The following is a 248,021-nucleotide window of genomic DNA, read 5'->3' as shown; positions in this document are numbered from 1 at the left end:
AAGTCGTACTTTTTCCGCGTGAACGTTTATCGATACTGACGATCGGATTTCCAGTTAAATCGTTGCAAACACTTTTAAACCACACCTCGACTGTTCTCTGCCGCTTCCACTACTACGAAAAAGTTTACAACTATCGACAAACGAGATAAAAGAATTGTTTCCTCTTTGAATCGATGAGCGTCGGGCGAGCACCACACTAGAGGACGAAAAATCGATTGCGATTCATATCACTGGCAATCGGCGTTATGAAGTTTTCTCACGTTGCTAGTTCGAATAGCGGAAAATGTACACTGACACGAGAGACGAGCCTGACCCTATCTGCCGAACCAATCACATCGAAAGTGCGTCCCTTTTTTACGCGACGCTCAACCCACACCCACATACTGTCGTATATATTGTATTTTTGATGTTCACGTAGTAACTAGTTGCTCGGAGGCGGAAGGCCTCTGAAGCAGTTGCTATGTTGGCTGTAACCATAATATTATCTAATAATCTGCAAGGTTCGGCGGTGCGCGGCAGCAGCAAGTAATTACTGCGTGGCACGGCGAAAGCGTAATAAACGTTATCAAATTCAACGCGTAGCAGGGCGCTTCACCCCATGGCGCGCCCAACATATTTCCATTTCATCGCGTTCGAGTATCAGAAAACGGGCACCATCGAACGGTTTCAAGTAATAGCCCGGAGCACCGACGTAATGCTCCCCTAAACCTGTAATGCGGTAAATCGTCGAAAACCCCATCGGATTTTGCATCGCGTTTTTCTGCAGGCGCGTTACACCCCGAAACTCGACCGAACGCAATTACGTCGCATTCCCAGAATCGCGGAAGCGCGCTGCGCTCGGTCGAGCGTCGTTAAACAGTTTCGTCGACGCGCAATTTGCGCGCTCGTCCCCCGCTCGTCCCCCGCGTAAGCGCTTTCGAGCCACCCCTTGTTTTCCGGAAATTAATTACTTGGCAAAACGCTGGAGCCCTGGCCGAAATACAGTTTGCGCCCTTCGCCCAACGGAACGTCACGTCTCTCTGGCTCCTGGAGCTCGAGATCTCCGCCAAACTCGCCAGCGTCCCCTCCTAAACGGATTAAGTGCCAATTAGGTTCTTAGCACCACGAGATTACGTGGCAGGCCGAACTTTTAATTCGATAAGTATCCATTAGCGACGGCCCGGACGGGAACGCTGGCTGATCGAATGCCGATAACGAGTGTAACGCAGTCGCGAGTGTTATCGAGTCGCCGTTGGTCAGGGAGAGCGTATTAAGCACCTTTAGAGGCCGATTGATTCGAAAGAACCGTGTGCCGCGAGGAAACGCTGACTGAAGAGTTTCCTTGAAACAGGAATGCAACAAGTTTAAGTCTAATCCATTAAGGGTGATTTCAGAAGAGGTAGGTTTAAGACAGCTATTTATATCGCTAGGTATCTCGTTAGAAATATCTATCTGGCAAGCTAAAATGGCGAACAATTAACTGCATCGTGCTTACGTACAACAGGCTGCTATCGTATCTAGTAGTAATGGAAATCGAATTCTAGTTGAGCCCTGTTTATTCCACTGCGCGGAAGCGGGGTAAAGTGTGCAGTCTCAGACTGCACTCTGGAGGATAGACCAGATTTGCGACTATAGGTCACGAAAGAAACGAGTTTGTATCGGTTTTGGAATTAAGCGAATGAGATCAGAGGGGCGAGTAAACAGGATTCGACGGATCCTGGGGCCGTGGTCGAAATTAGTAATTAAATTAGCAATCGAACGAGCGGCGGATCTGGATTCCGTCGCTCCCTATTCGCGCCGCGTCGATTTTCGTCCTCGTCAGGATAAAACGACGCTGCTCGTTTCGCTCCTCGCATCCTATTTCCCTCTGACAGTCGGCTTCAAAGTTTCCGATGTAAAACCTCTGTTCTATCGCCGCCATAAAAGTGTGCTTAAACTCGGTGTAATTTATTTTACGTCTTCCCTCTTCCTGTTCCTCCACCCTCTGGTCCCTCTCTGTTTCATCCCTTTTGTTCCACTTGCTTAGTATGCAGCTAAGAAAACAGGAAAGCTATTCAGTCGCGAACAAAATATCGACTAATTAACGATCACGAAATTTGGAGTTGTACCTTCCGCTCGTGCTCCTCCTGTCCTCCGTTTCAATCTTCCCCTATATTCCTCGGTTCCTCGACTCTTCTTATACTCTTTGCTCTCTCTGCTCGCGTTCAATTTACTAGCGGATTATCCAGCGGTCCGCGTTAACGCTTCGAGGATTGAAACGAAAGATTGCGGAATTCGAATAGATTAAGGAGCGAAACCGCCGTTCCTTAATGCCCTCCCCAGTAAGCAGGCCGCGACGAAAGAAGAAATACAAGACGTCATCGGCTTAATCTTCATTTCTTAACGAGGCGACCCAACGATATCCCCGAGAACCTGAAACATCATTTAAGAAAATCTTGCCTTAAGTCGAGCGGCGTAGCGTTTAACGCAATTGAGGCTCGTTTAAAAATCCCATCAAAAATGTACTTGGAAATATCTCTGCGCGTTGCCGACTTCTCCCTAGATCCAGTCCTACCCCTGCTCCTCGACCCTCCAGGTCTATCACGGGGCCCCTACGCCTTCGGATTCTCATCCACCCTCTACCCTGATCCTTCGTCTGTCGCCCGTCTAGCCCGAACTTCTTCATTCTCTCATCCACTGTTTATCTACTCTTTTCCTCCCATTTCGTTTCCGCCTTAAGTTGACGAACTCGGCCAGCCCGAGACACCTTGGAAAGGCATCGATGGTGGGGGTGGCTGATTGGATTGTAAGCTCAATTTACACTACCTTCGGTTTCCAGCTCTCTTTTTCCCCCCCTCCGACCATTCTTTTTCTTTTTTCACAAAACGACCTGGCCGTCGCGTCGCTCCCATGAAAGCGACGCGGTGTTTCAGAAAGTTAGACCTCCGAGCTTGCGACTACGGGACGATGGATAACAAAGCGCCGTTATAATGACCAGGACTAGGAAGAAACTTTCAGCAAAGTGAAATTGAGTGTGCATGATATTTCACGGCGAGTTACCTTCCCCTCGCGAAACGGTTTCGTTATACCCGCGCAGGCTCCTTCCTTTTTTCGCCCGCTGACGCGAAACCAGATCCCCTCGACTCTTTCACTGGGATCTTCTCTGGGTCTCGTAAGAGGATCGCCGCGAACATTCCGCGCCTCGTTTGTGTCGAATCCAGTTTCGCCCCTTTGAGAAACGCATTCGAAGACTAGATTTCTCTCTCTCTCTATCTCTCTCTCTCTCTGTCTCTATCTCTTGATTCAGAGTATCGGGAGTCATCGAAATATCGAGAACAGCCGAGAAGTTTTGTTTCGTTTTACATCCAATGAGCCATGCTGGCTAACGAATCCATTGTTCGAGGGTTGCGTTACCGTTTTTCCGGGACTCGTCCTCGATTACACCCGCCCTCGATGCCCTGCCTATCGACGTCTTCGAGAGGGGAACAAACAAATTGGAAACCGATGGAAGGGCCTCGACTACGCTAAATGCACGAATGCTTTTTATCATAGGGCCACAGATCGCAGAGTAGGAACAGCGAGAAGAACGGGGAATGAAAAAGAAGGGGATACATACCCGTTCTAGCAGGACAGGGCTCACTCATTGTCTACTCTCAACAGTTTTTCCCGGTGTTTCTGATCGACCGATATTGCCCGTGGATCAGCCTACGAGTCTCGAACGATTCCGCCGATGCGCTCGCTCTCTCGCGATGGAAATTAATTTGCAAGGGTTTCCGATTACCGCGAACCGTGTCTGGTTTTCCCCCGTTTAATAAAACCGCCACTGATGGTCAACGTGCCAGAGGAATCCTCATGCACGAAACAACGTGCGGTCTGATCGATGCGAGGTAATGAAAAATGAGATACAAAAGGAGCATCGAAAGGATGGAAGTACAAGCCACGAGGACAGGCAATAAAAACGTGGATTAATCATTTTTCCTGGTATCGCGGTGTGCAATCGTGAGAGAAGATCAAATAGACAGAGAATTCGTCATGAAAATGGGAAATTCAGAGTTCACGGGTCGTCAGGCATCCTAATTCTTAATTACGTCACGGCTGCAATTAGTCGCAGTAGGTATTGGTGAAAATATTCGGGGCGGGGCTCCCGGATGGCTGCATCGTCAATTTCAAGACGTCCAATTATTAGAGTGCAATAACGACGACCAGCGTAACAGAGAGAAGAGGAAGAGCAAACAGGCCGCGCCTGCATCTCGCAATCAATTAACCGTACAATACGACTCTTAAAATAACGAACGTTACACGGAAACGCGGCGCGGATCCTGTTGAACTTTGATAAAGAGACGCGTCACTAGCAGCGCGCCAGTTCGCCGTGAAACGACAATGCAAAGCGTGTTTCAGTCGTTTCACAAAGCGCAGAGAATGTTTGACTTGGGATGAAAGAATCTGTCGACAGGAGTATTCGCCTTTCTATCGAGTTAAGGAAACGTTGAAATTCTTCTTGACACAAGGATTCTATTTTTCCTTCACTTCCTTTAAATTCCACTATTTTTTACTTTGGAGCCATCGCTTCATCTTTCTTATCATGAATCTGTTACTTCGATCAGCAGAGTTCCAAAAAAACTCAAATTTGACTTACCATTCAATATCTCCAGCATCCGATTACTTTTCCTCCAACTCATTCATCGATGTATTACGTCGTATGAGGCATCAGAAGCTTCGTATAGCTCTCAAAAATGCATCAGAGCACAGAGAGGTATTATCCTCTGCATCGCGCGTGAATCGATGAAATCCCCATAGAAGAGCGCCCATGATAATCGGACGCGGGTCGCACGCCTCTATATTTTCTGGTAAAGACAGGCAACGATTACCCCTGGTGCGAACGTAATTACGGTACAGCAAGACGCGAGGTGGAAGCTTACATGTAAATTGCTGCTTAAAACTCGATCGAACGGCCCCGTCGATCCAGGCAGCCAGATTAGAAAAAGTAAGGAGCCTCTTACACGGTTCACTAGTCACGGGGTTCGAGCGCAGCCTACCAGAGGGTACCAGAGGGTGAGCCAGAAGAGAGAAAGGGAACGAAAACCTGATAGAAAATAGAAGCGATGGAAGGGTAGGTGGGTAGGTAGGATACTTGGCTAATTCGTCTCTGGATCGATGATCAAACGGGCCTAAGACTGTCGATGGCCTAATCAGCCCCTAACCTTAGGGATGAGGGTACAACAAGCTGCAAGAAAATACTCTGGAGAACGCCTCGCGCATTTTCTCGGATCCAGAATCGCTCTCGGTAAAAAATAATTCGGAAATACTGAAAATTATTTTTATGGTGAATTTATTACAGAGGCGAACGGTTTCTAAACTGATCCGACGAAAATACTCTGGATTGAATGGCGGCATTAACAAGTTTTCCAACTGAATTATATCCCGTTTCCATGATATGTAGAAGGCTGGATTTTAAGTAATATCTCTATTAATTTGAAAAATATTGGAAACGGTTTGGTAATTGAGAGATGTTTATATTTGTTTGCATTGCGTGGATTCCACTGAAAACATTTTTATCGCATGTTTTCCATTTATTTTCCACGAACTCCATGTGACGAGACATTCCACGCATTTACAACCACGGGATATTTTCATTTGCCTTCGTGATCCGTGGCTCGTGGGTGAACATTTCAACCGCCTCCGCTATTTTTGACATCGAGAATCCTCCCGGTTCCTTGAAGCCTGGGAATTTTTCAACTACTCGAGCACGCAAAGAGTCGCAATAGTAGAAGTATATTTTCTGGGATCACTCAAAGAAATGATCCTTAATAACATTCGCAGGAATACATCCGATAAAATATCCTGCGACATCGCGCGCGTGTACATATAGCGAGGAGGCTGACGGTGATTCGTAGAACGAGAACGCGTATACTCACCGATCCTATCCGCGTGCATACGTCTGTCTTCGTTTACGTATTTTCCTCGGCGAGGCAGGGGATTGGGAGTGTCGTGAAAAGAACCGTGAAGAGCCTGAGCCATCCGTCGGGCGGCACCAGCGGGGTCTGGCAGGGCTGAAATGTGAACTGGAGGAACGTTGAATTCAACCAAATGATTGATTTCAAACAGAAATGTCTCGTCGATACGTATTATTCGTATTCCTTCGCACGGATATGAAAACACTTCGTTCAGCTCGCAATTAAGAAAGGAGAGCGAGCGGGATTGGAAATGCGAAATCAACGTCAAACGCGACGCGAATTTCCTGCTCGAAATAACGTTGCTGTTCGACGGGGAAACTCCATCCGCGAAGACAAAATCGGATTTGCCGGATTTGTTATGCTCATGAAACACGAAAATCGAGACGAGGCGAGGACTTCGCACCGCGTCACCCACTTCCGCGTTTATTAAATCAATTTTCCGTGGAAAGCTACCCGCGCCGACGATTTTTCGAGGCGCATTAGCGTTACCAAGCCCGCGAAAGTAAGGGGCTACTGGGCAAGCATTTAGAGGCGAAAAGAGCAGCGAAACCATCGCGAACGTTCGGCAAGCGTGAATTTCGCGAAACACGGAGGGAAGTTTTCGTCGTGGGAAAAGCAGAGTCCAGACACGTTCCACTGGATTGCGGGAAACTGAGATAAATGAGCGAACGATGGGAGAGGCAAGCCTCGGAGAACGATACGTCTATCAAGAGGCTTCGTTTCCTTCAAAGAGAAAAGAATGAACTCTCCCTCGGCTATTAACGTAATGAGAGGAAAGTGTGTTCGAAAGTTCCGTCTGAACAGTTGCGCGCGATCGTGTCCAAAATGTGGCGGTGGAAAAAGGAAATGATCGTAAGAAGAGAGGGAATCTCGGACAATTAACTCGCCGTCGCCTCCGTCGAATTCGAGGATTACAAATGCTGTCGCAATTAAGGTTCCCGAGATGGTTCCGATAGCGCTGGGCGACGATAACGATATCTGGACTTAGGAGAAACGATCTCCAGACGCTTGCCCGTCCCCCAGCCCCCGAAACGCCATTCCCATTGCGATCGCTGCGAAACGGTTTGGTATCAGCGTCTACGAGGATCGTTTGCGAAAAGCGGCCGAAATTGTCGGCAGTAACGGTTAATATCAGTAGAGAGAGACAGAGGGAACGCAAAAAAAATTAAATTCCCTCGTAATGGGCCGTGATAGCGGCCCGTGGGAAACGGGTTACGATCAAATTAGAGGCGGAGCCTCGAAACGTTGTAAAATTTTATTTTACATCCCCAAAGGCAATTCGACTAGGGCCACGCGTTCACCATCTCGTACTTCAAGGGTCTGAACAGACCTCGCCTCTGGTGCATATCTGAAGACCCTGTTAGGGCATCGGAATTTGGTCGAACTTCTCGAAATGGAGGATCGTCAGGTAAGCAGAGATTGTATATTCTGGACGGAAGGTATGTACCAGAATTATACTCGAGTGTTGTGCGCCAAGAGCCCAATGTATCGTGTTAGCGATTCCGAGCTCTTGAGTATTAGATACCTAGCTCCGGTACGATGAACAGATGCCTCGAACCACCCTACAATTAACAACGAAGATATATTCGAAGACTTGCATCCTCTGATACATCGCTTTCAATCACTCACGTTACCTACTATCACGAGCACCCGAGCTTGGAGTACACAAATCACAAAGCACACCTTCATTCGAACCTGCCAACTGTACCAGCTCTACAAAACAATCTAATACACGTTCCAGATTCCAATCTCCCGATTTCTATCACCTACTTACTATTCCCCTCCTCAGGTCGTTAATAATCTGTCAATATATCTCTCCCACCCAGTGACAGGCGGATTAGAGGTCTAGACGCAAAGAGGAGGACGGCCTGTGGTTCATCCTAGCCTATGCGATCGACCACTGCTCCCAGCCCATTCGACGATAGAATGGTATCTAGCTGCGCTCACGCACAGCAGGTGCACGCACGAACACCCTGGTAGAGGCATACGATTGCGTTTCAACGCTCTCCCGCATTGGATTGCGGTTGAAGCACAGCATAGGGTGCTTCACTCGGCGCAGACTGCTCGCGAATATAACCGGTGGTAACGCGGCCACGTATGGGTCGCCGAGCGCGGGCACACGCGAGGATCGCATTCAGGTAAATACCTCTCCATATAACGGGTGCACATAAAGGAGAGTGTACATGGGGTATGAAGAGAGGAGAGAAGCAGATAGCACCCGGATAATAGCGGAGAATCATCCGCCAGAAAATCTCTTCCAGTGGATATAGAGGCGGCGGAGTGGGGGCGAAGGAGGTCGGGGGATCGTAATATAATGGATATACGCCTGGGCCTTCGTGCGATGCATACTAAGCCCATCTGACCGTTCGCGTAAGCTCAGCTCGTGCGCGACGTTTTTCGACCTCGATCCTCGCGCGACCGTGCCACGAGGACCATCCTGCGACGATCAAACCAGAAACCACCTGCGCTGGCCTGCGCTGAATCGCCCTGGGATTAGGTTATCGGATTGGACCTGATAATTGGAATCATTTGTCGCATAATCGCCTCCCCTTTGAGGATCCGCACGTGCCGCGTATAATTCTAAGGGAGCCTTACGGCGACTCGCTATGGAGCTTATGTCATCTACTTTTTTTTGTAATTGGCTTTTCTGAGTAATTGTGTTCTCGGTTTTATGAAGTCGCTCGACAAATTTTTGGTGTTTGCTGAAAATGGAGACACAAACGTATCGGTATTTCTGTATACTTTATGTGCTAACCCAGTTTTGGGCGAATAATTCCCACTTATAGCACAGGTCCAACAGTATCTCGTATAACCACGCAGAATAAAAGCGTTCTCCAAATACTAGCAATCCAGCATGGAATCGGATTTACGCGAGCAAACATTCGAATGCGTTAAATATTCGATCGGACTGTGGGCAACGTAATGGAACCGCCATGGCTTTTGTCAATCGACCCGAAGTGCTCCGTCACGGTTCCATTACCATTCCTGCTGAACTTCAAGATCTACTGCAATCGGTGAATCATTAAGCACAGATCGAATCCGCTTCGTATAAACAATTAACCACTCCTCTAGCATACGCCGTCGTCCCTGCAATCCCTCACATAAGCTACAGAACGATCAAACTCCTGTTCCGTTGCGATTCCCAGAAAATTCTGCCTCTCCATTTTCACAAAATCGCTCTGGGACTTGGTGAAATCCTCCTTCAATAAAAACGACAAACTTACGAGTGGCTCAGCCGAAATTCCACGTCGAATGGTCTCCCGTACGATTGTGCAAGCTCGCCATAATTAACGCAGGATCCTGTACCACGATCGCTCTAAATGGATCATCGTGAAAGCCGCAATCGAATTCGGTCGAGAGTTGGCGGGCGGGTCCGAAACAGACCATGGCTGGCTGTAAATTCGCTAAATGCCGAGGCAACGGCGGCAGTGCTCGATTCACCCAGTTTATTCGCAAAAATTAACGCTTAAGCCAGCGGATAAAATGATACTAAACGACCGTTGATCCCGGTAAGCTCTACCGAGCGCAAGATACGACGGGGGCGTGCGCGTATTCAGTGGTACGTACCAGTCTATGTACGGTCGATTCTATATTGGCAGCTCGCATTCGTACAAATAGAGCCTCCCCCGTTCGCTTTTTTCCACGGTCCCCGGGGTTCGATCTCTTTTTCCATCGACCGTACGTTCTCGTTATCGGGGCGATATTTCAGTTAGCGAGCTTAACCGGAAGCGATCTCCGTCCTCCATCCCCGTCCTCCACCCCTCGGCGAGACTCGCGGTAGGGCTTACACGATCACGATCCAGCGGCGAAGGCACGAACGATCGGTCGATGTGGCGGAATTTATGGCCGCGACGCGACGGCTTCACGGACAGTTGAATCGAACGCCTATTTTCGCCAAAATGTTACGAAAATTAACATCGCGCATTCCGGATGGAGCGGCCGATTTGTTCGATTTGATAGGGGTTAACCTACCGCGATCCGGTAATTGTCGAGGTGTAATGTTTCGACGTCTGCTTGCCATCCAGTCGAACTAATTACTGGAACAATCGATTATACGCTCGATTGGCAGTCAGATTTTCTGAGCCCTCGGCGCGCCGATTGAACGAAAAGAATTATTGTTGGGGTTGGAGGATTCTGGATTGACGCGGCCGCTGCGCCTCTTGGTTCCTTTTTCTGCGGCTGACGGCGGATGCAATGCTACGTATAATCAAAGTCATTGAGAACTTAGTTTATCGAGAATTCCGTATCCACTCCGTCTTCGCTGGGCGAACGAGAGGAAATTGGTGGCCGAGACGCGAGAAACTTTGACGCGATCTTTAATTGGAAAACGCGATAAGACCGGAAATGGAAATCGACCGTCAGAAGCTCTTGCCACGGTAAAAATTTATTGAACGTTTGAATGAGACAGCCATGATTCTTCCTACACGGTTTCTTCCATTACCGTCCTTTTAGAAATCGTTTGTCTTCGTTGTGATTCTTTTCGCTGTCGATGCTATTAAAATGCATGCAAATTAAATTAATTATTAATGCGTATAATAACGGTACATTAAATTTTGTAATTATGGAGCTGAATATGATAATTAATTTGGCTAACAAGGGAATAATAAGGAATTAATAATGCCCCGAGCTTAATAACTCAATAGCCCTTTACATTTTGTAAAGTTTCTAGTGTTCACTGCTCTAGGGTAGATCTGTCAAACGCTTTAATGAAAAGTGTGAATAATACATAGAATATAATGGCGGATTATCAAAATTTCCCTTAAAGGGGACAATTTAGTGGACTTCGTTTTGTGGAATTTTAATAAGAAACAATTCAGAAGAAACCAAGCACTTCCAAGCAATTCTCGTTTCCACTTAATAATAGACCAAACGCGAGCAGAATCTCTTTCTACATCGGAAAATAAGGCAATCCTGGAACCCGTAGAGACACGGACAGAAAAGTACAAGCGAGCGAGGGAATACTTGCAGCCACGCTTTTCAAAATCGTAAAATTCATTGGGAGTTCGCAAATTTATTCAAATTCAAGCTTTTTGCATCCTAAACATGCCTTCCTCTCTGCTTGAACTCCAAATTTGTCCTCCCCTTTTATGTTCTATTTTATCGTTCAAATTCTACCTTTTTTTGACAAGTTTGCAAATTCGATTCACAAACACTCTCAATAAACTAGAAAATTTCACGCGAAATGACTTGAAACGCGTGTTAAAGGTGAACGAAATTGAAATTACGTAAGGTGCTCAGTATCTCGAAAAAGAAGCAGGAGAAGCAGTAGGGTCAATTCGATTCCTGCGATCGGATGAAACCGTAGACGAGTGTTGCGTGAAATTCGATGATATCGCGTTACGTCGACGGCTCTTTGCTTGCTAGTCGATTGCCATGCACTGGCAATCAACTGAAAGGCAAACTGAAACTGTGCTTCACTAATGAGACAATCAACGCATCACTTATCGAACATGTATACATTTTGTAAAGAATCAGTGGTAAAGACTGCAACATCCGTAGCATTTTCGTAAGTAAAATTTTGTAACAATAAGTAAAAGAATTCAAATTTTTAAAACTCCCACGATATCGATACCTCGCTCTGTAAATATATCCTTTTTCTTCTAAATAGACCTTCAGTAATCCACTTCAAGGCACAAAGTGTTCTCGCATCAGCAGCAGCCCGGATTACCGGTTGATCGACATCTTTTGATATGCAAATGACGAGAATAATAACGCAAGATCAATCGTGAAGCGATGGAAACACGATGCCTGTCGAACAGGAAAAGAACGGAGTACAGGGTCTGATCGAGGATGTCAGAATCTACTTAGGCTGGGAGCTGGCGCTCGCGCGTCGCCCGTGGCGTCTGTCGTAAGATTGGTTTATACTACTGCGACCGGTTTAATCTCGGAGCTCGTCTCCAGCGACGTGTCGGGTCGTTGAAAATGCAATCTCGCCAGGGGTGGACGCGGGGATAGGAAATATCTTTTTCCGCGAAATGCATCGGGATATCTAAATTCATTAGCGCCCGTTTCGCGAAGTTTAATTAAATAAGAAACTCTGAGGGATCTTTTGTTCAACCAAGGGAATGAGGAAGAACACCAATGACGAGGGGGAAATACGGTGGGAGGGGAAAATGGATGCCAGGACAATCGAGAAACTGGAAACTGTTCGACGATCACCCTGACGCTAAAGGTTAACGCACCTCTAGAGAGAGCGCATCTGTGGAGCGTGCTATTCCTTCTTTTCTTCTCTCTAGAGCAGCCGCGACGACCGATCGATGAGAACTTCTCCGCGGTGGTTTTCGCAACATAACGGAAATAAGCACGCGGAGTTACGCGAGGAATTCAAATAAACGTTCGCCGGTCGATCTGGGAGAAAAAAAGAGCGTGCACGCGCGCATACCCCGACTGGCATCAAGGAACTTTCATAATTAGTACGGTGCAAAATTCGAACGACGCATGTTTGCACTCGAGTACCTGTTTTTCTTCTTCGCCGTCACTGACGCTTGTGCAATTTCTCAAATTGCAAAAGTCACTGCGCTCCCCTCCCCTGCCTGCTACATTTATTAAAACGTTTCCAACAGCGGACTCGGTTAATAATGGCGCTGACGCGAAACAACAGCAACAACGGATGCGGTCAAATGAAATCCTTTACGAATGAAAAGACACACTTAATTCGGTCAACGTTATAAGTGTACTCTTGGCGAGGTTTTCCTATTTCGTTCCATTTTAATATTTCCTCGCGATGCGTTTCGCGAGTACAACGTTTGTCAATATTAAAACTCGCGAGGAGCGGTCGCGAAGCGTCAGATATCAGCCTCCAGAATATTTGTATCTCTCGAGGACCTCGAGTGTAAAAACATTTATTTACAAAATCGCACAAATTGTATCAGAGATTTCAGACAGAAATCTTTAGAGGAATTATTACAATACTGAAGCATCAAATACTATCCTCTATATTTTGATTAGAAAAAGGAAATGTTTGCTAAAGCATGTCGAAATTTTTCTGTCTTCTCGAACTGATAAATCTACTGTCGCCACAAGAAAATACGTCTATAGAGTGCAACAAATTCATGATTCTCGCGCCTTCCGCTTCGCAGAACATTCTTGCTCCGACTTCCTATTGAGAAGCACTCGGTCACAGAAACGTAAGAGCGCATCCTAAGAAACGCTTTCCACTCTGGAAAGTTTCCCCGTTGCGCAGCGAGCGCGCAAGTTTGCACGGGTGTTCGCCTACGTGTGCGCGGGGAACGTCTGAACAATGACATTAGAACGTGGAGAAGTCGAGGGAAGGCTGTCAGATGGCAAAGCAGCGATAGCCAGGCCGCCTCTCTCACCGTGGCTACCGGTGTGTGTGCGTTTCTGCACAATATGTGCTCGCGTGCACAACTGTGCACGATTGCCTAGCCGCGAGCGCGAACAGCCGACCGACGAGACGACTACGACGAATCGTATCTCGAGCGGAAGGCGCAACGTCGTCCATTGTTTCCCCGGTGCCGCGACGTTTGACATCACCGACGTTTCCTTCGCGCTTTAAACGAACCTATAGTTCCTCTATCGCAGCATCCCTCGCCCTTCCCTTTTATCTGGAACCATTCTACCTTAATCTACGCCTACCGCGCCAGACAGTCGCGGTACAGTTACAGTATAATTAATGAAACATCGGGTACTGACATCTATAGACTTCTAAAGAGAAATGTCGTGTAATATATTTGCAAATTGAAGCGGTAGAAACATAGCTGCAATTTTTTTTAAGTACATTTCTTCAGTTTCCAATTCGAAAACTTTTCCCAACCTGAATTTTCCAATTCGAAAGATTTATTCCTGCCAATGCACCTTCTCGGACACTTGCATATTTCATCTTGTTAATTTGAAATAAGAGTTCCCATCTTTACTGTATCTTCAAAAATGGAAACACGAGTAGTAACAGTATCTCAGATCTCGTAGCGGACGAATGAACAGACACGGCGATCTAGAGTTGAAACAAGCGACAGCCAGCGAGGGTCGCATCTCCGGGGTGGAAAGAAGACCTCATCGGTCTGGGTTTCCGCTTTCCTCGCGGCAGTTCCCATCCCCTCGTCTCGAAACGCGTAATTTTATTTCTCCGATTTTAGGCGACGCTCCGGGCCCTAATTTTGTTAAATGAGTTGTTTGCTAACATGGTTAAATTCGCGAGCAGCCAGCCAGACAGGCGAATGGGCGAGCGGCTTGGCAGCTTCCCCGTCGAACGGCCAGTCCGTCCACCAGCCAGTAACGAACCGGCCGACAGGGTCTCGTACGGGTAATGGTTTGACATGGTTATTGACGTTTCAGGCCGAAATCTAATTATTTGATATACGTGCTTGTCTGCCGTCACTGCGGAATATAGATACGTCAGCCATCACCGCTTCTGCCTGGGAGCCCCTTTCACCCCCTGCCGGTGGTTCCAGCTGACACCGCCTCTGATATTTCCAGGTACACCGTCCACATGTTCGACCGTCGATGATAATTGCTCGCTAACGCATAATTCTAACATCCGACGCAAATGTTGCGGGCAAACGACGATTCCACCTATTCGGCGGTTAATTGTCATTAGCAGACATTACGGTCGCTGAGCAAGAGACAAAGGTAGGGTTGCTGAAGGACGTTTATTTTCTTCGTTAGTGACCGCTAATTGGTAATGATCGAGGAATGAGTTAAAAGCGGAGAAAATACGTAAGCTTCCTACTAAAGAACGAGTAGCTCGGGCTCCAATTTGCAAATGAGTGTCAATTGCACGAAGAAACATCGGCGAGGTATTATCGAGCAAAGCGTCGCCACGTGAACGCGCATATTATTCGTTGTTTTTCCTCGCTCGTTTTCCTGCATACAATCGCAGGAAAGATCGAACCTCGGATTGAATTGTTTCGTGGCGCGAACCGTGCTACTTCAGAAGGGGTGACGGACACGGAATGAAGCACAGGGCGACGGAACTAATTGAATATTTATTTGCACGCTCCCGTTCGCGTGTACTATCGGTCAGCCAGGGGCTGACCCTCTTAATTCCGTGCGGTGAGAATCGTAATGAAACCAGCTACCGTTCTAGAATTACCTGTTTCTCGATACGCTTTACATTTTCCGCTCTGTGTGTTCGTCGGGCACTTGCGTCTGTGTACACACCTTCGTATATGTATAATGTGCGCGCGGGAGCGCGGATGTGCAACAGAAATGCGGTTAGTTACCGTCTGATCACATAGGGATGGTCGGTCGTGCAGCTCCGTAACAGCGTTAGGTTATAGGCTGGCTCGTAATATGCGCTCCCTCTTCATCGTCTACAAGAGGGAATCTCTGTAAACCAAGCGCGACGGCAGTGGTGGTAGTTTAGTTGCCGTGCTATACAGTTTCCATGTTCCAGCGGCGTACTTAACATAATTATAGGATGCTGTCGCATTGTTCCGTGGCACGATGCCTTCGGGACAAACCATGGCGAAGGTCGAACTTTGGTCACGATCCACCTGCTGATTTCCACGTCCGATCCTCTGTCTCTCGCTTGGCCGACAACAAACGCGTATGCAAGGAACGTGAAGCGCGAGGAACTCATACACGCAAGAAAGTATGAATGAAGGGACGAGGAGAGCGTCGAAACGTCGATCGGGGTCAGTCGTTCGATCAAACTTTATTTCTTCGTCGACGAGGGGCGCGTAATTTTTATGCATTCATGCCGGGCAAAAAAGAGAATCCACTTTCCAAAGGTGACCGCGTCAAAGTAGCCTCATCGTTGTTTCTTTTTCGAAAAACACGATTTATTAATGGAATTTCCCGCGGTGGTCGATCAATGCGATCCCTCTGCTCCCCCTTCTGTCGTAAAGGTCAAAAGGCATTCACGGTGCAGGAGAAAATCCGGGGAGCTTTTATGACTTCGACGCGAAGCCTCGCCAGTGCCGGCTATAAGTGACGCAAATTGCGCCCCGCGTCGATCTGCGGAAAATCTGAAAACGGCGCGGAGGCCAGCATGAGGGAACTCCTGCAACATGACTCGAATCGGTGCAAAATCGATTCACGTGTTCCGCGGCTGTACAACAAAAAGGCCGACGCACATCAAAGGACGCGCGAAACGATTGGACGGCTCTCCAGGGACGAATATTCAGCGTGCCTGGCACACGGAAATTTAGCCGCTTAATGTAAAAAAAGGACAAGCCAAGTGGGGTGGCCGAGTGCTTCGCTCCGCGCCTCTTTTCTTCGCTCTTTCTCTCTTTCCCCATGCTCGCTCTCACCCTTGGATCTCTCTTTATCAAGTACACCAGCCGACGGGTCTGCCATCAACGTTGGCCTCTCCTTCCCGCCTGTTCTCTCGCTTTTTTCCACCCTCGATATTTCCTCGTCTACTAATAGGAAGGCCTGTCAATTGCGCTTTTCACAAAGCTGTCTCTCTCTTTCCCCCTCTCTCTCGCGCTCTCGCTCTCTCTCTCTCTGTCTCTCTTTCTCTCCTTCTCTCCCTTTCCAACCCTTTCCCCCGCCTCTTTGTGAGCAACTTTTCCACGGTGAAAGAGCACAGATGCATCCCGGCGCATGCACGCCTACGCCACAGACACACGCACGCACCGTGTACGCGGTTCTGCGTCAACGCGTCTGGCACGTATGGCACACACTACTGTGCGTCCCCGTGTGTGAACCATCGTACCAGACCTCACGACGCAGCACAGACTTTGCGCTCTGGCCGCCTCTCTGTGTACCGTTCCCTGAATACCGTCTTTCAGGCAAGTAACGTCATAATTTCATTAGGTGTCTGTCACTCTTCCCTCCATTTCCCTCTGTTCTCCTTGTTTCTCTGTATCATCGACTACCTTATTTACTACTAATATGCTGCATGCATCACTTTTCGGGAATTATAGGTAGCGCATGGAGAAACAATCCTATTGAAATCTTTAGTCTCGGGGTGCATCGATTCTTTTTGGATTTAGTATGAAAAAATATAGAGATGTTACGTAGACAGTAGGGCCTTGATTATTTGAAGTAGGTATGTGAGATTCAAATCTGAAGCACCCCTTGGTAGTTCGTCTTGTCTTCGATAGACTATTAGTGAATCACTGTTATTATTATCACATCAAATACCTATGCGCAACACTGAATAACAAAAGCCATGAATAATCTAGATTATGCTAGGATCCATAGCTGCATGGAGGTTAAAAATTAACTTTGAAAAAATATACTCAAAATTAACTAATACTTACGATTCCTAGACCACTTTCCAATTTTTCCATTTTGCATCCAAAAGAAGCTAGGGGTAATCGCCGATGAAGCATGGTAATTAACTGTATTCAGTAGACGATTAATAATCGCTGGAATATTCGGCCAAGCCCGGCTGGATTATAATTTTGTTGCACGTCCAGCCTAATACCGTGCACACCGATTAAACGCGAGCTGTATTTAATGATTAGGTTGGTAGCGAGCGAGTGCCGCAATTTCGCCGAGCATTAGTGCGATGTAAATGGAGTTGATAACAATTATGCTATCACCAGCAACGCGTCCAGTGATCCGATCATAGGAGAACATTCCACAATGATACTCCGAACGTGAAGCATGCTGGGACAAAGACTAAGGATCAAGAATAGAAGATCAAAGGACCATGAAGAGCAGCAGATATCATGGATGCAGACGTCTGGGTTTCTTGACAGGCGAGCCGTTCTTTACAACTTGGTTCGTTGTCAATGAAACCTGCACGATCTGCAATCACGTCGACGGTACACCGCCAGCAGACACGAACATTTCCAGGATTCATTCCTTCGTTAAGTAAACGATGCGCCAGGTAAGAAAGAAAGAGGGAGCGAAGTATGTAGATATAGGATTCGTCAAAAATGCTGCAAAAAATGTTGATGTGGTTTTCCTCGTCCCCTGACGAAAAAAGGAAAACCTCGATACCGAGGAAAAATGATACGTAGGTGTACGTGGTCGCGGAGTGATTAATATGTGTCTCCAGCCAATGAAAAAAGCGACGAGAGTAACGATGGCCTTCGTCGGGACGCTTAATCGTTGATATTAATGAATGGGGGTTGGATTAAAAATGCGACGCTTCGTACGAGACTGTACACAAAATAAAGTAAAAAAGGGATCTTCCAGAGAACCTGTGCTACGTTAGAATATATGGTTTAATTTCCGCGAAGCGTTCATTTCACTAGATTAGAGAAGCCAACTAAAACAGAAGGATTTTCTGAGTTAGCGTGACTGGTGTGTGCCCCGAAAGCACGTTAAGGGCTCGAAGATCCTAATCGTTAACGATCACACGGCGGTAGTTGCACCGAGTTCACAGCGAGGGCGAAACGATGTTCGCTGGGAAAGGAAGAACGGAAGACACTCGAGGTCTACTTAGGGGTTTACTTAACTCAAGATTAACTCGGGGTTAATTCACTTAGAAGGGAGTTGGCCCCGACACCGCTTCGGGCTGCTATTAGGTATTACCACTCGCATCAGTATTACCACTTTACCGAGGTCACGTTGCCAGCGCGTGTGCCAATCTCTTTCTCTCTCTCCCACTCGACTCTACTTATAACCACTCTAACCCACCATCTCTCTCTGTCCCTTCAACCCCCCTTCGCCCCCTGTGCGCGTTCACCACGGCAGATTTCACGATGCACGAATTCGCATTAGAAATCAGACTTGTTCGAGACCGAGTTTCCTCGGCGCTGTTACCCCTTCATTAACGATGCCCCTCTCGAGCCAACCCCCTCCCTCGAACGTAAACGAACCTACGAAGATTTTCGTGCTCCAGCTTTACCTAGACGACGGACAAGAAGCTGACTGCACCGAGGGGTCGTTATTCCGCGAGGTTAATATCCGATTACGCTAACGTCGTTATCGTTATCCCTCGTTACACCGTTTGCCGATGTTTACGCGCGCAGCGACGAGGGACGACGCGTGAGCGCGATACAAATGCCATCGAGGCTCTCTGGCGAACGAGGCTGAGGGACGGAATCGGAAATATGTCGCGTATTGCCCATTAACGGGACCAGATCGAACGAGCACTCTTCTGGCGACGTCAGGCCGGTCATTTCGACGTTGAGGCCCGAAACGAGAGGCTGGACGGACCGCTGCGACGACAGACGGTCGCAACAGATTGGAAATCATACCGCGGCTGGCATAATAACGAGCCACGCCAGCGCGCGATTGTCTATCACCTGCTGGACATGACGCTCGTGCGAGCGTGTGCGTGCATAGGTGTTCGCATTGATACGGGACGATGACGCGTGTACGTACCTACGAGCTGGCTCTGACGCGTTTCGGCTGAATCCAGCGCGCGAACCATCGCTCAATACTCGTCTCACGTATGAATAGCTATGCCGAATCGCCGCTCAAACAGGCGCGAACTGGTATCGCGCGCGTGAGAATCGTTTAAACGTCACGAACTGTATCTGTCAGGGGATGGAGAATTTTCCGCGTCGCTGGCACGATCGGCCATGCGTCACGAAGCGCGAGAACGCGACGTTATTTTCATGGGAAACGCCAAAAACATTAGCCAGACACGACCCCGCTCCGCCCTCCGCTCGATTTCTCTGTGCATATTTGTTTTTTGTTTCATTTTTTTTTTTATGCTTTTTCTGTGTCGTTGATCCCAATATAGGGGCTTTGAGTGACATCAACGCGCGAGATCGTACTGCGAGCGTCAACCAATTTGCTCGTTTTCAAAATCGTTTTGGAAGTACTGCCCCGGACATGGGTAAACAACCTGCTGAAAAATTGGTTTCATAACTGCAGCGAATAGGTTTTAATTCAATCTGAAGTGTCGAGCAATGATAAATACTGAAATCCAGCGGTTCGAACTTTTTCCTTGCGATTTTTCACCGATCGTTCTTCTAGTCTAGCCAACCTTCTTAGCACAATACCCGAGCCCGCCATCGCGACCCTATTACTCGGTCGAACCATTTCTGTTCTTCAATTACTCGATGTCTTCCATTTTGCCTTTCCTTTTTCACCATCCTCGTCCTTTTTGCGCTCCTCCGATGTTAGACTTCGCCCACCGCTCGTCGCTTGCCTCTTTCCGCCCTGTATTTCGCATTATTAAGGGTCATCCTGGCGGTGTTGTATTCAGCCGAGGCAGGATCGATTTTCGTCTCCGACAAGTGTGTACGTGCACCCGCGCAACCTTCGGGAGGAACTCGCGAGATAAGAATAACCGAGGTCAGCTGGCGTTTCACGCTCGAATTCCTTGCGCGAGCTCCCAGTGACCCTGGAAATAGTTACGCTCTGGGATAAAAGAGGATTTTTTTATCAGGGAAACGGGAGATTTCGTGTTCTCGCCGCACCTGCCCGAGGGTTTAATATAATCGAGCTGCGTATCGGCATGGAACGAGACGAAAATTGCGTTTATATAAATTCGCAAAGCCATAGCTTCAATTAGGCCCTGCGAAAACGCGCTAATTGATAGATCTCTAATTCCATAAGCCCATAATTCCGCGAACCGAAATTCCATGCACCTCGATGACGCGAGGCGAAACGCGAGCAAGTGGGGTGGCTCATGGGGCCAGAACAAAAGTTGGTATCGAGCCCGTAAATACAGACTGGATCCCCCCGGATGCCACTCAAATTCCATTTTCGCCACCTTCAGCAGCCACACCCCGGGACTACGTGTTCCGGTCTTGTCGCAAGTACAGGACGCAATGATCGAACTGTCCGAGCGAATCAGTGCGCGGTCCGATACGTGCAACTCGTTCGACCTTCTCTCTTTCTATCTTTCTCTCTCTCTCTCTCTCTCTCTCTCTCTCTCTCTCTCTCTCTCTCTCTCTTCCTCTCACGATCTCTGGTTCTCTGCTGCACACGTATCCACCGTGCCCCAACACAAGGCGATGACAGCTGTTTCGTGACAGCCGCGTGACATTTGCGGGTATTCCACTAGGCATCTAATTATCACCCGCCATGCAGTGCGTTACAATGTGCGCCATTACTGAAGATTTTTCGGACTCGCAGAATGTTAGAGGCACAGAGGTAAATACGAGAACGATGTCAGACAGATTTCCAAGAAGCTTAAAAAGGAAATAGCCAGCGTCGACGTTGGACGTTGCATCCACAGACGTCTAACTTCGTCGCAGCGCGGCAGATAACTTAAATTACCATTATATAATTAATTACCGGCACGCCGCTCCGCGATGCTCCAACCTTTTAATTTACGTAACGGTAATTTCACCGTCAGCGTCATCCGCGTCATTGAGCCGCTTAACGACTCCGACAAGCAAACTGCGAGCCAGAGGAGACGAGAGAGTCAAACATCCGATATTGCTGCAACTAACTTTCCAATTATCCAAATATGCATTTTCAACGTTACACAGAAAACAACGTTACCTCCCCGTGCACGGTGTACCCATTCCACCATTGAAAAACTTAATTACGTCGCTAGATGGAACAAAAGTTGCCGCAAGCTCAACCTCATACTCGAATCCCATACTGTTCGCGCGGCAGCCCTTCCTTCCCCTTCCGTCGAATCATCTCATATCTTCAGCGTTCTCCATACACCAAGCCGACCCACCCCCGCGTGTCCCTCGTCCGAGGCTGCTGGCTGCGTCGCTGAAAGCCACTCCTGATCATTCGCGCGTACTGTATTATTTTTACCTCCGCAACTAGAGCGGCGAAACACGCAGGCGTTATCAAACGCGGCTTTGTCTAAGTTTAATTGAAAATATTGGAATAAATCTTCCAATAGACATTGTCGGGCGAAACTGCCGCTCCGCCGTTCTGTGCAGCCGCCGCGCCGCGCGAAGAGATAGGGATGAGAGCGACGGCCGAGGGTTGGAGAGCGAAGTGTGATACAGAGAGGGACAGAAAGGGGGGATGAGTAACTGGATGGCTGGCAAGTGGAACAGGGACACGAGCATCAACGAGCGTGCCAGAGAAGGTAAATAGCCATTTGTGGTCGAGTTTGTAGCGAAGGTTCGCTGCTCAAAAATGGCAGCCGACTGTCGTAGTCAGCGGACCGTTTTGGCAATTCGAATCAATCCTCGTGCCTATTCCCCCACCCTCATAGCTGTCCGGCTCACCTTTATTTCGTCGAAACAGTTTATGCCGTATCAGCGTTTCCGCCGGTGCGGCAAATGGTCCTCGACTTGCCGCTCTCTTTCTCCCTGCGTGCAAACAAGATAATACTGCTGCACAAGGTAATAAGCTGATTCGAATTTCATTCACCGCTTTTTGGAGACTGATACTGCGGAATGGATACCGAACTGGTATGCAGATCCACATAGAAGTTAGCAATAGCTTCTACTGTCGACTTCTAATCATTGGCAATATGTTAACGAGAAGAAAGCTTCTCGAGAATGCTCGACAGTCCCAAACCGAAAAAGCTTGCCCGAGGGACACGATCGAACCGCTTCCAGGTCGCTCGTTCGAAGCGCCGGTAATGACGATAACGAATCGTCGTAATGGCGGCAGTCAGCCAGTCGTTGTCGACGCTGGGCGACAACGCCGCCGCTTTGGAATTTGAAGCGTGACAGGCTACATAGGTAGGCACGAGCGACGACGGTTATCGGAGTCGATCATTCAATTTTGCGCTGCAAATTGTCCGCGCCGGAAACTCATATCCGGGCACTTCCGGTTCTCCCTGGTTCCGCCCCCAGGGAAGAGAAGCCTCGCGAAAGGGCGGCCCTGCTGAATGGCCCGGTAAGAGAGAACCAGGAACCTGGTCGAAGAGAGGAGAGAGAGAGAGAAAGAGAAGACAAGGGTGAGAGAGAGAAGGCCAGGGTGAAAGAGGGGGTGGGAAAGGGGGCCAGGGACAGAGAATCGAGGAACGAAGAGGTCGCAGGTTGGATAGGCAGGGACTCCGGCTCGGATGAGCGACGAACTCGCTTCCGGTTGATTGCTCGTCGGCCTGCCAGGCCTGTTCTTGTCATTACCGTCCTCGTCGAGGGTGTTATCTCACCTATGCTTCGTACGTTTCTCTTCCACGTCCTTCGTACACCTCGCCTCAATTTTTCCTCCAATTTCAAACCTTCCAGGTTACCTGAAATTTAAATAATCGCTTCCTTTAGTTAGCGTTTAGGTGTACGGTATAATACGTAAAATTTATTCATCGCTCATCCCATCGAAACTTCAAGATTCACGTACATCCAGTCCACGTGATTCGCTATTTCCAACTTTACGCATGTAAAAGGACAAGTGGCGGACTACTTCCATCCCCCAGAGTCTCGGTAAAATGTGGTTATTAATCCGGAACCGTGTCTAATCCGGGCATTACTATTCATCGCCACGCCGCCGTCAAACCGACGGATCTAGCGGAACAATTCTCGTCGATCTGAATCCAATTGGGAATCGAATTCGCGCGTGTCTCCCCTCCCACTCCTCATCGCCTCGGCGGATTAACGGCGAAGAGCAGCCGCGAGAAAAATCGACAGGAGCCGTGGAAATCTCGTTAATCGTCGGCAAATCAGTGACGTCTAATTGACGGACGAGCCACTGGTTATCGACGTGGCGGGGGACGAAAAGCGGCAAGGACAACGGCGCGCTCGATGCGCAGCAGAATTTGTCGAATTGATCGACGGGCGCATCCCGAGCGGTAATTAGGCCCCGGGTACTAACTATAATCGGCTGCGCCTACAATTAGTGCCTTTTAGCGGGGTCGGTCTAAATTTTCGAACTGTTTCGGTAAACACATCGAGGCGTTCCACGCGGATGACGATGATACTGGCTTCATTAACGGCTTATACTCCACTTAACCGGATCGTTTGTACGGATTACGCCAGAGAAAATCGGCCAATAAACTGACGCCAAGCGCGCAAAAGTCCCGTAAAATTATGCGGAACGACGTGCCCTCTTATTAGAACGTATTGACGCGCCCGGAGGACCGTCCTCCTCTCGCAGATTACACATTTCTCGATTAATCGAGGATCCCGCCAATGCTCATTTTACTTAACCGAACGATCCACGGCAGCCGATAATTCTATAATCGCCGATCGGTCAGCATTCACGGAGCCAACAGCTTTACACGCGATGCCCGAAATATCGAGTTCAGCGAGCATTATCCGTCATTTCTTGCTTCAATTATTCCTAAAACTGCGGCAGAAATTGAATTCTGAGGTAATCAAGCAATACAAATGCAAATACCAGCGGGCGAGGGGGCCTGGCAACGAATCGTCATCGCCGCGCCATCGCTGTTTCGCATTTCGAAATATTCCGCATAAATAAACAATCGACATTTAGAATATCGATCGACGAACGTGTTGTCGTTGAACCGACGACATTAATAATTCACGGCCTTAATGCACGCTCGACCGATGCATATGCATACGAACAAAGTGTTTCCCCAGACCAGTTCCCACTGTTTCTCGCAATTTCTCGCTAATTTCACGACGACATCGTTTGTTTACCATCGACCTTCCAGGACACCAGCGGTTGCAGCCTGTTTCGTCAGAAGCGTGCAAGTCGCGGCCGAAATCGTCGCTCCGTGTGGTCTCCGTGTCTCTATCGCGGAGCTGTATACAGTGCTGGTTTGGGTCCTCGAATCACGCGCGGCACCGTTCGATTGATTCTATCAACAGGTCGATACGCTCCAAATCTCACGTGAGATTTTTTTCGCGCAATTGACGCGTGGATGGTCGCGCATCTGTGCCACGTTTCCCGTTTTATCAGCGCGATCGTCCGCTCCCCGATTTGTAATCAAAGCGACAATTTGTAACGCTTCGGAACGATATCAGCTAATTTGTGAACGCGAGAGGTAATAAAGCGTCTCTTGTATTATGCATCGCTTTTGATAGTCGTTCATTCGTCCGTCGACAGCCTCGTGACATGTTTGAAGCTTGAAAAGAAAAACGGTGTTGACTGGTAATCTTTTTGACAGAATTTCATTAGCAATCGATCCTGGATTTTTATCTTTTCAATTGTGACAAACTTATGCTTCTCTAATTATGAGTTTACTGTTCTGAAGTGAAGTTTAGAAAAGACAGTCGATCCTCTTGGTCGCCAGAACGCCACGCATAGTCGACGGACGCATGAAAGCTTACCATTCGCGAAGGAGTGCTCGAAGTGGCTTTTGTGCGATTCAGTCGTCGAGAATAGTGACGCGCCGATAGCGTCGCGCGACTCGCCAGGATTCGTTTAGCGTGATTCAAACGGAAGTTGGCGAAGTTGGACCGGTTATACGACAGCAGATGTCAACCACTACGCGAGCATTAGAGCGAGGAATCGTTCCAATGAATTACGAATTTCATTCTGCCGTCGTGTTCCGCGAGCTTCTCTCGGAATCATGGGAAATACCTCTGTTACATGATTCCATTAATAAAACGTTTACAATAAATTTAAACGACAAGTGTCTGAATTTAGTGAGAGAGTCAAGGACGAGTACTGCTCTTGGCGATGTCAGAAATTTTGTATACTTGGCTGTTCGATCGAAGCTGAGAGAATCGTTTCCTTCTAGACGCTTAAGCGCGACGAGACACGGCGAGGAAAGAAGTTGGCCAGCCTACTAAAAATTCAAAACGCCGGCGAATTTCCCTGAGAATAAATTTCCAAGTTTCCCGCAGCGAGAACAGCCGAGCAAATACAGCGGCGAGCTTATCCAACCCCGGGACCAACTAGAAAGTTTGACGCATTGCCGGTGAATAAACCGAAACGATTGTTACGCAACATTTGCGAGAGGAAAGAAGAAAGTTTTTCAGCGTACGTCGCGGTGATACGTATATTCTCATATTTTTTTTATAATTAAAAAGAAGAACGAGAAAGGGGACACGTCGCAGTCCTTTTGCGGCTTGCTTCTCTAGTTGATTCAAGACGACGAGAATAGACTATGAGTAACGCTTCATCTAATGCAATGACAACGTAAGTAATTCATATCCGGGAGAGACACGAATAATATATTTAGGGGAATTTATGCGACGTAATCTTGATGGAAATTTCATTGTGAAGTGGTGAGTTGAAGAGCCGCGACGCGCCGCCAGTGATAACCCTGTCGTCAGAGGCTGATGTAAAAGACTACCACTTGCCTCGAGGAAAAACGTTGCACCTTCGACGACAAAGCATGTGCCTGACTGCGGTTATCAACCATAGACGGGGGCTTCTCGGGTAATGCAGGCGTGTTTTCTAATTTTCCATCGCGTATTTCATTCAATCGCGCCGCAATATACCCACTCCTCGAAGTGATCGTAACAGTTTATTAATAACATATCGAAACCAAAATGTGCCACGTCTCTGGTGGACGCGGAGAGCGTATAATTTTACGATCATTGAATTCAGTTTTCGAACGAAATATTTTCAATGTGACGGTTCAGTAATTCGTTTAAATTCATATCTCGTCGAGAGTATCGATGTGAAAGCAACGCTGGACGCGCGGCTGAATACCATCGACATTCTGTAAACGAGCGATGAAATAGCGCGTGTATTTTCCGATCGTTGTTCGAACGCGAAGACACGCGCACTCATTCCCCTTCGACAGAGCGTTGATTTCAGGAATAGGCAGCAACATGTCCCTGCCGTCCTGCATACCGCAGGATCAGGAATTCTTGACGGGACAACCGCCAGGGTACACGCCTCAGACACCGTTGCTGAACAATCGAAACCGCTCGGAGAAGAATGACAACGAACAGCAGAAACTGCGACCGAATTTTTTACCATTAACGCCTGCCAATACGGTTTGCGTGCCAATGAACACTCGGGATACTACGAACAGTAAGTGTATTACTTTTTCAGAATTTTGAACGCTCGATGCAGAGGAGTTAGAGGATTACTGTAACTATTATCGACAGTTAAGCAACAAATTGTGGACCAGCGATTAAGGCCTGTGGGAAAAAGGAAATGTCATGCGGAAATGGTGTCCATCATGAGCACTCTTTACGCGAACTTACTGATAGTCATCGGAGTCGCTGTGCCTGTCACAGCCAGCGTCACCGAAAAGGTTCCTCCTTCGTTGAATCAGGTGGTGAATCTTTCCATATTTCCCTGACTTTGTTCTACTTGATGTTTTACACCTATGAAGACGAGACGTTTGATACTTTGCAAATAAGTCACTTACATAGACGATAGCGTTTTTTTTTTCTTTTTTTAGGGGTTCTACCTGTATCTGTACTTGATTAGTGTCAGTTTCGTGATTTCCATGTACTTTACCGTGCTAAGGGACAAGACTCTGAGAAATCTGGCGCTGAAAAACGAGAGGAAGGAGCAGACTTACGCGTTTAATGAAAAATGTGACCGTGTAAACGTAGGACAGGTAAGATCTTCGTGTTCAATCATGAACGAGGAACACAATTTTGAATGGTTTTTAACTTAGCTTAAATTTGAGTCATAGCAGCACCTTCTACATTCGTCAGAAAGTTTCCATTGTGAAGTTCCAGCTCCTGCAAGTTACACCTGCCTCGATCACACTCTACTTTCTGTTATTACTCTTCAATATCCATCTTCCACTATCTCCAAAATTATTGAGTATCTGCATTGAAATATTTTATAGAGTGTAACAGGGGATACTATATACAACTTAGTGTTATAAGAATACATCAAAGTGGAGAGAGACCAAGTTAGGTGGTTCCCTTGTTAACCTTAACTTGTTTTCCACTCCGCGTCTAACGATTTATACAAAACGTTTACAATCGATCGTACTAATTAGCGGACTGTCATTCGTTCACGCAACACGACACAATGAAATCTTTGTTCCACAGATGCAACAGTACGGTAGCTTTTGTCTCAGACTCGGCGCGGTGGGATTTGGCGCCGGCTCGCTGGTATTTACGGGATTGCAAATTGGGGCGGAAATAGCTTCCGGACCGTTCAGGGCGATTACACCCGGTGCCAGGTTGCTATTGGTCACGGCCCAGATGCACTTCATATTTCTAAACAGCAAAAATTTAAAACTGGCCAAATACACTGCTCTTGCGAAGCTGGGCCTCATGCACATGATCGCGACCAACCTCTGCGAATGGCTACAGGTATCTCCCATAGTAATTGATACCTGCATTTCTTATCTTCAAACTTTGAAAATTTGAAAATTTGAAGACTTGAACATTTGAAAATTTAAATATTTGAAAATTTAAATAACTGAAAATTTAAATATTTGAAAATTCAAATATTTGAAAATTTGAAAATTCAAATATTTGAAAATTTGAATATTCAAATATTTGAAAATTTAAATATTTGAAAATTTGAATATTCAAATATTTGAAAATTTAAATATTTGAAAATTGTTAGTTATTATCTCTGAATAAATTTACAAAACAATAGTAAAAAGCAATGTTGAAGCTACATCAAAAAGGGTGAAACACTAGAAGGTTGAGCATCAGCGACGCGCATTACATACCAATAACCTTTTAATTCTCATACGATATCGATTAACCGTAGTTAGCGTTTATCAAAGTCGAGCCGGGTGATGTTTATTCCTACATTTGTGGAAACATATCCCTCGACACGGACGACTGGAGCCCCGTATCCTGTTTCCCGGGGAAATCGAAGCAGTCGTTTATCAGCGGCGAAATTATTCCAGCATAAAGCGTCATCGGCGCTTTTGATTTCGTGACGCTGAAGCGCGGGGAATATTAACGATAATTCTCTATCTTTAATTCCGATACGTTCCTCCCCCGCATTTTCCACGACCATTCCATTTGTTCTACCACCAGGCGCTGGTCGAAGAGACGCAGCACGAGATCGATCAGCTGGGCCATGCACACGACGACGAGGACGGGATTCTCAAGTCTCTTCTCCGAGACGCCAGCCCCTTCCTTTTTCCATGCACAATTGAATTCAGTTTAATTTGCGCGGTGATACTGTTCGAGATGTGGAAGAGGGTGGACGAGAAGATCGATGCAAAGGGCGAGAGTCCGACGAGATCCTCCTATCACCTTAGCATAGATTGCAGCAGCTCTCACAGGTCAGACGGGGAATTTAATTAAATCGATAAGACCTCCTCCGTTAATTTGTTAATGCGATATCGTTCAGATTTTAAGACGCCCCGTGCACAGACACGAACTTCTATCTCGACCAACTTTTTCAGAGGTCTCTTCGGCGGGATTCTGGTCGTCGCCGCGACGATATTGAGCCTGATTATGTTCTTCGTATTGAAGGAGGCCAAAATGAAGATAGCGATCGTCCAAGTGACAGCTCTGGACGCGACTATACTCGGTTTAGGTAGACACCTAATAATAATTCTATCGATTGAACAAGAAATTTTCTCGCTGTAATACTCATCCACGTCTAAATCATAGGGATGATAGCCTCAGTCGCCGGTACTCTGAAGCTGCAAGCGTTACAGCAAAAAATTATCAAGCCGTCAGACTTAGACACGACGCTGTTGGCGGCGGCTCAAGCTGGTGTCTATCTGCATTGTCTTTTTGGCGTGGTCGGTGATATATTGACGATGGGACCAACCTGGGTGCTGTCGTTGATTACGGATTTATTGGCCTTGATACAGAGCACCAGCCAAACTTTGCTCATTAAAGTAAGAAACCTTCTCGAAAGTAATAATTTTATCGAACGAGCTATATCAATTTTGCGAAAATTCCTAGATCGCATGGGGGAGGCGTTGCAGCAAGAAAGACAAGCCTGGCAAGGAACTGATCACTTTCCTGATAGTGGTCAACATAGCCCTGTGGACAGTGAACACCTTGGAGAAGTCTCGCGCAGGTGTTCGTCCTGATCACCTGAGATTCTTCGGCGTCTGGGCGTGGACGATCATCACCCACGTCTCCATGCCGCTGGCTATATTCTACCGATTTCACTCTGCCATATGCCTGTTCGAGATATGGAAGACGTGTTACAAATGCAGGTCAAACAGCGTCGTGCAAACGCCCTACTAAACTTACAACTTCTCCACAAATTGAGTAACTTAGAGAGTATTTCATTTGTAATTCACGCGAACAGAATATCTTGAACGTGTTGCGCCTTTTGAGAAGCAGCACTGAACTAGCACGGTGAAATTGCGTTACCCTTCAGCCTTTCCTGTAATTACCGACCCGTACGATGGAAAAAAAGAAGCAAAAGGAAAATAAGCGACCTTTTGCAAATAACAACATTATAAGGGCAAACTTCCCTATAATGTCTGCTGTCCTGCTACTGCGTGGAACTCGTAAGGCGGTGCGAGACAAAAGGTAAAAGGACAGGTTTGAAAGCAGTGAGACAGAATGCTGTGGCCGTCGAAATCGATAGAGGTGCGTAGTTTTATCGATGTTGGAGGAAAAGATAGACAGTAACAGCGATGGTGGACCGTCGACAGTTTGATACGGTTTACGGTAAACACATTTCAGTAGCAATCACATCACGAGGCAAGCAGGCCTCGCTGCAGCGAGAAGTAGGTGATGCTTCGGTGGTTGGAGAAAGCGGGCGAGTGGTCGGTGAAGAGGCTCTTAGCCAACCCTTTGTTGCTCCTGCCACCGCTATTGCTTCTCCCATCCACCCACCAACGGAGTGGAGGCTCTACTCTTGACCAAAGGCCTCTGATTTACTTAGCCTATCGAGTGCTCTCGGACTCGTCCACCAAGAATACCGTATATACACGAACAGCCCGTGTACGTCGTGTACTGAAATTTCGAACTTAATGCTCCACTTACTGTCCTTTCGTCCTTCGCGTCAACATTTCGGAGTTTGATTAAAGGATCACGTGTAAATAACTTTTACAGGGGAACTGAAATCAATTGAAACGCTTATTTATCACTTTCGATATTTCACGTGGAAGAAAACAAGATACGCGGGTAATTATTTAAAAAAGGGGAACAAAGAACGCATGAATCTTCGACGAAGGCAAGGAAAGAAAGAAGGGTGTTAGTACCCCGCCATCACTCCCTAACGCTTGCCACAGGTTTTGTTTTTCGACGGATTTAACGAGGATTTACCGTTCCTAGGACTCTTCGCCGTAGCCACCACCATCGTCGCTACAATCCGCAACATACGCCAGGAAAGCTCTCGAAAACGTCGAAGAAAATCTTATATCTCCCAGCACCGACTGGATGTGGAAGCTGGCGGCGTGCGAGTTCAAGATCATTTTCAAGAATTTATTCGAAACGATCGCTCACTCGCACGAAACCCGTGTCGAATCAAATTTATCGGCTCACTAACGACGCGTCGGTTCACCCCATCGCTCGTTTCGCTTCATTTGTTTATTTCAATTTACCGTCGAATTTACATCTGCCCCGTTATCTATGCTGCTGATGATAACGATATCGGTTAACATCAGGGTGAATCGGTCGCAAGGACATCGATTATTTATTATTTATAGCAAGAACGCCTTGAAACCGAAGTAATCAAGGACCGATTAAATTTTCAACTAGTTTTCCCGTTACTTTTCCTCGATGACAACTTTTTCGGACCGTCCTTGTCCAAGGAAAAATCTTGCAATTTATCGGGTTTACCTAACCGCCGCCCTCTGGAACCGCTCACCGATTCCAAAGTCCGTGATGGAGAAGGGAAGAAGTAGAAGAGGAGGCGGAACAGGCGCGACAGCAACGGGACGAGGAAACCTTGATATATCCGCCAAACACGAGGAGCTGCAACACGCCTTGGCGGATTTATCGGAGCTGCGGATAATGGATGGTCTTCTCGGGCTGGAAAACTTTTTTAAATAATATAACGCGCAACTAACGTACAGCTTCGCATACACAGCGATCTGCAATACACCAACTTATACGAACGAACAAGGGGGGAACGTTTCTGCTCTCGGCGTACGCGACGGTAAAATAATCGTCCGTTACAAGCACGCGCAACAAATGGCTGGCTCTGTCTTCTCGTTCAGGAGTACGTGACGAAAACGTATCGACACGTGAAATTGTGGAGCGCTCGAAACAAAATTATCTCGTGAGCGAGGAGCGTAAAGGGTCAGCGGAGGTTCTCCTTCTCGACCCAATTGCACGGGGTATCTAATGGATTTTCGATATGCTCGTCGCGCCACGACGCGGTGGGCGCTATTTAAAAAAAAAAAGAGTGAGGGGAATGGAGGAGACAGAAAAGAAAAACAATTACCGACAAGTAAATTAGTCGTTGCTGTCGGTGGAGATAAAAAGAAGAGAAAAAATGACAGTGGTATTGACAGAACAACTACCAGACAAAAACCACCACCGGAGGTTGTCGATTGGACGATCCTCGGGAATGTATTTAATTCGATTGGACTCTGCCGCCATCTGGACGGGACAAGGAGGGCGAAAGGGCGAGGGGTGGCTTGCAGCAAGGGTGAGGGAACCTCTGTTTCCGGCGGAAATGAGGCCTTCGCGACTCGTACTCCCATCCTCTACCCCTTTTGCCTCCTCCCGAATGTCACTTTCGAGACCCCCCCTCGACCTGCCTGTGGCCATCCCCCAGTCGAACGCTCTATCACCCCCTATCTCGACATGGGAGGGTGCGACAGCGTAAATCGTATTTATATTCTATCTCTCATGGCCAGGTAAATATTTTGAGCGGCCATGGTTACATGTATCGCGCGCGAAACTTGTTCTCTCTGGGAATCATTGAAATCCTCTCTCGGATACGCGGAGGATTATACACACAAACCTCCCCTCGACACTCTCTGGCCCCGGTGTAAACACAGTCGACCACCACTGTCGGCCTCTTTTAAATATTTAAATTATAAATATTTACCAGTCGCGTGAAATTCGAGCATGAGCGGAGTCGAACGCGCAATTGAAATTTGCCAGGGAGAACTTTCCACTAGAACGAAATCATGATCGGCCATCGCCATCTGTTTATTGCATTTTATTGAAATGTTCAAACGTTTACCAGAGAATTAAAGTTTAAACAATTTTCCTATGCCGCCGTGTGCTTTCCTTTTACTATGGGACTAGGGATGATAAAGAAAAGGAGGCGGGGGCGGATGAGACTGAGAGTGGAAAAATCAGAGCCAGAAAAGGCTTGGCTAATGCTCCCTCGCAGCTGAATGTCGCTCGCTCGGCGAGGATGTAATTTTCGCTGTATGCCCGGATTAGAAGCCAGCTCGTCGGGCTCCACGTTATACCGCTTGATAAGTATTGCCCCTCATACCTCTTGAATACACTAGAACTGGAAAAGGGATTCGGGATGATCTCAAAGCGATCGATTGGCCTCGACGTGACGTCATGGGTCACGGCGATAGGCGGCCGTTATGTCTTGTTAAGAATCTACGTACCGTAATAGCGCAGATTAATGATAACAGCGTAAGGGATAGCCCAGGCGTGTGCCTTGTTCCAACGTAGAAAGCTATTATTGCGGTCACTGTCGTTGCCACTTCAGCGAGATTGATTTTGCTCGACGCTACGGGGTAGAAAGACGTGGTCTTATCCCCCCAAAGAAGGCTCTGGATTAAGAAACCGTACTTCTATACACAATGTTTTAATATTCAGTCTATCAATGAAAAAGGAGAATACTCCTTTTAGAAACGTCGAAATGTTACTTAACAAAGAGGTACGTGTTTCAATGAAACCGATATCTATTTAAGGAAGAAAAGTTGCTGATCGAAAAAGTAGATTACGGGAGTTCACCGTCCTTGGGCATAGAAAGGACAAAACTTTTACTAGATGGTATCTCTTAAAATCAGGTAAGCGGATCATTGGGAGATTTAGCGGAAAAAAGTCTCGTGGAAAAATGCATCGACGTAAGGTGCTCTTTCTTGGCCAACCTTTCAATTTCCAATATCGCGAAGAGTTTATATCGATAGTAATTTTGGTTAATAAATTATGTATAGCGCATACTGTCTGGCTCTTTGTGTGAAGGAAAAATAATGTTGAATGTTTTACGATTTTTGTTTATTCAAGCACTTAAGACTATAAGTTACAATGTAACATGATGTGTAATCGACAGAATAAGAAACTTTCGGTAGTTCATTGTTTTAATAGCTGCTGCTCCAACTTAATGTACGTAGCAATATAAACTTGTGATTATGCTGGTGCAGTAACATTCTAAACACCGTGTTTTAAGCAGATCTTTAGTTTTTTTTCTTGTCTTTTGATAGTTTCACCTCAAAGGAGTTGCTACGACGCTCGTAAATGTGCCACTGATTTTTTTAAATGTATCAACAAATTGTTCACTTTCTGTCCACAATGTAATTAAACTTGCGTCGGCTTTGGCATTCTTGAGGGTTCTGATGTTTGTGGTAGTTGGACACACTTCGCTAATGACCATACCTAAAACAGAAATAAGAAAAATATTAAATAAATGGAACTCACTGTATAAGAGAAGAATGTAAGTTTACTTCATGTGCTTTACCTACAAACACACAAACAATTCTCAAAAGCTTTAAGAAGCCAAATGTGTATTGTTGTATGTTGTAGTCTATACTTACTTTTGGAATTCCCACTCTCGATTGTCAAGGGGACAAACTTGTCGAGTCTTCAACCAACGTGAGATGCAATGGAAATGGAATGCATGCTATGCAAAAAAAAAGCATTAAAAAAGTGAAAGAAAAAAGATTATGTTGCTATAATGATCGTCACTAAGTGTTTTTTGTAACAAGAGCTCCTAAAATGAACTACGTACATTGCATACACCCCAAGCTACAGTGCATTCTTCGCTAGTGGCAGATGCTTGATTCGCTTGACACTCGATACATAAATCCATTATATGATTACGACAGATCGCACAGTTGTCTACCACGATATCTGTAAAATAATTCGTAGTATAATTGACATTAAACTTGCTAAGCAAGGTACCAATGTAAATATACCGTATTTCATAAAAATGTACATAATAATATAACTTTTAAATACGTACCCCATGCCCAAAGTGCTACAGCATTCCACTAAAATAAAAAATTACATTTTCTTGAATAAAACATTGACTATAAACCATGTGATTATAGTATAAATGACAATGCAAAAATAAGGTTAGAATTCGGTGGTCAAACATCCTAAAAGTACTTATATTCATATTCGTGCTACAGAATATATCTTCTAGTTTTCAGTCTCACCTTTTTCACCTCGAAACGTTTCTTCTCTCCCTTACTACTACTCGAAGTTGGTAAATCGGTTTCTTCATCGTCAATCTCCATTGCCGACGCCATGTTTAAATTTTGATGTCTGTAGCCAACTGACATCTCGTGTCAGAAATACGAAATTCGTTGAGCGACGTAACGATTAGTAGACGCGTTTTCTTAATTACTTAACATTTTTGGAATTACTATGAGGTGCATCATTGCAAACTTGATATTTTAGTCTCGCAATGAAAAATGATTGCTAATCAGAACGTGGATCATAAAAATATATCGTTGTACCGACGTGTCGAGGCGAGGTTATATTACCAGACGAGGAACTGATTTACGAAGAAACATGACAGTTATCTCAGTTCCAAACTTGAAGAAGTGAACTTCAATTTAACTCTAGCATACGGTTTTAATTGTACTCTTTTGATCTGAAACGGTAATTGTAAACGGTATCTCACAATGAGGCGAAAGGCGGGTGTTGGTGCGATTCAAAAACAAAAGCTGGAGCAAGAGAAATATAGAGATAAGGGGACAGAGCTTCAGGAGAACCAATTTGAGCAGATGACAAAACAAATGGAAATGTTCCGCGTTAATTTAGAGGAGTTTGCGACGAAGCATAAGAGCGAAATTAAGAAGAACGCTCGTTTTCGGCGACAGTTCACTGAAATGTGTGCATCAATAGGTGTGGACCCTTTAGCCTCTGGTAAGGGGTTCTGGTCAGTTCTTGGCATTGGAGACTTTTATTATGAACTTGCTGTACAAATTGTTGAAGTTTGTATGGCTACAAATTATAAAAATGGAGGACTGATATCTTTGGATGAACTTAGAACTAGATTGATCCAAGCAAGGGGTACAAGGAAGGAGCATCAAGAAATAACAAATGAAGATTTATTAGCTGCAGCCAAAAAATTACGAATTTTTGGAAGTGGATTCTCAGTTGTTCCAATTGGTAAAGGCAAATATTTAGTGCAATCTGTTCCTGGTGAACTGAGCATGGACCATACTGCTGTATTGCAACAAGTCAGTTTATCAGGGAATGCATATGTTTCGAAGTCTATGTTGTGCAGAGACTTACGTTGGGAACCAGATCGTGCACAGAAGGCTTTGGATCATATGATGAAAGAAGGATTGGCATGGCTAGATGAACAAGGTGAAAACGAAACATTATATTGGTTCCCTAGTTTATTTACAGCCTGTATCACCTCTAAAGAGTGAGCACAGCATAATGATAATTGCACTGTTAATAAGTATTTTAAAAGAAAGAAAGATATATCTGTAGTATTAAATGTATTTTTAACATAAATAAATTTACATACTCTTGTAATATTTACACAGTGCAATATTAATATTAAAATTTTCTTGGATAGAAGGAAATATTGTCATCTAATTTCATTCACTTCTTTAAATCTAAAAGAAATAATTATATGTAATTAAAAAAATGTTCACATGTAAGAAATCATAATTATTTGAAAATATAATGCATACCTTTGTATATCTTCCAGTGTAAATTGTGCCAATTGTTGCTTGCAAGTCAATAACTCTTTACTTAGTTCATTATTTTCTTTTTGTAATATGCTAATTTTGGCTCTGAGTTCCTTGGCCTTTCCTTGAAATTTAGCTGTCAAAGATTTTGCTTCATCCCTCCATCTAAAATGTAAACTAATATTAAATTGTTGATACTTATTTGGAGATATAAATTTTCCATACTTTTTACTTAGTTTCTGATGGACTTGAACATGATGGATTAACTCCCTTGTTTTCCTGTCAAATTTTTCCTGTAACTTATTAACGTGATCTGATAATACTGACTGACAGCAGTGACACTTATTTTCCACCCTGTAATAAAAGTGTTGTATAATTTTTCTTAAAGTATTACTAAGAAACTGCATTTACTTACTTTATATCTAGAGTACGTTTATTTTTTATATCAAAGGGGTAAGTAATAATTCCATCTGTTGAAACATCTTGTAGCCTATTTTCCCTTACACGATTAGATTTCTGATTATCTTCCAATACCTGAATTTTATTCTCAAGAGATTGTCTTTCATTATCTCTTTTTTGAATTTCACAATCAAAATCTTGTTTCAATGATCTTAATTGTAGTACAAGGTTTTCTTTATCACCTAAAGTTTTAGCCAATTGATTCTCTAAGTCTGAATAATGTTTCATTATGTCCTTATTTTCACGATCAGCTTTTTTCATTTGATTTTCAGCATTCATAGAGTGCTGCTGTGCTAATTTGTATAACTTGTCATTTGATGTAGCCAGCTTGCTCTCAAGAGTAATAATTTTGTCCTTTAGTTGTTTAATTTCCATGTCATATTTATTTTTAGCTATTGATTCATCATATACCTGCATTTGAAGTTCCAAACGTTTGATTTTCTGTTCGTAGTTTAATATCTTTGCATTTGAATCTATACGCATTTTGTCTAATTTTTCTTCAGTAAATTTCAGCTCTCTTTCAAGTTTGTCAGCCAGTGACGTTTTTTCTCGTAATTCTGCTTTCAGTTCTTTAATTTCTGTCAAATATCTTTCTGCATTTGATGCAATCTCCTCTTTGGTATTTTTATTTAGCTCTTGTATCTTGGTATCATATTCATTTGCTATTACAGTTAATCGATGTTCTAATCTAGATTTTTCTTCCAAAACAAGTGCTTCACGATGGAGTACAATCTCTTTTTCCCTAACTACGGATTCTATTAATTCAATGGCTTCTGCCATTCTACTCTTTGTCTCCCTATCTTTTTCTGCAATATTCTCAGCATATCTCTTAACTTCATTTAACTTCTTTTCTAATTCTAACTTGGCTTGCACAACTTTATTAGTCTCTGTTTTAGCATAAGCCAAATCCTTTTTCAGTGTCTCTATTGTTATCTGATTATTCCTGTCTTTTAAAACATAAAAATAATGTCTTCTTTTGTTATATAAAAATACAAATATGTTTGATACTGACCTCTTTCTTGTGCTTCTTTCTGCAAACTTCTGTACTTCTCCATAAGATCATCCTTTTCTTTAGTTAAATTTTCAACTCTTTCTTTACTTGTCTGGTACAATGTTTGATGCTTTACAAAATTATCTTTCACATGTGAAAGTTTATCTTCTAACATTTTAATGGCTTCTGTATAACTTTCCTTAATAATATGTACTTGTTCCTGATAAAACTTTGTATTTTTTCCATCTGTACGAATTCCTCTTAATTCTTCCTCTAAGGCACTTATGGTATTCAATGAAATATGCCATAGTTGTAAGACAGAATCCTTCTCTGCTTCTAATAGTGTAATACGTTCCTGTAAATTTGCAACTTCTCTTTTATATAAATCTGGATTACCACATTCTTCCAAATGAATATGTTTAAAGGATTCTTTTATGTCATCAACTTGCTGGCTTTCATTTCTCAGACTTTCTAGTTCAGATCGTATATTACTCTGTTCTACCTAAAAATTACAAGCACATAAGTATTTAAAAATATAATTAATTCAATACGAATATACCTTGCATAACTGCAAGTCTCGTTTGAGCTCTTCCATAATCTCATGATACTCCTCAGGTATTAGTACTCCTTCGGTGCTATCAGCAAAAAGGAAAATTTTGTTAAATTTATTCCTTACAAATATTAGATGTATAACCACAAAACTAACCACTGTTTCAAGGGAGTATCTTGCTCTATATTAAGCATCTTGTTATTAAAAATATGAATTTCCCAATACTATCTGAATTGTAAATTCATTGTGAACAGATACTGTTCGTATAATTTAGATTTATGATTCTCCAAGCCAAAGCATCATCCTCTCACTATGAGTAAACATAAACAATACTGTTGAGGTATCAGCATTGACTAAATATAAATATAGATGTGACATTCAGTCACTGACCTGTACATACTGGATAGTAAACATTCGCCATCTGAACGGAGTCAGTGGTACTAAGGTTTTTCAATTCCTTCGTTACTCGTCATGCTATTTGGCGCTATTTTTATTCAAAAGATATTTGAACTTTTTAATAATTTCAAATTTTCAAATTTTTACTTTGAAGTTTCAGTGGATCTACAGATCCTTCAGAAAACTATCCGCTCAACCTACCCTCTTTCTGCAGGTACAGAGTGCCAATTTTTTAATTTTTGTAGTTCACGGCCTGCCGCTAGATGGCTATAGTATTTCAGTGTCCGTATTTTTAGTAAATTTAAAATAGGCTTATATTGCAATACTTTTGTTGCCCATATTGTTATATAATAAATAAGAAAAGATGTAAAATGTACTTTAAAAGAATATTTGCAGGATCAAAACAATTCGGGAAATCGTGCACAATTGGAGAAAAACTGGGATTATACGTATTCTATATTAAAAAACATTTTTATTTAATATCACTGTATCAAAACTGTACGTTCTCATTTCAGCGAGCATCTCTATTAAATTGTTCAAAAAATTCAGCAGTCGGTTTATTCTTATACACGACTCGGTTCAGGTACTCTTGATGGACCTTGTGTTGTTGCGCAAGCTGTAAGTTCTCCTCGGCAATCTTCTTATTAACTTCCCTGTAAACGAAACAGTACAAATACTCATATATATAATTTTCTTTTGGACACCTGAATTCCACTCTAAATAATTAATAAAACATGTACTCACGCTCTCTTTCGATCCAATTCACGCTGGTACACGATCGCCATTTCCGCATGCGAATTCATTAAACGGTCCCACTCCTCGTCCATTTGCTTCTTCTCCGATTTCATTCTCTGGAAAAGAAGCTTTCCTTGAGCGAACCGAAACTCTTTTGCTCTTTTCACCAGACATTCCTCTCACGGCCGCGACGACGCTTGGCATCGTTTCAACCTTTCACGGTGCGCATCGTTAAAGACAGCGAGGAAGAACAATATTCCGCGGCTTTTACCTCGATTTCTTCTATCTGCCGTGCTTGCGCATCCCTGAAAGCCTTAAGCTGGTCCGGAGTCATGCCCTTGTACCGCGAGGCCAACGGCTTGTTCGGTCCACGAGTGCTCTCCGCTTGCTCTTTGGCTTCTGTCAGGAAGTCCCCAGTCACGTGATTGTAGATTTCCGCCTTCTTGTCCTCTTCCTCCTGGAGGGCTTCGCAGTGACGGCGGTACTCCTGTTCCTCCGCCTACTCGACCAAACAGAGTACAAGAAACGTGGTTACATTACCCAGGACGGATGAAGAAAGATCCAGCATCCAATGGAAATTTCTATCACAGCATTCGAAGGCACACGAACACCTATGCATTGTACGATCAGCTCATTTTATAGCAACCTATTACGAATGCATGCCGTTAAAAACCATTCAGCCTTCCACACACCGTTTCCTGTTCGCGATCGATTAGATGGCTGATGTAATTGTCTGTCCAGAATCAACCGAGCTGACTACATTCCGAATGGAACAGGATTGCTGCGTGGTTAACGAGCTGATTAGTTAAAACAGAAGCTATCGAGTGATCGACACTGGAACAACGTTATATAGGATGACCTAACAATTTACAACACCTGACTGATCACTCGACACGCGGCCCGCGGGCCTACCGAGGCGTATGCACCTCTGAAGGGAAAAAAGTCAAGGACGGAAACGCGTGGAAGGAGTCGGGGAAGCAAACCGAGGATCGTTCCCTGCGTTGTTGCACGAGGTCCGCGTCCACGGTGACGTCACCGCGTTTGCTCATCGACCATAGCAGCTCCGTGGTCGCTGGAAACGGTGCTCACCTTCGTGGAAGGTTTATGTTAACTGCGGCCCGCGACGAATACGCGCGCTTTATTTTCAACGGGTGATTTGTGTCGCGGCGCATGGCCGCGCGAGGGAATCCGCCTGCAAGAGGAGGGAAGCGTATCGGGACGAGGAGTTCTCTCCCGGCGTTCAACTCTGACATTTCACGGCCCTGTCGTCGCTTGCTGGCGAGAGCTAACGAGAAGTGGGGACTTTAAATCAATTAATGCCGATGTAGTGCCAGGGAGCGTTAATTATCTGGATTCTCGCTTTCTCGCTAGTACCAACACTCCACAGCGAACAGGATCTACTGGCAACTTTGCTCCTCCAATCCTCGAGGGAAATAGAATCGTCAGATAATAAGATTCTTATCTGGTCGCGGAGTTCCTGTCGTTTTCTTGCCCGACGTTCCTCTTCTCGCAGGACTAAATAGGAGAAAGCCTTACCAGGGCTCGATTAAATCTAGCGGTGGCTTCGTTCAACCTTCGACGGCATTCACGTTCCATCTGATCTAACGCCATGGCACGCTTGTCCCTGGAGATGACGGCTTCCTGGTACGCTTTCTCGGCTTCCTGCCGATCTCTCTCCGCCTGCTCGCGTTCCTCCATTTGCTTCTGAATCCACCATCGCGTCTGCTCTTTTTGCACCTTCGATCGTTCCTTGCAATTACCGTCCTCGCCCTCGAACCTGCACCGCCGAGCGATCAAACATTTAAGTGTCGGTTTCTTAGGAAGGGAGCAGACTGTCAACGGAGGAAAATACTATATTTACTGTAAACATGAGACTTTTATTATGAATTCGACGTTTATGTATTCTTTTGTGAAGAGAGTCAAATATGAAAAATCATTCGTGCATTTTTCAGACATACCATCTAGGAGGGAGCATCCCTATTTTTTCAGAAGATGGACATAGAAACAATTGAAGGAACTCAATTAATTTATCTCAGAGTGCTATGTCTAATAACATATGTATCTATGTACTTGTAGATCTGTAGCATAGGTATTTTTCTATTCTCAAAAACTGTGAACCATCCTACGTTACCTCTGTGCCCAACCAGATCCTTCATCCCCTAGTCCTGAGGTCTTTTTCACAGCGCAGGGGTCGCAAAGATCGTACTCCCGACGATCTTCTGGCCGCTGGTACTGACGACGATAGTCTTCGATCTCTTTATCGATCTTCCGCCTCTCCTGGAAGATAAACAGACAGACGCGCAGAATAACGTTAGTAGCACGGGTTGCGACGATCCGAGGGGCAAAAAACGAGTCAAGGAGAGCAACAACGATAACCGTTGCACGACCGTCGGAATCTTTAACGATGACACTGCAAAAGACGATTAATCATCCGGCTGGCTTCGTTTTTCCCCCTCCCTCTGTCCCTCGACCGCGTAATTGACAGTTTACCTCTTCTTGTTGCTTCTCGAAGAGCAAGGCGATCTTGCTGCCGCGAATCAAATCCTCGTCGAGCTGGGATTCTCTGGCCTCTTCCAACTCGCGTTGCTGCTTCTTTTCCGCGACCTGTTTGTCCAAGTATTCCTTGTCTATCTGCGAAAGAATCGTTGCGCCGAGCCACTCGATAAGTCGTTCCCTCGTGACGGATCCACTTTAACAGGTTAGCGAGCCGTCCGCTCGATAAACCAAGGAGAAACACTTCTGTCTCTGCTTACCCCAATTTTTCTGAAACGTGGATTGAATATTCGCTCCTTCCTCTCAGCTTCTATCATCCGCCGGTGCTGGATGGCCGCGGCCAGCTTCCGGTCCTCCTTCGTGACAACCTGGAACTTCAGCATCGTGCCAAACTCGATTTGCACGAAGAACGAACCTCTCGTGCAAGCTTAACCGCGAAAGCTATGGGGGATCGAGCGGAATTCGTTACCATGGAGCGTTTGGACGATAAAAGTCGCGACGAATCGTAAATTTTGAAGGCTTTCCGACGATGCTCAATAGGGGACCTCGTAATCCTACGTTTAGAGATTTTCGAAAGGGATTTCGATTGGTATTATCTCTAACGTAATTCGAGATTATGGTCCTATTTGAATGAAAGCAGTTTTAAAAGAGCACTTGTGAAATATATATGTACTACATATATGAATTGGGATGTAACGTTTCCAGATTCGAAAAGCTATTTTATGTCCCATAAACTGTTAAGTATAACTTGAGTAAATGTATATCCTGAAAGATCTCTTATGAGATATGTACGTAATTACAACCGTTGAAGACTAAAATCAAAGACAGGACGTATCTGATAAAAGGGGCTCCAATAAATTTTATTGGAGCATAACCGTATGTTATACATGTATGTACTCTTGAAGAAAATCCCATAAAATTTAGTTTACTTTCAGCTCGTTTCAGCGAAAATAAAAAATGGAATAGTGTAGTAAAACTAACTTGCACGCTATAATAATTATTCAATTTTTACAACATAACGCGTAAAATGTAGGAAAGTGCATCGTCATGCTGCAACAAAACAAAGTTTCGCATCTGGCGGGTTAATAATCCTCAGCAATCTATAATAATATCGACATGATTTTTTTACACGCCTGGTCCTCTTTGTCCTCGGCCGTCGTCAAGATGCATTTGACACACATTCGACCGCTAATTACTCGGTGGCTAAGGACATTTGCATGATAGGGTCACGTGGAGAGCAGCTGTCGGAGACGTAAACATGTGTTACGTTATCTGTTGATTCGGCGAAAGTCATTATGCGCGAGTCGAGGGTTCGCGTTCGTGTATTTATCGTGTCTGACCGAGTGTATTGATCGTGTAATCGGGTGAGATTGCAGCTGGACAGAGGAAGGAACAGGGGGAGGGAAGGGCAAGGAATGATAGAACGATCCAGGTTCCTCTTTTGACTTTTTTTCTGTTTCGGTATTTGCGTAGACAGCGAGTCTGACACGTCTTCCTTTTTGCGCTAGCGAAAAAGCGATAATGCGAGTGTTGCATGCGAGTCGTCGGTGGCTCACGTGGACGCTGGGGAAACGTGACGGTTTATTAAATATTCAAGGGGGTCAAGTCGTTGGCGTAAATCGCCAGAAGCTCGGAATAAATCGTCGCGAGAGAGTTTAGAGCGAGCAAAGCCTCTTTGCGGGCTTCTAGCCGGATACGGTGCAAAGAACATTACGTGTCTGTGCCCGCGACACAAACGTTGAGGAAGTAATCGCCACGCTTCCTCGTTCATCGATCCTAAGCAGGGCAATCTGTGTTGCTCGTGCCCGCAAACGATTCGCCATTATCTACGTCGATGTTCTTGGAAAGTGGGAAAAGAGAAGGCGAGAACCAGTGAGATTTCACTGATCCTTAATTACGAACACGTAACCGTCAGAAAAAGCGAACCGTTTATCGAAGCACGATGATTGGTTTATTTCCTGCTAATTACGCGTCCATTACACGATAGCAGCTGTCCAAGAGTCGATGATTTCCGATCGTTTATGCACGATTTGTTTCCTTTTTTTTGCCACGCACATCCGATGATAAATGCGCAGCAATGTCGAGACAATGGCTCTCGTCACTGTTTAAAAATTTTCAATACCGTGTATTATTGGACACCAACGTGAAGTACATGTCCAATTAAAGGATAATTATTGGAAGTATTTTTTAGGTAGTATAAGAAGAAACACGTGCCTTACCGTGACCTATATTCGACCTATCGGACCATATGGTCGTCGATTGCGAGTCGATCGTAAAAAGGGCAGCACGTGTTAAGCGGAAACAGTTTCCCTTTTATACGGAAGGAATAAGAGCGAGCAAATAGTCCATAAAAACGGGATATCTCTATAGAAAGAATGTTTCGGTATATAATCTAGCCTGCGCATTTTATTATTACTGTAGTTGAAAGACCTTCGATTTGTACAGTTTATTTTGTTGTTTATCATGTTACGATAATGTAAAGTTCAAATGGTTAAACAACGAATAATGAAATAGTGCAACGAATAAAGCTGTTTCCACTGATTGTCGAAGACCTTTTAAAATTTCTGATGCATAAAGAATTGAAGCTATCATACTCATTCTTCTTCGCTGCCCAATTATGCTTGTTTACATTTCGTTATCATATTCAAGCAATATCAAATAATGTTTACATGCTTAATCTTCTTCAAACGTTGGAATCTTTCCGCTGATATATGTACAAGTTACGATATCTATAATTCAAAATACTTCAGAAAATGAAGTGCTTTGGTCTAGGAATAAAACAAGTCCCTTTCCTCGGCTTCGTAGAATAGTAAGTAACAACTTCAAAAAGCAATATATTATAATCCTCAGTATCCACTATTTTCATAACATATTTCAAAACGTTGGACTGATGCCACTCGTCAAATAAGAGATTCTAGATATATGCAGATACATTTAAAGAGAATAAATATTTCAGAATGAAAATAATCATTTTCCCATGAGTCATACATGTTAAAAAGAATAACCAAATCAAAAAAAATTTCTAGATCACTCACTTCGTATAGATTTTTAATGCTTGATAAAATATAACAAAGGGTATGCGCAGAAAGGAATCAGAATTTTCACGATTCAGTGCATTTATTCTGTTCCATCGATGATGCGTTTGTCACCTCGAAGAAGCGACGAGAATCAAATGCGAAATTTGCCGGTCGATTTAAAAGGAATCCGCGCGGGGATTCGCGGAAAAGTGCGCTCAGGGTTTTTCGCGGTATCGCGATACGAAGCCGACCCAGAGAAGTTGCCCCGAAGCGAAGCGAGACTCGACGGCGCCTGCGTGGCCATGTGACGTCATTGGCGAACCGGGCAGCTCGTCCGCTAGACATTCAGTCTCGCCTCAACGTCGAAGGAGGTTGTATCAGTTGCGCACGCTGCTCGGCCAAGTGTATCACGGAAGTGGTCGAGTACTCAGAGGAACGATCCAAAGACACTCGTCGCGCCTCTATCGCATCGCTGAACGCATTACAACGTAAGAAGATCGCGGGACGTCTAAAACGGGAGAAGTTAATCCCGAGGGGACAGACACTGTTCTTACCATAAAGAAGACTCGTCGACATCGATCGAGGGTTCGCCAACGAGAGTAAAGTCTCAAGAAAAGGAAAGGAAAGAGATCTACGCTCTCGCTGTCGTTCGAACGTGGACCATTATCCCGCGGCCGTGTTTACGTTTCCGTCGACGTCACAAGTATACCTCCGCGTCGCGTCGTTTTTAATTAACGTTCGATCAAGAAGCACGTGTCGGCGAGCGAGCGTAAAAAAGACGCTAAGACGTGAAAAAGAGAGAAGAAGGAGACTGGACGTAGCTATTTTCCATAGCCGTTTGAAGTATGTTCCTGTTATCGTCTGACAAGTGAGAAGTTGCAAGGAAACGAGCTAACCGCCTCCCGTAGCGGAATTACATGCAACGTTCGAGCACGTTACCGCGAGCGTCGCTTCTAGGCTTCCCCTACTATGCACACTGAGAGAGGATCGCGCTTACTATGAGAGAATGAGCTGCTCGGTGAAGATCTCGTGTGGCAAGGGCTGGAGTGGATCGCAGCGTCGAATCAACTCCCTCGCCGAGGAAACGACCTGCACGACGAGTGGAAGCGGAAGCTGCGTCGGCCTAGCCGCCCAGCCGGCCACCGTCGCGTCGACGTCCGCGCTGGCCACGGCCACGACGTCCACGCCGACCACCACCGTCACCTTTGCCGCGGGCCAGAGGCTCGCGCCGCCCCGTCCCGCCAAGTCGATCGCCGTCAAGAAAGGGGAGGATACCACGAAACTGCTCAAGTACATCGACGACAACGTCATCGGCAAGAACGGCACGTTCTTCGGACCATTCGGCCGCAGGAAAGGTCAGTGATCAATATAGTCTTATCACCCCTGCCGCCCCCTCTAGCCCTCTAGCTCGAGCCCCCCACCCACGTCTCTCCTTCGCCCGTTTCAACGCTCCTATGGCCGACGACGACGCGAGCCCACCAGCGTCCAGCTCCCGAGATGTCTCGTTAAGGTCGTCAACATCGCTCGATTAACCGGCGGCCACGTCGTCGTCGACCTATCAATAAAATCGAAGGTTCTCGGTGGTTCGACGGGCGATCGGCCCGAACGGAGCTCGAGGGAGCTCGCTAGAGCTTCGGCCCGCTCGTCCCAGCTATATGTATAGACTGTCCGACGAGTTTTTCTAGAATCGGTCGACCGAGCCCACGGTCCTCGGGCCGCTGCTCCCGCTCGCAAACTCTCGCGCTCGAACAGCACCGAGATACCCTGCAAGTGCTCTCGCCGTGGTGTATACCTTTCGTAACTCGATACTTCGGAGACCCGCGGAAACCTCTGACAAGCGCGCCTGTGTGCGTGCCTGACTGCGTTCTCTCCCAACTACCTCCAATTAAGAGCATAAGACCGCGCACGATCCGGTCGATATTGCTCGAGTCGTTATCGTTATTGTTAATGTCGTCGCGTGCGCGACGCGTGAGATCCTGCTTGAGGAACACCATTGAAGTTTCCTCTTCTGTCACTGAACGGGCTCGGTCGATAGACGTCTATAGCATAATTAATTTCTCTTGAGTACTTTGCTTTGATGGAGAGAGGGGAGGTCGAGGAGTTGGTACAGGGTACTTCAGAGAGGTCGGTCGGCACTTCGGCTCCTTTGTATTTGAGTATTTAATAAATTCGAGGCAGACAAGCTTCCATTCGATTATTGATCAGCGTCGATAAACTGCCCCGACCACGAGTATCGTTATCTCACGTGTTCTGAGTCGACTCGACGAAGTGTGAAGAAGACGATCAATTTCAACGCCTGCGGGCGAATATTTGCAGCTGTAGACTCAATTCTTTGAGTATAACTTGGAAAGGAAACGCTCGTAGATAAATGTTTACCCGATCCCATTCTTCTACGGATACACAGAGCCTGTGCTCAAAGTTTTAGTCTCTTTGAAATACTCTGTACAAATGTTTATCGAAGTAAACAGCCCGCCATTCTACCCATCGCGCCATCACGGGAACTCGTATTCCAGGCCTGTTAAATATTCAGAGGCGCGAATGTTTGCGTCGTCGTATTATTTAAGTGTCGTTGGCCTACCACGAAGGCCACCCATTTTTCTGACCTACCAGAGCCTTGTCCAGAATCTCATGCTCCACGTGCGTGCCTCGATGGGAGAGTCGACTCGTTTCAGGGAAGCTCCGATCGTTCGAGGCGCGTCAATTTGGGCGGAAGTCGAATCGTTCGAAGCTTCTCTCTTCCGGGGAGGGTAGTTCTCGAGCATTGCGCGACGTCATGCGTCGTTTGATCGAGTTAGGCGACCCGCCCCAGAACGTTCCTCGGTCGTGACCGCTGAGAGGGAGGAAGAGGTTTTAACAATGGAATAATGATGGTTGCTTGGCAACATTCGCGCTGCAGGATTTCGTGCATCAGGTCTGCTGACCGCCGCCCACATTAACCCACGTGCTATGCAAATAAATTGCCACTGCTGGCCGTTTAAACGCTTCCATTAACAAGTGCGCTCGCATTCCAACTACGCACTCGTGTTCCCGATCTAATTTCCTTCTAGAACCGTCTCTTGACTACTTCTAACGGCAGCTCCTCCTTTGCCAAGCGATTTTCGCGCCTGGGTGTGGAGCGGCGGTGTAAATATTAGATAAATGATGTTTTGTGATTACGTGAAGCGCTTAGATTGTTCCAGATCGTTCTCGCTGCGATTCGATAACCGTATGGCGTTACGTATTATTACTATGATAGAGGATTTCATTAGATAGCTTTATGCGATACAATGTGATCTGTATACATAGATCGTGGATGCAACGTCACATCAATAGGCTATCTTTCGACGCGCGGCGTCGAGTGTTGCAGCTCGAACGGGCGATGAGCTCAGAAAGAAGTTGGCGTGATATACTCTGACCTATGCAGGCTGCAGATGCGACGTCACGTTGATACGTTATCTCGTCATTTACGATTACAGGCGCGTGGCAAAAAGTGCATGTTTTCTTGCAAACTACGCGGTGCATGTGATGATGGCAGTGTCATCTATAACTTGAGTCATCTAAAGATTGTCCAGCGAATTATAATTGGTTATGCTCTCGGGAAGGGGAAGCGTGTAAAAAACATTAACAATAGTCGTCAGAAATTAGAATCTTATAATTCTTCTTGTCTCTTCAATTCTGTATGGACATTTTGGAGTATCATTTTCTATTATCTATCAATTTTCTTGAAGAACAATTACATAATTCCTAACGACCATTCTGGAAAATTCCCGAGCCATTAATTCTGGGAAACATTTAGAGCCACTGTTCATAAACAGAGCTCGAGTCCTTGAGTTTCACTCCTCAGCCAGCGATAATCATGGAGCAATGTTGAATTCCTAATTCGACGAAACGATAGCAGGTCAAAGTCGTGAATCCACTGGTACGTGAGATCAGTAGATAAGACTTAAAAACGTATACGTACTTCTCTCAGGCTCAGCCGCAATCAGAGCCTCGCTCCCGAACTATCGACAACCGTTCGACCGACTTTTCAATCCTCCACGAAGCCGACACCCATTGCGTCGACGCCATTTTTAAAGCAAACGTCATAATTGGCGTCAATAGCCGGGGAGCATGAACGAGAAGTGTGATTCATTGATCGTTCAAAAATGCCTGGTCGACCATGGTCGCGTCGAAAAACGAGTTTTTCGTGTTGACGAAGGGGCCAGATGCTGTCCAATCCGTCTGTGCAGTGATTCGTTCCGAGAAAGGGCAACGGGCAAGGTCGTCCGTCGTTCACTTTTGCCTCGGCGTGGCAACGAAATGCTAGCCCGCTAGCCAGTGTTCGAAGCTCGAAGCTCGGGTTCCTTTGAAAATTCCCCTGGACAAGAACGCGGATGGTACCAAACGACCGCGCGTAGTGAGTCACCTCGAGATACGAGCCTCGAGACGATAGTCGCGAATGCACGGACGGGCGATAAGGCCAGCGAGCGTTTACTACGCGCGAGTAGCGTTATCGAGGCGGGCACAGTCAAGGACTCCAGCCGAGAGCTGGAAAGAAAACGAAAACGAAAGTACAGCGGCATCATCGTCGGTGTCGTCATTGCTTGGATATAGCCACGTGGATAGGTTCGTCAAGTGCAAGGTCGGTCGACGAGAGACGTGGCCGAACTTCAGCTTCTCGCGGCTTCCTCCTGCCCTGTCACGCGTCCTCGAGACCCCGAAGCGCGTTGAGGACCCTCACAGGAAAACAGACTGACGTAACTCAACATGATGGATGCGGGAGTTTTGGAGCAGAAGTTTTCGGAAAAATCTGGTTATGTGCTAACGCCTTGAATAGTGGCCATATAAAAACATTACTACTGTAGACTCCGTACTCGTAAGGGTACATTCTACAGCGAGATATAGTGATTTTAACCCTTGACTGCTTTTGTAGGGTCCTGCAAAACCTTAGATATTATAGCAGTAGTTTCCTTATCTACTGACAGATAGCTCTTTTAGAGTGTCAACTAGTGTTATCAACTGTTACTCGTACAGTGTCTTGATAAGAATGTTTGGAAAAATATTCTTCATAAACGTTAGTTCTGATCATATTATTGAAGTATTACAGAAGAGATAAGGGTTAATAAAACAGCAGATTATTGGTCCTTCACATTTCTGACAATCGACATTTTAGTACAAGTCAACTGGGGACCCAGAAATGAAGTAACATATTTCTTCCTGGTTCCTACCAATTTGGAGCCGCAGAGGTGGCAAAACTGTTGGGAGTGTGAAGGACCGCTAAATTGCTGCTGTTTTCCTAGAATCGCTATGTCTCGTCGCCAACTACATCAGTATCGTAAAAGTTGACAATATAGGGTACTGACCCACGTACGACCGAAGCAATAGTTTCTCGAGGTCCCAAGCTCCACCTCTATACCTACACACATCGACCTTGCATTCAACGTGTCGTACTCTCCGCTCCAACTATTTCGCGAAATGAATCTCTGTTTGTGTTTCTGTTCCGCATGGCTCGCAGGCAATGCGCTCCGATAAGATAATCTGCGAGCGAATTCCAACGCTAGCTCGCGTCCGCGCCCTGCTCACTTTCTCCAGCGCGCGCATTAATTCCGTGGCGGGCGACGAGTCGATTATCGTGGAGTACTGGGCCGCGAGGCTCGCAAACGCGACCCAGTTCGTTGCACGTACTGACACCTCGTTGACCCAATTCTGCCTCGTTCGACATAATAGTGGAACAACGCCCACGGATGCGCCGTATTAAAAATAACGACACGGCGGGCTCGCGAGCTCCCAGCGCTGTTCAGACGGTCGTTTCGAAGATTCTCATTCGAATTCGCGTGAAATTGGCCCGCGATGGGTGTTACGAGCGAATTCGATCCTGTGTCATCTTGTTCACGAGGCAGGATCGCACGAACGTAATAAAAGCGAATGGCATAACGACAAGCATTGTGTCGGGGAAACAACGAGCTGCATTCACTGTAATTTCGCCTGAGCGGATTCGCTTCTCTGCTCGTTCCTCTGTCCATTCATGAACGATCGCTTGAAATTCTAGATAGCTCGGATAGAACGACTCCCTGCGAATATCAATTCCGTCGCGCAATTACGTGACAATAATAAAGCGTGCTCGATGGAAAAATTCGTCTTGATCGTCGATGACTGTTCGTCAAATTGTTCCGCCTCGACAGTGAAAGCTTTCGAGCTGAAATCAGATAAAATTGCCGATATTTGCGGCAGTTATCGTTGATTACTGAAATCGCTTTAGTCCCCGTGTATTTTGATCGTTTCTACTGAGGCGCGCTCGTGCTTTCGCGTTGCGCGCCGATGGTACCCACTCGCGATCTTAATCGCGCGATGCTGAAAGTTCAGATCGCTGTCATCCTCGAAGCTCGTGCGTAGATCCTTATCTTGTTCACGCGCTGAAACGGTGCGCTTCGAGCTTGTTTCTCTCGGGAAGAAACGGGGATCGCGTGATTCTAGGTTTCAGAGATGTCACATCTCCTTTTACGTGAAATCGTCGAGCGCGAGTAGAATTAGGGCCGAAGGAAAGTTTGAAAGGTTGCGGAAATTGTCGAGGAGAAATTTTTAGCAGAGAGAGGAAATTAAAAGAAAGGAAATTAAGTGATTTTGATAAAATGGCGTCTCAAAAAGATTGATCTTATTACCATTTATTATCCATAGTAGATAACATTTGCCTCGATAGCTTCAGCTAACGCAGAAAAGTGATCGAACAAGCATTTTCTAAGAATACAAAACAAAATTTTCGTTGACTACTACTGTACAAGTGTCTTGTTTCTTTCGCAGAGTGTTCAAAGTTCGCTCGACTCGACCTCGGTTCGCGAATTCGAATTGCGAATAACAAACTCGCGGCGCAGAAGTTTAAGGAATCGCGACAGTGTTGAATTTCACCCAGGGACGTTTCACAGGTCGTGTAACTGCGTTTCGTTCTTGAACGCCATGAGACTCGTGTTACATCACGGTTGAAGCTTCCCTAGCTCCGCGAAACTATCTCTCTTCGCGAGGAACCCGAGCTACCGCTCGCTATCATTATTCACACATTCTACGCACGTTGTTCTCACGGTCCTCAGAGTGGGCACCTCTGCGGATGTCGTATCTTCTCTGAAGTGCCTACTGTTACCAGGCTCCTTGTCATGACAAAAGTCTCGTGATCCCTCCGTTCTTCGTTTACGAATTAGCGATCGAGCCAGCGCTTAAGCTCGTTGCATACTAATAGCTGCCAGCAGTTGTTCATGCGGTGGAAGAGAAAATCTCCATAAAGCCTTGGCACTGGCTTTTTCGAAGCTGAACGTGTACAGCCGATAGAAACTGTTTATTATAAACGCTGTCAATTTGTCCTGAGCTTGCTGATGTAATAAGTCTATAAACCGAAGACATTTATCCAACAGTTTACTTTGTCAGCGCGATGATTTCATTAATGGAGAACGTAGGGGGTAAATATCTTTTAATCTTTATCTTCGATGATTGAAGTCCACAGTGGGAAGACTCAATCAAATGAAAGAGTTACGCCTTGTGCCCCTCTCGGCAGATTAGTAGCCATTTGTGCTATACAAAAGATAGTACCACATATTGTCATTGGCTTGTGTGAAGCAGATTTGAATGATATAGGGGCGTGAGAACCCAGAGGAACTGATTCATATGAACATACAAGTAGTATATACCACTTCCAGGACAGACAAACCGATCGATCGTGCTCCGTACTAAAGCTTGATTAGCACAAATGAAACTTATAGTCACAAGGTGGAGCACCTCCTCATACAAGATAGTTAATTAAAACACGCGAGACAACAATTACATTTGTTTATCTCGAGTAGCTGCAACACGATCTCAGGTTCCATTACAGCGGATGTCCGATATTAGATATCTAGCGCTACTGAAAATAGATATGATGTCAGCTGCGTGATAGCAGGGGAAGTCCAGCGCACCTATCAAAAGGATTCTTCTAAAACGCCGACAGATAAGTCCTTCCACCACCTGTCGACCAACAAAACCTAACCAACATTCCCAAGGGAATCGGTAATCGCGTATATCTCAAAGGCTCCTCAACCTCAGCCGCCGTCGATCTCTCTGAAATCATTCGCCCCGCTGGGTTCCGCGAAAGAAGCAGCGAAATCGGTTTACCACACCCATTTTCCAGCGGCTCGCAATAATTCCTCGCCGCGGGAAAGTAACGCTGGCGCGCGCGTGCCCATGCATGTACAGTTCTATCAGCGCCGTCGTCATCTCTGCATAATGTCCTTTCGCGGCGGGAAAGAATCCGCGCAAGCATCGTCTGTCGCGCGTAATCTCGCCTGCATAAGGACGGAATTACGCTCGGCGACCCGCGACAGAGAGATCTACTTTCACAAAAAGGTAAACCGCGAGAGAGCACGCGACGTGGCGCTCGAATTTACACGTTTCGACGTGTCCCCGAGTTTCACCGCGCTTCTCGCCGATCTCGGCTATATCTCTATCGCGGTGGTCGCGCCAGGGTCGAGAAAACGGTGTACGCCGATAGTCACGGTCCGTGGCGCGAGGCTCGCGACATTTTTCGGCTGATCGAGGCTGCCGAGCAAAACGCGCGAAGTGTTAAGTTAGAGATAGGCACGGGGGAGATACACGCGGGATGGAAGCAGGTCAGTGTGCGCGTATTGGCGATCCGCGAAACGGTTCACCGAGCACGAAGATGGGAAACGGGAACGGAAAACGATCGCAATCTATGCGCGTATGTAGGTGATGAATGCGGCGCGTCGTGTCGCGGGTCGAAGTCCGGTAACGGGATAAGATGAAATCCGAGAGACCGGGCGCTCGTCCTCCGACGTCCTGATTTCCTCATAAGGACGCGATTCCGACGCGAGTCGCGCCCGAGAGTGACTCGATCGGTCGACGAGGGAACCGAGCAGCCAGGGACGATCCCCAGACGCGTGTATTCGCGGACGTGACGCGGTATTTGGAGCGTGAATCGCGGGACGGAACGAGCGTTTCCCTCGCCCCGCGAAAACAGGTGTCAATGATTCTCGCGATGCCTTTTGGATAACCGGTTGCCATGGGACAGGTTTCCCTCATGTTTTTTTGCCAACGTTCGCGGAACCGTTCCATCCAGACGAGTCGTGTTTTTTAAATGACGCGACCGCGACACCGCTATCGACGGTTTATCGAAGCGTCTGCGTCAACTCGCGTGTTTGCCGATTTCAGAAATCGACCGTCTCGACCACTCCTTTCGATCTTCTGTTTGGATGGAATGGCTTTATTTGAGAGGTTTCTGTAATCTTCGGAACGCTCGCGAATGTACTGTGCAGGATTTGAGCGTATATAGGCGCTGATCAAAGAGGAGAGTGTCGGTAAACAGCGGCATGAGGAGGAGGCGTTCGGAGATATAAGATAAAAATGTTTGCATTCGTCATGAAAGGTGCTGGATGTGCCTTCCTGTCATTCGAATGCATATCACTCGGCGGATTTCTTTGTGGAGGATGGCACTGACTCAGAAATACAAGGTTCCTTCTTTGTCTCTTCGCGCCTGTCCTTTCTGGGCTCCGATTCGTTTGAAGTATGATTAGTTGAGTGTATTGTACCTTCAGATTCTTTCCTTGTAGAGTGGATGACGGAAAAAATATCTGATAACTTCTCTAATTCTCAGATGCACGTTCATATTCGTCGATACTCTCTGAAGTAGAATAGGCGCCGTCAATAGTCAGACACGAAAAGAAACAATTTCTCTGCTCTCGCTAAGCTCTTTAAATATGTTCCGACAATCTGACACTATCTCCTTAATCAACTAATCTCTGTTCCATTTACAATCCTCCATCAAAGAGACCATTGAAAAACAACCGCGACATTGAACAATAAAAACCCAAGGTATAATCTTAATAAGCTGTTTTCGACAAATAGCGTTCAAGAATATTTCAATATTTGTAGCTCTTCAGAATTTATCAACCCAAGAAGCCACGCAGTCTAAACACCAAGAATTAAGTTCACGCTCTCTGACAGAAAGTTTCTCTTATTTTCCAGCTCGATTGTCCTTGGATACGTAGCTCTTATCTGCCGTTCGTTTCGGAGCGAGGCAAGTCCACGTGCGAGGCAGCCGCCATGAATCGAAGTGGCACGTTTCCTCGGACAGCCATTCGCGTGATTCTCGAACCGAGCAATTAGAATGATTCGAGACGGGACGTTCTTCGAGATATTTGACCTCTAGCCCCGGGGTCACCCCGGGAAAGTTATCGAGGTAACCGCGTGGAAAAACGACGCGGCATCGCGGCGCGAATACGCGGATCGCGTGAAATGCGGTCTCTGAAAGGCCGCCGCGCGAAAGAAACCGTAGATGGGTCGGCGCAAAAGCGGCCTTATAGGCGCATTCATGAGAAAGGTAACGGGCAGAAATATGTCGAATGGCGTGCATTGCACCGCGGCTGAATACGTAATGCGATATTGTCACGCGCAAAGTAAAATTCCATCGAACGCGTTTCTCTATGACGTCCATTCTACGCTTATCGTTGTCCGATGAAATGTACTCCACGTCGTTTGAAACGCGTTGCATTGGCAAGTATTGATATAAAGGGTGTAGACGCAGAGAGGGAGATTGAAAGCGAAAAAACGGTGGTTCAGGACTGTGGGACTGAAGGGGAAAAGGGGTAACAGGAGCTTTTGATAGGCTGGAAAGATACTGTTGGAAAGAATTTTAGGGATATCATGATATATTATCACAAATCACTGATTGATCCACTCGTAGGCACTCTGTAATGTCGGAGCGATACGATTGGATGGCTCGACGTCGCGTTTACGTTGATATAGCGTGATATTTTCGAGCGATATGTACGGAGCACACAATGAAAACCACAGTTCTGAAATATGTAGTTCATCGTCTAGTTACTATAAAGTAGATGCTAAATATTTGCTATTTGTGTCCATTTCAAATATAAACACCGCCGTTCCAATAGGTTCGCGTGGCATAGATCATTCGAGTCGCGATGGCGGAAGGAGCCGAACACAGCCGAGTATTTCCGAACGTTCACCCGCGCGGCGACCGTGCGTAGATCCGATAGATTGTTACGCTGTGCTCTCGGACTGCTTCCCGCGCGTTACGTAATGCCTTCACGCACTACGTAAGCAGTGTAGCCGGAAGCGAAACGTCGCTATCTAAATTCCGCGGCCACCCGAGGCGAAGCGACCGCTATCGCCACGGGACACCCGATAGCTATCTCTTTGTCGTTTTATGCATGCAGTCAAAGCCCCGAACGTTTCTCTCTTCTTTTCGCGTTTCGGTTCTATCTTGGCTTCACGGAAGTGTGGAGGGAGGATGCTCCGCCAATTATATCGATGATTCATTGCCTTTCCTTTTGGTAAACTCGTTCCTGACGGACTCTGTTCAACCTATAGCATAGGCTCCATTATATTTAAGAACAAGCCTCTTTGATCGGCCTGGACCTGTGCTAAATTTATTATTAGTGAACGATATAGGCTGCTTCAGGCATGTGTAAACTGGACTCGTTAAAATTGGCAAACCAGGCTACGGAAACCTAGTCTTGTCGCGATCTGAATGATCGAAGAGGAAAGAATTCTCTACTTCTGAAACGAAGCTGCACACAATTGCAGCGATGCAGTCGCGTATTGTCCAGCGGAAACTGTGCGGTTCCACTGAAACAGTTAAAATCAGATCTGAGCACAAAAGGGTCCAAGCCCTGTTGGACGGGACTCGAAGGAATGAGCGAGCAAGGCTCTCGTTCCAACCCGATACCCGCGAACCGTGAACGGTGCAGTCGCTCGCGACGCCGCACAATGCCATGCACCGGATGCATGGTACAAGTTTCCACATTTCGATGAGAACACGACATTGCATTGGTTGGTCGGTGAATGCTCGTCCTCCCGGCATCAGCGTCCTCAGTTTCTCCCTTTGTCACATAGAAATCTGTTCTGGATGAAAATTGGGCTCGGTTCTCCATTTTTTTTCCATCGATAAAAAAAAGTAAAAAAAAGAGAGTGGGACACGGTCGATCCATTATTCTCCCTGTATATAAAAATACTCCCCAATGAGAGAGAATCTTTTGGAGTCCAATTGGGATTTCCCCCTCACCCGTGGCCGCTGATCAATGACAGGGTGAGATTTCAAAGGGGTATACCGTAAGGAAAAAAAATGCTGGTCTGGAGCAGCGCGACGGTTGACACGCCTTTCTCCTCTATTCGTTTCCCGGATTCCGTCGTTGACGTCACTGTATCCAAAATGGCCGAGCGTGTCAGCGATGCCAGCGATCGGTGAAGCTGTGCATTATCGCCGGGCGTGGTACGCAAATAGCAGTCTCACGGACGAGAAAAATACGTTTGGCGAAAGTGTCGCCCGAAATATAGTGCATACAGAATGTTTCAAGATTGTTGGTCGGAACGTGAATGTGTAATAGGGAGAGGAAGACAGAGAAATCTTCATAAATATAGATTCTTCAATTAATCACTTTCGAGGTCATATAAAGAACTCGTCTTTGTTTACTTCCGCAGTTCGTATCAGTATCTCTTACGAGACCTGAGGGGGAGTACGTCAAACCCCACTTCTTACAGATAGGTATGTTTATCCTGGAAGAAGTTGTTTCAATGGGCTTTTGAATATCAGACGTAAAATATACGAGCAGTAAATAATTTTTGAGAATTTTTTCTAATTGTAGGTTCAGGGAACCTTAAATTTCCAGCAATAATTATGGGACACCCTATACATCCTCTTGAAATCCATATCGTACGATCGTTTGACTCCTGTTCTCTTCTCCTCCCTTGCACTCTGGCTCCAGCGATCACCCACTGATCTCTGCCCTTCTTCCTCCCGCCATGTTACCTCTTTCTCGTTCGCTGTCTCTCTCTCCCCCTCCAAAAGCTGTTGTCGACCCAGAGAACTTGCGCGTTTGTGTATGTCCACGCGCGTTGTCCTCTCTTCCCAACGGTAATTCTCTTTTATGAGAAGCGGAGGTTGCTCGGGCGTACCGAGGCGACGACGAGTCTCAAGGTCGAGCTATCGATCCGCCACCCCTCGCGCAGCAGCCCCCTCGCCGCCTTTCTCTGTCTGATTTACTTTACTCTCGCTGTGTATCTCGGAGTGGCGCGACTTTTTCTCCCTTTTCTCCTTGCTCCTTCTTGGATGCAGCCCCTTGCTCGCTAGACAGTGACGTCACCGGTATCGACGCCTCGAACGCCGTCAAACGGGAAGAAACTGGTTCCGTTTGTTGGGGACATTCTCGGCTTCAGACCGTGCGTTGACTCTCTTCTGTCTCCTTGATGCATAGTTCCAGGAGAAGGTTACTCGACGAGATCGTATCAGACTGTATATATTCTCGATGAAAATCAACAGACTAAATTTATAGGCGCGTGACCTCGGTAGTGGTCTGATATCCAGGTCAGATCGCTGAAATTTCGCATGTCGCGAAAAAAATGCGACGTGAAAGCGGCAGTTTAAAAAGGGAAATCGAGACGCGGTGCAATGCCAGGTGAAGATAGGGACATAGCTGGAAAGGTTGCAGCGGCTTAAAAAGCAGTCACGGGACAGAATCGTTGACGTAACGCGGTGCTTTTCTAATCGAATGCATAATTCAGTAAGAATAAGCACTGTGGGTACGATTATTACGAGCCTGGCGGTATCAAAGGCCGTGCATCGACGGTTCTACCATTGATTCGAGCGTTCACCGAGCCGATTGCCGCAAAAACATTCCTCTGCATGCTCGCCGAACAGTTATGTGTGTCAGCTATATCTTTTGATCCGCGAACTGCCCCACGGACACTGCTGCGCGTGTCGCGTTTCTTAGAAAAGTCCAAACTTTGGCGTGCGCTCTACCTCGCCCACGGTAGCCATTTTGGCAGCTTTAGCACCCTCGGTAGGTCTCGACATCGCGTCATCAAACATCGTCCTACAAAGTGGTAGGCTAATCGAAACACAAGGCGATTTATATTTCTCCAGAGCAAGGTATCCGCCTGTACCTAGGCTCCGTTTCACGAAGCGATGAAAAGGGAACGGCTCGGCGTGCTCGGGGCCGATCGAACGTCTGATTTCTAAATTACCGCGTTACATGCTAGATCCAGAAGAGTTGGATCGACACGGGTCCAGGTGAAAGTGCTCGAATCGGTGTGCCGCATGAGCAACCATTAGGCCCTCGCCTATTCGCAATATCGACCGATCGATTTCCCTGTTTCTGCCCGCTGCATGATCGAAAAGAGTTCTCGAGCACGACGGCGATCGAAGACATTAAGCCAGTTGTCGTAATACCCAGTCCGTCGAGAAAACTTGTCCCGCGACGAAAAGAACCGTCGAAGAGTAGGCAGTCGTACCTTCTCGCAGGACTGGTTTGGTGATCTCATCTGCTGCTCGCTTCTTTCGGTCACTTTCCCTTCTCTATACAAATATTACGAAAGCTCGCGCGCTGCCAAACACTGATACGTCCGGAAGACGCGAAGGTGCGCGCACACGGACGGTGAGAGTATCGTCGGCGCGTGGGACGAGGTAGAAGCGTAGCTGCAATCTCGCGATCCATGACAGCCGCGGAGAGTCTCTATGGAAACACGTGGAAATGATCTACCAGCGGGGTGGCGTTCGAGAGCCCTTCATTTTCGACGTCTAATCGATTTTCCTCGTTCAATTGATCCCGTAGCAACACCCAATTTGCATGCTTATGTCGAATAATGATATCACCGTCGCTTTCCACGGTTCCGCTGGCAACGCTCGGTGCACGCGCATACTCGCGCGAGCCTCGATGGATCGGGCTGGAATGAGAATGCCGACGAAAATGGCGCGCCGCTGGGACGGGCGCAATTCATCACCCGCGACAGCTAAAAGCATCGTCTTCCTCGGTAAAAGTCGGGAAATTAGGCTGTCATGTAACGGGGCCTCGATTTTACTTTCCTTCCTTTGTTGGAGCAGGCACGTTTGCGCGCAGCTGGGTACTCATCAATTAACGATCTCGTTTTTCTTATTCTCCAAAAAAGACCCATTACCTTCTTGCATAGGTACAACTATTAGTAATAGAAGCGCAAATAGGAGTATCGCTTTCCAAAGACACTAAAGGCTAATGGTAGCCTTAATCAATCTTCCGTCACTCTGTACTTCCTAATACGCCACGAAAGGCAGCGTCAGAATCTCTTCTCCACCATCCATCCATCCTCGTCGATGGTTGGACGCAAACAACGTCACCTAAGAAAAGCTTGCACCCAAAGGTCGACCCGTCCTTCGTCTAAAAGCGTCTTCGAAGACTTACTCGTGTAAAAAATCTCGACAAGGACTATCCCATTGTTGACAGTGAACCGAATCAAAGCCAGAGGATCGATCGAGGGCGGTAAACATTTGTCGAGTCATCGTGGTCGGGACGAAAAAGCGCGCTCTCGCTGTCGAGCTCTCCGCACCTTGCCCCGATTACGTTTTCTATTTCCACCGGCCGATTCGCGACGTCGCGACGTCAGCTGTCGAGCTGCGCATCACTCCGCAAATATTCCAAGGCGCGCGAGTGTTTGCGCATCGCTTGTCCTGGTATCGGTCCCTGGCTTTTCGTAGACCGCCGATTGGTCAGCTGCGCTAACGGTAACGCACACACTCGCGAGCCGCGACCGGTTCGGTAAACGCGCCGACCGAAAATATTCGCGTGTTACGCACGTCCGTGACCCAAAACTGTCTATCAATCTGGATCTTGGGGATCGGAGCTAACAAGTTTGCTCGATGTTTGGTGACGAGCGATCTACGCGAGGAGCTGATTACAGTCCTCGACGCCTGGCATCTCATGGCGTCCCCATAGGCCGTGTCCTCGTTTCCTGAAATCGCGACGTCCCGTCGCCGAAGGAATCGCTGTCTCAGTTTCTTTGCAAGATCTCTTCGAAACGAGTCCTCTCTGTCGGAGGACTGGTTTTATGGTCCGAGGGAACAGAGGACGTCGTTATAAATCACGCTCAAGTATTCATAACTTTATTTGTCCCGATGTGCAGTTGAATGGTTCAGGTCGAACGGGGTCAGCCGCGGCAACGGAAGCTCCGATTAGAATTACAAAGCAGCCAGGCGATAGGTGGAGCGACGCGATTTGGCGCCCTTTGATGAAGGGCGCCGGTCGCGCCACGGCTTCCATTACTCCATTTCCTTTCAATTGGATCTCATTAAAGGGATCGGTGGACGCTCGCTGAGATGCTTTCTCGCTCCTGACGTCACCGACGTCGAGGCGTCCTCCGGGCTACGTCGGCGACGCGCCCGACGAGGTCGTCTCTGCAGCTTGACAGAGCGCAGCTAACTCGTGATTATTTGTTTTCTAGTTTTAACTAAATCATGCCGCAGGAGAAACAAACTTTGGATTACAAAAAGAGACTGTTCTCTTTATAGGCTACTTTGTGAGAGCGTGGGCGTGTGCACCCTGAAAATGGGACAGCGGTTCTAAGGTTATTGGAGTTATCCGCGTGGAGCGAAAGTAAACGAAGCGCGATTCTGGTCGCTAAACGCCTACGACCGGCTAAGGACGATATTAATCGCGGATATGCGGTGTCCCAGTTTACATCGTGGAATCCTCCTGTATGAGTGTTTTAGTTCCAGCGAAATGAAAAGGCGAGGGAAACGAGCAGCGCTTTTATTCGAACTCGATAATTAAAGTCTACAGTGACGGATCATTTCCCAGAGACCGATCGACCCAGGAAACAGGTCGCTCTGGCTTGTTCAATCAACTTCTTTCCTCCCATTTAGATAATCGTTTTCGTTCGCTCGCGCATTCTGGGGATTCCGAAGGAATGGCTCGCGATTTCGTACTCGTTCCATTGGCTCCGTGGAAACCTTGCGAGCCGAGCGATAGCCGATCGCGTAACGTAATCCGCGTGACCGATTTTGCAATCGGGAGTGGAAATATGCGAGCGTCGGGAATTGGCTTGTTATCGAGGCATAATGGTGAAATTAATTGGACTGCGTCGAGCATTGAACACCGTTACTCGACAACCTAGGGACCGATAAAACACGCCAATATTCATAAAATGCACTCCTGTCTGTGCATAAACGTTCCTTCACGCCTTGTTTATATGAAAGTCGCCTGGCTAAAGCTTCGTCGGACAATAGACATTGTCTACTGACGTTTATATCGGATCAAGCTTTTATATAATGTAATTAAGATGTATCAATGTAAGGGCGCACGACGAGCAGAGGTTACGAAATCTACCTAGCTTCTACACCTAATCGCTGAATGTCCTCACGTTCGAGGCACCTTTCCTCTCTAGTATCTACTCAAAGCATATACGAGGTTATATGGCAACCTTGGACCTTCACACTTCCTTATATTATTTTCCACCTACATCCTTCCTTCCGTAAAATTCCTACAGAACGAAGAGTAATCGATTGAGAAAATGGGATCCCATTCCAGCTCGCTTTGGAACTACCTCTTCTCATAAAGTGAACACATACGTTCCACTTATCAAACTATCAGCTTGACGTATCGAAACGAGCCACTATTGGATCAGGGAAGTCAGTAACCCTTTATCGTATGCATTGCTAATCTGGTGCTCGGCCATCTGGCCCCCGAGCAGACTTTTCCACTGCAGAGCGGCGGCGCAGTGGAATAAGCCACGCACTGCTATTACGCACAGACAACGCGGCTGTGCACTTTCACGATCGCGCTGACCACGTAGCGCCACCGTGGGGTGGATAGTCATTTCACAAGCCAAGCGAATTCCTGGCGAGGTGCCTGACGAAAGCTGCGAATACCGTACTCGCGTTCCACAGAAAGCTGTAGGAACCGAACGATTCCTGTCCCGATCGATCATCGCGCAGTTTCGTCCCCGCCTCCCAGTGCACGCGCCCCGTCGCGCTGGTGGAAGATTTCCTCTGTCACCGATGCAAATTTTCCACAGCGACCGGTTGCTTGTTTTCATCCAGCGTAACGGTACGCGATGACACGACCGCGCAGCAGAGTCGCAGGCGGTCGCGTTACCAACGTGCAGATAAGATTTTTGCAACGACCGCGGATTGCAGCCGGTTCCAGCTCGATCGCGTCGACAGCTCACGATCGCCGCGTTGACCGAGGTCGCGAGAGGAACGACAATACGCAACCGACAGCGTTTCACGTGCATCGAAACGCGACGATTGACGTTGCGTAAGCATCCTCGAGCTAAAAATCCTCGTCGAGCGGCGCACTGTCCCGCGGTGTGTTCGATCGACACCGTTCCCGCGTTGCGTCGGACGCGAGGGCTGCGTTGCATCCTCGCCCGCCACCGTCTGTCGTTATTTCCTTCGAGTCACGAGAGGCCGCGGCGGCCTACGCCGATTTCGTTTATATTTATACCGACCGATCTAAAAGCGACCAAAGGTAAAAAGGCTCAGCATCCTCTCGCGCGAGCGTTGACCCCCGCTGGTTCGCTCCAGGTTGAGCTCGCGGCGCGGGACTGTTTTCGTTCCCTCCTCCGCGCTCTTTCACCGCGGAGAGGCTACCCCTTTCTCGGTGTGTCGCGTCAGCCCTCGTGGCTACTTGTCATCGTAAAAAGACAATGCCCTGGAGACGAGCCAACCCGTGCCTATAGGCTCCCTCTCGTTCGAACGGCTATCTATCGGGCTTCTCTCCGCGCCGCCTCACGGCAGCTACCGAGATACGCGTGTCTCTTCCTTCTTTCTTTTTTGGCCGAGTCGAGTGGCCGCGCACGATTCTATCGGGCTCGTGACGGTCGTCGATTCTCGGCACAAAAGCGAGCATCTGCTCGGAGACACACACGTGTGCCAAGTCGACCGTATCAAAGCAAAACTCTCCTCTTCGCTTTCCCTCGAGCCGCCTCCTCGATTTCCTCTTCTTCCTCCCTGCTCGCGACGGCTTCCATCCACGGCTGGGCGAGCCACGATTTCCCGTCTCCTCCTCTTCCTTCTCCCCCCTCTTCCCACGTCTTCCACGAGCTTCTCCCTCGTCTTCCCTTTCGTTATCGTCCGCGAGGTCTGCAGCGAGAGCCGGAAACGCTCGATCACTTTCTACGCCCGGATTGTGTCCCACGTAGCGCCGTGGTCACTGATTCTGACGACTAGAAACTGGGTTGCGTGAGCGCCGATCTAGCGAGATCGCTAAATGGGGTTCCAGGGAAAGTGCGCCAGCGAGGAGGGCGTGGGGAGAGGTTCGATGGGCAGCTGGAACCCTCTTTGGTCGCTTGAACGAGATATGATCGATCGCGACACGGTTCTCCCGTTCCCTGTATGCTTTATCGCGTCTTTAGAGTCCTTGCAATTGACCGTGAACACGGGACTAGCTTTCATTGATTTTATCCAACGGGGAACGGTGGACTGTTTTCTGTTGTCGATGGTACAGAAATAGAGGCGCAAGGGATGGGTCTTTTAAAAGAGGAGATTCTTGAGGCGATCAACACCTTGTTTAAAATTATCGCTGAGAGTGGAGTTACTCTTTGACAGATTTGCATATTCATTCCGATATCGCAATTACTGAGTGACTCTGCAATTGGTACTCTTGTATGACTCGCAGAGTTAATCTCGACTATCTTCTTCTAGTATTCACGTCACATGCCGCGTATTTTTAGAATTCATTCAGGAACGTGCTTCACCCTCAAAGGATTCCGGATCTAAACAACCACTTGACCTTTCCCCTAAACCTCTATTGTTCCACTAGCAGCTAAAACTTCCAGCTCGCGAGTGGGTTTCAGAAGTTCGATGCTGTTGATTCTCGTTTCAAGTATTTATAGAAACCGTCAATAACAGACAGCATAAGATCCTAGGGGGAGTTTTTATCGCGAACTTCCAGAGTTCTTAAAAACTTCTATATCTAGAACTGCATTGCCCTGGATGCAACTAGCTCACAACTTTCACGCTTTTATAACCAGGATCCTTCTGATTTACTACACCCACGTTACCCTAATTCTTAATAATCTCAGAAATCGCAAATAGTTTACTGAACCTAAAAGAAATGATCATAAATTATACGTTTTTTTCCCCTCTTCCAGACTTTCACCCGCAATTTCACTAAACTTTCTCACCCTGCACCCATCGCTTCCCCCACGCGCTATAAGGGTTGCATTATTTTCACCGCGGCGATCGATCTAGCTGATAGCGGTCGGGTGTCCCGGCAGCGGGGAGGAAGCCGTTATCAGCAGCAGCCAGCTCCGCGTGTTCGTTCCAATCTCGTTCACCGAAAAACCGTATAGCGATTGGACACCGTTGTATCGAATTAACCGTGGCTGCGAGCGAATCGGGTCAAGGATGGCGTTATTAGATTCCGCGGAGCGTCGCTGAAGGAAATTTCTCCCGAGTCTCCTTTCCTCCGTCGCGTCGTGGGAAAGCAGTTCTGTCAGGATGCGCAAGCGGTGAGCGTTAACTCTGTTAACTGCTCCCTGCGCTAAGGTCGTTCGAGATGATGGAATTTCGCGGCCAAGCTTCGTTTACGCTTGCATTTACGAGCGACACGGGCTATTCGGGAATTCAATAATCAATGTTTGATGCACATCGCCCCTATCGATCGACGCTCGATATGCGCGCCCTGTCGCGGCAGGAAGCGAGCAATGGCGAATGGAAACGGGGAAATATGTCGCTGAAACTCCGCGACGGCGGTTATTCAATTGCCTTGGCAATCGTCAGCTGTGGTATTAAACGGCAGAGGCTCTGAAAGCATGCCGAATGATTTCCTGACGCGTAATAAGGCCCTTTCTCCTTCTTTCGCCGCGTATCATTTCTCGACACGGAAGCTCGCGTTTCTTTCGCGACAAATTGCGCATTGTCCGCGTAACACTGTGAACGTGTCCGGTTCCACGCGGGTTCTTCCACCTTCTCTGGTTTCGTTAGCTGCCTTTGGCCACTTCACCTTTGATGAGCTTCGCTAACCCACTCGTTCTCGCAGCAATCTACACGTTCATTGTTCTTTTCCACGAGTGAGGGAATTCTAATCGCCATTAAGAAGCAACGGCAAAGAGTATATGCAAATAACGATTCTCCTTGACTGCAACGTCTCTAGATTGCCGTCTTAATGCATCCTCTGGGGCTCGCTGGTGCCGACGTTATCGATTCCTCGCGCATCAAAATTTCCAGTCCATTTCGCAGCAGCTACTTTCAAAGCATGCCTTTCTCGTTGGCGTTCTGCGAAGCAATCTCGCCTTCCGCCGCGTTTATGTCCTCGTGGAATGTGCATAGTCCGTGGCAGACTGCGTCGAGGATGTTTAATGGCAGTTTGCAGTTTCGGTGCAGACCACTTACGCGAGATGATAAACCTGCTGTATTACAGGGCAGCGGGGATGCGGTGTAGTGGGCTTAGGAAGCGTGAGAAAGGCAGAGGGTCTAAAATGGAAAACAGGGATACTTCTTGAGCTGGGTCGGAGTTACAACTAGGTCAGGACTTTCGTTTACTGAAACAGGTGCGCGTTCTACAGCGGGATTCGCGTTTTAAGCCGCTGAAATTTCAGGGCTCGGCGAAGTGTACTGTTAGTTAGCACTGATGTCGGCGGTCCTCTTAAGAAGTCAATTTTAAATGGGGCAATTAGACTTTTAGACTGACCTCCTTAACTTCTATTCAGCCTGTCGTTTATTCCCTCCGTTCTTAGTCTTCCCAAATTGTGTGCAATCACGAGATACATTGCATGCAGTGACGGTAAAGCATACGCAGACGGTGATGCGAATAGTTCTAGCGATCTACCTCGACACATGCCTACTTTATTAACCTCAGACAGCCAAACAGCAATATCGCGAGTATTCCTGTGTCAGCGGGTCGTGCCAAACGTTGCTCAATCCTCTGTGTTTTGAGACTAGGAGATATTATTGATGGGAGTAGTTTTCCAAGAGGAATCACGATTGAATCATTCGAGAGGAAAGTTTCAATTCCCGTCTAATCACATACTCGAAGTGAACCTCTGGATTTAAAAAATATAGATACGAGGTTCTGATAAGGCCTACCAACAATGCAACAATTCACGAGAGCCCATCTCATCCTCGATCTACTCAAGACTTCTTAGAAACTAGAGACCACAAAAGCCATTCACGAGTCGGCTGAAAGACCCCAGAAGGAATCAAGACTACCCTCTAGAGTACGACGATCGAGTCGCAAGAGAGGAATGAAATGTAGCCAAGAGCGAGCGATTGCCAAGCGAATTCTTGAGGTATCCTTGATCCTGGCGCGGGCAGGAACGCGCGCTAGGGAACGAGGCCAGAGAAAGGATTGTGCACGGGGCCGGAGGAACGAACGTGCCACGTTTTCCCATTGGTCGCTGGCCATCGGCCGACTCTGGCAGACCCGTCGTCGCCCCGCGGTTTACGTTACCGATTACATCACGCTGCTCCCTGATAACTAGTGTGAGCGTATACGTAAAGCTGCCGACGATTACGTATTCGATTCGGGGCATAGGAGAGCGCGCGGGCCTACACACAATGGCGTATCTGTCCCCGTGCGCGCGAACGCTCTACACGCTCCAGCGAAATGTGTTTCCTCGAACGGCAGACCTTGAATGGTGACTGGCTTTATCGCGCGAATCGCTCGTTGCTCCGTTTGCGCTGCTTGCACTCACGGACTTCTGTAAAATGTTACATGGTTTTCGATTTATTTCATCATCTTAGTTAGAAAATCGTATTTGGGGAAATTTAGGTAGGGGTGGGATTTTATAGTTGAAGGTCTCGGTGATAAGACCGCTCAGCTCTGATTTTTTAACAGAAACGATCTTTGTGGAGGATTTTGAATCTTTACGAGAAACAGAGGTTTGAAATGTATATTTTTCTATATGTTACTTCAGTAATGAATGTTTTCCTGATGAAAATGACAGCTCATTATTGACTATGTTCACGAGAGGAAATAATGACGTAAGAGGTATAATCTTGGATCTAAAGTCGAAGAGTGTAATCCAAGAAATTGGCGAAGTACAATGCCACTTGAATATGCACTCAGTTCTGCACTTCCTTCGCTATCTACACGTCTTATTACCCACGTCTTTCGTTTCAGTTTCTGCTTCGCGACTTCGAGGACTTTTGACCTAGAAATTGCAGAATTCCAAGAAAGACTCGGTTCAGACCACTGTCGCTCGGGTTTCTTACAGGTGACAGCATCGATGCTTTGTTCTCCGTGGACTTTGCCGTATGAGTAGATCCCTGCCGCGTCATTCGTGCACTCGTTGTCATTTGCGGGGCTAAAATCCTATCTCAGGTTCACATATCACGGTTACTGCCAAACGCTTGAATCGCACGAACCAACATACGACTATGCTCCTGCATTATTCATCCATGCGCATGCAAATCGACTGATTTCCCTCGAAAATGTTTTATTCCTGCAAGAATACGCGACACGCTCGCCGGTCTATCGAACGTCCTCTTATTGGGTCATCGTGAATCAGGGGCTGGTATTTGACGTTCGTGACACGCTGAAACTCGATGCATCGCGCTGCAGTTGCATTCGTTATTACCTTCCTTATTTACTCGCAACGAAACAACCCCCGCGGCTGTTACTTCGACGGGAAAAGATCGACTGTGTCAGCTGGTTTGAATTTCAAATCGCAAACGTCGGAAACGATCAGAAACAGCTCCAGGAACATCTTCATTCTATTTAAAGGTAATCGGGAAGTTGAAACAGACGGGACGAGCCGTGAGTTCAAAGTCAGTCCCTTTATTCCGCGACGAGCTAATATATTCCACGATTCGCTTCGTTTGCTGTTTACCTTGCGACCGCGTTCTATTTGCGTCACCCCGTACGATGGGATACAGAGACGCGGTAAAAGCGGAACAACCACGGTTTTTACTTTCACGGAGGGGCGTTCTGTCTTTTTCCGTCGTGGCTGTATCGCTCCAGCGGCTCGCTTGCAAGCAGGGTGTGAAAGCAACGGCATTCCCGATGCAAAACACTGCCATGGACCCGCGCTCTTTTTCTCCTCGCGGAGGAGATCGAGAGCGAGTAAAAGTTCTCTGCGGCCAGGCACGCGCAGAACCCGCGTCGAGTTTTTTCTTCGTAATTGGCTCGGTTTTCCAGGCTCGCGCGTCGCGGCGTTTCGCGGCGTTTCGCGGCGTTTCGCGGCGTTTCGCGGCGTTTCGCGCTGAATTCCACGGCCGCGGGTGAAACCGTTGAATTCGCGACCAGGCGATTTGTGGGTCGGCCTCGAGCCAAGTGGACCGAGGTATCGACGCTCGTTGGGGCAGCGTCGCGACGTCGCTGCGATCGGTACGTTTCCACGGCGTACGTGACGGAAGCTCTCGTGAAAACAGCGAGGCGCAGATTTCACGGTGACTTCGCCACTCGTTACCGTGACAAACAGTCCCGTCGCTTGCCTGTCGCTTTCTCTCTCGGGTTTTATTTGATATCGGTGCTCTTGCCGAGCTAGAAGTGCTCGCGCATTGACGCGTAATTTTGGCACGAGCCTCGGCCGCGCGGCTATTTCGCGGGCTCGAGTAACTCCCGTTGCAACATGCGCCATCGTGGCTCGATTTACGCGCGTCAAAATGTATGTTTAATGGAGTGTAAAAGATCGCTCGCAGAGCTGATTGCACCGAGGCCTTCGAAATAGTGGCTGAAATTTAGTTTTCTTATACTGATTTCCCCTTTGAGATAAAGTGAATGAGGTACATTGGAAGATCGCCAAGCTTTCCAAACTAGACACCCGTTATCAATGCATCACTGATAACAGCAACTAGTTTAACATGCGTGATTACTTGTAACGAAAGTTGGTCGGAAAGCTTCTCTCTGAGAAGTGTTTGCGAGTGGAGCGAACAGTTTAAGAATAGACACAAGAGTGCTACATCTTGGGTCCAGTCGAGAAAGCTTGAAGAGGTCGTCGATTAGTCATCGACCAACCGATAAAACAAGTGGCAGATATTTGGCACGTTGCTCAGGCAGGCTCCGTTTCTCAAAGGCGTTGATGCTTATTCAGCATTGAATTAGTCTCTTCGTGGCTTCCGGGTGTGAGCCATGTCCTTTAAGGAACGTATCCAAATGTTTCATCAGCATTACACTCAGCTTTGTCAAGGGTCAAATGACACACCATTACTATTAGTCAGTCGCTGATAGCTGCAACACTGGGGAAACAGAGAGATACCTTTTCTAAAGGACACGCTACAGCTTGTAGTAATCCTATCATCCTCGCTCGTGAAAGTTTCACATTTTTAATTAAATACGGTCCATAAATAACGTCCTTTCTCGTCTTACACTTCAGCTGAAAAGTGTTGGAACGCTTTTGCAGAAGAATTCAGAAACGTCAGTGCATAGCCGTCGGGCGGTCTAATATTAATGATCCGTGACTTTATATAGTGACTTTAACAAACATACTGCGAATCTGTCTTGCTTAATCTACGTTTCGCGTGTCTTGAAATCGTCGTCCATTAGTAACGATTCTATTCGACGAAATCTTAGATCGATGAAGACGTAATTAGCGATAACAGAGGAACATCCGTCGCTCGGTTCGTTTCGCAGGGTTACGTGATCCCGCGGAGCGTTTTCCTCGAGTCTAGAAAATGGCCTCGAGAACAGAACGACCAGTCATGCATAAGAGTTTCCACGTACGCGTATTGTTCTGTGCACGGTTGTCGCGCGAAAGACATTCCTTACGTAACGAGACTCTACGTTCCGCGTAGACAACGAGCCCGCCGCGATCACGAAACAGTCCCGAGTAAATATTTTGAACGTTAATCATCCCGCCATTGAATGGTCGATATGCGCGGTAATTCCGAGTGATATCATTGTCAGAAAATTGGCACGCGTATCCTGCAGTTCGTTTTCAATTTCACTCTTCAGCTTTTCCTTTCAGGTCTCACACTTGCCTCGTCGTCTTTTCTATTTACTTTGAAAACATGACAGTTCTGCGCTGAGCCTTCTTGCAGATTCTGTTTAGAACGAGTTTTATCGCTAGACATATGAATGTAGATAATGAAATGTTTACAAATGTTTTTGTAAACAAAAATGGTTACAAATGTAAATAAATTCATATAATTTTGCTTATATTTTCTTGGAGATAAAAACTAGTTTGAAAAAAAATAAAGACGCAATTCGGAGACTTCAATTTTCATCCATACTGGTCTTTGAAATTCGCTTCCTTTACTATAATGTACTTCCTGCAACGTCAGGCAGCCAATAGAAACGCATTGTATTTCTATCGAGCCATCCTGTATAATTCCACAACACGCGCGCGCGAATTTCTCGCTTCCGGGTCACAAGCTACTTTCCGTGTCAGCGCTAGTGATTCATTATCAATGCACACAGCGTAAACAACTCGCTACATGCGATAGAAAGTGTCAGAAATACCACGCGCTACATATTCAAAATAACCAGGTTAGTTACGACTGTTTACTTCGCTTCTTTTCCGTTCTGCTGATAGGAGAAACGATTTCTTGTTCGAAATAAGCGGCTACGTAACTTGCAATTCACGTCGAGACCGAAAGTGACTTTTTACCAGCACTTCTTCGCTAGCTTTTCGCTCGTGGATGCAAGTAGAAATTCAACGAGGCTATTTTGCGGCGAACACAGCGTGTAACTTACTCAAGATAAAGTTCTGAATCGCTAATAGCGAAAGTTGTGATTCGACTGAATAATTGACGATTTATCGATGGTCTTAAAGCCTTAATTCCTCGGCATTAAACATTTTCACTGGCTGGAACGTTCCCTCGCTCGTACATATTCAGCTCTCTATCTGCAGCGGCTCGACGCGAGAGGATTTACTTTACGTAACCGTAACCATGCAACGCGCTGCAACTGCATGCGTGCGCTCTTTGTAATTCGAGAACGCGACGCTTATCGCTTTATTAGTCGTTCTTTATTGCACCGACGACCCCGTTGACAGCATCGGCTATGACAGTCGCCAATAACCAGCCGTCTCGCGGATGCGCGAATCATTTTTCTCGTAAAAAATCGAGGGATCCGCGGAGACGAATCGCGTAAGACGACTAAAGAAAGAGTTGGTTCTAAAGTTAGGTGCTCGCAGGTGCAGAAGACGTAAAGGAAAATTTATATTTCTCAGTTTATACACTCGACAATACCGTATAAAATATGGACGCTTTGCGAATCGACGTAGGAAACTGAAGTGGACTTAGGCCATTTTAAAAATAAACGATCCTCGGTTCGGGTATAACTGTCCGTTGATTTATTTTCAGACACGCATGAGCTGAGGTTCGCGACTAACACGTGCTGTTTTCTACAAACTATGGAAAATCTCCGTGTGCCTGCACTCTCTTTGATTCAGATTCGCTTTAGACATTAGTCTAAGCATGTCGAGGGCAGTTTGCATTCAAGCTCAATCAGTGGGTCAGGAACGGGGTCTGCTCGAAGGACTAAACGATCAGAAACCGATGGAAACCTTGTTGCTATAGACAGTACAATTTCAAGGTCAAAACGATCGAGCAGATCTTAAAATTCTTCTATCATTTTTTAATTCTAGCCTTCTCCAACCTAAAAAGAGCAAAATACAAAACAGAAGAGAGTCATCGCTATACCAGATGTGCATAGTCGCAAATCGCAAAAATCGAGTGAACAACATATTGCACAATCCTCCATCGCGCTCACTGACATCACTGGCCGCCGCATCATGACTAGAAGCATAGCAATCGATGCAAGACCAGAATCGTATCAGTACCTTTCTAGGTCACTCCGCGGACGAGAAAACGCAAAGTTACCCGTGCGTCAGCAGTGTTTAAGGGGTCAAACTGTTCTCCTACATTGACAGTGTCATTGGCGAACGTCATGCATACCCCCGTGACACGCGATCGCAATCGAGACTAGCAGGGAATCGAAGCCGATACTGTTACGCTTGATACAGAGGTTCGGGTAAGCCTCGGGTGACGCGTATCGCGAATCGGTGGCGAAAATCGAGAGGATTCGAAGGAAGTGCTGAGACAGTCGAGGAACGTGGACGATAGCGCGACCTTGACGATGCTTTCGAGGCTCGACTCTCTCAGCCGCGGAGGAACGATAAATCGCGAATCGAAATGGCGCGACGCGTGCCGTTCGGCGAAAATAGTTTTCAAATCCACGGCCTGGGTGAAAATATCCACCACGGAAATAGACGTTGTCGAAAAGGCCACAACGTTATTTATATGACGAGCGACTCCTGCGAGCTGACGCCGTTAGGGAAATCTGCCGAGGCGTATCGTAAACAGCCACGAGCATCAGTTAATGGCCGTGTCGATGGTAATTATTCGAAGCATCGGTGACGTTATCGAACATGTACGTTGCTATCAATCAGTCCCGACATCGTGTATACTTTCGACGCTGTAACTAATGGAGGACTCGAATTCCTGCGTATTTGTCGGCTCGTCGAGCCGTAGTTGTCAGACGCGGGGGAGAGGCAAGAATTTTCCATGGAAATCCATGTAACTGTTTACGCGATGTGTAATTGCTCGCGTGTCGAGTAACGAGTGCGCAGAAAAACACATACGAGCGAATTTTTGTCCCAGCACGTTAATTGTTAGATAACGACGGTACGAGCAGACGACGTGGCACCGAGGCAGAAAACAAAATTCTTATCGTCCTGTGCTGTACTGGTTTCGACCAGACAGCGTGGAAAATGGAAGAAATGCTTATCGATAGAAATGAACTCTTTCAGCGCGCTGGTCATCGACGAAGGGTCACAAATCAAGGTCCCTGATCGTGATCGTTTCCGCGGGGAGTGACACGAATTCAGTCGCCTTGACGTCGATAAGTTATTTGTCTATCACTGCCTGTCAACAAGTTCACCTCTTCTGGCGAGGCTTGCGTAATTTCTGACGTTTGACTTTTTTTTCTAACAGTCATTAACGGTTTTATCGCATTTTGATAGCAGACGTAAACAAGATTTCGCAGAAGTATTTCGCGTCAAATGCGAAATTATACAGTCAGATTACGTAGCTACGAGTCCCTGGTTTTCTTTAACTCTTCGTTCTGGATTTTGGTAGGATAGGTCATTTAACGATATACAACGTTTCAGAAAATTGTCGTGAGTAACACGAAGAACTCGTATCGAATGACGACTGAAATTTACGTACTCCAAATGATATTGTCTCGCTGTTGACATCGGGAAAGTGAACCGTTAAGGCGAAGAAATAAGTTGAGAGCTCACGTTCCGCTCATAACAACGTGGAAAGGAAGTGGCGATGCGCGCGGGAGTACGAACGTCAGACCGATAAAAAAGAAACGCGGCAACGCAATAGAAGAAGCCAGCCACGATTACCTCACGTGAGGCAGCTGTGAATCGGCTGATATTACATCAACACGTAAATACAATGCTGCACTTTTATGTACAATGTGCATGTGTTGATGAGCTTCGATAGAGCAATGATGCTCCCTCGGAGCAGCACATAGACGATATATGTAACAAGTCTGACTGTCAAACAGGAAGTCGTTGTTCATATGAAATGAGAGATACGATGTCGATTAAATTGCCTTAACGACGCATCCGCGCGCGAGGATTAAATATAAATCAAGCGTTCGAGTTCAATCAAAGGAAGTTTCAACGACGATCTTGGTTTATTTTAGAATCGTTTCCTAGTGATCATCCGGGTACGTCCATTCCCCTACAATTGAGAGTTTCTTATTTCCAAGCATGTAGTTCTTTATTTATAGCTACTTTCATTATGGAGGAAACATGTTGTTTAATTTAATGTCTTTAAAGCATCTTGCTCCAGTATTTTTTGGAATTTTCTTGTTTACATTGGAAGAAGAAATGATAATGATACAAAGAGACACTGTAATAAAAGACGTAAGAGTTTCAGTGTAAAATCTTATCTAATTCTACAGTCCATCATGAAGAAAGCAAAATTAATTTGCGTTGAACTCTGTGGTAGTAGTAAATAAATAATTATCACACATATACTACGTAGAAGCTATATTTTGCTCCCGATATCAGCAAATCAGAACACACAAAAAGTAGACGCAAAAACTGGAGGCAAGGGGCAAAACATAGATGAAAGGAAACGATATCCATGATCGTGTGGATTAGCAGTAGAAGCAGCCTCAAAAAAGTGGAGCAAAGCATGTCAACGGGAGAACAAATTGACCTGTCACGACAGCACTCTCTACTCAGGCTAACAGAATTTCTCCATCGAACGGAGGCAAAGAAAAAGCATTCCTCGCAGACAACTGCCCACACGATTAAGAAGAATCTCAATGTACGGTCTCCGTCAACCTCGATACAGCGAGATCGCTGCCAAATCTTTGCGCAAGAGTTGCTGGTCCACTCATCCACGAACGCCTCGCTCGTCCTCTGCTCCTCTGCCGATCGCAAGGCGACGAAGGTCTGAAAATGCGTCACACGCCTTTCTGTAGCGTGGTCCACGAGGCATTATCGCGCGAGTCTATCTATCGAGTCGCGGACACGCTTCGCTACTGCTCGGATCCCGTGGATCGGAGGCCGAGCAGCGTGTACGCCGGTGCAGCTTCTAGCCTTGACATTGGCCCCCGGTTACCTCGTGCTTATGTAATCACGAGCAACCAACGGACCAACCACGTGCTAATACAGCACACGCCTAATGTGGTTTGCTCGCGTGGCCACTTGCTCGCCACGTACCCGTCTCGTGTGCGTGCACACACGTGCCCTGGTGTCGCTGCACGCGTGAACCACAGACGCGTCTTCGCGTCGATTGAGGAACACGCGCTTAATTAACGTCTGCTGTGCTATTCGGCATAGCAGCCAACCAGAACCTGTCGATTACGAGTGGGGCTCGATCGGAGCTGTTGCTCGGTAATTGGGGATTTTGCGTGGAACCTCGAATCAGCTGGTCGATGAAGCACACAGAGAGTAATGAATTAGTCTCTTTAATGTAGGACTAGGTGACTTGATTTTGACTATGCAGTTAGAGACGTGTGTTGGTGGAAAAATACGATTGAGTCTACCTACAGTTTTTTTTTCTATAGAATTGGTTAGGGATATAAACTCTCTTGAATCAGACGATTCGACTGTGGAACAGTAAATGGAATTTTTTATTCTTGAGGACAGATTGCCACATTCGTCGAGATTGTGGATCTACTGTTATGACGCAACATTGACCGATCATGCTTCGACGTCGAAGAGAGCCAAAGTTGGATGGCGCGATTGGGATCGATGCAGCCTCGTTGAACTCTGACTTTAAATCCCATAGACTCTGGACGCGCATCCGAACGGTTCAGGTGGTTTCGAGCATTATCGTGCCATGGCTCGTTCTCGCTAATAACGTTGCTGGCCGATGCTCGATTACCACTAACGAATCGCTCGTGCTAGGATGTATGTATGTATCATGGAGGCGCACGGAAATTATCGGTGTGGATATCCGTCGGGGCGGAGTGGCGCTCGATCACTTCCGTTCACTCCGGGATTACGGTGCAGGCCCGTGCATAAAATAAACGTGCAGAGCGAGCGAGCGAGGTTTAATCGAGTTTGCCGTGGTAATTGCTCGGAGTGGGACGATCGTGGCCACTCTGATGGATTGTGCATGCGGAAGCTGTGCAATTGCATGGCTATATTTTCTCAGAGCAGTGTTGCTGGCAGAAGAAATTCAGTGGGGCAGAGAAGTACACTTGGACATTCAGAATTTATACAGGCACTTTGGTTTATGACGTATCGTAAAAACGAATAGATTAAGGTGAATGATAACATTTGGCCAGGAACCTCCTGTAATGTGCAGTGAAGAACACATTTACGACTTGCTCGCTTAAGGGAATCGTTTAAGTGTGCCTCAAGGATTTCCTCACAGTCCACCCACAATACTTGCTACCCGCCTTGGAAGCTAGCTTCCAGTCTCCAAGGAAGCATGTATAAGACAGAGGAAAAATAACACGAAGAATGCCCCAAAGGACGAACTCACAATCAGTTTACGAATGTGGCAGAGTGCCATAAAATAGCGAGAAGTTATTTTCTCTGGGGAACATAAATCCTTGTAGAGTTTAATTGCTCAGAAGTGGGGGAATGTTGGCATGAATATTGGACTTCATTCACTCTGTATTAATGAAAGATCTACATTACAAAGATCTTCAGTGATCATTGTATGGGCTTTGATTCCGTCTAATGGAACCTCAGTCCTCTGAGAGAGACTGTACCCATGACTCCATAGGTGATCGAGGATAGTCAGAGATGTCTTAAGCAATTGACAGCGCTAGTGAAATCAATTCATACATAAAACATCCATCGACTTACAACACCTCTCTGTTTAAGCGCTGATAATTGACACGCTGCCCACTCTTGCGTTTATTACAATCAATATTTATTACATCAAAGCCTACTTAACGATCATTACGTAACCAATGACGTCTTCGTCCCATAGGACAAACTACCTCGGTCAGTCCAGCATCCCGAAGCCTGCCACGCAGTCTTATCGAAGTGTCCGCTAACAGTTCCCTATTCTGCTCGACCCTACACCTACTTCTTTCCAAGCCTTCCGTGACAGAGCCATACCCCATTCTCTAATACACTTGTCCGTAAACAAACGTTGCTGGCAATGTGCAGCGTTGATTAATGCCTCAGTTCCTTCATCACAAGCAGCAAGATTGATGTAACCGAGGAACACAACCAACGGGAACGAGCACACCAAACGAATTATCCTCAAGAGCCCACTTAACCGGTTCCGCAGCCTCGCGTAAATCACTATTTGTGTCCCAAGTTCAAATGCGCACAGGCTCTGTCATCTCCATTCATGCGTCATTGCTCCAGGGTTAAACGGTCCAAGGAAGTGTGGCAGTGATTTAATCACTTTTGGTTTCCACCGCCACTTCGTCCAGTCGTCGATAACTAGATCCAGTTATAATCGACTGTCTGTCGTCCCTAAGAGTCACCCTTGTAACCGATCCTGCAACAGGGAGGTCTGGAAGAAGTCTGGGAGAAGTCTCGGGGAAGCTCGCGCAAGTGACAGCTGCTCCCCAAATCAGCTGGTCCATTTGGCTGCTCGGCTGTTTGCTCGGCGATCGATCGCAAAACTACTCGGCGGTCCATCCCCTTCACGGAGGGAGGGCAGCTCGCAACGAAGAGGAAGAGCAAGAAGACCGCGGAGAGTTCGCGAGCGTCCACGCTCCAGCGAACAAAGAAGAACTATTTTCGTCCGACGTTTCATGGAAACGACCCCGCGCAGCCGGTGGCTCGTACACTCGGTCTCTTGGTCCCTTCGTATTTAGGTCGCAAGCCACGCCACGCTCTCTGCCCGCCCTGCGCCAGCCGACACACGCTTGGATATGAGCCTTGTTCCAAATTTAGTCCCGGGCTCGGTCTCGAAAGGCTTCCACCCCCTCCGGCCCGAAGGTTTTTGGCGCTCGTAAAAGATTCCGAGAACGGAACCGCGCGTTGTCGAAACTGTCGTAGCCTGTTATTGCACGCCACGGCTCGCCACGGGACTCGGTGACGCTCGTCGGTTCAGGGAAACCAAGTGCACGCGATGCTGCAGCGATCTGGCTATTTGCATCGTTAATTGTTGCACCATGAGAGCCATCGTTGGGAATTCGAAGAGCGGAAGTTTTAATTGGGAGCTGTTGGAGCGCAAATGAATGAGGTGGCAGAGAAACGTTTCGCAAGGTGCTATTAGTGTTAGTAGAAGACTAAGCAGAGATCGAGCTAGACTTGCATCGGGGAGTTCGAAGAATACTCTAAATAAACATTCGACTAACTAAGAATTTTCAATTGTAAATCATGAGACGTTATCATATCTCTAGAAAGGTTTGTTTATCACGTATGAGACGTGCAACGATCTATTTTTATCGTCGAGATTAACGCAATTACTGCGCTCCTTCAAGTCTCTACTCGTCACCTGACATTCTCACAGTGGCACCGAGAAGGCCACAGCAATTTAAACTCGACCTCAAACTATTCGTCCTATTCAATTCAACTGAGATTCTGTGTTATCGAATGGATACATGCAAGGCATTGCGCGACGGGGTCGACTAATCTCGGATTTATTGTTCGCGCGAAGGTCAGATGTGGGAACGAAAGTGGGCACAACGACAAGCGCCTCCTACGCCCACGCAGACGTCCCACACGGTCCGCGTAATACAAATCGCGGCGAAGGGCATCGTACGACAGCTCCGCTTCGAAATACGCGCGATCGTGAACTCGTTAATCGATTTTTCTCGGCGGAGCGGGCAGGCCCTTATCGAGACAGGTAGATCTGCGGTCTGGAACGAGCACAGGCTGAATCGATCCCCTTATCTCGCGATTGCGCGCAATCTAAATTGCCTATCTTGCTGCGGAAACGATGACTTATGATCCGCGTTTTTTCACCACTTTCCCGATGGAAAGCTCCACTGAAAGGCACGGCAGATAATAATAGACCTGGCTATGCGTGCACGATCTCACGTACGAAAATTAAACGATGAACAACTTCTGGGAACGTAGTAGCGATGTTTCTGCAATCGTGCACCTTTGTTATAGCAACGACTATATCCGCGGCTATATTGATGCAAACACTGTTGAAGAATCTTCTACAGAGCCATGGAACCTACTCGCTTCTTGGGTCGATGTTACCGCGTGATCCAAAGAGTCCGAAGAACGTGGATCGACCATCGTGACGGGTGCAAACGTGGTGGGGTTAATCGAACTCGAAACTAGGTCGCATTCGACTCGATCGGCACTGTCTTGAGTCTCTATCCTCGACTCGTAGATCACGCTTCTTTTCATTTTTCCCTCGCGTCTTATCCACCAACTCGCCAACGAGCAGGCTGTTATCTAAATCTGCCCTCGGCCTGTGGCACAGAATCGAGGAGAAACGGAGAAGATTATCGTGAAATCCGCCGGATGTGGAAGATGATGCTATTCTATGGTTCTCCTAGATGTTGCATTAATTACTGTTCTTATGGGAAGGAGTCGATGATACAATGCTTAGATATAGCTGTCACCTTCAGTGAGATGGATGCAGATTGCAGATAAGATTGCCCTCGAATATCCATAAGAATGGAACTTTGAAATATGTTGCCAAGGTTGCGAGTTTTATTGCTACAAGTTCAAGTGGAAAGGTGAAATCCTTCCTGACAGTTATTAACCACTTGCTTTTAATGAGACGTGGTAGTCTTCGTATACTGACAGAAGTAGACTATTTCAGTGAATACATATTGAAAATTTAGAACAGTTGCTTAATTCCTAGTTGTCGCTGCACAAACCTGTGCACAATTCTTGTCATTCATAAGCGACTGAAATCTGAAATGACATACAAAGCGTTAACTGAGCAACCATTTCGTCACCAGTGTCTGCCTGGTCTCTCACATCGACTCATTCATAACTCCAAAACCAGATGCTCCAACTTGAACCTCCTTTCAAAAAACCGTCTGTTTACTCTCATACCTCGCCATCTAACCACTTTCAGCGAAAACTCTAAATAGACTTCTGATTCCTCGATTTCACTCAGCGGTGTAAAACAGTCGACACGAATTCGATGAATCGTTTTGCACGCAACAGGCATCCGGCGCAGTATCATTTGAAATGGAACTCGTCCACGCGCGATCGCGGGGCTTTCAATTGCGCGCGGAACGTACTGACCTCGAGGACAATTTCCCGGATTACCCTCCGACTGGGAGCGAAGTGAACGGCTGTTGGAGCGATTCGCGCGAAACAAGAGGATGTCGTTTGCGTCGCAGTGCACGGTTCGAATCTAATCCAGTTAGCGATGTCGGTCGACACGCGCTGAAACGAGCCGCAAAGCGGTCGCCGTCAAACCGGGGACTCTGTTCCCGCCAGCTGCCGGCAATAATTGCGAGCGTTAATTTCGTTCCATTTCCCCCCCGTGCTGCTCTCGCCGTAGAAACGTCGAAAGGCGTCGCGAGCGAAACGATCGATCGAGCTGTTCTCACGCGACGACGACGTTACCAAACACGGCGATTTTCAAGCGGCTTGGGTCGGTTTCTATTTTCAGAGAGCTGATACAAGGAAGTGGTTTTAGAGCCTGACAAACGATAATAATAATTGATAGCTGTAAACAAGCGGTATGATGGATTAGAGATATCTACTTAATTGTTTAGATGGAAAGCGCTATCAGATATTTATAATTCCTCAGCTTCCAATTTAAGCCTCCCGACGTTTGCACGTGCAAAATCGCAATCATTTCGAACACTCGTCTAGAAGTTTATGTTCCTATCTGCCGCAGTTTAATTAACGTAATAAATTGCTGCGTATCTCCCGAAAGTTTCTTTGTTCTATTTAGTTAGTATTCTCTGGTTCTTCGTAAAGAGTTTATTTGTTTATTAGCGTACGAAATTATCAAGAAGTCTACGTAAGTCGTCTACGTAAGTCTTCGTCCAAAGGGCAAGACAAAGAGCGTGGCCCCTAGATGCCGAAGACTCTCCTTGAAACTTCTAAGCGTCGATGTTTCCTTTTTCGTCGCGTCAACAGGGTAAATTAATCAATTCGCGGGCGAACTTTTCCCCGAAGCAATTGCGCGTTGCTCGAAATACCCTCGCTCGAAGAGTCCGTCGTTTAGCAAGTTAAACGTCCTCGCGAGTGACGCGAGCTCAGCCTCGACGTCGGTCGAGTACATACATATAATTGAAGACTAATTGGAAAGCTGAGGCGCTGGTTAATTTACCGTTTATCCGAGACGGACGATGCGTTGTCTGTCGCCGCACGGTTCTTTTCTACTGCTCACTTTTTTTTTTTCGCTTCTGTTCTACTCACCTGATTCGTTCGTGCCCACCCGTGTGCTCTAGTTACAGAGGGGCTCGACGGTGTGCTGCGGTCGCTCGGCGCGAATAGTTGTTCGGGGTCAAACGGTCGTTCGGGCAATCGTCGTTGCCTTCGAGATTTAGGTCAAACTACGCCCAGAAGCGAATCCCCTGCAGTTCCTGGTACCTTGAACCCGCCGAACGATCCATCGCGACGAGCACACACGCGCGCGCGCACATCCGATCACCTTTCCGTGACGCAACTGGCCAACCTTCTATCCTCTCTAGATCCTTTTTTCCACCGCGGTCCCTTGTACGGAATGCAAAGGCTAGATTCCATGCCTGCAAGCTAGAGAAAGCGACTCCGCGGACGTATGCAAAGATTCCGTGGCTACAACGAGGTTACGAGCCTTGTCTTTCGATTCCACCGCCGGCAGGCTCGCGCTGAGGAGTTCCCTCTTCCTTCGAAAGGGATCGAAATCCTGATCGTCGATCCTAGATCCGTTCCGATGGATGTCGATCCTCGAAGTGGACTCATTGTGATTTCACGGTACCCTTCGGCGTATAACAGTCGTATTATTGGAGGATGGTGAACGGCGCAGGATTTGCCTGGAGCGAAACGTTGCAATGGCGTCTGGCTTCGTATGCTCACGGAGGCGTAGTTCACATTAAGGCTATCCGCTGTACTGCATTCGAATTATTTCCAAGGTACTCGTGACCGTCGGCAATGCTAAGCGTACGCTACTTTGAACGGTTTACATAGTTGTAGAAAGACGCGAGGAACTTGCAACATTGATAGCGTCGCGGCTATACAAGGTGACATGAAAGGAGTATTGATGAAGTGGGTTACTGATTTACATTGGCTTTGTCTGCGATCTTGCGATTTATACGAGGACAGGTCTTCTGACAATTTTAATGAAACTCTGCGGGTTTCTAAGATGGCTAAGAATAGAGAAAAGGAGTAGTTGATTTGCCTGTAATTGAAGTTACTCAGCTCGTGAGAAATGAATACTTAACACGTCATGGAGAATTGAAATAATACGAAAAAAGTGTAGGTATGTGTAAAGTGGATCTAGATTTATGATTAGAAATAGTTTAGAATAGCGTATGAGACCTTCGGATTTCAAAGTTTCAAGAGTGAAACTGCTCGTAACGTTCTTTTCGTTGAGGTCTTTAACGATCTTAAAACCTCTTACAGCTTATCCAGGAAATCGAAAGTAAAGTATGGCTTTCATCTGACAATCGCATTCTTCACATTTTTGCAACTGCTGCACGAGAGAATATCTCGTTCATCCAATAAGCGCTGCGCCGCGCATAAGGCGCAGTTACGAAACGTCTATTAAATTTCGCTCAGTTCCACGCGTTCCTTCCTAAACAAATCCATGCAATTTATCCCTCTTACAGTTAAACGCTTTGAAAGTCGCGCTGGTGCGCGCGCGGGCATAATTTCGCCTCTAGCGGCGACTGGTTGTCGATCAGGCCGTGTTTCGTAAGAAACACCTGCGAGTCATTATCCTTCGCCTACCTTGGCTTTCCCCGGCTATAAAGCGGTTCGATTTGCCCTCGCGAAATAGTCAAAGCGCTCTCCTCCCTCTCTGCCGATCAATGCTGCAGGAATAATCGTGCATTTCTCTGCGTTAATCCGACCATTTCGCAACCTATTCGAAGGCTATTCAGTCGCGTTTCGCGCTCGAACAGGTGCACGGAACAGCATTTTCGGCATCCCTCGTCGGTTTGAAAGGCTTGGAGTTTTTCGAACCCTCTCGCGGGAAGAGTCGAGCGGTTCTCTTTTTTCGTTGGCAGCGGCCGCACCACGGCGGAAACGCGTTCTCGTCGTTGAATAAACATTTCCCATTTTCTGGTAAACCCGAGCTGGGCGGGGCTGGAAATAGCAGCGAAAGCAACGACCGCAGCTTCGACGCAACGACACTCTTCACTGTCTGTACAGGGTGAATCGTAACGCGTAAACTGCGCCACTTTCCTCGCGAATTCGGAATGAAACAATGCCAGAATAGTAGTTAGGACGAATTCGACCTCGTTTTCGAGCTTGACCAGTTCCTTACTTCGGCAACTCTGTTGACAAACTAAGCCACTGGATGTGGCACTGTTCAAGGTTTATGAATAACGCTCGATATCTCGACCGAGACCTTCATATCATTTAATATTATTTTCTCGTGGTTTTATGCGTTGAGAAATGCAGGCAGAATTTCAGGTAGAATAATAAATACTTTGAGTAATGACTCTGATACTCCGAAATAAATAATTAAGTATATCATTCAGCTTCGCGTCACCCTTTTCTTAGATTATAATAAACTACCTTTTGCACATATGCTTCTTGCATTGCCTTTCTACTAAACAGACATTCTCGCGTTTCGACGCTTCCTGTACGTCTCCAAATAGACTGGTCTTTGACAAGCCGCGACCAACCGCCGCGAATAACAACACGCAGCTCACGTTGATTTCCAACGATCGAGGAGATATTTCGGTGCGTAGAATGCGACCAAAGGAACGAGAAATAAAAGAGCAAACGAGGAAAAGAATACGGGTTTCGTCCATGAAAAAAAACGTTGACCCACTCGGTGACTCTGTCTGATGTTTCCAAAAAAATACGGCAAACAGGCGCATGAATACAACACAACCGAGGCGTTATCACAGGCGACGATCGATTTTCCAGTACGAGTAAAGTCGGGCAACAAGGAAACCACTTTTGTTTCTATGCATACGATGCTCAAACGCGTCTCTGTTTCTGTTACAGTGGTCTACTGCGACTATACCGCCTCGGGAAGGTCGCTGCAATTTCTTGAAGAGTACATCGCCAAAGAAGTACTGCCATGCCTGGGAGACACCCGAGCCTCCACGTCGATCTGCAGCCTGCAATCTTCTTTGTTCAGGTGAGTCGATGATCTCATGTTTCTTTTTCGCCGCATTCATCATTCTCCTGCTTGCTACCGAGTATCATGATGGAGCATTTGTGGCATTCAAGTTTAACAATTGGCAGAATGTATGAAAAGCCAATAAGTGGATATTAAAAGTAGCAGAGATAAGTTAGTTGTAAATTGTTGTTTCAAGCGAGATTAAAATTGAGAAGGTGATGAAAGATTAAATGTATTTAACTATTCAAAAAGTATATTTTTAATCGAGGAGCTTAAATGTAACGCGGTCTGTGATGGATGATTCTTTAAATACCCAGTGACAGGAGACATGCAAATAACTGTCTTTTATCTGCAATACAAGAACTAGCATAACACTGGACATTATATACCGATCGGTTAGACCGCCTCTAATCCTTTTTAAATACACAGGTGACGTTTCTGGCCAAGAAGTGACCCAGTTAACAGGTTAATGCGTGACGGTAAAGCATCGAGCGTGGCTAACGACGCATCCGTGTTCGCTAACCGCTTCCCAGAACCAATTCCTCCGATTACGGGTTAACTCTGTTGAATGGCAGAATTGAGGCAGCCTCGCGCGATCCTCCGTTCTGTCGCTAGTCGTTACTTGGGCGTGGATCGCGGGTTAGAAAATATCGAGGGAGCTCGCGCGAGAGTGCATTACAAATTCCTAATTATCGATTTCGTATGTCCCGCGTGAAATTAACATGCCAGTGCGATTCCGACTGACGCGCGGTTTCCGCGATAAACGCGGCTCGTTGCCTTTCCATTCCGCTTTGTCCAGAAATTATGCTTTGACGCGTTCACTGCGATACCATATTCGACAAAGACTGCATTGTTTGAGAACTGGCACTGCTGTTGAACTCATTGTTGCTAGTTCAATGGAAGATCAACTGTATTAACTACGGTTTAGAGTTTCCGCGTTAAAGGATTCTGTTCCTTAAAAGCGTTAACCGTTTTTGGGAAGTCCTGTAGACACAGGAAATGTTAAATCTTTAAATAAAAACAAGAATAATTAACCCTTTAAATGGAGAAACAAAAAATCCTAACGTACACTCAGCATGGAAATTTTCTAGCCACATGTATTGATTACATTTCTTGCCACCAATAGGCGTTCAGCAACCACTACAAACGCATGTATGCACCGATCGTCCGTAAAGGGTTAATTAGCAGGCAATCAGAGCTGAAAAATTGTCCCGTTCGAAGCGCAACCTCTCGGCCCAGAGCGTCACATTATCCCTAAATCTTATGCAGTCGAACGTAGGAGTGGTTCCACTGGGCGTCCCGCTCTCCATGGCGCTGACGTGCCCAGATCAATATCCGCGACTCGAGCCCCCTGAACGTTTACCGGCCGACCAACCGATTCGCCAAAACCAACAACGCGACGAGCTCTACGCCCCAGAACTTTCGAACTCGTTGCAATCGTATGCTTCATCGTTTTCAACTTCGAGATCACTCGCGAGATAGGATGACCTCGTTGAGCGACCTCGAGGCGACGAGAAGCTGCGAGAGAACATATCCTACGCCCTCGACAGATCTGTTAGCCGCGTTTTTACGATCGCTCGCCGTCAACGGAAGGACGAATCGATATATATTTTGACGACGGTTGCAGACACGAAGCCAGAGACATCGTCAGGCACGCAGTGGGGGCTGGCGAGCAGGATGCCGTGCTGTTCACGGGTCAAGGCACGGCCGCTGCACTTCGCACGCTTCTGCGACACCTCGATCTCTCGAAATCCACGGTGGTGTTCGTCGGACCGTTCGAGCATCACGCGAACCTCCGGCCTTGGCGGGAGTATGGTGTCAGGGTAAGGAACGATCGTTAAGGAAGAATCATGGAGAGCCATAAGGAAGAGTCCTTATTCCATAAGTGGAATGGGTCGAAGGTATTCTCGTTGGAGCGTTGGTAGCGGTTGATATACTGGACAAGATGTACAAATGGTCTCTAGACATTGGAAGCTCCATTAAGAATATTTTTGACTCGGCGAATGTCAGCCGCGAAGGACGCTTTATTATTGTACGCTGTATCGTAATTAATGTGCAGAGCGTTTCCGAGACGAGTGGTTTAATTTTAAATCTTGTGGGGGTGGAGTGTAGCTACCTTCACACGCGGGGAAATTCTTCAGAAATCTTTGGCCGCTGAGCGTGTGGCACTCGCTGCTGCTTAAGGAGGCCACCTTTAGTACTTCCTTTGTGGCGATTTGTTCTAGCCTCGTGGTTCTGTTTTTAAAAATATTCTTTGCGAATGACGCGCCACGTTTTGAATTAAAATTTCTTCTTTCTAAAACCGTCCTGTTTAATTTACGAATTTGAGTTGCAAGGCACAGAACTCCAAATAAGGAGCTTCGACGAAGTTATATTTTGCTACTGATTCAGTTTCCGTTTCGAATCAAGAATGTACAATATGCGTCGAAGAAATGGTCAATGGCACGGTAAAAAACAAGGTCTGGACATTTCTAAAAATGTTTACGACACAGTCTGTTTCATTAATGTTCCTGTTTTCACATTCTATTTGGGTTCGCCGATGAGTAAGGCTTCCATTTTGGTTCAAGGAAAGGAAACGATGAAAAGCTACCGTGACACTGACCAGATATTCAGAAGAGCAGCAATAGCTCTTGGAAAACTGCTTGAAGCTCTTTCCCAAGCGAGCAATCTTTACACAACTTTAACTCCTATTCTTGAACAAGTCATATGTCTCAGAGACAACCTGCATGAAGTCTCGCGCGTACAATAAACAACAACACAGATCTAAGTAGAATGCACAAGAATATACGTATTTACTAACACCAGAATAATCCTCGCAGATAGTACGTGTGTCTGAAACCCGTGAGGGCTTCTTAGACCTGAACGATCTCGAACGTAGCCTGATCAAGGTGCGGGCGGAGGGTGTTACGCAAATGATCGGATGCTTCAGCGCTGCCAGTTGCATAACTGGGGTTTTGGCAGATGACGTCGCCACGACCCTCCTACTGCACCAATATGGTGCACTCAGCGTCTGGGATTACACCACGGCAGGTAACGATCAGCTGTTAGAAACCGACATAGCTTAGTAATAATGAAAGAAACTAGATTGACGTAACGTTTGCCCCTTAGTGACGAAAGTACATTATCGTCTGGCCATCCAAGCTCGCCTGAACGAATGTAACCTCGAATCGAACCCGTGGAGTCATAGTACCCCGTGTTATTATCGACCCTGTAACGCGTTCTTAATTCTATTCTCGCTTGCTCCGTTTCAGCCCCATACGTTCAAATCGATATGAACCCCCATTTGCCTGGGGTCGGAGAGACGACTGTCTACAAAGACGCGATCATTTTCGCCGGGCACAAGTTCATCGGAGGCGTACAGTCCCCTGGCGTGCTCGTGACCAAACGGTTCCTGTTGAAAGACAAAATTGGCACGGAAGACATGCGAGACTCGCATCACTATCACCGTGATTTGGAGCTTCGAGAGGAGAGCGGCACAGCTGGTGTCGTAGAGAGCATCAGATGTGGCCTCGCGGTGCAACTCAAGGAGAACGTTACTCCACGAGCGATTGTCGCTCGTCAAGATAAGATTTCGAGGTACGATGGACGAACTAAAAATAAATCTGCGATAATTGTCCAGACATTAAATGAATATTCAAGATCGACTGATTATCGTATAATGACACGCGTGCTCGCTTCTCGTCCCCTCTTTAGGCAAGTGCTGGCTCACGTGCGCACGATTCCGGAACTGATTCTGCTCGGCAGCGGCTCGCAGAATGTTAAGAGACTTCCCATCTTCTCGTTCATGGTGCGTCACCCACGTGGCACGTTTCTTCACCACAACTTCGTGTGCGCTGTTTTAAATGATGTCTTTGGAATACAAGCGCGCGGTGGCTGCGCGTGCGCGGGTCGTTACGCTCACGACCTGATGGGAATCGACCAGGAACTTGCTAAGGAGTATCAAAAAGTTCTTCTGGAAGGGTATGAAAATTGAAAATTGAAAATTTTCCTACACAATCTCGGGAATATTGCCAATTTGTATCTAACAAAATTACATTTTCTTTCAGGGAACGCAACAGTGAGAACGAAGCAACTAACGCAGAAGGTCTCAGGCCAGGCTTCGCGAAACTCTCCTTCCCCTATTTCATGACCGAAGCAGAGGTTGCATTCGTTTTGGAAGCCCTGAAGATGGTAGCCACAGAAGGCTGGAAATTGTTACCCCAATACGTTCTCAACCCCGACACGGGAGAATGGCGACACCACACGAACAGCGTGTTCAAGGAGCGAAAGTGGCTCAGCTCGATCAGATACACCGATGGCAAGATGAACGCTTCCGAGAGGCGAGTGTCCGGCTCGGGCGTTCTGCCACAGAACTACGGCGACTGCCTGCAAACTGCGAGGAACATCTTCAACCGTGCTAGGAAAATGGCGCAGAGGTATCCATTGCAGATCGACCGTAGCTACAACTTCGCATCTGAGAGAATGGAAGCTCTGCGATGGTTCATGCTGCCCAGTGAAGCGCAGGATCTTCTACTAGGGAATTCCCAGAACGTCAAGCAAGATGTGCCTTTCAATCCGATGCTGTCGTGGAACAAACACGGCCACCACACGCCGACCACCACCCACGACAGCCTGGTGAACAGCTTGGCCCTGGCCAACAGTATCCGCCGACTGAACAGCGACATTCCTCGAACAGGGAACGTTCCCGTTTCGTCGGTCTCGCCCAGACACCGAAGTCTTCCGGTCCTGAGCTCTGTGAGAAGGACCCTGCTGAACGCGGTCGAGTTCCAAACGTCCTACTCGAGCCCTAGTAGTGGCACAGAAGAGGAACAGCTTGCTACGAATATCGACACGGCTGGTCAAAGGTCACCGGCTACTTGTCCAAGTTCCCCGATGCCCGTGAGATTCGCCGTTGGCGAGGCGGTCACTCCTTCGGCTCTTGGTGCAATGTCTCACGCAGGTAACAGGCCAATTAAAGAGCAGAGAGAACTGATCGACGCTGCCAACGCTGGCCGTGCCAGGTGCAACTCCCTTGGCAGTACCGGGGGCGCTGAGAACACCTCGGGTAATCGCAAGGTAGCGTCCTCCTCGTCCTCGCCTATTCCGCCGCTTCCGCTCAGTCCGCAGACTCTGACCAGTCTAGGATTGAGCGGAAGTAACGGGAGTTCCACCAAGCACAAGAGGCAGCACCACTGCAGCTGCAGTAGTCAAACGGAGCTGAATTCCTTGGAGCTGGACAATGGTAGCCCCAGTCATTCGATCTTAACCTTGACCTATCACAACGCGGCCTCACCACCGTCCTCGTACTCCTCGGTGAGCGATTACACGGAGAAGTTCGTGGGCGGTGGTAGGTCGTCGCCTGTGTCTGCAAACGGTGGACAGAAATCGGAGGACGATTTGAGCGCGTACGTGAAGGAAGTGACGAAGGAATTAGCGACGGAGATCAAGTCGGAGATACGAGAGGTGATTTCGAAGGTGGACGACGCGCTGTCAGAAACCAACACGTCTGAAAATACGCCACAGCATCACTCTCGCAATCTGGGCGCTGTTGGGCAGTTATCGGTGGAGGATAAGCAGCTTAGACATGACTCGTTCACTGCTAGCGACATCGCGGAATATTTGATGGAGTTCTCTAAGGAAATGGCCAGCGAAGTGAAATCAGAGATCAGATGTATGGTTAACGCAGTGGATGGGCTTCACAGACACTCCCCAGACGCCTCTGCTTCTGACGTATCCTCGAACGGATGCGGCTCTCCTGACAGAAGCAGAGTCGTTCAACCGAGCACATCGCCTAGACTCTCGAACCCTAGACGAAGTGGACCAATCGAAATTTCTGGAAAGGTGGGTGAACTGACGCAGCAAGAGAGCAAGATGTCTAGTGAATGTTCGTCAGACGAGACGGTGATATACGTGATGAAGCCTCCAGAGAATGAACCAATTGTTCGCAACCAATCAAAAACCGATGATGAGGAGACCCACGACTTGGATGACGATCTCAACGATGATGATACCCAAGAACGTGGAGGTTTAGAAATCGGTGACGCGAGGAAGATTCTTCCCAAGATTTATTCCGCAGTGAACTCTGTCAGTTCTCAAGACAGTGGCATCAATTTATCCTTCCACGAAAGCGACAAGTCTCTAGACTCCGTGGACTTGAAGCGTAGCAGCAGTGCCGAATCCAATTCCACGAACAGCTATGGTCGCAAGCCAAGAGCGACTTCGATGACTGCGCTGTCCACGAAATCGAGCTGCAAGCAACAGGTTCGTCAGAACGACGACTTTTCCGAGGACGAGGAGTGTTCAGGTGATTTAAAAGAAGAAGAGGACCAAGAAACAGCGTTCGAGGCGAAGGATGGGAAGGTCGAAGTATCGCAGCCTCAATGGCACTGCCCACCGAAGAGCATTTGGAAGCCAGCAGTAGAGGCTATGCAGGAGTTCGATATGATTCGAGACACAGATAGAGTGCTGGTCTGTCTATCTGCAAGTGGCAGAGACTCGTTGACATTGCTGCACACGCTGCATCAGTACAGATTTTACGCGAGGTCAAAAGGTGTAGACTTTGAGATAGGCGCAGCCACGGTGGACGCGAGTGGATTCGATCCAATCGAGACGATGAGCTACCTGAAGGCTCTGGACGTTCCCTACTTCTACGAAGAACAGACTGCCGAGAGCAAGTGTAGCAACAGCGAGGCACAATCGGAGGAGCCGCTGGACGCGAGCGGGGCGTGCAGCTTTTGCAATCGGACGATCCGAGCGCAACTGTACTCCATCGCCAAACGACACAATTACAATGTCTTGGCTGTGGGCCAGCACTTGGACGATCTCACCGAGGGTTTCCTCGTCTCGGTGTTCCACGGCGGCAAGCTGAAAACCATGAAGGCCCACTACTACATCCGCCGTCAGGATCTCAGGGTCATCCGACCGTTTGTCTACGTTAGAGAGAAGTCGCTGAGGCAGTTTGCCGAGAGCAAAAAGCTGTTGGCTTCGCGGGAAACGAGGTCAAGTGACCTTCCCGAGGTAAGCATGCTTATTTATATCTGTTCGATTGTTGCCCGTTGCGGCAGCGCTCTTTAATTAGACCTGATCGATAATTCACGCATTTCCCTCGATGCCGACGCTCTTGACCTGTCCCAATTAAGAATACACTCAAACCACGATTCGTTTCGACTTTTGCAGAAGCAGAACCAGAGCAAAGAGCTGATGCTCCAGCACGAGCGTGCTTATCCTCGTCTTTCGTGGTCCCTAAGATCGGCTCTGCGACCCCTGATCGACGCTCATGGACACCAGTTGGACCTGGACTGTGCCAGTAACGTGGACATCAGTCCCAATGGATCTAGCGTCAGCAGTAGCAGCAGTGCTAGCAGCGGATGCATCAGTCAGCAAAAAAGGCAGCGTAGAGTGAAGACGAATACTCTGTCGACTGTCCCAGTGCTTCAGTGCCCATCACAGGACGACAATGAAGAGACCGACGAGGAGCCGGTCCTTTGAGGGAGACCCATCGCGAGATGGGATTTCGTTCGTTCCTCGATCTCATCCTCGCATCACCGTCGAAAGTTACCTTTGACTGCGTATTCCGTCGTCAGGAGGAGGCGACTGCGTTTCGCCGCTGCCGCAGCCACCGCGAACGTTCAGGATCCCGAGGGTGAATGCTAGAGGTCGACGGCAGGTCGATCGTGACGAATGGATCGATGGTAGTTCGTTGATACGAAGAGGAGAGCTTCTCTAATGGTTGAACCGCGAGTGGATCGCGTGCATTGACCTTTGACACTTGTCTATCGGTGGCGTTTTCTGACTGTTTCAAAACGGTCGATGCTTGCCAATTCTAAGAATTTCTTTGATCGCCGTAACGTGGCGGATCGTGCAGGCTTCTTCGCGTAGCCTTTGAACATTTTTTCAATTTTATTTCTTCGGTACGAAGATGCTCGCGATACTTTGCGAACTGTTTTGGTTTCGCGGCGATTAGCAAGATTCGTGACAGAACGATGCGGGAGGGTAGGAAACTTGCTCGAACAGTGATCACAACGACAGTGCGATCTCTCTGTGTCTTTCTGGGCCAGGCGCTGTCGAATTTTACCGTGTCGTTGTGATCCGACAGTATCTATCGATATGCTTCAAGCTACTTAAAGCGTTGTGCGCGGTTAAATGTTACTTACCTAAGGACACTTAGCATTAATAACCACATGTTGAGACTTCGGTTGTACTTCTCGGGTTCGAAGCTAGTAATTGGACTTCGGAGTCTCGTCCCGTTGTATTATGGGAGTCGGAACAGAATCAACAATCGAAGATAGGCGACAAATGCCTGGGCATCTGATCGTAGAAGAAAGAAGTTGCCTGGTGAACGCGTGATTCGGCAATTCAATTGGACTGAAACAAGTGAACCGTTTATTTAATTTCGCGAAACGAAGGGAGGGATGGGGGTGAACAGGGAGATGTGACTTGAGAAACGCCAAAACCTCGACTGCTCAAAGGACTGCAGCGCACTACCGAAGGACACTTGATTTTTTATATAATTGCCATTTGATAAAACCCACGAGCCACGCGTCTCGTTTCGACGATAATTAGGATTAGTCGATTAAGATACAAAATTTTTGTAAACCGCCATCTATCGCGTCTCGCGCGCGCGCGTTAGTCGAGACGAGCCTCCCCCCTTTTTTGGAACATTTTTTGACGATCAAACCCGAGCGACATCTCGCGTTAATATTTTCTAACAACGGAGAGAGGGAAGACGTGAATTTCGTTGCCGTCCCGAATCGATAGGACGTTCATTTTTTAGCGGTCAAGAAAAATGTCGCCCTTGACGATTCGAGGACAGTTCATCACTAAAACTCAAGCATGCGCATTTTCCGACCTCAAACGCGCGGAGACCAATCAAAGTGGTGTTTGTTAGCGTGATCTGTTTCGAGATGGGATTGAGGGGTGAAGGTTTTGACAAATTCTCAGACGTACGTACTTCGACAGAACGCACATTTAAGACGCGCCCCGAGATGCGGGCGTGCCTACTCGTTAATCACGTGTACATAGACTGCTTCTGACGAGTAAACCGAAGGAACATGGTGTATCATTAAACGAAAGCTTTTTCCTCTTAACTGGTATATATATACACGTACATATATACATATATATATACATACGTCACCTCGCTCGAAGATCATCGGGCGGATCATATTTTTTGACTATTGGCGTGAAACGTGACCCCCGACGGAACCAGTTAACGCGGTCAAAGCTGGATGGCATAGAGAAACTTAAATTGTAAGACAGCCGAACGTCCGTGTGAACGTGACAGTCGATAAATCGGCTCGATACTTAACGTAACGTCTTACGTTTTCGTTTTTTTTTTTTTATGTTCGACAGTTGTACGCTCGCTATCATTAGGGTTTAAATAAGGCTCGTACGTAGGCTCGCATGCAGAACACATACACGAAATGCATACACACATAAACACATGCAGCGTTATTAGATCCTCTGTACGCCTTACGTGTCGTACCGATAATCTTCTTTCCTTTCTTTTTTTTTTAAAGAAACAGCGCCCGTAACGTCGTCGTTTAGCCGGGTGCAGATGTGTCTGAACTGAACCAGACGCAGTACAACATCAATAAGAATAATATCGTGAATGAAACAAAACGGAAGTCTTGATCTATATATGGATTATTCGCGAATAGATATTACCATATTTTCCGAGAGTTACGAGAGGACGTTGTTACTGTAAAGATATGTAAGTTTATTTATCGCTAATAAAAATGAACGTTTAAGAAAAAATTAGGGGGGAAGGTTTCTATTATATTTTCACCTACCTGAATACCATGTTTAGCTTATGTTTTCTTTTTAGCTGCTTTCCACTGAAAATTGAAACAGTGGGAAAGAAAAACTAATAAGAAAATTAAATAAATAAAAATACTGTAGCTGTAGAAGAACGTAGACTCACATTACTGATGATTTATATTGAATTCATGAGATCACTTGGATTGATTGGATAAGGAAGAGTAAAAGCTAGGGTACCACGAAGAAATATTAGTTTATTAGATTTATTAGACCCTTTGAAATATTTGAAACAGCGTGCGGCTTTTGTTATTTGGCGTAACAGTGAAATATCGTTTACAAGGTACACAGTACGAAGCTCGAGTAGAGCAAAAGCGATCAAGATCGATTTAAAATCCCGTGTAACTTTCATTCACGGTCTCGAAGTCCCACAAAACTTCCGGGTAAATCGAGGAGAAAAGAGGAGGGACTTTCGAGAGCAATTCCATCGAGAGACTTGAAAGGTACAAGCGTAAGTCGAGATCGTCGACGATTTTCGTTTCGTCCAAGCAGTCTTCGGTCTATTTTCATAGATCGATCGATCATCTACGTGAATCGCAGTGCAATCGATCGAGTTAGCTGCGGTGCTTTGTTTTCCTTACTTTAAATTACTTTAAAGGTGGAATAGAACGCGATCTAGATTAGACGAGAGATTTAAAATCGAAAAATCCACATATCTTAGGAGAAGAAATCGATTACGATCCTGTTGTCGCGAGTACAACGAGATGCGACCAACTTTAAGGAAACTCGACGAGCGAGGAGCAGAGATCCCGAGTAAAACTCACCGATTATCTTTCTTTTCGAAGACTGTTCATCGAAAGAAACTGCATCGTTTTACATTCGACTCAGTTTCTGTCTCCCTCGCCGATTTCCCGTTTCTTACATCGCACAAGCCACCAAGAATGGTTCACGAAGATTTATCAGTAGATACTTTTCAGCATACAACGAAGAAAAGTTTAGACGTGTCGTTTGTTGAGACTTTATGTTACACGAGATGTATACAACACGTATACAATATTCGAAAATATTCTCATATATAATAACCATCAGATAAACTTATGAAAGACTACTTTACTGTTAAAGTTAGCACCATGAAGAAAAATTGTTGAAGTACACTGAAAGCACGAAGAATATTCAAAATATTCGATTTTCTCGAGTATAAATAATTCAAAGACCCAATTAACACACGATCTGGTAACATAAAATCTCATCAAGCATTTGTATCTATGGATCGTACGGTAGGTGAGATTAGGGCTTGTCGAAACGGTCCTCTGACATTGACCAAAGATAGCGAGCGTCACGGCTGGGTCGTGATATCGAATTCAAAATTGTGCCGTGACCTCCTTGCAATATTAGACGGTGGCGCACTCTGTTGGCTCGGAGCGCAACCATCTTTCGCGTCAGTGCGAATTTCGAAACGTTCTCCTTTCATTTCTTCTCCACGATCCCCGTGCCATTCGATAAACGACGGAGAGGACTAGGCCTTTGAACGATTTCGTTGCCAGTCGGGGCTGAGACTTCCACCCTCGACGCGGCGTACTCGCAACAGTAAATGTCAGAGGTAAGATAGTGCGACGAACACGGTAGTTGACTGCCGTTGGCTCATCGTTAATTCGTTCTATCTAACACAGACACGAGAATAGGTAAAATTCTAGTAGCCCGGGGACTGCACCTCTTCCTCTTCATCCTCCTCGTCGTCGTCGATCCCCGGCTCACCGAGCGCGTGGACGAACTCTGGAACAATGAAATCCTTGATAACAGTTCAGCCCAGAAACTGACTTTCAGAGGAGGACATTTTTTGAAAACGCGTCGCTGATAGGAAATCCGTGCCAGCCTCATCTGTTCAACAAATATTTAATCGATAGAGGATTGTAGTTACTTGGACGAGTAATCCTCGGCTTCTAAATCAATCGTGAAGGTTTAAAGGCTTTTCCTCCTTTTCTCTTAAATATCCACTGGGCAGCTTTCGCGCAAAGTTACCGATGAAAAATAGGATCGGTTGAGCTCAGTTACAGACTACTATATTTTACCAAGAAGCAAAAGAGAGCAGAGACACGAAACGAGGAGAATTCTTATTCTACTATTGATACTCCATATCATTCCCATGGCTGAGATCGCGAAACGGTGCTTCCTCTCATCTACGAACCGTCGCCCTTGGCTCAAAGTAGTCCCAACCCGTATGAAATACCTTCGCATTCTCGCCCTTGCTTCACTCCCAATTTCTTTCCCCCCAGGCCTGCTGGGACGTGGATCAATTGCGGGCCAAACAGCTCGAAGGGACACAATCAGGTACGAAGGAGAAATTCCCTCGTTTCTCTCGATCCGTTCATATTTTTCTTCGATTATTAGAAACTCTAGGGGGTAGATGGTAGAGCGCGAGCATGGGGCAGCGGCTTACCGTAGAAATCGATTCGTCCGTCCCCGTCCACGTCCACTTCCTTGATCATATCCTCGACTGAAACACAGTAAAAGCTGCTCACATCTTCTATTACATCGAATTCAAGGGATATTCGCTGACGAAACAGGGAAAAAGGTGCATGCTTACACTCTTCTCTTTCACGCTTCTCTCTAGCCTCTTCCTCTTCTCTTCAATATCACACGCTACACGCAATCTCGTTGGAACGATCGCGAAAAGTGGTCGGATGGGAGGTTGATGGAAAGTGGACATTAATATATCCACTATTACAGTAACAATGCTCATCGTAGGCGTTGAACCACGCGACGCGGCAAATATTGCGTTTCGGCCTGATTAAAATCGCCCACGGACGATCGTATGCTAATCGACGCGATGGACGTGCAATTTAATTTTTAACCGCGCCGCTTGCACAACGCTTCCGCGGGATCTGTCCGGCGCGAAGTATTGCCGTGTGAAACATCGCGCGGTATTAATATTCCGCGCTGCGCTTTTCCGCCGCGGGGAACGTATCCGATAATTCCCTTGCGTAAAAACGATAACGCGTCTAACCCGAACAACTGAAAAACGATCATTCCACCGCGAACGAACTATTTTCAATCGTCGCGCGAACCTTCCCGCTGAACCGCGAGCTGTTACAGTTTTTGGATTCCAATTCACGGCTCGAGGGAAATCGCCCCTGTCATAGTTCAGAGACAGGAGAGAGGAGTTATTTTAATTCGAATTTTTCACGTTAAAGGAACTGTCTCGATTAATTAATTTTTTATCGAGGATCATGGTTACTACGGTATCTAGAAGACAGAATAATCTACTTGAAATCGTGCGCGATTAATTGCCTCGACGATGTTCATCAATTCAATACCAATTCTACTCACGATTGCCAGAGGGGTTCGTAGCAGCAGGAAGTTTTTCCTACAGCGTGAGAACAAGTCCCCAGTGACCAGTGTTATTTTTTCCTAGCACACTCCACTATCGGATGGAAACACCAACCTAGAGATCCTTAGCGATGCTATCCACGAACAGGATTAATACATGATAACAATCATAAGGGTTTCGAGGACAGGCCAAGTCCTTTCGACCCCAGAAAAGGTACTATTTACAATGTATCGTACTCAATTATTCAAACGGCAATTTTCTCGAAGGACGTTATCGCATTACCGTAATCGGTGCGTAATACTCCGGCAATTATTAATACGAACAGAAATACGTGTATGGGAGAAATTGATTCCGATCAATTAGTAACCTCATCCCGTGTACTGACGTATTATTACGTCGGTCCTACACAGGCAGGTTCAATAGATCGGGGGGAACGTAATTTACTATCTCGCAGGAGAGCTAGCAGAGACGCCCTATTAACGCAACGTGAGCAAATTTGAGCGAGGTATGTTCCTTGATTGTCTCCGATGGAAAGTTTCCAGCGATATTTCGTTGATGTTTTGCGTGACGGTGTTATTCCACTAGCACACGTTCGACCAGGTTAACTTTATTACGGGGCTCATCTCGCCGGTTGATCGTCGTAACCCGAGGAAAAAAGGGCTCCTTTACGGAGGCGCGTAAACTCGGTGCAATACTTTACACGGGAACTGGGAGGAGCAGGAACAAAGTAAAATAGTTGCTTAAAGCAAAGTGAAACTAATTTCGATACCATCCTGCGCGTTGAGAACGATGTGTAGCAAGCTGGTAGCACTAAGGGAATTCAGAACTCAGGGTAACGAAACAATTTCTATGCATGCAGGTGGGTTGAAAGAACCAAACTAGTGCGTTATCATTTTTCTGTGAGCTACAGTTTTTTTTTAAGTACAAAGCGTCAATATTACCTTTCTGCTTTTTCTACGGGAAATCAGCCTTTTGCTTGTGCTGCCAATTTTTGTGAAGGAAATGCTCGTTCGTTCGCAAATTATTGCAAATTTCTTTCGACTCGCTGAATGTATTCGGAGAAAGCGAAATCTGAGTTTAACGTAAACTTGAGCGTAATTGGGCGGAACGAAGTTTGTTGCACTTTTCGGATAGAAAATAATAACAGCTGTACGTGACGTTTGCTCTAAATTGCAAAAGAGCTAGCAAGATTCCCGTGACGTGCAACACTGGACTCGCTGGAGAGATAACAAGAATTCTGGAACAGCAGCTCAAAGCTGTTTATCCACGTGACGGATTCTCCTGCAACATTCTGGGAGAACAAGATAGAAGATACAGTGATTTGCGCGTAGGAAACACCGACTCACAATACGCGGAAGATCGTGATGATGAGTCAAATAAAATTAGAGTGGACGCGAACCTAATCCTGCGAGATAACAGTCGGGGAGAACGAGAACAATGGGAACGAACGTATTCCAGAAAGGAACCCCATTTTGCTGAGCGTAATAACGCTGAGTTTGCCTTTCCTTGCCATTTTCTTAGACCCTCTAATCTTCGGGAAAATATTGCTAATGTAATAGTTAATGTGCAGTGTTTCCATTCTAATTTTCTCCAATGAAACTAGCTATATCGTATTTCCTTCTGTGACGGAAATACAGTATTGCAGAGTTTGGGACAGAAATTCGAGGAGTATGGAAATCTGCAGCGTGAAAATAATTCTGGGGTTCAATCGTTGCGAAACAGACAACGTTTCCACATCTACTCTTCCAACATTTCTCTTACATTCGCACGGCAGCTTGACCGTCGCCGAATTCTGGTTCGTGTTTTAACAAACGTGTCGAGTATGTAAAACTGGGATCGATTTGTCACGGAAATGAAGAGCTGCCGAGGCGGGGACAAAATTGACGCCTGGCGTAAAACTTTCGTTGCACAGCGTAGCTCGTTTTTTATCTCACGGTGTGTCGTATTCTGTGTTGTCTTTCTTCGCGAGTTTGCAATTGACGAAACAAATTTACAGAACCTGTTTCCATCGTTACTTAAAAATAGACTCTATCCGCGCATTCGTCAATCGCTCGTAATTGTCACAAAAATAATGTTATTCCTACGGTACGCTTCATAAGGTAATATTGGTTTTCTTATTTAAACATTCTGCTGAATCAACAACCATTTTTTCGATCGACTCAAATTTAATATCCGTTTCCCTCTCAACACATCTCCATTTGTATATGTGCATTTTTATTAAAAACAAAAAAAGACAATATTCCGTTCCAATATTAAACAAAGCTCAGTGAACAAACATACAAGGATTTAAGCACAATAATTCATTAAACTCAGAGGGAAAGAATAACTGAGGTTATTAATGTCAGTACGTACTTTCTTCCTCGGATAGGTCTTCCCCGAGGCACTGCAGCACTGCCCTGAGATCGGACGCGGTGATGTATCCACGATTATGCTTATCGAACACCTGAAAGCAAACAAAAGAGCAAAAAAAAAAATAAGTTTCCATGTATCGTTCAGCTAACTCCCCATGGCAAACAGCCTCAAAGGCTGGGGTGGACTGGAACCATCGGCGAAATAGATTCTTTTATTTCGGGGTAAATGGAATATCCGGCGAGGGAAAATGGCAGAAGGCTCTTTCTTTATGTTCAGCTTCGCTCGCGAGGAACAGAAGGCTCTTTTCGAAGGCTTCGATTATCGTGGAGACGTGCCCGTCGAGGATTGCGAAAAAATGCCACCGCGGGAATAATAACGGCGCTCACGTTTATTATTTATCATCCGCCGCGGCTTTCAGACGGGCCTCCGAATGGCCGAACCGTCTTGGAAAATAGATCGGACTGATACCGCTCTAGGGAACGTTCTCTTCGGGCTTTGACTCATTCGGTCAACCCCCTCAACCTCTCGAATGCTGCTTCGTCGCGGCAGCATTCCGTCTGTATAGGACTTTAGGAATTTTGGCGAATTGTAGTTGCTAAACGGTAACTACTAGTATGAGTAGAGCTATAGACCATTCGGTTCCGGAAATTAATATTCGGTAATTGAAACAAATAAAGAAAATACATTTGCAATATGCAAATCTCTGAAATTTTGAAAATTTGAAAATTTGAAAATTTGAAAATTCAAAAATTCAAAAATTTGAAAATTCAAAAATTCAAAAATTCAAAAATTTAAAAATTTGAAAATTTGAAAATTCGAAAATTTGAACATTTAAAAATTTGAGAATTCGAAAATTGTCGGAAGTCACTCCTCTTGATAAATAAAAAAAAAATGATGTGAATCACGTGTAACTGTAGCTCAGCATGGAAATCATAACAATAACCGAGCCCTACTGTATCATCATGGTCGCTGAAGAATGTTCCAATTGTCGAAACGTTGCCCATCACCGACAAGACGAATAGTGTAGATCTACATTTAACGAGCATGATGGAGCAGAGAAAAATGAGGGAACATTCTAAGAGATCGCACCCTATGTTTGTCCACAATCATCCGAGGTTCCCAGGGCTAAAATTCGACGGTCACGTTTCACAGGAAACGAGAAAAGTTCAGCGGCCGATACGCACAACGGGGAAATAACTTTGTCAATCAGGTATATTGTTTGCTTGCCCGGAACTGAATCGCAGCATCGATACTACCTGTAGTTTTAAAATCTCGTGCAGAGATTTCACGCAAATTGAGCAATTTAATTACCACGCTCCTGCTTCGCGTTACAAATTATAAATATTGCTGGTAGCACTTGCTGGGTATCGCGAAAAAATTATATTCACTGACTTTTCCTGATTTTGCTTCCTTCCTTGCTCGGAGCACCCTGTTCATTTTTTTTACGATCGATACGAACGCAAATCGCGTGGGTGTTCGGTTACCTAGTCGGGATGTCCGTATTTCATGTTTAATTAATGGTTGGTTGAAATTCTTTGAATAACTGCAAACAATGGTGGGATTCAAACTGTCCCCTTAATTAAAATTTTGCAAAGCTGGTACAGTGAAGTCTTCATTAATTATACATATGGAGAATACACAGTGTGTAACACTGTGAAACGAAGGTCATCATATCCAGTTCACTGGTTAGATCGAAGAATAAATGGTAAAACTGTTCCCCTATTCTCTTTCCCCACTGTCTCTACAAGTTTGTTCATTCTCTTGGAAATTCAAGAAGGAAAAATTAAACGAAGAGACTGATTATGGTACATTGCAAATAGTAACGTGTTCACTAAGAAATAGTACAGCACATCCCAGCTTCTATCCTCTCGTATGTCTCACATAAAGGACCTAATCGGGGAACAATGTCCTTTTGAACGTATCTTATCGCAAAGTCAAAGACTAGAGCGTCGCAGCTTATCGATTGCGAATCGATCACCGTCAAGAGTCAGGAAGTCTAGGATTCTCTTCTGACAGTTTAACGATTACACACTTTTCTGTTTCTTTGTTGGGTGGAAATCGTTGACCGGACTCCGTTTCCGGGAAGCAAGAGCGAAAGGGCAGAGGAAACGTTGTCCCGTAGTAGGAAATGGGAAAAGAGACTGAAGAAAAAGTCGCGCGGAAAAGATTCCGCTCGTCGCGTCAACGACATCGCCATCGTAAACGTCAGCCATGCAATTGTTGGTTAAGTGTAGGAAATCGCAATCAGCAGGCCATTAAAGCAATTACTAAATCATTTAGCTCCCTAACTATTCCATTGTTTCGTCGGGTGGATCCTCTGGCGAGCGCGCGCACGCGACCCTCTACTTGACATCCCCGAACGATGTAATTAACGCCATTGTCGTTTACATAATTAAGGTCCCTCGCGTGGCGCAATGGTCAAGCTAATCGCATAGTTTTTCAGCCGTTCCGCGCGATTTTTGCAATGAATCGCTAAAATACACCGTTCGATCGATCCGACGAACCGTCAATTATCGCGTCAAGTGTGCCAGAACCTGACAAATTGTCAATTGCATGTATATACGTTACAAAGGTTAAGGACGATTAATTGAGCACACGCTTTAACATGCTCTATTAGCGGTGACCCTTTTGAACAGTGACTAACAGTGTTTGGACTAATTTCCTCGACTAGGGTCAGCTAGGGGGAATCGAAGGCGTTAGAAAAAATAAAAGTGAGATGGAGAGAGCTGAAATTGCTAATTAAATCGAGATGTTCGTATATGTAGAATAAAACTGAAGATTAAAAAGTTCTCACAGACAAAATACTTCGATATTACGCGAAACACTTGCTCCTCGCATTCAACTTGATGAGACACCAATTTCGTATTTTGTAGTCCCAGGGTAAGCACACTAGAAAGGATACATCGAACTAGACATCAAACAATTTCCAATACCCGAACTAAGCTCGTCGCAAATCAAGCGCACCCTTCTCCCAACTATCTAATCGTAAGATTCCAACGTGTTTCTCCCCCATTTTAAGGCTCATTCGTCTCAGAGAAACATGCGAGTTGCGAGATAAATCATGTCCCGCTTCCCTCAGCCGTCTCTTCGCAGACGTGACGTGTCTGATAGCAGACGAAACTTGGCTGGCTTCGCCTACTTTATCTCGTCTACCTGAATCCAGGACAAATCATCCAAATCTCGTGCGAAAGTGGCGCAAAAAGGATTCACCAGATATATCCTGTTCGTAGGAATGTAGGAGAACGATAATCAGGAAGTTTGGAACGTCGGGACGTGACGCAAGCGTAATTGAGGTCGCGCAACCAACTACGCGACAAAGAATTCCCCTGACTTGCACGATTGTCATCTACGCTCACATTCAGAATATTAAGATCCGTTCTAATTTCTCGGAAGTTCTCCACCGCGCTCGCTAACCAATTATCTCACCATTCTACTCGCCAGAAAGGGATGACCCTACACTTTGCGATATTAAACGCGGCTCGCTTAAAAGCGTGTATTTATCTCACGCGAACTCGTTGCACAGAGCCACTTCCGTCGATTATGGTGTAATTGGTCATCGTATACGTACCCAGCTCCAACTGTTGCCGACTCCCGATTAAAATGTTCAATTCGCGGCTCGCAAGTGTATTTCACTGCAAGTCTATTGGCCAGCTTTCCGTGTTCCTCGTTTGCATTCCTTCTTTCCGTTCTTTTCAGCTGACCCGAGGTTCTGCAAAGCTACCGCGCACGTTTGCGCTCTGATACTCCAGGGACGCGTCCTGGATGTTCGATTTCCATCTTTGATTTCTGTTCCTTCAACTCCCAGTCTATTCCACCTAGAATACTTTCTCATGTTTTATTCCTCGTTTACGTTTGCCCTTCGCCGCCACTCCAATGTTTGCTTGCATAATATCCACACTTATCGTATCTACTTATTATATCAGTAAACCTGGAACACCGTGGTTAGCATAGGAATACCTATGGAACGATTGTCGCTATATTGTCTCTCTTGCTCGCTATTTCTTTTCCTCTTTCGTGAATATTCAAGCCTCGCATTTTCTTTCCCCTCACTATCCATTTCCCTCGAACGCCATAAATCTTGCCGGTGATCTGTATTTTTTCTGGTTTTCGTCCCACCCTCTCAGAGGCCTCTCGCTCGTTCTGTTCCTCACAGGATCGCCCTCGCTCGTTTGCTTTTCGCTCCTTTATTTCTGCCGCATTTTACGCTCTTTTTTTCGATGGCTCGCTACCTACGATCCGGTAGCCAGGTCGCGGAGATTAAAATATCGACTCGGTAACTGCGATACGTCGCGTCTGACCCCAATGCCTGGACGCTAAACTCTTTAAGCGCGCGTTGAGCGATTTAAAAGGATCGAGGTGAAGCTTTCGACGCGGCAGCTCGCAGATCCGATCGTTAATGCTCTTCCACTGGAGAACAGGATTGTGTAAAGTGGAATGAGTACTCCTCGATTACATACGGCTTTTAAATCATTTTCGCCTCTGGTGGCGATTGAGAATCGTTGAGAACGGAGATATGATTGCTATCAGAGTAGTGTAATAGGACTCTTCAAAATGTTCCCTCTGATTTACTTACCTCGAGGGTTCGCAAGGTGTTTACCGTTGTAATAGATCTTTCATAATAGATCTGTCAGTGCTCATACTTCTGTGTTTAGTGTTTTCACTCAGCAATCTCATGAAAATTAAAACGAAGATCAAAAGCTAACCGCACGTCAGGCGACTTCCACTGAATAATGCATCGGGGGAATTGAAAAAAAGAAAGCTCGGGACGGAAACGAAATGGATGGAATGTCGCATGCTTGAATAATGATCCCACCATCAATTTCTCAGTCCCGCATGATCCGCCGGAAGTGAACGATGGCACCGAGGCAGTCACGAGAACATAGTCCTGCATGAATCGGTGTACGATAATTATTTCGAAGCTGGTCGACAATTTCTTCCAAAAGTAACGGATAGACAATGGAAGAACGAGCGCAAATGGAACGATAAAAGTGACCAGCGACGATGAAGCAGTGGCGTGCGCCCACGTGGAAATACATAATGGCCTCGCGAACGGAAAGAAGAGACACAGCAAGAAAACAGGTCGTTAATAGGAAGCTTGGAAGCAAGCTGTACACAAGACTACAGACTCTGCTCATCTCGATCGTTCGAGGAAGGATGGAAAACGATATCCCGACCGCGAGCCATCGTTGAATAACGATTCGAATAATACTCCCGGCTTGGATTTACTCAACTGACAAATTGACTCGGGCAGCGACGGTAATGGAAGACTCGCTAACGGGGCAAGGAGTACCGTCGAATTAATATGCAACGATTTCTTTGGATGAACGAAGAGCGACGGTTAAATTGATACCTCGACCCAAGCTTTCGTTTGCGGCCAACCCCTTTTTAATGTATGCGCGAAGGTCGTACGTAAGGAGGAGGACGGAGATTTCCTCGATAATCGAGAAGCGCTCGAGGAAATAGTATAAACGTGGCGGAAGAAAGAGAAAAAGAGATCGAACGAACCGATCGTGGAAAAGAAAGGCGGGCCAACAAAAGCGATAGAATGACTGGGAAAGTGCAGCCAGACGACACAGTCGAAGTAGAATGGAGCGCGAAAACGGTGGGAGGGTGAAAGTCCTTGTGGATAGGGCTGCGAAGCTACAGTCATTAGAATGTATTGTGGCGCAATGGTTTCACACGCTTCCTTTGCAAGAGCCCTCCCACCCGCACGCCCCAGCATTCGGTTGAAATTCGTCTCCATTCTGGCTGTTCTTTTACACGCATACACGGATGCACAAACGCGTGCACTATGCATATAAAACGACGCAACCCGGCCTCCCTTTAATATACAAGATAATAGGTACAAGGGCGCTCTTTTTTCGAGCAGGCTTTTTGCGTGTCGCCGACAGGTTCACTCGGGGATCGTTAATACGAATTTTTCTGTGTGATGTATAAAAAAGGTTTTTTGTGTAAACTAGAATTTTCCGAGAGTGGATGACAGTCATTACTCAAATGTCAGAAAGCTTCCGCGTTGTCGTTTTAAATAAATATTCGTCGCTCAGTGGAAGCATATCTGACGAGAACTAATTTAGAGACTGCCTGGCTCGTTTTTGTTAAATATTATGCAAACACGAAATTCCTAAATCTCTCCACAGACGATCTCGCATCGCCTGACGTATTTTCGCATAGCTTCTTTTTAGTTTTTTTTTCATAGTTACTTTCGCAAGCATCTCCCTTGTTATATTTCACCATGTAACAGCTTTACAAATGTTTGGTATTTGTTGTAGACTTACACCGAAAAAAGGAACACTATACGCTTCCACGTGCTCCCGGCAGTTTGCATTTTTCCAAAGTACACAATGCACTCCGCGGAGACTGAAATATTTTCAAGCTGGCCAACGTGTTTACGAACCGTGCCACGTGAACGTTCGAGTGATGCCCGTAAGAAATAATAGTACAGATCGCATCGTGGATAGTTTCGAGAGTTGCTTGTGGCCTGGAACACGCTGAAATGCTGAAAACGTGGAGAGCCAAGCAGACGCGGGGTGGTGAGAGTGCAAGTACCTGGTCTTAGAGCAACCACTAAGGCGAAGTTAGTCCGGTGGAACGTGAATCGAGGGTGGCTAAGCTTGCTCGACTAACTAAGTAATATGTACGATAACTGCGCGTGGGTGGTACATTATCGCCACGCTGGAAACGAGGACGAATAGGTACGATCGCGTGTCGAAAGCACATTATCGACTCCTGGAACTCGAGCACGCTATTGGCACGGCTAGGGGAGAAAAAAATGAAGCAAGTCGATCGGCTCCTCGTTAGAGGAATTTTCGTGATAACGAATACATGGGTTCCGGAGTGATTTATCGATTCCTTTGGTGGGCCAAATTAATCAAGAACGAAAATATGATTATTTCTGCGGTGATTAATGTTGATTGGTGTTTCAAAGAAAAGATGGGAATTATGCAAAGTTGAAAATTACAGGAATTGCAATTCGTAATAATGCAAATTGATAATGAAAAGCGCCCTTTTATCGGGGGTGGATAAATGAAAATAGCCTTTAAAGAAACGGATACTTGTAGAATATTACAAATGAACGCTTCAGCCGGTGATTTATACCTATTACGTTCAGTAAAATTTATTCAAACGATTGAAAATAATGCGTACGATCAAAGGTTACGACTGGTCCAAGTACCAAGCAGACAGCGCACAGAATACCAATGGAGGTTCTGCTTTCTTCTCACAAGGATCGATCCGTTCCTTTTTGCGATCGGGATTTCGGCCCCTCTGTAACTGTACGTTTCACGGAGGCATTATTTTGCAATATTGTGCGAATCAAATGTTTCCTATTCGCCGCGTGAAGTTTCTCGTTCAAACGATTCAGGATTTCCCGAATCCTACAGGCTGAGAAAGTAGTTTTGTATTCCTAGCATTTCAGCTTTCACAAAATTCCATCGCCCCCGATGTAAAACCGAATTTCTCCGAATTCGTGCAGGACACTGTTTATTGACAATTTAGTCGATGCGCTTGCTCGCCACGGACGCTGTATAGGGCACCATTCAGGGGTCCCATAGGAATCGGTCTGATACCCAAAGAATTGAATCGTATTACGATTCTGCGGAATTACTGTACCGACGAACTAATGGAGGTGTGCTTTTATCCAAAGCCAGTACTTTCTCTACTGCTCCGTGCCTCGTGCACACGAAGCTTGAAAAGTAACCCTTGGCTGTTGCAGATGCTGAAAGATTGGCGGTAACCAGAGAGTACCACTATTTGTACGAAACTCGAATTAACTTGCTTCGGTAGCGAGGGAGAAATGTTGTTTAATTACAGATGTGCTATGGGGTCCAGAGCTGTTTTACATCCCTTACCCATTGCAGCCATTCGAGTCTTTAATTATTCATCCAGGTGACAACGTCACACGAACTTTATTTACACCCCAGATAGCGGGTCTTGATATGGAAATTGATTGACGGTGGTTTCACTAAAACGGTTCTTCGCCATGGATGTTTCAGCTTTCTCGAGTTACCCATTGGCGTCTTTGTCAACTTTATCAATTTTCGTCTGGGAGATATAGCAACCTTTACTTTAATCAGCAGAAAAGTTGTGTTGACTGCTTCAGAGGGAAAAAGAGATCTTTAAACTAGCTTTAATTACCTCCATGTTCATCCTCAGCCTTCGGTGGAAACCAACTTCGCTTAATCGTAGAGTTTCATATGCATATGTAATGAAAGTAGGTCGTTATATTACGCAACGTTCTCTCTTTCTCGTTGTCACTCGAGATAAGAACTAACTCGGAGAAACGCGACACTAAATGGCGTAGCTGGAAAACTCGCGAAATCCCAGCTGGACGATTCAACAGACTCGTCTGGGGTGTCCCGTTACCATGTATAGTTAGGTATATGTGCCAAACAAGAATGTACACAGAGGTAAACGTGTGAATGAAAGATAAGAGTTCATTATGGGTATAAGTATCCCTCCAGAAAAAAGAACAAAATTCGAGAGAAAATTTCTCTTAGACCCACTCGATGAACCCAGGAGATCATTCTCAACGCACCAGAAAATCTACTCAAGTGCATCTAGACCTCGAACACGGTTTCTTAATCAAGATAACGACGATCAAGGCGAGAACATGGTTGAAGAACATTGAACAAGGATTTGCAAGAGCCACCGTAATCCTATCGGTTTCGATCTGGCTTTGATTACGTCATGCATGAGATAGCTAGAACTTTCTTCGTTTTCTCTTTTTCCACAGTCACCCCCTTATTACCCCAAATAGGAACTTTTCTTATCGAAGTAAGATCGGACAGCGGGACAAAGAGGACTCAAACTGCATTCTGTCGTAGATGTATATTCGGATTGGAGAGCAATCCTTACGATCTCGAATTCGCGGCAAGAAGTCCACGAGTGCTTGTTGGATCGCGGGCCACTTCTTTGACTCTGACCGCTTTTGAGTGTCAGCTAACTCACGAAGTATTCGTGTAATGAAATTATGATGAAGGTCGGATGGAGCACTGTGGAAACTTGCACGAGAGGAATTCCTCTCTGAACTCGATGCTTTTCTCGGTAACGTTTCGAAATCAACGAGCAACCGCTCGCCTGGCTGGAGACTACAGTTGACTAGGACTGGACGACGTGAAACGAGAAAACTTAGATTCAAGGGAATTTTAAATTACGCGAGGTGGGACGCTTTGAGACGACCTCGACGTATCGCACAATAGCTGAAAGGCTTCGTCGCGCCCGGAACTCGTTCAGACTTCAATTTATCAATTAGAAGTTTGAAATGGACGACTATCGAGTCCTTCCTTCGTTATTAACGCAGTCCTATGGAGAACGGCGTAGCTTGACGGGTCTCGTGCCACCTGCAAGGATTTCTTTGAAACGACATCACCAAACCCGAGAGGGAAGGTACGTCCTCGGGAAGTTGCCGCTTTAAACGCCTTGAAATTCCGTCCATGGCTAGTGAGTGAACTTTCTAAGCTTTAAATTTTTCTCTGTAAACTCGTTTCGTTATCTTTGATCGAACTTGTACGCGCGCTTTTCTCGTTTATCGCTAGGGAAGGATTTGCGGTTAACTTGGTCCTAGTTGAAGAATACTCACTGATTTTCGATTGTATTTGCGGGGATAAACTGAATGAAAGTGTAGAAAAACTAGCGAATTGCACTTTCGTTTTTGTTAAACATTTAATGCTTCAATATAGAAGTTTCCTGTACATCCAAATAGAAAAAAGTTGTTCTCATTATTAAATGGAGTTTATCATTTATGCAGGACGAATTTTACATGCACGCCACGCATGAATTAAATTAAACCGGTTAATTAGAAATGGCACTTAAGTAATTGCTTTGATATGCATTGAAGTGGTTACACTCGTTTGAGAATAATAAATCTGTCAACGTGCTCTATCTCATTAAGCTGATGGACAGTGAGTTCGTGGTACCTGTAATCCACTTGTATGAAAAACTCTTTGGTTATGACATGGAATTTCCCAGAGTGGGTACATAGTACTAAAGTAGTCTAGACAAAAAAGCGAGTGTAAGCATTTAAAACACGAGTTTGAAGAGGTCTCATCCCCTGAGGCATTAACATGTCGAGGTATCGTGTCGAGTGTCCCATACACCTTTAATGAACCAATTTTTTCTCATCATCTTAAAATGAACGAGATAGTGCAACGCTTCTCAAAGGATCTATGACCCAAAGACAAGCAACATCTATTGCAAGACATCGAGGTACCAATACATAAAAAATTTATAGAAAAACCTAACTAGAATTTTGTGACTAACAGTTTACCTTTAAATCTTGTATTTCATCGGTTTTGTCGTTTGAACTACACGGAATGCTAACAGATATTCCAAGAATGGTGCTTTGTACGAGACTCTGATCGAACAAGGGTGCACATCGAGTATTTCCCAAGCAAACCCATGGCGTGCGTGCGAGGATTAATTGGAATTGGCCAGAACACAGAACGATGCGGAGCTTCCTTTGTAGTGGGCTTTATAAGTGCGTGCGGCAAAGCTTTATAATACAGAACGAAATCTGTCATTCGCTACTCGTTATCTGACAATTATTATTAACGTTCGTATTCAACTTGGATCTGATACGAATGGCGGACCAGTTCCACGGGAACGGGGAGACCTACCAACGTCTATTGTGAACAAAAGATTGCATGCAGATGTCCTCGTTGACATGATCGACTTGACCGTTTCAGCGACCGTATTTTTTACTCCAATGTCGAACGATGTTGTTTAAGTTTAATAGAACATGAGATACTCGAAGTGATAGAATTCAACCGTGAGGAAATATCCTCGTGATGAATTTATTTAGATATAATGGAAAAATATATTTCACTCCTAACTATATTTAAATCTGAAACGTTAAGTAATTGTATTTTTTATCTATTTCTATTTAGTACTTGCAATAAAAAGAACTAGACTAAACACATTGATATTATTTACTGTTCCATAAACCACACGACGGGTGCAGCATCATTGCAAATGTAAAGCCTTGTTGGCCAGGGGACGAGATTTTCGGAAAGGTTTGTTTCCCGCAACAGATCGGTACTTCTCACGTAGAGGTACTAAGTTATATATGCGCATAGGAATGCAGGTTCCCATCATTGGAGCTTTATATTTTCTTTGGGCGAACGTGTACCGAAAATTTCAGCACGATAGAACGTGGCTGCGCTCAAACATGAATTCCACCCACAACCGGAAACATAAGATAGATTCTATTTAAATCGTAATCGAGTAATTCATAAATAAGTAGATATGATCGCAAGCGAGCATGACTGTTAGCTTTTCTCATTATTTTTGAAGCAAAATTTTATACAAAAACCAAGAGAAATGTTACGCTGACGATATGTAATCAAATAATATTTAAATTATATTTGTTTCGGAAACGAGAGTTATCTACGAAAGTTGGGAATATTATACCATATTAATTTTACAATTAATTTCATACGTTTCCTTCCTCTTATTAATTGATTTACAATCCTGATTTTCCATAATTCAAATTTGTCAATACACCATTTGTTGAAAGATATTAATAATTGCGTAATATTTGTCTATATATTATGCATTTACAACACTGAAAAGCTGGAGGAATAATTTACGTATAATAATCATACATTACCATAATTTCTACTAAAATTATGAACCATTTGCTTGGAAAAATCTCTCAACCGTAAACTTTTGTAATTTTTATTATTAAAAGTATAATCTAAGTAACTGATATTTAATTTAGTTATGCAAATCAGAATACTTTGAACATTACACATAAATTCTATCCTTGTATGAGAAATTGTTCTAGTGATTCCACATGAATCGATCAGAAAGTGTAGCAAATATTTGGGAGGTATAAAACGATTGCAAAATCGTTAAGCAAACGACTCGCTCATCCAGCAAAATCGTATCTACTCGGTTTTCCATGCTGTCGATTTTACTGAACCGTAGGTGGTCGTGCTTTCAAGGAACAAAAGGGAAAGATAAAAAGCAAACGTACCCGAAATGCATCCCTCAACTCCTGCTCTTCCTGATCCTGATCGGTGGGGGCGGTCTCGCTCGCGCCGATGTTGCTCACGATTTCCACGAACTCTTCGAAGCTGACATTTCCATCTCCTGAAAAAAGAAAACAGGAAAACAGCGCGTGTACTCCGACACCGTTTCCATTTCCTTGTTTTCCGAGGACTTTTTACCCCCACCTTAGAGCGCCGTTTTCGCAGAAATCCCCCCAACGCGAAATAAAAAAAAATAAACAACCCTTATCGCCAGTGCACCATTCACTTCGCTCCAGCAAACTCTATTCGTCGAGAGTTGTGCCAATTTTTTTTTTTATTTTTGCGCTTTCAAGCGAGTCACTCGTTCTTCTCCGCGGCTATAAAGAGCAAAAGTGGGAGAGGTAGGGAACGTCGGAAAAGTGAGAACACAGAAGCCACGACATCGAGGGACTAACGAACTTTACAGCTCGGCTCTAAGCGGTTCGGTCTCAGACGAAAGCTGCTTTCTCGCTTTTCAACGCTTTCATCGTGAAAATCCCGTTTCTTATCATTTGCATTTTCCCCCTTTTCTGCGTGTAACCACGAAACTCAAGGCACCGTAAAATAGAGCGAAGATGGGCTGTGGAGTCAAAGAAGATCTCTTCAGCTGAAGAGCGTTGTCGAATTCCTTCGGGGTATAATCCCCACGCGGTCCTGGATCGATGGACTGCGCTAAAATTCATGGGAAATCTGTCGCAGCGTTCGAAAGGTATGGCTAGAATTTTCCACGGTGCGGAACGATCGAAACTTACCAAACGATTTGTCTGTGATCCCCACGACTCCCCAGAACCTCCCTTAAAATAAACATAGGGGGGGATTCCTTTTTATCGGATGCCCTCGGGCAGAAAGAAGAAGTATTCCGTACAAAGCGTGTAACATCTGTTGTCTCGCGACACTAAGGGTGGATTTAACAAGATGTTGGAGGAAGAAAAATGTTTGGAAGATATTCCTTTACCGCAAAACAAGTCCGCGACTACCGTTCAACTTCTCCTATCTGCGACCATTTTCTGTTTCTTAGTTCGCCAAAAAGTGTCGAGGCAAAAGCCACTTTGCCTCTATCAGACAAGTGCATACGTGCTCCTGGAAAATTCAAAAACATGACATAACGCGTTCTGTCAAACGTGCGAACGTGCCTTCTTTGGTCTTAGCTGTCGCGACACGTTTGTCGTTTCAAGACTCCGTGCCTGACTTCACCAGATATTGTAGTTCCCTGTGAACGCACAAGTCTCAGATAGGACAGGACCATTGGAACATGTTCCATTTTGCGTCGAGGGCACGCTCAAAATGTCCTACATGTGTATAGGAGACCTAATTCGAACGAAAGTACCGCAGACAAAGTTCTCCTTCCCCTGCACGCAAAACTATCGCGGTGAATAGTCGCGTTATTAAAGCGGATGTGCAAGTTTTAATTGGTGTACCGTTACGATAAATTACCGCGAGCCCCGGATCTTTCATATAGCTGGCGAAACATCGTGTAGAATGTTGGGAAGTCAGCACAGGAGTCTGTCGAGATGCGATAATAGTTTGGTTCCGTTGGCAGTCGGAAAGCCTTGGCTCTGCCTTCAACACCCACGTATCCGCGTGACACTCGACTCGTCGTGTCGCTTTAGGGGCTCGTTTGCTCACGTACACGCTGAAGAGGTTGCGCGCTACGCTCGGGATACCCAGTAGCCGGATTTTCGATGGTAAATTCCGTAAGCGCAACCCGCGGCCAACGAGTAACCTGAGTAACCGCTCTACTTCGGGATCTCTTGACGCATCTTAAGCGCGACCCGACATAACTTGCTAAGTTCATCGACAAAGGCCACAACCAGAGTACAGAGACGGAAAATGAGCTTGGTTCGTGCTGAAAATTACAGGCGGCGCCTCGCGTGTCTCTTAATAAATTGGAGCGTGTAACATGCTAACCTGACGCGGGATGAATGCTCTTTACCCTTCCATAGCTGGAATATCTGTACAGGGAAATACTGCGATGGTCTGGTTTGATGACTTGTAAGTTAAGATGGTTATTCACGACGGAACTCACTTGGGATGAAATATCAAAAACTCTCGACTTTGCGTTGTAAAGATGGATACTAAATTGTTATGATCGACTCAAATAGTAGATTAAAGTATTCGAACGAGAACTCGAAGTTTCTTCTAAAAATTCAATCGTAAAGGAACCGTGCCTATAAAATGGAAAATAAAGGAAAGGGAATCACACACGAAAACAGTCAAGGAAGGGTCGCTGATCGAGGATACAGAGTCGATGAATTTACATTCGTGTTGCGTTCGTCAGAGCCAAAAGTGATAGCCAGCACGTGGGATCATAAAGTAGTGACGTTCGTCGGAAGTGATAGGCAACGCGTGCGAGCATAAACGACAACGAGGCGGATGAAGGCTAAACAAACCGCAATTTGTTGAACGACGACCGAACCGAACCGCAAGGAAAACGTCCGAAGGGGTGAGCGGCAACGCGGAAATGGCCGATCGGATACAAGCTACGGCACATTCTCCGTTCTGATCCAATTCGTTTGAAACTCCGACCGAGGGGGATGTTATACCCACGCTATATCGATATCCGGAGCCACGATATCTCGAATTCCCCGCGAAACTCCAGCGATCGGGTGTCTCTGTTCCCTGCAACTGTTCTTCTAAAGTTTCGCATTTTCTAACGTCCTCCACTTCTTTACGCTTACGACTACGAAAACACCGTTCCCAGCATCGGAATAGTCTCGTTTCGAGCACAGTTAGACAGCAGTTGTATCGGCAGATGCCCCGTCATGTGGCCGCAAACACGCCGGAAGTGACGGGGCGAGTCAGAGAGATTACAGAACCTAATACGTCTCTGGTATTGCGTGTCGCTTTGAAATATGTACCGAGAGAGCTTTGAATTCGAACGATCGGGCAAAACTGTCGGGAATAGCCTCGTTGTGTATTCACTACAGCAGATTCGCGATCCAAGCTAGACGGCTATCGATGGCTTACGCTAATTTGTCCGTTTTGTAAATCGGAGTCGTGCCCTGTGATACGCGCGCTCGTTTGAAATCGGAGGCCCGATTCATTAAAACCGAAACAGAGTGGCGGGAACAGCATCCCGCTGGAACGCGTTCCATTATCTTCTCTATTTTTACCGCTCCCTTCTTCGCAATCGCAGCCCCACGTTGCTACTACCAGAGAATGTTTTCGCAATAGTTTTCGACAAACATTGTTTGCGCTTCCGATACGTTGAACGATGGGATTGCTCCGATGCCTTCATCCGTCGCTCTCGATATCAAATATCACTGATAAAAATAACGAAGAACTGTAAACACCGAATACACTGGTCACGGTTCATCGATCAAGGAATACTTTTAATTTTGACGTGATGTGGCTGGGAAATCTAGAAAGTTTGAATGGAGAACAATACTGGAGCGATACGGGGTATCGTACGCGAGGAAGAAGAGTAACGTGAAAAACGAACGAGGTGGGTGTCTTGGAATAGTGCTGCATGGTCGGTTATTATTTGCAGCAACGATGCTACATTGTGAAGTGGTGATAGGAAATAGAACAACCATTTCACAGAGTAGTCCATATTTTTCATTTCAATTCTAGCTGGATGTTTTTGGAGTATGAACTTTAATATGCGATGAGAACGCGAGATTTTGTATGATATAGCGGCACGGATTTTGTACATATTATACTATGTAAGTATAATCAATTAAGGTAATTTAACTAATATCTTGTTTAAACGATCATAAAATAACATTGTTGGAGGTTTCCGACCTTATTCACTCGAAAAGCGATTCAAATTTAAACTTCCAACATACACACCTTGCTCGAGTGGATTCGCTGCTCAGGAGTGGAACACCTTCAAAGTCTAGTCAAAGTTTCCATGTAACGTTTCTCACGCGTTCCCTTCAGGATAAAGCACCGACAAATATACTTACAATTACTTAGCTGCACGGTATATAATTTTCGAGCAAGCTGCTTTGAATGGGCCGAAACTTTCACTTGAACGCGTATTCATCATGACTTTCGTGATTTGGAGTAGCGAGATGTTTGTCAACTTACTGGAAAGGAAAGAATAGACTAATTTAGAACCTAACTCTTTCGTCTACAGAACCTGATGTACGCGTTTTGAGAAAATGAAGAAAATTAACCACAGAATGAATCTTATCAAATCGCTATATAAATTTCTATTTTAATTTGCATAACCCTTGCAAAGTGGCGGCAGGGTTACAGGCATCAATAGAGACTTAGTTTCGCAGATTCCCTGCCTTCGCTGAATAACGATCTCGGATAAGCACGTTTCGCCCAAAACTTATCAGAGGTAATCCTACCGATCGCTGTAAGCTATCGACCGGCAGGAACTTCCGGCGACATTGCTAAACAGCATAACGTAACGCTGTCGAATTGACATTCGATGTGGCGGAACTGCCGACCTACACACGCGTGTTACGCGTCGTCACGTACACGGGAATGGACTATTTGCCTCGACCAAGTCACGGCAATTCCTCTTCGAGCATCGAGTTCGAATGACGCCCTGTGAATGTCGTATCGGAACACTTCTATGAACGCTGCAGTTCCCATGGCTGATATTTTTTTCCTCGTTCCTTTCTTCCCTTTTTTCTCGTGTGCATGAATCAGTGTGCTGGTTGTATTTTTTTTTATTCGATCGCACACCGACAAGTACCATTCATCGACAGTCGTGAGGTGCATCCACGGTGAAACGAGTTTCGATTACATGCAGTGATTTCGATTCGCGTGCCGCCAGCCTTGATGCTGTGCCTATCTCCTAATTACGCATGCACCGGCTACGACCTTGCCACCAACCACCCCGATACTTTTAGTATCGAAATTCGAAGTGGCTTCGACGGAGGAAATGGCGGACCAATGAATGTTCGTCTACCGCTTTTATCGAGTTGGCCAACATCGCTTCCGACTAGGTAGAACCACGTTCCTTCGCACGTTCCGGCATCTGCCGCGAGAATTAAACGGACCCGTCGATTAGGGGGGAATAATACTCTGGAATACTGATGACAAACGACCATTAACAGGCGCACGACGACGCTGAAATACGCGAAAGAATTGCAATTATTGTGACAAATGGGGAATGCTGCTGAACTTGCTGATCGTTTCGAGGAAATGAGACGATAAATCGGGGTATTCTGATATTTACAATATGCATCTTGCAATTGAGGTCTTGCAATTGATACACTACGAACGTCTGTCCTTCAACTCTGTCTGACAATATACGAGTAATAACTACCGGAAAAAACCGTGGTGTAGAACAAAATCTCTATTATTTTCAAAATACAGCAAGGTGACAATTTGTGAATGTGGTTATTTTCATCGAACCGTGAAATTAAGAAAAATCCTGTCACCATGTTGAAGCTTTTCACGAGCAACGTGTTCATAGATACACCTTGCTGGATGCTATATAGCGAAGCACAAGGTGTTCGGTGTATAGAGAGGAAAAATTTTACACGCAGTAAACACGAGTCGCAATTGACGACGACAGCCAGTGAATTTACCGCAACGAGCGACCCGTTGCAATGGTTGTTTGAACGTGCGAGTAATTTTGGCTGGTCATGAAAGAGTTTCCGCCTGTCGAGGATCGTCGACGAGAGATTACCCTTCTTCGCACTGTTTCCTGTATGTCTTCACTAGAAAATTTAGATTTCATTAGAGCAGGAAACAGCACGAAGCAGCAGAAAACAAAGAACTGTTATTATCACAAAAAACAACTGTTTTCTACTTGGAGAGTTAGCAACAGGTACAGATGCTTCCATATGTATTTATGTGCATTTATACGAGAAGATTTACTGAACTCAAACTCTGCTTCACATTTCACTGTCCTAGTCCACATTCTCTCTTACGCTTTTAATGAAGACATTTAGAAGTAACGACTACAGTTTAATTTTCACACAAACTCTCGCCTCATCCTCCCAAGTACCTTGAAGTATTCTTATTACAGAAAATGTCGGAAGATGAAGATTTCAGTCACGATGCGCTCTGAATCCCATCAGAAATTTTTGTTCTGATGCAACTAGTCGGCTAAGGTTATAAGGTTTTAGGTGCAACTTTCCTGTATGTGTTTCGAAACACAGACAAACCAAGGAGAATGCGCGAAGATAGAAGGATACAGTCGAACAAAAAGGAGGAAAGACTACGGTTGAACGAAGTGGAAAGAGCTTGAGGGGGTGGGATTGGGCTTAATAAAGAGACTCCGCTCACAGAGCGTCCTTCCCATTGTCAGGCGAGAGAACACTTCGCGAAAATTACCCACAATTAAGACGATGCCGTCGGGGAGAAAGATTGTAAGTGGGCCAACGTGGTTACACGGACGAATAGTAAGCTTCAGATCCCCACTGACTAATATTAAATTGCGTGCATCTTGTTTACGTGGCACGCTAGGGAATTCAATGAATTAGACGAATACACCACTGTCGAAAAATGTCCATGTCCGCTGTCCTCTTGCAAATCATATATGAAAGTGGCAGTAACGATTTTAACCAACGTCAGGCACAGTAACAAGCTTAACGAACTGGTCGACGAAATAAGAGCACAATTTCAGCGAATCTCGTTGTATATTAATAAAAAGTTTGATTGACGTGACACATTTTTAGAAATATTCTGTTTCAGATGGCTGTGGCTTTTCCACGAATATATGACCTTCATTCTCTGACAATCGACCGCCGACCAACTAAATTCTGAACTCTACGGACAGTGGTTTAGGGAATTAGATGGGGACTATATAGTTTGTTATCCCCCTGCCTTGAGTCAACTATGACAATTGTTCTCCCAGGAACAATACATAAATTGTCTTTGTTCAATTCGCCGTAGTTCTATACTTCAAGGTACGGTACCACTGATCCAATTACGCGATTACAGAACAACGTTGTTATTGACTATAGTAATAGTCCAAATTTGCTTAAAACAATCAGTATAATTCTAAACACAATTCATTTATATAGAAAACTCTGACTTATAGTATATATGACTATTTTTAATGACCTCTAAAATAATCTTGACTTTTCCCCTCACGACTTACAAACCCCCCACGCTACATCTGGAGAGTTCTCCTACAGTTTTACATGTATCAAAGCACATAATCAGCCATAGATCTAATTGACTAAAGACTATAATACATGACAAACACATGGCAAACTCACCGTCGATATCGATCTCCTGCAACATCGTCCGCAATTCCTCGGCTCTTGCGAATTGTCCGAGCGAGCGCATCACCCTGCCAAGCTCCTCCTTCGTGATGCTTCCGTCGCCGTCCTTGTCGAACAGCCTGAAAGCCTCCCTGAATTCTACAACACCGTGATTCCCGCGCATTTAATAAACCGAGCTCGCCTTAATTCGCCGCGGGTTCCGTCCGCCGCTCGCGGATAATGGCCCCGAGCGGGAGGGTTGTCTCGCTTTATCGCAGTAGAGGTTGGGGTGGGGGTGGGGGTAAACGGTTGAAAGCGAAAAGCGCGGAGTACCGAAACGCGCTTAAGAATCGTGGACGCATAATGCCGCCAGGAGAGAACGGTTTCCTTCCGGCCTTAATGTGCGCGGCTCCGGGAACAGAATCGCCACACTTTAATTACCCGAAGCCTCGATTGCGCAGCGAAAAGTGTTCTCGAGGGTAACGAAACGAGGGGAGAAACGAACACGAAAGAAGACGGACAGAGAAACTACGCGTAGGTGTCGCATAGGAATGGGACACGGTTAATTAAGCTTGCCGAGGAAAATCGGGAAAGTCGAGGCGGAGGAGTCGCGAAACAGCGGCCAATGATCGAGCAGCTTTTTTCTTTTCAAGAGCAGGAGTTAGGAGGATCCGTCGTTCGAGCTGATTAAACGCTTCGGTCGATAACATCCCGCGATGTTCGATGCCCGCGGCGAGCACGACGCGAGGAGGGACAAACGGTAGGACTTGGATCGTCGGTGCTTGACTCGTCCGTTTAATAGCCTCATTTCACAGATCATTGATTTTGTACCGACTGCTATGGCTTCCCTATGAGCACCCTCTGCACCAGCGTAACCGTGTGCTATTGTCCTCGGATAGGAGGAGAGGAACAGGGGGTGAGAACTCTCACGATTTTGCGTTAATGGGTAACGACAATGAAAAAGCGGGCAGGAAGAAGCGTCGACAAATAGATTCTGCTTAACCCGGTTACGGGTTTGCAGTTCCGCGTTTTTCCCCCGTTCTCCCCCTTCTTGTCACCCCCTTCTTGTGCTCAATGGGGTTTCGAGATATCTCGCGAGATGTATTTCGCGATACCCGAAGACGCTTCGCACCGACGAGAGCGATCGTGAGAGGGTGGCTTTTTAAGTAGGGATGCATCTTACGCGACAGTTTTCTAGCAGCTGAATTTCGAACGTCGATGAGGACTCGAGGACGACGTTAAATAGTGATGGAGTTGACTCGGTGGTTTCGAGTGTATTGCAGGAATCTATATATTTTCTATATATTTCCTTTGGCAGGAGGAACATGAAACAGATCGCTAGTAAACGTAGGTCGTTCGAGAAGTAGCATTGCAGCCAGCAGTTTCGCAAGAATTTGTGGGGTGCTTCTCGCGGAAAACCGATTAATCGCGCGCGTAACGTTCTCCATTAGAGTTCTTTGAAAAAGTGTAGGAACACAGGTAAGTCGCGTCTGTCACTTTGCAGCAAAAGGAAGTTCTCCATTCGCGTTCCATTTGCTAGCGTGCCTAGACGAGACTTCTTTGATTCGAATTCTGTTTGCGACATCTTCCGCTTTCAGCCTCGTCCGTGGCCGTTAGATGTCGACCAACGATTTAACTGACTTCCGTGAAAGCTGTTTTTACAGGGGCGAAAGCACGTTTCATGTTCGTTGAAAGATCAATCGTTACTCTTTTTTCTTGTCCCGAAGTTGTAGAGTTGAAAAGGTCGGGCTTAAATGCTCCAACGTCAAAAACAGGGAAGTAAAACGAGAAATTATATATTTTGCCCGGCGTGGGTCAGAAAGCCGTAATTGAAAGCTTAACTTCATCTACTAGGTTCGCTTGTTAATTCTAGCGACAACGAAAAAACTGCTGGCAACGTCTGAAAAGCGTTTGACTCCTGTTTTGGCGAGGGCAACAATGTGACAGGCTGACACGCCTGGGTAACGCGGTTCACGCTCGAAACGCGGAAAATTCGATTTTGCAATTTCTATGGTTTCTATTACCTCGAGGGAAAACGCTAGGATACAATTTCGGAAAGTAAGCTACGGTACACGATGGCAACAGTATTCGACAGGGAAAAACACGGTGGCTTACAAGTTCCCAGATGGAACTCGTCTCTGTTGAACTCACCTTTCATCTGAGACTTGGATATGGCGGGCGTCTTAGTGGACGAGACAGGGGCAGGTCTTTTCGGCGACGCGGGCAGGGAAAAGAGGACGTTCGCCGACAACTTGCCAGCCTCCGCGGAGGACGAGGCCGACGAAAGCACGGAGGACGTCGCGGTGATTGAGCTGCTCGTCGCTTGGGACTGGCCACATGGCCATTGCTGTCGACATTGCTGCTGCGAGCCCGGCGTCGACGATATCGCGGCATCTGATTCGCTGACCAGGTACGGCAGTCCCATTGACGCGACTGTCATCGTCGACGTCGGCGTTGTCCGCGTCGTCGTCACCGTCATCGTCATCGTTATCGCCGCCCCTGTGGACGTCCTCGGGGAACAGCCACTTGCCCCTTCTTGCTCCTCGCTGTTCCCTACTACCCCGCTGCTCTGTCTCGTCTGTGAACATTTGAAAGATCTTCTAGTTTTCACTAGCCACCTTTTCATTAATCGCTGCATCAATTTCTGGACGCTACAAGTGATACAGTCTCGACATAAAAAGGGGTAACCTTATCGATGGAACGCGACGTACACTTTTTGGGAATAAATACTTCGCGACTTAGCCTATAATGTACATGCATCTTTAAACCTGGCGAGCGCGCAAGTTTTGTAGGTCGCGAATTAATGCTCTGTACTAGAGTGTGCGTCGGGCCAACTGGATAGCCACAGGTGGCACGACGCACGTAACGATGGACAGAGTACAACCACACAGTAGAAACAAGAAGGGGCAGCTGGAGAAAAAGCGTGTAGGAAAAGAAACTCGTAATTGTATTATTCCAGCGGCAAAAACAGTTCTATTTGTAACCAATTGTACAAAGGGACGGTTCTGTAGGAAAATAGGATATAATTTAAATGCGCTTTCCTTCTCGGATTTTTGTTTGAGACGAATCGCAAAGGTAAGTCAATTAAGAATAAAAGTAACCTCATAAAGTGCTTTGTGAAAGCGTAGTCAGTGTAACTGAAATGAAAAATGTGTGTGGTTGTGGCGGTGATCAATTTTGCGGTTATAGACTTGAAAGTATGGTCCATGCGCATATCAATGAGAGAAGTTTACCGAGACCGACCACGAACGTGCTTTTCCTCTGTTCACAGTAATCTTATCTCTTTGGCCAACAAATCAATTGAATGTCTTGAGTGTCGACTTGAAGTTCAACTTCCCCTGTTTGAAATATGCATTACTAAATAACGATATCAACGTCGAGTAATTGGTGACGATACTTAAGAAGGAGTCGATAAAAATCGCGTTGTAAAGGGAGTTTTTATATTTTATTGAGCTTAAAATAAAAATTACTTACTTCTACGCAATTAACTCGGTCTAGATAGAAGTACCCGGTGCTCGCAACAATACTATCTAGTATATCGTGAATAGTTGAAAAAAAGTCGAAATGTTAAATAAATTCAATAGTATCGTAAAGAAGGACAGATCTGCATTCATTTGGCAGAAGAACAATCGCCATTCGTCATGATAACGCCCGACCGCACGCAGCAATAATAGATAAAAAAGAATCGCAAGAACTAACCCATCCATCACTTCCGATTTCGCATCATTGAATACTATCGAGGTCCTTTCAATGGAAAAAATTCAATAACCATAAAGAAGTTGAAAACGCAATAATGTGTTTAGTACACTGGAAAAAAAGAAAAATAAATTTTCTCTTATATCTGCTCTTCAGAAATGTCTTCACTTATCCACAGCTATATTTCGACCACTAGCTCCGAAGTAACCGACGTAGGTCTGTTGAGGTAGGTACTTCTACAGCTTAGGTCCGACAAGTTTGATTTATGAAGGGAAAAAGTTGCACCTCGTCGAGTTCTATGCTCAGGAGAGTTACGAATGTGGTTAACTCTGTTTTGGGATCAGAGTGCACACGGTCCCCCGTGACAGTGAAACTCGGTTATTCAATGGCTTTTTTATGCAAGTGATTCGATACCATGTCACCGCTGCAAACCACAAGCCAGACAGTCCAGCCATGTTGCAGAGTTTTTGCGTGGAGAAAGAAGAAATTTCAGGAGGAGCGCGATATCAACTTTAATCTTCCTCAGAAATCGAGGTCACGTATCGCGAGGACGATAAATTTGGTTTCTTCGCGGTAGAAAAACGTATTATCGTAATTTTCACCTGCAAATATTTCTTATCCTGCAGGAACAGAAAAATTGATTAAATTCGAGAAAGAAACACAATGTTCGTTAGCAAACGGGCGAGAAATTAAAAACGCGCGGGAAGAGAAGATAGAATACTCGATCCATTAAATTCCATGCAGCTTTTCTGAAGTCGTACATCGATAGCTGACCCAGAACAGGAATTACGCGTGGACGATCCTGCACTTTCGAATTTGAAGTAAATCGACGTGAGAAAGATTCGTGAATTCAATGATAAAACGGATGTAGAACGTGTTTTCCAAGCTCACGAAACGCCACTCGTTTCCCTCTCCCGTTTATTTGCTCGAGAAAAGGGACAGTAACAAAATCGAATTCTCGTTAACCCGTCAAACGTTCCTAATCGTTCCTGACACTTTTGTCCCTGGACTCCGATTCTTTGGATCGTTCGACGATTTAAATTACATTTCGTCGTTACTAACTATGAACATGGTCGCAGTTTATTTTATAAAAAAATGGTTTAAAAATACTAGTCTATGCAGATTTTCCTAGTATTAAAATTAGACGAAAAAATATGCTGGCTCTTCTCATTGATCGTTACCGGAAATTACTCCTTTAAGTTGGTGGGATAGTGGAACAAAATTGGATTTTAGTAGTATTCCCCAGTCATTGTCAGACTCACTTTGATCGATTGAAGTTTGATCAATTTTATCATCTATAGCTTCCCAGCTTTCTCTGACCCAATTTCACTTGTTCGATCGGGTTTTTGTAACTAACTTTCCTTTGAGTAGCTCCTTATGAGGGTAGGTAGACAATATTTTTCTTATCCACTTACCAACCTTAACAACTGACTTCGCGAATCTACCGAGTATAATAGCATAAGTGAACTCTGGCTGCAATAAGTCTCGAAGAATAAATATTCTTTCTGTAATTCTTCGTAACACACGTATGTCCCAGCAGATTTCTCTGTACCCGTTTCGCCAAGTCACGTTGCAGTTGCTTAAATCACAACGAAATAAAAAACGAATGAAACGAGACAATCCCACAGAGGTTCAAAGCAAAAGGCACATGATACATTAGCTTCTACAATCTTCCACGCAGATAATTTAATTACGACGATCTCTCAAACCTTGACGACCCACTCTGCCGCTACCTAATTAAATAAGACGGCGCGAGGCGACACGCGTGAACGTTCATCCCCAGGATCTCCAGGAAATTGCATTACTACCGATCTTCTGAGGCGTTACTTCGCACAGTTTCAGTCGAAACTGTTTCCTTGCAACAGAAGGCGATAGAAATTCAATTGCAACGTTTACGCGTCTGTCTCCATTGTTGCAACCCACATCGAACCAAACTCTTATTTTCTTCCTTCCAATATGTCAACACTAGTTTAAACCGTTTTCTATCCAGTGATCGATCACGGAGCAAATCGATACGCGCGCACAGTGTAATTCAAACAGTTAATGCGTCGCTGGAAAGTCATCTTAACCCGATGGGAGTATGGGTACGCTCTTAATTCCTTTTAGAATACTTTGCTGTTGAAGGGAAACTTCATTAGCGACGGCGACGACACTAATTGCTTCGCTTGATACTCATCAACCGCCAGAACAGTCGACGGAGTGGCGAAGGGGATGGTTCCAGGCTAGTGAAGGGTTCGTGATGGCCAAAGCCACGGCTATTATTGCAGACCATCGTCCTAACGGCCTACTCGAACTAAAAGACTCACGAAATTCGTTCGCGGGACAACGAGGGGTAAAACGAGGCGTTCCGGCTCGATTAAGTTCTGCGACGTACGCGACGCTTAATTAACTTGTCTTAGGGGGAGGATCAATTCCAAGAAACGGAGCTGGATAATTAACAGTTCGACAGACAATTAACGAGGCATGAAGCGCGCAACGATGTGCCCATCATCATGAATCCATTCCGAGTATGGGATTGATTAAAAGAGTGTTGTCTTTAAATAGTGACGAAAACAAATCGTAAAAAGTGGATTTCATAATATTCTGTGAGAGAATGACAACGCGCGATAATGATGTAAATGGAGATCCTATTTATATGATTGTAGCTGCATGTGTTTTGTTAAACAGAGGCTTTTATTAATGCTCATTAGCCTGTGATAATATTCCGAATAACTATCCTAATATTACCGTACTAATTAACGCAAGAATTTATCGATAAAGCGCTTTACATCGGCTAAAGGAACCGATTTCCAGTGGTCGTTTAGCTTGTAATGGCGTGACGCAGCGGTACCGTAAATCAACGATTAAAGAAGTCGAGACATGTGTGATTCATTGGCCTTCAGGTAGCAGAAAATTATTGTCGGAACTTTACTGAGAACTGGTAGAACCGCGCAACAAAGACTTAGGGTTAGAGGACGAAGACAGCTGCGGAAAAAGGGAATTTACGAGCTCCCGGTGGAGGAACGATAAGACATAGCGCTCGATCACGCTGTCTCGCATTTTGATTGAACGAGAAACGAGAAAACTTCGGCCGACTCTCTACGCGTACCTGACGATTTGCATGTGGTAACATCATGCAGCCTGCATACATAACACGTAATTTTCATGCTGCTATTAAACGCCTAATTTTTTCCTGCAGGGTGTACAGTTACCGCTTCATGGGAGTCGATGGCTTTTGACTTCAGAAATGGAAAATATTGGTATAAAACCTTTTACGGAAAGGTAGTAGAACCTGAAGTTAGGTTTCTAAAATCTTGGCACAATGCCAAGGGGTATGTATAGTACCTAAGTATAAGAAATTGCCAAGCAAATTACGAAATTCGAATAAGCAAGCAGGCAAACAGAATGCCCTGAATCTTTCGTGCCCGACTGTGCCATGGCAAATTTCACCGATTCTAGTCAGGATTAGCGCAATTTGTAGACAAGATGTAGTTGCTATTCCCTTACCATTCAAACTACACTGATTCGATTTACATCAGGCAAACAGCTGCGACGAGGTTGCATCTTGCAGGCCGTCGAGTAACTGCCTCGTTGACTCGATCCAACCTAAATGATCGTTTCACCTCGCTGAAAATTGCGCAAGCTCCGCGTATCTAAAGTCGTTCAAATATTCAAAAGCGTTTCCCTAGATAACCAGATAAGACACAGCCTACTACATCAACGACGAAGCACACCGTTAAAGTATATAATCTCACGTTTTTTCTTTAAAAGGGTTTTAAAGAGACGCGTTTAGTGCAATCGAGAATGGACCAAACAATCTCGCAACTGCAAACCGCGCGAAATTCGACGCGTGGGAAGTCGAATTGTTTGACCGAACTATTTGGTTCTGAAGGTCGTTGCATATTCGTTGGGTGCTAATTGGGAATGTGCGAAATTACCAAGAATTAACCGATTAATCGGCTGGCTGGAAAGGGAGACAAACGCGTTGAGGGCGAACTCGTTAGCGCTGCGGCTGACCGCCTGTTTCGGCCGATTTCGCGCGTGGCACCCTTCTCCGCTATAATTGGGCTTATGAGAAAGGAAATCATCCTGCTGAAGGGAAAACAGTTCATTTTCGATGCAGGAAAAATGAATACGAAAGCAAACGTATTTTCTGCTATTTACCGAGATTCGATCGCTAAAAGTGGCGGAATAACGTCATCGCGATTTTCCCCCTGGCGTGGAATAAAGGTTTATCATTCGATGGCAGATCTTCTTCAGACGACACGAGCAGCGTCGAGGATGGGAATGATGAAAACCGAGTCGATCGAAAGACAACACGGCCTGTTCATCGTTATATAATAGCCCAAGCCTTTTCGTGTAGTTTTACCTAGGTGCCTTTTGTTAAAACATTATTTTTCAATAAGCGACCGCGATGGCGTGTGAACTGCCTCTGAAATCTCGAGAACACTATAACTATCTTCGATCAGCAAACATCTTATTTCTTATCGAAAAAGAAGCTTCCTATTCTCACACTTTTTATACCTGAAAATTAGCATACAGAAGAAATTCAATTATTGTAGGAAAATGAGGCTGAGAGTGCCAGGAAGTATCAAAGTTCACACAATCAGTAACTTTCAACACAGTGTTGAATTTAACTCTAAGCAGCTACAGCGAAATTTTGTTACGACTTTAAAGTGCCTAAGTCTTTGGATTCTAATTTTCGCCCAACATTGTATCGCAATTGATATCAGTGCTCGCAACAGACAACATTTGTCTGCAGTCGCGTCCATTATATCCTTCTCTCAACGGTTCGGTTGAAAAGCTCGTTAATCGATTCTATCTTGGCGCGTCTATCCTGTAAGCCGCGGAGACGAATTGAGACAGGAATATATGATCCTGTAGGCAATAAAACCGCTATCTGCCAGACGAGGCGCTTTTTGTACGCACGGCACGAATTCGTCGAATCACGCCATAAGTGGCGACACGAGCTCACGTGTCGACTACGACAACACACTCCGAAGAATTTAGTGCTGTTTCCGCCTCTCTCCCGTTTCCATGCGAACTAAAGTTTCATCCCATCGTGTTCCCTCCCGTAAGCTTTGTATTTTCTCTCCCGCGAGGCTTTCACCGAACAGAAAGTACGTGTTTTTGGCCACGATGCGTATCCACCTTTTTCCAAAGGGCTGCTAATGCGCAGCCACATTTCACAGGAAACACGCTAGGTTTCACCTGGATCAGCGTGTGTGGAAGGTAAGGCAAAGGCTAAGCGAAAACGTTAAGAGGGCTCGTAACATGTGCAGCGCTTGAGGGTTTCTCGTTTAATCGTGTTCCTGGTCCATTTCGAAAGCGACGTATCTGGACTTTTAGATTTGTTGTAATTAATGAAGGGGTGAACTGGAAAGGGAAAGGGTGGGAATAGGAGAGGAAAACTGTGGAAGCAGGACCATTACGCGTCCACGCGGTAAACAGAAACACGGAAGTGTGGATTAAACTTCTCAAATATCATAAATTTCATCGTCCACCGTGAAATACAGGAGCGGAAATGTAACCTATGACGCAAGAAAGTGTTCCAGTGAGTACTGTGCACCAATGAAATTTAAAATTTTATGCAGAACGTCATCCGCTTGCGGAACTTCGCGTCAAAAGACGTCTATTACTGTATCAAAGTATGCATGTTTAATGTGTAACTCGGTAAAAGATGGAGCCTTGGCCAGATCTGGACAAATAGAGCGTTTCCAACAGGTACTTCAATGATGAAGTTGACTAGAGAGTTGGTTCTCTGGAACGCTTCATCCAATCTAGCTGGTTAAAGGACTTGAACAGTCCCACGTTCTTCTTTTTATTTTGTACGTGTGTCGACCTGAGAGGAACGAGTGCTCAAAGTGTCGCTGCGTCAGCGACGTTTCGCATTACAGTTCTCGTCTTTCGCGTCGATAGAGAAAACTCGTTAGCCTCGTCGAATTGTCCCCGAGATGCTCGCGAAAATGGAGGACAATGCAATTCGAGGGGAAGACTGAAAGCAAGCGAGCGGACTCCGTCTTATCGGTTAATTACACCGAACGCAGTTGCTGGCTCGCTAATTGTTTAAAAGTGCAACGATTACCCTGGAGATTTTTAATTATGGACCGAGATTCGTTCTTGGATTGAATTTAAAGTGCAATTCATTGTTATAAATGACTGAGAGTCTCTGCGAAAGAAAGCTTCCATGTTTGTAAGCTTTGAGACCCTTTCTGAGCAGAGTTCTTGAGGAGAAAATTCTCAAGGATTTTCATGCGCAATTTTCGTCGAGGCCTTGGAAAAAAATTGCATTATTGCATTTTTACCCAGATTTTAGAGCTCATTACTATTTAAGCCATCTTTATTCATAACAGGAATTACTTTTGGAGTTGTTGACTTGTGTTGACTGATCAATCGCTTAATGAGAAGACTTGAAAAAGGTAGTCCATTAACGAGCTGTAGCTCTTGTATTTTTAATGTTCTACTATACCTTGAGCGAAAAAATAGAAAACAGTACTCGATATTCATGCCACTGCATCTGTACAAGACACGCCCCCTCTTTGCTTTGTGCAGTATTCTTTTACAATGCTATCAGCCAATAATTTTATAGGCATAGTAACGCGGGATTTCGCCATTTTGATTCCTATTTCCGTGGTATAATTCGACATAAAACGCCATTATCATTTCCCAAAGGAATAGACGCAGCGTATCCCTCGGACGAAAACATGGAAGGCTGAAGGGAAAGGGATCGCATGGTAAGTGCTGTTCCGCGATACACGAAACGTTTGCATATTCAATCAATGGGTATGCAGATGAAACGCTGCATGCGATTGCCATTGTACGAGGTTGGAAAAAAAGTTTTCGTACTCCCTTTTCTCGAAAAATATTCACCAAGGGCTGACGGCTGCCAGGCCAAAAATCGATCGCGTAATTTAATTTCCCGCTACGGTTTTGAAAAATTCCGAGGCTTAGCCAAACAGCCCTTCAGCGTTCTCCAGAGTGAACAATCCAGTCGAAGTACCGACCGTGATTTTGTTTGTGGAATAGGTAAGATAACCTGAAGTACTTCGTTATTATAGAAGTTCACAGAAATTTGTAGGATTTTGGAACCAAACTAGCGACAGTCTATGCTGTAAGTCCTATCTTCTATTTTCTTCCTCAGCTATGATAATTAGGTATATGAACATAGAATAGCAGAAACATATTCAACTACATGTACCTACAGTGATATTATCATAGTCTCCAATACCTCGCGGTTAAATTCGTGACACGTCCATGAGTCCTGATTGCGTTATACGTGGTAATCTATCCACATGTGCCCAGAATTGCACGCATTATCATTCGTGTATGATATGAGATCGATGGCTCGCGGCTTAATTTAAAACGCCCGCGAGCTATCGTCTTATCGCGATGTTCTCCAGGTTAATTGCCTACCGACAAATCGACCTGGCTTTTTCCTCCACGGCTCCCTAACAAAGACTGACGTTTACGAATGAACGGCGTCGGTGGAGCGCATTGAAGAGCGACGCAAAGAGCGGTTTGCCTAGCTTCTAGTTTCGCTTGAACCTGTGCTCTTTCGGTGCGCCTTGCCGCAAATACAGCTATGTAATTCCGTGAAACGCGTCGCCCGCAGGTATCGCCTATTTACCTGTTGTGGTCAATACGGTTTTGATAAAGCTCACCCAGTTTATCGAACATTTTCCATCCGCTCGACACAATGAGAAGGCGATTTTTTCCTTTTTTGTTACTGTTGACTCGTAGCTGGCCAGCAATAGATGGTGTCAGAGGGGCGAGTAGACAGCGAAACAAAATATGATTACATTCGGGACAACGTTGATACGAGCATACAACATTTCTCATAAAGATAACGCAAGTTTTATACGTGTACGTTCCGAGAGTTTTATTAGGAGAACCGAAAAGTTTGGCCACAGAGTCGTCGATATTTTCCCAAAAGTTTAGGCAAATAGCGCGTAAAACATTAACGGCGAACAGCCTGCAGTGGATTCATAGGTTTTATTTGAACGGGTAATATATCGCGAAATGTTACGACGAACAATGATTTTATGCTTCTATCGATATTTGTCTTCATCCCGTGGATACCGTATTCCTCCCCCTTGTGTGCGTCCCACGTTATTGCGTCGAGTATTCATAAACGAGGTAGTGATCCGTGAATTTATCGCGATTGTCTTGAAATTTTTGGGATGGCTCATAAAACGGTAAAACATGATCAAAGATGATATACAAGTAGAGGTGCACTCGTAAAATAACAATATAACGGCGTTATTCCATCTTTTATATCCAATCGCCCCGGCGTGAGTTAATTCTGTTAAAAGAGTCAATATAGTGCTACTTGTACGCGATTGAACGATGCCACAGGTTATATTTCTGAAATTGCCTTTTGGTTGGATCACTGTAAATTTTTGCTCTTTTTGTTTCCGACCCGACAAATCCCCATCGAATGTTCCAGCGGCAATCAACGCAAAAATGTCCATTTCAACTTCCCCACCGAATCTCATTGTTCTCACTGCGAAGCTCTCATTGCGTGGAATGCAAAAACCCTGTCCTTTAATTTTTTCATTCTTTTGCATATTCTCCGTTAATCTCTCGAATACTTTTCGCCCTATATTTTATCCCTATCGCGAATTTTTCAGGTTCCTGCGTTCGCTACTACTACACCCACGCACCTGACTGGGATCTAGCCAGGTACTGCATGCGGGAGATCCGAAGTTTTCCGAGAAAGTTAAGACAATGAATAGAAGTTAGCTGTGAAGCGTCTTTCGGGGGTCCAGGTTGGTAAAGTTGATTTAAATACGGTTTCGTTTGCTTAATGTATTCAGGCGAAAATTCGCATTAATTTGCACAGACGATGGCACAACGAAAATATCTCAATTCCGAACTCTCCTTTAGTTTCTGGCTAGACGCTATGTTCCTAGAGAATTGCATCGTGCTTTGAGTATGGTCTACCCAATTCGTAGATGAAGGTGTCGCGAGAGCATTCCAACTTTCCTTGTTGGAGAAGGTAAGTTCTCGTCTCGGGTAACCACGATATTAATAGCTTCGCGAAATCTAATTACTTAGACAAATGCTAGAACACAATCTGGCCGATTAAAATCTGTTGTATTCACAAAAGTACCGTGACCTGACAAAACTTAGTTTGCCCTTTCGAGGATATAATACTCTCCCTAAATCTCGTCTAGCTTTGGATACAGTTCAGCAAATCCATGAACAAAGGTGTAACAAAGGGAGCCAAACTAATGTCCAAGAAGTTATATTCCCGCTCCGATGGATATTAATGGTACCATATAAATTAATTACGCAGACAAACGTGGCGATACAACGTCAGTGAATTACAATCGAAGATACCGACTGTGTAGCGTGTCCAAAGACACGGTTAATGAATCATTCTACCGTGCGCAACTGCAGCACGACTCGTCGTCAGTTTTAACTCGTGCTGCCCTTTGTCGACAGTCTGGATTCAAACAAGATAGACATCAATGACCATCTCGCTAATGAGGCGCAATCGAATTCGCCTGGATACAAACGTCGAACTTTTCCATATTCGGCGTCTAGGTAGTAATTAATGCTCGGATTTAATTAAAAACCAGCGCGTTTCATCGTCCGTAAGGAATTTATCAAAAGGACGGTACCGAAACGAGCGATCGATGATTGGTTCGTGTTATCCGCGCGCGAAATGTTCGTTAAGCTTCTTGCATCGAAAAACAATACGACGAACTTTTTGCTGCGCCTGGCAGCGATAGTAGTATGCAAGAATTTCCATTTTAGGTAGAACATCCGCGAATTTTCGATATGAGAAAGGATCGACACGTCGGAGTGGAATAATTCAGTTTCAAGGAGGAGGGAAAAGCGCGCGAATCGAGGAGCCGCGATTCGAAACACGCGGCCAAGGAGTCGCATTGTTGCTTCCGAACAATCGGCACACTTGGAAGACGCACGCTCGACCGAGTCGATAGGAATACGCGAATTCCACTACTCGAATCTGAAGCATTCAACAATCGCTTCGATTCGAGGATTTTCAAGGGGCTTCGAAGTATATCTCTCAGGAATCCTCGCCTCGCGAGACATTCGACGAACCGAGTTAGAATTAAATGATTTAGATTATATAAAGCGCTTCTGTAAATACCTACTATTCAATTGTAAAAACAATGAAGAGAAATAGAAATATATAAACTCAGACCAACGAGAAAATCGCTGTTTTGAGAAGTATATTCGAAACGTCGGGATACAATTGAACTGTCACGCGTTTCTATTTGCAAATCCTTGAATATTTGTCATGCTCACGTCCAGAGGAAAAAGCCATTCATTCAGGAAGCATTTATTAGTTATTGACGCACAAAAATCTATAGGAAACTTCATTTATAAAGAGGTGAGTGTTTAAGAAAATTTACATTAAATTTTCATTAATTACCATTAATTTGCATCTGTTCACCAGTGCAATCAGCGAATTCATTTCATAAGGAAAAATGTATGTTCGATAGAACAGTAGCTTCACCGAAATGAAACACCTGACTTCCCAAGATAAAAGTAAAACTATGAATTTTACGATCCGATATGAATTAAATACTCTAGGTAGTTAAACGTTATAGTTTTGGAAATCGCTTCCGCACATTTTACGAGTTACTGGAAAGAAATAAATTTGTCGTGGTCGTCATTCTTCCGTCAGTGACTCGTTTAAATGAAACTTTTACGGAACCTCTATTAAACGACATACCTCATGGGCGAACAACTCTTATCTATAACGGTGATATAATAGGAAGGCAGCGTAACATGCTCTTAAAAATGACTGTTTGTCGAAGCAATTGCGAGTGTACGTTTTTCCGTAATGTTCACGGTAGCTGATCGATAAATATCGCAAGTTATAGTCCCTTTTTGTGCTCGACTTACGCACTCTCGCATCGGCGTCTTTTTTTGCTTCTAACACGAAATATGGAAGTACCTAGGTAGTTATCATTTTTACTCTGGATTGGAGTTAGATTTGATGTTACTAACAGTAATTTTTGCGCAAGAAATTTCAAAAATTCAAATTTTCAAAAATTCAAAAATTCAAAAATTCAAAAATTCAAAAATTCAAAAGTTCAAAAATTCAAAAATTCAAAAATTCAAAAATTCAAAAGTTCAAAAATTCAAAAGTTCAAAAATTCAAAAATTCAAAAGTTCAAAAATTCATATATTCAAAAATTCAAATATTCAGATATTAGAATATTCAAATTTTAACGTAACTAAAACCGAAAACTCTATACCTCGTTATAAGAAGCGTCACCACCGTGGCAAGACAGGAAGTAGAGCGGGCTTCAAGTACTGGTTTCTTTCTTTACGCAAGATGAAAACTGGTGGGTCAGCGCCGCCGTAAATTTCGCATAAAGCGCATTGTTACACAGCACAATGCTCGCGAAATACCTACGTTTCGATAGTCGTTAAAAAATTTCTACTGCCGTTCTGAAACGATACTTGCGGAGGACTTAGATGCACGTACCGTCTTACGATCCACCTGCATCCATTTTTAATCGAGATCGACTATACCGTCAAAATTACAAATTAAAACAGAATCAAGTGGGACACGCGTACTGCACCTTGTATAGCAAGGAATTTCCTTCGTTCGACAGTGGAACGAGTCTAGAAAAGATCCGAACGAATTAAAATAACGAAGCGTTCACCTATCTCTTACAAATTACCACGGAAAATGGGATAGCCTAATTAGATTCGAGCTTCCTCCTTGCGTCTCTCCTTGCCAACCGCGTTCCATCCCCTTTTTTCGTTTCGCGCGCGGTATAAAAAGAACCTGTTAAAGCGTTGTAAAGCGCACCGCTAATGAACGAAGAAATGCTCGCATGTGAGGTCAGTAGAAAGGTGGCGCACAGTATCTTCCACGTGTTACGCTAATGTAATCGTGAGATAGGGAGGTGTAGTTATCGTGAAATAGGCTCGGAACGACTGCGTTTTTAGGAGATCGCTGTGGAAGGGTTGAAAGTGAGCAAACTATTCTGCGGTTCCATTTGCACCTTGATTTCCATGCGTTTTACTTTCGTTTCTGTAAATAGACGTTCCATGTACCTACTGGTGAATCGCGAGAAGCTCGATAACGATGAGTTTAGTTGGTGGACGCTCATTAGCATCTTCAAAGTTCAAAGTGATCCACGCGCTCTGCGCGTAGCACGAAAGGATCACGTCGCCGAAAAAAACTGTCCACGTGTAGCCTTTATTGCAGTTCTCAATGGAATTGCGGTTTGGGACTGCTCCTTTAGTCTACATTTAACGATGTACAATTACACGTGTATAATGCTGCGATGCTTTCGACTCTGTGACCGTTTTAAAATACGATTCAGAGTTACCTAGTTTAAACGAAGAGAGACCGAACTGAACCGTAGTCGATCCGAAATAGAGTTTACCTGAAATGTTTGCCCTTTCGATGATGTTAATTATTTTACGACGTAGAACAAACTTTCGTCTAATGAGAAAAATTCAATCCACGAAATCACGCTAAAAGTCTATTAAAACGTAATGCAGTTGACCTGAATTGATATCTTCGTAATTTGACGATCAGCTGACCGAGTAACTGATGGAAACTGATTCAACACGGAGGATAGCGGAACACTGGCACTTCCCAGGGATTTCAACGCGCGGGAAAATCCTGTCGAGATTTTCCAGGAAAATTTGGATAAGTAATCGACAAAAAATCGGTTCCCACTTCTACGTGTCCATAGTAGTCAACCAATGAAATATCGCTTAACGATATGTACGAGATTCGTCGAGGTAGTGATATGAAAGGGGATAAAGATGACATGTATTGGATATTAATCGAAAATTGTTATTTCAAGATCAGTTTTGAAAATAACTTCTGTGTAATTCGTTTTACAAATCTCCTAACTCCGTACGAGACAGAAAGGACAAAAAGCAAGATTCGCGAATAAAATTTCAAACTTGTTTCCATAAAGTATTAGATTGCAGAAATTCCTACAAATCGCTTATTAAATTCGTGTTTTAATAAGCAGTTTCATTAGCCTTTATGCATATCCGCCAGCGAATAATAAATGTCCTCATTCACGATGCAAATCGGCAACCTAATGAAACCCAAATCTGATTTTAAATGAATGTACACAACGCTAATCTCTTCCGAAAAGTCAACATACTAGTCCAAATGGCTGCAGAATCGTTTGCGCGAACCGACGACGCGTGTCGTCGATGCGAACACTGATAAAGTGTCTATCTCCTGATAAAACTTGTCTAGCTACAGTAGTCAATACCTATTCAGTGCTTACAATTGAGCTTGGACTCACAGTTGACCAATAGTTCGTACTTTTAAGGGCAAACGTGCGCCATTTGCGTACGACCTAATCGTTCATCTTCTCGTACACATCTGGAATTTCAAGTTCTCTCGCGGCGAACGTACACCGATGATAAAGGCACGCGGAGCATGATGAGGAACCCAGGAGCTCCTGCAGGACCTGTGCAACTTCGACGGAGAATCGTTACGAAGGACAATACTCACACGTTCTGAACAATGTTTCTGTGAATGAAACCATGTATGCGATATGTTGAAACTTGTAAATAGGAACACCTAGTTGTGCACGAACGTCAAAGTTAGTGGACGTACACGTGAATCGGATAGAATCGTGTGTCAGTAGAATTCGTCGATTGCTGAGATGGTATTTAGTGTACATACCTATGGAAGAGTTGAGATACCATTTCAGAACGCAAGGGTACTCGTGTGCCTTTAATACAGTTTCCACTTGTCGAGTGGAACAGTCCATCGAATGAATTTAAGGGGGATTAAATCGTTCTAATGGCGGTAACACTAGGAAGATCTCCTCCTCATTGTTTGCTATCCGTTTCTGCGTTTCTGATTACGAGGCTATTGGTTATGGCCCTGCGATCACTCAAACCGTCGTCATAGTGACCACATTCCAGCGGTAAATTCCACGGAATCTCGCAGTGATAGAAACGGCAGCATTTACTTTGAACTGATAATGTAGACAGGAACAGCGTGTTGGAATGGTATGTCGAGCAACAAGTTAAAATAAGGAAAACGGAGTATGTGCATTTCGACTGTCTCGATTGGTCAACGATTGGCAAGTGATTGTCTCGCATATTCGTCGTGATTTGAAACAAAGCGAAGAATGTGCTCGTATCAGAACATTCACAGATATGTGCACCATCGATTCGCATTACCACGGTTCACTATTTCACTCCATTCAGTAACACGTACTCAGAGATACATATATTTTCTGGCAGAACACCAAACTCCCCTTCTTTGAATTACTTCTCTGGCATTTTCCACGAACTATGTCGGTTCACTGTTCTTCTCTTCGATTCTTTGCGCAGAAATGAATACACGAAGCTAATGAATTGGTTAAAAAGCTCCAGTATTTCAGGGTAACATTTCCACGAGGCGCAGAAGAAGAGCTCAGCAGTGAAAAATGAAGTAGGACAAAAAGATATAATGGAGCGAAAACAAGTATGCAGTTGGGTAATCGTATGCACTTGAAGGTGCCATCCCAGCTACATTCACTTGGAAAAACGGGCCGAGAGCCTCCACGGACCATTTCGCTCGTGCAAGATCTGGCTGTAAACCAAAAGGTTCGCCCAGCAAAAGAACGCAGCATGATCTTTTTCCCTGGCAGTAAAACACCGAACTCCGCGTTATGAAGACTACGCACACTATTACTCGCGTTTATAATAGGCCGCTGCCATTCTAACGTCACTTGTCTTGTCTTTCTTTCTACGACAGAACATCCCTGTGAAGCCTTCTTTGTGAATCACCGCCGCACGTAACGAAGCTAGCGATATGCGTGCAACGCGTAATACCGCGGAACGTCGACGAATGGCATCCTTAATATTTCAAGCTTCACTCCTCTTTGTCCCTATCGCGTATCGCGTCCTCCCACCGCGAGATAAAACGTCCTGACGAATTTAACCCAAAACTGTCTGACCGATCTATTACACCACTCACAAATGCAAAAATGTCACTACTGCTCCAGTCGAAGTTCGACGATCTTCGCAAACAATTTTCTCAACTGGCTGGAAACTCAATCTCGTCGGGGGAAAGCTCGCCAACAATTGCTTTTAATAAGGTCGAACAGAAAGTGTGCCAACGGGGGACAGGTTGAAAGAAAGAGTGAGATAGTGGAAAGGCACTTACCATCAGCAACTTGACTTTGTTAACCAAAGGGGATGTCGTAAGGAACTTGTTGACGGCCGTCAATATTTTCCCTTCCAACGTGGCAGCGTTTCCGACGTCTCGTTCTTGCGAACATCCGGGCCCGATGTCCGCTTCTCCGGGGCTGGGCAACAACCCCCGGCAGTCCCGCGGGAAATCCCTCTTCTTCAGTCTCCTCGCGGGCCCTCGTGGCTCTTCTTCCCTTACCGCCCTTCGCCTCGCTCTACGATCGCGTTTCGCGCCCCTTCACTCCTATCCTATCGCATCAAACCCGATTACCTAATTTTATTCCAGCAACCCCTTAAGACATTCGTTACCACGGGACAGCTGATCGCGTTTACGCTCCAGGCCACGAACTCGGCCGGAATAGCAAATGAGTACGAAAAAGTGTAAGGGTCTAGTTTCGCTGACGTCAAGAGATCACGCGGCTCGGGGTTGCTTAGCGGAGGATCGTCGAGATCGTTTGCCCGTTGGTAGCATGCACGTTCGAGAGAGATACGGGGATCCAAAATTCTAACACCGTCTAAGGGGTACCAACGAGGTTCAACTGGACGATGCTAGGTAAGAATCGCGATTTCTGTTTTATTGGAACCGAAAGAAGCGACGGAGGATCGAGTCAGACGCGGCCATTCGCTTTTTTCTGTTGGCGTGCAGGCTTTGGTTTTGAGGTGACAGGTGTCGGAAGATCGAAGGGTTCGTGAGTGTCGAAGGGTCCTCAGGGTCCCGGCGGTGCCGCGTTCTCGACGTGGACTGAAGTCCGGAGCGGGCCGATGGATGCTGCGAGTCTCTCTGCGAGCCAGAAGAACGCGCGCGCGAGAGAAAGCCGCGCGTGTGGTCGTAGGGGAAAAGAGACAGCGCGAGAAGAGGGGAACGGTGAACGAGCAAGGGTGAGAGAAGCGAGTAGCGGTAGGGGTTGATACGCGGAGACCGAGAAGTAGAGGGGTGGTCTATCGGGGAAGGGAGTGAATGGAAGGGAAAGGAGGGTTCACGGAGGGTAGAGTTTCGACAAACGCCACTAGTTGCTGGTAACCCTTGCATGTTTACGCGGCTAACTTTCAAGAACGGCTGCCGATTACTCTTCCCACTGGTTCTTCAGTAACTGAAACATTAACCAAAACTTGTTATATTACCGCCGACTTTTAGGAGATACAAGAGGTGAACTTAAGGATGTTAAAAGGTAATATCTCTGGGATTAAACGACGTTCAATCTAAGGGTGGTAAAGGTAATCTTTTATAAGATAGAAGTAAAAAGACTATGATTATAGTTGCATGAAAATGAAAAATGAGAATGATCTACAAAAAATTGGCTCGATAATATTATAATGTCACACTTGGAACTAAATTTGATTAGTTTTATAATTCATACATGCAAACTAGGAATATTTAATTAAAATATACACGTTTATCAACGTCGAAGCTATAAATTATTCAATTTCAAATGCAGAAAATCTATTCTTTATGATAAAGGATATTGAAAAAATTGTACCAAAAAATAACAATAGCCTGTTTCAAACGATGCACCGCCATTGTTTCGTGATTCGGTTGGAAAAATGCTGGATAACAAAAGAAATGTCTTGCGGATTCGTCATATTTTGTCATGAAACCAAATAGATCCGTGCACCTAATTTAATAGATCTCGTGATCTTGGACAATTTATGTATATAAAAAACAGTATGAATTGTTTAACTCCACAAAAGGAATAAGAATTAATAAGCGCGCATCACTGACAACGCGAATGTGCTCCATTTTGGTACCTCAATAAACGAGAATTTTTGTTAGTCGTTTTGAGTTGAAGTTCAATTTATTTGTCGGTGATATTTCGCTCACATGCATGGGGATAAACTTTCGTTCGAAATTTGTTTATTCCTGAACACGTAAATTACGAAAATCGTAAATTTCTTGCGCGTAAAAATTTTTAATCGATATTTGACATTGTTCGATCGCCCCCATAACGGATGCACTACGTTCGACGCTGTGAATGTCGATATCTGCTCGCTTCTCGCTTTTGTTAGACTGTGCAAAAATAAGACGAGGCGGTATGAATTAAGGATTCAGGATGGAATTAATTATCTGTCATAATTAGGTGTTCTTACATGAAAACTGTTTTATATTCTGCTAACAAGAAAACGCACTATGTATAAGATACCTGGAAAAATAATTAAAGCCAGCTTACACGCGGTACAAATAGAGCGACAAACGAGGCAGCGTCCGGCCATTTAACGTTATGTTAACTTGTTCGCAATTAAGAACAAGTTTTCGAATGAAGAATTGATATTCAAAATTATACACGTGCAAGTTACACTTCTTTGGCATTCAACCTGTTCTTGTTTACGTGTAGGTACGCATAGAAAAGTACGCATCCACTTGAAGCTGATTACGAGCAGTCGAGTGCGACGAAATAGGCCTCTTAACTCCTGATGAAATTTTATGTCCTCCTAAAGTGGCACCTTGAAACTACCTTACCGTATCAAGATGTAAATGATGTTAAGACCATTTACGTCACCATCAAGTTTCTCAAGAAATAATGGGTTCCTTGATATTCCTTCTCTTCTATGCAAAATCGTCCATTCATCACCGTGATACATGTTTTGGACTCTTTTTTTAATTAACAACGTCTGGATAAAGAACGGATAATGAATAAATAACTCATTAAGTGTTGCAATCGTTTTATTCAAAATTAATAAAAAAATCATTAAAAACGTGTGGGTACAAGTGTTTAACGATACGCTTCGTTACAAGTACGGTATTTAAGTATCAATTTACCTAAATGTGCTTTATTAAAATGTGATTTAATTCCTAAATTAAGTACTTCGTTATTTGCACGGGCAATGAAAACTCCGACGCCGTGGTACTAGTGCTACCACCTGTCCACACTTCCCTAAACACGAACGAGACTCCTGTATCGACCAAAAGTAACGTTATTTGCTAACGCGTTACTTTTTTTTATATACACATATTTATTCGTTATAATCTTTTGCAACACGTTCAAGTTCGTGCACATTGGACGAGTATTGATAAAATATTGCCGACATTTGTTACGGATTACGAAAATACATGTGCTGTCGCCTTGCGCGCGAAAAACAACCGTATCAACGCTGCTACACTGTCGTCGCCGCGATATATTCTCATTTCTATATCTGTATTCGTCCGAAAACTTTCTCGCATAATATCACAGGTGTAGGTACTTCAAGTGTTTATCTTTAAATCGTGTCCCATCTGAATTTACATTAGAAACTACCTCGCGGTGTCACGTTCTTACCACAAACTATCTAAAACACGATACTACCAACAATTATCGAAATCATCACAATTAAAGTGCTGCATTAATTAATTTCGGCTATAGTTTGTCTACAACGTTTAAACCCCAAGTGAGTCATTTTCCTGTGTCTTGCGACAAGACATCTTGTCAACACGTCCCGATTAGCAGACCACTTTTGGAATACACACATGTATTTGAACAGCTTAAGCGATTACACCGGTTAGTCAAACGCTTCAAGTAAACACTATAGACGGACTATAGTTCAATAATTTCGCCTCTTACGCTGCACAAAAATCCAAAACAAAAAAATCTATTCGTGATACACCAAATCAATATAAATATCGTGAAACTCATCACACGATGCCCTCCTCGATTAAAAATGGAAATGTACTTCTTCGCGCGGACGAAGTTTACTCACGTATCTCGCGCTCCAGTTAAAAATTACGAATCGACCTCGGGTCTCCACATGGCCAAGTTATCATTGCTTATTGTCTGGGGGACGAAGCGCCAGGGCGAGAACTTGTTCCATCTGTATCCTGACGTCCAGCTTCTTCTCCTCCGGCACTTGCCGCATGATTGGCAACAAGGACAAGAGAAACATTTTGTCGTAGTCGTCCTCGTCGTAGGCAACGCGCTGGCTGCTAGGCGACGACAGCATATCGTGAATTTCATTATCGAACGACGTGAACGACGTCTCGCAAAGCTGCTTCGGATGACGGGGGTACATTTTATAGGAAGCGCCCGGTTGAATGTAGTCTCTGCCAGTTGTTATAGAGGGAGCGGCGTGAGCCAATGGCACATCGTATTCCTCGATCACAGGATTGTCAACTTCCCCCTCGCTTTCTTCGAATTTGCAATTATTTATCGCCGTCCCGCCTCTGCAACGTACAGTTATGCGAAGCGTACAGGACTATCCGCGCGTATTCGTCGTTTACGAGAACGATCTACACGGTCGAGCAACGCCGGATACACCGGCTCCATACCAACCTTTTATTCTCCACCATCGGCATAAGGAACAGCAGCTGATCGAAATACATGTAGTTTTTACGCTTCCGACCAGGTGTACCTAATTTCTGCGACTTCTGAAGCTTCAGCTCCTTCATGAAATAATCTCGGATATTTCGCCATTTCCCCCGTAAATTTTTCTCTGAAAATTTTCATGGATTACAGACGCGACAGCGTCACTTCGACGCCTAACTACGGCCTTCTACTTAAAAGTAAATTTCCATCGACAGAGATAATCGGTAAAGTTATTAGAGTCACGCGAGAAACAATTCAAGGGGGAATTAAAAACCGACGCGTATAAGATCCGCTAAATAGAGAAAAATACATCATTCCCGAGCCGTGTTCTTTGCTTAGGATTATGTAAGTGAACAATCATCACTTTCATAACCGTTGGACGAGAAAAATTGTGACTAATTTTAAACCGCAAGTACGCTGGTCGCGACTACTCGCCAGGGTCGAGTAGGTACTAGCGGAGGAATCCGGATCGATCGATCGCGAGAGGCTGTATACCTTCTACGTTTTTCTCCTCGTTCGTCAAGCGCGCCCAATTCGGTACCATCACCTGGCAGACCTCGTCCCACGCAGCCATCTTGGCGTTACGGTCGTTGTACTCGCTGCGATTCACATCGTAAATCGCAGGTCGTTTCTGGATTTCCTCGATAAATTTCTCCGTATCGAACATTCCGAATACCACGAGCTCAGATACACCCTCAGAGCTTCTCTCTCTTCGTTCCTTTCTTTCACCTTCTCGTAGAAAAAGATCCGCACGAAATATCCAAACGGAGCACGTGGCGAAGTAGACAGGTTCAATCAACAATATCAAGTATACAGGGGATGATTATGTACTCCGTGTGAACAACCGAACCCAAAATACTGGCAGTATCGATTCGTCAGAATCGGATCACGGTCACAGAGCCAGCGACATTTACTATCAAAAGCTGTGAAATCGATCGAGATCAACGGGTGAAAAGAACCTGGCTAATTGGATAAAAAACGGCGACAGAATTTGGACGGAAACGCGTGTTATGCCGCAGATAGGCTGGCGATTCTGCCGTGTGTGCTACGCCGTCGCCGGCAGCTTGCGCGTCACTGCGGAGAAACCGTTGCACGGCTAGCTTGGTTTGGCATCATGGCGCTAGGCTGGCGTGCGGTTGCGGTTGCGGAGCGGAATCTATGCCGCTGCTATGCCGCAGCGTTGCCAAATCTACTGGCGAGGGAGAGCTAAAAGGCGGCGGAACCCGCGAACCGCCTCCTTTCCTGCGCTCGATGTGTGCGAGCCGACGTCCGTGTCGTCACCGGCGTATTTCCAATGCGGTGACACTGGACGCGCGTCGACCGCACCGGATTTACAATGACGTTTGCGAGGAAACCGGTGATCGGCTGGAACCGGTTGTAGAAGGTATCTCGATATTCGCGGCGACCGAAGAACCGCGGCGAACTCGCTATAAATAGATTTCGGCCGGCAAAATAATGCAGATTCGAGTGCGCGATCGTCGCGCGGATTTCGCGATTCGACGTTCGAAGTTCAAAAGCGGGGCGACGAAAAGAATTCTCCTGTGGGATCGGAGTCGCCGTTTCGGGGTCGGGTGAATCGCTGGCGTGGAGGAGAAAATAAGAGAAATGGAGCGTGCGAGCAATGCACGTGTGATTCACGCGCGATCGTAAAACAGCCGAAAGAACATCGGTGAAATCACGGTTCGCGTATGTGGATTGCACGGGTCGTGTTCCCTCGCCTGGTGGATGCGGAATTTGCGCAGTTTCAACGTTGCCAAATGTATAGGTCGCACAGTGCGGCGAACATCGAAAGTGGCGCGTTGCTACGCGATCGTGTGGACACACCGAGCACACAGCGGGAATGGACGCGGACACGCCGCGGCCACGTCGTCGCGTTTCCACCGCGCCGTTATCGACCACGCCGGCCGGCTTTGGCAAACGCAGCGAAATCGACGCCGGCTGGCCGTTCGATGAAACGCTATACCGGTTCCCTCCGCGCACAATCCAGATGATCTTGATGATTGAGGGAAAGAGTAAAATGAAGAGCCCCGTGGCTCGCAAGTCGGCGAAAATTGCATTGCAACTGCTAATTATGATCTGCCGTGTCTGATAAGGAAACGTAGCTGGGACGATACGATCAGATATTTTATTATAAAATAAACTGTATCCTGCGTAATTGCCTGATTATTTATACCGCAGACTTTCAAGGTAATAAATATTGATGTAATAAAAATAATCGAATCACTGTGTTTGAGCGCGGTTATAAATTTATTGTATTCATAGTTTAGTCGTGAGTCGTGATTGGTGGATCTCTGGCGCGCTGACGTTTGCTGTCCAATAGTCGCTGAGGATCGGAATAGTACGACGTGCATTCGCGCATGAGCCGGGGGCTTTGCATTGTGGGACGTTGAATGATTAACCATGATTAGTGGCTCGGTAATCTTATCGAGCAATTAAATGACTAAACTTTAATTACGCGTAGAAGTAGACTAAAAATCGGATTAGATAATAATATATTGAGCGGTCTAATGTTCCACATAGGCTTTCGTTGAATGAAGGTAGAATACACATTTTATCTAACATTGCAGCTAACACGTGTTTATCGTAGATAAACAATAAAATAATAAAATTATTAGCATTACATGCAATATAAAAAGAAACATATTTCTCTCATCTACTCATTTCACCTACTCCTGCTTCCAGAGATAATTGAATACAGAGATTATCTATGTATGTATTCAGCGAAATAAGACACGACGCAACCGTCGAGCGAGGAAACGAGCAAGGAAGCGAGCGAGAGCGACAAATGACGAACAAAAACAAGTTAGCGACAACGCGAGATTAAAAAAAGAACTGAGGGAAAAAACGATTGAAATTATAATACAAAATACAGGAGTGATGAGACGATGCCGCGGTTGCAGCTGCGAGTATTTACGGAGGAGGGGAATCGCACGAGTAAAACCAGCGAACAGAGAAAGACGTTTTGGAATAGAAGATGAAAAGAGAGAGAGGGAGAGAGAAAGAGAGTGAGAACAGAGTCGAATGAGAAAGAGAGGCCGAAAAGCGGGATGAAACGCAAAGGGGGTGAATGGAAAGGAGTGAGACGAGGCGAATGGGAGAACGAAAGGGTGGGAGAAGGAGGAGAGGTGTAGTCGTCGATTCGGAGCGAACAGACCGCGTATGTACCTTTAACGTTCTTCGTCCTCCCGTATCCTAGTCAGTCTGGAACCGGCGACAAGACAGTGAACATCGGTCTACTTCGATTTGTCTTCCTTTGCCTCTGACCTTAACCCACGTCCTCTAGACGTATATTTTCGGTCACGTGCTCGAGTCTAGACAATTTCGATCGATGGGTGTAACGGAGTTCCTTGGAAAGAAGTACAAGCTGTTCAGCAGCGAAAACTTCGATGAATTTATGAAGGCGTTAGGTACGTATCATCGATTTTATGGCACGATAATATTTCGAAGAAAAGAGTATTCCCTGAGTTGCGAATCTTTGCGTGCCTTCACGCCGGGACTCGTTCCGCGAGGCAGGGCGTATCGCTGCGCAATGAGCGCCAAGATTACACCGCTCAGGTTACTATTGCTATTACGCGGTAAATATATTGCTGAAACTGCGATCGCAAGGATATTTGTAAAAACTGTAGCGTTGGTATATTCTCGGTCGAATGTATATATTTTTGTTAGGATAGGTCGTTAAACCAATTTCCAAATGACTATGTAAAGAGAACCTTTGGATATCATGTTGATATATGGTATGTTTATCAATGTAAGCGTATTATCATAGATATGGGTTAAACAAAGACAATATCGCGTCTGTTATTAAAATTCGTGACAATGGAAAGTTTTTTTGCGTTGTAAAGAATATGAAATAAGTGTAGAAAAAATGTGAATTAGAAAGTTAACAGTAGATCTATGGTGAGGTAGAAAATACGTTGAAAAGCTGGGGAATAAAGTATCTAACTGGAAGACTCACTGCTATCGAGATAATATGCACGTAACATCTGGATTTGTCATAACGCATTCGGGAGAGGTAGCTGGCAAAAGGAATAATTTCATTTGCAATATCGGCGTCTTTGTATCGTAATGACGAATAAGATAATCAATTCTAATACGTTGAACTATGTTCCCTGGGGGGCGTGCAACGACCTGACCTCACGCTTAATTCCCGCCATGTGCTGCCAGACAGAGTCCGATTGTGCCCCAATTTAGCACTTGAATTAATTTACCAGTAAGATTAATAAATCGCAATTGCTAGTCGAATCGCGCTAATGCACGGATACTTATTGAGTTTACTTAATAAAAATACATTGAACGCTTCGTCTAGAAGCGAATGTTGACGGGGCAAAGTCGAAGCTATAAATTATTAGTGCTTTGACAGCACTTTCAAGTAATTATCTAGTAAAATTCTTTCATACTCACGGTGTCGCAATCGAGTTATCGACAATTAAATAGACTTGCGAGTCTACTCTAATATCACGAACCGGAACACACGCGTGAAAGCGTTGATTGATGTGGACGGGAAAAGAACATGAATTATCTCTTCCTGGAAGAAAATAACGCAGCGTATAATTATCTGCAAGTTTTACGATGACACTTCAGTAATGATTGTCTGTACTAGTGAATATTATGCAATACACCGACATTGTGTGCAAGTCCAAAGGTTCCTGCTATAAGAAACATTTGAAAAACACGAACAGCACATAATATCTTTCGTCTCGTGTAATTTGACCTGGGTAAATAAGATTACACGACGCGATGATTGACTCCAAAGATATGTATGTGTCTGAAAATAAGCTACAAAATCGCGAACGATATCACGAAGGTTTCAAACTTCAATATTTGTAGTGGTCCATGTATTTATTGTACCAAAGATTATTTTAAATCAACAAGAAACACAAGGTCATCGCTTGCAACTTAAGATAACCAATGGATAATTTAACAGCAATTTAAAAGCAACCAGTCTAAAGTATTTCTTGAATTCTATGCGTTTTCTCTCTTTTCAGGTGTGGGCCTAATGACCCGTAAAATGGGCAGCAGCGTGAGTCCCGTAGTTGAATTAACGGAGAACAATGGTCTATACACGCTGAAAACGACTAGCCCGTTCAAAAACTCTGAAATCAAATTCAAGCTTGGCGAGGAGTTCGATGAAGAAACCCCAGACGGAAGGAAAGTAAAGAGTGTTTGTACCTTAGAAGGAAATAAACTCCTTCAAATTCAGAAGGGCGAGAAGCAGACCAGCATTGAGAGAGAATTCACGCCAACAGAAATGAAAGCAGTATGTGTAGTCACGAAAAAGAAAGGGCATTATTGAATTAGTATGAAACGATTGTCGGCAACCTTTGTGTCTCGACCGTTCATTCATTGTCTTCCCCATTCGAACGGTGAACGTTAAATCTAATAAAAACCGGAGCGGTAATAAATTACGTAAACGCCGTGAGAGATCATTAAAGAATTATAAGTTTAACGTTTCAATTGAGTTAACGTTTCGTGCGACCAAACGGGTCTCCAGGGTTGAACGACACAACGAAAGATATCGAGGCAAACGTCTAATGATAATAACAATGCCTTTGTCATTGGTCAAAAGGTCCGTCAATTATTGCCGCGTGCTCCTCATATTCGTGACTCGAACAATTTAATATGAACTTCGATAATAATAATAATAATCAATCGTACCAAGGTCTTGAGAGGCAGTCGAGTAGACACGCTAGGCAAATACGTGTGTTTATTTAACTGAGAAAATTTCTAACATAAACCATTTTTTCATGTTGCAGATTATGAAGGTTGACGATATAGTGTGCACGAGAGTATATAAGGTCCAATAAAAAAAACTACTGTCATCTGAGAATGTTTCTCAGATCAGCGATTGAATAACGTTGAAAGCTATTCGTCAGTTATAAAGCGATACTTTGATACATTATTTTCAAATATATATCAAGATGAGGTGAATGCGTTGAAACGTATGAATATTGTTAATATTATTTCAACATGGAAATATACGCACAAAATATTTCAAATACATGTTATTCGTGTATGCGTGAAGTATCATGATACTTCGAGAGTTTTGTCAATTTAATATATTTTGTATGCTCCTTTAAATATAATTCAGATATTTGTTTTGTTAATTGAATTTTATATTCATTCATGCATATGCGACCCAAATTCTGGATGAATAAAGACATTGGATTAATTACGAATTTTTTAAAACTTTTTTTCTTTAATATAAATCCTATAAAAAGTACAAAATGAGCATACTGCAAAGAATTTGTTATTTACAACTTTATAACATCCCATTATGATTCTCAGTTACATCATTCATCTGGATCTATTACAGGTGAAATCTGAAACAATATTTTTATGTACCTCTGGATTAGTTTCCTGTGTTTGCTTATTATATAAGCAAAATACAAAACAATATCAATTCTTACATAATATTCTATGTAACAGGTATGTCCCTCCTCAGTTTTAACCATGTATTGAAAACATAACAGTCCACAGGAATCGGTTCTCAAGGAAACTTTATTTGCATATAACAATGCTTTCATAGCTGGTTTAATATGTGACAATTTATAACCAGATGTAGCTGTTGTTGTGCACTGAAAACTATCTACTAAATCACCATCATGTGGTAACTCAACATGACAAATTCCAGCTAAACCAGCTGTACTAATTCGGAAAAATGGTGGAGAAGGTGATAAAAGCAACTGCAATGTTATTGCAAAAATATGAAAATGAAAAATCACATAAATATAAGACTGTTTCTAATATGTGAATTATACCTCAATCAAATCACTAGTGGGGTCAAGTTCTGACAAAATATCTTTCAATAATTCAGTTTGCAAAACTACTTTATTTAAAACTTTGTCTGGTTCCAGATGAAAATCTAACAATTCATCAGGATCCTGAGTTTTTAAGGAACAATCTGTTATGATACCATCTTCCTCTATAAGCACAGTTATAGGATGTCCACTGCCCTATTAATATTATTATTTATTAACGTCTAATTGCACTCATGAAACTTATGAAAAAATCATTTAATTTGTATATACTTTATAAAAAAGTTGTAATGCTACTGAACTTCCTTGAGAATTAATATTACTCCAGAACATGTAAAGACATTCCACTAATACATTCAAATTTATCTTAAAAATTACGTCTTCTTTCAAATTAAATTCTTGAAACACATGAGCTGGGATATAAGCACTAGCTTGCATACATTTTGCATCCTCCACTGTTACTTTTAAGCCATTTTCAGTTCCCAAACAAGTTGCACTCTAAATTAGTTGTAAACATTTCTTAACTAAGTATATTCGATCATTCTTTAAAGATAATTAAGATATTATTGTACCTCTTTAAAGTTAATTGCTTTCAATAACTGAACTACAGTTTTAAGATTTCCTAACTTTGCAACTAACTTGTAACTTTCTATATCAGGATTCATGTTGTTTATAAGAAACTTGATACAACAACAGATGTTGAAATTGTTTCTCAGTTATGTATTGGTATGACAATTTATGTTTCGTAATTGTTGCTAACCAAGCTGCTAAAACATGTTTGCAAGTGAATAAAGTTCTATCATTTAATACTTGAGACCTGTAAGATTGATAGTGTAATAGCAATTTTGTTTAAATGCAGTGGTCATGAAAAAGCAATGGGAAAGCAGTACCTAAAGGAAGCACATGTGCAATAATTTATCTCTGGAAAAAATGTATATATAGCTCCTGAAAGACCCTTAACTTGGATTAAATATCTAGCATTATTCCTATCACTGTGAGGCGCAACAGCAACTGTTTCAGATGGATAAATAAGTGTTACACGTCCTTGTTCATATAATTCTAATGCTCTTTCAAATATACCACCAAAAATATTGTAAAGATTTAGTAGCACCGTGTCTACAACTGCAATCACCAACTGTTGTACAAAAACATTTTATGCAGCTACAAAACATTATAAAATACATACATTTCTGTTCTTTTTTAAAACTGTCTGAAGACTCCTTTAACACTCTATTTACGAATTCTGAATATTTTGCATCATACACATTAGACATAAAAAGATTAGTTACTGATTGTTGGTTAGACGTCATGAGGTTGTGCTTCACTTAACTATGATAAAGTCATATGAATACACGTGTAAAAAAGAAGACAAAAAGTAATAATAAAAGTGTTTTATCACGCAAATACAAAGCATACAAGTACTATTGATACCACTTTAAATTACAAACAATTCCACGTGTTGACAACAATCGAATTAGTAATCAATTTCAAATTGTTACCAGTAACCAACCTCAAGCATTTAATAATCACTAGATTGAAAAGAAGCGTTATTCACTACGTTGGTCATCCTGATTATTCAAAATGGGTTAATGGCAGCTACGCTAACGTATTTAAGAGAATACAAGCATATATTGAGAACAGTGTAACAAATTGTGTATACAATTAATTTCTATTGTAATGCAGTTCTGATGAGGTACTAAGATGAGTCGACATCGAAGACATGCTGAGGATTTTACGGATTCGTTGAACAGTTTGCGTAAGTGACACAAGTGTTTCTTTTTGTATTGTAAGCTTTGATTGATAAATAATCAAATTATTTGTTTTCAGCATACACAAGTAACTCAGACATTTATTCTGATGCGTGTTATTCCATGTCTCAAGACAGTTTGGATGAAGTTAAAGCAACAAAAAGCCACAAGTTTAATGATGCTACACGGAGTAGTAAACATTCCATTATTCTAGCAGGCAGCTCTACAAAAAATTCTCTTATATTAAATACACCTAATTCATTTGTTACACCAATGGAACCTGCACCAGATTTGAATAAACGTATAGATTTATTTCAAAGTGAAAATTTAAGAGAACAACATCAAAGTAATGTTGAGTTCACATGTTCACACAAAGAAATTGTTAATAAGGAAAATAGTGATCCACAATTTGTAATGGCAGATAAACAATTGGAGAATGAGATTTCCAAAACAATGAAGAAAAACTTAACATCACCCATATTAAAAAAAAACCCTGTTTTACCTGCAACTATCACATCAACATTTAATACAATGAGTGAAAGTTCAAAGAGAGATACTAATCATAACATAAACAACAATAACTCTGATGTACATTCTACATCAGAAGAAAGCACACACAAGTTAACGAAAGAATTAGAACTTGTTTCTTCATCAACTGATATAAATAAGGATACATATATTAGCGATAACCATAGTAAAAATAAACAAACATCTGATGAATTAAAGAAATTTGAAAGTATCCTCTATTTTCTGGATAATCAGCTTAATCAAATAAAAGAAGTGTCACAGCCACAACAGATTTTGAAAAATCTATCTGACAAATATGTTGATTCTCCTGAAAACTTCACTGAAAGATTATTAACCATCATTGAAGAATCTGTTATTAACAATGATGATGATGTTTATGGTAATTCTGCAATAAATTTAAGCAGATTAACAACAGAGTTTAAAAAAATGTGCAAATTTATTGAAGATGAAGCTACTCCTGAATGGCCCCTTTCTCCATTGTGTACACCTCCATGCTCAGAACAAACTCTTGCTAATTTTGCATCTAATAAATCTGCTTCCACCATTGTTCATAAAAATGAGAAATCAGCAACTACATTCATGAATGCAACAAGTTTACCTAGTACACCTTTGTCTGGTACAGATATAATTAAAAGGAGATTCTTTCAAAAAATTTCGAAACATAATTATAGTGGCAGTACTGATAATGTAACTAATTTTTCACCAAGTGTATCTGGTATGGACTCTTTTGAACGTTTGGAAATTCAGTGTAAGAGATTATTCCCTGAAGAAAATGAATGTTTTCATCCTTTACGTAAAAGTTTGTCAGTTCCTTCTTTGTTAAGCATGAGTCAAATTCAAAACATTTGTGAAGACCAAATGGCTTCATTAAATATTTCTAATATTAATAATGAGAAGCATAAGAAAAAGACAGTTGTAAGCAATTCTAATTTACTAGATATGCCTTTACAACAAAGTTCTCTAGCAAACAAGTTAGACTTAAACTGTGCAAAATTGCATTTAAGGAACTCTAATTTTAAAAAAAACTTTCAACAGAAAAACTTATCATATTCTAAAACAAAATCTATTAAAAGTAACAAAGAGTTTGATTCTAATAAATTAAACGTTAATAAAATGTACGATTATATGGCTTTTGATCCAGATGAATTGGAAAAAACACTTTTACAAGATATAGCCGAGAAAAGAAAGAGATGTCTTGATACGGCAAGACTTATCACAGAAATCAATGCAGATCCTGTAGTAATAGAAGATAAATCTTCAACAATATCGTCTATGTCTACTACAGGCAATGAATCCAGTTCATTGTCTTACGATGAAGCTCAATTTCTAAAAACACTGACCTCTTGTAGAAACTATAAAACATATCTAGAAAAAAAGAAACCTCTTTTTAAGTTTCTTTGTGAGTCAAGTCCTCTTAGTACACCCAAATCTATGTTAAAAGATAATGAAGATATTCACTCAACCTATAAAAGAATTAATAATTCTAAAAAAGAAAGTTTAATTGTACAAAAATCACCACGTTTAAATGGCAATATTGTAACTCCAAATGTACAACCTTGTAATAGATATAAATCGTCCTTATCGAAAAAGAAAGATGAAAAAAATAAGGAAAATGTGGAATGTATAAAGCCAAAACTTTTTGTTACCCCTGGCAAATCTCCACCAAATGCAAACTATAAAAAAAAGAAGTTATTTTTTCCTAGTATGAACAGTCCTAGAAAAAACACACCAGAACATATTTTAAAAAGCCCACATGCTGAAGGATTATACAGATTGAATTATAATACTATAATTTCACCAGTGGGTATGTATATAAGAGGTACTGATTTGCAACTGATAAAAAATGTACACGCTAAAAGAGATGATCAATTACTTTCATCTGCAAAAAAAGATATTAAAACAACTCCATATAGAAGTTCAAAAGAAACTCCACTATCAAAGGGTATAACTAAAACACAAAAAAAAATATCACGGAAAATCGAATTATCTTCACCACTAGAAACGAATCGAGGTTCTAAACAGGAGGTATGTTCAACTATTTACAAATTTGCGGTACAATTAACAGCTTATTAAAAAATACTACAATTTCGTCATTTTTGTTTTTTGTGAAGGTAATTACACCTAAAACACCCGAGATTACTAGTACACCCAAAAGCCACTTTGTACTTCCTAAGGTTTCCTATAAACTTCCGTTACATGTGAAAACGGTATGTATCTACATAGTTTCTCTGCTTTTATATAAGTAACACATTAATTAATTTTATATTTACCAGATAAAGGAAAACAATACATTTAAGACAGGAACTCGTGTAAAGAAATTGCTTGAAGCAGCAGAAAGCAGAGTTGTTATCCGACATCAAGGTACCATAATATATAGTTATGTGACAAAGAAAGTTCTACTTTTATAGGCTAAATATATGTATATATATCTAATATTTTTAGGAAGGACTAATTCCATTAAGAAAAAGGAGACTATGGGAACATCAGAAAGCAGTGACATAGTCGAAATTAACTATGAACCAGAAGATGAATCTATACACGTTGAACAAGCAGCTACTAAAACGAATTATATTCATAAACAAAAAACATTTAATTTGCAATATAATTAGCAAGTAATGATTTATATTTTTACGGATATTTAAAAAAATTTAAGAAAACAATATTTTTAAATAAAATTTGTATCTGTACACCTAGTGTTGTATTGCGTATTATGTTGGAGAGAAATTCAAGATGAAATCCACAGTTCTTACTTCCTAACGCGCATAAAACGAACATAAAACATAGAAGAGCTATTTTAACTGTACTTTCTAATATATTTCGAGAATATGGTACAAAAAACTAGAATTATTTATCATCTGAAGTATGACACGAGTCATTACTAGCTCTTTATTGTGTATAATTTCTAGAATGAGCTCGTGTACAATACCTCACGCCCCACAGTGCCCTACGTTATCTCTCCGTTGTGTAACGTGCAGCATTTCTCATTGGGCTCGTGCTGTTCTGAGTTAGGGACGTAAACAGTATCTTCGAGCCCCGTGACAATTTCAATTGATAAATTTTAAAAATTGAATACGTGTGAAGAGTCACGTATGGATATAATAACACAGTTACCCATTGGTTCTATTGTTTATATAATTAATAAATGCGTATATCATAAAAATACGTATACGTATGCTCTATATTAAGTTATAAAATTAGAAAAAATATGGTAGGAGATTGATATCCAAAAAGATATAAGAACTGTGTTTTAAAGTCTTTTACGATTAATAAGTTTGAGTTCTAGGTTGTAAAAGATGTATGTAAATTTGTGTATCTAGAAAATGGTAAGTAAAGTAATGTTAATATAAAAAAATAAACATTGAAGGGTTCAGTGATTTGGAGTCAAGACTAACAATGATTGATACTGCCCTGGGTTTGCGCATGGCACACACGGTGCCGGTTGCACACGCTGCCGGTTGCACACGCTGCCGTTCACGTACTTCGAAGTAAGAGAGGTCATGGTAGGGGATGATCAATAAATTCGAAGCGGAATGAAGGAACTGACAAGTGATCATCGTGCACCAAGAGGAACTTGAAGGTTCGACAGCAAAACAATCAAAGCACCAAAATGCCGGGACCAGGATGCGAGAAGTGCACAGGTAAGACTAATACTATTTTCTACGAATTCTTCTACTAGATATAAAATGCGGAAATATAATATTCACATATAAAAAAATTATTAATATTTTTGTATTTCTATACTATTCTAAAGATCTTAGTAGATTTATCGTTCATACATCGAAATTTCTAGAAAAGCTACATTTTTTGTAATTTCATCAATTGTTGTAACATGACGTTGCGTTAAAAACGTTTCCACGTATTTTTATGTGGTCACCCTTTAAAAACACAAATTTAATAAAACGTAATTGATGATTGACACGGAATTTTCTCGAGATTGCTAGAAATACGTTCCATACGGTTATTCGACTATGTAGGAAATAACAAAATAATTTATTCATCACGCTCGCTTGACGCGCACAATTAATGGGCTTAATCAATTTATCATTTCCTCAATAAAAGTGTGTATGGTATTATTACCGTATCAAACATTCTGCCTGTCATCTTAAAATATTTTTTATTTAATTTATTATTCTGTCAATTTGTTTCAGACAAGTGCCAGGACTGCAAGTGTGGTGACTCATGCGAGTGCTGCGACTCCGGATGCGGAGGTAATAATTTTCAATTGATGTTAATTCTCGTGTTCTAATTGATATAAAACCGGTAGGAAGGATTGCGTCATCCTGTAGAAACGTTCGATGTGACAATAAACTGTGCCCTTCGCGCGTTAATCTTTAATTTTCTTCCAAGCCCACCACAAAGCCTGCTTCGAAGGAATGTCGTCATGATCTTTCGTTCCGATCGTCTTTTTCTGTAAACTCGGGCAACGACCGTTTAGCCGTGACCGCTGTTAATGCCGGTTCATTGCACGGTCCAGTTAATGTCGTGCTTTCTTGCGCTTGACTTGTACCTTGTTTTATAGGCCATTCAGCGTTTTACGACACTTTTAACGACAGTTTCTACAAATTACAAATTACCTACACAAACGTACAGGCAATATTGTAATTGTTCGATGTCGCGTTTAAGTTACTAATATTCATTGTGGACCTGAATTTTCTATTACAGACAAGTGCTGTTGCAAGAGCGGTGGACAATGCGGATGCAAGCCCTGCAAGTGTTAAATTCGAAGCGGAACGTTAAACAAGATGATGGTCAGGACTAGATTGGATGTCGCGACGATAAATCAGCAGTCTGATTTTAGATATCATTATTTACTTAGAGTCTTTACCATCTCTATTGGTTACTGACCATTGAGATTCACATATATAGACTGTTACTGTAAGATAATAAAATTATGCTGAGAAACTACGATATTATATGAGCAGCTTAATGTATTAATAAAAGCATTGAAAATTATATCTTTGTGAGAATTATCATTAATTCACAAATCCTACTTTTTTAATATAATTGCTACTTCCTTTATATAAAATATAATTAATATTACTCATTTATTTAACATATTCCTCCTTATATTCGTAGAATATAAGAAGCTTTCAGAAATTCTTTATTATACGTTGGCTATACACGTAAACGATCAAACAGTTCGAGAAATTCTCAAGTAACGAAAAGCGACGCGTCGTTTTATATGCTCAATGTATTTCAACAAGAGAAGAAATATTGTTACGGCGGAGTACACCAGATATTTGCGTTTCAATTTCTATTACACAATTGTAAATACAGGCATGCTTATCACTTGTTGACTTACCTCACGTTGATAACAGAACCCATCTACAGTCGCACGGAGCAAAATCTCTCGAACCGATGGAAATGCCTTCAGAGACGCGTCGATGTCCAAAGTCACAATATACACTTTAAACACACTATTCCTTTAAAGATAAGATCTTCCCGAACAAAGATCACTCCCGCGATATCGATAACACACTACAAACTTTTTATTTGAATTACGATCGATAAATTTTCAATTTTAAAACGCGATACCGTTTCTTAACGTGTTCCCTCTGCGTCGGCGATCGATTCAGACTGATCTTGGCATAGATCACTTATTAGACATAAGAAACGTAATGATACCAATCATGCAATATTATTTGAAATTTTTTTCAACCAATCATAGGCCGGTTAGCTTACCATGTAGCAGAGAGTAAAAGAGGCACCTTTAACTATGTTATTCCTTCACAGAGAGCGCCACCAGCGCTAGACAAATTTCTAGTTCAAAGGTTCAAACTGTTGTTTAAAAACGACTTGCTGTTTGCGCGACACCTTTAAATAATAACGGTTTTAAAGTTGAATCAGTTGTGTAATTTCTTAATCGATAAGTTTCATCGGTTTTTTTTACATTCACTTAATAATAATAAAGTGTGGCTTGCGATAAATTTGACTAGTGAATATGAATTTGGATTAATTGTTCGAGGGACGGTCCAGAAGGATGTTCTGAAATTCCAAGATGGCTACAGCAAGTAAGCATAGATATATTTTTTATACTTTTATTAGAAATGACTGGTAGCATGATCATATGTACAACGTGAACTATTTTCTCTATCTCGATATTTTTGTGCATGTCGATCGTAACAGTGTCCATTGATTGATCTTAAATTTCGTAAATTTTAATCACATACTGCGTCGATTCTTTGAAAGTTTGCTACCACTTGACAAAAGGACCGTGTAATTTGATTCCCTGCTGGCTGATCGAAAATGCACTGGAAGGATCTGACGTTCGCATTAAATATCGAGCAAAGTGCACCCGATTCCCTGTATTTACACAGGCCGTGTTGGTTCTTGCCGTGTCGTAGAACACAGAGAATGATTGAGTTCGCCGGTTTCACACAGAGTTTACATGCTTCCATGCTGTTCGACCAATCAGAATTCAGATCGATCAACAGAGGTAACATGAGGTAACTTTAGTAGGAGTGTAAATTGATTGAAAGACGGAAAAACGGTATACATTCTCATTAATGCATCAGCCTGACCATAACCTACCAAATATGTACTGTATATGTACACGTTAAGCCTATCAACATAATATAATGCTTTAATAAGTCCATTACTCGCAAAGCGCATTAATATTTTACAATCTCATAACAATTCTACTCTGAATAAGTATCATAAATGTTTGATTTGAGAATGGAGATTTTGAAAACAAAATTTTGCCATATTTACCCCATTCACGTTACCTATGTTTACTATCTTTAGAAGTTTTCGGTAGTGTCGAAAGCAACGGTTATATTTTAGGCGGTTAAATAAATTATTTAAATAGGAATACACTGATTTAGTCGAAATCAAATAGATAGAAATTAGAATCCTTCGTCGGTTATATTCCATTGACTAGTGTTTAAAATTGTAGGCGGTTCACTGAACGGAAATAATCGTTGTCAATTTGTCTAAAGAAGTCAACCTTTGGAATTATTGCACGACGGGGTAGGTTGAACTCGAATCTGGGTCGACAGGGCTTTAATTCAATGCCGTCACTCGGCGAGCCGCGTTTCCGTTTTTAGTGTCGCGATCGAACATCGACGTAACAGCGATTCGACGAGCGCTCGAAGCGGTCACGAATCGGCGGCGCTCCTTTAATTGATAACCCGATTAATTATGCATTCGGACTTTGTGCGCAACACCAGTTCGCCAGTTCAAACAAGGGTGGCAAGTCGTCCGGAATGCGGCATGCAAAGTGCTGCTTGCGTGCGAAACGGCTGTGAGCTAACGTGGCTTTTGTTAAAAGCGCTTAAATTTATAATGACCGTCGTTATCCGTCGTCGTGATCGAAAGGCGTTGCAACTAAATTTAAGATTCCTCGACTGAATAGTTTGTCATTCCATTCATCGAACGTTTCCTAAATTCTCGTTACATCGGAATCTTCGAAATTCGCAAAGCACTATAATTCAAAATTAAATGACTCTTCGTATAGCAGAAAGGGATGCAGGAAAAGTCCTGTAACTTGGCGTGAAGTAGACAAATGGGAACACGTTTCCCTTCTTACGTATCAAGCAATATACGGAGGAAAGAGGAATTATAGCTCACGAAGGCCTATAAACGCGAGGCGTAAGAAAACCGACGAGCAACCAGGGGCTAGCAACTTTTAGCTGGCTAGGCGGGAAAGCTTCAGACCGTTAACAACACCCTGCGCGGCTTTAAAAACTAATATTTCCATCATTGTTAGCTTTTATTATGCGTCGAGTTGCGTTGGTTTTAAAGGAATAAAGGTGCTCACCGTTTTTCACTTCTTTCCTGCATTGTCAAATGCAGAAATTATTTGGCTAGACACTTCATGTCTAATAGTTTTAGAAGAACCTATTTAGTTATAGGAGAACAGAGGTCCATATTTGTATTTCTTCTTGAAGGACAGAGAAAACGTTGATCTGCGAGGTACTGTCACACACATTGCAAAAAAGGGACCTACAGTCATTTACCCTTACCTTCTAGCTATTCACACGCCTATCAGCTTGTAAACATATGTTTGTTGGCATAGCCAACTTTAGTTCAGTATTCGTTCGCGTTCCTTCCGAGTCAAACCGTCTAAAACAGTCTCCAGAGAGGCTATCGTGCAAAACTTAAAGCTTGCTAGGTGAGATCGTTAGCGCGAAGAGTGTGACTTGGCATTGTGTCTCGGAGTACGTCTTAAGTGTTAGTTTATTGTTACCCGCTACCCGGTGGGCAGGCTACCCTTACATATTTAAGCTGGTCCATTAGTGCACAGTCGCGTTTATGTTTCGGAATGCTGTGAAACCTTACCGAGTGGCGCGCGCAGCTGATACGGCGACTCTTCACGGAACCATTACCCAAGGTAGACTCCCAAGCAACAGTGTACAGACAATTCGTCTGAGGACTGAATACAACTGTTACTGGGGTGTGTCATCGATTCCACCTAGAACCCCGAAATCTCGACTCTTATCTCGAACTCGATTATGGAGACGCTGGTTTATCCCGAATCAGGACCCTTAAGAGAAGGAAAAGGCAATTTTACCGACCGAGGACACGTGGTAGGCGGGCTCATTAAACTTTTCGTCGTTTCATCCTTTGGACAAATCGTGTTGAGAGCAACGACTCCCACGGGAACACCGGCGCGGCGCGATTATACCGACCGCCAAGAGAGAGCTTAGCAGAGGGAAGGATTATACGGCGTAAAGAAGAAGGGTTAAAACAGTCCTCTTTCCCGTCGCGGAATGAGAATTCGAATGCTGTCGAGGGGCTCCTCGAGTTACCAGAGCGAGCAAAGAAGAAACTCTTTCGTCCTCCTCGGACGTGCCACCCCCTTCTCCTCCTTCTCGTGTTTTCGCCTTTGTTGCTAAAGTCCGTTGGGTCCAATCGGTCGAAATTAATGTCTCGTGGTTATTAGTAGAAGTTAGCCAAGTGCCAAGGAACTCGGAACGCTGCGGGTATATTGTTACTTGGAAACTGGCAGGACCGTAGCAAAAATGGCAAGTTAGCAAGGGTGAAGTTATAAGTTCCCGACTCTTCCTGCTCGCTTGTCGCCCCGTGTTTCTCCGTTAATGTAATTGACTGCTGGTGAAAGCGCCGATCTGGCAAGTAGATGATACATGACACCGCTGTGCTCGGTTTCCTACGAGTCTCGTGGATGTCGTCCCGAAGCTGACCGGCCGATTTATCGAATCGAGGCGACGGTAAGGTGATCCGATGGATGGATCGAATTATGCCTGGACAAGGAGAACCTCTAACCAAGATGCATTGAGTTCCAACCGCAGTCTTGAATGACTTCTTCTCTGCTTACGCGTGTCTTCTCCTCTGTCCTCCTGTCACGGATTTTCCGTCGCGAGAGAAGGACAATTTCCTAACTGGAGTCCCCTGGTTCGTTTCGCTCCCATCGAGATAAATATTCGACCGTAGTAATTAAAGCGTCTCTCGAAAACGTTTTCTCGGTTCTTCGCGGCGGCGTATAAACCGAACAGCCCCGGCCGTTACCATAAATTCTTAATCCGAATCGGCGGTAAAACTGAAAGTTAACCAAGTTCGGTAACATTAGCCGTAACAATGCTCTCGCAGTAAGTTCTTACGGTAACGATGCTGTAACGACGGTTTCCGGACCGTGGCAATTTCTCGCGATAAAGTCACCGATGGGACCCACAAGAATTAAACTTGCTCGAGGGACGGGTTCGCCGATGGTGCAGCGAACCTCGGCGTAAGGATTAAAATTTTACGATCATCGTTCTTCGGGTCGCGTTATCTTTTCCGCGAAATTCCGGAAGACAGAGGTCCGCCCGAAAGGGAGTCCCATTTAAAGGACCTTTCCACACGAGTGACGGAAATAACAATCATCCTTTGCAGTTGGCTGTAAACTAATTAAGAATTCAAATCGCGTAGACGGTTTTATCGAATTCCTATGTAACGCGCCATTACGGCCGGGGGAGTTCGAATTGAAGCAGATTACCTGGCGGAAATTAGTCAAAACTAACAAAAGCCTCGCCGACCCCGTGGCATTCAGCGGTCGCAATCGCGGCTGGATCGCGATCCGCAATTCCGCAAATGGGGCGGTTCGAGCCTTCGAACAAAAGATGTAATAATTCTGCCCCTGTTTTCCAGCACCCCCTTTTCACTTGTCTCCCCTCTTTCCTCCCTCCCCCCTCTCACCTCGACGCTACTCTCTCCGCCTCTCGCTCTCTGTCTCTTTCCCTCCCGACCTAAGTCTCTTCAACCCTTACGAGAAACCCTTTGTTTGCAAAACAAACAAGAATCGTTTGCTCCCAAGAGTCAGGACTACGGCGGTAGCAGAGGCACGAGGCACGAGCGAAACTCGAAGTCGGAGGGCGTGGAATTTTAATTACACGAATATTATCGAGGCCTCGTTATGATTGTATCATTGGCTTTGGTAACAGGCAATCGATCGGTAGCACGATTTGCGGAAGCGAATTCGTTAATTGTTCGACGTAGTTTCAGACATTTTTAGGACACTCGCGTGATATTTCGTTGTTTCCTTTTCTTTCGGCGCACGTCCTCTCTGTCTTCGAGTTCGTTTCACAATTTTATTTGATATAACCGAAAGCACAATTTCATCACACAGCCGGTACCGTAAACGCCAAATCTGTCATGATGAATGAATCTGTGCCTTTTTAATATATCGGCATCATAAAATGTTGCCCTGTAGCCTGAACAGGGTGGGGGGAAGGGGTGGGGGTGGGGGGGCAGGTCGGGCGACATTGTAAACATTTTAATTAAAACCCGCGAAGGATATTTAATTTCGAATAATTAATGGTCGCCCCGACGAAATTCATGCGTCCGGGACAAAAGCCATCGCCCTCTCGATTACTCTTGATTTCATTACACGAATCAACAGCCACGAGACTGGCGGCTGCTATTAAGCACCCTTTTTTCCATCCCTCCTCACCTCTTTGCTCTTAGTCGTCCGTTGTTTGCCGATAACAATTTTGTACGCCGAAACGTTCGCAATAGCCCATCGACGTGCCCGCGCTTGTCGAGACACATGGAAAATATTTATATATCCCAGCTCGAGTAGCCATCTCACGGTTTATCGATTCTGTTAAACAGATGCGCGGAAATAACAGCGGAATAAATAAAAGACGATCCGTCTTTGCCTGTTGACACATCGTTCCGGGGCCTGCCGTTTGATTCTTGATATGTAAACGCTCGCTTCCACCCCTTGGACCGTTCCCATCGACGTTACCCTCGGCACAGATTCCATCCCAGGGAATATTTCTTTCCCCGCCGCGCCGTCGCGTATTCCAGGCACGAATCCCGCGCTCTTATATATTTATGCATTCGAGGAAATGAGACAATGCGGGGGAGATATAGAACAAGAGTAGACGGTTCGGAGGTCATTCGATATTAGGGGGTCGGATCGCGTCGCGCCTTGTGCTCGCAGGAGGGGCTCAAGGAAACGCGTCCGCGTGTTCAGAATCCACTGGCGGACACGTCCCTTTATTCTTCGCGAGCCATTTTCCCGGATAACGATTTTACGGTTTGCCAACTGCGCAAACTAGAAAGGACAAAAGGAAAAATGCCAAAGTACAATAACTGTGTGGCGGCATAGTGTACCTTTTGACCATAGTTACGCACCCGTGAAACTCGATTTCACTGGGCCGCAGAGGGAAAGCTGGGACACGGTGAAAGACGGATATATCCGCGGTGTTTCGAACTGCGCGCCAATTTTCTTTCAACAACGGAGCCACGTCTCGCTCGCGCGCAGACAATGCACAGCGGATTCAATAAAACCGCAACAATAAGGGTGAAAACGACGGGTTCTGCGCTAGGGACGTGGCGAGGAGGAACGAGGCGCAGGGGGGCGGAGGTTGTAGCCGCGGCGCGAGAATGGGAAAGCGGAGGGTAATTTGAATGAAGAGACAAGAGACAATGCGTGGGCGAAGCCCAGAACAGAGGAGAGGGGGCGGCAAAGGTGGGTGAAAACAACCGCAGAATCAAATTAGAGACGGTGGGATGGGCCAGGTGGAGGTACGGCGAGATTGGGGGAGGGAAGGGGTTGGAGGACGACCGAGAGGAGTCTGGGGTAATTATATTTACAAGTGGCAGATCTCGAAAACAAAGGACCTGAAGATTGCTCGATTCATTCGAGAACTCCCCGAAGGATCGTCCTTTTTCCACTGCCTTTTCGGGAAAAATCGTTGCCGATTAGCACTCGTAGCGGTCCCCCATTGTAATCAGATAAGATCTATTTAGCTTTCATCTGCGGACGTATTGGAATTATTCAAGGTTTTACGAGAACGATGGAAAGGATTATCGAAATCTTGAAAATTGGGGTACTTGTGAATCGTCTGGAAAATATTGCTACTTATCTTGCGTTATACGATTCCAGTTGGTTCAGTAATTACTATTTTTGTAAAAATTCGTGTTCAGTGTTGTCGATGAAGTTTGAATGGTATTGTGCTCTTAAATTAAATTGTATAACATAAATGTCATTTTAGTGGAAAGGTTAACGAGTTCTTTCGCGTCGCAATTTTTCAAAGGTTTCGACCGCCCCGCAATGAAACCTTTGAATTTCCTCGTTCAGGTTAGTCTATATAAAATAGTGAAAACATATGAGAAGCTTCCCTTTTAACCTCAGTCAATGCAAAGTACTCTTTCATTATACGTGCAAGTGCTGGTCGTTATATTTTATTAAATAATTATTCTCTTTGTATCTCCACTTCTATTTTTCAAATATCCGCGTTTCTCTGATAACAAGAAATGGAAGTATTTCAATTAAATAGTTGAAACTGTTTTTACTAGAAAATTTTGAACAACAAGAGAAATTCTTTGTTGAAATGACCCTGAGTCTATCACTTAGGTAGTCTCACCCTCGGTATCATCGACCCTCCCCATGTGCATATTTTCATATATCCTCTCCTACCGGACAAAGTATTATGAGAACATAGTTCGCATACTTTCACTGGCGTTTATATGCGTGTACTATTACAGGTGTGCTATTGTTGCGTTCTTCCCGTGGAATCGTATTCTTCCCGTTCTTTTATAAAATGGCGCGTATTTCTGGAAATACGCCAGCAATTGAAGCGCGAGTTCTCGTAGCATCCAGTTGTTACGCTTATTTCAAATATTCTTCCATCCCCTATTGTTAGATTACCGTGAGCACATGTTAGATCCTGTAAGAACTTCTAAGTTTTATCAAAAAGATATTGAATAAGTAAGACAGAAAAGTCAGTAGATAGAGCTTTCCTACAAATTTTCTTAATTTTTATAGGAGGATATATTTCCTGATTTCGGCGTGAAAAAGCCGAATTAAATCGTTATCGGCAGCGCAATAGGAAAAAGAGGTGTGAAAGACTGAAAAGGTTTTATCGTTTCCCTGCCCCCTTCTGGTGTGGCAAGCGGCGAATGTGCAGGAACATTTGACGCAGCCCTCCACCCGTCGCGTTATGGAATTTTTGCGGAACGGCTTTTTTTAATTGATGCAATTCAAACCAGCCAGCCTGGAGTACCGCTGCCGCGCTCGTAAAACTTTTCGTCGCCTTCCCCGTCGCTTGGATCCGAAGTTGCCGGAGTTCTTTCGCGTCCTTCGGCTCTTTTTTAATTTGTTTTTATCGCAAATGATGCCTTTGGGAAATATCCCGCCTTTCCAGTCGGAACCAAACGGGTGGAAAAGGTAAACAGAAACTCACGGTTTACAAGCGATCTTAAGCAGAAGCATTCCGATAGGGGTAGGTTCTACAGGCTCTTTAAGAATTCCGAGACGTAATCCCTGTACCCGTGAGCGATGATTAAACGTTATCGTCCGATATTAGGAAAAAACAGCACTCCTCGAGGAGCGTCTTCTCCCCCACGCTCGTTTCGGCATAATGAAAAGCTTAGCAGTTGGTTTAACTTAGCCGAGGATTAAGTTTACCTCGTTCCAAGGGTGCCAGAGCAGCGTGGAATTTCTACCTCTTATTTTTCCGCCTCCTCGCCCCCGCGCTGGGAAAGAGCGCTTGCTAGGTATTTCTTAATTAGCAGCAAGTATCTCGCCCCGCGGAAGTTGCCTTATTAATTAATATTACAAAAGAGAATCCGACTCTGTTGCCGAGAAGGGGCGGATTTCCTCAACGATTGAATGTTTGTCGGTCGCGATTCTGAATTGTGCGGTTTGCAGATTTACTAAAAGGTTAATCGTCCCCTCGATAAAATCGCGTTAACTCGATCGCGACCTTCCCACCGTACTTCCCCGTTTATTTTTGTTACGTTCCAAGCCGTCGCAACATTTGTACTCGTTCCACTCGTCGGACCTCCAAGAAGTATCGTTCAAAAGGGTTGAAAGGCGCTCGTTGAGCGGAAACTTCTTCGAGGCGTAGTAAAACAGTGCCCGAAGGTGGTCGGGGGTGAAGAAAAGAAACTGAGAAAGAGAAAATGGTTATTTGAGCAGCTAGCCTTATACTTTGACAAAAGGAACGAGGGGACGGGGACTAGACGGGGGATGGTCGGAGTGCGGAGGAGGGTGTGGAGTGGCGGTGAAGTGGTCGCTGGTTCAAGCGAGAAGAAAAATATGTAATATCGCCCAGGGCGTTTTAATAAACCGAGTTGGCCAATCAAAGCGGGAGTTAAGGAGCTTTCTTGCCTTTTAACGACCACTTTTACGCGCGTTTAAATCACGCTTCGCGCCACTCCTAGTCGCCCGGAATAATGGGGCGAAAAGTATGCAAGGTATAGCAACGGAAGGAAAAAATATCCAGGAAGGCGTAGAAATATTTTTATGACTGAACGGCTGCGAGATTGAATGAAAGCGAGAGCGAGGGAAATGTGCCACACAAAAGAGAAGGAGGGAGAGGAGCTGCGACAGGGTGCAAGGATGGTGAAGTAGGGGGTGAGACGGGTAGGGGGTTGGGGGGACAGAGAAAAGAAGGAAAGGACAGGGAAGATTGGTTGCTTTGTAACCGGTGCATGCACTATACGCTTACGACGCCTGGATCAAGAGAGTAAACACACACGCACACAGGCTCCCGCGCCGGTGCACACAGCCGCGCGATAACGCATATACGGTTCGGTGGACGAACGGTAAAAAAATGCGAAAACTTTCGCATTTCGTCCAGCCTCCATTTTTATTCGCGTCGCTTTTTCACTCGAGCATCGCGCGTCCCCGTGAACGCCGCTGCTGAGTCGGGACACACGCGCGTTCATCGGCCGGATATTATTTCAGTCGGCGCATATTTCCGCAAATGAATTTTATGAAAACAGTTTTTGCTCTTTTAATTAATCGCTCTTCCGTCGCCAGACCTCGGGCCCCTCCCTTCGCCCTGCCCTCTTCTCCGACCCAGTGTTCTGTCCGCTCTTTTCGCCATTCCGTGGACTCACGCGGATCACCGTGCCGCGCGTCAGCTTTTAATAATAATATTATTTCAAGTCTCACCAGGAAAGCGATGCGTTCTTTCTTCCCTTTTAATCGAGTCCAGCGAATGGAATACGGTTTTCTGGCCGCGTTCTCATCTCCTCATTGTTCAAATGGAACCGAGTCGTGGATAAATATGAACGGGTATATCCTGAGAACAATTAGGTTTTTTGAAACCTAATTCTTCAGTTCTGATTGGATATCGAGAAAGGGGTTTCTGGGGGTATTTCTGTTTGTAAAGCTGGGAAAATTATCCCGTCTGATTAGCTAGGCTCAGTGAAATATTCTTGTTTGTAACACAGGTAAATCAATGCCTTCAACTAACGAGGTGATAACATCCTGTCCCGCTGAAGTTGTTCGGTGGTATCCGTGATTCGCGGGCATTAAATCGGTCGGACGCGATTCAGCCGGAAACTTTTGCCTATATTCGCGGCGAAGTAAAGTGGCGCTTGTACCGACATTTTGTACAAACAGGAATAATCGCTGACCAATTAGACGGACGACGGGGCTTGGGTGGGGGTTCATAGTTAGGCGAACGTTCGAGCAGCTAGGCGCGCCGCGGATAATCGCGGTCATAAATAACATTTATCGGGGGCCGGTGGTCTAATTGCCAATGATTACCGTGGGCTGCATGAGAAAAATTGCCAATTTACATCGAATGCTCGCTCTTTCCATCACCCCGTTTCCCCCTTGGTTTACTTACCCCCAGACGTGATCGTAGATAAGCTCCTCTCGCGAAATCGGCTTGCATTTCGTTACTGTAACCTGTTCCTTCGGGCCCCTTTCATCGTGGGACATTCTTAACTGCGTGTCGATTTTTTAAGGTAGAAGGAAGTGGTATGTACATACAGTAAGATTTGTAGCTGAATTTTAAAAATTGTATTTTTAATATACCTAATATTCAAATAATATTTGAGATAATATCAAGGGGGAAGCTGATTTGTTTATGGAGTCGTGGAGTATTTTCGATTCTCAGTGAAATTTCGAAGCCCCTTTTCGATTTTCCATCCTTTCCGTTTTCTTTTTTGTTCTCGTGGCGAATACGTGGCGAGGGTATGCGTTCACGCCCGAATAGAGTCGGATCTTGCTCTCCTGAATACGCAATGCGATTTATTCGAAACGCGGCGTATAAAACACAAAGGACCGCGTATGATTGGTAAATTATTGAGGCATACCGGATTTGTCGGCCAATCACGTAGTGGTCTTAAATAATTCAGTTGGAAGCGCGAAGGATGCGCAGAAAACGCAGGGAGAGACTCGAGACAGTATAGGGTTGCGAAGATATTACGAAACATTGACTCCAAAGTCGTTGTTTTATGTTACTAAATCAATATTTCGCAGTTTCGTTGTGCTTTTCTTTCGCATGAGGCACAGGTTGGGAAGTAAACGTAACATGTAACATCGAAACAGTAATTTTATTTCAATTAATATTTCTATGATAGAACTATGATACAAAACATATCTATACTAGCGAACGTACACACTTCCATAGGTATTCTCGTTCAGAATTCTCTTTACATGCACCATACATTACATTGGAGATGGCATTCGAGACAAGATGGCTGTAAGTTCTTTCTTAAATAAGCAGCTTCTCTATGATGTGATTTGTTCGTCGAGGGTAATCAATGATGTACGACAGCGTATTTAGTAATCGCCATCGCTACTAATCGTAATCTACACGAGTTATTTGGTTAGACAATCGGTTAGTACTCGTACGACACGATATACTTTTACCTCTTCTTTTTAACTGACCTTAGAGACGCTTAGCGTTAGGAACTACGCGCATCCTTACAGAGTATCGTGGAAGTATTCGTTACACCTAATACCACGTGGCCCTCGGGAGATCCGTACTAAAGTACAAACGTAATGCGCGAACATTTCCATAAAAATACTTGGCAGTCAATTAGAGGAACGATCATAGGCTCACAGTCCAAAAATCAGAAAACATCTTCGCTACGAAACCTATTGTATACACGTAACAAAAATAATCACCTGTCACTATCACAGATACGTCTCCAATTTAACCAGTTACTCTACATATTACGATAACAAAGCATAACGTTCATCAAGCAAAGAATTAAAGTCGAAAGAATTCGCTCATCAAATATCGCATCAAAACGTAAGCCTATTATCGTTCGAGAGATTGGGAAACTCTTTGCGGAGGCGTGCCGCCGACAAATCTCCAGAGCGTATGGCATGAAAGGGAAATAAAACATTTTCTCGGAGGCGGCTCGTTTCTGATAGCGACTGGGCGATCCAAGTGAAAGAGAGAACTTTCGGCATAACTCAGCCTCGTTATCTGACTCGCAAATAAGGCAACGGAAAAGTTCGCGACATCAATCTGGGCCTCTACCGGGAGATTCGAAGTTGAAACAATGCTTAAGTCACCCCTAACGTATGAGCCCCAAGGGGTGGCGAGGACTGGCTGGTTGACTGGATGGCGAACCCAGCTACCGATTCGATCTGCCAGACCGACCTCGCTCACCAATTTCACCCCGTGGCCATTCCTCGGGCTCCACCTCCGGCGGTCCGCTGGTCCGGTAGTCCGGTAAAGCTAGATTTACCGGCGTTCCCCGCAACGGACAGCAAAGTCGACTACAAGAACGGCCAAACTTTGATCACCCCTGAGCATTCGGTTTACCCGCATTGTTTCCCCGTGCGCACTATTCTGCTGCATCCCCTTTCCCTATTCCCGTTCGCTTCAGCCCCCGTCGATTTTTACCGTCTACTTTAATCTGCGAAATTCGAACAATTAAAACTTCGTCTAAACAGCACCAATAGTTTCGCGCGTCTGTTTCGTACAGCCTTAAAGTGTCTAATCGTGCGCTACTTGTCCTCTTGCATCAGGGACAAGGAAGTCTCGCGCGAGTTGCGAATCGTTCAGTCTATGTACTTCCGTCCGTGCTCGAGTCTAAGATAGTCTAAGAGTTTTTCGATTATATTTTTACGCGTGGAGAGTTCGTGCGAGTGTCTAGATTTATGTAGAGCTTTTGAGTAGTTAATTTCAATTGTGAGAGTAGACTTGAGGGTTCGAGTAACGAACGAACCATCGAACGGTTACCTACGATAGCGACGACGATGACAGAAAAGACGTTCGTGTCGTTAAAGAAATTTGGCAACGCTCTCGCGGGATCGGTAGATTGTTAGGTCGGTGCTTATTTCGTTTGTCATTTGGTGTCGTAAGGTGTTTGCGCATTGATACCGTTTAAATTATTCATGGGGTTCAGGATGTTATGGGTGCTCGAGCTCGCTGGCGCGGGATAACCATTGTGGTTATGTGTTGTCTCTCCGTTTGCGTGTCTCTGTGGGCTTCCCGTGGTTATGACCTGAAACACAGAACGATCACCAAGTTATAACAGGTTCACAAGTTGCGAGAGGATGCCTGGATTAATCGTAATGCGGGCAAGATCAGAGGTCCAATAACGTGAAATGTTGTTATCGAAGCTACCGAGTTCTTTTCTTTGCCGAGCAATTCCAAGACTCGTTTTAATCGTCGACGAGTCTAAAGTGCTGTAAAGATGGGAAGGAATGTGCGGCCTTATAATTGCATCCGCAGTCAATCGAGCAGGCAGCGGCTTAATCCAATTTCAACAATTATTCACGACAGAGACTTAAAACTCGGAAGGGAGAAAGGTTCTTGCAGGGAAAGGGGTTGATGCCGCTAACGAATTCGTTTTAGAAGACGCGGTGTTCTTGTTCTCGTACCAAGCTCGAAGATTCCACTCCAAAAACAAAAGGCCAGAAGAACGAACTTATATCTCAACTCGGTTCGAACAGAACTCAACTTGGGCGTTCCCTCCAGCCTCTTGTCTTTTCCCTCTCGATACCTCGCCTCTTGCGTTTCCTTTCTTTCTCGAGGCCTCCCATCTCGGCGTTTAGTCGTCTCTATCTGTTTCGCCGAGGCATATTTACGGGAACAAGAGGGAGTGAGGGAGAGAGTGCTCGCGGGGAGGATGAGATGCCGCTAGGATAGGTAAGTGCTGCTGAAAACTTCCAACTTCGTATCTCTAGCTCCGTTGTTCCCTCTACCATCAGTTTCTCTTAGTTTCGCCAGCGAAGGTGTTAAATTATACAGGCTTAAAATTCGACAGACCGTGCGGCTCAGCCGCTTTCGACAGGAACCTCCCTCGCCACGATTTTACCCTGTAAGTTGATCACGCTAACTTTCGCGCGACGAACGAACTTTCCATTTTCATGATTTCCCTCACTTTACGAAAATTTTCGTACGTATCTAGATAGCGAGGGTGCTACTTGATGTCATAATCTAGAAATAAACGAAGACAAACGTCCCTCATTATTCTTTTGAATATAGTACACTCCAAGGGTTTGAAAAATGTAGGCACCAACCCCTATTTGAAACTGTAAGGCGACGGATCAGAATTCACGAAGTGGCGGGGACCAGTAATTAACTCGTAAATAATTACGATAAAAATGACAAAGAGCCGCTAAAGAAATGCTTTATCACCGGCAGCAAACGGCAACTTTCTCTCTGGCAAGAATGTCTAAATCTTCTTGCCGCAACGAGAAACCCCTTTCCAGCCTACGCAGGGAGGTAACGAGGACCCGACCATCCTTTTCTTTTTCCTCCTCGATACAACACCCTTCTATTTTATCTCTTTCGCTCCTCACCTTTCTGCTCTCTGTTTCCATCTCTCCGCCCACGGGGCGGCAGCACCCCGCACGTAATTAAGAAATCTCCGTGGAAGGCTACGGACCGCCGTTAGTCGCTACCACGGGTTAAATTAAGTCTATGACTTATTCAAGTTTTATCTACAATTGCCAGAGGAGGAATTACCGTCCCGTGGATTTACTGCCGTCTTTGTAATCAAACGGCACGCGCTCCGCGAATCGGGGTACATAGGTACCAAGTGCCTCTATATAGTCACGACTATGGTCCTCTTTGCTAGGAGCAAGTCATTACATTATAAATCTTTTCAGATACTGTCGTTACTATCCTATTTTCAATCTTAATGAGATAAGAATGTTCACTTTTTCGGATTTTTTGGATGAACTTGGATTGCACTGTGAAGAGAATGTTGCTAATAAGAAGCACCAGTTACTGGCATAGAGTTCTAGAAATTCTTTGAAAATTTGAAATTTTGAAAATTTAAAAATTTGAAAGTTTGAAAATTTGAAAATTCAAAAATTTGAAATTTGGAAATTTGAAAATTTGAAAATTTGAAAATTCGAAAGTTTGAAAATTTGAAAATTTGTAAACTTACGAAAAAGTGTTTATTTCACTTTAGGATCTCTTTTCATGAGTTCTAAAATCCAGTTTCTCCCTACAATTAATGAATCTGAAGTATTCTATATACAATATGTTAAAATAGGTAGAATTTCTGTAAAATTCCATAGAGTAGGGTCTCTTTAAGTGATTGGAAGCTCTTCTGCACCCTGTAGAGCAGTGTAAGCGGCCCTTTACAGGAGCCCCTCGCTCGCGAATAAGACATTAATCGCGGCTCGACGAGAAGGCGAAGGCAGTTTGTAACTGACGGTAAACGCGGACCATTGGGGGGTTGCCGGGAGCTGGCGAGAATCGCGTGTCATTTGTCCGTTGATCTCCCGCGGCTGGGAACCGGCCAGGTGCAAGCTAGTTCCTCTACGGCGCTGCTTTTCTTACGCGCAAAAATTAGCGCCACCCTCTCTACACCATTCACAGCCCCCAACGATTCTCTGTTATCCAGAGGCACGAGATGAGAATTAGGCGGGTCGTTTATCGAAGGAGGATCATTTAGAACAGAATGCCCGTGTACCTCGCTATTTTACCCAGGGATTATTATATCGGGAAGGATTTGGCTAATGTGCTCCATCATTTGGGATTCCCAGGAGTTTTATCGTTCACAAAATAACGTTGAAACAGAGTCCCTAATATAATGAACGTTAATTAACACTGAAGTTCTTTAAGGGTTTCAAAGAAGTTGAAGATGAATTGTCCAGGGACTTTTGAGTGGATCGTTAGAGCGAGGGTATATGCAATTTTGTCAGTCAATTAAACTCGATGCTGGCAACTTTGCTGTCACTCACAAGTGGACGTGAAAGTGGGTCCACGCACCAGGGGTAATAATCGTTACAAAAGAGAGCCGGGGTCACGTAGTGTTCCGTTGTTTCGCAACTAAACTCATAATCTCGCATAAGCTGGCAAGCTGGGCTTTCCCATGCGAGTTTTCTCCGCATGTAGTGTGCCAGGGACCACGCAGAGGCCTTCTGTGAAATTCAACCGAGCACAGTGTATCTAATAACGCGGTCATTAACAAAAGCGACGTACGTGCTCATGTTTGCGTAGAAATCTCTTTGTTCCTGTTTCCATTCAGTTTCTGTGTCTTGTTACATTTTTCAGAAGACTCAGTTTTTCTTCTTTAACTGTACTTTCGCGTGGTGATTTCTAGAGTTACAGTTCATGGCGTTTTCAGTGAGCACATCATGCTTCGGTACACCTGCGCTTGATAAGAATGACGTATACTCTCAAGTTTAATTTAATTCAGGTTGCTCGCGCACGTCTCACGAACTTTCGAGGGTCTAATCGTCTGGAAGAAGTATAGAAGACGTTGTAATACCTTATTCCCCGTACGAATCTCGTACTGCACATTGATCCTCTTAAATTCCCATGTAGTCTCCTTCTTGGCATTAGCATATTATCTGCCTCCGCCACCCCCTTCTCCTCCTTCTCCAGTTGTACCCCCTTCAACCCTCTGATTCGCGGAGGACTTTGCAGACACTTGAGAGTTTGTTTTAAAACTCAGATAATCGTTTCGAACTCCCTCCCTCGTTCCTTCCTCTCTTTCTGACAGCCCTGGATTCCCCTATCGCGTTCTTTGTCGCACCCTCTTCATTCCTCGACGCTCCTTCCCTTCTTACCTCGCGTTCCACTCTCCCAGGGGTCTCAGGGGGAAAATTAGATCAAAATAAGACTTCTCGCCAATTTTTAAACGCGTTACAGTTGCCTCGAAGGAGAGGGAGATTACGTCGCGAAGGAAGTTTGTCGCGACGCGATATAATAAAGATTCGAGCGATCCCGAACCGATTGGAACTTCCTTTCTCCCGAGCGTCTTTTCTAAATTCGCTTTAAGACCCCCGTGACACTTTTGATAGATTAGCCAATTTCCAACACAGCAATATTCCTTTTTCTAACAGCGGGAGTCATCGAAAAGGACTAGCCTCTCGAAGCATACGGTAATTGAATTTATCGAGGGTGATGACCATCGTATTTCGCTCCATTCCTCTTCACCCCCCATTACCTGTTTACCTTGGATCACTTCGCACGCTCGAGTTATTCCTAAACGCCGCACAGTCGGACATTATTTACAAGAGGAGACGAGATACGCCCAAGCTCCGACACGGCCACGGCTGAGAAAGATTGGGACAGCTGTCTGTTCTCAGGCAATCAGAAAAACTACCCTCTCCTCCTTCGCCGAGGGCAACTTCGCCATTCCCATAGCCACGGCTTAAGCAGAGAGCCGTAAGGGCGGCAGCTGCCTCACCCGGGACGAGCACCCTCTTCGCGGTTTTTAAGAATCTTAACGCCTCCTTCGCTCGCCTTCTTCCCTCTTGATTTTGCCAGCCCGAGATAGAGCTGCCGACACTTTGCATTTCGTCACGACCTCTAATTCCGACAACGTGCCTGCTATTCCGTGGGGTCGAACATCCTTTCCTTTCTAACTCTTGGTAATCGTCGTTCTCGCTTAATCCTCTCCCACGATCTCTTCGTAATGAATCCAGCGAAACGTCGCCCCCGAGATATCGTTCGTTTATCACAATAGAAATAGAGGCTCTATTGACGTGGGAGCCTAGAGCAGATAGAACAGCCGTCATCCACGGATAGATAAGGTTTCAAGCAGAGTATAGTTTCACGCTCGTCGGTGACAATTAACGAGAGACGACTCGTGATCTGACATTATCTGTCGCGTCAAGCTCACACCGGAGACCAGCTGTCTCGACGATCGTCTTTTCCATTCAGATGCTAAATGTCACGGCGACATTCACCGAGGAAATAGAACGGCCCTCGATGTTGGGTCGGCCAGACACCTTTGAGTGTTCTCCGCGATCGAAGGTATTCACGCTCCAGCAACGACATGTCAAGAGGGATCCATCAGGCTTAACGTAATAGATGCGCAAACGACATTAGCATGCCACGCCGATTATTGGCATTAGTCTGCCGTCCCGTTATTTCGCGTACCGGTCATTTATAACCCTCAACCGTAAACCCTCGGCATTCGATCGATACCCTCTGAACGGTTCTTAATCCATGGTGCATCGAAGAATAGTCTCAAGAGAATTTCCATGATTTCATAATCGTGTCTTCTCCTTGAAGTCCCTTTAAAATATCTTTGCAGCACATTATGGTAATGATTGCAATAAATTATTGAGCACTAGCTCCACTTCCGTGTCCTTTCCCTCCAAAGTGTCGTACTGTTTCCTTAGAACGCATACATTTCTGAGATTTTCGCGGCAAATGAATTCCGCCACGTTGCATTTGCCACCCTCGGCTTACCGTACGTGCAAACTGATATTAATTGAACCGAACACTCACGCACGTGGAGGTTGCCACGCACAAGGAAGCGGTAGAACACGCAGAAGGCTGCCGTCCAGGAACATGAACACTTAGGCGGTGTAGAAATAGAGTCGCAAGGGTTAGCAACCCCTGAATTACACGCAGCTCGCTGGCAGGACGGTAAAGGGGAGGAAATTTGCATATTATAAGTAGTACACGCTGCCTGGCCTGATATCATCAGACTGGGGACCTCGTTATTCTGTGCATGCGTACAATTCGAGCGTGTGCGCTGGCAATCAAGCCTCTTCGACCAATCTTACAAGTTTGTCCTGAAACTTCCTTAACGACAGCGTTCAGGCAATCGTATGAGATCGCTTGGAAATCGAAAAGGTTGCAGAACGTTAGCAGAGTTTATTCTTATTTTTAGGTACTTTTAGTTACCATTGTTTGTCTATCGAGTAAGGGACAGACTAGACGCAGCAGACCATAGTCGATCGGTAAATATTTCACTTGGTAAATTATGGTACGTGACGTCAACATGCAAGGGGACGTAAACAGTCTTGCAAGACGGAGGCCGGATTAAGTAGATCGGATCCTCGTTGGGTCAGACAGGACGAGGTCCTCTGTACAGCAAGGGCTTAAGATATTGTTTCGAAGCACGGCTGTTGCCTTAAGATAATCAAGAAACCCAAACGGCTTAGCGCGACGAGTTCATAATTCCAACTCGCAAAGGGCCCTCTTCTACAGCCATCTGGGTACTCTTCTAATGACGTTGTGGACGCTTACGTCTTAACATTTCTTCGTCTCCTCTTATTACAGAAAAAAGTCTCTGCTAGCCCTTCCAGTTTTTAAATCTTCCACATTCAATCTCAAATCTACTCAATTTATTACTCAACATCATATTCCAGTGTTTGCATTTCTTTCTGACAGACCAACGAATAACAAATTCAAAACGTTTTCTCGTCCTCCTTACGATCTGAGAATACTTCTCATAACGTCGGGGCACATTCTTCTCTGGTTTCGCGAATTTCAGCGAAGTAATTCCACTCAAGACGTTGATAAATCCTCGTTCAAAGAGTGGATTCTTTTGCACGTTCCTGTCCCGGTTGAGAGGACGGATCGTTACGGTATGCGATGAGGCTTGCTTAACGGGCGAGCTTAATTAATAAGGACACGCGATATCCTAACTCGTAAGACGACGGTGGGGCTGTAAAGCATAGCTGAAACCCCAGGGGAGTCCTTTGTTGTCGAGAGGGTCAGGATGAGCGACCTGCCACTTTAACCCACCTTAAGGGGTTACGTCTTGAGGAGTTTTCAACCTTCCAGAACATCCAATGATCGTAACCTCCGGAAGATTCAGAGCGTCCTGGCCAATGGCACGCGAGTAAGCGATACGCTTACACGGTCACTGCGCGCATTGGCGATGCAGAGCATTATCAGTGTCCACGTTTACAACAGTATCGCTGTCAAAGCATATCAATCGGTATTGAATAGGATTGCGTAAATCGTGAGACGCGGTATGATTACATGCGTGATTGTAGGGACGAAAGAATAGCTATTTAATTACCTGTGGTTGGAGATGCGTCACTTGTCGCTTGATTTGTGCCAAGGTTGCAGTTGGCGGGGGATGGACAGCCAAATTTGCAAAAACCTGCCTCTCCTCGTAGTCGTACTCGCACAAAATTTTGTTTTCGTACAGGTAGTACCTATCGCCTATGCAGAATCTGCAAAGAAAGAAGAATTAAATTAGTAGTAGCGGAAAATGTAAGAATTTTTTAGTATTTATTGTTATTAAAAGGGTATGTCACATTTGACGCAGCCAGTGAGAGTCTAAGGTGGCAAAGATTTGGAGAAACTCCGGCTAAGGGTTGTCGGAGATAGGCGGAGTAGTAAAGCGTGCTAATTCCTTTTAAGGCCGCTTTCCGTTCTGCTCCGTCGAGGAAATTGCGAGAAAATAAAAACAAGCAGCGAAACGGTACCGGTGCCGTAGCTTCCGAAAGCGTCTTCGAGGTCCTTTAAATGTAAATTTCCACTCGATTCGCAGACGGTACATCGTATCTGGATTACCACCGACTCCTTTTCTCCTCTTACCACTTCCCTCCGTTTCTCTTGTTGAATTCTCGCTCGAAATCGAAACCTCTCCCAACATTATCTCGCGTATCGTTAACACTTTAAAACGACACGTTTTATCTAATCGAATCATATTAATTAGCCCCCTTCTTTCCACAAATTTTGAACAGTAACGCGCTTTAAAATTCAACGTATGAAATCCACAGTATCCTGTAGTAATCCGATGCGGTATATGCCGCTATATACACAGGCAGATTTCGAAATGGTGGCGAAGTACGAACGTGCTTGGCTTGCGATATAAGAGGAATAAGGTTGCCGCGAGGGTTATACGCATCGACCAACTGTCGCCCCCGCGGCGAGGGCTGGGCGCGGGGCCACCTCTAAAATCAAAGATTTCGCATTTTTCGTTTTTATTGCCGGCTTAAAAGTCAATTTTTTCTCGCGTCGCGGCCGTTCCGCGAACGGGGGCGTTCTTTCTCTCTCTCCTCGGGTGTCCGCATAAAGGACGATACGCTGAAAATGCTAAAGAGCCTTGGAAACGAGGATCATAAGGGTGGCTGGCTTCCAACAGCGGCACAATAGATCCACCGAGATCCACGAGGGACTCGAAAATCGTTTTGTCAGGATACCGTGACGCCTTGAAATTCTTGTCAGGTGCCGTGAACATCGCTCTCCGAGTGTTATACATACTTCGTATCGACCGTGATATGACGAGCCCTGTACTGTCGATTTGTCTCGCGAGAATAAAACCCGTCGAGCTGCCCCCTTATTGTTTAATCCTGCCGTCACGTAGCTGTTGCGGAGTGTACTGTACAATTGGCTTGGGACGTGGACACAATAGCAGAAATCATGGAGTTGGTCTTGTTCCTGAATTAAAATTATTTTTACACTGCCTCCACAGGAAACTTATACGAGAAATATGAGGATTCGATTAGTTGCGTATATTCTGGTAGACGTAACACGTAAATACCTATATCTGTTTTTATCATACTCTTTTTTAAAGGTATTTGTGCCTGAAAAATACTGTCCTTTTTACAAACTACAAGTATCTTATTATCTTCATATTTTTCATGCAAAGTATCACCGCTCGATTTAAATTCCCGCCAAAAACAGCAGCCGCTGCAAACGATAGCTATCCATCGCCGGGGTGCATAAACTTTGACGTAGGTGCAAACGCGCAGGGTGTATCTTAGTATCGTAACTCGTCGGTGAATAATAAAAGCACCTTTTTCGGCAGGACGGGGGAACAGTACACATCGAGTACATACGGGCATTGCGTATTCAACGGATGTGCTGTCCCGTGTTGGGATCCTGTTTGAGTTTTATGTCGGGATTTCTGTCGAGTGGTTTATACCGGCGCTTATGTAAATGCAGACGTGATTTTTTTCAGCACCTACCCGCTCTCCAGGACCAACCTACCTGCACGAATACCCAGAACATTTACGGCATTCGAAGCGAGACCAACTAAACGAGCCGGTGAGCGCTACTCTCTAAATAACGTTACGAAACGCCAGAACAAACAGGGTATTTGTTTTCCCAACGTTTGACATTCGACGCGTTGACTCGTTCAGCTTGGTTATTTTTTCCATCGTTTGATATTCGATATGTCCATTCGCTCGAGCCCCGATATTTTTCCACCCGCGAACTTCCTGAGAAAGTAGCGTCACGGTCGACGCTGTCCTCGTTTCGCGTTTTGTTGCGAAAGCTGGAACGTTTTCCTATACGGTATTACGACCGCGAGCGTTCCTATCGGCGCGCTGGTGGGGGATGATTTACCGCCATCAAAAATGAATTGAGATGGCATCTGTTCGCGTCGAGGCCGGTGATCACCCTTCGATTTTCCATTCTTTTAATTCCGCGACTCCGGAAGGGCGATGGAACAGAAGACAGGGAAACAGACAGGATGTCTGGGGTGGCGCGAGACGCGGAAGGGGGAGAAAATAGCGAGAGAACCAGAGAGCGATCGGAACATCTAGCATGAGCCGCCATAAAAAGCAATGCTCCACCGTAACGGGGTACGATAAGTGCCATGGCGCGAAGTAAAATCGATCCCGGGGGCAACCTCGAATCGTACGCCATAAAAAGGGAACATTAGAGAGAGAGGGGGGAGAGAGCGACAAAGAGGGAGGAAGAGAGCAACGAGATCATGGCATAATGGTGTTGTGATTTTCCGACTAGATACGCGGTATAGATTGCGGCGGTGTAACGCTAAACGCTTTTGGCATTAGTGACGTTAAATGGCTTCGAATGGTACATGGTACCCTCTTCAGCACCATGTTCACGAAAAATTGAACCCTTGCAAACTCTGCAGTAAAGAAAACTTTATAAAATAGACACTTTGAAAGTATGAACGATCAGATATTAATATTTGCTATAGTTACGTCAGCAGTCTGTAAAAAAGGTGTCTCATAAAATAGTTATTTCGCGAACCGTTAACCATTCACCGCGTCGCGACTTTGAGCGTTGCTAAGTCGAGAGGAAGCCTCCGAGATTCGTCGGCAAACATTGCGAGTTGAAGGCTGGAGGGTGAGAAACCCCAAACGGCAACACTTCGGCGGTAGTCAAGGCCAGAGATGGGGTGGCGTTGCAGCGGCGGCGAGGGGGTTACAGGGAATAAATTTTGTACTTGATCGCGGAGTCCCCAGCGCGCTTGTGTGTAAGAGAGAGAGGGAACAAGAGAAGCGGCAGAGAAAGCGTCTATATTCTTGGTAGTTGGTGGTGTTCCTACTCAATTTGCATCAAACTATGGAGAGACAAACGCTCTCCCACCTCTGGCGACCCCAGCTCCTCGCGAAGCCACCGTTCTAGCACCTGATGGAGCTGTGCTCCCACCCCTTTGACGTCCTACAGTCGAGACTAACGCGTTTAGCAGAGACTCGAACCCCTAATCAGATCTTCCGACGGCACCGGGGTTTCTAAGGTGCTGCTAAGTGTGAAGTTAATGGAGTCAAGACGCTGCTCCTTCGTGTCGAGGCGTTCGCCTGCTGCGCAACTAGGCAGTCTGACAAACATGTCTTTTTGTCGAGAAAAAATTGTATTTTGCTCCTCCAGATCGTAAGTGAAACCAATAGACCAATAAATTCAAGTAATTAATCATAACAGCAGCATAAGTATTCTAAAAGATTTAGTAGGTATAGTATGCTTTTAGCAAAGTATTCGCACAATTTGTTGGACGAAATATTAAACCATGCAGGGGTGAATTTTGTACGTCGTCTGCAGGGCTTATCTCTCCCGTCAGGACGCCTCATATCAGCCCGCTTTATTTCGATAATGGCTGCTTACCTAGCGCGTTCTCCTGTTAATTAATTCAGACTGTCGGGGTATCAGGGAACTGTGACGCACTAATTCGATCAGAAGTGAATTCGCTCGCTTCGGTAGAGAGGGCTCGTCGCCGGCAAGCGTCGGGGGAAGTGCGCTGCCTTTACTTCCAAGACAGATTTACCCCCGGTAGAGACGCTTGACGTCGCTATCTAAATGTCGTCCCAAAAGCACGTCGGAATGCTACTCGATAATACACAACGGGGCGTCTCAAATCGCGAGTCATTGTCCGACAGCCCAACACACTGTAACACGTTCGGAATCTTAGCCTTGTGTCAGACGTCTCGTTCGCGTCACTTTAAGTATATGGCTTCACCTAATACCACATTCAGAACATACATACGGTATTGTATCATACGCAGTCTAGAGTTTTACAAGTAATACTTAACTAAAGTGTTATACGGAAATTAAAGTTTCACCTGTGTATCTTGTATACTGTCTGAGCAGTCAAATTATATTTCTGGGTGAATAGGGAACATTTGACGAATCGAAAGTGGAAATTGTTGGGTGGCCAGGATTCATTTGTTATTCCTCATGGGTATTCAGCCGTGAAGCACACAGAGGGAGCATTCGTCTTTCTATTAATTTCTATGCGGCGTGAAATTACGCGCCGGCGACCCTAAGCTATATTAATAACCCAGATTACGAAGGAAATTAAGACAGCGATGGGTCGTTGATACCTTCAGAAGCGCGGCTTTGTTGCCTCGGCCGAAGGGGTTGCAGCCTCGCGGGGATGAGTTCGCGATATTTCCATGAGACACGCTCCGCGTCGCGTCATCGTTCCCGACGTCCTCTAATGCCGCGTCTTATCGAACAATTGCAACGCATTACTCTTCGTTCCGCCGCAGAGAACGATGGTCATTTTTTCCCCTCGAAACTCCATAACACTTTATGCCGTTCTCCTTTTTTCTTCGTGCCGATATTCTTCGGCGTTATGCTAATACGGTTTCCATTAATATGTAACGAGCTCGGGCAAGAGAGCGAAAAAAAAAAACACGTTATCGTAAATATGCAGACGAAGAGCGGTTCCGTGCTGTTCGAGTTCAATCGGCTCTTCGTATCGCGAATCGATCGGTCGGCCGTCCCCTGCCCCTGTGGCCGGAGAGAAAAAGTTCGAAGGCAAAGCGCAATCACATCAAAGATTATTTCCGCCAATAAAACGGAAGTCGAGTTTCGTTGGGGGGTGTACGAATCGTTCTCGGTCGCGGAACAAGATGAGGGCAAGAACCACGGGAAGAGAGAGGAAAAGATGAAGGTGGGATGCCAGGGAAAGACAGAATGGGGGTGAAACGATGGCAGCTAGAGGTTAACCGACAAGCTTGGCAATAAATCTACCGCTCGCCTCGAGCAGGTACTTATCAGTTCTCCAGGATCACCCGCGACATCACTGACTGCGAGAAAAGCCTGGCGGGCTCTCATCTCTCGAAATTGACGCCCGAGTTCTGAGTACGCTCGTCAATCTCGATCCACCCGTCCCGATTGTACCCTCTTCCTTGGTTATGCTGTTTCAGAGCTCCCATGTTTGCGGTTTTAATTGTGTAAATTAAGTCTCTAAGATGATACATATTCGATTCGGAACTTGGACAGTTAAAATTCTTGACTTCGTGATTTCGTTGAGAACCTCGAACTAAACAAGAGTAAATGATACACAATTCGCCCGAAGAAACACGAGTCCATATCAATACCATCGCACAGGTGTCTGTATTTCCAAACGTTCCCTGAATGGCGAACAATTGAAAGGAGAAGGAAGGAAATCACATGGTCGATTCAGCGCGCGATTATCTCAGTTTCACGGAAGCGTATTGGCTGAATACACTGGCATAACCGTATGGATGGACGACACGATCGATGCCTATTTCGAAAGGCTAAGCTCCCGTTCTGCATAATTGCCAGTTAACGGCAACTAACTATACGCGCGGTCGCACGAACGCACCACACGCGCGCGTGTTGATTCGCCTGCAAGCTGCCTGGCCGTCCAAAGAGGTCGATTCCTTTTTTAAACGGTGCACGGATGGAATACGCGCAGGTGGTCGAATTTATTGGAAAATTGACAAACCAATTTTGGCGGAACAGGGAAATCTGCCAATTAGGGCGGCGACTGATAGCCGATCGATTCGGTTGTAAGCACGCACTCGTGAGCATTGATGAGGATCGTCGAGAAGCCGGTGTACTCCATAATTCTAGATAAACTCTGGCTAATTTGAATGGATCAGCACAGAGGGAGCGTATTCGAGAGGCTACGCTGCCGGAAGTGGAGGACCTTTGTCCGTTAAGTCGGTTCTACGAGCTGTCGAACCGCGAAGGGGAGCAGGGCTATACGTGAATTACGGCTGCTGCTTAAGTTTCCATCGCTAAGTAGCCCGTGGCGGTGTAACCGGTCGAAACTTCCATCCGGCGAAATCTTCCGTGTACCGATATCAAATATCGAAGTTATCGAGCGGCTGTAGCCGTAACTGTAACTGTAACCGGCGGGCATTGTCGAGATTTCGTTTGTCTCGTCGTTTTCATCGTCATTTCGAGATCGAAGCTAGACTCGGACAAACTTATATCATCGGGATGTAAACTAACCGAAACGAGTCGCTCTATTTTGTCTTTTTAATAATCGATGATAGCAGAATCAGGGAATTGTTAATTTATATGTATATCTTTTTCGAAGCAAAATGAGCAATTGAAAATTTCATGTCAATCACAGTGACGCACAACTGATTCTCGTTTTACATCAAACAGGATAGGAAAGCCAACGAAGCGTATAGAAGTAAGTGTACTGTATGTTTAAAAAGCGCTGATTCAATTTTACGGACGAAAGAGAGCGCGCTGCCCTCGATCCATAGCCGAGCGCTGTGAATGACAGGAATACCAGCGATGGTGTTGACGTTCCTGTAATTTGGCTGGAAAATATCCAAATCGTCGGCGTAATTCTACCGGAAATTGCAGATTGTTTCAATGTTAATTCTGTCGTTAAAATCAATTTTAAAGCGGTCGGCGCGAGTCATTTATTCGACGCGAACGGCGCGATCGGAAACGATGATGGAAGAGCGACGGCGATGCCAAACGTTCGACCGCTTTGTTGTCCCATCGTACCCCGATTTCATTAATCCTTTCTTTCTCGCGAGCGTACGTAACCGTGGCTCCCTCGCGCATTGTATTCGCTAGACGAATCGAGCGTATTCCGGAACGGATTTAATAAATTGCACCCCACGGCGGAATAATACGACCCCTCTCCGTGGAAGGGTTATGAATGTAAACCCTAAAATTAAGCTCACAATTAAAGAGATCCGTGGGGCCGATTTAAGCGGGTAAAACTCATTAGATGACTTACGCGCGACGTTCATTCCTTCTAAGCTTGATCGATTCGCGTCGAGGCGCATTTTAAATTAAACCTCGGGACCGACGGCTCTCGAATTTTTCACCATACCCTCGGAGGACTCACGAGGCGTCTCGAACTTAGTTTCGACCCGTCGAAATTCGAAGGTGGGATACTTCGAAGGCTTAATCAACAAATTGGTCCCTTAAGAGTTCCCCGACGCGGGACCGTGAACACGGATAATTCAAACTTGCTGGAGCCACGGTTTAATTACCAAATCTTGTACGAAGTTGGCCGCAGGATCCTGCTGCAAACTTCTTGGCTTGGTTAATGTACGGGAAACCGCGCTTTATCATCGCGTGCGTCGGTGAAACGTCAGGCCAGTGTAATTCGTATCGAAATCGAAGGAAAACAAGGGAACGCTGATTTCGCTAATAGAGTTGCTCGGCTTCTAACAGAAAAACAGGATCGCCTCCTTATCCGGTAACTTATAGGTTCGAACAGCGGCGTTATCTCGCTTAGGGCAGCCTGTTTGACTTCTAACCGTGTCTCCTTCTGACCGGTAGCACTTGATAACTGAATATCCTGAATATCCTAGAGGGGTGAAATAGACAGAGCGCGCGAGAGAGAGGGGTGGAGTTCTGGTAGCGGGCTTAGCTAGCCTAATCCTTTCTGTGGGACGGCTTTGCATTAAGCGAAGTCCATCAACTTGGCGTAAAGCTGGAGGAGTTTCGAAGACTGTCTATGGTCGGGTATTAATACGATGCTGTTTAATAATTGATGAATATTTAATCCGGAATGAGTAACGAAAATAATAGTGTACGTTTTGCTTCTAATGTCTTCGCTCCCTTGGTCTTATAAACGACTCTGTCGAATGTTAGAAATGAAAGGAAGAAGGGGGTTAATTCTTAGGAGCAAAGTAACGGCCATATTTCTCAATAAACAATAAATCAGCGAGGACGCCGAGTAAGGTATAACGCCCTCTCTTATAGATCGCTTTTCTTCTTTCCTCTTCCCGTGACACATGTCTTTACTCGCTTTTGCCCTTGCTCTTTCATTCTCGTCTACTTTCCTCGTTCGACCCTCGTTGCCTCTCTTTCTATTGCCTTCCCGAGTCTCCGAGCCCCATTAATCTATGGTTATCTACGGCTTGCGCCGGATAAGTGCGTCGGAATGAGCCATTTCACCCTTGGGAGTTCGAATCCATCCTGTACCCTCGAAGAGAAGGCCGTCCATAGACTGGCCCTTGGGCATCCTCTTTTACCCTCGTGATGAGGTGTGCAAAACTTTGTCCTTAACGAGATCATAATGACAATACGAAACGAGAACGTTTTGCTTCTGAATTTCGCCCTTGCATTACTAGATATGAGTACCATTTATTTTACGAAAATTCTTGGATTAGTAGGGTTAATATAAATTATAAAAAAGCATGAGGACGGTCGAATCGTTTGACGTCAGCAGGTCGACATCGTCGGGTCTTTAAAATATCCTCGAACCACCGCGCCAGCTTTTCTCTCACGCTGAATAATGCTTGTAGGTTATCTTTCCACCTTCGAGTCTCATAAGTAAAGCGGAAAGCCTCCCCTGGCTGCCGGTAGTCCGACCTAACGAACTAAAGAACAACTTTACTTTGCATGCGTTGAGGCAACCCCTGGTCCTCCCTCATCCCATCTGAACCACGACGTCGACGACGACGTCGGGTTTGCCCTTATCGCTGGCAAAGTTAAGTGGAAGAAAATGCGTCTTCTAAAACCGGGGAGATGCCGAGTAAAGTTGAAATTGATGCACTGTACGGGACCCTGAACCCACAGGGTTTACGTTGCCAGCGTGTCGCAAGGTGCTCTCGCAGGGAACTTTTCAAACTTCCTTCGATGGACAACACAATCTATTATCGCGATCTGACCCCGCCGCGACAAGTCTATAAAGAACCGATATGCCTTATCGATCCAGCACGAATACGTCAGTCTTGAAAATAACTGAGGGAAACGTTAATTATTACTCGGCGATGTCATCGTTCCAGAAAAAGGAATCTTTAATTAGCATTAATAGAGAACCAGTGCAGAAGCCCGACCGATATCGACGTACCGTGAATATCGTATCGTTGACGACTGTCACAAGCGAGTCGAGCGGACGAGAGGCTGTCGAGAACGGCGCGAGTTATTCACTCGAGCTATAGGCAGTGTTATTGCAACCGTATAGTAACCGAATAGTCTAGGTTTCCGAACTGACGTTGAACGTGACAAGTGATATTATACCAGAGTCGTCTAACTCTGCTACCGCCCATTAGATACGGCGTGTCTGCCGCAGACGCTCTGTAACTCAGAAACCAATGTGTTACGCGACAGCAGGCTTCAGATTGCGCCTTAGTTTCATTACGATCTGCCCTGGGCAGACACCGTTTACGACACATTGTTTCGCTCCAGAGATTCAGGCCGTTTAATAAGTTACGAAACGAAGCTTCCTTTTCGATATTCTAAAAATTCGTATACCACCCACCCTGTCAGCGAGTGAACAAATTTTTTCACCCAGAGGTAACGCTGTAGCATTGTTTCGTTGCGACGCGTGATCGTGACGAAGCACTGGGAACACAGATTATAAATCGCGGTTGGTGTAGGGGAGAGTAAAGGGGTCGGTGGTATCGTTCGATAAATTGGGATTTTATTATCGCTAATAACCATCCGAAATTATTGTCTAGCGATATTTACGCCGAGGCTAACCTCCACCGCCACACATTCAACCGCGTACGTGCACAGATATTCGCGAGCGAGCGCAGGGGATGGTTTTGCGCGTGGAGGAACACGCGCTTTTCGTGATCGTATTTTCACCATTATTTACGCGTCGCGTGCATACGGTTTTCGCTTCTACGCGGGGGCTTACGAATGTTTATCGGCAAAAATTAACGGGCAATTTGTACCAGGCGCATTGTCGCCGGTAATTATTATTTTATCGACAGTCACGCACGAGCGTTCCTCATTATTTATTGGTCCCAGCATTCGATTCCACTACCGTCATCAACGCCGCCACCACTGTTCCCGCTGCTCTCGAAGAATTTGCTTAGCGAACAAACGTAAATCCAGCCGATATTATCGCGCGCGGGCTATTAAAGCATTCGTCGCATAGTTCCGCCAACTAATTTGCAATTAAAGTTTCCTTTTGTCATAGGGACGCGTTTCTGTTATTCACAGGGCCAGTATTGCGATATGAGTTAAATTTAGTTGATGGGATGGAACGTGTGCGATGGAGCTACTTTGTACAGTGTCTGATTATAACATTCCTCTTTCACTTGGAAGGCTGAAATATTGACTCGTACTACTGTGCAAATATTTCTTTTCTGTGCTCAATTCAAAAACTAATGTTCACGTTTCTTATCTATTCTCATTATTAATATTATATATATTTTTTAAAATACGTATTTTGAGGTTGCTTACTCTTCTTATCTTTAAATAGTGTAGGGTTCCAATACAATCCTCTTTCGATAGACTCTCTAAATAAAAATTAAATTCGACATAAACGACAGAGATTTAGCATTCGAATGTTTCATCGAAAATCCGAAAATTCACGGTGCTATTGAATATGTTATAGCAGCGTGACGCGTAATGTCGTTCAAACGCGTAACAGCGCGGCCGTCAGCGTGCCGTTTCTCGTAATTGGCTCGGCTCATGCCAAGTCATGCACGAGGGGAAAAAATTACATTTCGCGGCACGCCGCCTGTTGTTTATAAGCGCGCGCTGCAGCATGAAAACAAATGATGTTTGTAAAACACGAGACCGACGGGCGTCTGGTTGGTGGCATTGTATAACGGCGAGGCTGGTCGGCAGTTTACGATGTGACGCATCGAAAGGAATTTCTCCGCGATCAGAGATGGCAGCGAGCAGATCGGGCGCAGCGTCGCGTGGAAGAGTAGCGATTCGTGACGCGCGCCACGGATGCACTCGATTATATTTCGATTACGGTTATACTAAATCTAAGCGCGGGCGGGAGTAGATAGCCCGAGGGAAATCGCATTAATTTCTATAACGACATTCGCCGCGGTGCGGCAATTTCGGTATCGTTTTATCGGCGGTCGCGTAACGCGGCCCGCGCTCGTGTTAGTCGCGCCAGTGCGCGCGGAATCGCGGTGTGCGTGTCGGTATCCGCGCACACCACCGCGTATCTGCCGTCCGCTTCAGCTAATTTCGTGTTTGCTCGATTAATTTCCCGCGTTTAACGGAATTTGATGTTTCGTTAATTATTCTGTCGTGCGCGCTTCATACTGCACGCGCGCTCGGACACGCACGCGGATCTCGCTCCCTCCGGCGCTCGCTCGTTTCGCTACTTTCGCCCGCGGCCAAGTCTGCCGCGACCCGCTAATATCGATAATAGAATTGACAGCTGGACACGGACGAAATTTATGCGCGTTTTCTTCTTTTGTGACGCGATATAAACGCCGCTTTCGGGCGTAATCTATACCCTCTTGTCGAGGGTAACAAAAGCGATGTGATGGGTGAATGATGGTAGAGTACTTCTCGCGTCGTTAGGACGCGAACACGTTTCAATGTTTAACTCGGCTATTCCTGTTTTAGGCGATGCATACATCAAGTTTTTTGCGTTTACCTTTCGTTTTGGGGGAAAATAGTAGAAGAATCGGTCACGCGACGATGCACGCGATGAAATATTAAAACGGGTAGAAAACGCGGGGCATCGTTAAGGCGGTAAGCTGACATTACCCAGGGCGAACTAATCGCGACTTGTCAGAGTGATATAGGGCATGTGTATGCCGTATACGAGAAGAGTTTAATGCCCGGTTTAAGCCGTGCGAGGCTTAGGTACGTCCATTTTCTAACAAGGCCCCTAAACCGGAGATTAAGCCATCACTTTGCATGAGAGCGCTTCAAAAATCCGAGGCTTACACTCAGGCAGCGGCAGCGACGCGAGCGGCGGCACCGACTGCGAATTAATTATGACGCTAAGAGCTATCCCGTCGCCTCTTGCCGCTGATAGCTGATCCTTTTTGCCCTTCTTTTTGTCCCCTGTTGTTATCCACCTCTCAAGACGGATGTATTTTATTTATTAGATGCCAAGAACCATCTTTGATTTTTCTCCTCTCTTTGATCTATCAATATCAGCAGCTTCGAAAAGCGAATTTGCAATTTAGACATATTTAGATATCAGCGATTTGTGTGACATTAGTCAGCTATTCAGTTAACTATTAAATGAAGCGTGACGTTACATAGAAATGACCAGTGATACAACAAGTGATAAAGAATCAGAGCGTACAGGCGGGTCAAGTTTGTAACGTTTCGTAGCACCATTAAACATATACCTCTCGTTTGCGCGATTGTCGGGGCTGAAGGGCGCGAAGGGAGGTTTGTAATGGGTAACGGTGTGGGCGCTGGTACACGTTGGCGTGTGTGTACGCATTTACGTGCTACGTTGCCAATGATTTATGTATACCGCTAATTACCAGCATGCACTGCACTGTTTTATCCGGCGATCATAGTTTTATTAGGCCAACCTGTGCATTGCGGTATTGTCAGCGCCAAAAGCACCGCCAGCGAACAATCCGTGCCGGCTGCGTGAAATGTGCCACGTTCACGGGCTGCGCGATCGATTAACGGTCCGCGCAAAGATTCCTGGGTATCGAGATTTTAATTGAGACACGGCATGGCCAGCCGTCGAAAAAAATCTTCGTCAACGATGGAAACTGATTGCGCCCGTTGCTCTTTCGGGATGCTTTTTCCTATTTTCTTCTTCGCTTTAAAATGTTAATATTGGAATTTTTCAGAGCTCTCCCTGCTCCTTTTTCGTATTGGAAAGCTGCTGTTGATTCAACGAACGCAACTTCTTCTTTTCTCCCCGGCACGGTTAATAAAAAATTGATATTAGTTTTCATTTCCTATGGGCCGACTGCACACAGCCAGGGCTGCATGCTTTTTCTTTCGTTCCAGCGGGATCATCGTAACGTTTTATTTGGTATCTTCGGTTTAGCTACGCGCCCTTTACCGAACCTGTTGCCATTTGACCGCAATGTTCAATTTGTATCGGATATCGCGTTCAATTAAACTCGGAGAGTTTTTGGCTCGGATTACTAGGCATGGCAGCCGTTGGTGCATCGATGTAATACAAGGATACAGTCGTTTTACAGTGAAATGAACGTCATGACGCGCGGTCGTCCATATCAGAGTCTTGACTATCAACCAACAGAATGTAGCTTCCCATATGGATAGTGATCGCGAGATAGCTTTATGAACCCAAAAATTGAGAGCTGGATATCTCGATTCGAAACCTTTCAGATAGATTGCAAGCTCGACAATTGAGCAACTCTGATTTTTTGCAAAAAAAAGAGTAGGTTCATAATTCCACAAAGGTTTCCATAGACCAACGCCAAATATTCACAGCGATAGTGGTTATTAAGGATTTTCAGTGGATGTTATGTGAACTAATGGACTCCTATTATAACGTTGCGAATCTATTACTGCGAGATACTCACTATCGTTGCGAATATGTTACGTTACTCTGTGGTCTCTTTCAACCACAACACTTGAACACACTCTGGGCCTCTATTCTCCACTCCATCAAAGTTTCACTGTAATAAACATTCTCATCGATCATGAGAACCCCGAATTAGACTGTGCCAAAATTCGAAACTGAATGTAAGCGTATTACAACCAGAATCGCGTAGCTCTCGATGCACTATCGACCATTCCCTGCAGAAAATCCGCCGATCGTTCAAGCAATTCGATCCTGCGTGTCACGCGTTTCATTTATAATCGCGCCAGAACGTCTATTACCAGGAGTTTGTGTATCGTGCGTAGAGGAGCGTGTGCGTTGGGTCGCACACGGGGGTCGCTTTTCGAAGGCAGTGTCGATGAAGGGGGATGAAACGGGCTAGCTGAAAAGGGGGAGAGGCGGGAGGGGCGTCTATCGGTGCCGCTACCGGAGCTGGCAATGCGAGTCTAGGTTATCCGGTGACAAAGCTGGTTCGGCTCGTGCAACGAGGCCCTCGGCACGTCGGATTATCACCATTGAAAATGGTGCAACTGAAACCCCACTGTTCGGATGCAGCGGCGCTTGAACGCGATACGCGGCAAGCTTTGCGCCCAAAACCGGAAGCGGATTCCTTGTCTGTCGCGCGCATTTATTGACGGTCGCGAAACTACGGTGTTATTTTTCCTCCGCTGTCAAAAATTCGTCCCTGATCGATGTCTTCGCTGTTCGATTACTGTTTCAAGGGGAGCGCGGAGGAAGGCTGCCACGAGAGTAAATTTACTCCATTAATGGGAACTGACATTAATGAGATTACCTACTTTTCTTTAAGCTACGTTCACTTGCAATAGGCAACTTTTGATCACTCAGAAGTTGATCACAGCTGTCTGTGTAAACTCAATTTTAACCAAGTTGAAACGACAATTATGGTCGACTTTGGGTTGATCAACTTGGCTACCCATTCGAAATTTACCTAATGTAAATGTAGCATTACTCAATAATAAGAATTTCTTACTTTCAATTTATTTAGTAATTAGTCTCTCTGCCATCTATCGTAAGATCGAAAAAATTGCGAGAAGTTTCCCTGTTAGTCATTGGTAAGGCTTTCGACACGCGCGATCAACGCGGGGAGATAGAAAACGACTCGCAGGATTCTTCCAGGCCGCTAAAGTCGGATGCCCGGCGAACGAGGTAAGGCGAACCACCCTCCGGGGGGTTGTAGCTAAATTGGCGGCAGTATATTACCGGTCAGACTCCCGCATTTAATTTGAATATAATCGTGAAAGGAGATCTCAGGAGCTCGAGGGCACTTCGCGACGCAGAACTGCGTGACGGTGACCGGAAGTGCTCCCGGGACACCGGAAACAAAATGGCCGCTCCCTTCTACGCGACTCGCCTCTTTCCACCCTGCACGACCTACCTCCTGCACACCTCCCTTCGCTGCCCTCGCCGAAGAGCGTGAATTCGTGGCACAGAGTTAACTTTGCATTGTGCGACTTCGTGGCCGTGTCTCGCTTGAACATCGAAATGCTCGCACGTCTTCGCGCGTTGGTCTTCGATGGAAGGGCACGATTCATTCATCGAAGCCATGCTGCCGTAGATATCGTATTTTCGTGAGCCTTCCTCTATGGAACATTCTGGGAAAATGGTGATAAAGGATTCAACAGTTCATTCGGGAATGTCTCTATCAATGGTAGTGACGCTACTAACACGTACTGCGGAGTTTAATGATTTTCGTGTAATTACGACGCCAGGCGATGACTCGCGTGGGAATGCAGCAGGGCAGCCGTGCTCGATAAGCGCTCCGGAACAATAACAATTAAACTGGCCTGACTCGTAATACCTAAATACAATATAAGCACGAACAATGAATCGTACTCTTGCGAGGGAGCTGTGCAGCGGTTCAACAATACCCGTCGTGTTTTAGCAGACAAAAGAAGAGGTTGATGTTCCATAGTCGTCGGATCGCAAGTCGAAAAAGCTTAGACGACGATCTCTTGTGCCGAACCTTTAACTTAAGCAACTTTAATTGCCATTCATCTATCTATCATGGTGTCTCGAAACTTTCTGAGCACCACCAAGGAAGATTCAGCCCGTGTTAAAGAGGGGCCACGTGGTAAACCGAACTTCATCGATAAGGGACACCAGGGGGTATTCTACAGAACTAGTAGGAATTCTTTTATGGGCTCGAAGGGAAGGTATTGCCTACAACTTTGTCAATTGTAATTTACTACAGCAGGGAAGAGTAGGTAGTCTGTGGAAAACACGCGACTCTCGATACATAATTACACCCGTGAGTTTTATTGACACCGTAAGTTGGACAGACATACCTGTTAATGGATAAACGGAGTACTCTTATCGCGGCGTACATCTCGGCGGGGGAGGGCCCGTAAGTGTGAGAGAGCGATCGAGAGAGGGCGAGAGAGAAGGTGGCCTACCCTTACGAGTTTACGATGTACGACTCGGCTTAGGAGCGTATGATTAAACAACTCAGGTGTTTTATGCTCGGCTCGTGGAGATCGCGTGACCCAACGGCCACATCCGTTTCCGTTTTACCTACGGTCAACCGCTTCGACCCCTAACCAATGGTTCGCCTTAAGGGTTGCACGTTACCTTCGACCACGAAAGAAAGTATACTTTCGACGTATCTTTAAGCAGTAATCGGGTTCGCTCGATAGTCACGTGGCGGTTAGAAGCACGTCGAGCTGCTAACCTTTACCCGTGGGCTCCACGCCTGCCTTTCTTACCTTTTATTTTGCTTCTTGTATTTTTATTCATCGGCGCGATAGCAGAGTCGCTTACACAGTAGAAAAAAGGCTTCTATTTTTAATAGCGGATTACATTTTTAAATTCAGCGGGAACGTGCAACTTAGAACAGACGGCTGAGTAATCTGACAGTGATCGAGACCTCTATTTTCGTGTTCTTCGTCTTGATATGGAGTAGAGGCCCGTTAATCCGAGACGGAAGCGGTCGAAACAAGAAAGGTCAGAGAAATACCGCGATTTGACATTAGCCACGCCAAATGCCACGTCAAACCCCTCTCCCTAAATCGCCCCACCTCGAACACGAACGGAATTATCACTTTCTGAACAGTCGTGCAATCGATGCGGGTCCGTTAATTTCAGCAAAGTGGCTCGAATAGTCCTGGAATAATTCCGCCATGGAAATTCATTAATTTACTAATTCCAGATTATCGGAACACAGCTACGTAGAAACGTCTCTCACGGTGGGCATCTGGCTGGCGCCACCCCTGCCCACGAGGATTCGTTAGTTTTCCGGGAAATTAGTCAGCGTGATTTGCATCTGACGTACAGCTCCAGGCACCTACACGTCGCTCGCATAGTTCTCAACTCTCTGACTTCCCACTCAGATCTCCTCTCCTGCTGGATGTCTCAACACCCCTCCGTGGCGCTCTCACGTCAATTACGCCCGTCATGGGAGGAAATTTCCGAGAGCTTCTTCGTTACTCGGTATAATGGATCCATTTTTCATGTATTCGAGTTTGGTCGCAAGACACGCATGCATCAGCTGCTACCTTCGTAGAACTAGGAAAAAGCTCAATCAGTGAGCTCAGTGTGTTGAAAAATTGTGCTTCTCGATTTTTAATATTTTCAAGAATCTTTTTCATCTTCTTCCATCGTGGTTTACATCCTATTATGATGTCATTAATTCGACTTTAGAAGCAGAGCTGACGAAAGCACGCTCACCAGAAGCTTCTCGATCCTCGACGCCAATTATCTCCATCCGACGGATTCGGCAAGGTGTTCTGACTTAAACACAGACTCGAAGGAGTTTCAGCTTAACTCGGTTGTTGTGAATAAGTAAGCGAAGTGTTGCGAAGTGCTGCAGAAGTTTAGCTGAGTCGCCCCCCTCAGGCACACGGCCGGGGTAGCTCGAATTAAATTGTTATACGGATGAGCTGCCACGACTACTTCGTAGAAACCAGCGACTTTCCCGCCACTCTCGGGTGTGAATGTTTAATCACCACCTCTCATTATATTCGATAAAATAATACCGCTAGCGCGAATGGAATTATACGGCCACTTTGCCAGCACGATATTGAAATTCTTCACGCGTTATTAACACTGTACTACTTCGAAAGAATTTACAATGGAACGCCGCGTTAATTAAAGCTTCTATTTATGGCATTTTTTTAGTTCTATTTATAAGATTTTCTGCACATAGTAGGCGAGATTGGATACTTTTAATTGTAGTTGTGTTATAGATTAGATTATGGCAATTTTCTGAAACTGTGATTCATAGTTTGGAAATTCTACATGTTAATTATTTCTTACCTGTGATTACACATCTGACAAGCGAAGCATTCCAAGTGGTACACGTTCGTTTTCGCCCTCATAACCAACTCGAAGGCGGGTATGCTCTTGTTGCAAGCCGCGCAGTGTCCAGTGCTTCCATAAATTCTGCGCAAAAGAAAGAAAAGAAAATTTGTTAAATTGATTATGATAAAAGCTTAAGTGTAGTGTTTTCTTATGATATTAGCTCTCTACCCCCAGGGTGGGCGATATTACGTCATTATGTTAGCAGGGAAGCTCCCGTGTCCCTCGTGTCGATGACATTGGAGAAGAGGACTTTTAGTTGGTCGTAGAGCGGGAACCAATAAGCTCACGACCACCACGAATATGCCATCTTCAAATATTAGGCCATTAATAAAGGCCACGGAGCTTCGATAGCGTACGCTCTTCGCAGACGCGCCACCTGCGCGTGTTCCCTCGGGACTTTGTAATCTCAACACGGTTTATTTGCCCCCGCTTGTTTATATGGGACGTGGGTGTATTCAATAAGGGAAACTCATCTGTAAAATTCGATTTGTTGCTTTCGTTCGCCTCGGTGGGATCGCTCGTACGTGCCACCGAGTCCTCTTTCCTCTTTGCCATTCGTTGGCTTCCCCGCGCGATGACATAATGAGACCGAACGTCGAGGGAAAGAAAATGCAAAAATGATCGACTCACCTCAGATAGTCCCTTTTGCACAATATGTGATTGGCCTTTGTGAAAAGCGTCGAGCCAACTTCGACGAGTCTGCAGTTGCAGCAGCTGCATTTCAAGCAGTCTTCGTGCCAGAGCATGTCCAAAGCATTCAGGAGGAACCTTCAAGAAAAGAATACAGGTACATATGTATATCGTCAAAGTAGACCCTTTTACCGCCCATACGAAAGGCGCAAGAAATTACGTAATCAATCAGGATCATTTACCTCTCCGTGATCACTTTCCCACAGCCGGCGCATTTCTGTTGCTCGGTCCCGTTCTTGCTCGGCTCACTTTTGCTCACATCCATCATCATTTTATTACTCATTGGACGCGCGTCTGGTTACCTGTGCCAACCAAACGAAAATCTTGATTGATTATTACGATTCGACGCAAGCGCAGGGAACAATAACGCCAGCAATTAGTACGAGCAACGATTATTATATTACAACGTATCAATTAATTCTCGCGCGACCTCGATCCACGGTTGATCGGCTTACGCGGTAAATCACCGGTCTAAACCGGATCGAGAATGAGTAATCGCGTTTGCGTGCTTTTAACAAGTTTCACCGGCATCTGGCACTAGGACGTCCGCTTGTCTATGAGCAATTAGAGTTACAGGTTCAGAATTTAACGGCGCGGTTAGTGCCATCTGTGTCCATCCCGTTGCGGGGGTGGATTTCCTCTGCCTGCCCTCTGTCCCATACCTCCCCTGCTGTCCTCTCTTTCTCGCGATGCGGTCAGAGTTTAGAATCGAATTAGTTTGACCCTCTCCCCACACTTATTGCGCGTTTAAGCGCCACCGGTTCTGAAGCAACCACCAGCTTTGGCGACGGCTGCGCGAGCCTCTCGATAAACATTAATTGTTCTGGGCCAAAGATACATGTGCGACCCGACCCGCTGTTCGACTGAAACTTCCAGCGATTTAACGTTTGTTTAATCGACATCGCGTGCTCTTCGTGTCATTTCGTTAAACGATTGCAGCCATTGGAAGGCGAGAATACGGTACTTTTTGAGAGGGATGCAGTGGGGAAGGTGCAAGTGCAGTTAGTGCAAATTGTTCTTGTTGTTTTCTGACTATAATTTGCGAAGGTTTTATCCTTGACCTGGGTTCCTCCAGCGTCCAGTGTGGACGTTCGATCTGGACCACCCGGTATATATTTACCAACACCCGTGAATGCTATGAGCAAAGTTTGTGCGGTTTCAATATGTCCTCCCCCCTTAGCCTGGACACAATATTACAGGGACGTTAATATCTTCTGTGCGGTTGAGACTCCGAAGCAAATATTAATACCGAGCCTTTGATACGTTAATTATTAAAGACAGAAGTATTAGAAACTTCCGCGTTCGGGGAAGCTTCGACCCTTGCAACAGTCGTTTATACGTCAGTTGTATATAAACGTTCTTTCTTGTTATTGTTTCGAGACAGAATTACCGTTGCAAGCACGATTCGAAGCGAGTTAATTAATTGCTTTGAATCCATTACGTGTTTTCCTGCCCATCGATACATCGAGCGCTATATAAATAATGGTACAATTATTATTCGTAAGCGTGCACTCGTACAACTGCGGTGATTAATGGAACAACTAACTAGCCGGGTAAATTATGCAAACTATTAAATCCAAATGCGCGCAAAGTTACCCACATAATAATCGTGCCAACGATCGAATGCTTTCCACGATTAAATTTATACGCAGCGTTAATGTATTTTATTGTTATTACAGGTTAATTAAAGTCGTCGTTAACGTGTCAATGGAAAATATCCGAGGGGGGAAATATTGAACGCGCGAGATTAATTAACTAACCGAAAATGCGATTTCCGTTTAGCCACGCGGCTGATGGTAATAAGCCTCTTAGGCGAGCAAAAAATCACCATCCACCGAAATCAGGCGCCTTTTCCTTTGAGACTCGAAACGCGAACGCGTATTCTCTATAATAACAGAAGTATTTTCGAGTTAGGCATACAGGAATTCGACCGCAGAGATTCCTGCGGAAGCCAACCTGAATACCACCGACGACCTCGAAAACCTTCTCCGACCCTATGTGGTCAGTCAATTTCCACTTTGTTCCGCAATTTTCGTGGGCGCGTTGCCTCTCTCTCCTCTCTTCTATTCTAACCCCACGGCTGATAGGTTGCTATCTCGCGGAAGCTCGGTAGTCCCGTCGCAAACAATAGGAACAAGTTACTAAACATAACGATGAATAAACCGTTCGAACGGGCTGGTATTTAATTAGCAATTTAAATGCAACCTTATCGCGGTCGGTCGCAATTGTGCTGCAACATTAACGTCGGTTATTCACCAATATCGCAACTACCTTTTCGTGCTTCGCGTGGCTTTAATTGCTCGGTAGGAGTTACTATCGTCGAAAAGCCAACGGAGCACAGTGGTAACGGTTCGCTGGAACGTAACCGTGGAAGGGTCCACAGCGGGTGGCAGAGACAGAGAGAGATGGAAAGGGCCTTCCCTTCGAAAGCCACTCGCATCGCTGGCGATCTGTTCATCAGGTACGTGATCAGATCATCCACGGACGCTGCTCCTCAAAGCGACGATAATTCGATTATCTCGTACATGTTCTGTCAACGTGTCCTCCGATCGGGTACATCTTCTCGGTTAACCATTTTCCTGAATGTAATCAAATTGCTTTCCTAATTCCCAGACCGTACATCGAACGCCGCTCCTGATAGATATTCAGTGATTTCAATTATCAAGTTATTCTATTCTTACCTACGTTCTTTATTTACTGTTCACTGAGGTCAATCAATAAGTTGAAATAGAACCAATTCTTCTTTTCCTCCATGCAACCCCTAAAGTTCCCCAGACGATGACGATAGGTATCCTAGAAACTTCCTTAGAACGAGACTCGAGGAAAGGAGGACTCTCTATTTATCGACGTAACTGGGCAGTCTCGATGCAGTTCTCAAGGCTCCGCCCTCGCAGCATCCACGACACTCCCAAAGCACCACCCCTGGAATCTCTGCACCGGAAAAACAAAATTTTCCGCGTTTCCTTCTCGCGCCGACCTTCAGTCCGCATAATACGCTCTCCTAGCAGGGAGGGTCTTTCTTAAAACACCCTTTCAAAGACGGCTCGTGCGTGGGGGTGGGCGCCGTTACAGAAAAATGTCCAGGGCGCCTAGCGAGCGTGCCCTCAGCCTTTGTGTCTTTAATAATGCCGCCGCGGAAGCGTTATCTTTTACTTTTAGGACGAGAGCACGGGCATCCGGTGAGTCGGTCCATTAATTAGGCGGGCCACATTAAGCCGAGCATTAATATACTCCGCTGGCTGTTTTGTTTTATCCCGCAGGAAGGACGTAACCTTCCCCGGAGGTTCAAGGGGGTGGCCAGGCGAAGGCTAGCGAGGGGGGGAATTATTTCGACGGCGGCAGCCTGCTAATCCGACCTGCCATGCTACCAGCTTATCCCCAGAGACTGTTTAAATTCTGTAAATTGTCCTGAATACTCCCCTCACCCCCTTTAACCAGACACGCGGCACCGCTGCTCGTTTCCAGGAAATTAAAGAAGTCGAGTTGATGAAGACGCGCAAGGGCCTTTGTCCCAGTGCCGAGGTCAATCCCGACTTCTCAGCTTCAGATTTGCGATGTTTGTAAATGCGAGTGCTTTCTGAAGGTAAGGCTCGTTGGATGTCTTGAAAGGAGGACTTTAGCGCGTGTGTGTCCTACGAGGGTGGTCTCGAAGAGCTCTGAAAGAGCACAGTGCACAGGAGACATGGAAATTCTATAAAGAGTTAAGATGTACTCCTGGAGAAACAGCACAGATTTATGAAGATTTATGAAGCTTGGACAGATTAAACTCCTTAGATTTTAACGAGATGAAACTACGATAAGTCGCTACTTCAGATTTCAGGCGCCTTTTCAAGGCTTCTTCAGCAGTTCTTTCGCATCGAAGGAGTTTATCGTCAACATTTGTAGTTTTCAATATGCCAGTGTGTCTGCCCTCACTCATGCTTAAGTCGCCCTTCGAGCAGGGTGGAAGGGCGTGGGCCAGAGGTCCGTAACGATGTAATTTAACAGGCGAAAGGAATATTTCCTACGGAATAAATCTCGCATAACACCGCCAGTGAAATCCTCGTTTACCCGGTATTCAGCCCCTGCTAATGGGGGTAATTTAAGGGATGTTTTAAGCGAGCCGCCGCCGCCGTTACCACACGTGAGTCGCACAAAAAGTTCACGTATTACGGCGGTGGCCGCGGCGTAATCACGCATTAGCATTCCGAACGGTCGGTGTTGGCCGAAAACACACCGCTTAAACTTTCTGCCCCCTTCAATGATGAAAAACACAGGAGGGCCACGTGAAACGCCCGAAATCGTACGGGATTTAATAAAACCGAATAAACATCCCAACTCCATAGCATCTCGGTTCTTCCGAGCGTGTTCCTGAAACACTGAATTGTTAAATCGTCCCAGCGCTTGAAAAATTACTATTCCCAAGAACAGTGGGCGCTGTAAAAAAATACACGGTCGAAGGAGGAGCCATGCTTCCGGATAATTTTCATCCAAGAGCCCCTTAAGGGCGACGGAAACGGCGGAACGGACAAACGGTCTGTTTAACAAGTTCTTTCGCGCCGATAAACGCGGTCGGCAGTGCCTCCACTCTTTTTCTCTTCATATTTGTCGTCCCCTTTCCGCCAGGCCGCGGTTAATGAAATTCTAGTCAGGCCGCGGGATTCTTTCGTCAGGTGGCGATGCCACCTACCCACTCTGCTTGCGTTGTCGACTCCTGTGTTTCTTTGTTTCCTTTTTCCATTCAACTGTCTCTCTCGCTATCTTTCCATCTTCCGCCTCCCCTCCGCCCCTTGTCGCTTATCCTCTCCTCCGGCAGAAGAGGGTGGCCTCGGCCTTGTTGGGTGCACGGGTGCAGAGGGGCGACGGGGGGTTGCGTACGTCGTAGCGCGGGGAGGCTCGGTGGCTGAAATGGGGTGGTGTGCAGTCAGATTACGCTAAGCTATGCCCGTACGTGCTCGCATGGAAGTTCCACCCCTCACCGGGTCCGCCACCCCGCCTGGGAAAATGTATTTATTGTTGTTTGTCCAGCGTTCTGTATATGGCCACCACCGGTGAGGCCGACTCCGGGAAGGGGCAGAGAATCGCCCCGAGGTTGAAGTTGAAAAAAAATTGCCCGGGGACGACCGCCGCGATGCCGAGCATAAATTTAAGCGCCGCTCACACCTCTCCACCCGCCCTCCGCGGATCCACGGAATCCTTCCACCTTTTTTTTTTGGATTTCAATCCCAGCGCCTGCTTAAATACGCCGGGATTACAGCGGAGAAGACGCGCATTTTGGTCAGAAGAAGAGATTTGTCGTCGTTGAGGAGAATCGCCAAATGAATTTCTTTTATCTTGGTTGAACCAGGTTAGTAATTAGCTGGGTGACTTATTTGTTTTAAAATGTATTTTATGGAATACATATTTTTATGTTATGTTGTGAATAGGCGGTGGACGAGAGAAATTGACAGATTTCCCTCGTTTTCTGGTGATCCAAACCAGCGATCGACGTCCGCCCAGCGGGAACGCTAATTACAGTCACAGATAGGACCGTTCGAAACGGTCCTTATCGTTTGGCAATCGGTTTCGACCAGTCGCGATCCGATACATTGCCGATGCCGACGACAAAGGGGCTCTAACTACTTCGGAAACTTTTATCTTGCAGGATTAATGGTCGGATTAAAGTATTTGCGGCGGGATGCGGGCTGATTGGGGTAAATCGTGGTGGGATTAGAACTTGATTGGCTAATTTGTAAGTGTCCCCGGCAGCCGGGCACGAACTTAACGATCGATCGGTGTCCTGCTTCCACATACGTGCTCAGCAATTCTCGCTCAACGCATTAAGACTGGCAGAACAACTACGGACCAACTATTCCGAACGATTATCTTGGAAACGAACTGAACTTTGCAATTTACTTTGTATCTTGATTGCTAGGAAGAGGAAAAAGGAACAAACTCCAAGTTACAAATTATAGTTGAGTGCCGATGATAGTGACGATATTTTATTGCTATTGTTTAAGAGTGCACTCTTCAAGACCACTGTTATATTTCAACTTTCTGTCTTCGTTTTCGAAGTTCTTGTATTTTCCTGTTTGATTCCAAAGATTCCATATTTGTCGAAAGTCTTCAAACACAGCAACACTAAAGTGTCAATATAGTTCCCCATTTAGACTGAAGATGAATCATAAAACTTCTTGAATATTTCATGAGCACAGAAATCTATCCTGCCTCTCCAGCAAACGAAAGATCTCGTCCGACTGTGAGATTAGCTCGCTTCCATCTCGAGTGGTCAAGGCTACTTAATGTGCGGTCAGTGCATGCGGCTGGGCGTTAGACTGATTTACATCGTATCCCTTTAACCGAAGGCGAGTGCGAGTCGGGGAGCTGTGGTCAGTTGAGAGATGTAGCCTGCGATCGAGAGGCCTCGATTAACGTGGCGTAACACTGGGCTCCGTGTTTCACGAATTAGGGAAGCAAGGGAGCAACCTTGGGATCGAAAAATCGGGATACACAAGGGGAGAGATACTAAATTACTGGGAAGGAAAAACGTCGAGTTGTCCAAAGCAGCCGAGCAACGTCACGTTTTGATGTGGTCGATGAAAGGCGGAGAGATAGCGGGACACTTTGCGTAGCCTAAACCCTCGAATTCTCGATATCGCGCTACCCACGACCCTTGTTTCGCGGCTGATCGACGTTTCGAAATATTTCCCAACAGAGCGCGTCCAGACGTTGCACAGTGTCCAGCTTCCTGTCTCCTTACAATTCGCAGACAGTCCTACTCGTCAGGACCGAGTCAGGACAAAACCGGTCTCCAGTGATGGACTCGCGGAAGATAAGGGAGCATTCATGACAAAGACAAAACGTGCTCACCAGCGTTGTTGTATGCCCGCCTCGTGCTACCGTGTCGCCGTTCCTCGCCCTCCCCTTCCTCCATACCCCTTGACGATCGTTCGTTTGCCGTTTAGCGCGACGGCGCGAGACAATGAGCGAAAACTTTTATTATTAATGTTTCGCGGCAAGATAACGCCGCTCGAAGCGAGGCACGCCCCTTCTCGGGGGGTTCTCTACAGCCCGAACCTCGTTGGAGCTTCTTCGCGTTTTTGGTTCGCCCTCTCCCTTCCGCCTCGAAAATACGTCATTTGTGCCCGTGTCGAGGGAAGTGTCTGACTATCTATTCATCAAGCTGAGAGTGATACCTCTCCTGAATTTCAGATATAAATTTACAAGTAAATTACTGCTCTCAGAAATCAGTATTTGGATATTCTATTTTATCCTGGACCTCGAACAGTTCGTCGAAAGTTCCAAGAGCAATTTCAGTAACGATTTAATTAGCATTCCTATGAGCCTGTGCAAATGAAACGCACGGTATGCAGCTAGGGGAGGGGAAGCGAGATATCTCCCAAAAGAATGTTTATTAATTATTTTCCCTATGTTGGGTTATGGCAACGCTATTTAGTACCAGACGAAAGAAAGAAATTTTGTTTGGTGAAGTGAAAGTATTGTATAAAGTTGAAGCAAGAAATTCGAAGCATCTCGAAATCGTTGAACAGCATCCTGCGAGATTACACTGCCATGAATATTCGTTAAATCGAGCTCAGGTCCGAGCAGAGGGTATGATTAACACCAGTCGTCCTTGGTCTAGCCTGGATAACTCATTCAAGACGGTCTGGCCGCAATAAGACGAAGGTCCGGACACTCGGGACATATTCTCGGTCGTTGCGCGTGAGTTAGAACTCGAGGAACGGTTAGCCGTTAGCAGTTAGTCGGTAAATAACCTAGACACCCTTCTCGACTACCCTTCCACGGGGATAGATACGGTATCTTCAATCTTAGACCTTTGTCTAACTTAGATCGGTTTTCGGTCAAGTTGGTTGCGTTCACGCAACACTGGTCGTCAGTGACATCGAGCAAGTGCTAACAAATTGCCTGTGAACTACCTGGTAGATACATCTATTTGTTGTTCACAGTAGATTAGGTCGTCTGCCTTCTATACATTTTTTCATAAAGGTTCCAGCCCCGAGTAAAATATTAAACGCTCAGAGATGTTGAGGCAATAGAGTTTTGACGTCTCGATGGATTTGAAAGAACGACGTCGAAGACAAAGCAACCGTTCGAAGGGGACATCCAAGAGGTCCCGTCCTTCACGCTTTGTCGAGTAGTCTCGTTATTGACCGGCCGAAGAGTACAACTCGTTCACAAACAGGAACACTTAATCCAAGTGGGTGCTCCGTTAAAGAGATGACAGGAAACGTCAGGGCGCTACCGCAGCTCGTGATATATCGATATTCGCGAGAGAAGTGTATGTTGGTAGGGGTTGAAACGGCGAAACAACACCCGGGGTGTTAGCGACTCGGTCACGAAGAAACCCCGTCACGCGTAAACGGTACTTGTTGATTCTTCGACAAAATGATCGATCGCTCGGAATTACTGCCAAAATGCTTCACGACGTTCGTTCTAATTAATTCGTGAAACTTGGAGTCACAAATTCTCACGACTTTCGGTAAGCGACAGTTAATCCTGTTCATCGTTGTCTAAAAATTGCATAGTTAAATCATCCAATCGATTATTCTTTACAAATCGGATCGCTTAACGGGTCGTTGTGTTAATTAATCCTGAAATCGCTAATTTACTGCCCGTAATGCACGTGGGAGCTCTCTAACAGGCTTTATGGAGTAGAATGGATACGGAGAATAATCAGACAGGACAGAGCAGTTAGGATAGCCTGTGAACCAGCCGATAGCGGTAAATGACCATTGCTGACACCAACATCGTCTCGGTGTACACTTCGATAATTATATACGCGTCCACACAAGGAACAGGGAGTGCTATGTCAGCCTTTACTTAGGACTCTAATGACCGAGCTCTGCGGTCTGTCGACTAGATAACGTAATCGAGTCAACAAAAATGTTGCAAATGATGGTGGAGCACTAAAGAGAAGAATCCTAGTTTTTCTTATTATTTTGTATTTTCACGTAGAACGTTTGCTATAATTCTGACCATGATCACCTTACAGAGGGGGAGGTTTCGAAAGCATCGGCGAACGACTCTGGATTTAAGGATCAGCCGATCGAACACACGCCGATTCGAATGGGAAAAAGAAAGGTCAACCGAGTTATTGTTTTCGTGATGAATGCACATAAAATAATGAAACCTCGAAAGTACACCAGCCTGGGAGAGAAAAAAATATATCGCGCGTAATACGAGCGACAGCGCCATAGGGGCTCCACGCGTTCCACCTATGCTAGCCGCGAATTTATTGTCCATGGTCAACGGCGAAGATGATACTGCGCTCCCGTCCCATCGTGGACAAGAGATTCACCCCCGCCTGGTACTTCGGATTTATCGCAAGTTTAACATTACACAGAAGTTGGAAACGGCGCGAGGGATTCTGCCGGATATTTATACGGTTTGAATGCACGTACGAGGATCATTCTAATGGTTTTATTATACTGATACCCGCGGGATTTCTTGGTGGACGCATTCGCACCCGCGTCCTCGCGCGATCCCGTGCTTTCCACGATTCATCGTCCCTGGAATACTGAAATTCCCGCGACGAAGAACGTCAGGAGACCAAACAAGACCAAAAGGGAAGGAGAGAAGCATTCCGAGGAAAGGAGTCACATTCATGGTATAGTTTGCTTCCACTGTGAGTAAATTGCAAATTTAACTCACAAAATGATACGGTGTAATCCACAATATTTTTATTCGTTTCATCTACTCTGTTATTAAAGTTTAACTTACGTTCTTGCTTATGTTATCAAATGTTTCCATCCGAAGTGTATTAATAATTCAGAGTAAAGTAATAGGAAGGGAGAGAACGTTAAAAACTTATCGACTATTCTCCAGAGTGTTCAATATTGATTTCAAACAGCGGCAAAGAGAGATGCAACATTCAATCGAGAAGTGAGCCATGGCGGGAGTCCATGAAGGTCCTGGAACGTGGCTCAGCCTCATCTTTCCTATCGAGAAGGACGATTTATCATCCCGAACGCTCCATAGGAATATTGAATACGACAAGATAATCTCTCGACACCCTTCTTCGGCCTCGCCCTCCCCCTTCAGCCACCATGACCGACAGCATCCCCGTTTTGCGGTAGCGCCAGTAAACGGTCGTGCTTAATGTACCGCACCGACCGATAAGCCGTTACGCCGTCGTGACGTAGCCTCTAGTTTTTGCCTCGCAGAATGCAAACGTGCACCCTTTCTTCGTTGACGATCCTCGTGACAGCGGCACCAGTCACTGACAGAACTCGTTATCTGTGCCCACGTGTACTCTCGCGTTCGGAGTTAAAAGCTGTGTACGTGAAAAGGGTCCTCCTCGTTCTCCCTTGCTCTCTTTGGCCTCTCCAAATATTTTTGGCGCGATATCATCGCTTGCTATTATCGCAACCTCAATTATACCGCGGATGAAGTAGAACGTTGCGGCGTAATAATTGAAAATTCCGTCCCTCGTTCGTTGCCGCGAATCCAAAACCGTTTAAACGTTTAAACGTTCGGACAATCTGTCTGGTCAGAGGAATCTTCATTCCGTTTTGGAAAGATTTTTAGTAATACGAACTGTTCCTCTTACTCTTCGCGTTACTCGGCTGTTCGTATTTCAAGATCTCCTTCAGACCTATCGGCTTATCTTACGGTTAGAAACTCCAGCGTTGAAGATAGCAATCGGCGCGGCTTAATTATGCGGAGTTCGACCGACGGATCCAAGCAGTTATGCTAATCCGACTTTATTAATAAGGACTCGAGCCAAAGTGGAAATCGCTGTAGGAAACGGTGGCCTTAACCCTTCGCCACGGTATCCACGCCCCCGAAGTCGCTGCGAGGCCCCAGCGCACTTTGCCGTCTCGACGCGCAAAGTAAGCGAGATTTCTCATATAATCGTTTTATCCGTCGTTTACTTTCGAGGTCCTTCGCGGTGCCTGGGAATATCAACACGCCCTGACCCAGCCGCCCTGAATTATCCAGAGGATGCTGGGCTGTTAATTAAGACCGACAGCTTTCTGCCTCCGTTCACACCGATACGCGATGCTTTTTCAAATGCCCGCAACAAAACAGGAGGGGTTGTTTCTGAAACGGTTGGAAGATTCGGGGAAACGCATTCACGTCATGAACAGTCGTGGCCGACGGTTCGCGCTCGTCCCTCGACGATGATCGTTCACGTCGCGGTGACGTTATTTCGTGTAATAAAAGCGGATGAAATCCAGGCGGAGTTCAAACACGGTGCGTGTTTCAGGGTGCTTCGTATTTCCTGAGTCTTCCCTGCTGTACCTCGAAACGCGCCAGAAGGCGGGAAGTACGTCGCGCGATGAATCGACTAAAAGGCTCGATCGGATGGAAATATAATAATAGCTGAGGACGCTGGCACGCTCAACACTCGGATGGGAGGGACAAAGGCGCTGTCAGCGTTTCGGACGACACGCCGCCGGCTTTGAATAACCGGAAGTGACACAGGTGTCAGAACAAGTGGATTGTTCTGACAGCCAGTTATCGGTTATCGGCAATTTTCGAATTTATCGGTGCCCGACAAGACGTCGCGATCGGATATCCCATTAATGTTCCTGTGTTAACTACCAATACCACTGCTTCTCTCTGTACACGTATCCAGCCACTGTTCTACCCCAAAATCCCACGTTCGTGGACCGTCCAAAAGTCACACACGAAAGGACAATCGATCCCGACGCGAACACTGGGCTGGTTAATCGAACAGGGGGGTACAGGCATAAGATGGCATCGAACCAAACACCAACAGAATACAGATCTTGTTCCATAGCTAGTTCGCTGGCTCGGCAAAGGGGAGGAGGGTCGAAGCGAAGGGAACGGTGTTAGTTTCCGTGGCATTGACGTTCCACAATACAGGCCTGATGCCGTTGACACCCCCATTTGCAACCCCTGAGCGCAATCTCTGCCGTCGCGGAACTGCGCCCCGAAAGTGCGCCAGGATGAATCTTATTCATCCCCTTCCGCGACTCTCACGGTATTTCCTGTCGACCTCGGATAGCTTCGCGAGATTTCGTCGAAACCAGCTTTCTTCTTAGCCACCTCAAATCTCTGAATAGCATTATTGTATTCATCCCGAGTGCATCGATGGAAGGGAAGAGCAGCGCGGCAAAATATAAATAGTCAAGGCTGGTAGAGCGATAAACCGGCTTTCAGGATGTTTTATTGGCCCCGTTTGACGGCGACAGTCCGCCATTGCCGGAGGAAACGGAGCATGAATTCGTCCCGTAAAATCTATTATCGCGGCGCTTATCGCTGCGCTCGTAGGACAATGGATAATATCGGCGTTAACCATCCTCGAACGACCGCGAGCAACGTCGATCGGTGACATCGTTATCAGTTGTTTCCGGCTCACCAGGCACTTTGGGACGATCGCACAGCAAGATGGCGTCCGTTCACCGCGCGGCACATCTGCTTTTTAGGGGGATGGAATGCATATGCGAGCAGGAGACGCGATCGACGCCGAGAGCAAAAATAATGGTCTCCGTTGGCACGCGGAGGGGGCGTGTTATCCGACGCAAGAAATACGATTGCTATAATTTAAATTCAAACGAATCCCTGGGCTCGGCTCGTCGAGCTGTTCGTTAACGCGTCGCGGCCGCGATATCGCGCGATTAAAAGGGATTACGAGGTTAGAATTTTAATCGTCGAATTAACGCGCCGGGGGCTGGGCCGAGCGCGCGAAAATCTCGTCGGTGGAAGAAAACACGATCACGGCGCGCGTCGAGCGGAAATAAACGAACGGGAGAGAGTCAAAGCGGCACGCATTCCCCCGTTCGATGATCTTGTTTATAGTAAATCGGCTCGCGACCCCGGGAATATTTTTCCGTGCCCGCCCCCGAGGGGGGGGGTATTATCGTTCGCGCCGGTCCGCGCCGATAATGGCGGTAGTCAGTCGCGTATGATGCGAAGAGATAGCCGCGGCGATAGGCGAGAACGGAAAATGCGGCCGCCGGCCGAAATCCGGCTAATGGTTTCACTGAATCAAACCAGAGGCCGGCGTTTAACGGAGCAAACAGACAGAAAATGGAGCACGACCGCATATAAAGAGTCGATGATAACGAAATGATATATGACTCGGTGCGAATAACAGAGGAGAACCGAAACCGACGGGCTTGAACTGCTCCCTCTCCTACTCGGTTCGTGTGCTCGCTTATGGGTTGGGGTTATACGGCTCCCTTCTGTGATTGATCGGCTTGGAGATATACCACGGGATATTCACTACGGGATTAAGTGAATGCGCCAACACTTAATAATCCCTATAATGTATATCTTTCTATCTTAGATTTAGACTCGGACCGTGCGTGCACGCGCGTGTTCGCGGTGCTAAGGTTATTCCTAATCCCGTATCGCCCATCGGTTTTCACATGGCATTAAGCTGTAATGACTTTGGATTCTTCATATTTTCTCCACGTAAGACTTTAAAATTGTGTATTAAGCATTTATTGGTACTACTAGCAATGTTCATGGCTCTGTGATTCTTGAGAGGTAATTTTTCGTTGAAGAAAAAAAGTAGATATTTTTTGTACATCTTTATGGACTTGGTCTAGAGATAAAATTGCCTTTTATAGCAAGTTGCCTGCGCCCAACACTTCCTGAACACCCTATAAAACCCTCCACCGAAAAATATGCGTTTCCGCTGAAGCGTGGTTTATCCAACCGTTGCGTAATTATCTGGCCAGGTAATGGCAGGATAATTCGATAACAGCTTTGGATAGTTATCGATTCAATTAGCTAAGAGTGCCATAAAATGAGCCAATATGGCCCCTGGAAACTTCTGACTTCCTTTGGCTGATTAACACCTTGGAACCCATATATCTTGGAAAATGTTCGTTTCGCTTCGAGATTCAGGTACAGGTTCCTTTTATTGAAGCAGAACAACCAGGCCCCTGTAGTTTATCGCTTCCTGAGATTCGATTCGCCTTAGAAAGTACGCTGATCGTGGATCGTGGAAAACGGCCGAAGCGGGCAGTAGAGGTTATCGCGGAGTCGCGCGACCAGCGCCGAAAGCAAACAAGTCGAAGGGTCGTAGTCGCCAAGCTATAAAGTATCCCTCGCATGCACGTTAAGGCGCGCGCAGTAAGTTAATTCTCTGGCATTACGCGGGCAAAGTGGGTCGTTAACAGTAAATAATACTGCAAGTATTACCGCCAAACGGCGCTCTTACCGGAGAAATATGGCACTCGTACAAATCGCGCTTAAGAATCCGACCCCGAGGTGCGCGCCACTGAGAAGAATGGAGGGACCAACCTCAGCCCCTTTGCAGCCGATTCGTATCTAATTCCCGTCTTTATCGCCTTGTACTGAAAGAAAGACTGTTTCAAAGGTACTGAAAGGAAATTGCTATTCCTATAGAGAAATACAGGGCTCCGATTAATCGATTTACTACACTAAAACCATAATAAAATCTGAAATTAATTTTCAGACTAATATTGTATCTTCTTATACCATTTCTAAAGTACAAGATCAAATTTTTGGATGATCAGACAACCAAACTCAATCACTGCAATTCCGCAACCTCTGTACATAAGCAATTACTTTAATATTCAAGGTTGGTAATAGCCGGACACGGGGTTTATGATTCGCTCAATTATTCAAGTCGCCAGCTGGTTACGCGGGTCTAAATTGAGATCTAGGCTATGTCCGGAATTTCCTGTGGAGGAAATCTAAACTTGGCCGTCGTTGCCTTGAATTTTGCAACGTTTCCATAGACAACCGCTAATCGTTTCATTGCTGCAAAGTGCGATAGCATATGATGGCAAACAACCCGCCGAAAAACAGATTTCAAAGAGTTGAAATTTCAAAAACTTCAGATAGTCCCTTTATTCTCGTCGTTTCACTTTTAGCATTCTTTTTCGACACTTCTGTGGTTCAGCCGATCTGACGTATCATGTATACTCTCTTCGCTCGTGAAGCGCTCCAGCAGAATGATCGATTTCGAAGCATCCATCAGGAGCGTTGGCGAAATACTTTGCAGAGACTTCAACGCTCGTTTCCAAGGTCCGAGGCTTAAATAATGCATGAGAAGGCAGCCGAAAAATGAGCGGCGGGCAGAACCGGAAGGGGCTCCCTTTCTTTCTTCGTCGCTGGCCGTTCTGCCGGAAATGAGAGCGGAGACAAGCAACAGCCACTCATCACTGATTCAGAGCGGACGTCCGTCGGGAGAGACGATGCTCGGATGCCCGTTTAATTGAATCGCAAGACTTGCCTCGATCTTCTCTGAGCCGTTCTGCACGCGTTTCCGTGCCTGTAAACGACTCACTGATTTAAGCCTCGGATCTCTCCTCGAGGTCTGTCGGAATTCACCCTGAGCGCGTAAACTTTCATGCGAGTCAGTGCCCACGGTCGTGCCCAGAACTTGTCGATTAGCAAGGAACGATTGCTCGTCTAACCAGCTTCAAGGCTTTGATGTGGCCCTCGTCCCTCGTTAAACGCTTAAGCAGTCCTCGAGTGGTCATGGGAAACGGAATTGTTTCTTATTCGTGAAAGGGGCGAACGAGAGGAAAGAAATGTTTGAACTGGTGCTAAAGCGCGGTGAGAGATTTTCGGTTCGAAGAGAAGCCAGACACGTGGAAGGCGAAAAGGATGAAGAGGGAGGCTTGGGTTAACTAGCGAGATTCATTAAGACGCAGATGGTGGACAGCGTTCTGGCCTCAGGTCGCACGTAATTATCGCCAGGAATTGCCTATTAGGACTTAATCGATCCCAGATTAAAAATCGTGGATTAGAGGTGCCCCCGGGAGTTTTCAAGTGTGGCTGACCAAGCTGTAACTGAGTTTCACGTCGACCCTCGGGCCATGCTGACCAAATTTCTCCTGTAGATAATTATAAGGGTCGGATGTTAGCCCTGGAAGTTTGGGGCAAGGGTTCGTGAGAAGATAATGCACTCCGCGTGGCGGTCGAGTACGTTGCTTCTCTCGTCTTGCTAATGAGGGAGCCGTTGTTGGAAATTATTTTCTCGTTGCGTTGATGGCGATGCTTCTTGCAACACGATCGCGGGAGGAATTTGTTTGTTTATTCTTTGTTAAACAGCAGCACCGTTATTGTTGGCGTGCGAGCTTTTCACGCGATTAATTGTTGGCAAGTTGGTACGAACGATGCGCGTAGCCGGCGCTTATTTAGCATAAAATGTAAAATAAGCCGTGGCCAGGGAATAAATTGTATTCCCATTAGGAGCGGCACGAAGAGCGAGTCTGGCCGCATTTGAATACGCTCGGATTAAAAATTAAATATTACCGTGGGAAGCGGCGGCGATTAGAGGCCGTGGCTCAAATGAAAAACCGCGGGAAAAAAGGGGACCAACTTGCGTGATAGAGGATGCCTATGCCCGACGGGAAAATATCAAATTCTCGTTAATAATTCCTCTAGAAACTCTTATGAACTTTATATTATCTTCCTTTAAAATCTTTTATCCCCGCTCACAAAATTTTATATTTTGTGTTCCACAAACTGTTAGTTATTACCTATTAGCAAGCCAAGCCTTCGTTCTTGCCAATAATCTACCCTCCTCTTTCTTACCTGCTTACCCACGGATAGTTTTTATATACATTGAACTTCGGGATAGACCTCAATATGTCTTTAAGGTCAACTATACCTTCAGTATTCTTTAGACCACGGACGGGGTCACATCAGTGTATAAGAATTACGTTTGCGGCTCGCTCTATCTGTGTCTAAAGTGTGAAACAAAATTTGAGTGATATGTAGATACTATTTCTAAGTACTATTAGTGTGTAAGTGTATGTTGACATTTAAGCAGGGTTGCTTCAAACACCACAGAGGTAAAGTATTCCCTTTCAATCTTCTTCTGTACAAGGAACTCGCGTATATCACTTGTCTCGTAATTTTCGAGCACATCAATCGCCTCGCATCTCTCAACATTCTTTTAAATCTTCCACGCAAACAACTAAAATTCGAAATGTCAGGATCGATCGAGTGATTTAAATGACGAGCGGCTCCAAAAACACCCGACGCGTCGCAGGGTGCAAGTAAATCGCTCGCGAACACAGTTCGAAATCGAGCGCGAGATAAAGCGATTTTCATGGAGGTCATGTGTTGCGAGGAGCGACAGGTGAGCCGATCAAAGGCGGAGTTTGAAACTTTTTGCAGTTCTCCGGCGGTCGGTGGAAAAAGAGCGACGCGCACGGTCGCGACGCGTTTGATTTGTGAGCGCTCGCGGGATCGTATCGCTCGCGCACGCTGCACCATAACCATCCCTCACAATTTCGGGGTCGAAGTCGGAGGCGCGCGGCTGACACAAGTGGTCGTATCTCGCGAGCTTCTTTTTCCCGAGCATTAAAGCCTCGAGCGCCACGGCGGAACGGTTAACTAAGACATCAGTCATAATACGCGAGACAACCGGATGCGAAGGCAGAGGCATAAAGGGCCCTCGTAACTCCTCGTTTACCCAGCTTTTGTTTCTAATGCCCTGACGCCGCGCGAATCTCCCCAGAAACTGCCTTTATGTCCCGGCTGGAATTCGCGCGACTAAGGTTTATGGTAGAGAAACGAAGATTCTGAGACTTGCGTCTGTGGGATACGACCCATCGTGCTCGTCGAGTGTTCTTTTGTTTCTGATATAACCACGTCGCGTTACAAAGTCTACGTGGACTTCTGAATGGGGGACTAAGAATGTACTAGAAAGAAACTAGGATCTGATATCTGCTTAATATGTGACTCTCGTACTGAGGAGGTTTGCACCTCGCAAGAATTTAATCTTTTTAAGCTTCTTTGGGAAGAATAGAGGAAACTTCACAAAGTCCTTTCTGAATTTTTAAGTCGCCCCTAGGCTTCGAGAAAATACGCCCTGAAGATTTTCGTAGTTTGCGTAGCACTTTTTTTCATTCTCTCACTTTGTATTTCAAATGTTGTATACCCCCACGTGAAGAAGATTCAAACACGAGCGATTTTCCAATATAGTGCCACCGCTCGTAAGACAGACAAATGCGTTCTGGTCAGTTGGGAAGCTCCAGTGCCAGTTGCCCGACGAGAGAGATTTACAAGTTTAGTTAGCTGCGATCACACCCGCGGGATTCAAACCGACGGGACGTACACCACCGATATGAAATTCTTCGTAGGTTTTTGTGTCGCGTTGTAAGCACCCGTGTCCACTCGCAGCGATTTCAACTCGAAAACGTAGGAAATTTCTAAAATATGTCTCTCATATGTTTCCATAACCATTCCACTTGAGAAGGAAGGATTTCTAGAAAATATGGGTTCAAGTTACATCGAGAAATCGCGATGGCCAACTGTTATCTCTCGAGTCCTTATGAGCGTTCGGTATTGGTGATATCGGCAGCCGACAGATCCAGAGAAAAGATTCTCGCCCTTCCTTCAGCGACGTCAACAAATCTCGCCCACTTCCTAACCGTTACAGATAGCCAGCCATTAGAGCGTCACTTTTTCCCACGTATATGAATGACCGGACGCGGATAAGCCCGCTGGAATATATCGCCGCCGGCCCGTTCTTCGTGCGAGCGCATTTGTTTGAATTATTTTATATCCCGCGATTTTTTATTATCAGTATCTCGTGTGACCATGCGCCAGGTTGCGTATACCGAAATCGGATCATTTACCAGGGGATACACTCGCAGCGCGAGCGATAAACCTTTCTGGATTATTTTGACAGAATCACGTATCAAGTAGGACAGAATGATAGCCGAAAATACTCATTAAAAACGGTCAATTTTTATGAAACGAATAAAACCGTGGGGAGGAATTCTCAAGTCGTTCTCAGTCGTTTCCATCGGAGGGTCAAGCGATTATCTCGTGGCTACGGACCCAAGCTCGCAAAAAGCAACGTCAAAGGCTGGTGTTCGCGGTTTCGGAAAGCTTTAAGCTCCCCAGTAGTCGGAGAAAATGACGCTCGTTCCGACGGTCGCCAGGATCGTCCCGTTTGGCGGGCCAAAACCACGTCGCATAATGGGAAAATTTGCGTAAACGGCGGGGTCATTAAGCACCCCTCTTACGCGTGAATGTGCGTGGCGGTCGCCGATGTGGAGACGGGGCTATAACTTGCGGTAATACCAACCTAACCGTGTACCCATGATTATAACGCTACCAATTAGTCAAGCCGGCTTAGGATGGCAGCCCTGCCCCGGGACAAGGGACTCATGCATATACCCAGTCGCCTTTAACTACACGCGAATCTTCACAGCACTGGCTCTGTTCAGCCGTCAACTTTAGCGACGAAGTTGAACTTAGCGTGGAACACGGTGGAACTTTAGCCAGCTTCAGTCACGCGTTCTTGCGGCCTTCCTACATTTATAATTCCATTCAGCGTATTGCATAGCTAACGAGTTGAAATTCATCAGGTGTATGCAAATTTAGAGGCGATTGTTGAATATATTTTTAGAATTAACACTGACTATATTTCCTTGCTCCAGAATCGGAACATTTTCGGTTATGAACAGTTAATAATAGAGTTTCCTATTTCTGATTGCTAAACGTAGCGAAGAGATCCAAACAGAGCGACGCTCGCTCTGCTCCGTTACCAATTAAGTTTCGTCGGCTGGCAATGCGTCCTCGTTCTCTGCGTGGGGGGCAAGTTTGGTAATTATTTAGCTAAATTGCGAGACAGTTGGCGGCGTACGGTAACATGTGTTTGGAACCGGCGAAAAATCTCTGAATTAATGCTCCGCCATTAATTATGTTTATGAGCCCAAATTGTCTCGGGGAAGCGCGGATACATGCAAACGTAATTTGCGAATTTGGCGGGTAGGTAAAACGCGCGCAATTAGGAACAATATCTCCGTCCTTCGTCCTCACAGCGACAAATTTACTTGCACGTATCACTTTCTGCATTTAGAGAATACGGGGTCGTAGAAATTTGGCAACGATGGAAACCTAAATTACTATGAGAAATACTCCTCCATAAAAAAAGAAGAATAGCTTAAAATTCTGTATGAAATATACGTAATTCCAAAACTGTAGGAAATCCGCCGTGAGTGCATAGACAAATATCGTTTGTTGCATTCGTTACGACAGTAGTCGATTGATCGTCCTTTTGAGCGTGGCGCGTCGATGGTTAAACAGACAGGCGGAACCGAAAAACTTGTCGATTCGATTAACTCGTTCGTTTGACCGATCGATTTTTCCGCGGTTGCTGGGCCGCCAGTTCTTCTTATCGTCGACCCATTATTGACAGGTACGCACGCTGACGTATTCCACGCAGCGGAGCAGAACACGCACCAGCCAGCAACATTTTACATCCCCTTACAGCGGCGTAAATTGAAAATCTCTCGGGTCAAGCTGGGCGATTTTCAAGAGGGGATATGTTTGTTTTGCCGGTACCTCTGCCCCCAGGCGGCCAGCACGAGGTGGTTCTCTGCCGTTGGCGTGCCGTACGTATCAGCTGTTTAATTAATTTTACGTCTCGTGCAAATGAAACGGAGAAATATAATACGCGACTCGACATGCTGATGTGAACGCCGTCTGAAATCCCTTCGAGCGTTAATATCGCTCGTTTCGAATCTCGTTCGAATGTTTTCCTTCTCTTCCACTCTTCAGGCTCTTGCCACTGATACGTGTCCACTGTTGCTTGTAATTGCTACTTTTACATTCGTTTCCATTATATCTTGCCTCTTTGGAATATTTACTCTTCTGTGAAGCACTTAATTGGACTCTCATACACATTTGTATATTTATGTATTAGTAAACAATTTTTAGCGTTTTTAAATGTAGAGGGGTTTTTCATTTAATAAGGGGAACTGAAGCATTGGTATAAATATTTCGTTCTAGTTTGTGCGAAAAAGTTTCTCACTGTAGGGTCTATTTAGTTAATCAGTGGATTTGATAAACGCTTCGCAAAGGCTTGTGCAGGATCCTACCAATCACGTTTGCGTTGCCCACTAATTTCCTTTTATCTTCGCTTAGCCGTGCAGGATTTGAACGAGCTCGTTACCGATTGCATTTTTAATTTCACCGTGCCTGTTGAGCTTCACGAGATTCCTGCACACCGCTTTGGCTCGAAACATCGTATTGCGTGTCATGAAAGATTGAAATCGCTGGTAACACGGGCTACATAGCGCGATTAAACGAATACAGAACCGCCTATCAATCAAAGAACCCTTGAGAATCACGAGTAAGTGGGATCAACGTATTTATTTTGTTCGAATTTTCCACTGGTTATTTGTATTTTTACAACGTCACAGGCTCGTCGAAAATCCGCGCGGCATCCATCGACGCGTATTCGATGATCGAGTCGAGCACGAGCGAAATCTCATAAGCGAGAATTAACAGCACGGCCGGTTTTTATTAGCGCGCGAATGGAGTGGAGCGATTCGACGTCATTTAATTTCGTTTGTCAGCGCGGCGGGCATTATTCGACATGGTCGTTCGATCGCTTCCTCGTTACGAATTCCCCAACGACAAAAATATAAATTTACGCCCACGCGGCCGTTACACGACTGGCGAAGACACGGGAATTGTATAACCGCGATAACGAAACTATTTTCATCGATGAAATTAAATTACACCACGGTACGGCTTGAACAATACAGGAGCGTGTTTCCAGCGATACCTGTCGACTCGAAAAGTTATTGATATTTGATCCCGCGGATAGCAAATCAAAATGGAATATTGCAGAATTCACGATGAAAGCAAGGCGGTGGCGTTCAGCAAGTGTCAATAAATTAACGTTCAATTGATGCTCAGATTACAGGAAATTTTTCAACCATTGTATTTTACGTTTACATAGTCAATAGTCGAAATACCAGGGCTAATGTATAAGGAACGTTAACGCAACGCTGAGATCCATGGTAACCTTTATAAAGTATGGATTCGAGTTGGTCGAACAGAATGCGATACGACAACCTATCGGTTGTTTCGTAGAATGCCGCGGGTCACGCTCGATACTGGCTTTATTAGTTCGCGGTAATAAATCAGAAGGCAGATCAATTTTGTCCTGTTCCCTGATTTCCGTCCCGTCGGAAAATCAGATATAAATTCGCGACTACGATCACACTATCGCGACTCGTTCGAACGTGCGATCGTCCGCGGAAACAGCCGCAGAGATATCGCGACGATGTCATTCGATGCTCTTAATTTCATTGCCCTCGTGTTCTCTCCATTTCGCTTGCCGTCGTTTCATCCATCGATCCACGTTCCGATTTATTCCCGTTATCGGGCACGAGTGATTGGTAACAGTCCTCTTGGGACTTGTTTCTCTGCATATGAACAGACTATTTTCAGGAAAATATTTTAAGAGCGGCATGAGTTAAATCTTTTAGTCAGTCGTAGATAAAAAAAAAGTATTCATAAGAATTGTGGATTTTGAGGACTAATGGCTTGATAAAGTTAAATTTATAAGGATTTCAGTAGGCAATGTGCTCTACAGGATTTTCAAAACTCTCGTTCTCAGTGTACCTAAATTAAATTGTGAATGGAACAAGAATGAAAAGAATTAAGATTGATTTTCAAAGATCACTTTTGCAACATCTAAGGTTAGAATATTGGAGGGCAGAGAACTAAGGTCTCTGTGAAAATGTTGAACGTTTTTTGACAGCCTAGTACGACACGTCCGCTACAGAAATTAGCGTTACCGCGCGCACTGTTGACTAACGATGGAGGGGCCCGAGTTCACGAGGGTGACCAGGCGGATAGCTTCCATATACATACATACATATATATCGACAGGCGCACATCGATTATATGCTCGATTAATTCGCGACCGTACCGACCCTTGATACGCTCGTTCGCTTACTCGCCCATTCGTTCGTGTGGCCACGACGCACGCGATCGATTTCACATGGTGGTAGCTTGCGCCCACGCACCTTGCGATTTTTTTTCATTTCGCCGTCCGTGACAGACGGCGTAACTTAAAATAAATCAGTCCCTTATAAAATGGGATCGTTACGTTCATCTTAAGAGTAGTTACTTTATAACATTAACGAAACAGATGCTTGATCAAAATGAATTCCATGCCGAGCGTAAAGCGGCAGTTCTCCACGTACACAGTGGTAAATTGATACGTGACCAAATTGATGCAGTGACAGAACAATTCGAACAATCCTAGATGGAATCTTCTCCCTTTTATTGGGATCGCATCGATGCAGCCACTGGGTAACCGATAGATCGGGCAATCTCAAATTCTAGTGAATCCGCATTGAAAATGAGAGATACACATTGCAGGGGTTTCTGCTTAATAACTCATTCGATCGATGAGAAATCCAGTCGCCCGTATAGTTGCTTCGATCATTCGCCGAGAAATTTCGTCATTATACGATACTCGATGCATGCTCGCAATTCTGAAAGGACGAGTAGCGACCGCTACGAAGGGATGGATTTGGATTTGGATTTGAAGGGTGGTGCAACGGTGGTAAGAGCGGGGCCGGGGCAAAGGGGGTCAGAGAATTGGAGGTTGGTCGAGCAATTAGCGAGCCGTCAGTGGCACAGTGGCTGACAGGGGCTATACAACCTCTCCTGCCTCTACCTCCGTCGTCTCTGGCCTCAGCATCGTTTCCACCTACAATCTCACCAGCATATGCCTTACTCAGCTCGTGTTACCGCTAATTAGAATATATAACGGTCGATCGTACTATTTTACCATTCTCGATTACTACTCGTTACTATCGACATTTCAAAAGCTGTTTGCTGCCTTCGGTATGATTTCGTTCACACCTTATACATCCAACCATCAACATTTGTTCACGATAATAGTAAGTGCCTTGCCACCAATGTCATTCTTCCATTTCCTTCTCCTCTTCTTGTTTCTTCAAAAAGAAATGAAACTTTGTACAAGGTGTTTCATAGAAATCGATGCTCTCTCTTTTGACTTGAGCGATGTTTCCCTATTTTTAATTCTCAGCAAATCCTGGACGGTACAGGGATCCGACAAGAGGGGAGTCACCGCCGAGGGAAGTATCGCGCGCGGCCGTTGTCGAGCCAGGGGGGCAGCGAATGCAATTATAATTTTAATTTCGATGGTATTTAATAAAGGGGCGCATTGCACAGCCTGCACCGTCGGACGTCCAACCCTCGAGCCTACCATACAGGCCTGTATGCGCTAATTAGCAGCTACGGCCCGCAGACCGCACGAATGCATTCTGCTGCTTGCTCACGCGCTGCCGCGTTGCACTTTCGTCTCGAACTCGTTCGCTCGAACCAAGTCCACCGCGTCGGTCGATAATCGAGCAGGATCAAGCATTCGATCGGATCGAATCTGCATTGTCTAACGGCGAGCGAGTAACAATTAGAGGTATTCCGGTTATTAGGGATTCATAACGCGATGAAAGGGACGTCAAAAACGGGCATAGCTGAAACGAAGTTACGCCGGAAACGCGTAACGGGGGGGGATCGAATTCAAGCGATGACCGAAGAACAATTCGTGCGAGTTAGACGAGCCTGTAATCGTCAAAGAATCGCTGACCGAGAGTAACTTCGTTATCGTGTTGTGTGTTCGTATCGAACGCCCTCTCTTCCTTTTTTCCTCCGACCTCTTTGCACGCATCTCCTCTTCTCACTTTCAGGGGATGTCGCAGCAGGTATCGCGTATCGGTCGAATCGCGTTCGAGTTGCGACGGACGCTCGCGGCGATTCAATTATACCGTCAACGAAGTTTGTTCGTATCAAATGCCGAAAGGCTGAAAATCAATCCAGGGTGCGATCGGTTTAATGGGGGCACGCACCACGTGCCGCGGCCATTATGTCCCCTGCTCCCCGCCGCCCCTTCGCTTGTCCATGCCCATCTCGACCTCCAGCGAATCCACCCTCCATCACCCCGCACCCATGCCACACGTATCGGCACCGCAGCAGCCGTTACCTCTCGGTACTTATGTGTGCAGACCCCCGCGGAAAGGATGGTTGACGATTATCGCGGGAAACGAACCTCTGGGTCTTTGAAGTTCGATCGAGCCACTCTACCCTCCTCTACATCACAGTTCCTCGAGAACTAATTAAAGAGTACTTGTACACGGAAGGTGCTTCGTTAAATGCGCACTACTAGTCCCATGTAGGTCACCCGATTCTATGTTCCTTCCCTTGGCGCTTCCACCGTTCACCCTTTAACCACCGCAGATGCAGCTAAATTGGAGGATCATCGATAACGTGCAGGATATCAGAGGAACTCTTTCACGGCGTTCGCGATCGACGCAACACGGGGTCCAAGATCCATCAATCGGCCCGTAATCGAGGCCCCTTACCCCTGTTCCGAACGTTTAATAACCCCGAGCTGGCCGATCAGGTCGACGCACGTGGTGGTAACGTGGATATGCTTGGGGAAATATTCGAACGGGCAGCGAGAACGAGGCGGAGAGAGAAAGAGAGGCCGCGAGGGTGAAGAGTTAGGATGTCGGTAGGCGAGGGTGGGATCGCGGGGGTGCGGAAGGGGGTAGGGGGCAGTTGCATATGAGCGATTGCCACACACGGCGTGTAACGCCGGCCGTGGCGGCGGCATTTACGTTAATTAAATTTCCCCAGGCCGTAGGACCGATCCTCTAGCCCTCCTCACTTTCACCCCTCCATACCGACGGCCCCAGCATCAATCATTGCACGCTCAGCCTCACTAGCTGGACTCCGCTATGCCGGAGGATCGAGTCGCCGGAGACTGTTTAAAATTGCTAACCCCATCCCTCTCGCCTCCTCGTCTCCCCCTTTTTTTTTCTCCTGTTCCATACCCTTTGATTCCACCGGCGAGCGACGGTTCGCCAACGGCGCCTTCCGCGACCTTCTGCACCGAGCCCGTCACGCGTCTCCCTTCGAAAGCTATGATTTCCCGCTAACTACTCGAAAGGGTATGAATTAAAGGTCACGCGGCGCAGTTTCCCCGGTCACGTACTCTTAAATACGCTGACCAGTTCTGATTTCGATGAGAGAGAAGAACCTCGGGTCAATTGCTGCTCTAAATAGAGAGCAGAGGGCAGAGGCTTTTTTTGGGTGACTTAGATCGGGTCAACTTTTATTTGGCACTAGTGGCTACTTCAAGTATTAAGTATTAAGTATTGAGGATGTGGTAGATTTGTTATTATAGGTACTATGTAGTGTAAACTTTAATTAGAAGTTTTAGGTCTTTTGTTGAGAAAACAATCTTTTCTGAAACTTTAGAATTTTTGCTTCGCTTGGCTAAAAGTGGATCAGTTGTTTCGTTTTTGTATTCTCTATTTGCATCGAAGTACTTGTGAAGTTCCAAAAAGAAAATCGCGAATAATTTATTCGCTACTCATCGATAGATAGAAGTTGCCCGATCCTTTGATTACATTACTTACAGCCTCGCGAAACGAACTTCGTCGCGTTTCGCGAAATCCGATAAATTCCTGCTCGCGTCTTGAAAACTCGGGCCACTTCGTCGCTCGTTCTCCCTTCAGTCGACCGTCCCAATCTCGTAATCGACTTTGCGAGGCAATTCTATAATCCCTTAAACCTAATTAGGGGCGAGTGAACCACGGCCAAGGCGGAACTCGAGTTAACTTTGCTACAAACAAGAACAATATCTTCCTTCGTCAGTTGAGGAACTTCGTTACCGAGGGCAGGGGGTGGAGTAAGACCAGGCCGTGCTGGACGATCCGCTAAGGATAGTCGTAAGGAGAAGAAAATAAGGTCGCCCTGAAGGATCGCCAGCGGCTGGCCAATGTAATCGCTTGTAAAAATGTAATAAAGGATCAAAGTCTGCCGTTGAAACGACTATTACGCGAGCACAGGGTCTTATGTCGAGAAGAAGCACTTTTCTCAGGTCTCTTCTGCGTCCACACTCTTTGTGATCTGGTAAATCTTATACTGCTCCTCAGAAGATGAATTTTATTTTGAGGGCTGTAGTTATCATGTTACAAAAGGAGTACCGGTAGTACTTTATATTAAAAGATAGACAAATTTTCAAGATTTCAAATGTTTAAATATTCAAATATTCGAATATTCAATATTTGAATATTCGAATATTCAAATTTTCAAATTTTTTAATTTTCAAATTTTTAAATTTTCAAATGTTCAAATATTCAAATTTTCAAATTTTTAAATTTTCAAATATTCAAATATTAAAATTTTCAAACTTTCAAATATTCACATATACGCAAATTCCAATTTAGTAGATATCATCTTATCTTTAGATACTCCGACCTACATCTTTAGTTCTTTATATCATTTCAATTTGATTTACTGCAACTCTCGAGTTCTGCTCAATAAGACATCAGGCCATCAGGTGGAATCCGAACACATGACATATGTCCATGCGAGAGGTCCAAACATTCCAGCGACATTCGTGCCCCTCAAAGCTCGAGACCTGTAGCCCCTTTGCTAGGGAATATTCGACGTCGAACTCGAGTTAGACGATAGGGGAGAAAGAATCGCCGCTCGATGCACCCGAGACGCTCGAGCGCACCCTCCAGCGTGGGGGTGGCTCTGTCTCCGAAGGGGCACTCCTCGGACCGGAGTATTTCATATCTGACTATCAAAGGTGGAGCTTTGTGCAGTTTATATTAAATCATGGCACGGTTACGGGGATGTCAATAGACGTGCCTTTCCTCTTTCGTTGCGTCGCACGCTTTATCCTTAGACTCGCTTCGGGCCATGGAAACGTGTTCGGTTGCACTCGTGACATTCAGATAAGAAAATTCTATTAAAAGACCTGTCGTGCAGAGAACGTCGTCAACACTTTTTTAAAACGTAACTATTCTTTCTGGAACAATTTTAAGGTCGATAAAGCACACGACGAGAATATAATCATTAATTCAGTAGTTGAACCGACGCTCACCTGCCGAGACTATTTCAGTGAACGCGAAGACGTTTCCAACTCTAAATGTTTTAATATTATCGTCGGTATAAATGAAATATAATCCCTCTTCAAGTTCTCAGACAGTGCCTAAAATATCTTTTTATCACATTATCGAGTCTGGGGATCGTTGGAATTGGTAAAATTACCAGCTCAAGGAAAATCGAGAGGAACGAAGTTGCTCGGAACTAACGAATGAAATCAAATCAGTCCTGTTTGTTGATTCGCTACCGGTCGACGGAGATAGATCGAGTGCACAGAAGAGGCGCGGGTTGGAAACAAGAGTCTGTTGTAAATACCAATCGACATGATGCACGCACACGAGGAGAATACCAATAGCGTTATTACGTCGAGTGTTGTTAAGACTTCCAATTATTTCGATGTACTAATTTTTGGCAGCGCGCGTTTCATTCAGGAAAATCGGTGGAAAATCGTCCGATTGTTTGTAATATTTCCGTGATACGCGGAAAACCAGCAAGCGGTAGGAAAACAACACGTTTTTATTTTCCACGAATCGTACTCCGAACATTTTTTCAATTTCCTCTGGATTAACCTATACGATGGATCGGTTATAGAAAAATCTAGAATTCTCGTACACGTTAAAGTATTTTGCACGAAATTTATGACGGATATAGGTAACAATAACGGGAGAATGATATCAACAGAAATGGATAACCCGATTGAAATCAGAAGGAGATGGTTTCAATAGCGTATCGCATCGATAATGCGTTTCGCTCCCGCAGGAATCTATCCGAAGCTTATCTCATTTATTACGCCCCGTGTTTTGTTCTCGTTCGACGGTTATTTTACAACCCCAGATAGGGGGAGTAACGTCTTTGTTTTCGCCGCGCAGCATCCTCCGACGACCCTTAGCTCTTCCAACAACGGTGAACTCAAGGGAAGTCCTAAGATAAGAAACCATCGTGCCTTCTGATTTTCCGTATCGTCACCTTTCTCTCTGTTCCACGGATCCCAGCGAACCAGATCGGATAATTGCTTTTCATCCAATATCAATTTATTTCTAAGCCGCGTTTCCCGATTGAACCCTGTGCCGTTTAGACGAAAAAAGGTTCAGTTTAATTTACACTGGGTTAAAAGGTACGTTCTATAATTGTATAGGTGCATGGCTAGTGTTGTATGTTTGTTTCCCTCGCACATGTTGATTTTTCATTTCCAAAATACGTCCGAGTACGCCGGAATCTCGTCAATCGTGTGTCCTGGAGGTAGCGCGTGAAAGGAATATCGATATCGAATCATTCGACCAAATGAAACGCGTATCGCAGTTTTTGACAGCGAATCACAAAAGACTCTGACGTCTACCGCTGTTCCCGCGATCGAAAAATAAAGCTGGAATTTGTATCGTCATTTTTGGGAATAATCCGGGCGGGATTAGTTTTATTTGACACTTTGAAAAAACCACGCTCGGCCAGGAAATTGAAATAAACCTGGGGCAAAGTGGAGCAGGGAAGGCGAGAAATAAATGACAAAGCGGGATAGGATGGGTGGGGCGAGAGAGAGAAGGTAAAACTTAAGGTCGTTTTGTTCGAGGAAGGAGATTGGCTTGGAAGAGAGAGAATACCTAGTTGTTAGCAAGCACGAAGCAGTCCGGGGTTGCTAGATAAGGCGTGGGCATAAACGTCCGCAGATAAGGGTAGTTTGCACCCCCGTTGTGGACAGTTAGCCTTAAATGAGCTGTGGGAGGGGCACGAGACGTGTAAAGGCTTTTGTTGCCCGGGCTCCCATCTTCCCGCTTTTGAAATCAGTTTTGCTGATGTCAGTTCTCCGCGATACTGGATCGAATATTCCGCGTGACAAAGACGAATTCTTCACTCGAATGTTCTTTTCCGCTCTCGAAGCCTAACCAGCGGTGCTCGAGATAACGATAGGAAAGGGTGGAAACGTGAAGTAGGGAAGAAGCTGGCCGATTAAAAAGGAATCTTTGTTCAAACCGAAGTCAGATGTAAAACGAAAGAAAAATATCGACGGTCGGTGATTTTTCACGAATGTCGTACGTACAAAAATCCTGTCTCGCCGTTCTAAATTCCGCTTATCTAATGGGGTTTCGACAGTAATGTGCCGGCGTATTATGTAGAACCATCCTGCCAGGACCATCCCTTTTACGTGGAAGGCCACGAGCAGCGGTGCCGTTTAGCGTCAGATAGCGGAAACGTATGAGGGACGGGGTGAAGCCACCCTTATCTTAAGGGTAGCTACTCAATAGCTAGTCGCGCCGAAATTTCTCTCGCTCTCTCTTTCTCGTTCTATCTTCACTATTTCTTCCTTGATTTTTTTCGAATACTATGTATGTACCTACTTTTTTCACATTTTTTCAAACACTTATTTTTGCGTACTACACAAGAGAAAAATTTGTTTGAAATCAGACATTTTCATTTCCCACTAAAAATTCCGAACGCCTCCGTATTGAAGCTCGCAAGGGAACTATGTCTACCATCCGCTAGCTACTAAGGAATATTTCTCATTCGTACCTGCGAGGCACACGCGCATAATTTAATGTACAAGACACTGGAGGCACGAGCTGGGCTCTAGCCGCTCCGCTTAGGGTTACTTATACTTCAGGTTGGGGCTATGTGTGTAATGTGCAGGAGTGCCTGCAGGGTAGGTGCTTGCGGTAAATCTAATAACGTTGTAATGCTGTTACCCCCTCAAAGTTGGCCCGTAAGTTTCTGCCTGGGCCTGTTGGCTCCGACTGCCGTGCCGAGAATTCCTAACGCGTGTACTGTTTTCGCTGCATACGCGACGCGTACGCATGCTTCTGGGAAAAAATAAACTAAGAAGCCTTTCAGGAGATACCTGGAGTCTTCAGATAAAATATTTTACTTAAGAAGAATCTTACAAGACACAGGAGACATCCCTAGAAATCTACATGAGGCATTGAAGGCGACAGTGAACTGACCTCTACTCGAAAAAATCGAAAAAATAGGTCATCTAAAATAATTGGTCTTTGTAATAAATTAATGCTACTACCTTGATTTCGGGAAAAATGTAACCAAGTCCATTTTTGCACTCAATATCTCATATATACAGCACAAGAAACTTAATCTATCAGAGTTCCACATCAGAAGTAGTCAAAAACTAGCCAAAGGGATTTCTCGAGATCAAAACTCACAATTAGAAAACGCGAAAAGAATTAACATATACCTTGTCGATTGACATCCCAGGAAAGCGGGCAACAGGTGATGCTCATTTGCAGACGTAGTCGTGATCGAAAGAGGCGGGTTCTTCTGAAAATTTCGTGCGACCCACCCCTCGATCGTCGTCTACCCTCCTCGCCAGTTTGTTAGAGGTCCGCGTAGATATATGTCACGAGCCAAGGTAAGCCTCGCAGTCACCCGAGGGTGTTCTGCAAACTATGCTTCGCGAAAAGTTCAACACAACTTCATAACATCGGTGTTCCGTGAGAGAGAATTAGGGGGTGAGAAGGGACCCGAAGTGGATGGTCGGGAGAAGTGCGGCTGTCGGGGGCCGGGGGTAAATTTGTTCTAGCGTGAGCTTACATGGGTTACGTTAAGTACATAGGTGTTTGGGGGTAGTTAGCTGTATCTACTCGCGCAGAATTCGCTGCAACTTGAAACGCCTTGTACCAGGGGCAACGATTCTCCCGTGGATTCGGCAAGTTTCTACCACGGCAACCCCCTAATAACAATCAGAAGCATTAACGCAAAGGACTCAGAGCTATTACCACGATCCATCCCCCCGCGATATCTGGCAATCATTTTATGGGAAATATCGTTTTGCCTTATTCGTAACGGTGGTATTGTTAGGAGCATCGCAAAAGTTCGATACATTTTTGTAACGAACATTGTTCAATGAATTTGCTAAAAATACGTTTCGATCCGTTTGAATAACAGTCTCGTAATAGGTCGCGCGGTTTATCGCGGAAAATTCCTCGGTCGTTTAAAATCGCAATACAAAACAACCGCTGACCCGAATCCTATTCCTCTTCCACGCTCCCCCTGTTCATCCCCCTTCTCCTCTCTCCCCCTTGACTGCTCTTTTTCACAGTACCGACTCGCGGAGATAAAAATCAGTAATTAGCCGGGACCATTATGGCGGCCGTTTGAAAAATTAGCGGGTCGTGGGGTAACCGCCCCTCTGGGCATAATCCTGCATCGGTAACGGCGCATACCAACGTGCATCCAACCTGTCTCTGATTTATACGGGTTTGCTATTAATTACAACCACTCGCTGGCTCGCTTTCCAGCAGCCTGCCCTTCTCCGACCACTCACACGCAACCCCCCCGATCTTCTTGCGCCGTACGTTCTGGCAAAAACCGAGGGAAACTGTGATATTTGAAAAATCATCGCATCTGGATGCGATCTGAAACTCAAGAGCATTTCTTTAGTCTGCAATCTGTACTCGGATGTTTTATTGAAATCCGGAGAATTTGGGAAACCTGAACTACAAATCAATATTGTTTTCGAGGTTTGTGATAAAAATTGACACTGCTGCGTTGGATAGGGTCAAAAGTCCGCGTAGACAAGCCTTTTTGGCTTTATACCGCTTATTCTTTACGCGTATTGTATTACACGCTCGGTATTTGTTTTACCATTGCCATTGTCCTCATCACTTCCATCCTTCAGTGTCCAACGGTCGCGTTTTGACCTCGCTAGCTTTTTTTTTGTTATTTGCGTACGAAAGAATTCGAATCGAGTGCGCCGAGCCGAAAATTCCGGCTGGGTCTCGCATCGGTTGTTGTTTCAACTGACGCTGGCCAGCCTCGACGGACTGCGGCGCAATTAAATTAAATGCTTCGGATTAATTGTTCGAAAGCAGTTAAATTAGTTGCGTTTGTTTTGCCCGATTTTTGCGCAATCTGGGCGCGGAATGCGCGAGGTGCACACGCAATAGGGGGAGAATTTCGTTGGTCGGTCGTGCGGCCTCGAATCTCGCGCGGCCGTATCGCGGAAAAGCGCGTCGAAATGCATGCGTGCTTGCGTCAGAAGGACACTTAAAAAATTCATTTGCCAGCCCGCGTACATGTTTGTATGCTAAACGAATCCATGAGCCGTACACGTTTTTGTTTTTCATCTCGCCGAAAGCTGAATTTGTGATTCCAGCCACGCCTCTGTATAGGGGACACCACGCTTAACGAATGAGGAGAACGATAAACAATTTTTTATTTTATTTTCGTTGTAATAGCAATACTTGAAAATACCTCTTTACGTAACTTGTGTACATAACAGATTGACAAGTGTAGGGATAATAGGTTCTTTCTTTTAGAAAAATAAGTTTATAAAATAATAAATGAAGGATTCTCAATATTTTCAGTGTTTATTAGAATCACTATGAACTCATGTTTTAAGATCTTGATTTTGTATTTAATCGTAAAGAAATTTATGCAATTAGGGATTTAGATACCTATTCTTATTATCCTTAGAGCTGATCCTTAGTGCTTAGGATCATATTTATGCTTAAAAAAACCATCTAAGCCACCACATCTTGTCGCGGCTATTTCCCATGGGTTGACCCCAAAGAAATTGGCTCACCTCGCGAGGGAACTGCGTGCAAGAGCCTTATACCGCCTATACGAGCAGGAGTGCATCGTCAGCGTCGACGCGGACTCTTGAGTCGCATTGCTTGGATGCTGGCGCTGCGTCCAGGAAGCGAACCACCGTCTGGCGAGGTTGCAAGTAAACGTACGCTAGACATGGTTAGACTGGCATCCGGCCGCAAGCTCTCAACCTCATTGCGACCATACACCACCCCGATTCCGGTTAGCTTTCGTGCTTCTCCCGTCGTTCTGTCTCCACCCACCCCCTACGAACCTGCCTCGTCGACCGATGCCCGTCCACCAGACGTCGCATCGTTGAGACATTCAAGACATAACGGGCCGAGGAGAGATATGCATCATTAGGATTGCCGGACAGCCGACACACGCGGCGTTCCAGCATCCTTCGGTTCTCGATCGGTCGAGATTGCTGGAATACTGAGGGGTGCTTGGGCTTAAGATGGTCCGCATAGCCGATTCCACGATACCCGCGCGTGCCATCGGATGCAGCTATGCGTGCAGTTACGTTCGAGTTTCAATAGACACGTTCAAAGATATACCTGAATTAGGAGACGAATACTTTACTCGAAATAATTGATTATGTAATTAAAACAAACCGATAGGGTTTCATTTTTTTTTTTTTCAAATTCTACCACTTTTAAAAATTGGAAACCTTCCCGCGCGACGTTTAAACGGGCTCTTGGACAATAACTGGAGCCTTCATTGTCGACGACGAGAGCCCATTTTCTGAAGGACTAAAGTGTCCTTCCTGAAGGGTTGGCTCGTCCGTGAATTCCTAGCACCGAAATTGCATACCTCTGTATACGCTTGCATACGGGCTGGAAACAAACGAATAGGGTTGTTCAGGCACCATATAGGGTCCACTGGGACGGGACAGTGCAGGGGGGAGAGGGTGCGTAGGTGAGCCAGAGACAGGGATGCGGGGACAGTGTGGGATGGAGCGAGATACGGGGCAGGGAGAAAGAAAGGGAGAAAGATAGATGGAGATAGGGTGCCTGGAGGGGTGGGGTGGCAAGGGGTAGGGGAGGGTGAAAGGGGTAGATACGGTGGTGGTGCCGATGGTGGTGCCAGTGGCGGTGCCAGTGACTCGGTCGAACGGCGAGAGGGGTTTGGAAAGCGTAATCGTTCTAGCCCCGCACCTGAACGAACTGCCCCTACGTTTCTCGTACCAACCCCCTCGCACCCCTGATGGCCTCGTGCCCGCTCGCTCTCGCTATTTATTGCCCGCACTCGGCCGGTTCACAACATAAATATGTTACACCTATGGCCACACCTATCGCCCACGGCTCGCGAATTCCTCCGCAAGCATGCGGCCACCCTGAAAAGAATTACCGCGAATAACCGGACAAACGTTTCGTTGCTCTCTTCCATTGGGTGTTTGTTTCTTTTCACTCTGTGATTTTTATTTTCTTTCTCTCTATCTTTTCTTTTTCAGACAATTTTGGTTTCGACACTTAATGAGTACCTATGTTAAGCTTTTCATTAAACAGTTCTTTTTTTATTTGTAAATTTTTTGTTGTAGAATGGCTCTATAATAGTTCTGAGGATGAAAGAAATTGAATGGTTCTTTTCATCAAATTGCTTCTTTAATGCCGTTTAATTAGTATTAAATGATTAAGATGTTTGTATAGAAGGGAGAACAATCAGGGGTTGCGCATTTGCAGATACAACATTCCCCTCTCACCGTCTTTGCTTTTAAAACGGAACCTGTCGACTACCTCTTAGCTAAGAGAAACAGTCTGCTACAATACTGCTTCAGGAACCGAGGGTAATGTAAGAGCAGACCCGTTAAGGGCTCGAAGCAGGGGTGGCACGGAGGGTCGAGTTTTCGAAGATAAAAGAAGGACCAACTGTTGAATACCGGCCAGGTCTCGTTACGAGCGCATACACATCACTATCAATATTCAATTATCGCTTCAACCACTCACGGAATTTTAAAATCTCCAGCCCCACTAAATTTTCAAAAATCTCCAGTAAACTTCGCGCCATCGAAAAACAATGAAAATATTACTTACGTTCTTCGCGATTTTCCCTGGATACCGAGGCTGCTCCCCTTCACATATGCCTGCGGATTGAATCTCAGTCTCTCACAGGACCCACAGAACACGAGTGCCTCCTGCCCGTTGGCCAGGCAAACAACTTTGTTTACAGTCAGCGATCAGATAAATTCAACTATAATTACCGATGATAAGGAGTAAGGTGAGAGGGGGGAAAAGTAATCGATTGTGCAAGGTGAAAAATGAACCGAAGAGTTCTCGACGCGACGCACGTCTTTCGGCGATGAGTCAAAGCTCGACTCGCGCTGGGCTACGACGCGCAAAAGCTCGACAGCTCCGCGGACGCACGTGCAACTCGGCCGCGTGGCACGTGGTGTTTGTCGGAGTGGCTCGGCCCGAAAGCCGCTCAGCAGAGCTTGCAAGCTCTCGAGCTTTCATTGGCCGATGGGTGGAAACTGCGCATGATTGCGGGTGTGGCCAGAACTTAAGGGGCGGAATAAGCTCGGGGTGACGATAGGGTATCCCGAAAGGGGCACGTCTTCGTGGGTGTCCACGTTCCACGGCTATCCCACCCCTGACGTGCTTTTTTCTTGAGCTTCCTAACGAGCGTGAGAACCACCGCTCTCCCGTCCGAGGCTTCGAGAACTCGCCAACCGACTTTCCTCGATCGAGGACCGAGGAGGGGCACCGTGCTTGGACTTCAAGGGGTAATTAAGGAAAACTAATGACGCCGAAGATTCTACGGCGCGCGGTTTTGCAGTTAAAGCTCCTTATGGTGATATAATTCAAGGAATTTTATAAAACAATAATGCCACTAGTTATATTTCTTGTTTAGAAAGAATTATGCAGAAATTTCAACTATATTCATTTTTAAATCACTTCTCTGCGTGTAAGTGGATAAAACTATGATAAAAGAGATTAGAAAAAATTCTTTATTTTAAGAAACTCTAAAACATATTGTCACAAATCTTTTTATAAAAAATTCTATAACTATAAGTAATGTAAAAATTGTGCTCTCTTAAGAGTATTTAGCGTACTTTAGTAATTGAGAGATAAAATATTTCTCTTTCGTTTAAACTTACTAACACTTCATGTATCATCGATCGAGGCAACATATTTTTCTTTTATAGCAACAGGTGGAATGCATTTGGCATTAGTTCGGAAAGAAGGTCGAAGAAGAGCACAAAGGATTTTTCGGTAATGACGTCAGTCGATCGTTAGCGAATTAGTGCAGTCTGTCAATGTTTGACGAAGCAAAGCGTATCCGTGGTAAAGCGAAAGTCTAATCACGACCGACCGATAAATAAATCGTCCCGGCTAAATAGCGAATCAGTTAGGAGGATGGTGTGATTTTAGGGAAGAGTACGCAGCGATGTTGCGTTCGCGAGGGGGGCATAGGGGATTTCCATCACGTATTTACACAGTATGCCTGCTGATTGGCGTGCACAGCTACCACCGTTTTAATGATTTACCCTTGGAGAATGGCATTCAGACTAATGTAGTTAATTATTGATTGGTGACTAACTCAACGAACCCGCTCTGCGTTCTTAAGGATTTCTAAATAATAACAAGGCTCCGTATTTTAATGATAATCTGATGTATAGAATAAAAGAGTACTTATAATGGATTAGCATCTTTAAAGTTGTTTCTGGTAAAAAGTTACTATGATTTAACTGAAGTTTATTCTTTCTAGGTATATCCATGAAGATTGTGTCAAGCCAGGATTCTTTCCAGAAAGCATGTAAGTCTTCATATGTTTAATATAAGAGGCTTCACTCGTTGGAAAATAACTAGTACATCAGTAAAACTGTCTTATGGGTTGTAAAAAATGACAGTAAAAAATTAGTGATCAAAAATATATCGACACGGTACATAAATACAGTAGTATTCGTATTGTGCAGGAATGAGTAGAAATCCCCAGTAGATGGTCAGACATATCGCGCTACAGATATGTCGAGCATTGCACTTTCAACACATACGACACATTTCATCTGTATATAGATCCTTTCCACATTAAATATTGTATTTTATATTGCATGTTGCAAAAGCTTGCTGCTCTCTTTCGAAAACAAAAGCAAAAATAGTAATAATAAAACCAGAAGCTTAATCTTCCAGATGTTAGAAATCATCATCATCTAAGCATGATTTTTGCTATGCAAAATCATTTTACTAACTAAGCAATCTACAAAAAAAACGGATTAACACTTAAGGAAACGTATTCCCTTCGTCCTTTCTATAAAAAGGAAATATAAATATAATCGCTTGATATCTTCTCCGATATCAAACAGCTCTTAAAAGACAGGAACTGCATATCTCTCCTGACACCAGAAATATCATCTCGTAGCAATCTTAATTCCACGTTTAATGGGCCGTGACTGACGTAACCAGTATAATCCAGAGAATGCATTAGATCAGGACGCTTTCGTCTGAGTGAGTTCGTTCGTCTTCAACGAGCAGACGGCGATACGTGAATAAATAATTGGACGTCGTCTCGACGGCGAGCCAATTATATGTAACGTCAACTATTGACTGCAATCATGACGCGGACCGGCGCAAGTTGCCGATACGGATACAGCCGATCGGTATTTCATAAATTCGCAATGACGCACGGGGAATCGGCCGTGAGTGACGCGTCATATATCGCGTGCCGTGGAACGTTTATGTGCGCTCGCGGTACATAATTGCAATTAGAGCGGAATTCATTTACATCGATCGAAGTTCGATTTGTTCGGGGTGGATAGAAGGCACGGATTTACATTGGCCACGCGCGGTGCACGCGTTGCCCCGCGTCTGGATTTATTTCCGTGCACGTCAATCCCGCGGCGCGATGTAAATGGTATTAGATCGGCCCGCAGCGCGCGCCCGTGACCGATATGAAAGCGCGTTGCTAACCGAATGATAAAATTCGCGATTCTAACGCGTTCTTGACAAAACATTACGCTCCCCCCGCGTCCCGATATCAAATTCCCTGAAGTGCCGTGGAATTGTTTCCCTCGGATGGCAAATAGCGTCGTTCGATTTTCAATATTTACGCAATTTCGCTATTTTCCAGCACCGGTGATTCGGTTCGCGAATTTTTCCTCTCCCTTCCGCGCCTTCCATTCCTCGCCGGAACGACCTCTGCCCGTCCGGACGGGGTTTTATGAAAATTAAACGCTAAATAAACAAATAAACGACCGGTTTTATTATTTTAGAAGTGGCCCACCTCGCGAAGAGCCGCGCCGATATTCGCTAAACGATAATACAAGATAACAGCGGGGTAAGGGGGTAAACTGTTAGCCGAATAGAAAATGGGGAGGCACGAGTGGATAGGGGAGAGAAGAAAAAGAGCTCGCTCTGAAAATTTCATTTCGATTTTTTTAAATACCGCGCACGCTATTGCCGCGCTCGGGATTAAAAGCTAATTCGAGCGATCCAGTTTAATTGAGCGATTAACGGCTAAATAAAGCCCGTCTCTCGGCCCTCTCTGTCTCGCCCGACCGCGAACGTTGTCCACTCTCCTCTCCCTCTCTATCTCCCTTTTAGAACAAATCGTTCGTGATGGTGTCCAGCCCGGTGGAAAATATAATTCAAAGATATTTATGGCTGGATTACCGCTGGAATTGGGTATCTAATATACATGACCGGTTCCACGAGCCGACCGGACTTTAACTGTCCACCTGGGGGTTGCGTTTCGACGTTTTAAAACGACGCGAATCACGATTGCGCGCGAACGCTCGCCGATTATGCGTCGATACGATCTCGTGCGCGAAGTGGAAACGGTCGCATGCCAACTGAGAGAATGTATCGGCTGATGTTTCCCGTATCCTCCGCCGTCAGATTCGCAGAGGGAATAAAAGGGAAACTGGACAAGAGTTTCCCAGCGATCCTGGAAAAGGATTAGCCGCAATTGATAGCCACGAGCTGGGAGGAACGTGCTTGAACCTGGCGTTACGCACCAGAGCACCGACCGTGGCCAAACTATCCGCGTTTCGGTTGTGTTCCAAAAGTTTGCGTGTCGTTGCATTTGACCACGCAACTCGTACACGCGACGAAGAACGAAAAAGGACGAACCGCGAACAGTCGTGCGAGAATCAACGATATACACGTGACGCGAAGATACCTAGTTCGTTGTCGACCCCTGGAAATTCGAGCATCTGTGCACGATTAAAAGAAGAAATTTATTAGTCGTTACATGTTGATCACGTTGGTTCCTTTCGGTAAAGGAGAGCTCGTAGACCGTGCCAAACGCGGAATTAATTAGAAGCAGCTGTCGACGCGGAGGCTAAGCGCCATCGCAAGGGTAATTTTGATCCTGATCCAGAGTTAGGGCTAGTGTCCAGTGTCCGACGTCCTGCAGTGTCCGGTGGTTAGTGCCGGGCCAGATGTCGCCACGGGCGTGACGTCACTGGTTAACTACCCTTTCGCGACCAACACCGCCACCGACCCCCCTTACCTTCACCACACCCGACGGACACGATATACGGGGATGATTCTGATTAATTACCGATAGTTACACAAGCTGACGCCACGCCGTTGACAACCCTCGTCAACGATGCGGACCTTCCCACCCCATTCGTCGATCGAAAATCGCGCGTCCGCTTAACTTCTTTCAAAGTCGAATATTCGTTTCGAATGAAACGTCCACCCGTAGCAAACTGAAGACTACTTTTCGATTAAAAAGTCACACGGTTTTTTCACCTCCTGTCTTTTGCATAGATACCTGCGGAGCTTCCCCAGCCTAAAGGCTCGCGATCTTCGTTAAGGGATGCAGGAGGCGAACCGTGTCCGAGAACAAACGCCGCGGCAAATCCATTTATCGATTCGTCGAGGTTTAATTCATTCAGAGGGCAGCCGGGAAGGATTGTTATGCGAGAAGGGATGAAAACGTGTGAGCACTAGCATCCCCCTCGCGAGATGCATCGGGCCACGACCGACCGATCGGACCGCCAATATTTGGCAATTACGAAATATGAGTTTACATTTAATAATTGCGGTAAACACCGGCGGACGCGGCGAGTGACCACAGGGTGGAGGGGGTGGGCCTGGCGAGATATGGTCGCACGTTCGTTCGTTCACTCGCTCGCCCGTGTTTGGGGTAAATTCCGATTTACCCTCTGTGATAGGCATTATTCGACGCAACCCGCGACTACGTTTTATTCGCTCCAACACGTCGCGAACCTCTGTTTCCCTTTATCATCGTCCGCCGAGATAAATGCCGCCGCCAACCCCCTCTGGAACTTTTTGTTGTCGGTACTCGCACACGCGCAAACTCTTCACGCTCTCGCGTCTGCCTTCCACGGCGGACCGTTTTTTTCCTCCTCCCGTCTTGTCTCATCCATCCCCCGACTCTGATCGGTCGTATCGCGTCGATTAAGCCGAGGGAAGACCCGAAAAATTGTTCGAACGGGGATCGACAGGAAGCAGGAGGCTGTCATAGGCCCACCTCTGTCGTTTCCTAAGTCCATACACTATTAATGAGAATATGATCAGTATTAGCAAACATTTCCCGTGGGACGTTCACCGCGATAGGTTGCGTAGATCGATACCGTATTTGCGATCCGTCTCGGTTATCGACGCCGACGTTTATTCAAATGTAATACTTCGTTCGCCGACGAAGATTACCTGCTTGGAAAATGTGTCCCACAGGTACATCGATTTTCCTTCGCCGCGACGCCCCGCTGACTCCTCGTCGTCCTGCTCCACTCGCTCGCTCCTCTTTTTCGTACGAATTATCTTTTCCCGACAGGCATTAATAAAAAGTTCCGCATCGGCTGCGACGTTTTTTCCGGCGGAACGGGACGGACAGCTCGGGGGGGTTTTATATCGATGCGTTTAAGTGAGACGGAACGGAACAGACAGACGTTCCGCTGACACCCCCTTCCGCTGTGATCCATAATCGTCATCGGACGCGAGGGGTGTCGTTAATTTGTCAAGAACACGATGCAGACTGCGTGGGAATTCGAAGAAGCACTCAGCGTTACGCAACCGCCTTGAATTCACAGCGCAGATGGAAGTGAGTCCCATAAGCATCGAGCATGTTATCGCTTCTCGAAGAATACAGATACGTTCGCGGTGTTATGTAAATTCACGGCGGAACCTTGTCACCTTTTATTTCACCGTCTCGAACCTTTGTCCTTTTCGTTTCTACTGCATAGACGTCCTCCTGAAGCGCTCCTTCTCGCACCTACACGCGCAAACGTCCCCCATTCGACGTTCCCCGAGCCCTTCGTGTTTCCCCTTCCGTCCGCTGTCCTAGAGCAGTTCAAAAAGTTCTCGAGCCACTCTCGACGCAAGCTGTTTCACGAAGGATCTCGCGCCTTTTTCCAATTTCTTAAAGAGCCGCGACAATTTATGTGAAGCGTGCTCATAAAGTACTGCCCGCCACCCCTCCAGTTCCCCTACCTACCCCACGCACCCCTTCGAGTTCCAACCCCGGTGAAACCTGAGAATCAACCCCCGTTTAGTGGCTAGTCTCTCGACGGAGTTCTTAAAAGTTACTTGGTCTCCGTGTTTCCCGATACTTGTTAGCCCTGGCTGGAAAAACGCGCGATCGCTTTCGCACGTACTCGCGCGACAGGTCGACGCGTCGAGGAAAGTTTCGTAATATAGGAAGGCGTAGGAACGCATGCGTTTGATTCTTTGTTTCCCTTGGAAGTATCAGGGAACGAGGCGCGAGAATAAATGGGAGGGAGAAAATATTAGGGGAGTGGAAAATAATTTGTGATGAAAGTATTGAGAGGTGAGATATAAAATGAAGAAGATTTTACGTCTGTGTTTTACTGAGGAAATAGAATCTTCGTGGAAATTGATTTTTCGTTTATCGATATTTACTTTTATCGAAATGGTCGCTCCGACGAGGATAATGGAGCTGACACGTTAAGACAAGAGCTAAATTTCGAAAGGAAGATCGTGATCGTATGTGGATACTTTAGGAAATTGATTACGGGGGTGGTAAGGGGGTGGCTAGATGGTTTATTGTTTCTCCGCGACGTGGCAGCACCCGTGCCTTGCTACGACGGAATCCATTTTAAAATCATCCTCGACCTCCCCGATCGTATTGTCATGAATTTCTGAAGCTTAAAGTTTATTGACATACTTTATGGACTCTCTATTTTATACTACCTTCAAGAAACTACTATTTCATTTTCTTTTCTATGGGCTAATCCATCGAACACTGATTAACAAACCCTCCGCCCATTGAATCAGCAATAATCTCGAATCATCATCATCAAAAACAATACTCTATCGAAATCAACTACTAGAAGCTCACCAGACCAAGTGTCTCAACCATTTTCAGCAGCCAACAGCTGAAAGAAACCCTCACCTCGAGCCACGCTACCGCTGCAAGACAAATATTAAGTGGCGCGGCCCAAAAGAACAATGATAAGTATTTCCATCGTTAATCCTCGGCGCTGATCCAATTAAAAGGAACCAGCTAGGCGTCCCAGTCCCAGCGAGAGCAAGGGGTCGACAAAAATGAATGGAAGTCGTCCGCTAATAACTTTGAATAGCTAATACCGCGATTTGCGTAAAAGATTCAGCAGGTCGCGATTAATCGCGGAACTTAATAGGCGCTCTCCCGCCGCGGGAGCCAACCCAGGAGGGGTTCGGCCAGCAAAGTCCTTCTCTCATTTGGAATTCCCCGGAAACCGGGGAAAGAGCTGCCAGGGACACGGAACCACGAATCGTAGGAATTCCTGTTCCGCGTTCCAGCGAAGTTCGGCCGAGAGGCGGTCGTTGTACACGGCTGAACATCGCCGTCAAGAACAAACCTGGACCGTGGAAACGTTCCGTGGCCACTTCCACACTCTCGTGAAGTGTGTTGGTGGCGGTGGCCGCACCGACGGAGCCGGCAAGGAGGGTCCCTGCTTCCTTCTTTTCCAATTAAAATTCAACGCCCGTCGGACAGGCCGCGTAATTGGCCGAGATCTCTTTAAGCGGGAAAATTACCCAGAAGGCCTTGTCGAGCGGCAAAGGTTTAACAGTCGGCCGGCGAGATGGGGCGGCGAGGGCACGAGGGGGCAAGAGGGAGGACGAGTCCAGCCTTCCTCCCGGCGACACCCTCGGGAGAGCAAAAATCCTGCCAATAAATAAATTTAAATACATGAATATCTAACCCATCCCCGATACGCTGCGGCTTGATCGCGGGTTTACGGATTCATCCGGTGGATGCCGATGGATACCGCAGCGACGACGTCCTGACGAGACGCGACTGCTTTCCCCCCGACGCGGGGCTTCCGGTTTCTTACGAACCTCCGGTCGCGTTTCTTTCGCCCTGCCACGCGAGCAACCTTTCAAACTCGCCACCGTATCGCCTCTCGCTCTCCTCACTGAAAGCCGTCGCTTTAACGAACGCGCCCAAGAAACGATTATTCTACGACGTCGGGCGCATAGAGAGGAAGCCCGAGCAGCGCGGCGAGCAGCGCGGCGAACAGCGTGGCGGGCGTAATTACTGCGGCGACGGCGGCGGCGGCTCCTTTCACCGGGGCGGGTGTCGCTTTTCCGCGCGCTTCGAAGAATCAAACGCGTGTCTCGATTAACAAAGTGCCACGATGGCAGTGACTCGTATCGCGGGACGGGGTAATAGAAAAAAGAGGTAGAAGGCGAGAGGGGTGGAAAAACGTGCCGCAACAAGCCTGCTTCCCCATTCGATTTCCCTCCCCTGCTGCCACGACGACGGAAGCTCGGTTGCGCTGCTCGCCACTGACGTCACGAGCGTCTCTGAGCATTCCCGTGCCGCTTCGCCCCTTCCTACGTGCCCGTCCCACTCCCCGGACACCGCTATAAAATCATGTAATTAGCTATATACCTCTTGTCCGTATTGCTCTGTCAGTGGTGCGGTGCGGTGCACTTTAGCGGTACGAGGAGGGGTGCAGAGAAGAGGGTCGACGTACAGGAGAGCCAGGAGAGCCGCGGGGGAGGGGTTGGTCCGGGAAAGGGGCACGGGGCGGCGGGCTCGGGACGGGCGCGGAGGGGCGAGAGGGGGCCATGAAGTACCCGCTAATTAATACCCTTAATTGCACCGACCCCAGCCTACAGCCGCTGCCAGGGCTGTACGTAGAGCTAGAATGCTCCACGGTGAACTCGTTTCAGCCGATCGTCGCTTCGCTTGTCGTCTTCGATGGACTTTGTGAGTGTGGATGCGCTCCACTCGAGCCGGTCGAATTCTATACCCCGACTTCGATCCGGTTCCCCGCAGGGGTAAGCTGGTTTAGAAGCTCGCTCGGATCCGTCGCGACGCGGAAACGGATAAACGGCATTCTGCTCCTTATCGGTGGCCGAGACGAAACGCGAGTACGCGAGTACAAGTTGGACGATAGTGAATCTATTTAGCTTTTGTATCGGAGGATACATGTACCTTAATTATTAATGTGCATGTCTACGTTGGATTTTCGAACATTCTGTATACATGTCTCTCTACTTTGTAAAGGTGCGAATACACCAGAGTTCACGAATTGTTCGCGAACAGTAAGGACATTCAATTTTCTAGAAATTGTCTGCTCGCGTATCTGCTCGCATACTGTTCTTAGTGTCCGTGGAAAATCGAGTAAGAGTGATAAAAGGCTTGTGAACTGTTTGCAGACATTGTTTGCGAACAATGATTTAACGATTTCACGATTAAGCACAACCTATAAATGAGGGAATCTATCGCACGACTTTTACCGCCCTCTTGATGCGTCAAGCTTTCTTAGACTTAATATCTTCTATAACAAAAGCTTTTCGTAACGTTCCTTGTCACATTCGCTGGAGGGAGGCCTCTAAATCGGCTCGACACATTTTTATCGCTTCACGCGGTGCGCAAAAATACCGTATGGGGCTGGCCTTAAGTTCACACTGTCGCTGGTACACCTTACGGAGAAAGGCGGCAGAAATGTGAACGAAATTGGGAAAATGGAGGAAAATGGGGGGATGGAGAGTAGGAGAGAAGCACGGCAGGTCGTCTCCCATATCGACGGTGGCGTTAAGTTATGGCGCTATCCTGGCAACATGTCGCCCGGCTTGTTCGACAAACTTTTCAATGTCGATATATATTTTCCGCGGGCGCCCTTTTATGAGCTGTTGAGCTACTCTTTCGGACCGCTCAGCCGCCAGCAAACCGATTCACCGTATCGATCTGCCGCTTACTCGTTGCTTGCTCTCGTCTATCGCTCGTATTCTTGCTCCCGTCGTAAACCGTCGATTGATTCGTCTAATGCTTCGATCTCAGTGATTGACGCCCACGCGACGGAAGCGATCCAATATCGCAGTTGGTCCATGCGCCTATGCGCCCCTTGTTGAAATTTCATTCTTGAATTTTACTATTTGAAGAGGGTAAATAGAGGGTGAACTAGAGGGAAGTTCAATGTTGAATTTTTGAACTTTGCAAATTGTGATCTCATGGAATGTTTTCTACCTGCGTTAAAACACTCTGTACATATGTAGTATTTAGCACATATCACTTATTTGGCAGTAACTATTCACTCATCGTACTTTGGCAACCGAAAAACGATACATTTTTTAGTAGCGTCAATATTGTAGAGTAATTGGCTCATTGAGTTATAATAGCATATGATGGATGAAAATTGGACTGGAGCAGGAAAATAAAAGAACTGGAAAATGATGGGCGCGTGTGCGCTGTAATTCGACAAATAGCGCGTCGCGCAGCATAGAACCGACGCGTTATGGGGCGTTTAACGAGTGCGGTTAACCATCCTGCCGGAAAACACCCGATGTCGTCCTCTAATATATGTATACAGGTCGCGCTCGTGGCGAGCCTGTCTGAGCATATGTTGCCTGATTCCACTAGTCTTGGCATCGTTCTTGCGTTTCGTGCGCAGTCTGTGCCATATTTCTCACAGATCGTTATAACCCCTATTCGACTCGTCAAGAGATAACTAATATTCTCTATAATTGCACGCTAATTAAATTCGAATTACATCATGATAAAGTGTGTCACCGCTATTGTACCTCGTGGACTAATTTTCTCAAAATCTCTAAAACACTTGACATTCGTGTAAAACTCGAATGCGTGCAATAAAAGTATTTCTATAACACGTGTAGCTTCACAGAAGTTACACAATCCTATGCAATTTAAAACATTTGAGTAAGTTGGAGTTTCCGGTTTTCTCATCCCTAGTATCCAGTAAATAAATTTAAATGTTCCTAGGTATCCAGAGTGTCGCTGTGAGAAGGGTGGCCAGCCCCTCGATCGTTAGAGAATCCGTTTATTGGATGCGAACGTTCACCGACATTTTGATAAATTTACGTGCGCACACACGCTTGCACGCGTACTTGGAACGGACGCAATCAAATAGACACGATTAACGACGCGATCGTTAATTATCGTTCGGTAAATAACGAGAGCTATCGCATTGGCAAATTGTTCGAGGCACTTTAATTGAACGCGAATTCATTTTCAAGTGCTCCGTTGGTCCGATTTTATCCTTTAAACGGCGAACGGTTCTCTAGTAATTGAATTTTTCCCGCGAGAGGCTGCGAACGTCCCCTGAAATCGTTGCCTTTGGCCGACCCCTTCCCCCCCTCTATTATTTATATCACGGGAACGCGAGAAGGAACGACACGATCGCGCTCTCAACGCGACGGCCGATTAGGTTTCGCTGGTGCTCGATTACGGGCTATTATTCGCGAGTACGCGCGCGTTATTCGGTCCAGACCGCATATCCAGCCTCTCTGCTGGCAGCACCAGAGACTCGTTATTAATTAATTGTACGAATACGCGGACCCACCGTCCCGGTCAATTATACACTGTCGCTCATTGTCGGAGGAAGAAAGATTCGTCGCAGGGAATGCGCAATTACGAATCGATCGTCAGCGAAGCGGTGTGGCGCGGGCGTGTTCTGTTCGAACGCGGCCCGCTTTCGCCGCAGCGCTCGAGATTACCCCGGGTCCTCGATTTTGCGTGGAAGTGGATTCGATTCGCCGAGCTTCCGGCGTGAAAGCGAGCCAATGTAACTCCGCTCCGCTGTATATTATTAACATGTAATTGAATGGCATAAGCTTGCGCCGAGCGTATATACATATATATCCCATTGTACGAAGTCGCGTGAGCGCCGCAAGTTAATTAAGAGTCTCTAATGAACCAGCCGCACCGCAAACGACGGCAGCCCGACGCTGGCGTCTCGATCGATTAATTAAAAATCTTGCACAGCATCGTCGCCGGGCGACGCCACAGACGCGCCAGCCTCGAATCTTGCCCGCGTCGCGCATTCACCCCACCAGCCGAGCGATAATAAGAATGGTCATTAATCCTGTCCGGTCTGTCTGTCCTTAGCAGTAGTATTCTACTTACAGCGAAGGGGCAAAAAAATCTTTCGCCTCTCCTTTTCAAATCCTCCGTTCCCTTTTTTCTTAGGACCTGTCAAGCACATGCTTCCATGTAAAACTCTTTGAGATTTACTAATTATCTAATTAACGGCGAAGGAAACGTTACAGGTAATGTTAAGGTATAAGCGAAGAGGATACTGTTCTTTAATCGTCAGAGAGTTAAAGAAGGAAAATAGTAACGTTAGACTGTTACATCGGATCAAAAGCTTTTCTATAGAGCTCGAGGGTCTCCTGAAACGCTGTCGGTAATATGTACTTTCAGGTAGTAGCACCGCCAATCCCCCAGTGGAAACTTGAATACTTTCTTTTCAAGCACAGAACTTTCTTTCTCCGTCATCCTAGACTTTAATCCGAATACCGCGCTGAAGTATAGCCCTTGCCCTACAGTATTACCCTTGCTCCTGCTTCAAAGGTCCTTAAAAGCCTGGAGAACACCCGCAGCCAGGGTACCCATATTTTAGTTGATACACACGCGTGTGCGCGCGCGTCATCGAACAACGGTGTTACAATCTCTGTCTATACATTGATCTCGTATAAAAGATCCATCCATCACGAGGTAAACAGCGATGCACGTACACAGCAAGTAGTCGGAGTACGCCTCTTTAGCCTACGACTTTTTAGCGTCTCGTCGCGTGCAAGCGGTTCTCCTTGTCGCGGAATTTTGAGCAGCAAACGTCGATGATTAAACGGCCGCGTATTTACGAGGAGAAAAGTGGCAGTAAAGTAGTATCGATCCGGATAATCCTATATAATTGGCGCGATATGATCTCGCGGGTTAAAGAGAGCTAATCGCGATTGTCACGCACGAGGAGAGGGGGACGAATCGATGAACGACTACGTACTGGCACACGCCTCATGAAGAAAGGCAGTCTCACAAGACGCCAGACCGAATTGACGATGCGAGAGAGTCAGACGTGGGTGAATTTTATTGGGCCACAGTAGCTGGTTAAGTCTATAAACTATTATGCTTTTACGCGCGGTTTTATCGCCGCAATTTCCAACTTCGTATTCGAAGGGACTGAGATGGAGCGCGTCTCGAACGGTCGGACGCAAAAATACGGCTCGCGGATACGATTTTTTCCTGCTGTCGAGTTGACAAATACTATGTTACGAGACCCTGCTACGTTTCACGACGTAGAATATGTCTTTTTACGTTCAATAGTGCCGGTCTGTCTCGAACAAGCCTTGGAGTCATACGGATGCATCCTGATTAGGGTTAGTACTTACTTTGTGGTTCTTATATTCTGTCTATAATACTGTCTCCTTGCGAGTTTTTACATGGCATTTTAAAGTCCCTGGCTTTCATTAACTTGGGAAGTAGGTTCCAAATACACTCAAATGAATTACATAACTGAAATAAAGGCGCGAAAAAGAGAAATTACGTCCATTACCGCCGATTGGCAAAACAGACGAAAGTAAATCCCTTGGACGCTAGGAAGTCGAGACAACGCGTGTCTGTGGCATCAGCGAGGATCAAAGTGCTCGGGAATAACGGAGCCGTGCTGGTGGCAGCGGTTCAGCAAAAAGTAAGAATAGCGATAACTATGTACCGTGAACGGCGGCAGAAAGGATGAAGGGGGTGTGGGAGAGGAGGAAATAAAAGCGGGATGTAGCCGTGTCTAAGCCGAGCCAAATGAAGTAAATAGTCTGAATACCAGCGGTACTAATTAGTTATATAAAGGGCTCCTTACAGGCTCGTGGCTTGGGAAGCTTATACCGTTAATTAACATACCGAGCAAGGGTGCCAGCCGTTGGCGCGAGAGCCGAAGCCTTTCCGTAAAGCAACCCCTGAAACTGAAGAAACATTATCGAAGGCAACTTTGTCATCGCTTTTCGTCGAGCGTTGAAACACGACCAATCCACCGCCACCCTCAGAGGAAATATTCGACGAGAATTACCATGCAAAGTGGCGCGTAATCTTCTTCGTTTTTCGCGGCGGTTTCAACCCTTGCCGTCGGAAAAATCTCCCCAAACATTCCACCGTTCCAGTACCTCCCTCTGTCGCTTACATAATCAATTCCTTTATTGGACAATCAAATATTTACACCCGCCTTAAAATCCTGCAGGCGCGTGTCGCGCGCCGAAATATCATCCCCCGAAGCATCCCTTGCGAATAGTCGATAAACCAACCGAACCTTGTCCGACTAAACATTCTCGGTTTTACTGGCGAACTCTGTTTGCTAGCCTTTCGTCAGCGAGAAAATCGTCCTTGCAACCGTCATTGAAAACGAGGCGAATGCGAATTGGAGATATGGATGATTCTCGGCAAAGCGGAGGAATCGTGTTCTTGCGCAGGGTGGCAGGGGTTGAAGATGAGAGACAATAGCGGACCAAGGACGACCAAGGAGCGACGAAAGAGAGTTTATGAGTCGTCAAACTAGCTTCAGCCAGTTGAAGGTGCATCTCCTCAGACGGTGATCTTATCGAATTGCGAGCAGGGTCCTCGCGAGAGACTCAAATCCTCTCGGTTGGCTCTTTGTCACTCGAGCCGCGATATACGTCATAAAGGAGCCTCGAAGGAGGCTCGTTCCGTATTCGATTCGTATCCAGACCGTGCCACTGGGCCATTCGAGAACAACGGGAACGCAATTATGCGAGATTCGTATCGCCAACCACGATGGAATATCCTCGTAAAAACTGGGAGCACGATGTCGTAAGGGTGTTCGCGAGGAGGGTGGAAAAGGAGGGTTAACCTGCTCTCATTTCGCGTCAGTCAATAAATTAAGTCTATTGATTCGTTCAGCCAGTGTATGATGAGAGTTTAGTTAATCCATTGACTGTTTAACATTGCAAAATTGAGGTACTCAGGCTGCTGGATCTACAACAGAGATTGTTTAGTCATTCCTGCGAAGCACCTCGAGATAAATCCTTTTGGCGGAGCAAACAAGAGCACAGTCATCAACGCGCGTAAATAATTCCGAATTTGTTGATTCCGTGTTCTCTTAATCTTCAAGCGACAAAGCCACCAGACCACTCGCAAACGTCCTCCCACGCCTCTACAAATCTGCGCAAAGCCGCTTCGCCCACCCCCTTCGTCCACGTAAGGCTGTAAATTTCGATATTTCGCGTATTTGAGGAACGGATTTTTTCTGGTCGTGCTTCATGCTTGGCGCCACTCACAAACGAGCAGTTATTTATGACGGGACTTAAGCGTTCCGTGCCATACGTCCGAGAGCTACCACGTTACTCATTGTCATTTCCTCTCCCCCTTTTTTATAATTCACGTCCCAGTGACAATAACATTCCTCATGCTAACTGCACGCTCACCCCTCTAAGAAATCCAATTACTAAAACGTAGTCAGTAATTCTCCGCGACAATACGTCACGACTAACTTGACAAAGTCAGTGCAGAAACAAAAAACCAAGGAAGAAGGAGCTTCTGTCGCAACTATATCGGCCGATTCGCCGGAAGTTGCGCCCCACGGACCAAACGATGCCCTAACTCACGCCAGTGCCGTAAACGTTGGCCACAGAAAGTCTGGCTGGTCCCTCTCTTCTTCCTTCTCTCTCTGTTGCTCTTGGGGATCGTTGGATAACAATGAGACAAACCAGTTGCCCGTCGCACGGGGGTTGCGTTACGCCGTTGTCGTACAGGGATCGCGCGCGCGAGAGCTTTAAGTAGGTTTTTGCGATAGCTCGAACGAGGAGGCCAGGCAGCAAGAGGCGAACGTAGGTCGACAAGTTGTAGTCTGCGGGAGCTGGCATGGATTCAGCCCCTCTTCCGTGCCGCCATTTACTGTACCTAAGAGGCTCGCAGGGGTGCAATGATCCTCCACGAGATAGCGATGTACAATCGTTGAGGCATGAGACGGTCGTCAGGTCGCTGGGGAGAATCAAAAAGCCTGTTGGACACGTTGCGTCGCAGAGGACACTAGCCCCCTCGCTCCGGGTCCTCTCAAAACGAACAATAGCGCGAGCAGAGATGTGGTCTACGAAGCAGGAGCAGCAGCGGGTTAACTTTATAAACCAACTACGGGACTTTCGTCGCTCCGAAGTTCAAATACGACGCTGCGCGTGATTTAACGCCCGGGGCGATACGCCAGCTGTGACGATCAAATTCTGACCACCGCTCAGATTAATACGATTCTCAATGCGCCTTATGAATGGAGGTAATAAATTCTATATGGAGTCCTGGTCGAACTGATTTAACTTTGCTAGGAAGTTTTACTAATCAGAGACACGTGCGGTATATCGAATTTGCTGCGGACTATCGATAATTAACGTGGAGGAAAGTTACATCAAATGGGTGAGGAAAGGGAGACCTTACTAATAAAACAGGAAAATCATTAGACGGTGAACTGTAGAGTTATCAATCAATAATACTGAACATTTATCGTAGATTATCAACAATTACTCCAGCACGAAGATACATTGAGTGGGTCATTTCATGAAGAACAGCAATTATTTTAACGATTACTGATTTTTGTACGCAAGAAACTCCAGTCCCAGGTTAAAGTAAAGTTAAGTCACATTATATACGTTCCGTATCCAGAATAATTAACGATTATTACATCGAAAGAAATAAGTACCGAATCTCTTGGATCGGATCACGGAAAAGAACACGGCGGATTACGTTTGTCGCAGACAGCCGTGTAGTATGCTCGATATTCGCGGCACAAGTCGAAGGCTATCCGGCTCCTCGGCTTGTGCCTGCACATACTCGAGCCTCCGTGGTAATCCTGAGTTATGGCGGATTATATCATCAATTTAGCCGACCAGGATCAGGTGCAGCGAGCACCATCGGCAGCCAGGATATATCCGCACGCCTATATGAAACGGCGGCCTCCCTTCGCTCGTCGTGCAGCCCGCGAGCCTCTATCTCGCGCGTCCAATGTCCCATAACACAACCATAACGCGGAACAACTTAACGCGCTGCCAACGCCAGAGTCCCCCTCACATCGTCCTCCCTCATTTCACCCCCAGCGTCCAGGCGTTCGGTGCAAACTAGCCACCGTTCTTTTTTTGATACGCCAAATCCCTGCCTGGAAATTGAAAAAATACCGTGGGACTAAGGTAAATGTCCCAATACCTAAACGCTTAAGATGTCAAAGGTACCAGCAAGTAATCAACCTAAAATATGTCCCAATATTTTAAGGTCCTATCATGAGGTCCCACAAACTGAGGATACTATTTTATGACACTAGTTTTTATTCCTAATTAGATATACCTAATACATTAGAATTGAAGTTTAAAATTGAATAAAATTAAGCTTAGTGTTTAGCTATCGGGGTATAGTCAATTACTGAGACATTTACCTTGCTACTCGCGGCTTCCCAGTGATTATCTACATCGTGAGGCGACGGAAGGGTACCTAGCCAGGCAATGAAGCGATACGATCCAGCGAGACGTATCGTGGCTTAATAACTCGCTCGCGTTTCTCGAAACACGGCTCCCCGAGACATCGATGTCGATATTTACGCTAGTGGCAACGAGCAATCCCTTTTCCCTGCGTCGATACGCGTCGCGGGGAGAGTCTGCTCTCGGGGAGGAGGCAGAAGAGCCCAAAGGAGGAATGATATGCCCGTCGTACGTTTCCCTGCAGATATCTCGGGGGATATCGGGCCACGGCAACAGGGGCAACCGGTGAAAATATAAATCCGCTAAAATATCGAGAGATTAGCGTTCGGACACGTCGCCCGATAGCTGGCCGAGGCTCAGGCCCAAAGCCGACCCACCCCCGCCCCCCTCTCCATCCCTCTCGCGGACTGTCGCACCTCTTTCTCTCTGTCCACGCGTACCAGTCGCAGAACCGACCACCATAGAACCAGGGAACGGGTGAGAGAAAGAGAGAGGCAGTCGCCATTTTTTCTCGTAAC

At 45.5% G+C, this 248,021-nt stretch overlaps 13 protein-coding genes across 18 annotated transcripts; 5 read left to right on the top strand and 8 right to left on the bottom strand.

The window, feature by feature from the left end:
- The first annotated feature begins 25,608 nt into the window (after positions 1 to 25,608).
- On the top strand, positions 25,609 to 29,596 carry LOC143180866 (proton channel OtopLc). The gene is made up of 10 exons (XM_076380876.1): positions 25,609 to 25,640; positions 25,728 to 25,883; positions 26,254 to 26,486; positions 26,564 to 26,733; positions 26,863 to 27,024; positions 27,470 to 27,736; positions 28,421 to 28,671; positions 28,795 to 28,928; positions 29,006 to 29,238; positions 29,306 to 29,596. Exons 1-10 carry the CDS (start codon positions 25,609 to 25,611, stop codon positions 29,594 to 29,596), a joined length of 1,929 nt encoding a protein of 642 aa, XP_076236991.1.
- A 3,884-nt stretch (positions 29,597 to 33,480) lies between these two features.
- On the bottom strand, positions 33,481 to 34,792 carry Roc1a (Regulator of cullins 1a). The gene is made up of 5 exons (XM_076380761.1): positions 34,663 to 34,792; positions 34,467 to 34,494; positions 34,233 to 34,354; positions 34,039 to 34,124; positions 33,481 to 33,880 (listed from the first exon to the last, which is right to left on the bottom strand). Exons 1-5 carry the CDS (start codon positions 34,786 to 34,788, stop codon positions 33,868 to 33,870), a joined length of 375 nt encoding a protein of 124 aa, XP_076236876.1. The 5' UTR covers positions 34,789 to 34,792; the 3' UTR covers positions 33,481 to 33,867.
- A 19-nt stretch (positions 34,793 to 34,811) lies between these two features.
- Positions 34,812 to 35,889, top strand: Lsn (vacuolar-sorting protein SNF8). The gene has a single exon (XM_076380760.1). The coding sequence runs from the start codon at positions 35,134 to 35,136 to the stop codon at positions 35,887 to 35,889; it is 756 nt and encodes a 251-aa protein (XP_076236875.1). The 5' UTR covers positions 34,812 to 35,133.
- Positions 35,890 to 35,947: 58 nt separating this feature from the next.
- On the bottom strand, positions 35,948 to 38,452 carry LOC143180793 (uncharacterized). Of its 4 annotated transcripts, XM_076380758.1 has the most exons (7): positions 38,313 to 38,452; positions 38,166 to 38,241; positions 37,628 to 38,108; positions 36,572 to 37,562; positions 36,382 to 36,510; positions 36,160 to 36,333; positions 35,948 to 36,081 (listed from the first exon to the last, which is right to left on the bottom strand). In XM_076380758.1, the coding sequence occupies exons 1-7, from the start codon at positions 38,348 to 38,350 to the stop codon at positions 36,054 to 36,056; spliced, it is 1,917 nt and encodes a 638-aa protein (XP_076236873.1). In that variant the 5' UTR covers positions 38,351 to 38,452; the 3' UTR covers positions 35,948 to 36,053. The 4 variants fall into 4 exon arrangements, with proteins under 4 accessions (XP_076236873.1, XP_076236871.1, XP_076236872.1 ...); XM_076380756.1 differs by lacking the exon at positions 35,948 to 36,081 and having other exon boundaries at positions 36,100 to 36,333; XM_076380757.1 differs by lacking the exon at positions 35,948 to 36,081 and having other exon boundaries at positions 36,100 to 36,321.
- Positions 38,453 to 39,010: 558 nt separating this feature from the next.
- Positions 39,011 to 42,163, bottom strand: LOC143181211 (RIB43A-like with coiled-coils protein 2). Its single transcript, XM_076381530.1, has 7 exons — positions 42,041 to 42,163; positions 41,778 to 41,918; positions 41,419 to 41,564; positions 40,824 to 41,064; positions 39,559 to 39,786; positions 39,297 to 39,403; positions 39,011 to 39,205 (listed from the first exon to the last, which is right to left on the bottom strand). The coding sequence occupies exons 1-7, from the start codon at positions 42,161 to 42,163 to the stop codon at positions 39,064 to 39,066; spliced, it is 1,128 nt and encodes a 375-aa protein (XP_076237645.1). The 3' UTR covers positions 39,011 to 39,063.
- Positions 42,164 to 45,655: 3,492 nt separating this feature from the next.
- Positions 45,656 to 93,091, top strand: LOC143181210 (uncharacterized). The gene is made up of 8 exons (XM_076381529.1): positions 45,656 to 46,152; positions 83,924 to 84,059; positions 85,669 to 85,864; positions 86,861 to 87,071; positions 87,293 to 87,617; positions 87,735 to 88,001; positions 88,088 to 91,037; positions 91,197 to 93,091. The coding sequence occupies exons 1-8, from the start codon at positions 45,804 to 45,806 to the stop codon at positions 91,506 to 91,508; spliced, it is 4,746 nt and encodes a 1,581-aa protein (XP_076237644.1). The 5' UTR covers positions 45,656 to 45,803; the 3' UTR covers positions 91,509 to 93,091.
- Positions 93,092 to 94,026: 935 nt separating this feature from the next.
- On the bottom strand, positions 94,027 to 137,659 carry LOC143181212 (uncharacterized). Its single transcript, XM_076381531.1, has 7 exons — positions 137,394 to 137,659; positions 120,737 to 121,163; positions 118,601 to 118,744; positions 111,431 to 111,546; positions 99,457 to 99,547; positions 96,214 to 96,270; positions 94,027 to 95,549 (listed from the first exon to the last, which is right to left on the bottom strand). The coding sequence occupies exons 1-7, from the start codon at positions 137,394 to 137,396 to the stop codon at positions 95,467 to 95,469; spliced, it is 921 nt and encodes a 306-aa protein (XP_076237646.1). The 5' UTR covers positions 137,397 to 137,659; the 3' UTR covers positions 94,027 to 95,466.
- Positions 137,660 to 140,066: 2,407 nt separating this feature from the next.
- LOC143180551 (uncharacterized) lies at positions 140,067 to 142,556 on the bottom strand. The gene is made up of 3 exons (XM_076380346.1): positions 142,186 to 142,556; positions 141,658 to 141,817; positions 140,067 to 141,548 (listed from the first exon to the last, which is right to left on the bottom strand). The coding sequence occupies exons 1-3, from the start codon at positions 142,355 to 142,357 to the stop codon at positions 141,149 to 141,151; spliced, it is 732 nt and encodes a 243-aa protein (XP_076236461.1). The 5' UTR covers positions 142,358 to 142,556; the 3' UTR covers positions 140,067 to 141,148.
- Positions 142,557 to 144,854: 2,298 nt separating this feature from the next.
- On the top strand, positions 144,855 to 147,632 carry Fabp (fatty acid binding protein). The gene is made up of 3 exons (XM_076380563.1): positions 144,855 to 145,097; positions 146,676 to 146,947; positions 147,444 to 147,632. The coding sequence occupies exons 1-3, from the start codon at positions 145,019 to 145,021 to the stop codon at positions 147,492 to 147,494; spliced, it is 402 nt and encodes a 133-aa protein (XP_076236678.1). The 5' UTR covers positions 144,855 to 145,018; the 3' UTR covers positions 147,495 to 147,632.
- Positions 147,633 to 147,936: 304 nt separating this feature from the next.
- Positions 147,937 to 149,110, bottom strand: LOC143180671 (cell cycle checkpoint protein RAD1). Its single transcript, XM_076380561.1, has 5 exons — positions 149,018 to 149,110; positions 148,719 to 148,943; positions 148,449 to 148,643; positions 148,098 to 148,373; positions 147,937 to 148,010 (listed from the first exon to the last, which is right to left on the bottom strand). The coding sequence occupies exons 1-5, from the start codon at positions 149,108 to 149,110 to the stop codon at positions 147,981 to 147,983; spliced, it is 819 nt and encodes a 272-aa protein (XP_076236676.1). The 3' UTR covers positions 147,937 to 147,980.
- On the bottom strand, positions 149,100 to 149,989 carry LOC143180672 (zinc finger SWIM domain-containing protein 7-like). The gene is made up of 3 exons (XM_076380562.1): positions 149,632 to 149,989; positions 149,336 to 149,567; positions 149,100 to 149,262 (listed from the first exon to the last, which is right to left on the bottom strand). The coding sequence occupies exons 1-3, from the start codon at positions 149,753 to 149,755 to the stop codon at positions 149,100 to 149,102; spliced, it is 519 nt and encodes a 172-aa protein (XP_076236677.1). The 5' UTR covers positions 149,756 to 149,989.
- Positions 149,990 to 150,123: 134 nt separating this feature from the next.
- LOC143180116 (uncharacterized) lies at positions 150,124 to 153,408 on the top strand. Its single transcript, XM_076379649.1, has 5 exons — positions 150,124 to 150,201; positions 150,273 to 152,746; positions 152,833 to 152,928; positions 152,995 to 153,082; positions 153,164 to 153,408. Exons 1-5 carry the CDS (start codon positions 150,147 to 150,149, stop codon positions 153,328 to 153,330), a joined length of 2,880 nt encoding a protein of 959 aa, XP_076235764.1. The 5' UTR covers positions 150,124 to 150,146; the 3' UTR covers positions 153,331 to 153,408.
- Positions 153,409 to 169,204: 15,796 nt separating this feature from the next.
- Positions 169,205 to 230,254, bottom strand: LOC143180246 (LIM domain only protein 3). 3 transcript variants are annotated; one of them, XM_076379829.1, is made up of 6 exons: positions 229,918 to 230,254; positions 194,908 to 195,027; positions 194,666 to 194,803; positions 193,991 to 194,116; positions 176,105 to 176,261; positions 169,205 to 169,375 (listed from the first exon to the last, which is right to left on the bottom strand). In XM_076379829.1, the coding sequence occupies exons 2-6, from the start codon at positions 195,006 to 195,008 to the stop codon at positions 169,217 to 169,219; spliced, it is 681 nt and encodes a 226-aa protein (XP_076235944.1). In that variant the 5' UTR covers positions 195,009 to 195,027; positions 229,918 to 230,254; the 3' UTR covers positions 169,205 to 169,216. The 3 variants fall into 3 exon arrangements, with proteins under 3 accessions (XP_076235944.1, XP_076235947.1, XP_076235946.1); XM_076379832.1 differs by lacking the exon at positions 229,918 to 230,254 and adding an exon at positions 196,997 to 197,075; XM_076379831.1 differs by lacking the exon at positions 229,918 to 230,254 and adding an exon at positions 195,130 to 195,244.
- Positions 230,255 to 248,021: the final 17,767 nt, after the last annotated feature.

This window comes from Calliopsis andreniformis, chromosome 6, assembly GCF_051401765.1.
Source record: "Calliopsis andreniformis isolate RMS-2024a chromosome 6, iyCalAndr_principal, whole genome shotgun sequence".
NCBI classification, from domain to species: Eukaryota; Metazoa; Arthropoda; class Insecta; order Hymenoptera; family Andrenidae; genus Calliopsis; species Calliopsis andreniformis.
Note: the sequence above shows the minus strand (reverse complement) of the source record. Positions and strands in the feature narration are given on the sequence as shown.

Bases quoted from the DNA above. Each gene is read 5' to 3' on its own strand.
- LOC143180866 (XM_076380876.1), top strand. From the start codon at position 25,609: ATGAGTAACGCTTCATCTAATGCAATGACAAC. The intron at 25,884-26,253 runs GTAATGCAGGCG...CCCCTTCGACAG, and splicing joins CATAGACGGGGGCTTCTCGG to AGCGTTGATTTCAGGAATAG. The intron at 28,929-29,005 runs GTAGACACCTAA...TCTAAATCATAG, and splicing joins CGCGACTATACTCGGTTTAG to GGATGATAGCCTCAGTCGCC.
- Roc1a (XM_076380761.1), bottom strand. From the start codon at position 34,788: ATGTCAGTTGGCTACAGACATCAAAATTTAAACATGGCGTCGGCAATG. The intron at 34,355-34,466 runs GTACGTATTTAA...ATTATTTTACAG, and splicing joins TGTAGCACTTTGGGCATGGG to ATATCGTGGTAGACAACTGT. The intron at 34,125-34,232 runs GTACGTAGTTCA...TTTTTTGCATAG, and splicing joins TAGCTTGGGGTGTATGCAAT to CATGCATTCCATTTCCATTG.
- Lsn (XM_076380760.1), top strand. From the start codon at position 35,134: ATGAGGCGAAAGGCGGGTGTTGGTGCGATTCAAAAACAAAAGCTGGAG.
- LOC143180793 (XM_076380756.1), bottom strand. From the start codon at position 38,350: ATGCTTAATATAGAGCAAGATACTCCCTTGAAACAGTG. The intron at 38,109-38,165 runs GTATATTCGTAT...TGTAATTTTTAG, and splicing joins GAGACTTGCAGTTATGCAAG to GTAGAACAGAGTAATATACG. The intron at 36,511-36,571 runs GTAAGTAAATGC...CTTTTATTACAG, and splicing joins AAACGTACTCTAGATATAAA to GGTGGAAAATAAGTGTCACT.
- LOC143181211 (XM_076381530.1), bottom strand. From the start codon at position 42,163: ATGCTGAAGTTCCAGGTTGTCACGAAGGAGGACCGGAAGCTGGCCGCG. The intron at 41,919-42,040 runs GTAAGCAGAGAC...ATTCTTTCGCAG, and splicing joins CACGTTTCAGAAAAATTGGG to ATAGACAAGGAATACTTGGA. The intron at 41,065-41,418 runs GTAACGTAGGAT...TCGGCGGTGCAG, and splicing joins GGATCTGGTTGGGCACAGAG to GTTCGAGGGCGAGGACGGTA.
- LOC143181210 (XM_076381529.1), top strand. From the start codon at position 45,804: ATGAGCTGCTCGGTGAAGATCTCGTGTGGCAAGGGCTGGAGTGGATCG. The intron at 87,618-87,734 runs GTACGATGGACG...TCCCCTCTTTAG, and splicing joins CGTCAAGATAAGATTTCGAG to GCAAGTGCTGGCTCACGTGC. The intron at 91,038-91,196 runs GTAAGCATGCTT...CGACTTTTGCAG, and splicing joins GGTCAAGTGACCTTCCCGAG to AAGCAGAACCAGAGCAAAGA.
- LOC143181212 (XM_076381531.1), bottom strand. The intron at 111,547-118,600 runs GTGAGTTTGCCA...TTCTTTTTTCAG, and splicing joins GCAGGAGATCGATATCGACG to GAGATGGAAATGTCAGCTTC. The intron at 99,548-111,430 runs GTACGTTTGCTT...GTTTGCTTTCAG, and splicing joins AGTTGAGGGATGCATTTCGG to GTGTTCGATAAGCATAATCG.
- LOC143180551 (XM_076380346.1), bottom strand. From the start codon at position 142,357: ATGTTCGATACGGAGAAATTTATCGAGGAAATCCAGAAACGACCTGCG. The intron at 141,818-142,185 runs GTATACAGCCTC...GAAAATTTTCAG, and splicing joins CGAGGAGAAAAACGTAGAAG to AGAAAAATTTACGGGGGAAA. The intron at 141,549-141,657 runs GTTGGTATGGAG...TGTACGTTGCAG, and splicing joins CCGATGGTGGAGAATAAAAG to AGGCGGGACGGCGATAAATA.
- Fabp (XM_076380563.1), top strand. From the start codon at position 145,019: ATGGGTGTAACGGAGTTCCTTGGAAAGAAGTACAAGCTGTTCAGCAGC. The intron at 145,098-146,675 runs GTACGTATCATC...CTCTCTTTTCAG, and splicing joins TGAATTTATGAAGGCGTTAG to GTGTGGGCCTAATGACCCGT. The intron at 146,948-147,443 runs GTATGTGTAGTC...TTCATGTTGCAG, and splicing joins CGCCAACAGAAATGAAAGCA to ATTATGAAGGTTGACGATAT.
- LOC143180671 (XM_076380561.1), bottom strand. From the start codon at position 149,110: ATGAATCCTGATATAGAAAGTTACAAGTTAGTTGCAAAGTTAGGAAAT. The intron at 148,944-149,017 runs GTACAATAATAT...CAACTAATTTAG, and splicing joins AAGCAATTAACTTTAAAGAG to AGTGCAACTTGTTTGGGAAC. The intron at 148,374-148,448 runs GTATAATTCACA...ATAACATTGCAG, and splicing joins CCACTAGTGATTTGATTGAG to TTGCTTTTATCACCTTCTCC.
- LOC143180672 (XM_076380562.1), bottom strand. From the start codon at position 149,755: ATGACGTCTAACCAACAATCAGTAACTAATCTTTTTATGTCTAATGTG. The intron at 149,568-149,631 runs GTATGTATTTTA...TGGTGATTGCAG, and splicing joins TTTTAAAAAAGAACAGAAAT to TTGTAGACACGGTGCTACTA. The intron at 149,263-149,335 runs GTACTGCTTTCC...TCAATCTTACAG, and splicing joins TGCACATGTGCTTCCTTTAG to GTCTCAAGTATTAAATGATA.
- LOC143180116 (XM_076379649.1), top strand. From the start codon at position 150,147: ATGAGTCGACATCGAAGACATGCTGAGGATTTTACGGATTCGTTGAAC. The intron at 152,747-152,832 runs GTATGTTCAACT...TTTTTTGTGAAG, and splicing joins ATCGAGGTTCTAAACAGGAG to GTAATTACACCTAAAACACC. The intron at 152,929-152,994 runs GTATGTATCTAC...TATATTTACCAG, and splicing joins TTCCGTTACATGTGAAAACG to ATAAAGGAAAACAATACATT.
- LOC143180246 (XM_076379829.1), bottom strand. From the start codon at position 195,008: ATGAGTAATAAAATGATGATGGATGTGAGCAAAAGTGAGCCGAGCAAG. The intron at 194,804-194,907 runs GTAAATGATCCT...CTTTTCTTGAAG, and splicing joins GGGAAAGTGATCACGGAGAG to GTTCCTCCTGAATGCTTTGG. The intron at 194,117-194,665 runs GTGAGTCGATCA...TCTTTTGCGCAG, and splicing joins TGCAAAAGGGACTATCTGAG to AATTTATGGAAGCACTGGAC.